General features: G+C 44.9%; 5 protein-coding genes and 3 long non-coding RNA genes across 17 annotated transcripts; 1 reads left to right on the top strand and 7 right to left on the bottom strand.

The window, feature by feature from the left end:
- Positions 1–26,842: 26,842 nt before the first annotated feature.
- Positions 26,843–45,560, bottom strand: LOC142764877 (uncharacterized). The gene is made up of 4 exons (XR_012883943.1): positions 45,423–45,560; positions 33,597–34,523; positions 31,883–32,048; positions 26,843–27,221 (listed from the first exon to the last, which is right to left on the bottom strand). It is a non-coding gene; the product is annotated as an uncharacterized LOC142764877 (long non-coding RNA).
- Positions 45,561–50,165: 4,605 nt separating this feature from the next.
- LOC142764876 (uncharacterized) lies at positions 50,166–56,930 on the bottom strand. The gene is made up of 5 exons (XM_075865421.1): positions 56,868–56,930; positions 56,566–56,733; positions 55,695–55,742; positions 51,300–51,468; positions 50,166–50,275 (listed from the first exon to the last, which is right to left on the bottom strand). Exons 2-5 carry the CDS (start codon positions 56,644–56,646, stop codon positions 50,244–50,246), a joined length of 330 nt encoding a protein of 109 aa, XP_075721536.1. The 5' UTR covers positions 56,647–56,733; positions 56,868–56,930; the 3' UTR covers positions 50,166–50,243.
- A 23,420-nt stretch (positions 56,931–80,350) lies between these two features.
- Positions 80,351–114,184, bottom strand: LOC142764875 (uncharacterized). Of its 9 annotated transcripts, none has more exons than XR_012883940.1 (6): positions 113,947–114,182; positions 107,167–107,233; positions 107,056–107,103; positions 88,566–88,734; positions 81,675–81,806; positions 80,351–80,472 (listed from the first exon to the last, which is right to left on the bottom strand). XR_012883940.1 is itself a non-coding variant. In XM_075865418.1 (5 exons), the coding sequence occupies exons 2-5, from the start codon at positions 107,227–107,229 to the stop codon at positions 105,922–105,924; spliced, it is 411 nt and encodes a 136-aa protein (XP_075721533.1). In that variant the 5' UTR covers positions 107,230–107,242; positions 113,947–114,184; the 3' UTR covers positions 105,848–105,921. The 9 variants fall into 9 exon arrangements, 4 of the variants coding, with proteins under 4 accessions (XP_075721533.1, XP_075721534.1, XP_075721535.1 ...); XR_012883938.1 differs by having other exon boundaries at positions 107,167–107,242; positions 113,947–114,177; XR_012883937.1 differs by lacking the exon at positions 107,167–107,233 and having other exon boundaries at positions 113,947–114,184.
- A 23,968-nt stretch (positions 114,185–138,152) lies between these two features.
- Positions 138,153–154,921, bottom strand: LOC142765425 (uncharacterized). Its single transcript, XM_075866415.1, has 4 exons — positions 154,768–154,921; positions 153,645–153,692; positions 147,557–147,725; positions 138,153–138,275 (listed from the first exon to the last, which is right to left on the bottom strand). Exons 1-4 carry the CDS (start codon positions 154,846–154,848, stop codon positions 138,235–138,237), a joined length of 339 nt encoding a protein of 112 aa, XP_075722530.1. The 5' UTR covers positions 154,849–154,921; the 3' UTR covers positions 138,153–138,234.
- Positions 154,922–155,074: 153 nt separating this feature from the next.
- On the top strand, positions 155,075–173,760 carry LOC142765424 (uncharacterized). Its single transcript, XR_012884242.1, has 2 exons — positions 155,075–155,156; positions 172,968–173,760. It is a non-coding gene; the product is annotated as an uncharacterized LOC142765424 (long non-coding RNA).
- On the bottom strand, positions 165,243–198,748 carry LOC142765423 (uncharacterized). Of its 2 annotated transcripts, none has more exons than XM_075866413.1 (4): positions 198,525–198,748; positions 185,758–185,805; positions 182,496–182,664; positions 165,243–165,911 (listed from the first exon to the last, which is right to left on the bottom strand). In XM_075866413.1, the coding sequence occupies exons 1-4, from the start codon at positions 198,603–198,605 to the stop codon at positions 165,865–165,867; spliced, it is 345 nt and encodes a 114-aa protein (XP_075722528.1). In that variant the 5' UTR covers positions 198,606–198,748; the 3' UTR covers positions 165,243–165,864. The 2 variants fall into 2 exon arrangements, with proteins under 2 accessions (XP_075722528.1, XP_075722529.1); XM_075866414.1 differs by having other exon boundaries at positions 198,597–198,748.
- Positions 198,749–217,604: 18,856 nt separating this feature from the next.
- On the bottom strand, positions 217,605–244,880 carry LOC142764873 (astakine-like). The gene is made up of 4 exons (XM_075865416.1): positions 244,736–244,880; positions 238,085–238,132; positions 234,797–234,965; positions 217,605–218,302 (listed from the first exon to the last, which is right to left on the bottom strand). The coding sequence occupies exons 1-4, from the start codon at positions 244,814–244,816 to the stop codon at positions 218,256–218,258; spliced, it is 345 nt and encodes a 114-aa protein (XP_075721531.1). The 5' UTR covers positions 244,817–244,880; the 3' UTR covers positions 217,605–218,255.
- Positions 244,881–260,030: 15,150 nt separating this feature from the next.
- On the bottom strand, positions 260,031–283,548 carry LOC142764872 (uncharacterized). Its single transcript, XR_012883936.1, has 3 exons — positions 283,412–283,548; positions 279,955–280,123; positions 260,031–260,132 (listed from the first exon to the last, which is right to left on the bottom strand). It is a non-coding gene; the product is annotated as an uncharacterized LOC142764872 (long non-coding RNA).
- Positions 283,549–288,358: the final 4,810 nt, after the last annotated feature.

Raw genomic sequence — 288,358 nt, 5'->3', positions numbered from 1 at the left:
TGTGCAGGTACTGGCATCCTCATTATGACATGCCTTAGCCTAACCTCACGGCTTTGCAGAAGACGCCAGAACAGTTATGACAAAAAACTGTGATGTCACGTTACTTATTTTATTACAAGACCTAGATCATAGCTGTTAAAGAATCTGAAGTTCGAGTTTACCACCATTACTACAAGGGCAAGCATAACGAAAAGTTCCAGTGAAGTTGGATAGGTGGCTGCAACGTTCACCAAGATGTGCCACACGGAGACAAGCGCTAGGCCCTGGGCCGAAAGCACTGCCCAAACAGCAGGATCTGTCAGGGCAGTTGGTTTTGTTAAAACATTTGCTTCCGATTGTCTTGTTCTGTAAAAGTACATGACCTTTTACTAGAAGAAAGTTATTACACGCGGACAACTTCACACAACATTCAGCTGATTGCCTAGCATATCTTACATGCACAAAAAGTAGGTTCGCAAAACTGAAAAATATCACGCAATTATGACTGGTATACCTAGAAGTGAAGACTCATCAACGCGTAACAAAGAATACATTGAAAGTCATCCCAAGTATGATTGTACGTGACATCAAATGATGATATTTTTATTTAATGATATGAGTTTCTTGATGGATTTCCAGAGTGTAAATATAGAGCTACGTGCTAAAACGTATATTGTCATCAAGCTTTACTTGCGAATTGCCGCACACACACAAAAAAAAACGCAGCATATCGATGAGGGGAATGAGTGAGCAAAGCGGATAGACGGACGCATGGACAGACGGATAGACGCATGCATGGAGGCATGGACGGACATACAGGCACTTCGCCCCACTCATTATTATTCACTCCGTTTATATTCTGTGACATCGTTTTTATTGACATGCAATGCAGTACGACGACACGGGACATATCGACCCACAGCGCAAGGTGCTTCGCCCCTGAAAAATTCGGCACATCCTGAATATCTTGGGAACTGACTTTATGCCACGCATGCGAATGCAATGTCATCCTCATCATCAGCCTAACTTCGCCCACTGCAGGACAAAGGCCTCTGCCGTGATCCGCCAATCAACTCGGTCTTACGCTTTCCGTTGCCACATTATACCCGTAAACTTTTTAATGTCATCGGCCAACCTAACTGACTGTCTCCCCTTCATGCGTTTGCCTTCTCTGGGATTTCAGTCTGTTCCCCTAATGGCCACTGGTTATTCCCCCTACGTGCTACGTGTCCGGCCCATGTCGATTTCCTTCATTGCGAAAGCAATTTTATGGACACTCTCGGATTGATTTCGCCGCCGGGGTCGGCGTCGATGCCATGTACCATATGTGTATACGTATCTATATATATGAATGAAATTCAGAAAAAAGCACTCCGGCGCACAGAATTGAACGTGGGACCCCTGCGTCATGAAAGCGAGGCGTTCACCACTGAGCCACCCCGGAGAACGTTGTTTACAGTTCTAACGGCAAGCTATTTATATCTACCACTCACCACTGCTGTGTTTTGGGCATCACCAGAAAGATGGCGCAATGAGCGCATGTCGCCACATCGCGCAGCGGCACCCGCTCTAATGTCCTACGCCTACTTTGCCTGACTTAAAGAAGGGCAAAGGGCGCGCCCTCATCTCGCAGTGGCGAAGAGGGGAGGATAGTACGCCTTGGCTGGCCTCGGGCTTTACGTGGAACGATTCTGCTGTAGTTACCGGGCCCACAAAGGTCACTGCAATCATTGCAGTCTCCGTTCGTGAAAAGCGCGTGCTTTTCAGACTCAGCGAAGTAACAAATGAGGTGCTTATTCGCGTGCATCCGTACATGGGAGTAAGTTTCGTGCATAATTCATGCGCGAGAAACGCGGGGTACGTTTCGATCTGCTTTCCAATCTGCGCATGACCTTTCAGATTACAGCTGATGTCTCGACGGAGTCGAATGCCTTCTCGTAATCTATAAAAGCTATCTATAGGGGTTGATTGTATTCAGCAGATTTCTCTATTACCTCATTGATAGTATGAATATGGTCTATTGTGGAGTAGCCGGTATGAAATTCAGCTTGGTTCGTTGGCTGTTTGAACTGTAATATCGTCTTATTTCTATTAGCTATTATTTTTCTAAATAGTTTGTAGAGAAGAGAGAGTAAGCTGATCGACCTGCAATTTTTTCAAGTCCTTGACGTCTACTTTCTTATATGTTAAGATGATGTTGGCGTTCTTCCAAGATTATGGTACCCTTCCTGTAAACAAACACTTAGTATATAAGGTGGCTAATTTTTCTAACATGATTTCTCCTCCATATTTCAGGAGGTCAATTGTTACTTCATCCTCATTAGCGGCCTTGCCTCTTCGCATTGCTACAAGAGCTTTTTTACTTTCCCTGTTGGTACTGGTAGGATGTTAAATTCTCTTGAACTGTTATAGTTTCTCCCAATACCATGCTGGTTCTTGTGATTTGTCTAGAGCTCTCTGTACAACTCTTCCGCCATCTGGACTATCCTATCCGTATTGGTTGCGACAATGCCTTCTTTGTTTCTCAATTCATACATACGATTTTCGCCTATGTACAAGTATGCCTTTGCAGCTTTTAGGCCCATGCCACTTTTTACAGCCTGCTCAGTTCTTTCCGTGTTATACCTTCTAGTGTCGGCTACTTTACGCCTATTCACTGACTTCGAAAGCTCCACTAGTTCTATTTTGCCAGTAACATTTGGGGCTTTCATCTTTTGTCGTTTTTCAGTAAGATTTTTTTGTCTACTGAGATAGTTTGCCATTTTTCCGTCTAGTGACTGAATCGTCAACTTCAATTGCACACTATTTGATGATGCTAGCAATATTATCCTTCATTGTGTCAACGCTGACGTTGGTTATCTCATTAAGTGCATTGAATAAATTCTGAAGGCAAACTCTGAATTTCTGTAATTGTCCTCTCACTGCCACTTAATTAATTGGCTTCTTGCATATCACATTTTGTCTTTGCTTTTTAAAATCTAGGTGTAAACGAGCTCTTACAAATCTATGGTCACTGCACCTAATCTTGTCAGCTACTTCTACATCTTTTACAATGTCTGTGTGTGCACCATAATATCAAACCATTTTTTAGTTTTATCATTAGGACTTCACCACGTCTCCTTACGGTTAGGCCGTTTTCTGTTGAAGGTATTCTTAATCCGTAAGGTATATTGTTTTGAGAACTCTACTAATGACTCCCCTCTGGCGTTTCTAGAGCCGATGCCATATTCTCCCACTGCATGTCCTCCGGCTTTTTCTTGCCTACTTTAGCTATAAAGTTTCCCATAAAAAGTGTATGCCGTGTCTTCAATTTATGGATAATTGACTCTACATCTTCATAAAAGCGTTGAACCAAATAAAGATCGTTACGGCTCGATGTAGGCGCGAAGGCCTGCACCACTTTCATCTTGTACCTTTTGTTGAAATAATTATAATACTTGCCACGCTCTCACTGATGGTATAATATTCTGCTATGTTGCCAGCAATATTCTTGTGTATGAGAAACGCCACTTCTAGTTCTTTTCTGTCAACTAATTCACAGTAGCATAGGACGTGTCGATTCTTCAGCATTGTATAAGCCTCACGTGTTCTCCTAACTTCGCAGAGCCCTATTACTTTCAATTTAACCCCATCTAACTCCTGAAATTGCACACATGGTCTAGCCTCACTAGGTAGCGTTCCAGTGTTGAAAGTGGCCTTGTTCAGAGAGGCCTGTGGTATGTTGCGAGCTTCGCGACCACAGCGTGAGGAGTCGCCACCATCGAAACGACGACAGCGCACCTGGTTGCGTAGGTAAACGAAACTGAAGCTAGCCTTTTTTTTCGACAACCTTATTTGTAAGACCGCAATGGTAAGCAGAAAACCCGTTCCTCATTTAAATTCAGGCACGCAGAAACATGCAAAGTGCGGTCGCGCAGAAAACTGGAAAGTGACGCACTTTAGTTGGCAGTGCATATCAGAAAACAAACAGTCTCGCCGCAGTGGTCCTGAAAGGCACGCAATTATGTTGGTACTAATTACAGAAAGTTTACCGTATTTCGTCAACGAGGTGTTGCGAAATCTTGAGCTATACAAGTGCAGGGACGTAAGCGGTATGCCTTTACTTACTGCAGCAAAAGTTTCGTGCAGTGTGATGTATATATCAGCCTGCGCTTGACAGCTTCTGTGCTGCGGGCATCTGCGTTGGGGCTATGCCTAGTACGTATACCTTCTTTGCACATGAACGCTGAAGCATGCATATTGTTCACTCCTGTACGTGCTAAAATGTTATTTACGTGGCCTTTATTTTGTGAAAACATCGATCGATTGACTTGCAATAAAACGATTTATTGTTGCAAGCTTGTGCGACCAGCGTTGTCATTTCGCTCGGCCTGTATGCGGCATCACAACTTACGAACGTAAGTACGCAAGATACTTATGAGCTTATAATGCGCAGTTTACTGCGATGTACTATGTTGAAACGATAGAAATTTAGAAAGGGGGCTGCTACAGTGAGCGGGAATCAGCCATGACGCAGAAGCAAACGATGACGATGTCGTCTGCTCTGCGGAAGGCCAGCCGCCATATTCTTACAAGAAAACGTATATTTACAGATATTTACAACGATTACACGCGATGACAATGCCTGGCGCACTGGCGGGCTGGAACCAGTCTCTATCCACCTCGTAGTCTTCTCTTTTTGCCAGGGACCCTCTACTGCTTTATGCCCCAATCCCACTACTGCCTTGTGGCACTACCCCGCGGCGTTAAAGCGCCGACCCGGCGCTTGTCACGAAAGGGGAGTGTTGGGTGACACATAAGGCTTCAGTCTTACGACGTGCACAACAGTGGATGGTGGTGGCATTGAGTGCGCTTCGTCGACGACTCGCTGTATCTCGTAGGTGAGGTTGCTGATCTTGCGAAGGACTTTGTATGGTCCGTCATAGCGAAATAAAAGTTTTTCGGAGAGGCCGATGTGACGACATGGGGTCCACAAGAGTACGAGAGAACCTGGTGCATACGAAACTTCACGGTGGTGACGATCGTATCGATCTTTCTGAGAGGCTTGAAAAAGAATGAGTCGTTCTCGGGCAATCTGTCGTGCTGCGTCGGCTCGCTCTATGGCATCGCGGACGTATGTGACAGGGGAGCTTGAACCAGCGGGAAGGAGTGTATCAAGAGGCAGAGAGGGTTCCCGTCCATAAAGAAGGTAGAACGGGGAATAGCCTGCGGTGTCATGTCTGGAGGAGTTGTAAGCGAAGGTGACGTAGGGTAACGTTGCGTCCCAGTCACGGTGGTCTGGAGAAACATACATTGACAACATGTCCGTGATAGTGCGATTCAGGCGCTCTGTAAGTCCATTAGTTTGTGGATGATATGCCGTTGTGAACTTGTGGTTCGTGGAACAGGAACGTACGATATCCTGGACGACGCGAGATAAAAAGTATCGGCCTTGGTCAGTAACGAGCTGTCGAGGAGCGCCGTGATGCAATATGATGTCATGTAGCAGAAAGTCGGCGACATCGGTAGCGCAGCTGGTTGGAAGAGCGCGGGTGATCGCATAACGTGTCGCGTAGTCGGTCGCCACGGCAACCCATTTGTTCCCGGATGCAGAAGTGGGAAATGGCCCGAAAAGGTCGAGCCCTACGCGGTAGAATGGTTCAGCAGGGATCTCAATAGGGTTAAGAAGGCCAGCTGGAAGCGATGTTGGTCGTTTTCGACGTTGACAAAGGTCGCAGCTGGCAACATACTTTTGCACAGAGCGATATAGGCGTGGCCAGAAAAAACGGCGCCGGACGCGATCATAAGTGCGAGTGACTCCCAGGTGACCAGCGGCAGGTTCATCGTGAAGCTGTCGGAGAACATCTACACGCAAATGGGAAGGCACGACGAGAAGGCGGTCAGGGCCGTTAGGGCGCATGTTGTGGCGGTAGAGAACTCCTTCATGAAGGAAATACAAGTTCAGAGAAGTGGGTGGAGTAGCGGAACTCAGGCTTTCTATGATGGGAAGTAAATCCGGGTCGCGGCGTTGCTCAGAAGCGATATCAAGAAAGTCTGATATTGATAAGACGCAAGCCTCCGTAGCTCTCTCTGTGGCGTCTGGTGGATCCACTGGATACCGTGACAGGCAGTCGGCGTCTTGATGGAGGTGACCAGATTTATACACGACCGAGAAGGTGTATTCTTGGAGGCGTAGAGACCAACGACCGAGACGTCCCGTGGGATCCTTTAGCGAGGAAAGCCAGCAGAGTGCATGGTGATCAGTTACAACAGTAAAACTGCGGCCGAAGAGGTACGGGCGAAATTTAGCGACAGCCCAAACAAGAGCAAAACACTCTCTTTCGGTGATTGAATAGTTCCTCTCGGCAGGGGATAAAAGGCGGCTGGCGTAGGCGATGACACAGTCACGTCCATGCTGACGCTGAGCTAAAACAGCACCAATTCCGTGGCCACTCGCGTCCGTACGAACTTCTGTCAGGGCAGTCTGATCGAAGTGGGCTAATATTGGCGTAGTCGTGAGGGCTGCAATGAGCGCCGAAAATGCAGCACTCTGAGGCGAATTCCAAGTAAATGGGACGTCTTTTTTAAGAAGCTCGGTGAGAGGCCGCGCAATATCGGCGAAATTTCGGATGAAGCGGCGAAAATAGGAGCACAAACCAAGGAAGCTCCGGACATCCTTATGAGAAGAGGGCACGGGAAATTGAGTCAATGCGCGAATTTTGTCCGGATCGGGCTGTACCCCAGATGCGTTAACGAGGTGACCAAGTACAGTTATTTCGCGACGGCCGAAACGGCATTTGGAAGAGTTCAGCTGAAGACCAGCGTTGCGAAATACTTGGAGAATACTGGACAGTCGCTCTAGATGGCTTGCGAACGTCGGTGAAAAAACAATTATATCATCCAAGTAGCATAAGCAAGTGGACCATTTGAAGCCGCGCAGAAGGGAGTCCATCATGCGCTCAAAGGTGGCCGGCGCATTACAAAGCCCAAACGGCATTACTTTAAATTGATATAACCCATCGGGGGTTACAAATGCTGTTTTTTCTCGGTCCCGTGGGTCAACAGCGATCTGCCAATAACCAGATCGAAGGTCAATGGACGAGAAAAACTTTGCGCCATGAAGGCAGTCAAGGGCGTCATCTATTCTTGGTAAAGGGTAAACGTCCTTCTTAGTGACCTTGTTGAGATGTCTATAGTCGACACAAAATCACCATGTGTTGTCCTTCTTCTTGACAAGCACTACCGGGGATGCCCACGGACTAGATGAGTGTTCGACGACGCCTTTGGCGAGCATTTTCTCGACCTCTTTCTGGATGACAGAGCGTTCGGCGGCGGAGACGCGGTAAGGGCGGCGATGAATTGGGTTGGCATCGCCGGTGTTGATGTGATGAGTCACAACTGATGTCTGGCCTAAAGGGCGGTTGTCAAGATCGAATATGTCCGCATAGGATGTCAACAGACGGTGGAGGTCTTGTGCTTCGGAGGGCGAAAGATCTGGCGCTATCATTTTGGCAATGTCAATGCTTGACAGGTTGGGCGCAGTGAGCAAGTTGACATGCGGAGTAGGTTGCTGAGCCGACAGTTCAGAAATATCACACTCTTGCAGCGACGACATGACGCCTAGTTTAATACCAGCAGGCAGTACATGCGTGGAGAAACCAAAGTTCAAAAGAGACAAATGGGTCTGATTGTGGCATACTCTCACCACGGTGTGCGGGACAGCAATGGAGTGCTTTAGCACAACGTCGGTAATAGGTGAAACGACATATTCACCATCGCGCACAGGCGGATCACACACAAGCTGCACGTAAGTCGCGGCTTGCGGCGGAAGATGCAGGAACTCGGTGGCACAAAGGCGACTTTGAGCGTCATGGGCAACAGCGGCGTCAAAAGGCAGTTCCAACTGAAGAAGACCTGTTGAGCAGTCGATAAGGGCGGAGTGCGCAGAGAGAAAGTCGAGGCCAAGAATCACGTCATGTGGGCACTGCTCAAGCACGGTGAACAATACGACGGTCTGGCGCCCAGCAATACACACGCGAGAGGTACACATGCCGAGAACGGCAGATGTGCTCCCATCGGCAAGCATTACTGCACACTTAATAGGAGGCGTGATCACTTTTCGCAGTTTAGTACAGAGAGCAGCGCTCATGACTGAAACTTGTGCACCAGTGTCTATCAGGGCTGTAACGGTAACGTCATCCACCAAAAGGTCCAAAATATTGCGGCGTGTAGGAATCGTCAACAGAGGATTTGCAGAATGGGTCGTTAATGCAGCGTCACCTCCGGGAGCTGCATGGTCTAGTTTCCCGAGGTTGAGGGCCCAGGTCGTGCAGGGGACCTGGATCGAGAAATCATCGGCGAGAGAGATCGGCGGCCTTGGGGTGATGGCGACCGGCTGAACCTTCGGCCCTGAACGTTAGTAGGAGCAGGCTGTGGATCGTACGGAGTAGAAAAGCGGCGAGAACTGCCTTCAAAGCGACGCCATGTCCCAGTGTTCCAAGATGAATTGGATGACCAACGATTGCGACAGTAGCGTGCAATGTGGCCGGCGCGAGAGCAGTGAAAGCAGATTGGTCTATCATCCGACGTTCTCCATTCAGCAGGGTTCCGGTAGCGGGAAGGGTAGCGTGAAGGGTACACCGGAATCTGGTTAACAGAAGCTGAGCTCTCGGTGGTGCGAACAGCGCAAACAGGTGTGATGCCGAGATTTGCTATTTCTTGGTGAACGACGGCTTGGATGAGGGAGACGGTGGATGCGTTGTCTTGAGGACCGTCAGAGGCGATGGCTGCAGGAGCCATTGCTTCGAGTTCGCGACGAACAATTCGGGTGACATTTTCGGACGATGTAGCTTGCGTGAACTTGGGGCTGTCTTCACAGGTCGAAGTGGCTGCAGTATTAGGCAGACGCGCAAACTGGCGGGTTATGCGACGGTTCTTGGCGTGCTCGAAGCGCTGACACTCCTTCACAACCGCGTCGACGGTGGCGCAATCTTTAACGATCAACAAATTGAACGCGTCATCGGCAATTCCCTTCAATATGTGAGCGATTTTGTCACTTTCGCTCATGTTCTCGTCCACCTTTCGACAGAGGCCCAATACGTCCTGTATGTAGGATACATACGATTCCGTCGATGTCTGCACGCGACATTCCAGGTCTTTCCTCGCGGCCTGCTGTCGCCCAAATGGCCTGCTGAATAACTCGAGAAGCTTCAGTTTGCAAACCTCCCAGCTGGTCAACTCCGACTCATGCGTCTCATACCAGGTGAGCGCCGTATCCCGCAAGTAAAATACAACGTTGGCCAGCATCAACGTAGGGTCCCACCTATAGTATTCGCTCACGCGCTCGTACAAAGCGACCCAATCTTCAACATTCACCTTGTCCTTGCCTGTGCCCGAGAAGGTTCCGGGGTCTCGTGGAGGCAGGAGAATCAGAGGAGGCAGCTGCTGGTGCTGGTGCTGCTGGTGCTGGTGCTGGTGCTGCTGCTGCAGCTGCGGCTGCAGCTGCAGCTGCTGTTGCTCTTGTGGGTGGGCCTGTTCAGCCATTGCAGAAAAATGAAGGTGGCGACCACTCCGAAGTTCCGTGTTGGTTTGCCGGAAAAGCCAGGTAGGCGTACCCAGCACCTCCACCAATAATCTTACAAGAAAACGTATATTTACAGATATTTACAACGATTACACGCGATGACAATGCCTGGCGCACTGGCGGGCTGGAACCAGTCTCTATCCACCTCGTAGTCTTCTCTTTTTGCCAGGGACCCTCTACCGCTTTATGCCCCAATCCCACTACTGCCTTGTGGCAATATCAAAGCATCCTGGTGCTTTTGAAAGCTGTTTCATTTTATGAGCAATTTTAAATTATTCAGACAATATTCCTAGTTATATTTGGTTTAAAAATATATTTATGTGTAGAAGGTAACGAAAACTTTTTCACTTATTAGCAAAAGAGTCATTTTGCAATCTTTTTAGGATCGCCTACAAAACCCAGATGGCACTACCATCACTTCCAAATTGCTGTCCCCATTGCCTCTATCGACATGTCACTCCACTGGTTCAGATTCTAATGACAGCCTGTACATACACATGAAATCTAAGCACCCTCCACCGCGTTAAAAATCTGACCACCGCCTTGGACAATTGCTTCGCAGCTGCTGGTGACCTAGGGCCAAATACTAAATGCTGTGTTCGTGGGAGGTGGTGATGATGATGATGATGTTGATGATATTGTTGACCTGCCCTTTCTAACGGGCGATCAAACGGGAAATCCAGATCTGACACAATAAGCCCCTAAATATTGGTTTGGTGTATTTGCTGCCGGACCTGTTCTATCATGCAGATTGTTCGCCCGCTACCATTGTTCCCATCGACGCTTTGGTGCCTCCACCGCTTCCCACTGTGGTTGCTCTTATGGCTCCCGGAAATCCTGCGCCATTGCCAGAAATTTCTGCCGTTGTTACGATGGTGTAGCGGCTGCAGATGAACTGGCGGAGGCCTGTGGTTTCAATGCTGGACAGTGAAGCACGATGTGCTCGCTGCTTTCCTCCTCCAGGGTGGAAACGGGGCATGTCGCGTCGAGGCTGGGTGTGTACATCACCCGCAGCAGTCGGGTTCGCAACATAACACACCTGGCTTCATATAGCCAACCGCTTCCCTTTGAGTTTTCGTACAGCATTTCTTTCTTGATAGCTTGTTTTGCTTACCTGTAGGAACTCAAAGCGGGCTTTCCTGCTGCCATCGTCCACCAGCTGGCACTTTCGGCCTTTTTTACGGCTTCCTGTACCTTGGTCCTCCTGTGCCGCTGAAGGAAGCAAAATAGGGGGAAAAGAACGGCAGGGAGGTTAACCAGCCTATAGGCAGCCGGTTTGCTACCCTGCGCATAGGAGAGAGATGGGGGAGATGAAAGATAGAGAGAAGAGAGGGAAGAGAGAAACACAGCACATTCGGCAGCATACACGCGCACAGTCAGTCATAGTCCAGTCCTGTCTTTCGCGGTGTGTGACATTGCTGTTACAGCCACTTGCTCAAGTCCGTGTCACGTAGAAATTTCAACAGAGCTTTCGTCGCCATCTGTTGCACTGTCTTCTCTCGGGCACTTGACAGAATCGTGTCCACAGACATTTGGCTGTTGTCGATGCGCGCAAAAGCGGACGCCAGTGACTGTCTCTAGATTTCATACAACGGACAGTCACACAGGATGGTGTAGCGTCTCTTCGCAATGACAGGCATCGCAGAGGTTTCTGTTCCACTGAGGTTTCTGTGTAAGTCGGCATGGTGCGACCACGTACCGCTCCGCCAGGCGTTTTGTGCCCAACACCCACTTTGTGTTGATGCACTTTAGGTGGGTGTACTGATACACCTCACGCGCCCAACGTTCGTCTGGTAGTTGGCTCAGTCGGCGCTCATAGGCTAGTTTGAACATTGCTTCCCGAGCCTCAAAGGAAGACCAGCCTACCTCGCCCTGCACAGTTTCATTTGGTACGCCCGTGTGGACTCCCAGTGCTGCTCTAACTGCCTACCTTTGACGTTATTCGAGAGACTGATGTGTCCCAGATAACAAGCAGAGAACGTGACCACTGCTGACTACCCGAGCTCTCGTGACTTCAAATTTGTTGAATATCTAAAGTGCCCTGAATTTAGAAAGGCACGCTTTCGTATTGCTCTGGGTTTAAGTTCACTCTCGCAGTGGTGTGTCTATTGAGGTGCAGCTGACAATGTCACTCCCAAGTATCTGTAGGTGTTTGTACACTCTACAGGGTTTCGCTTGAGCATGAGTCTGCTTTTAATGTATTGTATGGGGTGCTCTTGGCTCGCCATAACCATACATGCCAATTTTGTGGGTTTGAAGGGCAGACAAATGGCCTGTGCCTCCTCTGAACATAAGAAAAACCAGATGCTGCTGGTTCGTTGTACTGTCTGCTAGTAGCACAATGTTGACGGCATAGAATAGGACTGACAGATGACGTGGGCAAATGACTCCCTGATCCCAGTAGGTAAGGTTGAAACCCGTGTCGCTCTCTGTGAGTTTCCTCTGCATGTTAACTACCAGGAGCATGATTAGCACAGCAGAAAAAGGGAATCTCTGTCGCGGTCTTTTAGATACTTTTTATCGGTTATCAAATTGCCCTCCCAGTGAATCACAGCCTCCTTGTCTGTGGATAATGACTGTATACTTTGTTGTAGGTTACTGGGCAGGCCTTGCTTCCTAAACACCTTCCACAAAAGTCTGTGCTCCACTGAGTCATACGCGTGCGATATATCCAGAAAGGCCATCATTAGGGTCGTTTTCTCTCTTGCCGCAATCTCAATGGCTTGTGTCACAACAAAGAAATTGTCTTCCAGGCATCGTGCTGGCGTGAAGCCATTTTGCAGTTCCCCTAGGACTTCGTCTGCCCAGGACATTATGCGTTGTTGCAGAGTACAGCAGAAGAACCTGTATACTACAGAGGTGACGGAAATTGGACGATAGCTTTCTAGGTAGTGTGTATTGTTGTCCTTTTCAGGATCAGCGAGATGCGTGAGCGGTTCCAGCTTTTCAGCATCTCGGCACTCAAAAACACCCGGTTGAAGACAGCCAGGAGTACTTGCCGAATAGTTGAACTCATCTTCTTGAAAAGCAGTGCAGGTATTCTGTCCAGCTTTGCAGCTGTGCTTCCAGACAAATGTCTGATAGCTAGTTCAAGCTCGGCAGCGCTTATTGTGTCACATGGGCTGAGTGATTTCCTGGTCTCCAGGTCTGTGTCTTCTGCTGCGCTTGCCATAGAAAGTAACTTGGCACTGAAATGTTTTTCCACAAGTTGGATTCACTCTTCTTTAGAGAGTGCCTGCCCAGTGTCCGGGTCTTGTGGGCTTGCCTAGGTCTGGGTTACTGAAGGTTGCTGGGTGCGTATGTACTGCCAGAACATTTTGTCAAAATCTCTCCCTGCCTTTTCGATGTTCGGCGGAAGGCGTACATTTATTGCCCGCATTTGCTTTTGTACTACGCTGACCATGTGTCTTTTGGCCACCCTGTAGGCTTCCCCTACCTGTAGGATATTATCCCCCGTGGAACCATGCTTTAGTGCCTGACGGGGGGGGGGGGGGGGGGCGGCCCGCTTGCTTGCGCTTCAATAGAGCCTCCGAGGCCTCTTTCTCCCACCATGATTTGCGGCGGTGTTCTTTCGTATCTGATTTGATTGATATGTGGGGTTTAACGTCCCAAAACCACCATATGAATATGAGAGACGCCGTAGTGGAGGGCTCCGGAAATTTTGACCACCTGGGGTTCTTTAACATGCACCCAAATCTGAGCACACGGGCCTACAACATTTCCGCCTCCATCGGAAATGCAGCCGCCGCAGCCGGCATTCGAACCCGCGACATGCGGGTCAGCAGCCGAGTACCTTAGCCACTAGACCACCACGGCGGGGCTTTCGTATCTGTGGCAGGGCTTAATGTCTATGTGACAGAATTTAAGTTGTCTAATACCCATTATTCGAAAATGTCATACTCGTCCATGTCTACCTGTTTCACAGAGTTTCCCAGGGTTTTAACCAGTTTTTCTATGACCCACTTTGGCAGTGCATGGTGCTTTTCTTTTCTTTCTACCCCGGGTCTTGGTCGCCAGCTGCCGCTAAATTCTATCCATATACTACTGTGGTCACTGCCTACACTTTCGGCACCCGTCGTGTCAATAGACGTGCCCACCAACCGGGCAAACAGCAGTGGGGAGACCAGGCCATAGTCTATACATGTTTTTTGTCCGATATTGCCCACGTAGTTTTCTCAACACATTTATCGGAGGTGTTTAGCATCACTAGCCCCTCTTTGTTAACCCAGTCTAGAAGATACCTTCTTTTTTGCTCTGTTTTTCTATCAAGGTCCTTGATGTGGGCACTGAAATCCCCTATGATGATGGTCAGAAGGCCAATGGTCTCGATGTCCCTTTCCACGCATCCAAGAGTCTCCACATTTTTTTAAAGAGTCTTCCCTCGTCCTTAGGTAGACCAGCCCAATTGCGAGTTCCAGGTATGCCAGTAGGGCTTTCATTTACGTACGCTTTATGCAGCCCCGTAGAGTTCTCTCCTACTGCGTGTTTAAATGGTACAAGAAGCCCAAGCCCCTTCCTTTCCGGTCACCACCCTGGCGGTTTAGGCCCTCCAATGCAAACCAAAAATGGGTGAGTGTGTGTGGGTTGGTGTTCATCATTCCGTGGGTGGGTATCTGTCAGGCCAGCTATTTCAACGTGTACCTTGTCGAATATTTGATAGAGTTCCTGCTATTTCTGTTCTCGCCTGCCTCCCTGCATGTTCAGGTAATACAGTTACTTATCATTCCCTCTGTTCTTACATTGTCTTCTTTTCTTTGCACGGCCGTGGTTATCAGCTTTGTGATGGTAAAATTCAGTTTCCCTCCTCATTTGTGTTTTTCTATTTTGTTTTCATTCTGATTCTTTCGACCCTCTGTCTCCTCCCCATTCGCTGCAATGTGAGATGTGGGCGTTTAGTTTCGTTTCATTGCGTTGTGCCTCCGCCAAGGTCTTCCTGGGTTTCGTTCCCATGCCATCTGAGGGATGGTTTGCTCCAAAGCTCAAGGTGGCTGCATTTATGCCTCTGTTTTTCCCGCTCCTCGTATAAGTAGCATTGGCTAGTCCTAACAAAGCGCCCATTAGCACCCGAGTCGCTGTCTCAATGCCACCACTGTCTATTCACTGTAGATATTATTGTACAACTGTTTGTTCGGCACCCAGTTGGTGCTGAAAAATTCCTCTCCGAGTCACAGTTCTCCACATACCTCCTTCATTCTTGCGATCTATTTCGTGTGCTCGCTTTATAGGAATTAATTCGCCGAGGTTCATTCTGGGAGTGCATACATAAGAAACCTGTGTTTGTCGTTTCACTGCAGCCTATCTTGTAGGCTCTATGCTAGGCTTTGTGTTGGGGCTTTGGCTGTGTTGAGGTCTTGGATGCCTGCAAGCAACCAGATAATGGCCTCTGTTGTGTACAATACACTGTTCATATTGTCAATTACATCGCAGGTATCTTCCGGAGTAACCTCTTTTTTTGTCCAGAATCTCACTGCCTTCTCACATTTAGTGGCACGGACAAAGTGTGGTTCCATCCCATAAGCATTTGAGTCTCCAAAGGTGGCCAGGTACTGCACGAGGGTGGCCAATCCTGCTCTGGTGAGGGAGTGCATTACCAGCAGATGGTTGCAGGTGAAGCTGCACCCCAGACCTCTTCTTTTTCTTCTTTTTATGACTCCTTCCTCACGCAACTTAAGTAGATAAACAATTGGGAATAGTTCGACATCCCTATTTGAACTGAATTTTGTAATGGTATGCTTCGCTGCAGCCCTATATCTAAGTAGATTATCTCTTGCACTTTATTAGCAATATAAAAAACCACCTGACCACCTAGAAACTCTCAACTTCACCTTGCTCGTAGCTCGCCTCACCTTTTTTGTTCCTAGTTGTCTGAAAGTCTGATTTCCCTATTTTTTAAAAAAGCACCCTTTATTGTTTTGATGTTCTACACTTGTGAGCTTGTGCCGCACTGGTGCCTTGAATGTTCCTTACTTCCAAGCGCTTGTTCTCTCCTTACTTCTTCCTGTCAGGCTCGATATTGACATTGTGTGTTTCAAGGCATCCGCAATGTCGAAGTTTTGCTGATTTCAAGTGGTCGCACTCGTATAATTGATGTTGCCTGGAAACTGACGAGTTGCGCGCACCTGTTTTTTGACTAATTGGCTACGTCCATGTGAATGTCACGTTGAGCGTATACGCCATGTGCGGTTGAAGTGCATAAAAATTAAATGCGAAAAGTTTCCAGCTGCTAAAGTGTGTTGTTTATTTAACCAGAGAAGTCGCAACGAGGCCGCAACAGAAAATGGCCGTACGGCAAAGTCTGGCAAAGGCGGCACAGGTTCTCGCGCAACCGGAGCGCGGGGCTTTTCATTCTCTTTCTAAGGCACATACGTGTTGGTGCGTATGCTCCACTACAATAACCCCATGGTGAAGAGTAGCCATCCTGGTGACTCAGGGTGTAGGCACAAGGAGGGGGGTTGTAGTAGGGCTTGAGACGGTCGATGTGTACGGTCTCGCGTCCTCGACGGCGCAAATTTGGTGATTATGTTAGGGGCTCGATGATGTAAGTCACCGGCGAGGTTGCGTCAATGACACGGTACGGACCATGGTCCCAGGCCAGAAGTTTAAAAGAAAGGCCAGTAACGTGTGGGGGCACCCAAAGCCACACAAGGCAGCCAGCACGAAACGTAGGAGCTACGTGATGAACTTCGCCATGTCGAGTCTTTATTTATTTATTTATTTATTTATTTATTTATTTATTTATTTATTTATTTATTTATTTATTTATTTATGTGTTTATTTATTTATTTATTTATTTATTTATTTATTTATTTATTTATCTATCGATACAGCAGGTGAATGTGCTGGCCCTTGCAGGAGGGGCAAATACAATAATACAATGACAAGGCATTCACAAAAACACTACCAATGCAAGAAGAAAAACGTACAGTACAAGACGCTTGCTTCGCAAAAAATTTACACAAGTGATCTTAAGACAACAACAGAGCACTACACACAGCATGGGATTCACGACACAATTTTAAGAAATGTTTAACTATTGATCATATTTATACTATATATTAGGAAAAGTGGTTTTCCAATTCTTTTGAAAAGTTTTCCGGTTGTATGACGTGAACAGGTAAAGAGTTCCATTCTTTTATGGTGCGCGGAAAAAAACTGTTCTTGTCAGATTTGGTTTTGGCGAGTATAGGTGTGAGAGAAAAGCTGTGTGTGTGTGTCTAGTCGACCGTGTGTTTAGGTGTACTAAAAATTGAGGCTTCTGAAGGCCAATTTTCCCTTTTATCATGTTGTGCAGGAACTGTAGGCGACTAAGTTTACGGCGATGTTCTAGTGAACCTATTTTATTGGTAAGCATTAGATGTGTAGGGGAATGTTCTCATTTGTATTTTCCAAAAATAAATCTAACAGCCTTCCTCTGCACACGCCCCAAATTCATGATGTCTTTTTCGGTGTGAGGATCCCACACAACCGCTGTATATTCAAGTTTTGAGCGCACAATTGCGTTGTATGCCAAAAGCTTTGTACTCACCGGAGCTTTGCTAAGCTTTCTTTTCAAAAACCACAATGTGCGCAAGGCCGAAGAACATGTAAGAGATATGTGATCTGACCAAGTAAGTTTGTTAATAAACATGACGCCTAAGTATTTATACTGGTCAACCTTGGTTATTATGGTATCGTTAAGAACGTAAGAAAATATGCTAGGTTCTTTTTTTTCTTGTTACTCTCATCAAAACTGTTTTTTTGTACATTTATTTCTATTCCCCAAACTTTACACCACTCTGAAATATCTGTGACTTATTACTGCAAGCTTTGGTGATCATACTGCGACGTGACTTCTTTAAATATGACACAGTCATACGCAAGAATTTACGTCGTTGAGCCTTGAGCCTCACTTGTCAGAGACCGAGCCAACTGACGGCAGTCTTCAGCGTACTGGTGACTTCAGAAAGCGGAGAGCACTCAGATGCATCAGGCTGGTACGGGATTATAGTGTCCAGTGGGTGGGAATTTTCGCGGCTGTACAACAGAAAGAACGGGGAAAAACCGGTATTTCGCGGTGTTATAACCAAAGGTAACAAAAGGCAATACAGCGTCCCAGTTAGTGTGGTCGGAGGAGGTGTACATCTTCAGCGTGTCGCCAAGTGTGCGGTTGAAGTGCTCAGTGAGACCATTCGTCTGTGGATGGTAAGCGGTAGATTTTTGGTAGATGATGTTGCATTAGGCGAGGATAGCTTGGATGATTTCCGACAGGAACACTCGACCCCTATTGCTGAGTAATTCCCGCGGAGCACCATGGCGTAGAATGAAGCTGCGGAGAATTAAGAGTGCAACTTCGTGGGCGGTCGCTGCCGGTAGAGCTGCAGTCTCAGCGTAGCGTGTCAGATGATCGACGCTGACAATAATCCACCGGCTTCCAGTGCCACTATATGGGAGGGGGCCATAGAGGTCAATACCCACGTGGTCGAATGGGCGAGACGAGCACGAGAGCGGCTGCAACATGCCAGTAAGGTACCGTGGAGGTGTCTTGTTTTGTTGGCAAGTGGTGGAAGACTGAACGTATTTCTGCACAAAGCGATACATTCCTCGCCAGTGATTTCGTTGACGCAGCCTTTCGTAGGTTTTCAGGACACCTGCGTGAGCACTTCAGGGATCTGCATGGACATTCATGCAGATGTCAGAGTGCATATGAGTTGGGATAGCAAGGAGCCACTTCCTACCACCAGGCATGTAGTTGTGGCGGTACAGAATGTTGTCTTGTAAGGAAAAGTGGGCTGCTTGCCGGCGTAGCGCTCTCGTGGAAGCAACAGCATACGGATCGGTAAGGTAGTCGACTAACAAGGCAAGGTATGGGTCTTTACGCTGCTCCGAAAGCATGTCAGTCGTGTCGAGTGGTGACAAGGTGGTAAAAGGGGGAGACAGAGAAGCCACATCTGGTGTTAATGGCGACCGTGAAAGTGCATCGGCATCCGCATGCCTGCGACCAGAACGATATACGGCATCGACCAGAACGATGCCGTATTCCTGCAATAGAAGCGCCCAACGCCCCAGGCGTCTGGACGGGTCTTTCAAGGCGGACAGCCAACATAGAGCATGGTGGTCTGTGACCACGTCGAAAGGACGGCCGTAAAGTTACGTGCGAAACATCGTCAGCGCCCAGATTATGGCAAAACACTCCTTCTCTGTCAGGGAGTAATTCAATTCAGCCTTCTTGAGAGCGCAACTTGCATAAGCGACTACGTATTCGGTTTGGGTGCCTTTCCGTTGTGCCAAAACTGCACCAAGACCGACACCCCTTGCAGTGGTGTGAATTTATGTGGCAGCAGTGAGTCTTAGTGGCGCAGCATAGGTGGCGTGGTCAGCAGGCGGCGCAGCTGGCGAAATGCGTCGTCACATGCAGGTGACCATGCAGATATACCTTTGCTGTTGGAAAGCAGACTTGTCAGAGGTGCGATGATGGATGCGAAGTTGCGTACTAAGCGACAAAAGTAGGAGCAGAGATCAACGAAACTTCTCAGGGGTTTCAGTGATGGGGGCATTGGGAAGTAAGCGACAGCTCAAAGCTTATCAGGATCCGGAAGAACACCGTCTCTTGTGATGACATGTCCCAAGATGGTTAGTTATCATGCTGCAAAGTGGCACCTCTTGGTGTTGAATTGTAGGCCTGCAGAAGTTAGACACGTCAGAATCTCGTGGAGGCGAACAAGATGTGTCGGAAAATCAAATGAAAAGACTACGATGTCGTCCAGGTAACACAAGCAAGTTTTCCACTTATGGGCACGCAAGAGGGTATCGATTATACGCTCAAATGTGGCAGGTGCGTTGCAGAGCCCAAATGGCATGACGTTGAACTCATATAGGCCATCTGACGTTACAAAGGCTGTTTTAGGGCGATCACATTCAGCCATGGGCACCTGCCAATACCCAGAACGCAAATACAAGGATGTGAAGTACTCGGCGCCTTGTAAACAGTCAAGAGCATCGTCCATTCGTGGTAGCGGCTAGACATCTTTCTTCGTAATCTTGTTTAAGTGGTGATAGTCCACGCAAAATCGAACGGTGCCATCTTTTTTCTTTACCAAAACCACAGGTGATGACCAAGCGCTTTGAGAAGGCTGTATGACTCCACGTGTAAGCATGTCATCTACTTGCTCCGTAATGACATGGCGCTCTTCGGCGGAAACGCGCTAAGGGCGCTGTGGCAGAGGCGAATGTGAGCCGGTGTCAATAGTATGAGTGACAGTCGTGGTGTGGCCCAGAGCAGGTTCTTGAAAGTCGAAAGAAGATCGAAACTTGTGAAGGAGAGCGAGAAGTTGGCGGTGATGCGAGGGGGGAAGGTCTGCGTCAATAGCATTGTCAAAAGCTAACGAACTTGATGCCTCAGACGCATCAGTGATTGCGGCAATGTGACATGGGGTTTCGTCGGGAAGAATAACATCATCGATATGTTCGACAGGCTGTACATATCCCAAGGTTTCACCACGGAGTAAGCCAATGGGGTAGTTGCAGTGGCTGGTAACCAACATTATGGGTAAACGAGACGCAATGGTAAGAACGGCAAATGGGAGAACGATGCCCTTGCGTTCAGTAAAAACCGGAGATGGCGCGAACACCACCGTGGCGTCAAGTTGCGCTACACATGAAAGGCCAATAGGGACTGAAGCTTCCGGAGGCAAAGTGGTGTCGTCGTCAGCGATGAGTTTGAAGAGCAGCGGTGAATGGTCGGGCGATGGAAATTCACAAATTGGCACTAGGGACACTTCCGCACGGCAACAATCGATGATAGCCTGATGACGTGATAAGAAATCCCAACCCGGGATGAGGTCATGAGAGCAAGATGGTAGAACAAAAAATTGGACGATGTACAAAAAGTCTTGGATGAGGACGCGCTCCGTACACATAGACAAAGGATGAATGTGTTGCTCGCTAGCTGTGGACAGCACCATGCCACAAAGAAATGTGGTCACTTTCTTCAGTTTGCGAGAAAGTTTTGCGTTGATCACAGAAACCGTGGCCCCAGTATCAATTAACGCTAGTGTGGCGTCTCCCTCAACATCGACGTGAACAACATTTTGCGGCGAACATGGAGGCCTTGATAATTGCGCAGAAGTTACAGTTCTTGCCTCCGGAACTGCACTGATTAGTTTCCCTCCTCAGGAGGTGGTCGACGACGCATAGGCGATGGCGATCAGCGACGAGGGGATGGGAAATGAGCAGTTGATGGGCGGCGATCCGAGTCGGAGTGCCTCTGTTCATATGCAGACGTGGTTGCCTGCTGCGGTGCGTAGGTACGCGTTCTAAAGGAGGCATACGCAGGTGTGGGACGGCGGCAGCTGAAGCGTGCAATGTGGCCAGCGGTGCCACACGCGAAGCAGATAGGACGGTTGTCATGGGTGCGCCATTGTATAAATGGAGGGAAAAAGCGAGGTGGGGGCCTGTATACCGGAGGCGAGGCCGGAGGAGGTGTAGCCGGTAAGGAGACTGGCTGCCGTGGGGGCCGCGCGACCACAGCTGCGTAGCTGAGAGGTGAAGGTGGCGCAGGTGGTGCGTAGCCGGCGGTTGAGAGATCAGGTGCAAGTGAAGTGCATGGGTAAGGGGCCGCACTGTAGGAAGGACATAGCAAATTTCAGTGCGTATGGCCTGCCGAAGTGTCGAAGGCAGGCTTGTGATGGGCGCGTCACTATGCGGCAGTAGGGAGAGCTGTCGGGCGACTTCCTCTCTGATGAAGTCTTTGATCTGGTTGGACAGACATTCTTGGTGAACGTTGGCATTTGCGAGTGCGACGGCCGAGATCGAATCTGGTGATGGGACACTAGGGCGACAGAACTCTGACGGCGCAGTTCATCGAAGCTCTGGCACAGGCTTACGAGAATTGCCACCGTGGTCGGGCTTTTTGGTAGCAACATCTGGAATGCGCCATCCTCGATGCCCTTGAGAATCTGCCGAATTTTCTCTTCTTCAGACATAGATGGGTTTACACGCCTACAGAGGTCGAGCACATCCTCAATGTAACTATTAAACGTTTCGCTGCTGGGCTTGGTGGCGTAGACGCTGGTCAGCGCGGAGCTTGCGGACCTCTGATCAGCCGAACGCTTCAGTCGTGAGGGTCCTAAAGCAGGACCAGTTGGTGATGGTGGTTTCACGGTTGGTATACCAAAGCTTAGCTACGTCTGCCAAGTGAAAGATAACGTAGGCGAGCTTAGGGTCGTCCCACTTGTTGCTGGCACTTACGCGTTCGTACAAGGAGAGCCAGTCTTCGACGTCTTGCTCACCACTGCCGCTGAAGATTGGTGGATCTCGTTGGTGGGTAGCGCCGAGGCAGGTAGACGGGGCAGTCGATGGTGCTGGCTGGGCTGGGATGGGCTGGTTGACGACTGCGTCAGTCATGTTTCATTGTTTCGCGGTGCTCTCTCGGCCAACTTGCGAGGGCGGAGCTCCAGGTCTGCTCGGGGATCTCAGGAGCTTCCACCGAATGTGATGATGTTTATTCGAGCAGAGAAGTCGCAACGAGGTTGCAACAAAAAAATGGCTGTACGGCTAGTCTGGCAAAGGCGGCACAGGCTCTCGCGCAATCAGAGCACGGCGCTTTTTGTTCTCTTCCGAAGGCGCATACGCGTTGGTGCGTAGGTTCCACTGCAATATATATATATATATATATATATATATATATATATATATATATATATATATATATATATATATATAGTTATAAACTTTGAGAAATGTGCAGTATAGGAAACAAAACAATAAAATATTTATTTAATCCTAACAGTTTCGGCTGGTGGACCAGCCTTCTTCGGAGGATGTAAGTGAAATGATACAAGTTCCCGTAGCAGAGGGTCACCCTCACAGTTTAAAGACCCTCCAAAAAAAAAAAGAGAGAAAAAGACAAGCGGGCGAACGAGGTAGCAACAGACAACAAGAAACAGAAGAAGGAGAGGAACTAGAAAGGAGCGACGGAGAGCCGCCGGAAACGAGCGGGTAATTCTGGCATTGTTACTGCGTATAGGTAAGACGCGCCGCCAGCGGAGGCGACCAAGAAAAACGGAAAAATGTGGAACATGTTGCCGCTTACTCGCATCCCACACATGGATCGAGTTTAAGTTCACGTGGTTCGGCGGCTGGCCCGTGGCATCGGGCCACACACACACACACACACACACACACACACACACACACACACACACACACACACACACACACACACACACACACACACACACACACACACACACACACACACACACACACACACACACACACACACACACACACACACACACACACACACACACACACACGCGCGCACACACACACACACACACACACACACACACAAACACAAGAAGCATACGACCCGCTCCAGCTTTCGGAATATAATGGCCACGTTGGAAAGCTAATGTGCCCTCTCCCCCTCCCTCCACCTGCCCTCTCTAGCAGAAAAATGTACAACCAGTCATACTAAAAATAAATAAATGGGTATTCTTGTAAAGGATGAAAATATATAAAAATAAATAATACTAAAAAAGTACTCAGAAATGAAAATAAAGTCTAATAATACTAACACAATCCGTTTGGTTCACGTAGCATCGAATTCGTTTAGTTTCGCTATATTGACCAACTTGCGTGTGCGACCTCACGTATGTATAAATAAATTAATTGAGTAATTCAATTTCTGTGTTTCACGAAACGTCGCGGAGACACGTCAGTCGCCCAGTGCTCTCGTTGATTCCGTGGGTAAGTGATCTGAATTTCTTTATAAAGTATGACTCCCGCTGTTCGCGCTCCCGTGTGTTCTGGAAGCCGGATTGTAGGAGTATGACACTTACGCGTTCGAAAGAGTGACCAGGAAGATTGATATGTTTGGAGAACGGCAAGTTGGGGAGGCCCTTTACGTGTGCCCTGTGGTTGTTGAAACGCAAACGGAACGTGGTTTTCGTGTGTCCAATATATTCCTGTTTGCACACCTCACAGCGAATTTTGTATACCACATTGGCTGAGTCACCGTTAAGGTCGTCTTTAATTTTGTACACATAGTCTGAACAGGAGGCTTCGGCCGTATCTGTGGTCACCATGTGTGTGCACACCCTGCAGCGAGGTTTCCCGCACGGTCTACAGCCCTGATGGTGGTCGGATTTGTGTGTTTTCGCCCTGACCAGTAAGTCTCTCAGGTTTTTATTTCTTCGGTAAATCACCTTGGGCGGAGTCTGAAAATGGCAGAGAGGCGACTACTCTGTTTAAGTATGTTGAAGTGGCGGTTTAGTATAGAATTCACCCGAGGGGCGGCGGCGCAGTATGTGAGGATTAAATTTGCCCCTGAAGTTATATCATCTTTATTCCCACCTTTTTCTCCCATTGTTGATTCTCGGTCCAAAGAGCGAGCGCGCTCAATTGCATTGTCAATTATTTTTTCGGGGTATTTTTGACGCAAGAAGGCTGTTCTCAATTCCTGTGCGTGGGTGTCAAATTGCGTGATTTCAGAGCAAATTCTTCTGTATCTGTGGGCTTGAGAGTAAGGAACACCTGTTTTGCAGTGATGGGGGTGACTGCTATGGAAATGCAGATACTGTTGGCGGTCTGTTGGTTTTTTATACAGGGAAGTGGATATGGTGGTGCCACTGAGTGATACAGTGACATACAGAAAGTAAACACTCTTCTGCGAATACGTGTGCGTGAATGTTATCGAAGGATGCACGGAGTTGAAACCGGAAATGAATTTGGAAAGATTATGTTCACTATCGGCCCACACGAAGAATATATCATCGAGGAAGCGTCGGTAAAATATAGGTTTGAATGGAGAATTTTCGAGGAAAGGAATCTCTAAAGAGGCCATGAAAATATTTGCGTAATTTGGGGCCATTTTGGTTCCCATGGCAGTTCCGTTTACTTGCAGATAATGATTTTGGTCGAATAGTTATTATGTTTAAGTACCAGATTTAGGAGCACCTCTAAAGCGCTTTCGTCGAATTCACTCGTTGATTTACTTTTTCCATAGGCGGCGACTGTGGCGGCGATTCCTTCGGTGTGGGGAATGTTTGTGTACAGTGATGAGACATCCATGGTGACCAAATAGCAATCTAGAGGTATTACTCAATTAATTTATTTATACATACGTGAAGTCGCACACGCAAGTTGGTCAATATAGCGAAACTAAATGAATTCGATGCTACGTGAACCAAACGGATTGTGTTAGTATTATTAGACTTTATTTTCCTTTCTGAGTACTTTTTTAGTATTATTTATTTTTATATATTTTCATCCTTTACAAGAATACCCATTTATTTATTTTCAGTATGACTGGTTGTACATTTTTCTGCAAGAGAGGGCAGGTGGAGGGAGGGGGAGAGGCCACATTAGCTTTCCAACGTGGCCATTATATTCCGAAAGCTGGAGCGGGTCGTATGCTTCATGTGTGTGTGTGTGTGTGTGTGTGTGTGGCCCGATGCCACGGGCCAGCCGCCGAACCACGTGAACTTAAACTCGATCCATGTGTGGGATGCGAGAAAGCGGCAACATGTTCCACATTTTTCCGTTTTTCTTGGTCGCCTCCGCTGGCGGCGCGTCTTACCTATACGCAGTAACAATGCCAGAATTACCTGCTCGTTTCCAGCGGCTCTCCGTCGCTCCTTTCTAGTTCCTCTCCTTCTTCTGCTTCTTGTTGTCTGTTGCTACCTCGTTCGCCCGCTTGTCTTTTTCTCTCTTTTTTTTTGGAGGGTCTTTAAACTGTGAGGGTGACCCTCTGCTACGGGAACTTGTATCATTTCACTTACATCCTCCGAAGAAGGCTGGTCCACCAGCCGAAACTGTTAGGATTAAATAAATATTTTATTGTTTTGTTTCCTATACTGCACTATTCTCGAAGTGTATAACTTTTATTACGGTAGCCGGAAGAACTCTGATCATCTGTTTCATCTAAATATATATATATATATATATATATATATATATATATATATATATATATATATATATATATATATATATATATATATATATATATATATATATATATATATATATTTATATAGGAAGCGTCTTTACTAAACGTTTTCAGCTGGTGGACCGGCCTTCGTCAGAGTAATCACTCTGAGGAAGGCTGGTCCACCAGCTGAAAACGTTTAGTAAAGACGCTTCCGTGAAAGTTTCGTCGTGTCTTTCTTGCACACACACACACACACACACACACACACACACACACACACACACACACACACACACACACACACACACACACACACACACACACACACACACACACACACACACACACACACACACACACACACACACACACACACACACACACACACACACACACACACACACACACACACACACACACACACACACACACACACACACACACACACACACACACACACACACACACACACACACACACACACACACACACACACACACACACACACACACACACACACACACACACACACACACACACACACACACACACACACACACACACACACACACACACACACACACACACACACACACACACACACACACACACACACACACACACACACACACACACACACACACACACACACACACACACACACACACACACACACACACACACACACACACACACACACACACACACACACACACACACACACACACACACACACACACACACACACACACACACACACACACACACACACACACACACACACACACACACACACACACACACACACACACACACATATATATATATATATATATATATATATATACATATATATATATATATTTTTTTTTTCCAGGGCAAGTTATCTTAAAAAAAACCACTTTCTTCACATCGACAAAACAATACAATCTAGTTACTTCCTCTATACCTTCCTTGGCATTATGGCCTGTTAAATCTCATTATTATTGTATGAAACACACGGAAAAACGATTTCTCAAGTATACACTGCTTTCCCTCACATTAAAGAGGGTCTGCAAGTGAATAATGTGAAAATACAATGATACTCTCATGACAGTTTCATCATAATTAGTTCTCCAGTAATTTGAATATATGAGGCAAAAGTAGTTTGAAGGGGCGAGGCATGTGGTGCTTTGACATAATTTGCAAAATTTGGCTAGTGGCTGAATTTAAGGTGTAGAAATGCGAGCATTGACGTCGGCTTATTATTAAAAGGTATAGATGAATAGAAGCGTTGACCAAATGGTGAGGTGTATGTGGTAAAAAAGTGCAATAGTATGGACAAGGTGAGACAAACTGAACGATGCACTAGAGACATAGCAATAAAACGTGTCGTCCCATCTGACTCACCTTCCATCTCTCGTTTATTGCTGTTTCTTGCCAAGTAGTCAAATCTATGACATGTACATTTTATTCACACTATTCTTGCCCATCCAAAATCAATCTTGTCTGAATGCAAGAGCACCAACAAACGAAAAAGGTATAAGAAGAGGTTGCTATAGTCGGAGTCACTTTTTGATTGGTCGCAGTCCTCAAAAGTGGTGCCGTCACACAAATGAAAATTAGTATCATCCGTTTCACAACAGAAATATTGAAATCAAAACGCATCGAGGCATCACTTTGATTCACACATTGAACAAATCACTGGTCAAACTACTTCGGTAACTAGAGGTATCAGGTCCCTGCGCCTCCTTCGTTTCAGTTGATTGGCTGCGCTTTTTATTCCTGAAAAGAAAAAGAACACGAGTATTTTTAATCATTAGAGGACGTTTTAAACGTCATAAAAAGTGTACATCTGACAGTGTTGTGCGTACGGTATTGTTCCTTATTTCAATAAAGTAAGAGTCATGATTATGGAGCGGGCATTCGGCAATCACCTTGACGTGTCCCAACTCTCTAAAAACACACGCTTACGCGCATCTATCTATCTATCTATCTATCTATCTATCTATCTATCTATCTATCTATCTATCTATCTATCTATCTATCTATCTATCTATCTATCTATCTATCTATCTATCTATCTATCTATCTATCTATCTATCTATCTATCTATCTATCTATCTATCTATCTATCTATCTATCTATCTATCTATCTATCTATCTATCTATCTATCTATCTATCTGTCTCTCTGTCTCTCTATCTATCTATCTATCTATCTATCTATCTATCTATCTATCTATCTATCTATCTATCTATCTATCTATCTATCTATCTATCTATCTATCTATCTATCTATCTATCTATCTATCTATCTATCTATCTATCTATCTATGAGTTAGCGAAAATGGTACAACGAGCAAACAAGATACCAAAATTTTTGAGAAGCCGATGCAAAATGTTGCCTCGGGGCACATTTTTTATAACCTCGCAATCTCACAGGCCTTAACATTTCTTTGTCATCTTATTGTGCTCCTTGAACAGAATGGGCGTGTTCTCGAGCAAGGGCTTGCCTCCACAATCTCGGCAATAAATGTCCAAGTGAACCGAGATGACTTCCTTGACATATTAATAATACTGTCTTAGTGTTTGATCAGACCAGCAGATCTGCTGGTGTCATCTGCTGGTAACCAGCATAGGTTGTTTTAAAAGAAAGCGAAATAGCTTAGATAATGTTGCGAGCACACGTTGCAAGAAGTGTTCGACGATTGATGTGACAAGCCTTCACAATTGCACTCTATTAACCTATTTCACATAACTTCTGTGCACCCTCGGGAACAATAAGAACCACGCACACCCCTAACTTCCCCGCAATACTTCTGAGATTATTCAATGCCTGTAGGACACTACGCCAATCTTCTTTGCTGTAACAGAGACGTTGGTGCCCCTAGGTCAATTTTAGCTCTCAATAAAGCCCTCTGCGGCTGAGCCGAGCAAACCATAAGGCTATGGTGACTTCATGAAGCGTTTCACCTGATCCAAAAAACTAGATTCCACCTTGTGGTTAAAGAACTTCGTAAAGAAGTTATTAAAATAGGATTGTGCTACGGCGCGTTTAAACAGCTCTGAATGAGCGAAGAAGAATGGCTGAATAGGCTTTTGACTCTTTGACTTATAACTGCAGCAATTTTTCTGTGGTGAAAAGTGTAGTCCAAAGTCTGAAATTCTATTGAAGTTGCCCTTGAAAACTTCATGCATCTACAAGAAACGGGAGGATTGTTCAGTGAATTTGGTTATGATGTGAGAGACATAAAAGCCAAAAGTAGATGATTCTTCGTTAAAACAAATAAAAATAATTCAGAAGTGTAAATATATGCACAACGTAAGGGTTATTTTTCAAGTTTACAAGAAAAGCCTTGGTATTAATGGCTAGGTAGGAGTCAATTAAGCAGAAAATAATTCATGACCCTATACAGATACTATTTTCTAAGAACAGTGTCATCCCAAGCAACGTAAGCAGAGTTTACATAAAAACAAAGAAGTCCCAGATATTCGTTACATGTCAAACTGGAAGGGTTTTGAAATATAACTGCTGCTAATTTGTCTATGCAGTCAGCTTGACAAGTCGTCCTTCCCCAGGATAATACTTGTGTAGATTTTTGTGATCAATATAGATCTCAAAGACCTTTGCGATAAATAGAGAAAGTAACAAGGTTGCCGTAATGTTTGTCTTTCGAAAATTGTGCGAGGTGTTCGAAATTGATTACTAAGACTGGTCTTAAACTGGCAAAAACTTCAAGTTCTTGGTTAAAAACAACGCTACATGCTTCTGCAAGCTTGCGTTTTCTGACACCATCACCGAGAAAGGACAATCTGGTTTGTGGGTTCTCGTCGAAAAAAACAGATCATGGTGATCTTGGGTGCTCTTTTCAAAAGACCACGACAGATCATCTAGTTTGAAGCTAATGGACTGCCATGTAGGATAAAGTTCAAGGAATACAGACAAGAGAATGTAACACACACAAGCTAGTACAAAGTACTATCGTGACATAGGAAAACTTATGTTACCACGACAAAGCTAGGTACCTGAACTCTTTTTCAGAAAACCATACGGCAGATTGCCTAAGGCATTGTGTTCCAATCTCGCTAGCTCGTGGGCCTCCACAGTTTCATTTGTCTTTTTACCATGTGCCTCAAACAGGTGTTTATTTTTTCGAACAAGGTCTTCTAGCTGCGATTTCAACAAATACCCGAGACGCTTGTCACATTAATCATGGAACTCTTACTTCAAATATGCTCACAGCGTATACGTCATTACACGTTTTTGTAAATAACCTTGCTTGGTTATAGTGGCAATCATAATGATAATAGGCCAAAAAGATTCATCATAATGTCACGAAAGCATTTTCGGGGCACTTAGATATTCATTGCTGAAATTAAGGCTGGAAGCCCTTGTGCGAGAACACTTCCTTCCTGCATCGACACTCTCGAAAAGGTTGTCGCTTTGTTTGAAGCGTAAAGTCAACTTACATTCGTCATCGTTTTATGTGAGATGACAAAGACCTAGCAGGTACTATTGCTGAGACGTAGTTCTTGCCTAATTTTAAACGCAGCCAGTTCGTATGTTAACCAATTTTCAATGTTGACGAATGCCGAGAATCTCTCGATGCTCGGCATTTATCGGAGGGCATTCAGTTACCATCACTCTCAATTACAGTGAGCATGCTGGCTCTGTTAAGCGTGCTAAGCAAACCATCTGTTTTTCTGGAGTGGTGTATGGAATGACTTGATCGCCCGGCAGAATTTACATTGGTACACTGGCTGATACATCATTAGCTTCAGAGTGCATGTGAGTTCTTTGAAGGAAGAGTGTCATTCACTTTGCCAACTATTGACGCGAGTGTGGCCGCGAGTCTTCGTTTACGGGAGCCTTCATTGTGACGCGGCATTGTACTGGCAGGGCACGGGAGGTCACTGAGACATGCCACATTTCTACGTAGGAGCACCACTGCCTGAGTTACTTATCAGTCTTGCTGACTCAAGAAGAGATTGTGTTCAGAGATTACTCATAGGTGCGTGTGTGTTCTTATTTGTAGTTCAGTCCCTTGTTTACTTATATACTCTTTATATTTACTTTCAATAAACCTTTTGGTTGATAGAGCAGCAATTTTTGTGTTACCTTCATGTTCATAGCTTATGTGCGCTGCCCGCGAATAAATGAGCTCTACCTCGCCCGTCTTTCGGTTCTACAACAGTCACGTTCAGAAGTAGGTTATCTGGCCCCATCGCGGTTTTCTAGTGGCTAAGATATTCGGCTGTTGATCCGCTGGTCACGGGATCCATTCCCGCCTGCGGAGGCTGCGTTTTCGATAGAGGCGAAAATGCAGTTGTCCTGTGTGCTCAGATTTGGGTGCCCGTTAAATAACCGCAGGTGGTCAAAAATTCCGGAGCCCTCCACTACGGCGTCTCCCATAGTCATATGGTGGTTTAGGGACGTTCGAACCCACAAATCAATCAAGTAGTTTATCTGCACATTGAGTCTTCAAGCAGATGTTTTTCACCAAGCTTCTGACAGGTAATAAAGGTTATTTACTTTTGTGTATTAAAAGCAGCAAATTTGATTTCCGGCGCAGAAAACCTGTCTTGGCCACCATGTTTTAAAACCGCATGCTTACCTAAGAGCCGCCGCGACTTCACAAGATACGGATAATTTATACCCAATCTGGGGAAGTAGCACCTAGTCAAAAAGTAGCCAAGTAATTAAGACGTTATTTCTGCAACACGAGCTTTTAAATGTAGCCAAATTGGAGCAAAGTAACGAAAGACGGAAACACATGGCTAGGATGTATGTAGCGCTGACGTTGGGCTGTGGTTGAGAGCCAAAATTATATGAATATCTAATGAAAAAGGAAAGCTGCGAACTTCCTTCGTTCAGCTTTATCATCTTCTGGAGCCTCACAGGGAATCTTCAGGATTACTAGGGCAGCCGCAGCAGGAACTGGCGCAACACAGTACATCAAATGACAGTTTTGTGCATGAGCTATGCGTATGTGCTGCATGCCGATGTTATGAATTATGAATGAGCCCATGATACTGTTTTGCTAATATAAGTGCATCTCAAATTTTACTAGCCTGACAGCAATAAATAAACAATGTCTGAATAATGCTGATGATCACAGAATTAACTTATAAATACTGTACTAACAGCTTAGCGAAGAGCCTTGCGTTTATTGTTTTCGTTGATACATTACGTGCGTGGTAACTGCTCAAATATTTTTTTCTGTTGATGCGATGTATAGAGCGATAGTCTTGGCGCAATATGTACTTTGAGAGTGATGTGACATGTGTCTATCCTTCTCTCTCTGTTTTACTCCCCTCTCCCCCTCCCCATGTGTAGGGTAGCAAACTGAACGCATAGTCTAGTTAACCTCCCTACCTTTCCTACATTCCTTCTCTCTCTTTGAGAGCATCAAAACAAGGGAAAAATATAGATCTACGTCCTTACCTTGTTTGATACGGCACCAACACTTCCTCAATTTATGACGTTTGTGACTTGTGAAGCAATTTTTCAGGGTCTGAACCCTGCAAATTTTCTCCATTCGTTGACGCATACAACAGATCCATTCAGAGCATCTGCTCCTACGATTGCAAATGTCTTCGTAGCTCAAACTCTATAATCAGAGAGGAAAAGCAACCTCGTTTCATCGCAGTAAATTAGAAGTTCTCTAGCAACTGAGTTGAAGTGCTTTATTACATTATTCAAAATTCAGGTATTTGTGAAATACAGCTGATGCAGTTCTAATAACAATTCAACAAGTATCATTTGTGAGTGGCCATAAAAGATCAAAGAAAGACTGCAAAATGGTTTTGCCTGTGTCGAGTATGTAGCGACCACTCGACCGTCCTCGACTAAAGTTTTGTTTCTTTATCAGGTTTGAACGAACGATCACAACCAGTGCGACAGGTTCACCACTGCCAGAACGAGGACTTAGTTTTCTTGGTAATAAAATTGACCCTGATTGTCCTGCTCTAAAGCAGCAATTGTGTGACGTTTAAACTTCAATAAAATTAGCCCCAAAAAGTGCATTCGTGGAACGCGCCCCAAAAATTGGTGAAAGGTGTGAGTTATCACCGATATTGTTCCTTTACTTGCTTTATAAACACTAAAAGGAACTCGTGGTTCTTCTTGAACTACCTGTTTGTATCGCGGAGTTTAGAGTTTTTAAAATAGAACTTCTCAGGTAAAATCATCATATTAATCATCATCATCATCCGGACTTCGCCCACAGCAAGACAAAGCCTCTCCCATGTTCCATCAGTCAACTCGGTCCTGTGCTTTTTCCTGCCACTTTATAACCTCAAACTTCCTAGTGTCATCTGCCCAACTAGCTTTCTGTCTCTCCCCTACCCGCTTGCCTTCTCTTGGAGTCTAATGTGTGATCCTAAATGACCATCGCTTATCTTGTCTTCGTGCTACGTGCCCTGCCCATCACCATTTCTTCTTCTTGAGTTTGACTATAATATCCTGAACACCCAATTGTTCCCCGATCCACTCTGTTCGCTTTTTGTTCCTAATTATTACACCTATCTATTGCTCGCTGTGTGATCCCCTTAAAGTTGAACCCTCTTTGTATTATTGCAGGTAATCCTTACATGCGATAAGCACATGTGAACATTCCTAGAGCCTTGTTTTGTTGAAAAATTGAGATGCATTGTCTGATGTCGCCTTTTAAATTCTTCTGTGGTTATAGCATGAGGATGAAACTCATCTCGTGAAGCAGCAATTTCACACTAAATCTAACAAATACTACACAGGTCGGAAGATGAACCTGCAGACCTTGGGAAACGCTTATTCGCGTGCCTGTCTAACTACACGAGACGCGTACGAGATCATCAACTCGATCCTGACCTCTTTAAGCCTCCTGAAATTGAGAAAACAGCATTGCCACATGGCAGACTTTTTTCTTGTCTATGGAGCTTTTTTTAGACGTAAACTTTCATTGGAACGCACACACCGACTCACACTAGCAAGATGACGCGTCTCGTTGAGTTGGCACACTTCAGCTAACACAATGACACATGTTTTCAAGATTCATTACTATTCACAAAATTGAAGAGTAGTGCTATCTACAATCTTTCGGGGCCGGAAATAATTGCATAAACTCTGCAGCTGCTCGTGATGTGTTATAAGGTCCTTGAAATTTTGCAATAAACCTTACCTGTTGATCATCAACTGCTAAGCGCTGGTAACCAAACTTGGCTTCCCAGCGTGGTAAATCTGGAGACAGTTCTTGGACAGAAATTATACTGAGGCCGACATGTTGAGAAACAAGGAACAGGAAAAAAAGACAGATCGGTGAAAACAACATTCTTTCCTAAGTTACACCCTTCGACTGCGTTTGTGGTTATTATCTAACTTCATCAATGGCCATGCAGTGCAACCGAAGAGGTGACAATGCATGCAAGCGCAGCCTGTGCTACGTGGCCTAGAGATAGGGGGATTGTTATAAAAAAGAATCTAATAACGGGAGTGTGTTCTGAAAATAGTACTATATTATTGTTCCGATGCAACTGTCCCGCTGAGATATTCGCCGGACATCAAGGCATTGTTCTGATTGCGGAATAATTGCTGAGTTGCGGCATTGATAGAGAATGAACCTCGGTTGTGCGATCGGGTGGGTGTTGTTTTCGCCAGCAGGTGGGTGACTTCCTCATTCCAGGTAGCGATATGGCTAGCCTCCGACGCCCGAGTTCTTTTTCCGAGCCAGAGCTGGTACTCAGGGTTCATTGTCGTCAATAACACCTCCCACTGGTCCAATGGACTTTCTTGTACGCTCTGTTTGCCCATCGGTGGCATACTTGAGTTTTGATAGGCTCATAACATGTGGTGCAGGGTGTTTGCAGAGTCTGGGTCATGTTGGCAGTTCTTACAGTAGTTGGTGTTGCACATTGCGTGAAGATGAATGCCCGGCCGTAGCTTTCTTCAGGTGACAGCTTGCCCTCTACTCGGCCTTTTGTGAGCAGGTGGATAGTGGTTTCGTTGCTTTTGGTAGTGAATAAACATTGTGAGTATATTCTGGGTATTGGCACGTCTGCGTCTTCGGGGTCTAAGTACTGCTGTCGGAGGAGGCCGGCGTGTATGCGCTCTATAATAAAAAAACAGAAAAACAACCCGATAGAGGGATTAGGGTTTTTAACTTTTGCGCTGAAGCAAGAAAGTGAAGATCAAAGAATTCAGGTACAGTCATCGCCTAATTGTAAGGACAAGGAGAGGACTAGGAGATACAAGACAAAGCTGGCTGCTTCGGGAACAACAGAAATTAATATTGTCGCTCTGGTATGAACCGTGCTAGCAACATGTACTGTGCAGTTCGAACGAATGCACGCAAACTGCTAAGAAAACGCAAGTTTGTTCAAAGATCTAGTGATCTCTAAAATTTTAACGCCGACTGTACACTTCTTGCAATCTTCATTTCCGCTCCATATTATCGATGTATATGTTTCTCTTTCTAGGTATTTTAAGAATTATTTTAATTAATTTCATTTTTCTTGTTTCTCGCTTGCTTCTACTTCATTTGTTTGGTTTTCTTTTTGCCTTGATATCTTTTTCTTTTTACATTTGATTACATTTCTCTCTCACTCATGCTGTTTATGCAATACGTTACCATGTGCCGCCCTCCTTTTCTTCTTGGTTGCGCGCACAACTCTCCTGTGAGCATCACGCAAACAAAAAGGAGCAGAATGGAAGGGATCGGGGAAGCTAAGTGAAGTGTTTAAAGGGACTCTACAGCAAATGCGAAGCTTACAATAGTGTTGAAAGGGACTCAAACGACCCCAAAAATGAGGAGATTGCAAGTACCTTGGAAATCGATGTTACACGAAGCATGAGGAGAAAAGAGGATGGTGTTGTATTTGTGTTACAGGGCAAAACGTCAAACAATGACGCTAAAGTTAGTACGAATGTTGTGCGATCAGACATACGTTCAATAGTCGCATAAGTTATATATCACCAGCCGTTGTAGAGGCGTGACCTTAGCAACAGGTACATAGATATTGAGAACACCAGAAGTAGTAAGCTGATATGTAGCGCCAAATGTACTCGCGAGGATGGTAGCCCTGGAGACTGCTTCATAAGTTAACTTTAGTGGATGGTGCTTAACTTCTGTTGACGTTTTCCTGGTGGGACGACTGTATCTTAGGAGTGCCTATGTAATAATATAGAAATTTCTTAGCCAGCACTGCAACAATAACTGAAGTTTCAGGAACTTTAGGTTCTATCTGAAAAGCAGTACCTGGCCTCCTCATTCGAGTTAATTTTTGGCCTCAATCCCCTACCCCTGTACTGGGTAGCATGAAGGCACCTTACACAAGCCTACGAAATTCTCTGTTTTTCAAATAAAAAGCTTTCTCTGTCTCTCTATCTCCATATATTTCATCCGCCAGGGCGGTAGCGAGAATTTTTTTTTCTGGGGGGGGGGGGGGTGTTCACGTTAACCTGACTAGGGAGGTGGGGGAGCACACTAGACATGAGCTTTTCTCTGTGACGTGACAATCGGTTGTAGTTTCAGCAGATTGTGTACATGTATATCATAGCCATGAGATCGCCCCTCCACCCCTCCCCATGCATATGCTTGTGAAGAGAGTAAGTAAATGGGAAGTATTCACAGTAAAATACAGCAAACTACAGGTACAGTGGGCGTTTGGAGTAATGCCCTCTTGTTGCAACGTTGAATGGACGAGCCTTCGAAAACGCATCATTGCGAAAACCCGCTCGATCGGAGAAGACATGTATCGTTAAATTGTTTGTCTCTGTCAAGCGTATACGGCGAAGTCCTTATTGAGGCGAAGTGAACAACAGCTTGAGAAACATGTTTACTAGGCCCAAACACTACACACCTGGGAATAAAAAAAGCGATATCGTTTACAAAGGGATTGCGACGCAACTTAGATGGCGAACTTGGCACAAAAAGATCAACGAGTATTGGACAAAAGAAAGTGACTGTTGCTAAAGCCACCCATGTGACAATGCATTCTAAAACGGAGCTAGACGAATACATCTGAATGGCAGGGCATAGCTGTCAGGGCCTATATTATGACTGCTGTTATGCCCTAAAGAGTTACATGTCTTAAACAGTACGACTTAGTTGGCTCGGTAACGATCCTGGAATGAAATAAAACTTCTGGAATCATACCGCATTCATCGTGAAAAAATGTCTCGTGACGACAACTGCTAGCACCTAGAAGACACTTACAAAAACGTATACGATTAGTTTCTGTGTATACTGGAGATGCTACCTGTAAAAGGTGTTGAAGCATCTGTCTAATTCTGCTCCATAATTTTGTGTTAAAATCGAGTAAACCTTTTGAAAACAGGATTACCCACGACACTTTGTGCCTTGTAATGCTCTCGCAATTATTTTTGTGAGCATGCTATTTCACAGAGAAACATACAGAAGTTCGTTTTCAGGAAAACAGTCTTGAGGTGCTATGCAAAATCAGCCGAGTTTCTCGGGATCTTCTTGATTTCTAGCAACACCTCATTTTGAATGCACCAACAGCATGAAAAAGTCAAATCCACACCTCAGCGCGCTTCGTTTTATTGCCGATAGAACCAGTCATCGCATCAAGGATGGTCGACTAAGTTGGGTGGTATTTTCCAACCAGAGGCATCTTCTTTCATTCGTTTGTCGTTCTATTGAGTGCAGAAGTATACCCAGGAAATAAAAGTGTCAGAATCTTTTCGTGATTTTAATTTTTAGAAGCACAGGGTGTTTAAAATTATCTTGAAGCTAATATTGTCTTCATTAAGTATGTTTCAGAATAACAGACACGGTGGCCTCTGAGATAAGTACCGGCCGGACGTCTTACAACATCGCGACTGCAGCTAAACCCCAGGTTGCGGGTTAATCATCAAGATCAGCCTGTACATTCTAGCGCCCTGCTGAGCTGGTGCGCGTCTTTTTTGTCGTCATGGCGCGCCAGCACCCGAGCACGTGCGGCCGGCTAACTAGCTATTTGGCTGGACGTAATTGTGTCCTCAGTGCGCACGACAAGACTAGCACACTCGGCTTTAGGGACAAGAGCACTGATGTGTTGACACTTGTTGTCGGGAAATGGGACCTTGAGGAGGTCGCAGAATGTTTGCGGGTGCGAGTGTGGTTAAGTACACGCGAATCGAAGGTGCTAGTCACGCAAGACTCTACTGCATTTACGTAACCGCTGACATCCTGCCTGCCTGCCTGTACTAGTTACGGCGTTGTCCCGGTCTCGTTCTCTGATAACTGCTTAGTAGAGTGCAGAATAGGAGTTGCCGACCGAAGAAACTCTTTTTTTTCTGGGAAACATGAAAATTCAACGACAAGGTACTGCTGGACGAAACATTTAATTTCTTTGTAAGCGAGAGAATTGGAAAATTAGCCCCCACCAATAACTTACATAAATGACAGCAGTAGGAGTTATGCAAACAAACTGTAAAATTAAAAGCAAATATTAGGGCTTCGTGCAATTCGGCACGAAGAGAAAAAGAAAGAGAATGAGCTGAAAGCGCTTTTTGACAAGCTTGAAAAGCGAGAATGCCAAGCCCCGGGAAAATGAATGCAAGACATAAGAAAAACCAAACAAAAGATAGAGCAGCTGGACGAGCAACGTTATCGGGGTGTGCTAGTGAGGGCAAGGGCAGATGACATCGCCGCGAGCAAAACACCGACTAAGCGTGCGTTAGGGTTGGGAAAATCCCCCGCTGAAAAAAAGCATGTATGCGAAATATAATGAGGTGGTTCCTCATCAACATATACAGAGGGTATATCGCAAGCCTTTGCGGAGAACTATCGAAAGCTGTTCGCGTCGCACGACGTACACCTTGAAAAACTTAAGAACGAATTTCTGCTGCCTATACCTCGTCTAGATGTCTAAGAAGTGTCTCGAGCGTGAAATAACAGACGCCGAAGTTCAATACGCCATTGACACGTTAAACGCCGGGAAATCTCCCGGACTGGACTGGTTAACCGGCTCCTTCTTGTAAAGCTTTCAAGCGTAAATAAAGCCCTGTTTTGACATTTATATTTATTAAGGCATGTAAATTAAACGCTCTGCCACCATCATACAGGCCATCTTACACTGGTTTCACATCAAAAACCGAGGATGTACATACAGCCGTGGCCACGTCTATGTAGAGCATGCGAGCAGCCAGTTTTCGCTCCGCGGTGCGATACCTTGTGACTGCTTCGGGCTTTGAAGTGTTGTATCAGGAGCATTCGTGTCCTAGTTGTGAGACTGACCTTATCAGAGCCCCATACTGCCTCAACGCTTTGCCTCATTGAGAGAAAATCGGCTGCTTGCGTGCTCTACACAGACGTGGCCACGGCTATACTTAAACTGAAATCTGTATCTGCATATAGACCAATAGCCTTAAACGACGAGTACAAAATATACGTGAAGGTATTGGCTCAAAGATTTCGGACTGTAATACGGAATATAGTTAAGTCTCATTAAACCTGTGGCATAAAGGCTGTTCTATTTACAGAAATACTCACAAAGCACGCTGCCTTCTTAAGTGTTGTGACTATTTAGATGAACGTGTTTCTATTTTACAAATAAACCTCGAAAATGCCTTTAATTGTGTTGACAATGAAATTTTGTTTGCTGTCTTAAATCATCTTAACTTTGGTTCAGTTATTTGTGAGGGAGTGACCTTGGCGTACCGGAACTTCAAAACAATGTTGATTGTAAATAAGAGTCTGGGGCCTCCAATAGCGCCCAGTGTTTGGTTCGCCAAGGCTGCGCCCTAAGGCCTATGTTATTTTGCATTTACATTGAAACACTGTGTACTGAAATATTCAACGAGAATAGCACTCTTGCTTTCCAGTTACAAGCAGTTGAAGTTATGTTCTTAGCATATGCAGACGACATCCCCAATTTCACCAGACATCATTTCCGGCTACTATTTCGACAAAGATGCACGGCCTGCAAAGCGTAATTTCGCGAATGTGTTGATTGGTTTTTATATATTCACTATGCTGCACCAGAACCACCAGATTGGTTTCGAAGAGTAAAGCCGCTTGCGAATTTACATGAATCATAACCCGACGATACCAGCACAACACTGGCTGACTTGAGTAACCATGTGTACATTGTACTTTGTGTGATTTTACTGTGTTGGTGACGTAATATGTTCACTAAAGCCAGGTGAAAAGACAAAAAAATTGAGAGTGGCTGAATGGCTGAAAGGCTACGTCTTCGTTTCGTAGCCGAGAGGTGGGTGGTTTGAATCCAGTTGTCGTTCACATTTGAACCTATATTTTGTTCAAGTCCTTAAAATATCTTTTCTCTCAAGTTTTTTCGTTCTCCACTTAGTGGCAGCTGACGACTCATCTGGGTTCATATTTTGCCAAGTCGCCACCAGGTGAAGCGCAACAGAGCTCCACTGTAAAGGGCTCCACCCTCTAATCCAAGATAATGGCGCGTGATGTGACGTGATGCCACAGCACAAGGAATGGTTACCGTTACTGTCATTCTTTTCCTCTTCTTCCCCCTCCTACAACAAGGAAATGCTATGCGATACGTATGACATCTTACAAATTAATAAGCCCTTATCTGTAGACTTCTATCCTGCCCAATTGCGAGTAAATAGGATAACCCATTACATTGTCAGTATGGCAACAGCTCCTTAATTTCCGGTTTTTGACTATCTCACAAAATTCTGCAAGCATTGCTCGCTATCATAATTACTACCCCTCGCCTCCTGTACCCACATTTGCGCGAACCTGAAGTTCTGTTTGTTCCTTTCTAAACTTCCATATCGTTTCGACTCAACCCTATAGAGATTCAGCGGGTGACTCTACGCTCCAGGTTTTCAACAAAGGCGTTCCAAGTGCCACTAGTCCCCTCTGCGATGATGTAGGTAGCGTAACCCCCCGAAAATGCATCTTTCAAAGGCGATAGTCTTTCTTGAGGACCTCCAACGCAAAAACTTTCGTCTGTTTGTACATTTGTGTGTTTGTCCGCCCTATTGGTACGGCATATGGCGTCTAATTGGGCAAACGATACTCCAAACGGCCGACCTTATCCGCAGCGCCCACCAATATCGCTCAAGATTCAGCGTTCAAACTTGTGTGATTGTCAATTGAAAAGCAATTATTGTGCATATCTGAGGCACCATAGCATGTCAATGTTTTGTATGTGTGTCTCTAACTAGAAAAAGGATACATAAATACTTCTAAAAACCGCAGCGTTTATCACGTTGCACTGACCATGCAACGCTTGCACGAAAAGGCAAGTGTTTACAACGCTTTGATAAAACGACACGGTGGCGGAACCTACCCATCACCTTCCGTTCTACACCTTATCATCTCCAAGATGGGTGCGCAGGGCGCACGTGCCTCGTTTTCTAAGATAACTGCCACATAGCGCTCATGTCTCACGTATGACGTGACTTGATGCGTTCGTTCGCCTCCACTGCACGTTCGAGGCACTCTAACGGAGCGCCTCCTGAATACTATTCACCGATTTTTTTTTGCGCAGAACATATAATTAATGTTTTGATCACTCTCTCCAGACGCAAGACTATCGTATTTCGACTACATTTGCAGTGTAACATGCATATAAAGGGCCATTTTTTTACTAAGAAACCTTAAGAGCAAAAAAGAGGGGGGGGGGATGCGGGCAGGGGTTACTGAACAGAACTTTACTTTGCCAATGCCAAAAGAAATTATCAGCCCCTTCCCCCCCCCCCTGTTTTTATTTAAAACGTGGTATCATTTAAATCGCACCATGTACTTGTCGACGAAATATCTCGTTGGGATCAGCAATGAGTCACGGAGAAAGCACTGTCCCCTTTCCTCTTCCTGCTCTTTCTACCACAAGGGACAGGTCGCAGGAGGGCTGAAGGTGAATTATTATGGCCGTCCAAGTATGTTCATCATGCTCCCGCTCCTGCAAGTGAGGCGCTACGCAGCCTGACGGGGCAACGCGTTCGCCGAAAACTACTGCAATGGTTTCCGGCCACGGAGTTCTGCTTGAGGAGAGTGGTGTCACAGCAATAACAACCAGCTCCGCTAATTGAGAGTGTCGAGTGGCGGTCCTTTTGCTGATGCGGTAGTACGAGCATGAGACCTATGATACAGCCGCCTTAATTCCCACATCAAGAAACGGACATGTTGGCGTCATAGGTGAAGTGTGGTGGCAATTCCTAGTGAAAAACGTCGATTTGGGCAGGCATGGGCTCAGTGGAGAAAAAATCTTTGTCTGGTTTCGCAATGTGCTCTTCACGTAGCAAAATGATTGTCTTGTAAATATTCTTATGAAGCGTCAAGTTTCCTTCAGTATCTCCAAGCTGCCTCAACACCATTTTTTTTAATCTCTTGTGCCAGATTGACCGAGAACAACACTTGAGCAACCTCTAGAAGCCCTGATATATCTCCATAGAGTTGATTGCCCTTGCGTAATCTGTAATATAGAAGGTACCTTCACTTTGAAAGCAGCCCGGCAACAGAGTGAGTGGGGAGACGAACGACACTCCTCACAGGGCGCCAGGCGAGGTATTGTGCGCGCCCTACAAATGTTGTCTGATTTCGACAATAATCGCTTTGCTCATGAAACATCACGCGACCTCTGTTAGCGTCAAACGCGTGATGTGTAGTGGTATTGGTAACTCTTATTAGCACTCACCCTTGCTTTAAAACTAAAGTAGAATGCGCTCTTCCACTATAGTTAGTCTGAAGTGCCTCTGACTGCAGAACTGTCGAAAGACCTAAACATCTAGAGTTGCCAAATTCGGTGTGAAAGATCATATAAAAACCTTGCAACATTCACCTACAAAAGAAAAATCCATTGGAAACAGTGTGTCGATGCTGAATACTTCGAACACCTTAGAATCAGTTGCGCCGCCACGGTGGTCTAGTGACTAAGGTACTCGGCTGCTGACCCGAGGGTCGCGGGATCAAACCCCGGCTGTGGCGGCTGCAATTACAATGGAGGTGGAAATGTTGCAGATTCGCGTGCTCAGACTCATGTGCACGTTAGAGAACCCCAGGTGGTCGAAATTTCCGGAGCCCTCCACTACGGCAACCCTTAAAATCATATGGTGATTTTTGAACGTCAAACACAGAAATTTATCATTTTAAAAACAGTATAGCAACATCTTTATAAAGCTGCTTTTCCAGAACATTTCATATAAAAATGTCTTATTGCGATAAGCTCCTATATTCAAGGAAAAGTACGCGCACACACGAAAGTGCAGGCTGCAAAACATATGTATGGATGCATGACCCGTGTATATGCGGGGAGTGTTAGCGCGGCTAGTAGCCATCACTGGGAGTATGGAACACTTTTTCTGCCTGCCGGGATGGCAGAGCACGTAATCTTTTACGAGCAGGAAGCTAACAAATAATTCCTTTCATAATACTTGAGGGCATCCAGTCTGTCAGAACGACACCCTCGTGATGAATGAACAGAACAAGGGAAATTTTAAGAGCTTGTGCACCCGTGCTAGTTACGTTAGTTAGATTTAATGGACAACTTGGTGGAGCATCGGCCACATTTCAAGTTGTCAGGTTTTGTCCCTGCCAAAAGAAAGCTATTTTTTCGTTCACCTTACTTTTTCACAATTATACCATATTTACTTGAAATGACACCGCAATATTTTCAGTGGTGTTCTTGTTCTGATTAGCATTGTGTTTAATGCTTGAAACTGAGCCCTTAACATGCCCCTTTTGTCATTCCATAATGTGCAGGGATTTATAGATGATCCGTGCTTTGCACAAACCAAATGTCTAGCATGCATCTTGTCACTGACATTCAGGTTTCACCTCAAAGATTTAGACAGAATTATCGGGAGGGGTTGAGAAAACTGTGAGATCTATTGTTATCAATCTACCTTTTTTTCGAATTCTTCTTCACGTTATAGTAAGGCAATACTTCCAACTTTGTTGTTCTTAATTGCTTTGCTAACAACCTTCGACTTTGGCTGCTTTGTTAACGAGCTTTGACGCACGGACGGATGCAGGGACGGACGGACGCACAGACATACGGATCGAAGCATGGACGGACAAATGCACGGATGGATGGAAGCGAGAACGAAAGGACAGACGGAAGCGTGGGTGGACTGAAGAACGCTTCACCCCACTCATCATCATTTACTCCATGGATATGCAGCAATTTTTTAATTGGTGGTACTTAATGTGTCCTGCTCATTTTTTATCCCAAAAGTACTTCTCTCCTAGTACTATCATGGTAAGTTTTATTGCTGTTAATTGTAACAGTTGCTTTGACATCACCTTTGCCTCAAGAGCGGTGTCAGGGTATTAAAACCACCGCATATGTGTTTTATAGGCGCTGATTCGACATGATTTTAAATGTGAAGCATTTCTTAGCGAACTTCAGAGACTATCTATCTATCTATCTATCTATCTATCTATCTATCTATCTATCTATCTATCTATCTATCTATCTATCTATCTATCTATCTATCGATCTATCTATCTATCTATCTATCTATCTATCTATCTATCTATCTATCTATCTATCTATCTATCTATCTATCTATCTATCTATCTATCTATCTATCTATCTATCTATCTATCTATCTATCTATCTATCTATCTATCTATCTATCTATCTATCTATCTATCTATCTATCTATCTATCTATCTATCTATCTATCTATCTATCTATCTATCTATCTATCTATGTAGCCGCCTACGACTTTTACGCTCTCCGGGTCCTTTTGATAATAATATCGATACCAAAACTGACATGGCAGAACATGACTGCATGTGGAGCATAGGTGAGTTGTAACAACATGAAAATCATGACATGAAAATCACAATTTACATTTCATGGTCTTGTTACTCTTGCGGGGTTTTCGTTTACATGATATGCAGCAAAAGTTGTGTGGTATCAGATGACTGCATGGCGAACACAAGCGACAGACCCTAACAAGAAAATCATGACATGCGCGTCATATAATATCGTGACAACATGCCACACTAATGATGCACTCGCGGCCGTTTAGCTGGCTTCGCCTATAGACGAGAGCACGCCTATTACGCCCCCAGGTGCCTTCGGCGGTATAACTTCGCTCCCAGAGACGCCATAATTTGTTTGCAACTGCCAGGCGCGCCTCGCTAGCGTGCAATGTAGTGGCTCTGGGAGTTTAAAATGCGAAAAAGCGCCTGTTCACGCTGCGCCCGCTTATAAAATGTCATCTGGGTACCACTGCGCTGTTACCTGATGCGACAACAACCAGCACAAGAGGAAGAGATTGCTGAGCATTGCCTGTTATCCATCGTGAACTTCCTAACCAACTGGCTCAACTTACCGTCTTACTCATTGCCTGTTAAGTTCACAGCGCGTCGCGGGAACCGTGCCGGTGCGATGTTTTGCGGTTGCACAAATTTCCGCCCACAACGAAAAACGTGGAGCTCCGCCACCTCAGGATATAATCGAAATCAGCAGTAAAAACTACTAGCTCAGTCAAGTGTACAAGTAGGTATACCTATTGCGATTATTCAAGCGCGACTCCAGTTGTTTTACTTTATAGCTGCGATTTGCGTGCAGAGTGCCTGTAGTATAAGGCACAAAACTATTACCATACTCTTCCGCAGGCCGCATGTCAATAATAGGATATAAGTATTACGACTCACGCGTGAATGCACGCATCGCGCCTGTTTAGTACAACTGCAACGGCCTACTATCGCGATGCGTGAATGGCGCGGAAAGCATGACTTTAGACTCAGTAGAACTGCGACACGCCTTGACTGTCACTAGGCTAATCTACACGTGCTTTCGACCAGCGTCACCATAGCGTTTTAAAATCTTGTTCTGGCTGACATTTTTGCCGGGCGTGTATGTTCTGAGTGCCGGACAGGACTGGCGATTGATACACATGCGGTGCATGAACGTAAGTTGTAACCCGATTCTAGCGATACGTTGATGCCGGCTCAATGCACAATTTCTGCCTTGTCACAGCCGAGGCACGCCGCAGTTCGACTGCGTCGAAAGCAACGCTTTCCGCTGTTCGCGTTTCTTTCAATCGCAATAGTACGTACCCGATGAAGCTGCTTCTGTCGTCTGCAATGCACGTGATGCAGGCATTGAGGACTGTCGAGGAATGTCTCCTCGACGTTTCATACGAAATCGGCATAAAATTCTGGCACAGGAACAGCGCGAAGCCTGCTTACAGCCGGACTCGATTTGTGAAGTTTTGCGTTTGATTTGCAGGGCGTCTGCTCACCTGGCAGTCAAAAGTGTTGCTTCGCCGCGCATGCAACAGACGGCGCCACACGCTCTTCAATATGGAATCAAGCACTGAGCTCACTGTTTTTTGGTGTATACCATATTTGGTATTACGGGACGTGAATGGATGACGAAGGTACGTGACTGGTGCAAACATGACAATCATGAGATGCGTGACATGTAACAACACGACTCTTTGCCACGCCCATCATTTGCTCGTGGGCGTTTTGCTAGCTTCGCATATATTATATTTGACAAAACGGAACGTGAATGCATGACGAAGGTATGTGACTAGTGCAAACATGATAACCGTAAGTTGCGTGTCACGTAACAACATAACTACATGCCACGCTCATGATGTGCTTGCGATTGCTTCACTGGCTTCGCACATATCATATTTGGTATTACGGGACGTGACTGGATGAGGAAGGCATGGGACTAGTGCAAACATAATAATGATGAGATGCGTGTCATTTAGCAACGTGAGCACATGTCACGCTCATGATGAGGTCGCGGCCGTTGGGCTAGTTTCGCATATATCATATTTGATATTACGTGACGTGAATGAATGATGAAGGCATGTGACCGCTGCAAACATGATAATCATGAGTATCGTTTCATGTTACAACATGACTACATGCCATGCTCATGATGTGCTCGCGACTGTTTCACTAGCTTCGAATATATCATATTTGGTATTACTGGACGTGAATAGATGAGGAAGGTATATGACTAGTGCAAACATAATAATGATGAGATGCGTGTCATTTAGCAACGTGAGCACATGTCACGCTCATGATGAGCTCGCGGCCGTTGGGCTAGTTTCGCATATATCATATTTGATATTACGTGACGTGAATGAATGATGAAGGCATGTGACCGCTGCAAACATGATAATCATGAGTATCGTTTCATGTTACAACATGACTACATGCAACGCTCATGATGTGCTCGCAACCGTGTCACTAGCTTCGCATATATCACATTTCGTATTACGGGACTGAATCAATGATGAAGGCATGTGGCCATTGCAAACATGATAATCATAAGATGCATGTCGTGTAACAACATTACTACATGCCACTGTCATAATGGGTTCGCGACCGTTTCACTAGCTTCGTATATATCATATTTGGTATTATGGGACGTGAATAGACGACGAAGGTATGATGCTGGTGCAAACATGATAAACATGAGATGCGATTCATGTAACAACAGAACTACATGCTACGCTCATGATGCTCTCACGGTCGTTTCGCTAGCTTCACATGAACCAAACTTGGTATTACGCGACGCGAACGGACGACGTAGGTAAATGACACATTCAAACATGACAATCATGACATGCATGTCATGAAACACCATGACTATCTGCCACATTCATGATGCACTCGTGGAAATTTCGCCAGCTTCACATTTGCCAAATTTTGTATTACGTCACGCCAATGGATGACGAAGTTATTTGACTGGTGCAAACATGATAATCATAACATGCGTGTCTTGTAAGAACATGAATATATGCCGCATTGAAGGCGCCAATACACTTGAGGAGAACCAGCGTGCGTGTGCGCGGGCGTTCATTTCGTCACGTCACGCCGGTGATGCCACGCCAGGGACAGATCTGCCCACCATATACTCGTAGGCGTGCGCTGCGCTGCATTGCTTTGACACATGCGCGTTCGTGCGCGCCCTGCGTCCCTCCTTCACGAAGATGTGGTGCGGCCTGGGTAATGTAGTCGGCACGAAATGCATCATGTCGTGATTCGCGCCGGTTGCCACCGAACCGCGCCAACAAATGCTGGTCGTGCCGGTCGAGGCTGGCGTCAGGCTATAGAGTGCTTGCGTTTTGCTTACGTAATGTAACTGCGTCCAGTTTGCGCACGTCCACGTTACATCGGAGTACATTGGGCCTTCCATGAAGCGCTCACCGCCGTTTCGCTAGCTTCGCACACATCAAACTTGGTGCTACGGGACGTGAATGGACGACAAAGGGATATGATACGTACAAACACGGTAATTACAATATGCGTGTCATGTAAAGCACGAATAACTTGTACGCTCATAGCGTGCTCACGGCCATTTCACTAGTTCCACGTATACAAAATTTGGTATTGCGTGACGTGAATGGGCGACGAATGTAAATGACACATCGAAACATGATAATCATAATATGCGTGTCATGTACAACATGACTACATGCTGCGCTCATAGCGTGCTCATGGCCGTTTTGCTAGCTCAACATATACCACGTTTGGTGTTACGCGACATCGATAGACGACAAAGGTAAATGACGCGTCCAAACATGATAATCGTTAAATGGAGGTCATGTACAACATAGTTAACCTCCGCCTGGTAAAATTATGCTGATTTTAAAGTGCCATATCAACCCTCTACATTTGCGCTTCGCATATTATCGATTCCCACTGTATGTAGGATATGCCAATTTTTTTCTAGAGAGTCCTCTTTGGACTCTGAAATATTCAAATTTGGAATGATTTTTGCCAAGTCCAAATAAACAGTCGGAGACTTATAAGTACCATAGCTAAATAACAATGCATATGCAATAAAACGTATTGCATGCAAACACACACATAATTAACAATGAAGTGAATACATGAATTCAAATAAGAGGTTTAGAAAAAATATAGAGGTATCAATGATAGAAAGCTTTCTCATTTTCTTGCTGTGGCAAGCTTAAGTGCAAGCAACGTATTTATTCTTGCTTCTGCAAAAATTCGGTGTCTGGAAATATCACGAGACATAGCTGCAGCAGTATAGTTCAGATAAGCAGGAAGTTGTCCGCCTTTTACAAGGTCAGTGAGGTATAGGGTATGTTGCTCAATTGTGCAACGCCCAGTTTGCCAGATGTACGCCTGGGCACTAAAATAAAGTATGGTGTGCATCACAGGTAATACGTGGGATACGGCAGACACCATGCTTGACTAGTGTCTGCTACTTCCCCTCTTCCACTTATACAGCAGAGCTGCTTAGCAAGCTTGCTTCGATCAGAAAAAAGCAATGGGGCTATCATGCGTGCGAACAACTCTCTTGAAATAATGTGTGACAGCACGAAGGCATGGCTGCAGAACTGGCCCAACAGTTCACAATCAGACACCATCATCTCATTTTTTAAAAATGAGGCTTCCGTAAAGGCCGTTAGCAGGGACATAAAGTGCTTGCAGCAAAAACAATATGCAGTATAGTACCTGAATTTCAGAGCTATACTGTATTTCACATTCACACAAGATTTTGAAAGCAGATTTCACACACGACGCCAAAATTTCTCTTTTAACAACTCTCCGATGAGCTTGCCGAAATGACACAAGCTTTTCGCATAGGCTGACTACTGAACTTGTTCCTGTTCAGCACAGCCTTAAAACGGTATAAGAAGACTGAGGGCACCTTGAACTTGGCCCACACAAGTGCCTGTGTGTGTCCCCTTTCGTCTTGCCCAGCAGCAATCGTGATCTACGTCATATTTAAAGGTCATTTGCCTCAACGCTGCAAAGATTAGTCTGAAACGTCACGTTGATGTGCAGGTTGATGCTGGTCTTCGGAAACAACCGCGAGAAAAAATTATTACATGGCTATCTAAACTGGTACTTGAGCGTGACCGCACAGTCGCTACGAAGTTGCGTCACTGCTGCATCATGGACGCCAGCGGCAAAAATTGAGCCGAGAGCGTCCACTTAATTCCAATCGCAATAAAGTTTTCTTTTCGGCAAACGTGCAACGCTGGTCCTGGTTTTTCTCGTCGACAAGAAAGACACCCGTCACGACCGTCAGAACCTTGCCGCCGTTTATGACTCTGGGCAACCGGAAACGGTGAAAGATCTCTGCAGCTGCCTCAGGCTGTGTTCGTATTTTCGCCGTTCCTACAAAGACTTCGCATGCCTGGAACATCCACTACGTCAGTAGTTCACATGAGAAAACTTTTCGCATGGACTCCTGACTAGGACTCCGCCTTCAGTGAGCTAAACTTTTTACTTACCTCTCCTACAATTTTGCGCCATTTCGTTTTTGAGGCACCAATAGAGCTACATACACACTGACGTGGTACTGTGAGCAATAGAGCGGTTACATTGTAGACGCTACCAAGTACCGCCTATACAAGCCACACACAAAACCAAAGCAGAACGGAAGTGTACCCTTACCGAAATTAATGAAATGCCTCGCGGTATAGTTTGCTATTGAGATCTTTCGACCATACTTGTACAGCCGCATCTTCAGAACAGTCACCAATCACCATAAACTTTGCTGGTCAGTTACAATATGAGAGCCAAGAGCCGGTTAGCACGCAGTGCACTGCGGCTACAAGAATACTTCGCTGATACGTGCTATGGCCACGTCAACTCTTTTGTCATAGTAGCACTCAAAAATAGGCGTATTTAGCGTTAAAACGGAACGCCATACTGACATGATTATTCTGACATAATACCATGACTAAATGGGATACATCGCATCTAGCACCGCTATTATATATTATATTATATATAAAAAGCTTCTGCGCTCCTTGTCATTAAACAGAAAGCGATGAGGTTGCACGTACATTGAAAGAGGTGTTCCAAATCGGATGTTTATTATATTGCTTTACCAGATGTATCTTGTGATGGTCATATTCTATACCTACGTGTTCATTCACAAATACGTCTTCTGTTGCAATGTCCTGAAAGAAAAAAAATACAATTCCATAATGAAGACAATATTCATCTACGGAATTTCTCTCATGAGATCGTGCATTGATCTACGCAACTTTTGTACATTCTCTGAAAAGTACGTTCAGAAGTTCTGCGAGCTTCAGCATATAAATTTATAGCATTCTTAACAATATAAATGCATTGTACTAAACAATGTTTCCGAACTTTTTATTTATTTATTTAGAATACATTAAAACGCCCGCGTAGGAGATTAGTGTAAGGGGAGGGGGATAATGACATTGAAAATACAGGTACAACAACATAATAAAATGCAGAATGCTGGCAAGCCATTAACACTAAAGTGCACATAAATGAAATATTTTGGCAGCGTAGGACAAAGACCATGCTTCAAAATGCTATTAACTTGACAAATGGCGAGGCAGACTGACAACAATTTAGCAGAGGAACAAACAGTGATTCTTCGGCTTTAATGTGCGAGTGCCAACATTTGAACAGCTCTTGTGTTTGAAGCGAACTTTAACAATTTGGTGTCCTTACAAAAAGCGATAGCTTTGGTTGGTTTGCTAAAAAGACGCTCCGAATTAGTTCCTTCCCTATTGAATAATAATATGGAATAATAATAATATATTATTTGCCATGAGCAAAATTTGCTATGTTTGTGAAGTATTACTCTAAGGAATATCCAGGAACAAATACAGAAAATTTTTCGACTAGAATCAGTGCGAACATTCTCCATAAGATGTCCTGATAATAGTCCCAGTCTTTCACATTTGTGGGTCCATGAACACTGCGCATTGGACGATGGACTGTCGACATTACCCTTTTTCGTGGTGGGGCGACGTTCCTCTTTAATATTCTTGAGAGTATCAGACTATCATATGACGAGCGCTTGAACTACCTCTTCGTGAACTAACAACCCTTGAACCACAATTTGAAAATCTTAGACCACATAAACCTAGAGGAAATGATAGAAGTTAACTGTTATTGAGGTGGTGTATTTTGCTAGGAATATTTGTCGAAAGTGAAATTTACCAGAGTGGCTGCATGGGCAGAAACGACGGTAAATGTTACCGAAACGTCTCCTGCTGCACCGTTGGCCCAACCTGGCTAGATATCGGCAAGTAGGATGGCTGAAGCCTGTGGCCACACAGCAAAATTGGTTTCCACACTGACTTGTGGAAGCACATCGGTCACCAAGTCCCTACATTGAGACATTGAATAATGTTTTAACGTGAGAGCACCAGGAAGCCTTTGTGGATAATTAGATCGTGACCCCAGACATTCACAGAAACAAGTGATACAGGATGGGCGCCAACTTTGAATACCGTTTTTTGAGGCGTCACCAGTGAATAGAAACAGAGAAAGCAAAAACACACACAGTAAGTCAAAGGCACGTCCACGTCACGCGAAATCTTTTGAAAAAAAAAATCGAACAACAAAGGTCTCAGCCCTCTGAAGCTTTCAAGACCTGACCTTCATACATACAGCACATTCGAACAATTCATGACTTGTAGGGTCGTTATTGCGTATTTATTGCCTTTCATCACGTGACCATGTATACCTAAGTCGAACCGGCGGGTGAATCTCCCATATTTTTAAAGACATCACTTCAAAGTAAAAAAAAAATATCTCACAATATCGTGATATTCATTGCCAGAGATTCGGCTGCATCGCAATTTTTAAAAGTGCGAGCTGTAAAATAAAGCACAAGCAAGAATGAATCGTTCAATTGAAGAAAGCACGTGAAATTGACAGAGTGAAAGAGCATTTTTGGAGGATGCTATATTTTGCATTGCCCAATAAACAAAAAACGTTCTACATTCTGCGTTTTGAAATAACAAGACACACATTCATTGCAGTGATGCCATGTCCGAGTTTCATCAATATCTTTATTATTTGCCGAGCTTTGTTACCAATCATCTGGTTATCTTTAAAAAGCACGGTTGACAGTAAATTCAGCGTTGGGCAAAGAGTTAATAATAATAATAATAATAATAATAATAATAATAATAATAATAATAATAATAATAATAATAATAATAATAATAATAATCTTTATTGTCATATTGAGTTGTACGAAACAAATAACAGGCCTGTAAAAGCCAGACGGTGGCCTGGAGGACTCGGCCCGGCACATCGGCAGACGAGAGATGACATATATATTGAAAAGCTTTTCATGTAAACAATCAGAGAAAGAATACATGTAACTCATTTACGCTACATATAAACACAATAACAATCAAGAATCAAATTAGCCGAAGAAATACTACCTAAACAGCAGAAATTTGAAGACAAGCATTGAAAAACTTTAAACAAATTATACCCAGTAGGCAAGAAACTAGAAAAAAAATAATAATGCCATAACTGATGCCGCATTAAAGAGACCTTAGGCTCTTTCGTAGACTGCGTTTAGTCGTTGCCGAAAAAACACTGTCGAGGATGTCATTAAAAACAGTAGGGACCTTTCTAGTAGCTTTGCTATATCGTGTTTGGACAAATGGTACAGAAAAGCGGGCAGTTTTTCTAAATATATGAGGGGTAATGCATTAGTTTTTGAACTGAGAGCCTAAGAAATGCCGTAATACAACAGTTTGGTTGAAGGACGCTTTGAAAGACGGCAGGCGAAGTAGAGAAAACAAATTTACATTGTCTGTTGAAGAACGATTATACACAATGAGTTTCAACATACCTTTTTAAATATTGTTAACACGACGCTGCCATCGCGAAGAACAGAAAGCAAATAAAGTGATGCCATATCGTAGGATACTATACGCAAGAGCAAGCATGATTGTCACTTTAATATTGGTGGGTGCAATTGATCTAAAATTGAAAAGAAACCACGAGATTTTTCGTAGTCTGTCACAAATGTAAGCCAAATGATCATTCAAGGACAGGTTCCTGTCGAAGAATACACCAAGATATTTTATAGAATTAACATATTCAATGGGAGTACACTTAGAGCAGGCGCAATCACGGGGATGAAAAAGTAGGGGTGCATTGGTAACCATTGCTTTCAAAGGACTTTTAAAGCAAATTAATTTCGTTTTTTTCTGATTAATCACCAGGCAATTATTTGTAAACCATGACGCAGCCTCATAAACACTGTCTTGTAGTAGTGACAACGCTTTATTGCAACATACATGTTTCGTTAACAGAACAGTGTCGTCTGCGTACTGAAATACAAGATATTTTGGAACAGCAGCTGTAAAATCATTTAAGAATATAATAATAATAATAATAATAATAATAATAATAATAATAATAATAATAATAATAATAATAATAATAATAATAATAATAATAATAATAATAATATAACATTATTATTATTATTGTGGTTCAGGCAGCGCAACCAGTATATGATTATGTGAGAGACTATAGTGAAGGGCTCGTGAAGTTTTGATAATCTGGATCTTAAACGTGCACTGACACCACAAAGTACACGGGCCTCTACCATTTAGCCTTCATTGGATTGCGACAGTTGTGGCCATTCAGTGGAAAGTGATTCTGTTGTGTCTAGTCCCTATGTTTCTGTTGTAATGCGCTGCCTTATGTAATGAAACCTATCAAGACAGCCCTATAACGTCCCATTTGCTTTTTTTTAAATATGTTCCTTGTACTAAACTTCAGCTAAGAAGATCACTGCAAGAAGGTCATCACGAGCTCCAAACTGGAAGACCAGTCCAATGCAGTCCTGAAAGCACGTGAAAGAGCAGACAGGCATGGGCTCCTGGCTCCAACTTTTGGTTTGCCGATAGCAAGCCAGGCTCTTCCGTAAGATGGCAGTGGCTGGTTTTGAGACACTTAACGAAAAAAAAAGAAGTATTTGTCTATGTATCTGTGCCGTACTGAAACTAAGGTATTAAGTTATTATTGTTTTGAAACGTTTAACACCTCCTTCTCCACGCATAAACATATTAGCATTATCCCAACTGAGTGCCATGTTTGAAGTCCTATGATAAGTTTCAAGTGGAGGGAGTTTCCGTCATATAACATTCCCTCCAGCTTCAGCTCAATCGAGTATGAAGCCGTCTACTGGAGCTGCTTTCACGCGGGAGATACAAGTGATAGGTTTCAAAGTGATGACGTTAAAAAGCTTGTTTCGCGACAATTTCGGCGTCGGTGTTTGTGTCAACGTCGGTGTCGCCCTGGGCGTTGCTCAATGAGCGACAAATTATGATCTTCTCAACAACTGAAAAATCGAGAAATATGTGAATAAAATTATAAATGTTTAAGGTCCAAGTGAAGATCGAGTCCAGGCCACCTGCGTGGCAATCAGGTGTTGTAAGACAGAGCCATAATATTTGTTAAAGCTACTTTGGAAAGAAGCGCTATATAAATACCGAATATAGTGGAGAAATTCTTCTTAAGGCGCCTCACATATTTCGTGGAAGAAGCTTAGATTCGTGCCAGGCGTCAAGCGACCTGAGTTCAGTGATAACGAGGTGCTTTAAAGCTAAAGTGGATGCTTGGGCGTGTTAGTACGACATGGCTGAATTGATCTCGTTTTTCTTTTGCCCCCAAGAAACTCGCTGGCTCGTGTAGGGCTGTTAACTCTGCCGCTCAGCAAGCCTGCGGTAGCAAAACAAAGCGTAAGAAAAAACATTGTTTCACGTGGTCAGGGCGTGGTATGCACTCCTTGACACGGGCTGTATACACTTGCTGCTAAGCGTTACGCTGAGTCAATAGAGCAAGCGTTATTGGGCGCATAGAGAACACGCTTAGAGCGTTTCTCGGCAATATCTGGTCACGTTTGCATCCACTGCCACGTCTGTGGCTGTATTCTTGAGTATGAGCGTCGCACGGTTGTCAAGCGTTATCGGGAGCAGCCAAAGCCTCTTGAGACTAGCTGACAAAAGGAATCTTGGAGGCGTCAGAAACAGAAGCTCAGGAGAGCGCCTGTAAATAGGCCTTGAGTGAGAGGTTCTCACATATGGTGTCACTGAACTGATTTTTGTTGAGCAGCTTGTAACCCCAGCAAATTCAAATTTTCGTTGGGAGGTAGGCACTTTCTGCCATTGCTTCTATCGTGTCACCACTTCTGCTCATTTCTTTATTAAGCCTTCTTTGGTTTAAAACAGCTCTCGTACTCCTTTCCCTATGATTCTAACTCCACCTTCAAGTAGAGCTTCAGGTATCACAATTGTATGATGGTTGCGTTATGCAACGATATGTAGAAAATGTCTCGGTTGAAACATGTCGCTTTGTTTTAGAGGGTAATTGCCAATTATGTGGTTCTTTTTGTGGGAAAACCAGTATGTTGGTATATTGTAGTGGATAATTTGACACTTGTAGTTTCCAATTAAAAGAAATTGCTAGACTAAACAGCCTAAACTTGATGTATTTTACTATACTAAAGACATCTATGTATTGTACACTCACTGTATTATGCCTCCAATTGTAAACACGCAAGATATTTCTACTTACCAGCTGCTGGTAACCGGAATACAAGTATGGTAATATCTCTCCGTCAAACTGTAAATATTGAAGTCAAGGTTCGGTACTATTGCGTAGATGAGTAAGAACGATCTGATCAGTCATACTTCACTGCTATTATTTGCTCACATATGAAAAATAGTCATTTTCGCGCGGTAACGAAACAGTACACAAAGTAGCTTTGCGTAATTGTCCCCGGTAACGGACAATTACACATAGCTACTGTTATTGGGTCCAAAATTCTGCTTTGACGCATCATCAACTGATCGTTTTTTTTCTGCAATTGCCTTTTTTGCATTTTTGTGCATGTTGGCAACATTGCCATAGAATGACGATGGCGCAGTTAGTATGGGTCAATTTTTGGACATTTCTTTTTCTGCTTCTTTTAATAAACTGTTCTGTTGCGTGTAAGCGTTGTAAGCGTCTACTTCTGGTTCTCTTGTTTGAGCTACTTCAAATGATATGGAACCATATCAACTGTGTACGTTGCTACAAAAAGGTTGATTACAGAATGGGCTTAAAAGTTACTTCGAAAAGTTTTGGGAATGAGTTTTACTTCATTTTAGGTTTGTTTTGTGGCTCGACTGCATTACTAATAGTAGGACGTGGATTTGTGGAAGCACCGCTATGACCAACAAAACTTCACAGTTATTTGTCCCGACAACACAAACACGATTAGGGCTAAAATATGGTCAACACAAAATGTATAAGATGCCATATTAGCCAACAGTTTGGCGAGCAACAATAGAAGGGCTAATATAAGTATAAGCGCTCTGCTAATCAGCGCCTACGTTTTCAGCTGCATGCATGGCGTTAATATTTTGAAGAGTAAGTCATGAAAACTTGGATATTGTTTACTTACACCTGGATAGACAGCTGATGGTAAGTTCACCATCAGTAAAAGAAGAAAAGGAAAATTCGGCTGGCGAGCAGACAGCTCCATCTGTTTTATAACACGTTCGTAAATCCTACAGAGAGGTGGGCGATTAGTCGCATCCGCAACAAATGAATTCAGCACCACGTCAGCCTACTGAAAAATGCAAAAGACGTTTGAAGTCAATCAAATTGTCTGGATAGGTATCACAGATAACAGATGTTTTTCTTCTGCTCTTTTAATTGTATCTTGAGTCTGTAGTTTATAGATGACGCTGAATTGTCACTCACAACCAACGATGCCGATGCCGGCCTCAGGATTTCCGTGAAACGAGCTGTTTCACGCAACGTAGTTAAAATTAGTGACCTATCCACAGCAACGTATTAGAGACACCTATTTTAATTATCCAGTTGGTGATTCATTATTAGTGGAAAAAACCTTGACAATGTACTTTTTAAAGGCATCACGCATTCCTTGCACATCACTTCAAACGATTTCTTGGGCTATAATGGGCTAGCGCTATTGTCAGCTGTGACGCCAGTGTTTTGTAACAATGAGGATGATGATGGTAGCGTAGATACATCAAGAAGATGTTGCTCAAAAAACGGATGAATCATTCTTCCGTGAACCAAGTAGAATATAATCACGATGTTATTTCAACCAATGCTAGAGCAAGATTCGCGTTGACGCTTGCTGCATCACCACTCGAAAACTTCTGAGTTTGCAACTGGCACCAACCACCCTTATCGCCCTCACCTGGTCTCACGGCTTGATTGATATGTGAGGTTTAACGTCCTAAAACCACCATATAATTATGAGAGACGCCGTAGTGGAGGGCTCTGGAAATTTCGACCACTTGGGGTTCTTTAATGTGCACCCAAATCTGAGCACATTGGCCTATAACATTTTCGCCTCCATCGGAAATGCAGCCGCCGCAGCCGGGATTCCAACCCACAACCTACGGGTCCACAGCCGAGTACCTTAGCCACTAGACCTCCGCGGCGGAGCGGCCCCACGGCTTGCTTACGAAAACTGTGGATAAAGGTCTTTAGGACGTATATGATGACTTATGGAACTTCAAAGCTACCGGTCGAACGAGTAAAAGCGAGCGTGTTCGCCTGCCTGGGCATCCTTCGAGCGCCAGCGCATTTTTTCTGTACTGAATCCAGCTTGCCTGCAGGCTGGATCCGCCACCACTACGACTATCGACCCTTTGGGTGCAGGTAACGCCGGGTCGATAAACGATAAATGTCACTCTTCAATCGCCTCCCTTTTGCAAAAACAGCGTGATGCCAGTACGTTTTTTGGCACTAGTACATGCTCGTAATTACTGGAACTTCGCTGGGTGCGCTGGAAAAAAGCTGTGTCGCACAGGTAGGCGTGCTGGCTCAACCGCTGTGATGCTGGTGCGCACTGCGAAGCGCTGGAATTTTCACTGGCAAGCGCTGGTGAATACTGGAGCACGTACTGTTTCTACCAGCACAGCTTCAGCGTGCATGTTATTGTGGCGTGTGCCATGCTTTGGTTCGGTTTCGTTGAATATAAAACGATTGATTCGACGGCAGGGAGAGATGCTACCTTAACAGATACCGAGCATACGTATTTTTTGCGGCGCACGTACGTATCGCAACAACTATAAGGCACCTTTTTCGCATATGCCCCTGCGTAAACTGGCCATATTCGCATCATCCGTGTATTGCTCTAACGGTTCTAAGTTGCAGTGTTTGTAAGCCTGGAGCTGCACGCCACTCCTCAGAGAAACAGGAAATTGTTTTTGCCGCAAAGTTGACGAAACGTAAATGAGCTCTCTCGATCGCTTCGCAAGGTTTCCTAGCGGAGGCGAGAAAAAAAAGCTGTCGTTCGATTCAGCCATACCACATAAATGTATATCTGGCAATGCTTATCCTTCTACTTAGTTCAGGCAAGAGTTAAAAATGTTGCGAAGCTCAAATGCAGAATCTTCAATCATACCAACTCAACGCGTCGAGAGTGGTCTTACCCAGTGCCCGGCCCAGCGAGCATGAAACTTGTCGTGCCACCCTCATTGGTATATATGTTACCGGCGCTTCTTGCTTCGTGTACACACAACTCTAAAGTTTGAGAATAACTGTAAAGTATAGTTTAAACATCCATGAACCTAAATCTACTATTTTGTCTTGTGTCGATGTTTGCACAAGGAGCGCCGACGATTGAACGTCGCGCTTTCAGCTACGCAGGCAGTCTCCGAAAGCTGCGGTCACACTTAGCCGGTACCTCTCCGACTGATATGTAACAACACGCAATTTTCAGTTGGTAATTTGCGACGCCTTCGTGAACTGACTCCTTGGCATACGTTTTCAGCGGATTGCATTGGTGTTTCTATGGTTTTTTTTTAAATTGGTGGTATTGATTTAACTGCATATATCTGTACACTGTACACTGGCGGAGGCCATAAAATCGGCTGTCGCTCGTCATCGCCACTCTGTAATTGCATTTCTGACATCGATTGACCTTCCACTTACTTCATGTACAGTTTAGGTAACAGTTATAGATATTGCGAAGGTCGAATGCAGAAACTTCAAGCATCGCAACTCCCCTACCCTGTGCCCCGTCCCAGCGAGGCCTACCGTACCGCCCACGTCGATGTACCTACTACCGTCGCATTTTACTTTAAGTAGGCACAATTATAAAGTGCAAGAATGACTGTAAAGCACAGTTTAGATATCCCTGATCCTAAATCAACCGTTTATCGTCGTGTGCGGTGCCCGCACAAGGAGCGGCGACGATCGATCAGTCGTGCTTTCAGCAACGTAGGCTGTCACCGAAAGCATTCTTCTGAGCACAGGTGCCGGTACTTCTCTGACTCGTACGTAAGAACACGCAATCTTGAGTTGGTAATTTTTAGGCCTCAGTGAACTAACTTACTAGCATATTTTTTCAGCGGATTGCATTTGTCATTTCTTCGGGGGTTTCTTAGTTGCAGGCATCGATATAACTGCAAATATGTAATCTGGCACGCCTGATGTGTACTGCTACATCGTCGCTTGCGCGAAAAAAATACTTAAAATTCACTCATGTGCGAAGATATCTACGAAACAAGACATGTAAATCATCTGTACTTGTTGACCAGTAGCAAGTACTAGAACCGACTATCCAAATAAAAAAAATTATCGGCAGCAACAGCTGACAATCCGTGGCTGTTCCTCCAGTTAATTTGAAATTAATTTGAGATTTTCAGAGTTAAGATGTACATGCTTCAAAAAACTTCGCGCTCTTGCTAATATCTGCACGTCAATCGGTGCCCGGAAGCCGTTCGGCACTGTCTAATGAAGACGCAATTGTTATTTGGAAAGAAATACCGTGTCAGTCTTGACTGTGCGACTTGTAAACATCAAGTTGAACGGAGCGTTCTTCGGATAATAATAATAATAATAATAATAATAATAATAATAATAATAATAATAATAATAATAATAATAATAATAATAATAATAATAATAATAATAATAATAATAATAATAATAATAATAATAATAATAATAATAATAATAATAATAATAATAATAATAATAATAATATTAATAATAATAACAATAATAATAATACCTTAATAAATAGTCATTTTACAACACATAGTGGGTAGCGCACACGGCTAGAAATCCGGAGGTGGTGCGTTCAAATCCCGTCAAGAAGTGCTTTATTTTTTCCAATTTTCTTTTATTTTTATTGTGAATGCGTGCGCTTTTATTTATTTATTTATTTATTTATTTATTTATGGCGAATGGGCATCCCCGTTTTAACCCTGTGAAGCCATTTTGCGCAGAGTACTGGGACGCTGCTGCTCCAGCGTCCCAGTACCTGCGCTGGGAGGCGCTGGTACCAGTGCCATACTGGGCGCATATTCAGACATGGCGCAGGACGCTGGTACCCAGTGGCGCTGGTTTTTGCAATAGGGCTTGTTTTCGGAACAGTTAAATCAGTGAGTATACGGTATTATGGATTGACAACAGTTTATTTATTTATTTATTTATTGTACCCTCAGGGCATACAGCATTATAGAGGGGAGTGGGTTTAGAAGAAAAAAAGTTCAGCCGTTGTGCTCGGCGTTCAGGTGAAACAGCGGGAGAATACGTCGCTGCTATAGAAATCGTAATTGCTTACTAACTTTGGAAGCCTTAAAATAAACGACGGCTGATGTAGTTGGTACGTAGTAATTTTGAAAATACAGGGTGTGAAAACACGGACACTAAAATGAAGTCATGACATTACAAATGCCCATAGACGGTTTCAAGATTGCAAGCGTTGTACCCCAACAAACTTCCGGCCACCTTATTTACCGGCTTCTCAAGTCAAAACTGAGTGCACGTGTTACCGTTCCTTTTGAGAGTAAGGAAAATCTCTCTTCCATTTTTCACATGAAATGAACGTACGAAAGTACAAGGTAATCACTTCATAATTTTTAAGTAACTCAAAGAACATTTATTTGAATATATTTTGCCAAAGAAGAGAAGGAAACTGTAGAAAATCAGGGAGCCATTTTATGAAACTCTTGCTTTCCACCAATGGTATGAAGGAACATCGGTGAATAAAACCGGATGTCATCAACGGCATGTGTTTATAAACAGTGAAAGGGTCTCTTAACAGCTGAAATTTCACACAATGACGGAAAAGAAACAAGACGCAAAAACTTATCCACCGATGCCCATGCTTGTAAGTGAACATTGCATTGATTGATTGATATGTGGGGTTTAACGTCCCAAAACCACCATTTGATTATGAGAGACGCCGTAGTGGAGGGCTCCGGAAATTTCGACCACCTGGGGTTCTTTAATGTGCACCCAAATCTGAGCACACGGGTCTACAGAGTTAACATTGCAGTCTGGCATGCATCGAGGTCTGGTCACTTAAGGCTTGCGAAGTGAGTGCTACGTCATGAATGTTAATTGTCATAATAAAGAAAAGCGCACACTACGCCATTATTGATCGCTCTGCGCAGGAGCGTGGTATCTTCGCGTGCCTGTAAGACGTTATAGGCATTTTGCTGACGCTGTGGCTGGTTAAGGTCAGTAATTGCACGGTATGGTATGAAGAACTTTATTATGGTCCTGAGGGTCAGTTCAAGACTTATGCTCAATGTTGCTACGTCGGGACATAGAGATCAAGCACCTGAGCGTTTTATATAGAACTTGACGCACAACAAGAAATCAGCCATCGAGCAAAGAGCACTGTGGGTGACCTGCTTGTCATTTCGGTCTTGCTGAAATGACATTACGCTGTACTAAATGTTTTAATGGGATTCCTTGTCCGGAATGAAGCCTTTATGGTGTCTCTTTGTGCGAGAATTTCAAGCGCTCTTGGGTGCCTCATTGTTAAAATACTCCACTGCCACGCAAGCCAGCCCAGGTTTCAATCACATTTTTTGGGCATCATCGCGTTGCCAAGAAAGCCTGAATGACAATGTACGAGTCTGATAAGATGAGATATATTATGAAAGGCATTGACGACGATGCGTTCATCACGCTGTTTGCGGAAAGCCCTCGCATTGTAGCAGGGGTACTGCCTCGAGGACACACCGTGGTGCCACCTATCTGATGACGTCACTCATAGGATGCCGGGTTGGGTGGTCTGCTAGAACACCACATTTTCGGCGCTTTTTCTGTGGACACCATGCGGTCTTGCCTTTGTTTTGAAGATGAGTGCTTAAAGAAGTGGTAACACTTTATAATGCGTGCAAGCAAACCACGAATAGATGCTCCCGGTGGAACTCTTGTGTCTAAATTACATCGTAAAATCTTGCCTAAGAACTGGCGCAGCCATGGAAGACGATGCAAGTGGCATTGTGAAAGCAGAGCTGCCGTATTCCACTACTATTCTAGCTGTGACGTCAAAAAGATCGCAGTTCTGGCCTCTATAGTGGAGGCCTTCGCGGCAAATAATCACACTGAGGCAATGCTAAGGTAAGCTTTCTCTGCAGCGCTCAATGACCCGTCACCCTATTTTACGTGACCTACATATCGCTGATTGTCGGCCATTTGTGAACATTCCGCATTGCTAATCGACAAACGAACCCACGGGTAAAGTCAACCGTACTCGCTTAGACTGAGAGCAAGCCGTGAGAGCGAGCGAGTCCCTGTGACTTATTGGTTGGGGAGTCTGCGTGATTCCTGCTGATAAATATTTCAGTGAGTCCGCGTTCGAGCGAGTTTGGTTGAAGAAACTTTTGGCGAGCCTGATTGCGACTGCAGATAACAAGTGTTGACGGAGCTTGAGCCCACATTTTTTGCTTACCTATCGTGTATTCAACTAATCCTTCAACTTCTGTGTTGCTATCAGCCTTCTGCCAGCTGACATTTATACTCAAGTCTACCCTCATATACCTCAATGTACTAGCGTTGATATTGTGACCAGGTGTAACGTCATCAAGCATTGCAGTGACTACGCATGCGCAAGCCTTCCCTGCCTCTGTACAAATACACCGGCATCATGCAATAAAGCGCTTCTTAGTTTCCGGCTGCACGACTGTCCACATGGTGTCAGAAGTGGTTCGTTTGATACCACTGTAAGTCGGCAATGCATGAACCCACCGACCGGCCGCAAACGCCCGTCGCGAGAATGGCGTCAACGCTGCTGCAGCCACCGAGGCCGCTAGACTTGTCTGGGGACATGTTTTACAACTGGGCCGCATGGAAACGTGAGTTTGACCTTTTTGCTATGGCGACGAGGCTGAGCCAGGAGCCTAAGGATGTTCTAGCCTCAACCCTTTCGATGACAATAGGCGAAGACGCGAGAAGAACATTCTATAGTTTCTAGTTCGGCAGCGAAGACGACAAAAAAGACCTCGGATTTATTTCAGGAAAGTTCCAGGCAAATTTCAAGCCGTCTGAGAACCTCACCTTTAAGGAATTCCGATTTGGCTCCAGGGACCAACAAGAGGGAGAACCGTTCAATGACTGGCTTACGGAGCGGTGAATCCTCGCGGGGAGATGCGAATTCGGTGAGCTTGAGGAATGGCTTATGCGGAACAGGATATTTCTCGGCATCAAAGATAAGGATTTGCAGCAGAAGCTTCTGTCGGAAAACTCCTCGTTTTCAAAAGTAGCGCAAATGTGCCGCACAAGGGAACAAGCAAAAGAACGGCTACTTGAAATCGGAGCCAGAACGGGCAACCCAAAAATTACCGCAGTCACAGAGAATACAACGCCTTGCACGTGCTGCGGTCTTGAAAAACATCAATATGGGAAATGTGCGGCGCAGGGCAAACGCTGCAACAATTGCGGCAGAAGTAATCATTTCGCCCATGTGTGCCGTTAGCCAAATCGAACGCCTGGATCAACCACACGCGAAGTAAAGCAGGTCGTTTTGGGAGTTGAAGACGAGTATTTTCTACAAGCCCTAGAAGCGTATGCTATCTCCAGTGAGGACCGTTGGTCGGCGGGAATTGTTATCGCAGGTTCAGCAGTTCACTGCAAAATTGACACGGGAGCTAACTGCTGTGTCATGCCTGAGTCGAGGTTTCGGAAACTATCTACGCAGTCGGCGCAGCCATGCTCGACCATCTTGCGCGCTTTTTTTGGCCACAAGCAAATGGCGTTGAGTAAAATCACGTTACCGACTTCATACGTGGCTCGGACTTGTCAAGTAGAATTTTTCATTGTGCCCCAGTACGTGCCGGTAACAGTGAGTGGCAGTGTTGCAGAGCGCTTAAGACTAATGTCCCGCGTACGCGCGGTCGATGCGCAGCCAAGCCAGGACCCAAGTGCCGGTTTTGAAGATGTATTCCAAGGCCTCGGACAGCTGAAGTGTTTCGTACCACATCGAGCTCAAGCCAGGTGCACGAGGCAGCATCAAGCCAGCTCGGCGAGTTGCAGTTGCTCTTCAAGAACGCGTGAAACAAGAGCTCGATAAAATGTAGCGTGACCTCGTCATTGCAAAGGTAACTGAACCTACTGCCTGGGTAAGCCACATGATCGTAGTAGTCGGGAATGACAAAGTGCGCATTTGTTTAGATCCTTCGGACTTAAACGAGGCCATACTGAGGGAGCACTATCATATGCCGACATTATAAGATGTAGTTCCGCGCCTGCATGAGGCAAAGTACTTTTCAATGCTAGATGCATCTTCAAGATTCTGGCAAATTAGGCTAGACGAAGAAAGTTCATTATTATGTACCATAAGCACTCCCTACGGCCGCTACAAATTTCTGCGCATGCCCTTTGAGATTGCCTCGGCTCCAGAAGTCTTTCAGCGGGCAATGCACCAGGTGGTTGAAGGCCTGAGTGGTGTCGCCGTTGTAATGGATGATATTCTCGTATGAGGAAACTAACGAGAAGAGCATGACAAAAATCTAGCAGCTTTGTTCGCAAGCTGCAGAGAGAACAACCTAAAGCTGAATAAAAAGTGTCATTTTTTGCAGCCGCAAGTTCGATACATGGGTGATATCTTCACGCAAGAAGGACTTTGCTCGGGTCCCGGGAGAGTAGACATCTCGCAAGTGCCACCACCACAAAACTGTAAAGAACTGCAGGTTTTTCTCGGGATGATGACCTTTGTGGCGCGTTTCATCCCCAACATGTCTTCACTATCAGCACTCCTTTGGGAGCTATTGAAGAAGAACACGGCCTGGGTCTGGAGACAAGAGACCCAAGAAAGCTTCAATACACTTCGCGATTGCCTAACAAAAGCACCTGTTCTCGCCTATGTTGCGAAAGGTGTTGCCTTGACGTTGTCCGTGTATGCAAGCCAGAAAGGGGTAGGGGCAATTATTTTGCAAAATGGACACCTAATCGCCTGCTCGTCGCGTTCGCTTACCGAAGCACAAAAGAAATACGCCTAAATCAAGAAAGAGCTGCTAGACATTGTTCACGGGTGCGCAAGGTTTGAAGACTACATCCTAGGGCAGCCAGAGGTAATCGTCGAATCTGAGCACCACCCTCTAGAGTCAATATATAGGAAACCACTATGTGAGTGCCTGTTACGATTCCAGCGTATGAGACTCTCCCTTCAGAGGTTTCCTATAAAAGTGATTTACGAACCAGGAAAAGAACTGTTCCTAGCGGATTCACTCTCGCGTTTTCATAACCAGAAGGAGCTGAAAGAAGAATCACTGGATTTTCATGTGCACGCTCTCTGTTCTCTTCCAGTGTCTGGTCGGCTACTGCAGGAAATCCGGGTAGAAGTACGCAAGGATGTAACAATGACCAAACTGTGCAACTATTCAAGCACAGAATGGCCTGAGAGCAAGCTTGAGGTGTCTGAAACCGCACGAGCGTATTGGATCTATCGCGATGAGCTTCACGTCGAAGATGGCCTTCTCTTAAAAAGCAACAAGTTGGTAATTCCGCCGAAAACAAGAAAAAAAGTACTTCGTTTGCTTTACGCGGCACATGGGGGTGAAGAAAAGATGAAGGTAAGAGCCAAAGCGGTTATTTACTGGCCAGGCATGTCGGCGGATATTGCAGCTCTAGCGAAGGCGTGTCAACATTTTCATAAGTACAAGAGAAGGAGCGCCAAACTACCAATGCTTAGTCCCGACATACCTACATTGCCGAGGCAAATAGTCGGACTCGACCTTTTCTACCACGAAGGCGATGAGTACCTCGTAGTGGTAGATTTCTATGCTTTTTTTTCGAGATCAAACAGATGCATCGAACTACGGCAGAAGCAGTGACAAACGTGTGCATGCAAATCTTCGCCACGCATGGCGTACCAGCAAAGATATGCAGCGATAATGGTCCCCCGTTCAGTAGCGCGTGCTTCCGTATTTTTCAACGTAGCTGGGCTTCCGTATTTTTCAACGTGACTTCCAGTCCGCTTTACCCTCGCGGTAACGGCATGGCTGAAAGGGCCGTGCAGGAAGCAAAGAAACTACTGAAGAAGTGCTGGTTTGGAGCACTGGAGTTCTACAGCGGCCTGCTTGAATGGGTAAACATGCCAAGGGATGACCGCCTAAAGTCACCCGTCCAACGGCTCATGGGTCGACAGACGAGGACCAAGCTGCCCGTACTAGACTGACACCTAGAACCCCAAACCGTGCTGACCAAAGTTGTCCGAAATCGACTCGGCGAAATACGGCAAAAACAACGCGTCTTCTACAACAGATCAACGCGGAATCTACCGGAATCGCACAGTGAGTCAACAGTATCGGTTTACGATACAACAAACAAGACCTGGACACCAGCAGTCGTCATGGGCCCGGCAAGTACACCACGCTCTTATATTGTTGCTACTGAGAACGGCCAGCATCTACGACGCACGAGAGAACCTCAGGTCAACAAACGGGCAGGTTTTCAACAAACTGGCGTCAGGTCAACAAACGGGCGTCAGGTAAAGCCCTCATCATGCGAGCTATTGCTGGTAATAAACATTGGCCCAATGGTCGGTAAGGCGCATTATACGCTAAGAGCTTCATTAGCCATCTCAGCATAATGATGTTCAGAGTGCGTAAATGACAAGAAATGAAAAATAGAGTGAGACAGACATGCGCTCACATCAAACTGAAGCTTATTCACAGAGAAGGCCAGGATTGTGTACTTGAAGTTTGCGTAAAAGCACTTTTACGTATCTACCTTTCTATCTATCTAGCCGCTTACATCTGGGTACTCTCGTGATCACCCCCTTTACTTGGCGTGAACCAAAATTAGTACGGGAGGACAATGTGATTCGACAAATATGACATGCTTGTCAAGACGTGAATAATGTCCCAATCTCGTCGCGTACCTCGTCAAACACTTCCCGCCTGACAGTGGCACATACCCACAATCTGGTCTGTGCCACCGCTATTGATTTTATATGTGGGGTTTAACGTCCCAAAACTACCATATGATTATGAGAGACGCCGTAGTGAAGGGGTTTTGAAATTTCGACCACTTGGGGTTGTTTTAACGTGGACCCAAATCGGAGCACACGGGCCTACAGCATTTTCGCCTCCATAAAAAATGCAGCCGCTGCAGCCGCGATTCAATTTCGCGACCCGTGGGTCAGCAGCGGAGTACATTAGCCACTATATCATCATGGTGGGGCATGCCACAAGTATGCGGGTATGTGCGACAGGCGATTGACACTTAGTATCTACCCAGCAACGATGAGAACATACACAAGTGACTTTGACGTGCGAGCGTTAAAAAATACCCGAAATCGGTAGCCTCGACCCGACGAATGCAAAAAATAAATGCCAAGATTCTAACTGAGAATCGAACCCGAGCACTCTGCATGGCAATAGAGCATTTCACCATCGTTAAATATTTTACAGCGAGACGGGTTAGATACGGACAGAGTAGGGACACAGCACTGAACTATTAACTGAACTTTATTTAGAAAAAGAAAGGACATATATAGACTATGAGTCATCGAAACTGTGCGCATGAGCACATGTGTTACAGCACAACACGCTTCATGCCTTGTCTAACAGGAAGTTATATTCTTCGTTTTGAAGAGTGTTAGAGAGATGACTTATGCAGTTGGTATTGGATTTAATGAAAAAAAGCTTCGGCAATATCACGCGTGCGCTGATCCACATGTCTATATTTGATGGAAGTTTTCTGCAAGTAGGGCACACAGCCATGTGATCTACAATGCGCTGCCAAATTAGACGTGATTGCAGCCCCTGACAGTGTCAGCTCATGCTCTCGTGAGCGCACGTTAATGCACCGGCCTGTTTGGCTTACGTATTCCCAGCCGCAAGATAGTGGAAACGCATAAACTGCGCCAGTAGCGTAAGGCACATATTTGTGGAAATGGTTGGAGAGACATTTTTTCCCTTTCCCTGGCTGGTGACACAACGCTGTATCCACCAAGGCACACACATTACCTACTTTATTAGGTGCTGAGAACAACACGTTTACGCCATAACGAGCACCAATGTTTTTTGAAACCATACGCGGTTCTCTGTGTGTATGGAATAACTGCATGCCTCTTTTTCTTGCTAACCTCTGGGGCACTAGAGTCATGGCGATGAACTTCTTCATCTTTGATATAAGTTTTTATAATATGGAGCAATTCACGTCATTCGGAAAGCCGGAATTATCAAGGCGGGCAATCTGTGTATCAAAAGCTTGCGACATAAGGTGTTCGCATGACTTGTGAAGAGCGGCACCAATCACAGTTGATGCAATGCTTCTCTTTACGGTATTTGAGTGGCCAGAATGAAAATTCAAAATCGGCTTAATGGATCTAGGTTGGTACTGCCAACAAATGTGATCCTGAACAAAAACGAGTCTTAAGTCAAGAAACTGTAGCTCATTGTTTTTTGGCAGCTCCAAAGGGAAATGCAGAGCCATCCCATGTTTCTTAAAAACCTTCATAATATTATTAAGAACCGGTACAGAACAATTATTAGTGTCCAGTACAACTAGGAAGTCATGGACATATCGAACAACGTGTGACGCTAACCCATTCAAATGCTTTTGCAGCATCCTGTCTACAAAACCAAGAAAGATATCGCTAATTACAAGTGCTACACGTCATTCAATGCAGATGCCAGATTTCTGGACAAAATTACTGCTCCCCCCCCCCGCCAAGGAACAATGGTTGAATTTACCCGTTGAACGAAGAACATCCACTAACTCACCTAACTCTAGATTCCGCTTGAGCATTTTACCACGGAGCTACGCCACTTCTCAGAACTACTTTTCAAGTAGACGCTAATCGGCGTGAAGCGTCAATAGTGGTTGCAGTGTTGCCTACCCAATTTTATAAGCATTACATATGTATTATTTTGATACAGCCGTCACGTCGGGTTAACGTCAATTGTGGTTAGTTGCCATGCGCTTAAGTTGATTTGTGTAGCAGTGTCCAGAGCAAGCATCGTCGCGAGCATCAGCACTTCATATCAGCTTATGGTGTTGCTAATACGCATGTTTCAGTCGGTATTGTTGCGTAAGAGCAAATAACTCGTTATACAAGCATCTGCAACTCTTCAACACATGCCTGTGCGTGCAACAGTTGTATATATATTTGGCATTATTTCATAACGTGTAACTTATTAAAACAAATATAACAAGGTCATCTTCCCCCCACATGCTTCGCGTAACGTCGTTTCTCAAGGCACGTGGAATCTGCTGAATTTTTACTGCGCCCTTCACCTCATGCGTCAGAGAGGCGGGAGATGACGCACCAGATGTCATTTACTTTTTTTTCGCAGAGCTGTCTGTTGCCAGACCACCGAATGGAGAAGTTGGCACAGTAACATTTTAGATTGAAAAAGCGTACATTGTATAAAAAAAGCGTATAATCAATTTTTGTTTCATTGTCACTTGTAGAGCGCCTCAAATCATCATGATGACTCGAACATTGACGGTGTAAAACTTGAGGATTATATCAGCAGGTACTTTTTAACTTACGAAGCAGCATACGACAAACTTGCCGTATTTATACCCATATGTTAAAATGATAATTCCCGCCTAAATAACGTGTTATCGTAACACCCATACATTTTACCTTCATTGGTCGTCATGCTTCTGTACGTCCAATTTGTGAAGTTTTTCCCAATAGTGATTGTGTTGAACACTCATGCCGACTGATTTGCCAAAATTCGATTATATGTAGTACAGGGCAAATAAACTGGTAGCTATATTTAAGTCCATGTCCCAGAGATTTGTTGTTAACGCTATTCACTCAACAATACAATGAAGAATCGTTCGCGAAGAGCCGAAATGCAGTCTCTACACGTCAAGTAGTATTGTTGATAATACAGGAAAATAGCCCGGGTATTCTCATAGATTATTCAAGCACCCCGGTGATTGCAGGCGAGGAAGGTTAACAGTTGTCGGTTATGTCCCAAAGCTACCGCCTTTTACATTAGTACGTCTCAAACCATTCTACGACTATGGCACATACACAGCACTTTTTCACCATTTGCGGCCAAGGTGTTAGGCCTAAAGGTCGTCATGTGTTCGTTACATAAAGTTATTTTAATGCCGAACGTACCCGAGCCAATTACGTCTTCTTTTTCATCTTTATTTTCTATATTCTTCTGCTTGGATCCCACAAGCCTGCACCAATTTGTGCGGCCTGAGATGCCAGTAGCGGTGCGGGTGAAAGATCGAGTAAAGAGAGTGAAAAACATTATATATGTGACGCTATGATGAGTGGGAGACGGGGCCTGAGTCATGCGCCATGTTTATTCTATTCTGCACTTCTTCCTTGTCGGCTTCTACCAATCATTGCTTCATACGTCACACGATTCCCCCTCCCCCCGAAAGAAGGCATGGACTACGAACAAGAAAAAATAAACAAGGAGAGGCTGAGAAGTCACAATGGTCGATGATTGATTTGGGGGGTTTAACGTCCCAAAACCACCATATTATGAGAGACGCTGTAGTGGAGGGCTCCGGAATTTTCGACCACCTGGGGTTCTTTAACATGCACCCAAACCTGAGCACACGGGCCTACAACATTTCCGCCTCCATCGGAAATGCAGCCGCCGCAGCCGGGATTCGATCCCGCGACTTGCGGGTCAGCAGCCGAGTACCTTAGCCACCAGACCACCGCGGCGGGGCAAGTCACAAATGTCAAAATGCACAATTGGTTTCACGGCCCCGTGGTGTTCCGTAAACTCGCACAACTTCAGAAAAGAGTGCAGCAGTACGGTAAATGGGAGAGTTCCGGTTGGCGAGGCTGGCTGTAACATTCTGGAGAAGGTAACTGCATCTTGCAAAACTGCACTGACCATGACATGACTTGAGCAGCTGCGAGGAATGAACAAGGTTGGAAGTCCTTGTAGCATTTGAAGGTCGAATGCTATAGACACCGAATTCTCCGTCGTACGCGCTGTATTTTGTGTCATGGCTGAGACAGAATCAGTGCTTGCAGCCTGAGTGTAAAATAACTGAAGTTCAACTAATTATGTCTATGTTCGTGCGTTGTACAAATGATAACGTTCAGTTTTTTTTGTAGTTTTCTGTGGCATTGGTTCCATTGATCGCATCGTGGACGATGTTTGGATATCTGGTGTAGAGGACTTCCTTGACGTTTCCTTCTGTGGAGATAGCTTGAATGTCGACTTTGTCCTTACTTTATTTGGTGTCGTTTCTAACGACCTTCCTCAAGTCGTAACTGTGCTTGTGATGTCATTTTAGATCGTCGTCGTCCTGCTAGTTCACGTAACTGCTGCAGTTGTGGAATCGGACGAGGTAGTTTTCCTTTAGTAACATAAGCCTGCTTGTTTTTCCAACTTGATGTGACCTGTAAATAGTGGGTACTCATTGAGTCCTCATGATTCTTGTCAGGCAAAGAAGATTTCGGGCTAGAATGAACAGGAATATTTTCGGAGGATTTTGCAACGCCGTTGTTAACGGACTCTTTTGGTTCACGTCAATGCCTGAAAGGTGATGCTTCTGAGCCTCCTGTGTTGTTTGCACTCTCAGATGGCTGGACAATGGACAGCAACACTGTGACAGGCGTTATTTGGTCTGATATTACCTGTAGCTGTCGGTCAGTCTGCGCAACTCAAGAGTTTAGCTCATCTATTGCTTGAATCTGTATTGAAGAGTCTGGGATCGGTAGAGTATCCGCCGAATTCATCTGCTCTATTCCGGCTTTAGTGAGCGTGTTGGGCATGAGGTGGGCGAAGTGAGCAACCAAGGGGTCAAGTGACGGAAGACCACATAGAAGGTTGGGAAAACGGCCACGTGGTCTTTCCGTGAGCAAGTGGCTAACTTCACCTGACGGGAATTGTAAAGTCATGCTCTGCGCTTGAATGCGTGAAGGCTGTTTATGACTGCGATGACTTAGTTCGAATGCACTGAGAGTGTGTGTTCTAATCGAATCTTCATTATTGTCTTGAAACCACACGATCATTTCTTCTTTTATTTTTTGCCAAGATTCGTCGTTGTCGAACTCTCCTTAGAACTGTATTAGTTTTTTATCCTGGCACGCTGTGCTGGTAATACTTCTAGATATGCCGTAAGATTGCTTTGTTTCCCTTTTCTTTGAGCTTGTGTGCTTACGGCTCCATTTGTGCTTGTAAATTTGAAACTGTATATTTTCCCACCTGCATGATCGTTTGTGACCGCAGCATACTGTAAAATAAATAAATGTGGGTGAGGTAAAATTTAAATGCCTCACTGGTGACGTAGTCGCTGTAGTTCGTAACCATCTCCCGTTCCGACCAAGATGCAGCGGTAGCGTAGGACTCGAACAGGTCGAACCAGTCTTGTACGGGTCCATCGTCCGCTGCTCTGGAGTACTTGGGGATGGGAAGGTCAGTAGATACTTCTGACATGATGCTGGTAGATGCGTAATGCTAGGCGCTTGTACGGTAGTACATGTATGCTCAGGGTGTCATGCGGAGGACTGCGTAGATGATGAGCGACTGATGAAGGGGCTGGCAGGTCTTCATCCCGTCGACTCGTGTGATGCTATGATGAAAGGGAGACGTGGCCTGACTCATACGCCATGTTTATTCTATTCTGCACTTCTTTCTTCTCGGCTTCTACCAATCATCGCTTCATAGTCCCATATATATATATATATATATATATATATATATATATATATATATATATATATATATATATATATATATAATGTACCGGTGCACTTCGGCGCTAGCTCTGTGCCAGGGAGAGAAAAGACGACGACGTTCGTGTGTCGCGCTCGCGGCCTCCTGTTTTCTGTGCTGCAGCTGCTTTGCTTACCCTGGCGAGTTCCATGCTGAAACTACTGCGAAGAACACGCTTGTTACATTTGGTCGAGCGCTGCTGGGTCGTTTATCTCTTCGTCCTGGAGCTCCGCAACTGGACTTTACCATCTGCCCCCAAAATGGCCGAGGACGCCGCTCCTCCCCAAGCACCACGTGTGGTCATGTGTGCTGAGACGCTTCGTCAACTTGACCCTCCAATGTTCAGCGGCACCGATGAACTTGACGTCGAAGATTGGCTGGTAGAGTTTTAGCGTGTTAGCGGTCCCAACAAATGGGATGACCCTGCTAAGTTGACGCACGTCAGCTTCTATCTGACCGATGTGGTGAAACTATGTTACTACAACCATGAAGCCTAGTGCACCACCTGGTCGGCATTCAAGCAAATCATCGCTTCCTTCTTCGGTCAGCCTGGATTGCGCAAGCTTCGCGCCGAATATCGTCTCCGTGCCAAAGCCCAAAGGAACGGTGAGACGTTTACAAGTTATATTGAGGACGTGATCGATCTGTGTAAGCGCTTGAATGCATCTATGGCGGAGTATGACAAAATAAGGCACATACTAAAAGGCATAGATGACGATGAATTTCTTATGCTGGTAGACAAGTGCCCCCAGACAGTAGCGCTGGTCATTTCACTGTGCTAAAGCTTTGACGAGCTGCGCAAAGAGCGCCTTTCTACCCGTCGCGCTGGAGTTCGCACAGTGGAACTCTCATTCTTGGAAGCTAAGTGCACTGGCGCTGAGTATTCAACCTTACTGCCACAAATTAAGCAATACATTCCTGAAGAAGTAGCTCGTCAGCTCTCTATTGTCACGTCTGTCACCGAGAGTCCTAAGGCCCTGGATCACTCGATACATCGTGTCATTCAGGCTCAAATTTTTGAGGCGGTTCCACCTCCTGTACCCCCAACGCAGCCTGCAGTGCCTCTCGCCTACGCTGAGGCCGTTACTCGTTCCTGTGGCCGAGTGATGCCAACACCATCTGTCCCAGTCACCAACTTCTATTCGCCACCACGCCCTGCCCACCCAATACGCCCTGTTCTCACGCAACACCTCTCGCCTCCCGGACCACCTCACAACCCTTGGTGCACTCCAGACAACAGGCCCATCTGCTACGCCTGCGGCATTCCTGGCCATGTTGCGCGTCGCATTCGGCGTCAGCACAGTATTTATGCCAGTGATTACATCCCAAACCTCGGCTACATGCTACAGCAGCCAGCCCACCCTGTTTCCGCCGACTCATCGAGCGCTTATTCGCGCCGTGCCAGTTACCCCTCACGTTGATCTCCTCCTCTCCGGCGCCGCTCCATTCCTCCTATGCTCCGCCGTACCAACCACACGCAAGAGGAAAACGAAGAGCCGCAGTTCCTGAGGCACGAACTGCGCCCTCGTCGAAAATGTCAAGGCCTTATCTTTCGCCTCCGAACTAGATCGTGGTTATTATTGTTTGTGTCGCGACGAACGCTCTTGTCGACACAGGAGCTGCCGTTTCTCTTTTAAGTGTACTTTTGTGCCGCAAACTGCAGGAAGTCACGATAGCAGTTTCTGATCTTTGATTACGGACGGTGAGCTCGCATCACGTTAAGCCTGTGGCGGCGTGCACAGCATGTCTTTTTATCAGTGATGCATTCTACATTGTGGAATTTGTTTTCCTACCACATGCGTCCCATGACGTGATCCTCGAATGGTACTTCTTTTCTACACAAGATGTGGTCGTCGACTGCGCTGGAGCTCGACTCGTTTTGTCCCCTTTCAGTACCACAGTCATCGACGTCCTGAGCCCGCTGCCTAAATTGGTTGTCGCTGCTGACGCTATTATATCTATGTTCTCTGCTACCACGAAGTCCGTTTCCTCTGACTCTGTGATTTGACCGTCCTGTTTACACCGTCTGAAGACTGTGCACGTCGACGGAGCCTTATACTCCAATTCGCCGTCGTTACCCTCGTGAATGGTGCCGGTGTGGTCTACGCGTGCAATCCCTTTCCTTGCTCGGCTAATCTGTTACGCGGCGAATGTGTTGGGCATTTAGACAGTTTTGACGCCATCTTCCCGTTGGATGCAACGTGCGATAAGACACCGTTGGCAATAAATTCCGTCACTTCCGCTGCGGCTACCACCTCCCCTGTCGAAGACATTAGGGAGTTTTAGAATAGCGCACCGCGAGCCCTTTTTGTGCGGTCGCTACCACCGCGCATGCGTCGTACGCAAGTCGGCGTTCGCGCTCGCGGACCGCACGCAAAAAATCGGAAATTGCGTGCGGTAATGGCAGCCCGCATGTGGCTCGCAAGCGCTGGTTTCGAGGCTACGGGTGGTGATGACAGCCCGCATACACGACCTTCAGTATTTTACTTACCTGCCCATGAAGCGAAGCGCCAGCACGCCCTTTCTGGTATCGGTGCCTGTCGCTATCCGCCCTGTGGTGCTGCAACTTACCTCATTCGCACCGGTTGCTGGCGGGCAAAATATGGGTCACCGCGCTTTTTGTTTTTTTTTCGTCTTCTCGCGTGACGCTGGGAGAAAAGCAGCATTGTTTACGCGTGCGCACACTCTGGACGACTAAAATGAATAAAAACCTCCTTTTGAATAAACTTAAGGTTATAATGACGATCTTTCGCTACCGTCTGCTCGTGCGGAGCTGCGACAGAAGCGTGCAGGTCGGTGCAGTTTGTACACCAGCGAAGCGACGTTTCTCTGTGCAAATTAATCATCACGATGGTGGTGTGCTACGTGCCTTTCTGCGAATAAAGGCAAGGGAAGACTCCTGATGTGACTTTTCATGAGTTTCCAGTGACCAAGGTCCATAGAACATGGATCGAGGTGACTTCTGTGTTGTAAAAACTACGCGTCTCTAAATGAGTGAGTTGCTAGGCTGGTTGGTGGTGCATGACAGACTGAGACACATATTAGCGCAAAAATAATACTAAACCGGCAACCTCAAGAAAGTAAACAGCGACGCGCTATACTTACAACTGTTTATTAGCAAAAAAAAAGGAAAGACAACATGAGTGCACATATGGAAACCATGTCACTAAATGTGGTTATGCAACTAGGTTTTAAAACCAACCCATTGTTTGACGAAATAGAGTTGAACAAGTGGTTTTAAGTGCTGTTTCGTTTCAAAACAGTTGCAGAGTGTCTATCATTGATTATTCATGTACCTGCGATCTACATTTGCCTATTGAGACGAAGGTCTTTATGCGCAAAATTGTCTGTATTGGGTTGTTTTCTATGCACACCGGATACCGCGGACAATGTCAAGTGTCATAGTCCTTGCCCTTTTTTACCCATAGAGTAAATGCAAGCCAGCTGAGTGTAATACAACGGCAACAAGTCTACTATTGTATACCCATATAGCTGGTATCATGAGTTAAATAAACATTTGGTGGCCAGCGCTTTTTACAACTTCTCTACGTCATCATTCTTTCTTGCTTTGCACGCTGATACACGTGTTTTACCTGATTTGCGATTCTATTTGAAAAATAATGCAAAAAACGTAAACTAAATTGCAAAAGAAGATTCTCAAAATCATATGAAATAAAAATTATTCAAGATAGCCGCCACATTTACTCAATGCGTGATGAAACTTTTCTCTAACCGGCGGCAACCCATGGAATCCCTTGCATTCGCCGGTGCTCAGCTGGGGTAACTCGAGCGCTCCTAGGCGGCGAAGTTCGGAATCCGAGCCGGCGCGGGCAGCTCCGTAGACCACCGCCAGCTGGGCAGGTCAGGAGTACAGTAGGTCATGCCCACATGTGGCCCGCAAGCGGAGGTTTCGAGTCTAAGGTGTTGCTGCGATCGTGCGTTGCGGATCGCCGTAGGGCAAACGCTATTCTAAATCTCATATGGCGCCCGCTACGACCGCAACGCCCGCAGCGCTTCCAAACGGTATTCTAAATCTCCCTATTCTCCTGTATAGCATCGATAACGCGCTTACGCCAGTGCAGCACACAAAGGTTGTTCAACTGCTTGAACGCTTTCGTGCCTCTTTTGACGTTGGCCAGCGATTATTGGGGCACACGTCTGCAGTGGTTCATCGTATTGACACCAGTCATCATTCTCCCCTGTAACAGAGTGCATTTCTAGTATCACAGGCCGAACGCCACGTTATTAGTGACAACGTCGAAAACGTGGGATGATTCAGGAATCGAACAGTCCCTGGGCCTTTGCTGCCATGTTGATCAAGAAAAAAGACTGTTCGATAAGATTTTGCGTTGACTACCGCCACCTAAACAAGATTACGTGGAAGGATGTTTATCCCCTACCCCGCATTGACGACGCCCTGGACTGCCTTCAAGAAGCCAAATATTTCTCATCAATGGATCTGTGCTCAGGCAACTCGCAAGTGCCCATGGCTGAAGCCGTCAGTCGGAAAACAGCGTTCGTCACCCCTGACGGTTCATACGAATTTAACATAATGCCTTTCGGCCCTTGCATTGCGCCTGCTACCTTTGAAATGATGATGGACACCATTTTCAAAGGCCTCAAATGGCAGACCTGTTGATGCTACTTAGATGACATAGTGTTTTTTCTGCAGATTTCCCATCTCACATCACTCGCCTTGAACAAGTTCTCGAGTGCCTCAATAACGCCGGCCTGCAGTTAAACCTGAAGAAATGTCATTTTGGCACCCGTCAGCTTACCATACTAAGCCACGTCATCTACAAAGAAGGAATTTCGCTAGATCCCGCGAAACTTCAAGCGGTTGTCGAATATTCCAAGCCCAGCCCTCTAAAAGAACTCCGAAGCTTCATCGGGCTGTGCTCATAATTTCGGCGCCTCATCCGTAATTTCACTCTAATATATCCCCCTTGACACAGCTTCTCGCCGGCAGCAATGACCTCTTAGCTTGGAATACCGATTGCGATTAGTCATTTGCGACGCCTCGCCAACTCCTCACGTCTCCTCCAATTCTACGCCACTATGATCCCCACGCGCCTACCGAAATACACGCGGACGCTAGCGGTGTCAATCTTGGAGCGGTACTCGCTCAGCGAAAACCAGACTTTGGCGGGTACGTATGTTTGTAGCATATGCCAGTCGTAACCTTACAAAGGCGGGGTGAAACTACTCCGTCACGGAAAAAATTGTTTGGCAATCGTTTGGGCAATCGGTAAATTTAGCACCTGCCTCCATGGGCGTCATTTTGGTGTCATTACCAACCACAACGTGCTATGCTGGCGGTCGTCTTTGAAAGACCGACTAGACGCCTGGCTCGCTGGGCTTTACGATTACAGGAATATGATAGACGTGTGATTTATCGCTTTAGACGAAAACACTCGGACCTTGATGCCATATCTCGATCGCCACTGCATTCCGACTATGCTGGCTCACCAGCATTCACTTGTTATTGATCATATCTGACCATCACCGACATGCCAGAAGAACAGCGCAAAGATCTCTGGATCGCCTCCCTGCGTGACATTTGTCTCAACAGGCCCCAAAATCCGCCTCACGCACCCTACGTAGTCAAGTCGAACACTTCGCACTTCATGAAAGCTTGCTGTATAGTCGCAATCACCTGACCGAAGGCCGCAGGTGGCTTCTCGTGATCCCTCGTCATTTGCGCTCGAACATTTGCAGTGCCTTCCACGACGACCCTCAGTTCGGTCACGCTGGCTCGTTCAAGACTTACTCGCGTCTTCACCAAAGGTACTACTGTTGAGGCATGTATCGATACGTTCGCCGGTACGTTCAGTTGTACGCTGCGTGCCAACGTCGCAAGGTTCCTACTCACAGCACCGCTGGTCCTCTACAGCCATTGCCCTGCCCTACCCGACCATTCGCCCACGTCGGAGTCGATCTCTTTGGTCCGCTCCCGACCACTATTGACGGCAACCGCTGGATTATAGTCGCCATCGACCACCTCACATGGTACGCAGAAACATCTGCGCTACCAGCCACCACCTCGAAAGACGTCGCGGGGTTCCTTCTTCGTCATTTCATTCTACACCATGAGCCCCACATGAATTACTCAGCGACCGTGGCCGCATCTTCCTCTCAAACGCAATCAAGGTTCGCTTAAAGAATGCCGCATTGTTCACCGCACCGTTTCCGCATACCATCCTCAGACTAACGGCATGACGGAACGCTTCAATCATACCCTCGCCGACATGCTGGCGATGTACATGCCGGAAGACCACACAAACTGGGACCGCGTACTCCCTTTGGCCACCTACGCTTACAACTTCGCGTCTGAAACTACCACTGGCTTCTATACTTTCTTTCTCCTGTATGGACGTGAACCTTCATGTTCCATGGACACCATTCTGCCGTACCAACCGGACGTTTCTGAGGAGAAACTCATCTCTCAAGCTGCTGCTTACGCTGAAGAATGCCCTAAACAGGCTCGCTCGTACACCACGCAAGATCAGTCACGCCAAAAATTCCGTTATGACACCACTGCGTCTGGAGCCCCTTACTCCGCGGGAAAGCTGGTTTGGCTCTGGGTCCCGTCCACAACTCCCGGACTTTCCACCAAGCTTTTGTCACAGTACCACGGTCCTTACCGCATACTGAAGCAGACATCTCCCGTAAACGTTGTCGAGCCGCGAAACAGTTTACGTCACGCAACTGAAACCCTGCTACGACCCTGGCGTTTTAACGCTTGTTACAATATATATATATATATATATATATATATATATATATATATATATATATATATATATATATATATATATAGAGAGAGAGAGAGAGAGAGAGACATTTTAAAGTGTCTCGCTTCGGTTGCTGTAGAATTAAGGAAAAATAAGTATACGCCTCTAAAAAACTGTTTATTTGTGACGTTTCGATCGGTCTCCGAACGATCTCCAGTTTTTTAGAGGCGTATACCTATTTTTCCTATATATATATATATATATATATATATATATATATATATATATATATATATATATATATATATATATATATGTATATATATATATGAAGAACGAGCCCTTAGGTATACACTTCTTTCCCTTATATATATATGTATATATATATATATATATATGTATATATATATATATATATATATATATATATATATATATATATATATATATATATATATATATATATATATATATATATAGAGGTCTTTTGATTCATTTGTGGGAAAATCCAAAAGACATACCTCACTTATTAAGCAGTACTTATGACACAACAACATTGTGGTTGCTGAGAAAAACCATACAAATTGCCACTTTTATTTGCTCGTGGAAGTAAAAATTGTGTTGCGACCGTCATATATTCTTTCTATTTTAATATGCAAATTCGTCTGAAAGGGCAGCAGTACGCTGAAACGAAAGAAATAATAGGTGCAATGAAAGTAACCACATTTTTTCTGAGACAAGCACTCATTGAATTACAGTTTATTGGCTTATATTACGGATATAACATAAATATTACTATATGATATGATTAATATAAACTGGTGGGGTTTTCCTTCGAGAGCTGCGATATGCCTGGGAGGCGTGTTACAATGAGGAAGTGCGTAATAATTTGCATCACATAGGGTTGAAGCGTATTTTGATTTTATTATGATTCTTTCTTGTATAACAAGATGATTCAGGGCTAATTGCCAGATTTGCAAAAGCTTTTACAGCTATGCACATTCGGCATGCATGTTCATTAGTTCTATTTATGTTCAATACAGCAACAGAACTGTTCGTAGAAAACATGTAAGAATACAGTTTTCGCTGCAAGTAACGCAATACATTTACACGTCACGTGAACATTTGACGAGTAAGAAAACATAGAAAAACACAATGAAAGCGGACATATAATACAAGCACTACACGAGCATATGCCTATGCGCAATAAATTAACAATCTTAGGTTGCAGCATGGCGCCCTCCTTCAATAAAACAACAAAAACGTGTCAAAACATACGAAGAGATAAATAGAAACGTATCAACAAAAACAACAAAAAAGAAAACTGTTACAGCCCTGAACAAAGCGAATACTTTGGAAAGTCGCTGCTTTATTGTCTGTCACATTACCATTTAGTGGAGAAATCCGTGCCGGTTACAGCTTACAAGGAATAATTGTAAGGTTCAAGCAAAAATTAAACCCCAGAATTCAGCATGGCAATCAAGCATTCCACGAAAGAGCTACGGCAGATCTCAGCATTACATTTCGAATAGACTGTAATGTTCGCGGAACGTCCATTTGGTTGCAGTGCTGACTATTCAATCATACAAGCATTACAAGCGCACTGCTGTGATACAGCCGTGAAGATTGGTTAACGTCCATTGTAGTTAGGTCTCATGCGCTGAACCTGACTAACCATTGTCGCGAGCGCCAGCGCTTCGCATAAGCTTATCGCTTCCGCTGTATCGAATACTTATGTTCATGTTGGTATTATTGCGCAAGTACAAACGAATGGTTACATAAGCATCTACAACTGTTCAACTTATGTCTGTGCGTGCAATATTTGTACGTATATTAACATCATTTGATAGTTGTATTGCTTTATAAACAAAAAACAACATGGTCACCTTTACTCTGCATGCTTCACATAACGTCAGTTCCTAAGGTAGGGAGAATCTGCCAAATTCTTTACGAATTCAGAACCACACTCGCATCTGATGCAGCATCTGTGCAATGCTGCGGGTTGGATACATAGAAACCTGCGTTTGTTGAAAATACATCGTTAATTTGCTCTGAATCAGACGACAAAAGTAATGACTTGCACACTTAAGAGTGAACTTGTCCAGCTTGAACCATGTAACATGTAACTATACAATACTTATAACTGCACAGCCCGGAAACTCAACACATATAGTTTGTGAACGTTTACCTCTAGTTCCCGATTAAGAGAAGCGTTTTGTTATCATGGATTTCTCCTGTCAGTGACGTGTAAAAGAAGGAAGGAAGGAAGCAACAAAAAGGGAGAAGGCAGGGAGGTTAACCAGAAAGACATCCGGTTGTCTACCCTACACTGGGGGATAAAGGAAGGGGACAAGAAAGACGAGAAAGAGGGAAGAGAGGGAAAAAAGGGGGTGGGGGAGAGACTGACAGTAATTTCACTGCAGCGTGTAGAAATCTACCGCATGTCAGAGGCGTTCACACAAGCCTGTCTTTCTCAGGAAACGCAGCAGGGCTTTCACTGCCTTGTGGGCTGTCGAGGCATGTGTACGTTGCTGTAATAGCACCTGCACAGAAAGAGGCCGATCATCCAGTCGCCGCATTGCGTTGGCAAGTACTTGTCTCTCTGAGGCAAATCAAGGACAATGACACAGCAGGTGTTCGATATTTTCGTCGGTGCCGCAAACATCGCACGCCGCACTGTCAGTAATTCTGATTAACGTGGTATATGCTTTCGTGAAAGCAACTCCCAGCCAAAGGCCATAGAGAAGCGAAGCTTCACGTCGATGTAGGCCGGGTGGAGGCCGGAGTTGTAGTGATGGGTCGAGCTCGTGCAGTCGTGTACGTCGTATGCTTGGTGTGTTCCACTCGGTCAGTGTGAGACTGCGGGCCAGTTTACGAATCTGCCTCGCTGCATCCGCTCTTGAAAGCGGTATCGAAACACTGTTCCCTTCTTTATGTGACGTGCGAGCAGCATGATCTGCAGAATCATTGCCGCCTATACCACTATGCCCAGGTAACCACTGAAAGACGATGTCATGGCCTTTTTGTATTAACAGGTGGTGTAGTTTCACGGTTTGGTAGGTCAACTGGTCGTGGCATCCGCGTCGGAGAACTGATATCAGGCACTGTAACGCTGGTTTTGAGTCAGAAAACACAGCCCATTTACCTGGTCTTTCTTCTGAATTGATGTGTTCCAGTGCATTGCGCAGAGCCTCGAGTTCTGCCGTCGTCGAACTCGTCACATGTGAAGTTTTAAAACACCGAGTTATCCCTTGTGATGGTATAACCACTGCTCCACCTGAACTAGACGGCGTAGTAGAGCCATCCGTGTAAATGTGCACGTGGTTACTGTAGTTTTCTTCCAGTAGGGATAGACTCAGTTGTTTCAGGGCATGTGTCGGTAAGTCCGATTTTCTCCTCATTCCTGGAATCATTAAGTGAACTCGCGGCCGGCTCAAGCTCCAAGGAGGAAGCAGTGGCTTTGATGCAGGTGCGTATGTCTCAGCAAACGATGAACTATGCTTGGAGACAATAGTGCCGTATGTCGTGCGGGGCCTTTCAGCAGCTAGACTCGCCAGGTGGTGAGAAGGGGTCCTGGCATAATGCCTGAGGTGCATGCGCATTGTCTCGGTAATAATATGCGTATTTATCGAGTGATCTTGAGCGATGGCAATGGTTTCAGCCGTTGAAGCACTGCGGGGTATTCCAAGGCATATCTTAAGTGCTTGGGCTTGAATGCTCTGAATTGCGCGCAGGTTGGTCTTGCCGGTGTTAGACATTGCAGGTAAGCTGTACCGTAAGAATCCGATAAACAGCACCCTGTACAGTTGTAGCATGGATGATATGGGCACTCCCCAATTTTTTCCTGCAAGGAATTTGAGCATGTGGCATGTTGCGATCAGCCGCTTCTTCACATAGTTCACGTGTGGAGTCCACGACAGGTTTCTATCTATTATGACTCCCAAGAACCTGTGGCTTCTGCTGAACGATATGTATTCTTCATTAATCGATATACTGTAAGCAGACATTGGTTTCCGCGTGAACGCTACCACTGCACACTTTCCGCAGGACACCTCGAGGCCTTGTTTACGAAGATAGCATGACGCCGTTGTAGCAGCCTTCTGAAGGCGGGCGCGAAGCTGAGGCCTTGTCACACCTGATGTCCAAATGCAGATGTCATCAGCATAGACAGAAAGTTCTACAGTGCTAGGTAGCTGCTCGACTAGACCAATGAGAGTTAGGTTGAAAAGGGTAGGGCTTAGCACTCCTCCCTGAGGAACTCCTCGGCTGCTGTAATAATCAGGTGTTGGGCCACTCGCTGTCATCACGTAAAATGATCTCAGCTGTAAGTAGCTGTACACCCACATATATATCTTGCCACCAAGACCTACTGTTTCCAAAGCACTAAGGATGGCTTCATGGGTGACATTGTCGTAAGCCCCCTTAACGTCTAGAAACAGGGCGGCGCACAGTCTCTTACAGGCTTTCTGGTGTTGAACATATGTCACCAGATCAACAACGTTGTCGATTGATGAATGGCCGCGCCTGAATCCGGTCATGGATACTGGATAGATTTCGTAGTGCTCTAAATACCACTCCATTCGTGTTAGAATCATTCGTTCCATCGTTTTTCCCACACAACTGGCAAGTGCGATAGGACGGTATGAGGCAATATCCAAAGGAGATTTACCAGCCTTTAGAAGTGGAATGAGGCGACTTGACTTCCATGCCTGGGGAACAGTACCAGTCTGCCAGGAGTCGTTGTATAGGCGTAAGAGTGCCTTCCGAGCTTCGTCTCCAAGATTACAAAGGGCACGATAGGTAATGCCGTCAGGACCGGGTGCTGAAGAACGTCTGCACAGAGCCAGTGCCGCCTCTAGCTCATCCATAGAAAACTGGCATTCCATACGGGGATCACGTGAGGGTGGTGGGTTGTCAAAAGTTCCCGTTCTTGATACTGTGAAATTGGAATCACCGGCAATTCTTCTACAGAAAGATTCTGCGACGTCAATCTCTCTGCATCGAAGGTGAAGTGCCAGAGATGTAAACGGGTGTCGCTGACCCAAGGTTGTGCTAAGACCCCGGACAGTTTGCCATATCAGTGATAGGGGCTTTCGTGGATCCAACGACTCGCAAAAGGATGTCCAACGTCGCCTAGCCAGTTTATCCATGTGCCGCTGCATTTTCTTTTGAATGCGTCTAGCCAGCCTCAAATCATCCATGCACTTTGTCCGTCGGTACCTTCGTTCTGCACGACGGCGTATTGCGCGAAGTTTCTCAAGCTCGATGTCGAAATCGGTGCGCTTGTGACTGATCAAATGTGTATGCGTGGTATTCTGCAGGACATCCTTTATCGAGTCCTCTAGGTTATATGATGAGCCGTCGGTACAGCAGTCTTCCATTAACATTTTGAATTTCGGCCAATCGGTGTACTTGAGGCCTCTTGAGGACTTGGAGCTGGTGAAACCTTCTATACACAGGTAAGTTGGTATATGGTCGCTGCCCCGCGTTTCCAGATCCGAAAACCAGTGCACTTTCCTGATAAGTGAGCGAGAAACCAATGTAAGGTCCAGGCAGCTGCTATAGGCTGATCCGCGTAAATATGTAGGGCTTCCATCGTTACAAACGCAGAGTTCGTACTCCGAGGCTAAGGACACCAATTTTCTTCCTCTAGAGTTGTCCCTGGAGCTTCCCCATAGGAAATGGTGGGCATTGAAGTCGCCAGTGATCACCCATGGCCTTGGAGTCGATGTCAGAATACCACGTAAGCGCTCGCAGTCAAGGCGGCTTGATGGAGATAAGTAAGCTCCGATAATCGTGAAAGCAACCTTATCCTTCTTCACAGTAAGGCACACATACTGATTACCTTCATCAGGCGAGACTCTGTGGTGAACGTAAGTGAGGTCACGGCGCATGAATACAATAACTTTGCTGCAGTCTCTGTGAGTGGAGGACATAAAGCACTCATATCCTGACAGCTTGATTGAAGCACATAGGTTGGGTTCACAAATCACAATAATGGGGAAGCGGTTCACAAATACAAATTGTCTAAAGTCAGACATGCGCGACTTCAGTCCTCTGGCGTTCCACTGAAAGACAGATGCATTCTTGACTTCCGCTCAAAACGACGGTGCCTCGCTGGCCATGGTTCTACCTTAGAGCTGCAAGCACCGGACTCAGGGTGTCCAGCACATGCAGTGCGGTCTGCGCAGCAGAAGTCTTCATATTACTCAGTAGGACACGCATGGTACTCATCAGCGATTGCAGCAAGCTTATCACTTGATCTTCATTCATCGCATCACTGGTTTGAGGGGTCGTCGAGGGCGGCGGGATTTGATGCAGCTCCGAAGTAGGTTGACGTCGTGGAAGAGAGGGCCACTGTTCGGAAGGCGCGACTGCTGTCCCTTTCTTCTGTTTGGCAGTATCCGTCTTCAGTGAGCTCGGTGTTCGTGAGTCAGCCTCTTTGATAGAGGATGACATCTCTCTATCGGTAGAGGCGTTTTTCCGTGATGGTCTTCGCCCACGACGCCGTCGTCGGCGTAGTGTAGCGGCAGCTTCCTTGTGTGTTGAATTGTCACGCACCATACGCCTGAGTACCGCGTGCTCGTTTCGCACCCGCGGGCAATCTTTGGATGAGGCCTCATGAGCGCCGTGGCAGTTTGGACATCGTAGTATGGTGGCACTGCAGGCGTCTTTTGAGTGAGACTCAGCGCACCGCGGACACACAAGTTTGTTCTCACAGACACCTTTTACGTGTCCCATCTTGAAGCACTTGTAGCATTGCAGTGGCTTCGGTATGTAAGGACGCACTGAGTGGCGAACATGGCCAACTTTGACATACGAGGGAAGGCTGTCTCCCTCGAACACAAGCCTCAAGCAGCGTGAGTTGCCGAGTCTGGTAATGTGCGTAATGCGGGTGCCTTCAGTCGCTGGCTTTATTAGTATTGGCAGGTCATTAGCTGAGATGGAAAGATCCACATCATAAATGACGCCAACAGTGCCATTACAACCTGTAGCGACCATTGGCCGAACTTTCACGTTGCCGATTTCTGTTATGTGCCGAAGGCTTTGCAGTGCGCTACGGTGCATAACGTCTACAGCAAGGACATTCTTTCGTGCATTGATCCTCACGTCTTTGATCTCATTCGGCACGGTTTCCTCGAGAAGCACAGAAAGAACTTGCCTGTTGAGGAGTCGCAAGTTAGATGCAGGGTCTTCGGGCATAAACAGCATGGTGTGCGGCCACCGCTGTGGTGCAGTCTTAACGGTGGAAACACTTGCCGACGATGCCGTTCGCAGCAGTCTTCGTTTTGTAGATCGATTCATGACGACCGTGAAGTCATCATCCGATGACTCAAAGCCATCCGAATACAAATCGGTTGCCTCACTGTCGGTGTCGCTGGACGCGTTGCTACGCTTCCTGGATGACGAAGTCCGGCGCGACGGTTGCACGCCTGGAACATTCTCAGGTGTGTCCTGAAGCATCACCGCAAAGAACGGAGCGGCAGCTCCCAGGATTTCGAGGAAAACAAATTCGACGTGTAAAAGAAATTCACACTGTGGCCACAAGGCTGCAACAACGCATGCGATAGCAACAAATCATGATGTCATGCGAATCAAAATTAGCGGTGCTCACCTATAGCAGCTGACCTACAAGGTACCTCAACGAAACTATCGTGCTAAAGGAAGGTGGCTGCTTCAGCGAGCGCAGTGACCACGTCTTTAATTGATTTAACGCTAACTCAATAGTGAGAATACAATGCGCATGAAAGTATCAACCCAGTATTGATAGATTTACTGGTATAGTGGCTTCACGTGAATGCGCTCCGACACTCGAAGCCCCCTAACTGCTACAGAAGCCACTTACACTCTTCTGCCGCCACAGAGCCTACGCCTTCCAATTTTCAAGAGTCGAAATGATGCGTTTTACTTTAGTTTAGCCGGCATCGCCTGCTGCCATCGCTTGTTTTTTTGCGGACATAGAAAGTACATGCGTGGAGGGCTCCTATGTCTATTTGTCTTAAGGTGCAACATCACGGGACGAGGACACCAAAAATGCCCCTGATATGCTTATATATACTCAATCACAACTTGTCATAACAACTCTGTGGAAGCTACAGAACCAAATGGCATGTCAGCTGCCGCACCAGAGAAATTGTACCTAAATATACCGTTAACTTTCTCATTTTCAAGTACTTCCTTATTCATTATGTGACAGAATCAGTTGCGGCAAATTGTAGGCAAAATACAGTCATTGTTCCCCTTGCAAGAATTTGCAAGTTGAAGATTTCACTCAAATGAACATTTTGAACAATTGCGTCATTTCCTAAAAACCGACAGACAACATTTCAGCCCACCCATTTTTCGAGGAAACATGGCGTCCGAGACGTCAGTGTGTGGCCGCAAATGCACTGCTTTTTTCTCCCAAAAATATACTCGTAATAGTACATTGAACAGGGGGTGAAAAAGGCTGGAGTTCCAACTTTCACCACTAATGTATTGAAGGCAGTCAGTACACCAAAAAATTAAAGTGTTACTCACTTTCATTACTTTCACGGATACGTTTCCTTGAACGTGTTAACGGTGCGAGCTAAAAAACCCTAAACCAGCTTCAGGATGGCACATTATTTGGGGGGAAACGTGGATGTGTGGAAGCTCTGCCTCCGTAGCTCTCGCTCAAACGTCAAAATAAAAAGTCGCCAGCTATAGTTACTGTCACGCTAAAGCAAATAAAACCTATGACAACTTCACTGAGGCACGCGAATCAGGTCAATGATGCTTCTAGTGGTTCAAATTACCTGGAGATTTACAGGGGCAGAAATTCCGGTAAATATTAGCGAAGACTTGCCGGCTGCACCTTCGGTGAATCATCGCTCGTCGCTTGCAAGAAGAATAGCCCAATCCCACGTCCAGGCAGCAAAAATTGTTTGCACACTGATTGGTGGAGGTACACCTGTCCCCTCGTTTCTGCAAGGGGTATGCGTAAGGCGTTCGTAAGCAGAACAGCATATTCACAGACAGACAGACAGACAGACAGACAGACAGACAGACAGACAGACAGACAGACAGACAGACAGACAGACAGACAGACAGACAGACGCTTCACTCACTCATCATACACTCCTTGAATATACTGCAATTTTTATTTATTGGTGTCAGTGTCAATTATGAGCAGAATCAATTCTATGCCAGTAATTTACAAAACCAGTGGCAGTGATGGCATAGTCGTTAGAACATCAGCAGCGCATGCAAGAGGTCCGTGGTTCGAATCTCGGTGCTGCGCAGATCCATGCCGGAAAAAAAATGTCCGCATGGAGATGGACCTGCAATAAGAGGCCAGGGGTGCGGCCTCACCGGGGACCACAGCCGCTAACATTCTCCCTCACTAGAGAAGAATTGGCCACCCTTGTTCAGTATCTGGCCACTACCTCCCACATGCATACGTCAATTAACTCACGGCCCTGAGTCCTTAGTGGCTGTGAAGCAACTGACCATGGCAGTGGTCAGATCTGCAACGCAGCAGAGGGTGCTATGAATCTCTGGATCCAGACGGGCCGCCATTGGAACCTGAACTTGGCAACGCTTAAAGCTAAAACCTTATCTAGTGAGGCAAGTCTAGCTGTACTGTTCGAGGAGCTAAATGGAATTGAATGGGACGTAATAGGGCTCCGTGAGGTTAGAAGGACAGATGAGGCCTACACAGTGGTACAGAACAGGCACGTCTTTTGCTATTCCGGATTGGCTGACAGAAGATAACTGGTAGGGAGGCTCCTTATCCACAGAAACATAGCTGGCAACACAGAGGAATACTATAGCTACAATGAAATGGCGATAGGTATTGTAAATAAACTCAATGAGAGATACAACATGATAATGGTATAGGCTTATGCCCCTACGTCTACCCACGTTGACACGTCAGTTGAAGGCTTCTATGAAGACGTGGAATCGGCTATGAGGAAGTTAAAAACACTGTATACTATACAGATGGGAGACTTAAATGCAAAAGTAGGAAAGAAAGAGGCTGGAGACCAGGCAGTAGAAGGTTATGGCATTGGTACTAGAAATGCCAGAGGGGAGCTACAAGTGGAATTCACAAAACGCAATTATTTACTGATTTTGAATACCTTTTACCGAAAGCGAGAAAACTAAGTGGACATCGAAGAGCCCTAATGGTGAAAATAATAACAAAAGAGACTTTATACTGATTGCGAACCCACGCATCATGCAGGATGTGGAAGTGCATGGCAAGGTACGATGCAGTGACCATATAATAGTACGGTCCAGAATTCGCCTAGACTTGAAGAAGGAACGGCAGAAACAGATGCGCAAGAAGGGAATCAATTAGCTAGCACTGAGAAGGAAAGTACAGGAATTCAGAGTCTTGCTTCAGAACAGGTACTCGGCTCTTATCAAGGAAAACAGACTTAGCTTTTACGCAATGAATTGTTATCTGACGAGTATCATTGCGGAGTGTGCAGTGGAAGTTGGAGGTACTGTAGGTAAACAGGACACTGGCAAGTTGTCCCACGAAACGAAAAAATTCATTAAGAAGCGTCAAAGCAAGAAAGCCTCAAGTACAACATACAAAATAGAGTTGGCAGAGCTTTCGAAGTTGATTATAAGCGTAAGGTATCCGATGTAAGAAGCTATAACATGGAGAAAATTGAGCACGCTCTGAAGAACGGAGCAAGCGTCAGATCAGTGAAGAGAAAAGTTGGCATATGCAAAAACAAGATGTATGCACGAAGGGACAAGAAAGGCAAAGTAACTATCGATATGAATACGATAGTAAAAATAACGGAGGGGTTTTACAAAGATCTCTACAGTAGCCAGCACAACCAAGACCTTAATACAAGAAATAGCATTAACCGAGATGACACTTCACTAGTAATGATAGAAGAACTCAAAAAAGCCTTAAAGCACATGCAAACCGGCAAAGCTGCTTGTAAGTACCAGGTAACATCAGATCTGTTGAAAGATGGAGGACAGATTGTGTTAGAAAAAATAGCCACCCTGTTTACAAGGTGCCACCTAACGGCAAAGGTACTAGGATCTTGGAAGAATGCTAACATTCCCTAAAACATGAGAAAGGAGTTGACAAGGACTTGAAAAATTACAGGCCGATCAGCTTGCTATTTACAAAGGTAATCGCTAACAGAATGAAAGCAACATTAAAATTTAATCAACCAAAAGAAAAAGCAGGGTTTCGAGCTGGCTACTCAACAATTGATCATATTCATACTATCAATCAGGTAATGGAGAAAGGCTCAGAATATAGTGATGCACTGTACATATCCTTAATAGATTACCAGAAGGCGTTTGAATCAGTAAAAATATCAGCAGTCATGCATACACTGCGGAATCATGGCGTCAACGAAGCTTATGTAAACATCCTGAAAGAAATCTACAGGGGATCAACTGCTTTCATAGTGCTTTATAAATAAAGTAACAGAATGCCAATCAAGAAAGGTGTAAGGCAGGGGGATACAACCTCGCCAATGCTATTTACCGCTTGCCTACAGTAGGTTTTCAGAGGCCTAAATTGGGAGCAGCTAGGCATAAGAGTTAATAGATAGTACCTTAGTAACCTGCGCTTAACCAATGAGATTCCATTGTGGAGTAACTCAGGGGACGAATTGCAACTCATGATTACGGAGTTAGACAAAGAGAGCAGAAAGATGGGTCTTGAAATTAATCTGCTGGAAACGAAAGTAATATACAACAGCCTCAGAAGAGAACAGCGTTTCGAGATAGGTAATGGTGCACTTGAAGTTGCAAAAGACCATGTTTACTTAGGACAGGCAATAACCGTAGAGCCAAACCACGAGACTGAAGGAACAAGAAGAATAAAAATGGGGTGGAGCACATTTGGCAAGCACGCTCAAATCATGACAGGTAGATTGCCACTATCCCTTAAGAAGAAGGTATATAACAGCAGCATCTTTCCGGTGCTTAGCTACGGAGCAGAAATCTGGACACTTACAAAAAGGGTTGAGCTTAAATTGAGGACGACGCAGCGAGCAATGGAAAGTGATAGGTTTAACGTTAAGAGATAAGAAGAGAGTAGAGTGGATTAGACAACAAACGGGGGGTAAATTTATGATAGTTGAAATCAAGAAGACGAAATGGACATGGGCCGGGCATGTAGAACGTAGACAGGATAGCCACTGGTCATTAAAATAAGTAACTGGATACCTAGAGAAGGCAAGCGGGTTAGCGGGAGACAGATGGATAGGTGGGCAGATGAAATTAGGAAGTTCGCGGGCATAAATTGGCACCACAAAGCACAGTCCCGAGTTGACTGGCGGAACATGGGAGAGGTCTTTGCCCTGCAGTGGACGTAGTCAGGCTGATGATGATGATGAATTTACAAAGTTTTATTCTACGCCGTGGTGGAGCAGTGGTGATGGCGTTTGGCTGCGGAGCCGGAGAACGCGGGTTTGATGCTGGGCGCAGTACTCACATTCAAGTGAAAGCAAAATGGGGGAGGTACTACAATTTATTAGTGTACGTTAAAACGAGCCAGATCGTTTAAATTTCCTAGGCCATCGACAATGGCGTCTCTCATAGTAATATCGTGGTTCTGGGAGGTGAAACTTCTGACATTTTTAATCCCTCTTGATATTTTATAAATATAATAATAATAATAATAATATAATAATAATAATAATAATAATAATAATAATAATAATAATAATAATAATAATAATAATAATAATAATAATAATAATAATAATAATAATAATAATAATAATAATAATAATAATAATAATAATAATAATAATAATAATAATAATAATTTAATAGTAATCATCTTCACTGTCATCTTGAGTAGTAAAAAACAAATAACAGGCCTGTCAAAGCCAGACAGTGGCTTGGAGAACTTGGCCCGTCACATCGGCAGACGAGAGATGACATATATATTGAAAAGCTTTTTATGTAAACAATCATAGAAAGAATACATGTAACTCATTTACGCTACATATAAACACAATAACGATCGAGAATGAAATTAGAGGAAGCAATACTACCTAAACAGCAAAAATGTTAAGACAAGCATTGAAAAATTTTAAACAGATTATATCCAGTATGCAAGAAACTAGAAAAAAATAACAATGCGATAGCTGAATCAGCATTAAAGAGGCCTTAGGCTCTTTCGTGGACTGCGTTTAGTCGTTGCCGAAAAAACACTGTCGGGGATGTCAATAAAACAGTAGGGACATAGACCTTTCTAGTAGCTTTGCCATATGGTGTTTTGACGAATGGTACAGAAAAGCGGGCAGTTTTTCTAAATATACGACGGGTAATGCATTCGTTTTTGAACTCAGAGCCCCAGAAACGCCGTAATACAACAGTTTGGTTAAAGTACGCTTTGAAAGACGGCAGGCGAAGTAGAGAAAATAAATTTACATTGTCTGTTGAAGAACGATTATACACAATGGATTTCAACATACTTTTTAAAATATTGTCAACCCGACGCTGCCATCGCGAAGAACAGAAAGCAAATAAAGTGATGCCATGTTGTAGGATACTATACTACGATAATAATAATAATAATAATAATAATAATAATAATAATAATAATAATAATAATAATAATAATAATAATAATAATAATAATAATAATAATAATAACATTATTATTATTATTATTATTATTATTATTATTATTATTATTATTATTATTATTATTATATAACTACTATTTTAAAGGAAGCTTCACCACAGCTCGTAACTCTTCGTAGGCTATGATCTCCTTTTAACTTTTGTTGAAACCCTCCCGTAATTTGTAAACGCTATATAACACTATTGTGGTATGCAACGTGGTGTAGCGGGTCGCTTTTCAAAATTGATGTGCCGCATTTTCGGGGCTAATAAGTTTCGAAATACCCCAAAAAGTAGTTTGACGTTAATTAAAAGCTACTCACAGACCTTCAATGTTTCACGGGGTCCGCATCTGTTTGTAAGAATATGTATGCAGTGGACAATTCTCAAGATTTAGTGCACCGCAGACAGATTTTTGAAGCATCACGCAGAAAGTTACTTAAATGTTAAGCACCCTGCCGCGGTGGTCTAGTGGCTAAGGTACTCGGCTGCTGACCCGCAGGTCGCGGGTTCGATTCCCGGCTGCGGCGGCTGCATTTCCGATGGAGGCGGAAATGTTGTAGGCCCGTGTGCTCAGATTTGGGCGCACGTTAAAGAACCCCAGGTGGTCGAAATTTCCGGAGCCCTCCACTACGGCGTCTCTCATATTCATATGGTGGTTTTGGGACGTTAAACCCCACAAATATATTAAATGTTAAGCAGCAACTTTTCCGCTGAATACTGAGTACAAAGCAATAGCATAGCCAATGTGACATCTTCTGGAGCACTTTGAGCTCGCAAACGTTTTTAGCGCCCCCAAAATGCCATCTTCTTATAGTGGGGCAGTTGACGATGAAACATTTCAGTATAAAAATTTTCCTCCGGACATGAAAAAAAGTTGTTGTAGAAAAAAATGAGACAGTTTCGGACGAGTTGTGCAAAGCCTGAAGGAGGTTCGGTGCTAGGCAGGATTGTTTTTTATTCAGTTTTCTGTTTTATTCTTCCTCTCTTTCTTTTTCCGTTTTCAAAATTTTTCCTACCATTAGTTTTCTTTTTATTTCAATTTTCTTGCTATCTTCCTTTTTTCTCGCTCTTTAATTGCGAAGTGTTTTTTATCGTACTGCAAGTACACCTGGCATCTGTCTGTCTGTCTGTCTGTCTGTCTGTCTGTCTGTCTGTCTGTCTGTCTGTCTGTCTGTCTGTCTGTCTAGCCGCTTACGTCTGGGTGCTCTCGTGACCATCTCCTTGACTTGGCGTGAATCAAAATTAGTATAGGAGGGTAAGATGGTTTGAAAAATACGATTAGCTACTCATGACATGAATTATGTCCAATTCTGTCACCTATGTCTTTAAACACTTTTTCGCCAAACAGTATACATACCCCCCAGTGGGTATGTGCCACTAGTATGCGGGAATGTGCGACTGGTTATTCCCACTTCGCATCTACCTAGGTACGACGAGAACACACATGAGTAATTTCAACGCATGACTGTTAAAAAATACCTGACATCGGTAGCGTCAACTCGACGAATGCAAAAAATAAACGTCAGGGTCCCAGCTGGATTCGAACCAAAGCATGCTTCGTGGCAATGAAGCGTTTTACCTCCGAGCTACGCCATGTCACGGAACCACTCTTGAAATAGACACTAATCCTTGTAATACGTCCATGGTGGTTGCATCGCTGTCTTTTCAATTTTATAAGCATAACATGTACTTCATTGATACAGCCATCACGTCGAGTTAACGTCTATCGTAGTTAAGTGCAATGCGCTGAAGTTTATGTATGTAGCAGTGTCCATCCAAAGCTACCAGCCTCGCGAGCACCAGCGCTTCTTATCAGCTTCTGGTGCATCTAATACGCAAGTTCCAGTTGGCATCGTGGCGCAAGTGCACACAACTGGTTATATAGAGATTGTGAACTGTTCAACATATGTCTGTACGTGCAGCATTTTTATACATATTTAGCGTCATTCCGTGTTGTTATCAATGACGGTTTTTTGCATTGTTTTTAAAACTCATGCGATGTTTCACTGCCGCAGGTATATTAGAGCGGGTTTGTTTTTCTTCAAACGAATTACTTAACTATAGGATTTCAAAAAATGGTCAACCCAATCCAGTGACCTAAGCTGTATTTTGCCTGTGACCCTGATGCGACAAAGGCAAAATTTTTAAAGAACACTGAAGTTTACTGCTCTATTGTTTTGTCACACATTTTAAAGCAGTCTCTATAGTGTGCCACTCTTCCAACTGACTGGAAGGGGGGAAAGGTTATTCTCTTCAAATCCGGAAACCAACAATATCTCCTGAACTAACAACCCATTTCTTTAACAAGAATTTGTCGCGAGGTATTGGAACACATAATGCACTCTAACTTCATGGCATTTATCAAAACTTATGTATTCTTCCGCAAGTTGCAAGGCGGCTTTCATTACCATCATTCATGCGAAACCCAGTTTTTTTTCACACATGACGTCATCTCCGCTTCAATAACAAAATAGTGAGTAAGTGCATTTTTGTAACATCGCAGAAGCCTTTGATGAAGCTTTGATAATTACTATGACCTCAAGGTGCTCTGAAACCTTTTTTTTAAGTAACCATAAAATTAAATCACTGAAAGAGCTTATTGTCTCACAAATTCAACGCCCAAAAAGTTTTAAGAACCGGTTCAGTACGAGCGGAGTTACAAGGATTCGTCGCACGCTGCAATCACATTCTTTCTGTTCTCGTCCCGACGGAAACGCGGAAAGCTAAGCAGGAAGAGATGGCACAGACAAAGAATATACGCCACGCGTACCTCGTGACCTTGAGCACACTTTCGTTTTCTCCGAATACGTGTCTTTTGCAGTGTGATCAGTGTGATTTCAGTGTGACCGCGTGGGCAAGCCACGGCCTCCCAAGGCGACCCCTGTAACTACCGAGAGAGCCATGTTCAAATCAGTCAATGGCTGATAGATGGCCTTCTACGAGTCCTTGTTGAGCGTCTTCCGTTATGGGTCAGAAAAGAGAAAGCAAGTTGTAGCTGACTTAAAAAAATTATTTGTGCAATGGAGGTCGTGTGCTGTGCTATAAAATTTGGCTTGCGAGTTCTTGGGAGCCTCTACTGCCGATTGGCAGCGTTTTATGATCACGCTCAAAAAGTGTGCCAGGTCCCGTTTAAGATTAGCGCCCTGATTATCGACCGTAACACTTTAAAATTAATTTCGTGCTTTCTCATACTAAACGCACTCAGTATGTTGCCGCTATTAATTGTTTCTCAAATCCATGCGCAGATAGATTTGTCCTCCCACAAGGTTCTGTTATAGGTCCTTTACTTTTGTTTTAGTTTACACGAATGATTTAGCAAGCAATATTCTGTCCTCCATAAAACTGTTTGCAAACAACTGCGTTCTGTACCGCACTTTAAGTAACACGGACGACAGCTTACATCTCTAAGCTGATCCTAATAATATCTCTCATTGGTGTAATACGTGGTTAACAAGGCCTAACATAACTAAATGTAAAAGCATATTAATCACACGTTCCCCTATCACTCCAAAACTTCTCTACTGCGCATTCAATTGAAATAAATTAGTGCAGGTTAGTAGCAACAAATACCTTGGTATTTGCATAACAACTGATCTATCGTGGCATTCTCACGCTACCTTTTTTTTTAATCAACGCTAACCGTCCTCTCGATTACCTCCGCAGAAACTTCCACCACGCATTACCGCAGCATAAAATACAGCCCCACCAAACATTAGTCCGACCAAAACTAGAGTACGCGTCCACCATTCGAGACCCAGCTAAGTCAGCGTGAATTGAAGCTTTAGAAGCTGTCTAAAACTGCTCAGCCGCAATCATTCATGATAACTATGCTCGTACTGCCGGCGCGATCTTCATGCAATGTAGTTCGCAACTTTATTATCTGGCTACTAGACGTACAACTTTTCTTCTGTTACTATTTCACTAAACAAGGCGCTTGATTGGACTGGTTGGTGCTGCATGGTAGACGAAGAAAGTGCTAAACAGCGCTAACGACAGGAGGGGATAGAATAGACGAGAACAGAGCGCTTAACTAACAACCACAGTTTATTGCAATCCAATTGCAATATGTAGGAAGACAGAGTCTGCGCATAGGCCCACAACGTCAAAAAAAAAAAAATCGGACATACATGTGCCGAACGGCCTACCTTCAGTTTCCCTACATATTGCGGTTGGATTTCAATAAACTTTGGTTGGTAGTTTAGCGCTCTGTTCTCATCTCTTCTATCCTCTCCTGTCATTTGCGCTGTTAAGTACTTTATTCGTCTACCAGTTTACTAACATTCTTCCATAATGACGTGGTTTAAGAGGAATTATTTCTTGAAACCTGGATGATTCTCATACCACATTGACCACCTGAAAAAAGTAGCCAATGCATTCTGCCGCACTAACCATATTTAGCAATCTCTGCTTCCGAATACAAGCAAAGACTAAAACCACATACCCCCCCCCCCCCCCCCCCGCTATTGCTTTTACTTAGGACCAAGGGCTGCTCAGATCGACAGTTTCAAAACACTTCGAGGTGTGACTGCAGGCTGCTGATTTTTTGGTTTCTTTTTGATTTTGTCTGCTTTTCACCGACTGCGGTTTCTTCAGTTTTTTCGCTGCAGTTATCGTTATTTGTTTGCGCGTTGATATTGTATTCACCCCCCCCCCCCCCCCTGTAAGACCATCTGGGTATCGAGGGTATACTAATAAATAAATAATTAAATAAATACATAATGCGTCACCTAATAATAATTACAACACGGCCACCTCCCCTCCGCAGGCTTGGCATAACGTCCATTCCGCACGTACAGCTGCGACCACGTATGTCTGCATAGAGCACGCTATAGCAGCTGAGTTTTGGTCAGCGGGGCGACACCTTGAGGCAGTTCTGGGCTGTCACGTGGTGTGTTAGGAGCACGCGTGGTCAGGCTGACCATGGCAGAGCGCGCAACAGTCTTAAGGTGTTGCCCCGCCGACGTGCATGCGGCTGTACGTGAGATCCACCGAATTTTATTGCAATAACAATTATATAGACAATGTCGGGTGGTTTTTACCACCGCGGCCATTATCATGCACCGTATATGTATACGTACTATATATATGAAAACTCAAGAAACAAAGAAAAACCCGCCCGCACTCGGTAACCAGCGTGTCATGATGCGCCAACGCGCATTCATCACCCATGCGTACTTTGCCCCACGTATGGGGGTAGGGGGGAGGCTAGGTGCTTGTGCGCGTGCCCTCATTTTTTGGGTGGGGAGAATAGTGTGTCTTGGCCTTTCGCCGGAATGATTGCGTTAGTTGTCTGGGCCCCAAAGGTCACTTCACTCACTGGGATAGCCCCACTTCCAAAGAGAGCGCACTTTTGAAACACAGGAATATAACAATTGGGACGCTCGTTAGTTTGCACAGATATCATTACCTGTGACTACGTTTCGTGCGTCATCTTTGTTTAAACAGCGCGTTAAGCATTCAGTTGCAAACGTTGTTAGCTCTCGTCCTGTGTGTGTTGCTTCCGAGCCCCATTTGTGCGGGAGGAGAGCGCTGCACGTTTCGATGTGTTAGTCGTTTTAAGCGTTACATTCCAAGTAGTTGCTATCGCATTCATTTCTCGCCCTTGCGATGAAACTGCGACTTTTTTCTATTTATCGCTTTCGTTCATCACAAATGGCTCTGGTTTACGTCGTTTTTCCTGAGTTTCACCAAGCGATGACACCTTTCCACATCACACGTGAGCCCGGTCGACAGGGTTGCCAGTCGGTCTGAGAATTGGCTAACCTCCTTGTCTTTCCCCCTTCCTTCCTTCCTTACTTGCTACCGGTCGGCTGAAGTGCTCAGCATTTAAAATACACGCTTAACTGTTACAACGGCGATTACAGTTGTCGGTCATCGGTAATATTATCAACGAATAAGAAGCAATTCTTTATACACAAACATTTGAAAAGTATAGTTATTATTAGAGGGTGCGTTATTTCGAGAGTAAACTCAGTTTCTCGACGTTCAGACAATCTTATCTGAACAGAGTAGTGCAGTCGAAAAGTTTTCAAAGCATTCTGGCACCGACCGTGCCGAGCGAAGGTAACAGTTTTTGCAGATAAAGTGCGCATCGGATGAAAAATAAGAAAAACTGAGCGCGTTTGGTGGTATTATCCGCAACAACACGTGGTACGTCTGCATGATTTTTCACAATTCTCCTGCTTTATAACTGCTTTGATTCTGCTGTAATTAGAGGAAGCACATTGTGAATAGTGACCAGCGGAGTTGATTTGGGAGTGATAAAAAATGTTGTGGTTTAACTTCCAACACCCACGGTATGAACACGAGAGCCGCCCTAGTGAAGGTATCCGAAAATTTAGACTACCTGCAACTTTTTAACGTCTGTCAGAAGGTAAGCACACGGGCCCCAAGCATTTTTGCCTTCATAGAAAATGCGGCCGGCATTCGATCACCCGACCTGCGGGGCAACGGCCGAATGCAGCCACCAGGCCACCGTGGCGGGTGTTATTAAAGAGGCACTTTAAGGTTGACATTTACTTATGATCAGAGAGGTAAGTGCTGCTATCTGTCCGCGCTAATCAGAATCGACTTCGACACAAGCATCTGTGGCGCACAGATTTGAAGTGCTTTAATCCCGATGGGACATGACTGCGAAAAAAGTGCTCATATAGGCACAACACCGCTGCCAGGATGGTTCGCTTACCGGTACTGCTCAGGCAGGTTCTCGAATCTGGATCATGGCTTTCCTTGTGCCATTCCTGTACCCAGCTGTACGGGTCGACTCTGTCTGCCTTGGCGGGCATCATCTCGCTTGGCGCTTCTGGTCTTTGTGATCAGGCTTGGTCACGTGAGTCGACAACGGCCATCATCCAAAATAAGGGCGTGGGATATAACCGCCTACCTCTGACTCTCGTAGTTGGGCACAACACCGCTGCCACGATGGTTCGCTCACCGATACTGCTAACGCAGGTTAGTTATTTGAGTCATGTCTATAGTGTTAGGACCTCTGACCATTGTTTCATTGTGGTGTCGTGCCCACCTCATGTTTTTGACATCACTAAGAAAGTGTTGTTCCCTCCTGCGTTGACGTATTCTAGTATAGTTTATCTGCTACTTTTAGTCGCTGGAGGCGTAGAACTGAACCCAGGTCCCGCTATTGCCGATTTGTCGCACTCCCTGGCTTCGGTTCTGAAGACAGTGTGCAGAATCAGGAAAGGTCAAAACGCAATACTGTGGGAACTTCAGGGCGTAAAAGAAAAACATGTCGCCACTGACCTTGGAATCAAGAGTTTAAATGAAAGGGTCGGGACACTGGAGGCAGCCTACTCTCCGGTCACTCTTCGTGAAACGAACGCCTCGAATCTTTCTGTCATTGCCAATGAACGAAAAAAGCATAACGCCAAGGTGCGAAGATACCGAAAACAGAATGAGGCGTTTCAATATACTTTTTTGGCATTTAAGAAGATGAGAAGGAAGATAGGATGGCGGCTGAACTAGCAAGCAATATTCTGTCATCCATAAAGCTGTTTGCAGACAACTGCGTTCTGTACCGCACAATAAATAACAAGGACAAAAACTTACATATCTAACCTGATTCTAATAGCGTCTCTGATTGTTGCAATGCATTGTTAACGAAGCTTAACATAACTAACTTTAAAAGCCTAATAATCAACGTTCCCCTATCTCTCCAAAACTTTTCAATTGCGCATTAGGCTGAAATAAATTAGTGCAGGTTAGTAGCAACAAATACCTTGGTATTTACATAACAAATCATCTATCATGGGATTCTCACGTTACCTACTCTTTAAGCAACGCTAACCGTGCTGTTGATTACGTCCGCAGAAACTTCCGCCAAGGACCGTCACACCACAAACTACAGCTCCACCAAACATTAGTCCAACCAAAATTAGAGTACGCGTCCGCCATTCGGAACCCAGCTAAATCGGCGTTAATTGAAGCTTTAGAAGCTGTCTAAAACTGCTCAGCCGGATTTATTCATAATAACTTTACTCGTACTGCCGGCATGAGCTTCATGCAATGTACTTCGCAACTTCCTGATCTGGCTACTAGAAGTACACTTTTATTCGGTCAGTGTTTCACTAAACATTCTTCCAGAAGCAAGTGTTTTAGGAGGATTTATTCTTGAGACCTGGATGATTATCACGCCACATTGACCACCAGAAAAAATTAGCCCATCCTTTCTGCCGCACTAACCATATTTTGTAATCTCTTCTTCCGAAGACAGAGATTGAAACCGCCTTACCCCTCCCCCCCCCCCCCCCAACACGCACTATTAGTGTCACTAAGGAACAAGGGCTGCTCAGGTCGACAGTTTCAGAACACTTTATGGTGTGACTGCAGGCTGCTGTTTCTTGTTTTATTTTTTATTTTTTTTGAGTATTAGGTTTTCCAATCATAACTTTCTGTTCCCAAAATACGGACATGAGAATGACTGATTCACCATTAGTTAGGGTACATAGATTAGGTAGCTTTGTTCCAAACAAGTGTCAGCCTATATTAGCAAAGATGACCACCTTCAAAGACAAGAAAAGCATTCTGGCTTCTGCCCACAAATATAAAAGGTCAAAACTTGGAATAAGCGAAGACTTTTCACCCTCAACATGTAAAGCAAGAAGAAAATTGCTGAAATTCACCAGGGTAAAAGCTAAGCCTTATAGAATATCGGTTGATAAGCTAGAAATAGATAGACATACGTTTTTGACTCCTCCACGAACTCTGTCGTTTTATATTCACGATAGCTATAGAGAAAAACAGAGTATGTGCGGTCGTAATGAACCGTCGAAACCCACCTACACTTTTCTGCTATCAGTTTTATTCACTAACATCACATGTCTTCTGCCCAAATGTGACCTAGCTTCATCCTTCCTTAATGACAGCTGTCCAAAAGTCGTAGCACTTAGAGGAACTTGGTTATGCCTTATATCAGGGACAAGGAATTGCTGTTTGATAAGGACTCCGCCATGCATAGGCGTGGAGGAGGAGGAGGAGGAGGAGGAGGAGGATCGAAAGAGGAAGGACAGGTAAGTTAGCCAGTTCTCAGACCGGCTGGCGTGACCGTATCCGTATAGGCGTGACCACACACAAAGGAAAGGTGGAGGGGTACTGCTGGTCATTAGGAACGACATAGCATCATTCGTAATTGATATATTCTTTGATCTGGAAATAATATGGGCAGCATGTAGGGCTCGCACCAAGAACATGCTAATAGGCGTTTGCTATCGTCCACCCGATGCAAGTCCACTATTCCAAGATAATTTGCGAAAAAGCATCTCGGCCGCAATCAAGGGATGTCCTACAAATTACGTGTGGCTTTCGGTGACTTTAAATTACCCAATATCGGCTGGCCCACTTTATCATCACCCTATCAAATTTGATCTGATTTTATTACCTTTTCGTTGGATTTCAACTTTTTACAAGTGGCAAATGAGCCTACACGTGGTAATAATATTCTAGAATTGGTGCTAACCACCGCTCCTGATACGATAGGCACAATCGAATACTGTGACAGTTTTAGTGACCACAATCTCATACAACTCGCCATACACAAACCGGTACCAAATATAGGTTGACCCGCAGGGCGCGGGTTCAAATCCCGGCTGCGGCGGCTGCATTTCCGATGGAGGCGGAAATGTTGTAGGCCCGTGTGCTCAGATTTGGGTGCACGTTAAAGAACCCCAGGTGGTCTAAATTTCCGGAGCCCTCCACTACGGCGTCTCTCATAATCATATAGTGGTTTTGGGACGTTAAACCCCACATGTCAATCAAACCAAATATAGGTTTCATGGCTATCAAGTTCATTCCTAACTAGAATAAAGCTGACTATAGAGGCATAAACAACGAATCAGCGGTCTTCTTCCATCAGTCGTTTATACTTGTATCTTTTTCTCTGCAGTCTGTGGCTGAAAGTTGGTTGCATTCAAGAACAACATGTCAGATTTAGTGGACAGGTATGTGCTTATCTCTATTGCTCACGATAACGAAAATACCTGGTTCAGTTCATCACTGCGCAAGCTGAGAAATAAAAAGAAGCGCTTCTACACAGCAGCCAAACATTCATCCAGCACGTCAGCCTGGGAAAGGTACAAGACATGCCTGAAAGAATATTCATCAGAGATAAGTTTTGGCAAAAACAAGTACTATTCACATCACTTACCCTCCCTCTTGCACTCAAACCCACGAAAGTTCTGGAAAACTATATCTCCTGGAAATGAATTGCGACAAATCTGTCTTTTCAATGACTACAACACACCACTAACGGATGAGCAATGATCACATGAGTTGAACAAACTGTTCTCGGCGGTATTTACTAAAAAAGATCACCTAAACGTTCCTTATGCTCCAGATTTAGGTTACCCTTACATGACACCAATAACGGTCACCGAGGATGGAGTAGCGTGTCTCATAAATAATCTTAATCTATCAACATCGGTGGGTGTAGATAGTATAAACGCTAAAATATGGAAAAATACCCTACCCCTTTCAAGTGAAATCATTTGCATAATATTTATTCAGTAATTGTCGACCAGACAACTACCTAAAGACCGGAAGGCTGCCAGGGCTATTCCAGTATCCAAAACTGGAAAGAAAAGTCAACCAGACACCTACAGCCCCACTTCCCTAACTTGCATTTCCTGTAAAATGCTAGAGCACATAATTGCATCGCACATCTACCGCCATCTGGAGACTAATTATTTCTGTTTCATAAATAAACGTGGATTTTCTAAAAATATGTGGTGTGATACGCGATCGCTTGAACTTACTACTGACCTGCGCTTTAACATGGACAACAATCTACAAACCGATAGCATTCTTCTTGACTTTTCCGAAGCTTTTGACCAGGTTACCCATTGTCAATTGTTTTTCAAGTGAAATTCTGTTGGACTGGACTCTGCTAGCCTATCTTGGATTAAAAATTTCTTATCATCTCGCCAACAATTCACCGTGAATAATAACTGCGTTTCTCCCCTAGCTGATGTAACACCCGGAGTTCCTCAAGGTAGCGTTCTAGGCCCTTTACTCTTCCTTATTTACATTAAAACCTGCCCAACAATATTTCTTCAAGTATTACATTATTCGCCAATGAATGTATCATTTATAGAAAAATAACATCTCCCGATGATCACCACATCCTGCAATATGACATCAACATTATAAATATGTCACGTCAAAAATGGCTCATGATATTGAACTCTGGAAAATGTAAACTCATTTCTTTCACCCGCAAACAGTTGAACTCTTGTTTTTCCTACGTAATTAACAACTCCGTCATATCTCTATTATATGCTGAGTCATTCAGGTATGTAGGGATAAACTACACGCACAATCTTTCATGGCACCCCCACATTACTGCTGTCTGTGCTAAAGCATCACAAACGCTTAGGTACACTCGTCGTAATCTCCGTAAATCGCCACCTAACATTCGAAAGTTATATGATATGTGGGGTTTAACGTCCCAAAACCACCATATAATTATGAGAGACACCGCAGTGGGGAGCTCTGAAAATTTCAGCCACCTGGGGTTCTTTAACGTGCACCCAAAGGTGAGAACACGGGCCTACAACATTTCCGCCTCCATTGGTGGCTGCATTTCCGATGGAGGCGGAAATGTTGTAGGCCCGTGTACTCAGATTTGGGTGCACGTTAAAGAACCCCAGGTGGTCAAAATTTCCGGAGCCCTCCACTACAGCGTCTCTCATAATCAAATGGTGGTTTTGGGACGTTAAACCCCACAAATCAATCAATCAATTTCCGCCTCCATAACATTCGCAAGTTAGCGTACCTTACCTTCATTCGTCCGCAGTTACAATTCGCGTCACCCATTTGGTCCCCTTATGAAGACTACTTAATTACTAATTTAGAGCTTGTTTAAAACCGTGCCGCTTGTTTTATTACCGGAAGGTGCGAACGAAAATACAGTATTACTAAAATAAAGCTCGAACTAAAACAAAACTCGAAAACCCTCTTCAGGTTCGCCGGTGTGTTTCCTTTTTATGCCTGCTTCAAAGATATGTTCAAAACACCAGGCCTTATTCTTTCCCTTTGAAAATCCCACTGCGCATGTCTAGGTGGCTTCATAATCGGGGCAGTTTGGAGCGCATCTTCGGCAATACAAGGGTTTTTAATTTTTCTACGCTGCCACACGCTATCCAGCTTTGAAACGATCTCCCTGGCGATATCACTTCGATCGCAAATCGCAAAGCCTTTCACTGCTACCTACTTGAACATTTCATGCTTACGTACTTATTTCTAATTTATTCTGTCTAGATGTGCTACCTCATGTTTTAAATTGTTTAACGTTGTATTACATCCCATTGTAGTATTGTAAACGCTGCCAAAATTTTCTTTATTTTCCAATCACTGACTGATCCTGGTAATTAGGTTCATGTTCCGTGCACGCGCTTTCCTTGTTTTGTTTTACTACTGGGTTGTTATTCTTGTTTTTATGGCAGTCGTTTACGCCATACTCCACTTTTCAGATTGTATCGTTTTTTATTTCATTTTTTCTATTTATCACATGTCATATTTTACCATGTATCACCCCTCTCACACAATGCTCCGATAAAGAGCCTGTAAGGTATTGTGAATAGCTGCAACTGATCTGATAGAAATTTGGGGCATCCTTAAGCGGTTGACGTATCCGACGAAGAAAACTCCAACTTCACCGTCAACCTTGAGCGCACCTGAGAAGTCCGAAAACTTGCCCGTCTGTGCATCTAAAACAACAAAAACAGCGCAACAGTCATCATTACAACCTACAATACCGGCCTGGCGACCGCGTCTGGGTCTGGATATCAATACGCTGGCGCTGACTTACCGAGAAGCTTCTTCGACGATACTTCGGACCATGCACGGCACTTTGACGACTCGGCTATAAGATCATCCCCAACGGCACGATGAATACTCAGCGGTGCCGGGAAAGCCCAGAGGTTGTGAGTGTAGCGCACCTGAAGCATTTTTTTTTTCGCACGCAAAAACACTTGTGGCCTCCAGGTTTTCCTTGCTTCGCTTGTTTATTTTTGTTTTAGATGCATGTTTTCAACTTCATGCTCTGTTTCCGGCATGAGGGCGATGCCATTTCAGAGGGGGGCATTTCCCCGCGTAATATATTGAAGCGATCAGTTTAAAACGACAAGTAACTGTCAGCGATTGTCGGCGCAGATTGCGCTACATATTCGAGAAGCTTCAAGATTGTGGTTTATCGTTTTGCTAAAGTTGCGCGCACAACACGAAAAGTCAAGCTCATTCTTGAGCTTCTGCGACCAACAGTGATAAGAATGGAAAGTTTGATGCGTGATTGATACTTAAAAAGGCAGCGTGACCCAGCGATCATCACTTTTGAGAAGGTCAACGCTCTGTTCCTCACTTTTATGCCAATGTGTATTTTGCTGTAGTGTAACTTGCCTTTTATCGGCCACCAGCATATCAGCCAAATAAAGGGCTTCATCTTCGACACGCTGACTGCTGCCTTGGTCAACGTCAGGACCTCGCGAAAATACGTTCACCATGCTTCCCCACTTATCTAAGTTTTTACTCTTGACTTCCTATTATCAAGTGCCCACCTGACTTTCTCTCGCGTTCACCTATATTCTGCGTTAAAAGCGCAATGATGTACTGTCAATGTTTTTTTCCGAGCAAATAAGGTATAGCAGTAATAAACAACCGAAATGCTGTGCTTACCAGTTGCTTGTATCCGGGTGATAGATAAAGCAGCATCTCTGGGTCAAACTGTATAAGTTGAAGGCAAGGTTGTAAAAGAGTGCTTGATAGCGTTCACATAAATATATTTACCTGACGTCCTTTCACTTCCGTGCTGGCATTTAGAAAGAGGTGAAAAATTATAACTACTTCCATGATCCTAAGCACCCTAAAAAAAGCTATGTCTGAGTGAAAGTGGCTTTTACGCAATACAACAGTAGAGCCGCCATGATGCACCCAGCAATTTTGTCATAAATAACATAAGTACGTGAAGTCAATGAGAAAACACACGGTGGTATAATGCTAGCTGTTCCCAGCAGCAATTGAAAGTCAAATTTTTGCATGTGCAGAAACAATTTACCGAGGTAGTTGTAGCATCACTGGAAAAACGTGTAGTCGACCAAAACGCACATATATGGCATGCCCCATCTAATCAGGATTTTTATTGTTTTCGCCCACTTGTATTGCAAAAAACGTATACATAAAACACAATCGAACCAAATGTGCTTCCACGCAGGGATCGACGGCCATCATGATGATGATGATGCCTCCATTATGGCTCTTGACCACTCAGAGGGATTGGCCAAGAATGGAACGTATAAAATTTAAGGCCTTTCAAATGATGCGTAGTCCTTACGGAAGCAGGATAGAGCACACGTAAATACAGAAAGAGTGCAATATTTTTTTGCCATTTCGACCAGACAGATTAATGTATATCTTGAATAGAAATTGCTGTATTTTGAACATGATTAAATTTGATGCTAGAAATTTGCTGAAATACTATAATAACAAATATACAGATAGGAATTTAGAGGTGCAGTCGTTTTGTTTCAGGAAGATAACTGCAAACGGCATCAAAAGTATTCCTGTATATAGCTGTAGCCCAGAACCGGAGCACCAATTAAAGGAGAGTATATTCTGAATGGTGAAAGGCAGCCAAATGTTAGCAAATTGGATGACGAGGAAACGTTTTCCTAATAGTTCTTAATGGTGAGAAGACACCAAATAATGCTCTATTGATTCCAGACCTGTACATAACAAAGCAACTTTCTTTCTTTGAAAAGAGTCTACATGGTTGATTGAGGTCATTAGCTCGGTTTGGGTGGTTGGGCTTCAACACTAGTCCCACCGGTATGAAACGGAGAGCGTTGACCGCTTGGCCCCCTGCACATGCTTGCACAATGTGAACGGCATTGAATAATACGAATGCGCTGTACACATGATGCAAAAAAGAGCAATTGCAAAACGTTTACTTGCCCTGTGTGCATTAGAATAATACTTGAATACGCGAAATAGAAGGGATCTGCTGAACAGCAGCTAAAACAATATTGAATTCCGCAACCTTTCCTAGGCTCACGTGATGGTTTATTCGTTGGGCCGCCCAACAAGCTGATAGATGCTGGAAAGATAATTTAAGACGCCACGCTAATTCAGCCCAAAAACACCGAGCTAGGAGAAATAGAGTAGAAATGATTCAGTAAGTAGATCTACACATGAATAAATAAATATGCATGAATTGATAAAAATAAAGACGGAAACAAAGAAATCAGCACATAGGGAACGGCCATGCCAAGCTTCAGGCAACCAATTTCCCAGGGAACTAAAGGGTTCCAGAATTTGTTTTGCTCACTTACATTCTCGACCGGCCTTCATCGCTCTAATGAAAATTTCACTTACTTGTCGAGGATAATGCATTCTTATACGCAATGATTAAAACACTACCGTATGTTACTACGGTTACTACGGTACCAAGACCAGACTGGTTATGCTAATGTAGTAAACTAGTGCAAAGATTTCTAAATTTAGCGAGACATTCTTAACCAGAATGTTGTAACTGTATATCAAATGAGGGTTATGCCTACCCATAAACCAAGAAAGTTATTTTGAGATATATATTAGGTGTTATAGACATGTAGGTGTAATGGTCTTGGTATTCCGTTTTGAATAAACCATTCCGACGCCGTAAGTAGAAATGCTCACCGCCCACCACATGCATGTCTAGCTATCTACGCCATAAATTTACGCCCACCGCTTCATTTCTAACGATGCCCCTTCAGAATGTGCTTACAGGTCAAAATTTGAATATGTCTCACCACGGTGGTCTAGTGGCTAAGGTACTCGGCTGCTGACCCGCTGATTGCGGGATTGAATGCCGGCTGCGGCGGCTAAATTTTTATTGAATGCGAAATTGATGTAGGCCCTGTTGTGTTTGGCGGGCCACCTATTCGCCGCGGCCGCCAGAAGGGAAGAAAGGCAGCCACCACAATTTCTGGAGATAAGGAGCAGCGCGAAGACGCCCTGCAGTTTCTACGTGATGGGCGCTGCGTGACTGAAATTACTCGACGGAGTACGGCTGTCCTTCGGATCCGCGCAGAGGGGCGACACGTGGCGTCCTAGTGCCCTGGTAAAAGCCACAATGCCGAGCTTCTGTCGATTACAGACGGTGGACCATCACGCTGTGCGTCTCTGACTGATGAGCTGCCGACGCTCAAATCAGTACCAGATGTCCAGGTTAGGCCCCTCGGAGGCGTCTAGACCGCGAATGCCGTTCGAAAAAGCATGGGTGGTCGACCCGAGTGGCGAGATGACACAATCGTTTCACCCCACTTAAGCAAGATTCGCCGGAAGAGGCAGCATCACCGGTATCATACACGTGTTCGGTTTGTGTATTTGTGTATGTGGATGTTGTGGGGTCGTGCCGGCATAATGACATTTGTGTGTGCTGCGGGACTTGTTATTGGACATTGCGGTATGGACTTGATCCCAGATCTAGGGATCTGGGGAGATGAGACTGTATTTAATCAGCCTTCGTGGGCTGCTTAGAGTGGTTCACGGAGCTTGTTAAATAGACAGCTTTTTTTCAATCTAGGGCTTTGAATGTAGAGCTTCGGATCAGAGAGTCCATGTCATGTAAATAATGTAAATAAACCCTCTCTACGAAGTTCAACCTCCTCCTGCGTCGACTTCTTGTTCCCGGATCTCCGGTGCCGCTAACCCCGGTCGCAACAGCTCGTGTGCTCAAATTTCTGTGCATGTTGAAGAGCCCCAGGTGGTCCGAATTTCCGGAGCTCTCCACTATGGCATCTCTCATAATCATATGGTAGTTTTGGGACGCTAACCTTATTGCAAAAACCAGCGCCACTTAGGACCAGCTTCCAGCGCCACGCCTAATCATGGGTCCAGCATTACACTGGTACTGAGACGCTGGAACGGCATGTTGCTGGGAGGCGCGGAGTGTTCTGCGCCAAATGGCTTCACATGGTCAAAAAACAGAGGTGCCCATTCGCCATAAATTAATAAATATATTAGTAAATAAAGCCGTACTGCGCAACTTCACACTAAAATAAACAAAAATAAAAAAAGAACATGTCCAACGACAGGATTCGAAATCGTAACCTCCCAATTTCAAACCGAGTACCCTCCACTACGCCTAGCCAAAACATGTTGGTTGGGTTGTCAAATGACTGTTTGTCCTGAGGACATGCCGTTCGACTTCACGCTTAACAGTCGCACATTCAAGATTGATGTGATATTCCTTTCCAAAAAACAATTGCGCCTTGATTCGTCAGTGACCAACGCCTTCCAGGCACTGAATGACGGTGGGATATGGGCAATAGCGCAACGTTTTTTGAAGAATCCACATCTTAATTCTGAAAAATCCTAAATTGACTGGAGGAGCAGCCATAGATTGTTGGCCGTTGCAGCCGATATTTTTTTTCTTTTATGGTTGCTTCTCGGACTTTTTACTGGTCAACGTGCACAGATGATTTATAATGACTTGTTCGATACATATGCACTCAGACGAGTGAATAATTTTTTCTCAGGCAAGCGACGATATAGAAGTATACACCTGGTGTGCCAGTGTACAGATTTGCATTTTATCGATATCTGCAACTAAAAAACCGCACAAGCAGATTTAATGAAATCCACTGAAAATGTATGCTAATGTGTTAGTTCACTAAGGCGTACTAAATTACGAATTCAAAGTTGCGTGTTCTTATATACGAGTTGCAGAAGTACCGGCTACTGGGCTCGGTAAGAAGCTTTCGGTGATAGCCTGCGTTGCTGAAAGCACGACACATCAAACGTCGTCGCTCCTTGTGCGGGCACAAGGAGAAATGACTCATTTAGGCTCAGGGGTGTCTAAAGTGTACGTACTTTACAGTTATTCTTACACTTAAGTATTGTGCCTCCTTAAAGTAAAAAGCGCCCTTAGCATGTACATCAACGCGGCCAGCACGATAGGCCTAATGCTCGCTGGGACGGGGCACTTGGTAAGGCCACTCTCGACGCAGCTGAGTTGCGATGCTTGAAGTTTCTGCATATGAGCTCCGGAATATTTCTAACTGATACCTAAAGGAAGTAGAAGGATAAGTGTGGCCAGACACCCATTTACCGTGTGGCGGAATCGAACGACAGCTGTTTCTCTCGCCTCCGCTGGGAAACCTTGCGAAGTGATCGAGAGAGCTCATTTAGTTTCAACTTGGCGGCATAAACAATTTCCTGTTTCCATTAGGAGTGCATCCAGTTAGAGGCTTCTAAAAACACAACATGGAATCGTTACACCACTACACCACTGATGAGAATATGATATACGTGGGGGCATGCGAAAAACGTGCATTGCGATACGTACGTAAACCTCAAAAATTACGCATGCTTGGGATCTGTTTGGGTAGCATCTATCTGTGCCGTCGAATCGAGCGTTTTACAATCAACCACATCGAAACATCGAAACCCGCCACGTAAATGTGCACACTGTGCTGGTAGAAACAGTGCGTGCTCCAGTATGCACCAGCGTTTTCCAGTGAAAATTCCAGCGCTTCCCAGTGTGCACCAGCATCGCAGTGATTAAGCCAGCACCTCTACTACTGCGGCACAGCTATTTCCCAGTGCACCCAGTGAAGTGCCAGTAAATGGCACTATGTACCAGTGTAACCAGCGTGTAGCAGTGCCAAAAACGTACTAGCACCATGCTGGGGATGCCGTTTCTTGCAATAAAAAAACCCATCCATCCATCCATCCATCCATCCATCCATCCATCCATCCATCCATCCATCCATCCATCCATCCATCCATCCATCCATCCATCCATCCATCCATCCATCCATCTATCTATCTATCTATCTATCTATCTATCTATCTATCTATCTATCTATCTATCTATCTATCTATCTATCTATCTATCTATCTATCTATCTATCTATCTATCTATCTATCTATCTATCTATCTATCTATCTATCTATCTATCTATCTATCTATCTATCTATCTATCTATCTATCTATCTATCTATCTATCTATCTATCTATCTATCTATCTATCTATCTATCTATCTATCTATCTATCTATCTATCTATCTATCTATCTATCTATCTATCTATCTATCTATCTATCTATCTATCTGATACAACACTTCGCAAACATCTCCTTTTTAACCGCAGCAACTGTTGCGTCAAACCGGCTAAATGTTTGTCGCGATCATACGATATTAAAATTTCAATTTCGCGATGCGTTCGCTGCTCCTTTTTGGAATAGAACAACTTGCCTGCCGAAAGCGCATGGATACTATGACTTCATTGTAGTTATTTTTTCATCGGTAGTTCATGAAATAGAACAACTTGCCTGCAGAAACGTGCTAATTGCTTGAAGCAGCTTCAGCCGACGTTGCGTAGTCTACGTCTTTATTGTTACATATGTTCAGCCTTCATCAATTTTTTTATATACATCACTTCTGTGATCAACGCACTACGCCATCCGAAAGCCCAGCAGAAACTGTAAGAAAAAAAAGTGCCGCCACATCCACGAAGTGAGTGATGATGAGTGGGTGAAGCTCCGGAGGTAAAGCTGGTAAACCATGAATCCTCCGTAAATTTTGTCCACTCGATTTTATTGCAATGCTCCCCATAGCGTACGTCGCCGCACTATATCGAACGATGACACGCGCCATATGTGGCATCATTCCTATTTTATAACACCTCGCATCTTTCATAATCAACTACACGTACCGCCGTCTAGTTTATAACATCTTGCATCTTTTGGATGGATGGATGGATGGACGGACGGACGGACGGACGGACGGACGGACGGACGGATGGATGGATGGATGGATGGATGGATGGATGGATGGATGGACGGATGGACGGATGGATATGGCTGTACCCTTTAGATCGGGCGGTGGCTAGCGTAATACTTAATGCCGTCAGCTACAAGTACCGCCATCTAGTGAACACCGCAAGAACTGAACGAGAGGTGGCTACATACAGGGGGCGCACAGCCCACGCCTTAAGGAGCTTCGCTCCTAAACCGAGAGCGGTTCCTCTGTGCCTGTTGTTTATTGTGATAGCGATTGTGAGGACACTCGGGACGCATTTCTGCCGTCACGGTAGCCATAATATTTCTTGCAAAGCTCATCTTGATAGCATCCCCAAGGCCATCATACATTCCGCGAGTGAGCTAAGCCTTAATGAGGTGCACTATGCCGAGCGAAGAAACATGGAATAAAGTTCGGTGCAGGGGGTGCCGCTGTTCAGCTCGTGCATAAACGACTGAGTTTGATGAAAAGGGCGTGGTAGCATGTATTATTTCGGGAGATATCAGTAGGTTTTCGCTACCCTAGTAGCGCAGTGTTCACACTTCGTGTGGTGGCTTGAGGCCACTCAAAAGACGCTCCTCTCACTGGAAGAGCCGTATTTACCTAAGTCATCACCTCTTACAGGTACACGAGTAAGAATCACGAAAGAATAATGTGCTGTATCCGTACTTCTAATGAAAGTGCACTTTCTTTCTATTGCATTAATTCTTTTGTAGTTGTGGCTAAACAGCGAATATTTTATCCAGAAAGCACGAGAGGAAAATATTGACAGGATTTACTTACACCTGGATGAACTGTTGATGGCAAAGTTACCAGTATTGGCAGAAGACAGAGAAAATGCACGTAATGACCAACCGGCTCCATGTAATTTGCGGTTCGTTCATGCACTGCTGCGCAGTGATGAATGGTTAGTGTCAATACCAGTGATTCAAGTGAAGGACACCGGCATAAAAAAACTGGGATCAACGTAATTAAATGAACAAATTGCTTTGATAGACACTGCAGGTAACAAATGAGTTTCCTATGTAGACCTCATTGTCATCTGCTTTCAGAAAGAACGCTATTAAAAGGCTAACATAAGTGTTCTTGCAGCACGGCCATGACGATTAATTATCTGCGCTTCATATTAAAGCAGTCCGCCTTTACCTAATGACATTTGAGAAGAGGTTGACTATCATCCTTCTTAAAACAATGTTGTATGCTTCCACTGTTCCCACAATGCTCACAGTTTCACTCCTAAGCTACAAACGAACACTTACCACTGAAACAATCCCACTTAATTGTTCACGCCGTGAAAATAAATTTTGTACTAAGCAGGGATCGAGTGTCTATATACGCCACATTTTGAAGGCTTTTGGCTATTTGTTACAACGAGGATCAGGAAAAAATATTTCGCCACGTATTGGCGTGTATAACTGCTAATGTCGTCGAAAGTAAATGTTCTTCTGTCTGGAGGCGCTGCGCGAAATATGAACGCCATGTGACAGTAATATCCGGAAACAGGAGTATTTCCAGTGGCCGTGATTTTACAAAAGCCAGTGCCACTGGCAGGTGAAAGCATCAAGTCTTCGACTGAGCGCTTTTTTGCGCAAAGCATGGCATTTTCAGCGAAGCGTAAGAAACATCCGCTTTTTGTTGCATAGCGTCGCACCTCCAGCGCAGCGTAATAAATACTAGGGTCTTTATAATAACGTATCTATGCTATTTAGAGTAAAGAAACACACCGCCTGATGTTTACGCAATAATTTTTCGCCTCATATAAGTGTATTAGTTGTTTTTTGATCCGCAATGTTGACAAGTGTGAAGTCAGCACATAGGTAAAAATAGTTGGTCGTTCGGTAAATGCTCCAAGTTTGGCCGGGTGGTATAATTATTTCGAATGGCAGACAGTCAGACAGTCCGGGAGACAGACAGGCAGACCAAACTTTCTGCGTTGAAGTATCCCAAAAAGGGTATTGCCTTTATTATTGTATATTCATTATGCTTGCGTATAACTCGCGTTTACCCCACGCGTCGACTACGTCACCACTCCCGTTAGGTATTTGTGTTTTGATGTAACGCCATCACTCAAGTTCGACCGCAATATAGTCGTATTGAATATTGTTCAATATGACGTGCCGATGGACTCGCAGACGGCGTTCGTTCACTCATTTTCGCAGGAACGAGCAGTGCTGGACAACATCGGACGAATACGTCACAGTATGTTTGTGCCAATAGCTAGGCTGCTGCAATACATATTCGCACGCTCTGGGCGTCTACCGTGGATACTAGGCAACTTGAGACGACAGTTGGCCATGATAGCCAGTGTGCGCAATTTCATCACTATTGAAATCTGCCAGATAGCATTACCGAGTGTCAATCAGCATAAGTCAGCACGTGTCCAGTTTAGGAACAGTAACTATAGCACTTAGACCACTAGTCAAGCAACAGAAAAACTGTGGCATGGACTAATCCGCAGTCAGCCAAATCCAATTTTTAGGCACGAGTCATTCTAGAACATGAACACGTACTACCTAACATTAGTTACTCTAACCAGACGCCACTAGAATGAGTCAGTCGATGTTTGCATGAGCGATTAGTATAAAGTACTCGACAAAACCAGCGTATACAGTTAGCTAATAATATGTCACACTAGCTAATTTTACCAACCAGTTCATCACGTATCATTGCAACTGCTACCCGCTAGATAACACTATAAAAGAGTTAACCACCACTTGCCAACCATAGTAACATTTGCCCTCGTAGTTTGACCACAGTAAGCATCATTGCACATCACGTGTGCTCTCCCGGACGAACAGTCAAAGTTTTATAGGATAAAATGTTCTATACACAAAAACAATGATACGTAGTTCGCCATACGTTTTGCCCTGCATGCTTAGTTATCCTAGATTGAAAACTAAGAGCAGGGATATCATCTCACTCCCGCCATGGCGTTCATCATGATATATCTTTCATTATTCGCACGGCGACCGTACTCTGTGTGTTATTGGTAGGGGACCATCATCGAGGACCCCATTACAGTGTCCTACTCTTAGGTATCGTCTGTATATATCATACGTATCATAAGCAAGTTTATTTTATCTGTTTCGCAATGACCAAAATGAGTTGATTTATAAAAAACATGTCGTGCTATTCACTAAGGTATTTATATCATGAAGTATGAATCATCACTGCATATTGTCATGAATGCATCTACATTATATATATAACACGGCAATAGAATGACGTCAGCTTCGCGTGATGGTTGTCATATCGCATATGGTTTCTATATCTTAATGTCGACTACGTGCATCTCCTGAGCGTATGCGTCACGGCCACTCGATCACAGTTTCACGAGAAAGTCATGCGATGCGTGCTTTGGCATTTTACAAGACAATGAAGTGGTTAACACGGCATCACAACGAATATATCACATCTATAAAATTCCTACTTTCACGTGGTTGTGATGTTCAAAAAGGCTACAGGAAGACTTGTAAATGTGACACGTTTTGTTGGGGGTAGCTTCTGCCCGGAAAACTAAAAAAAATGAAGATCTCACGTAACTTGAGAATCAATGTTAAGCGAAGCATGCGTGCGAAAAGTGACTGTGTTGTAATTTTTTTATTGTGCGGAATACCAATAGGTGGCACTACAAATATCCAAAAATGCACGCACAGACGCACTTTGAATAGCCGCTTATGTTTTCTACACGCAGTTGTTTACAGCTGCATGACATTTAGCAACACCAGAAGCGGTAAGGTGGGATCAAGCGTTGGTGCTCGCGAGGACGGTAACCTTGCAGACTGCTACCTAAAACTTTTTCAGCGGATGGCGCTTAACTACAATTGGCGTTAACGCTACGTGACGCTTGCATCATAGGAATCCATATGAAACGTTTATAAAATCGAATAGCCAGCACTGCAACCAAAATTACGTTTCACGAACATTGGGTTCTCTCTGAATAGTGGTTCTGAGACATCAAATGGCTCCGTGGTAGAATAGTTGATCGCCACGGGGAACGGTGGGGTTGGATTCCTTCAGGGTATTTGGAATTTATTCTTTGCATTTGTCGGGTAAACGTTGCAGATGTCAGCATCGTCTTAGAAATCATGCGTTTAAATTATCAATGTCTCTTCTCGCCATTCCTAAGTAGATATAAACTGTCAATCCTCTGTGGTATATACGCGCCCGCGACTATATGCCACAGTTATGTGGTTATATCAATTATAAATATAAACGGTTAGCACTTAACTAGTCTGTAAAATGTTAGAGTCACATGTTCGCCGAGTCCACAAGGCAAGGTAAACTAGAAGAAGAGAAAAAAACAGTCGTGTCATCTGAATAGAGGACTATTTCAGGGGTGCGAGTAATAAAAACAATATCATCAATGTATACAAGGAACAAGGTAGGCCCTGATATTGAAGCTTGTGACACGCGATGCATAATGGTTTGCAAGTCGAACTTTATGGTATTGATCGAAACAAACTGGCTTCGGTCACTTAAATAGCTTTGTATCAGATTTAATGTTACGCCTCTGATTTCATAACCTGATAACTTAGTGACGAGAATTTCATGCTATTCGAATCAAATGCTGTCCTAAAGCCTAAAAAACACCGGCAGTGTACAATTAGTTTTCTATGTTAGCTAACATTTTTTCTCTAATATTGTCACAGGTAATGGGTATGAGCCATCAACTGTAGGCGGAATCCCTTTGAAGTGAAGAAAGAAGAGGGCTTTTGCGTCCTGGTCTGAGGGCAAGCAAGACGTCGTTTCGTCGCTGTCTGTTATTACGTTCGCGGCACTGGTGGAGGTGCTGGGTAAATGCGCCTTGGCTGCAGATTTTCAGCTGACACACCAAGCTACTTGGAGACAGCTACAGCTCCCACGGCAAGAAGCAGTCGCCGCCTGCGAGGACTATCTCCCCAGTACGGTCCCTTCTCTCAAGACGAGATGGCAACTTCTACTAACAACCAGGCGAGTCAAACCAACGACGCCTATTCTTTTCTCCCGCATGTTTTTCATGCGCCGCAAACACCACGCTCATTTCATGGAGATATTTATGAAGATGTTGACGACTGGCTTGACCACTTCAATCGAGTTGCCAACATCAACAAATGGGATGAAGCTCGCAAGCTGCGGAGAGTTTACTTTGCATTAGAAGACTCTGCCAAAACGTGGTACGAGAATCACGAGGGTTCCTTTGCGACTTGGCATGAGTTCAGCCGACAGTTTCGTGATGCGTACCGCAGCACTGAAAGGAAAGAAAGAGCAGAGCAGGCTATCTCGTCTCGGAACCAACGACCCAACGAGAGAGTTTCGATGTTTGTCGAGGACATGCTGCGACTCTTCAAGCGTGCTGACCCTGCAATGTCCGAGGAAAAGAAGGTGCGGCATTTAATGCGTGGGGTAAAAGAGCAGCTCTTCGCCGGACTCGTGCGCAATCCACCGCCGACTGTGGCAGAGTTCATAAATGAGGCAACCACAATGGAGCGTACTCTCCAGTATAGGTCGTCACAGTATGAACGCCACGACGTGACCCCTGCTGCATGCTTTATCGGGGCTGACAGCGAGAGGCATGCCCTCGCTGAGTTCATAAGAAGCGTCGTGCGGGACGAGCTGCGCCAACTCCAAGCAGCGGGACCCCAACCACCCGTAAGTGCTTTCACAGACTTAATCCGAAATGAGATCCGACAGGTGGTCACCCCACTCGCGCCAACAAGGCCTGAGGCCCCTGTACTGACTTATGCGGCGGCTCTGCGATCTCCTGCACCACATGGCCCTGATCCCACCATGGAGAGAATGGATCAGGCTAGCCATCGATTTCAGGGCACCTCTTCGACTCCACCACCCGCCTCAAGGTTTCCGAGTGCACCAACTTATCGTTCGTCTGGATCGCGGCAGAACGCCACAAAGGCCAGCGTGTGGCGTACGTCCGATAACCGACCACTCTGCTACCACTGTGGCGAAGCGGGTCACGTCTACCGTAACTGCCAGTACCGCCAACTTGGTCTCCGTGGCTTTCACCCTGATGCTCGGTGCCCGCGTTACGGTGAGCGTCCCCGCGACATCGAAGCGTACCTTACGGGCCAGCAAACTCCCCGCCTTGGTCAACACCCCATTTCAAGATCACCATCACCTCGCCGCCCCACGTCACCTAGCATTCCCTCGTCATCTTTTGCTCCTTTCAGAGGCCGGTCACCGAGTCCCCACAGGGGAAACTAGAAACCGCGGCTCCTGGGGCTGAAGCCGCGTCCAAACGAACTGTCAAAGAGCCTCCTTCGACGCAAAGATCCGACGAAGACCGTTCTGACTTTCCAGTCGTTTCCGAAAGTCATAAGACTGTTTCTGCCGACATCACCGTACACGTCGATAATCACGTCGTCACTGCCCTCGTCGACACCGGCGCCGATTATTCAGTTATGAGCAGCACCCTAGCATCCCAACTGAGGAAGGTAACTACCCCTTGGCAAGGACCACCGTTGCGCACGGCAGGGGGCCACCTCGTCACGCCTACTGGAATGTGCACAGCCCGTGTTCGAGTCCATGCTTCGACGTTCACAGGGTCTTTCCTCGTATTACCTGTGTGCTCCCGTCCACTCATTCTGGGGCTGGACTTTCTTCGCGAACACGGCGCAATTATTGACCTACGAGACTTGCAGGTGTCGTTCGAGGACCCGTTTCATCCTGAACCGGAAAACGCCCGCTCATCGAAGGCTGCTCTACGTGTATCCTCCGAATCTGTTACTCTGCCTCCCCGCAGCAGCCTTTTTATCAACGTTGAATGTGACCAAGACGTCCCCGATGCTGTAATTGCAGAAGGAAATTTGTCCCTACTTTTTGCACAACAAATCTGCGTTGCCCGAGGTATTGTTCAGCCCAGCAGAAAGCAGGCTTGCCTATTCGTCACGAATTTCAGCGAGGAGTATCGCCATCTTACCAAACACACTGCGATCGCATACCTTGAGGATATTGCCGACGTCCCTGGTCCCTCAACATTATCTGCTCTTTCGTCGTGCGACGATTCCGCCATGACATTTGCAAGCACTCTGGACGTAAACCAGGGTCTACCGTCTGCACAACGGGAACGTCTTTTGAAGCTACTCGGCTCATTTCGGGACTGCTTCGCTACGACTTCGAAAGTTAACCAAACACCGCTTGCCAAGCATCGTATCATCACCGAGCCTACCGAGAGACCCATTCGACAGCATGCCTACAGGGTCTCGCAAAAAGAACAAGACGTTATACGCCAACAGGTCCAGCAGATGCTCAAGGACGATGTCATCCAGCCATCGACCAGTCCCTGGGCGTCCTCTGTTGTGTTAGTCAAGAAAAAAGATGGTACTCTGCGATTTTACGTCGACTACCGAAAGTTGAATAAGATCACGAAGAAAGACGTGTATCCTTTACCACGAATAGACGACTCGCTGGACCGCATTCGCAATGCTCGCTACTTTTCTTCCATGGATCTACGCAGCGGCTATTGGCAAATATCTGTTGATGAGCGCGACCGTGAAAAGACCGCCTTCATTACTTCTGACGGACTCTACGAGTTCAAGGTCCTTCCCTTCGGCTTATGCTCGGCACCAGCTACTTTTCAAAGAATGATGGACACGGTTCTTTCTGGGCTAAAATGGCAATCGTGTATTGTGTACCTTGACGATGTGGTCGTCTTCTCGGACACGTTTGAGCAGCACGTCCAGCGCTTACAGGCAGTTCTTCAGGCGATTCGAACAGCTGGACTTTCTCTCAAACCTGAGAAATGCCACTTTGCATTCGAGGAACTAAAATTTCTTGGTCACGTCGTCAGCCACGCCGGTATACACCCAGACCCTGAGAAAACGAAAGCTGTTGCCGCATTTCCTGTCCCAATGAACAAGCGCGACCTCCGCCGATTTCTGGGACTCTGCGCATATTACAGACGCTTCGTCAAAGGCTTTTCTAAAATCGCTGAACCGCTAAATGAACTTACGAAAGACGGCGTACCGTTTGTTTGGGGTCATGATCAGCATCACGCCTTTGACACGCTACGAAAGCATCTCCAAGCCCCACCTGTACTCGGGCACTTTGACGATAACGCTGCCACAGAGCTACACACGGATGCCAGCAACGTCGGACTTGGAGCTGTACTGGTTCATTCAATGGCAAAATGGCGTAGAGCGCGTGATTGCCTATGCAAGTCGAACACTATCATCTGCGGAGAAAAACTACTCTGCAACAGAAAAAGAATGCTTAGCCGTTGTTTGGGCTATAACAAAGTTTCGCCCTTATTTATACGGTCGACCATTCAGGGTAGTTAGCGACCACCATTCTTTATGCTGGCTCGCCAACCTCAAAGACCCTTCCGGTCGTCTAGCACGCTGGAGCCTTCGGCTGCAAGAATTTGACGTTACAGTCATTCACAAGTCAGGACGCAAACACACTGACGCTGACTGTCTCTCGCGTGCACCAATTCGAAGTACGAACGCGGACATTGAAGAGGACGATACATTCCTTTCCTCTGTGTCAGAAACCGACTTGGCTCAACAACAACGCGACGACATGGAGCTAAGCCCGCTGATTGACTACCTCGAAGGCCGAAAACGCAGCCTTCCTCGAAACTTTGCACGTTCGCTGGCCTCGTTCTGCATCAGGGATGGAGTCCTCTACAAGAAAAATTTCGACCATACCCAGGCTACTTACCTACTGGTTGCGCCGACCTCGCTTCGGGACGATATTTTACATGCTTGTCACGACGAACCATCATCCGGACACCTTGGCTACACGCGCACATTGGAAAGAATTCGCCGCTCATACTACTGGCCCCGCCTCGCGAAGACAGTCAAGCAGTACGTCCGCACATGCCGCGACTGCCAACGCCGTAAGACTCCGCCTGTCCGACCAGCAGGACTATTACAGCCTATCGCCACGCCGAAGACACCATTCCATCAAATTGGCACTGACTTGCTCGGCTCAATTCCCACCTCTTCGTCTGGAAACCGGTGGATTGTGGTTGCCACCGATTATTTAACGCGTTACAGCGAAACAAAGGCCCTGCCCAAAGCTACCGCAGCCGAAATTGCACAGTTTTTTGTCACCAGCATCGTACTTCGTCACGGAGCGCCAGCTGTGATGATTACTGATCGTGGTACAGCTTTAACCGCAGAGATGCTTCAAGAAGTGCTGAGAATAAGTGGTACAGAACATCGGAAAACCACGGGTTATCACCCCCAAACAAATGGGCTCACTGAACGGTTGAACAAGACCATTGCAGATATGCTGTCAATGTATGTGGCCGTTGATCACAAGAACTGGGATGATATACTCCCTTACGTAACTTTTGCTTACAATACAGCAGTCCAAGAGAGTACAGGTTTCACCCCATTTTGCTTAGTTCATGGTCGAGAGGTCACCACAATGCTCGACGCAATGCTCCTTCCCAACAACTTGAGCATGTTCAACACGGACGCTGCATTGTTCGCTCAACGCGCCGAGGAGGCCCGTCAACTCGCTCGAAGCCGTATTCAGGCTCGCCAAACTGCCGACGCACACCGCTACAACCTTACACACCGAGAGGTTACCTTCCAACCAGGTGATGAAGTTTGGGTGTGGACTCCCATCCGACAGCGTGGTCACTCTGAAAAGTTGCTTCGGCGCTACTTCGGCCCTTACAAAGTTCTGCGCCGACTCAGTGACGTTACGTATGAAGTTCTCCCTCAGGGCGCCTCAAGACGTTCCCGTCGGTTTCCACAAAGTGATGTGGTGCACGTGTCAAGACTCAAGCCATATTTCTCGCGTCATCCATCGAGCGTGGACTAACTTACCATCCAATGACTATTTTTTGTCCCTTTGGTTTTTTTTATTGTCTTGTGTACTTACTCCTTTCTTTATTGAGTACTTCTAGGACGCCAGCCCATTTTTTTTTCTCCCTTACGACGGAGTCGTTGGGTTCCATGGTAGCATCTTTTCTTTCTCTTTTTTTTCTCATCGCTCATTACCAGCATCGAGCCGATGCTTTTCGAGGAGAGGGAGTAATGTCACAGGTAATGGGTATGAGCCATCAACTGTAGGCGGAATCCCTTTGAAGTGAAGAAAGAAGAGGGCTTTTGCGTCCTGGTCTGAGGGCAAGCAAGACGTCGTTTCGTCGCTGTCTGTTATTACGTTCGCGGCAATATTGAGCAAAGCACTGTTTCTATATTTGCCTTTCTGGAAAACATATTGATGTTCAGATAACAAGTTATACCTGTTGAAGTAGTTCACTAGTCTATTGTTTATCACTTTTTCTGCAATCTTCGACAAACACGAAAGTTTAGATATTGGTCTTTCATTGTCGATATTGTTAATAAAGCTTCCTTAAGTAAAACAGTAATTCTAGAGTAATTTTCATTTTGTCGGGAAATGTTCTTGTAGACAATATAGAACAAGTTATACCACAAAATACTTCGAAAATGAGAGTGGTGACTTTTTCATTTCGTAAGGCCTCAATAATAATAAAACCTGCCGGGCAAGTATTTTTAGGCCCAAAAATGATGATGAGGATCTCTGAAGGAGAGGTGGGATGGGAAAACAGAGTGTTGGTCATATAACGCGATAGCGTTAGAGAGCTCATGTCGCAAAAATGTCGCCATCGGCGTCGTTACCATTGGTTGTGAGCGAAAAACTGTCCATGGCGAAAAATTGAGAAAGAAGAATTTTCGGCCCTATTGAAGGTCGCAACCAGGCTGTTCGGGTGGTAAGCAGGTATTCTACCACAAAGCCACAATGTTACTTGCAGCTGCTTCGGGAAGAAACACTACATAAACGCCATGTAGTGGAAGGAGTCTCCTTAACTTATTTTGTTCGACAGGTGTCACAATGAAAACGATCCCATTCGGCAATTTCTAGGCGTATTTGGGAGGCCACCAAACTACGTCGAAAAAGACCGAAATGGTGCAGCCATTGCGACTAAAAACACACAAAAACTTTCAAACAGCTCTAAAATGATCAACTATGCCCTTCTAGCGGAAAACATATGCCTTTCCAGAGGCGTTGATGAAGCAAAGAGCAAAATCTGGATAATGTGCTATCATCTGTGAGGCATCGTGAGACTCTTTATGGCTTCCGGGATGGCAAGCGCGCGGATTGTATCTTGGAGGTCATGTCACTTTTGCTTTAGATCAAAAACCTGTATGTATCATTCGCGCGCGCGCACATGAGTGTGTGTGTGTGTGTGTGTTTGTCTGTGTGTCATCTGTGAGACATTGTGAAAAACGTGTCTAAACTACAGCAGGGTTCTAGCAGAGGGAAGTGGCCACACTGCACAGTCACTGCATACTATAGATACGCTGCGCTTGCGCGCATGCATGTATGTGTGCGTGTTTGTGTAACAGATCATAATATTAAGTATGCACTTAGCGGTTGAAGGGTGCACTAGGGGCCGGATACCGCTATTGCGCTCAACTCTTAAAGGCGAAGCTTAAGGGTTCCCCAATTTTTAAAATTGATGAACTGATTGATAATACTGGAGTCAACAGGGCAATCGAACTTTCCTGTAGTCACGATATGTCGGTTGAATTCATCAGCTAGGTCATCTCCTGTTACAATCTTGTAACCTAAACTAATTTGACTAGGCTTGTTACAACTTGTTATCTGAAGCAGATCCTTGGCGGTGCACCATGTTTTTCAAGGGCCAAAATAAATTTGGGCAATTTTGAGTAAAACTACTTCCTGGCATTTTCAATGTGCGAAGTTGAAAAGTTTCTGAATTTTTTGTATTCTTTCCAACCTTCGGAATCTTTGCTATTGGAAAATTTATTGAAAAAGTTATTGAGCTTGGAAACACGTTTTAAGAGAGAATGGGTCATCTAAGGCTTCTTGGCTTTTTTGCATTTTTGTCGTTCTGTTTGTAAAAACACACGCTAATAAAGTTCGATTATTACATGTCATACAGTGAATAAGGTTTGGCACGTGTACCTCTCAATAGCTCGCTTCAATCTACGCAAGTCATCAGCTCGCGAAAGTACGTAATGCGATGCTGCTTTTTATAGCAGGGAAAGTTATATTAACGTTAGAACTACACGCTTGTTACATCGAAGTCATTGGAACCACGCAATAAAGAGACAAGTAATCACTCAAGTCACAGGATAGGACCCCTGCAGTAGTGGCTTTTTCTTCCGATAATGTCAGATATAGATATATTAGAGACTTGTAAGAGCTTGTTATACGAGTTGGAACGTTAATGAGGTGGCGAAAACCACTTGAATGCATTAGGTTTGTGAATTGCACTACTACCGGACAGGATTGCAAAAGATTAATGTTAAAATACCCGAAGATTATAACCAAGATTTTTACGAGAACGAAATTGGGTAGTACATATTTCAGAAAGCAGAATAAATCTGCGATAGATCCTGTTGGTGGCCCATATAACCCTCAAGATAAAATGGCTTGTTTTAATAATTTTACTTTCAAAGTTTGCAAGCATATCCAAGAAGTGCGGAATAGCGTCATACGCAAATAGGTTGTAATATGGAGCGCAATGTCACCCCCCTTCTCATCTTCACTGTAAAATGCCTCGCAGTTGTATCCAGTGAGAGGTGTGACGTCGAAACTGCTGGCATACCAGGATGCACAAAACACGAGCACGTTGAATTCATGGTTTATCGAGGAGAGAAACTTGTCTAGTCCATTTTCCTTGTTTATTAGGCTGCGAACGTTTAAATGAAAGAACGTCGAAAAAGCTTGATGGTCTCTTATCGGGGAAGGTGGTACTGAGGAATGATTCGGGGTGTTGGTAAAGTGAGGTAGCTTTGAGGTATCAGGATCAGTGCGATTGCGCACTGTGTAGCATTTCAAGCCAAAAGTCAGATTACTTTGTCAAAGTCGTGCTCATTTCAAATGCGAATCATACTCTCGCCTTCTGTTTTACACACTAAACTTGTACGTATTTTTTTTTGCCACACAAAGCGACAGTTCTTTCCAGAACTTTCGCCCCGCCGAGGTAGTCTAGTGGCAAAGTTACTCGGCTGCTGACCCGCAGGTCGCGGGATCGAATCCCGGCTGCGGCGGCTGCATTTCCGATGGAAGCGGAAATGTTGTAGGCCCGTGTGGACGAGTTTGGGCGCACGTTAAAGCACCCCAGGTGGTCGAAATTTCTGGAGCCCACCACTACAGCGTCTCTCATAATCATATGGTGGCCTTGGAACGTTAAACCCCACATATCAATTAATGCAGAAGTTTTTGATCGGGCAAGCCACAAAAGCCGCTAATTCATGAGTATCAGACTGTCGTGAATCTTAACCATTCGTTCATTGCTTCTCAGACGAGAAGTGATATCGCATCCATGTTTCATACCCAGAATAAGGTGAAAACCGCGCGATAACGGCGGCTTTCTTGCCTGCGCGAGGAGGTAGTCCGTGAATAGCTTCGAGATCAATTCATGCTAGGACGGACAACTTAAGGTGACGGGCAAGGCTGCTTATTTTTGAGAGAAAGTTTTCATTTTTCGCTTGAATTAAGCCACGCACAATACTGTCCAAGTGCTGGCTGAACTGTTCTAGGTCATTAAGTGAAAGCTTCACTCCATTGCACCCATTTAATAAAACCGATTCAATGACCTCTCACGTTTAGTCAAGGCAACCTTGTCTTTGTTCTGCCTTTCCAGTTTTTCAAGTGTGGTGTAATACTTTTCGGCTCAATGTTCGATTGACTTTTCAATCGCATTCTCAGTTTTCATTCCTTCAGCGAGAGGATCAACCTTAGCTACAAGTGGCAAGAGCAACACAAGTTACTCATTAGGCGTGCTTAGTTCAGTGTCAATATTTGTGTTTGGAGGGTTGCTTGGCGTCACAGTGCCTCTTTTCTTTGCCAAAAAAGCAGGTTGCGCAATTCGAAGTAGTTCTATGTGAGTCACTCTTACTGCTGAAAATGGCGGCCGTAACATCGGAACACTTCCAAACATGGAAGCAATAGTAACACGACGTACATTTGATAGGAAGAGCGATTCTTCCGCCACTGGCTCATGACAAGACAAACACTTATTAGCCTCGATGTAACCAGCTGTCGTTGCGAACCTGCACTACAGGTCTCTGCACAGCAGCAGCAATGGACACAAGCAATGCTAGTTAAAAAAAGTGAAACGAACACCAATCTACAGAAGCCGTGCAGTGTAATTCAAGCTGCTGCGTATTGTCCGCTGCCGCTGCTGTGCGAGAATGTTTGGTGATTCTGGCGGGCACAGTCTTTTATGCGCGTCGAACTATGCTATAGAAGCGCCGAAGTTGACCCGTTGACGTACCAATTGTATAGCAACGAAGAATCTAGCGCGAACGTGAGCCCAGCACGTGTTATCTGCAAAAGCAATGCAGCGTAAATCAACCTGCTACGCATTGTCCGCTGCCGCTGCTGCACGTGAATGCTAATGTGTCGGCCGTAGGATTGCCTGCATTCAGCGAGCAAATGACTGGGCAACTACATAAACGAGGTAATTCAGCATTACTTTATTACATTCTTCTACAACATATACAAACGTCTATGTTGATTGCAATACGCAACGGTGTGTTCTGGGATCGCAGCGTGCTGAAAGGCAATAAGACGTGTAAAGTGTCACGGCTTTGCACGAAATTGTGGCCTAAGAAGCTCAGGAAAGCTCAGTTTAAAGTACGTATGTCTGCACAGTAGCAGCGTATCTGAAAAGAACGTTTCTATCGAAATGGGGCGATACTTTATTTTTATACCCCTGTGCAAACATGTTTCCGAACAACTGGAACTGTAAGCGCTTGACCAAATACTTAGCCGGCTATCGAAGATATGTTTGCACAAAAATTTCTCCTTAAAGAAAGAAGGGTAGCGATGTCATTCTTATGGTACTATTATTGTTATGCAACTGATTTGTTAAGCAAGAGCGTAGTGAACGTTCTTTTACTTCAATACTTTCAACAAACTTGCTTTTATACTTCCCTTCCGAATTCATATGATTTGTTGCACCTAAAGTCCTACTTGCGCGATACGGCGTTCAGCACCATCAAACATGACTCTCTTTCCGAAGATTTTGCAACAAAACGTTCGTCAGTTTTTCGAAGATACCACATGAAATTTCAAATAGAGGGCCGTGGAAGACACTGGAGATGAAGTAGTATTTAAAATACCTGGTATATTGTGAGAGTGGTACACAAATTTGATAATATAGCACGTCGAGCTAGGTCTTACTAGGAATGCCACATTTTCATTCTGTCAAAATGAAGTGCGCAATGAAGCGAGTTTTGCTGCATTTCAAATGAACTAAAATTTTTCCAGACTTTATTGTTAAATTGGTATCTTGGAGCTTTGCGATTGTTTGTTCATTTCAAGACAGCAACTCAACTAAATAGCAACATAAAGTTTCTTGTGGCTTTGGGTAGGAAAATTGATGTAAATTTTATGCTTTTATGAATAGAATTTACCTGGAGGTATACAGGGGCAGAAACGTATGTAGACATTACGGTAGTGTGCCGAGCTGCACCTTCTACCAAGTCTCGCACCTGGACGGCAAGTAGAATTTCCCTCCCTATACAAGCAGCATGTCAAACGGGGACACTGGTTGGTGGTAGAACAAGGGTGGCCTAGTTTCTGCAATTGCACAGTTCATGATGTTTTCATTGGTATCCCCACGTAGCACTATTAAACAAAGTATTCTGTCACAGCGTGAAAACCAAAAGATAGCAGCAGTGCATCAATGAATAACGAAATAAATAAAACAGAGTTCTTTTAAGTCATTATTATTTGTACGCAACACCATCCTACTTCACTTCAGCTAGACTGATCCTGATGTCAACATACCTTTTTTGTATTGATTGTGCTCTAACGCCTCTCTAAATAACCAATACGGCCAGTAATTAAAATACAAGTATCGTATTTACTATTTTAGTTACTTTTAAAGCAGTATGTATGAGTAGCACCATACTTCACGCAAAACGAGTATATGCATCTGTACTTGCGATGCATTTGTTTTAATGTATTGTACATCTGCAGATACAGCATTCTGCTAGACTAAAGTCATCTTGCGAAACAATAAACTTTGGCTGAACTCAACGCGCTTCTCCAGCTGCCACTGCTGTCACTAGGAACCTGAGTACTCTGAGATTCGTTTAGCTTTCACAAGAGTCACGCAGTAATGGTAGTTGACTAAGTCTGCGCGTCTCTATTGGAGAAAAAACCACTTGTGGGCGCCTGCGTCATCTCGATAAAAACAAGCCAGTGAACGCCTGCATGCCTCCGACCTTCTTTCTCTTGATATTTTCCGATATTATTGTAAGTAGAACGCATGACCCGCTGGGGTTCTTAACAATTATGACATTATATGCGACATGACGCCGGCGGTGACAGAAAGAACTCATTGAGACTGTCCATATATTTGCTACCACAGTGAAACATCCTCCTACCGTTTCAGAAATTTATATATTCATTAAACTGAAGAGCATGCTTCGTGCCAGATGAGAGTGCGCTTTTCGGTTTCTAACCAAAGAACCGTCTGCAGCTCGACTTGCTGTCTGTTAAAAGCACCAGCTCGGCTAGTGAAGGGTGATGACACCATAGTCATAAGGACCGTCCTCTTCTTTCATGATTTTTTTAGTTTGCATAAGCCGTTTCCGGAGCGTAACGCATTGCCGCTGTCTGTGAGCGCATTCTGTCATTCCACAAACACGTGGACCTGTAAGAAAACGTGTATTAATTCCAGAAAAACGAAATGGAAGAGTACATGCATGGGGTGATCATGAATTTCGGCACTGCTCCGCTAAATGTTCTAGAATGCTGCAACTGGACCTAATTCGAGCGTTTATACATGAATTACGTACAAACGATTGAATTTTCAAACTGTCTAGCGAGACTAAAAGGAGCGAAATGATGCCTAAATATCGTGATGTGATGAAAATGGTAAATACAGTTACGTTGTTTATATTTTGCAGTGATTCCTGGCTCATTGCACACGAAGCGCCCAACAAGGACGTCATCACAATACTGGACAAGCTACTGGCGCAATGACACCAGAGCTTTGCTGTGTTCTTCCCAAAGATTAATCGCAGCTGGGTGAATACAGGTAGAAACAAATACAAGCACCTCTTTGCGATTGTCAATTTTTATGAAACTTACTCAAAAACAGCTAATGAACTCGGAACAATAAATTAACTTAGAGCGTACACATCGAGGAAATGGTATAGACTTCACGACAACACTCACTTTTGAAAATATCAGTGGAATAGAAATGAGTTTGAGTAACTTATTTCTCCTTGCTTCAGACATTTAAACGGTAAATAAAAAACCTCGGCAAATTGTTGCTTGTAAGAGCACCACTCTGCACTAACCAACGAACACCTACCTTCACGACTGTCTCCGTCTGTCGGGGAGAAACCTTTATGGAGACCTTTGCACGTTGGCTGTGAAGGTTCGGTGCAAGAAATCGCGTTGAAAGTTTTTTTTTTACTTCTAACCTATGGAGATAGTAAATTGCATCGATCTCGCATGCATGCTGAGAATAAACATCTTTTATGTTCAGCGTTTGTATGACGTATTTGTCTTTGAGCAGAATTTCGCTTTTGCCTCAAATACCCCTCTTGCTCTAATATTAGTGTGGCCTCCGCCATTTCGGCGTCATGTAACTGGGCCCCATGCCTCAAAAGGTTGCCGAACTGTGACACAAGTTATTATACCTGAATTTTTCAATCTGAAAACCGTGGTAAAAAACGTTTTTGGATATACGGAGGGTGGCAAGAGACAGGCATAAATGCCCTCTTCTTCCGCATCACCCGTTCCCTTCAAATTCAATCAAATTCAATCATTCAATATTCTTTCAATACCCAGAAATAACGCTGCCCCGCCGCGGTGGTCTAGTGGATAAGGTACTCGGCTGCTGACCCGCAGGTCGCGGGATCGAATCCCGGCTGTGGCGGCTGCATTTCCGATGGAGGCGGAAATGTTGTAGGCCCGTGTGCTCAGATTTGGGTGCACGTTAAAGAACCCCACGTGGTCGAAATTTCCGGAGCCCTCCACTACGGCGTCTCTCATAATCATATAGTGGTTTTGAAACGTTAAACCCCACATATCAATCATCAATAAGAAATAACGCTGTAGTCAATCTTTTACCAAGCGCACACTTATTCGACAAGTTCTTCTTTCAAGAATACAAGTCTGCTTGTCGGAAGGCTTGCTACAACTACACGCTTACCTTGAAGATCCTTTCACCTCTATAAGCGTCAATCTTCCCCTGTGTGCCGGTCTGAGAACTGGCTAACCTCCCTGTCCTTCCTCATTTATTCCTCCTCCTCCTCCCCCTGTGCTCTACTTAGCATGGAAAACATTCTTAAACAGTCAGGGCTGCTTTAGCCAATCGTGCACTTATTTAGCGTTTGATCGTTTCAAGCGTTTAGGTAAGTGTCGATAAATGAGAAGGCGTTGTTAAGGAAAAGGCGCCTAGCTATTACAGGCTTTAGAGGGAAGTAGCTGTGAGCTCCTTATTCTATAATCACTGGTAGTAGTTTCTTACATATTCTTATAGGGCTATCTTGATGAGTGAGGACTTTTTCCTTAAGTTTTTTATGTTATGATCTATACACTATGATCTATACACAAGTGTATAAGTCATATACACTTGACCTCGGAGGCCGGTGAAGTCATTTGCATTTTCAGAGTTAATTGAGCCTGTTTTTAGGGAATTTAGAGCCTATAATCTCATTTTATGCACAACGTATTCCAAACTTACCAGCTGCCGGTAACCGGGCGACAAATAACGCACCACATCTGCATCAAACTGTAAAAGTGGTTAATGTTTATGTAATCGTGAGCTCAAAGGTAGCAAGGTAGACGACCGATAAAAATCCACAAATATCAAAGAAGCGAATGCTGATGGGGTGAAGCATGCAGTGCGCATTGGATTATGAATCGTGTCTTTCTGTTCTAGTTAACACTCTATTATTTGGTCCTTGTTAACCTTTTGTTCTGTGATATGCTTTGGTCAATGTGCGGCTAATTGTCGATGTTGATCCGGTGTAGGGGCCTTTTGTTTTTTTTTTGGTTACCAGCCTTTTGAAAACATTTTTGTTGTTCCCAGATGCATCAGCCTCTGTATCTGTTCCAGGCGCCGGGTGGTGGTTTATTGACGCAGGGATATTGTGAGGTCTCAAGGGTGCTCTGCCCCTAAATATTCGGGACCAGATAATGTGAGAATCGATTTCGAGCCGAGCTGTCAGCAGGTAGCGGCGGTCACAGTTTTGGGGGCTTTGGGCCAATATTACGATGCCTATTTATGTCTTCGCGTCAGTGCAGTAGTTCTCCACATACAGAAGCGTTGCCAGGTGCCTTTACTACAGTGGCGTGTAAAGCATAGCAAATGGTCTGTTAAAACGTTAGTACTCGTATTACAAAACACATGTCACTTTTTCAATATAAAACGTCAGCTGCGTTTGTTGGGGCATTGCTGCACTAAGGAATGCCGAAATGAGCATCTCGAACTTGACGTGTCATTAGAAGTGCATAACATACCTAACAGTGACTTCCTGCAATATATGAGCACACGCGTAATGGCTGGCTAATGAAGCATATTAAATAAGATAGCCTGTACTGCAACGTCGATTGATGTTACAGAAGCACTATTACCAGAACGTATATTAATAAGCCATTCATGTCAAATGTATGTCAAAGATGAGCAACCGAGAAATCACTGGCTGTTTCTCATTGGACTAACTCTTTCCACGCTTAGTAGTGGCATTGAACTCGCCAATGTCTTTCAAGTTTTAATTGCCTCCTTTAGCTCTTCCTAGCATTGCACATTATTCGTCCTTAACACGTAATTCGTGTTGTTCATGCATTTGCCGTGCAAAGTTTGGTATGTAAATAGTTATAGACAGGACTACGAGTATGTGTTGGTCTAGTAGGCCATATATTAGATGGATAGATCGACAGACAGACAGACAGACAGACAGACAGACAGACAGACAGACAGACAGACAGACAGACAGACAGACAGACAGACAGACAGACAGACAGACAGATCGATAGATAAATAGATAGATAGATAGATAGATAGATACATAGATAGATAGATAGATAGATAGATAGATAGATAGATAGATAGATAGATAGATAGATAGATAGATAGATAGATAGATAGATAGGGACGCTTAAGGAACCTATGGTTCACTAAAAATAGACCTCTACCGTGGTACATCACAGCGTGACATCCCCGGTGCACGTGCAAGGCGGTGGTTGGCAAAACACTCTCGCCAGTCGCTGAGTGGGGTGCAGTCGCTCGGTGCTTGGGGCAAGTTTTTTTTTCTTTTTAAAAGCTTCATCTTCATATCACAGTAGAAACATTACCTGCGATGTGTCTCAGAGAACATCCAGGTGTGTGGTAAATTAGGTGATGAAATATCTGCCACACTGGCTGGCTGTTTGTCTCGGATAAGTCAAAACGCGTGGCGGCTGGGGCGACCAACGGCGGCATCTTCCTCGAAAATGCGCGGTGTTACCTGTGGTGTGTAGTGTGCTTTGAAAGGCATCAATAATATTGGTTCACCTTTACGGACGGTGAAACTGAGAATATTGTGCGTGGTGTGTGCAGTGTGAATAACGCGATGCGTCCCAGTTAGGAAAACACTGGTATTCATTGTGGACCGGTTGCAGTAACCAGTTGTCGATGGAGCTTCACTATGGGACATTTTAGTCAAGGTAAAAATGCATTTGACGCGATCATGTGCGAGTGGGTAGATCTCAGCGTATGCGCGGCGTGAAGAAAAATAAAAGTTCGTGATCTCCAGGTGATATATACGACTACACATGAGCTACAAGCATGTTGTAGCGTTGCCGAATCTGCATGTACGCTTCACCGTGGCTATAGCTCGTAATATCGCCTACCTGACACGTGTTTAGCTTTACAGCTCGATCCTTATGAAGTGGGAATGCGCATTAGAAGTTTGTGTATCAAGCCTAAAGGAGCAATATAGGTACAAAAACACGTTATAGGTGTCAAATACAGCATGGTAACTGGGCTAGATAATATTGTATGATATTAGGTTGTCGGGTTTCACATCACATGAATTTTCAGTGTGTTATTGCAAAACTTAGAGGCCAGATTTCACTTTAATTTTCACGAAGATATGACAATTTCAGCCTAAAGCGTGGGAAGAAGTGTTTCTTTTTTTTTTTTCATTCATCTCTGATCCGACTTTGGTGCAATCAGTGAGGATCTTATCCGTGACTTTGCGCACAGCAGCTCAAGACCATGCTGCCGCCAATGCTGTATCTCGTTAAAACTGCATTGGACATGCCAAGATGAAAATTGGATAAGTTTACATCCAAGCGATGCAAATATTTCTCAAAGGGCCAGACACCGTGTACAATAAAACGTTCATTTTCGAAAACGATCAGATTTTTTATGGCTGCCATCTACGTGGGTGAAGCTCACTGCTTGCTAGTCGCGTCTCTCAGTACTCTGAATAAAGTTTCTGTACCCACCCATCTACGACAACCAAGTTTCCACACTATGAGCAGTGACCCTTACGCGAACCCCTTCTTTCAAAAGCTGATACTGTAGAACTTAACAATGTAGATATTTCTGTCGAAAGAATGCAGACATGCAGCTCTGCGATGCAGAAAGATGCCACCGGTGGAACGTTCTTGCCAACCAGCACCTGCTCCGAGAGAGGGTATGGTGGGTGGGGTGCCTGCAGTGACGTCACACTGTTTACAAACAGGGAGAGGTGTATTTCTTTTTACCTATAAGTATTGATTCGCCGATGAGCGTGATCTCTAACTATTTGTGCCGAACTACCTATTAGGCAAACACAGCAGAGTAGTGCAGCGATAACGCAGCCGATGCTTATTATCATACGTGCCGGATAATTTCTATATGATAGCAGTGAAAACAAGAATATTCGTATACTTTCCTGTTTTCGGATAAGAACATGTGAGCTTCATTTTGCCTCAGAAGCAATGCTATAACAGAGAGGCACAAAGCAGCAAGAATGGCGAAGCGATCAGAGCGTGATACTGAAATTTAATAACGCCGACTAAAATTGCACTTGCGTATTTGAGGCCTTTGCTTTTTATTAGGTTAGAAAGAAAGGCATCACGCGCGCCTTCGGAAGCCTTTCACTAATTGCAAATAAATGCCCGCTATCACACTACTGCCTAATAATGAAGGGGTCGACCTCACCCAAATTGTGAGGTTTCTTTTCGTGTATGCTCCTCAGATATTCAACAATACGAATAACTTCCTTCAAAGACATAGCCTTCAAAGGCAAAGCCGTCCATTGCACCTATTTGGAACGCCACCAGTACACTTTTCTATATGGCCTCTAAGCAGCAAACAGGGAAAACGTTTGCTTGACATCACACAGCGTGGAACTTTATTTAAGGCCATCTTCTAATGAGCGAAACTGCGATAAACTACTCGGCCATCCATGGTTAGAGCATATACCTACGTGGCGGACATGACCTGCCTAACGGGGTTAATCTAATCGTAAATTGTCAGCCTGCGTTTAGCGAGAGCTCTCGTGCGCAACATAGTGCGTATTTAGCGGAATTCGTTCACAATGTCCCTGTAATATCTAGAACTCGGTTTACATCATTTACGGCGCAATGTTTGGTTAGACATGTTTTATTACTTTGACAGCCTGCTGACGACGACATATGAAGGTTCCCGCGGGATTACAACTAAAAGAGAACATTACAAAAAATGCCAGTGTGTTAAGGAACGCTTCAGATACTGCGTACAAGTGGTGCAAGCTAAGACAACAATTAGTTCGAAAGAAGAAGGAAAGTGCAATTCTAATCTTTCTTGGGCTAAACTTGTTGCTTCAGCCCTATGTATCATATTCGTTTTTAAGGAGCATGTGACAGTAAACTTGCTGACGTATACTTACACCTTGAAGAACGGCTAAAGGTAAGAATACCACGAGTAGCGTTATAAAGAGGAGATCGGCATAACTGTTCACTGCGCGCATATCTGTTGCAACTAGTTCTGAAAGGCTGCTAAACAATGATCACTGTGTGGCTCCACTATAGAGTATACCTGAAGCACTGCGATCACAAAAGAATACAAGTAGTACTGTGAATTAGATACAATGGCAGGTTATACATAGCAGCCACCTAATGTTTTCGGATTACAGGCGCTGTTATAAGGAGCTGATCCTCCCGACCGTTACAATTGACAGGTTATTGCAAGCTCGTCTCGCCTCATACATCTTTCCCAAAATATCTGGTAAAAATGTAGGGATGTGTGACCTCATACCATAAAGCTCGAATTAGGATTGCTACTAAGCGGCCCCAATGCACTCATAACGTTACTATTTTACGTTTGTACTTTAAACGGTGGTATCTCCACTTCTACCAAAGGCGTGAGTAACGTTAAAACAATTTGGGAGGTTATTGTACATTGAGAAGGGATCATGTGCGATGCATGCAGTGATTTAGCAGCTGCAAGCTCACCACTTTTTCGTTTTACATGTATCTATTTATCATTTAAAATACAAACATATTCTATGTGATTCATTTTTTTGTACGCATAATGTGTCACTGCAGGCGAAGAATTTTCCACATAAATTATATTGGTGTTCAAGCGATGTTTGAAGCATTTTAACGCTTTTCCCACATTTGCTATACGGATTGTGATTGTCGCCGAGCTTTCGAGATTTTTCAACAGAATTATGTACTCTATAAAATTGTAATGGGGTTGGGTATGCTGCGACGTTACATATCCGCTGAAAATATAAAGCGAAGTGCTGTCTCGGTCAAAGAGATCCTCGCATAGAAGGCTCGCACATATGCCCGAAATATTGAATATGTGAGACACAGTTGAACAAAGACACATAGAATTCTTTCATCTTGGGGGGGGGGGGGGTTTCTATAAATGAGCACTTGTCGGCCATGCTGCGTGTTCATTTCATGCTCACTTGAAATTCACTGCTTTCTTTAAATACCATTCAAGAAAAGAGAACGGGTTTAGATCTACGCTTGGTAGTCGCTCCAGATGTGCGTCATTGTGAAGTTGATTAGCAGGGTAGCATGTTCACTGCACGCTGAACTTTTGGGCAATTTCTAGATGCTGTGATATAGTTGTTTTGATGACGAGATTAGTTGTAGGCTCGAGACTTAAGATCATACGGTTTCGCAATAACAATATAATAATAATAGTAGTATTGGCACTATTAACAATGGTATATGAAGATTCACATCCCAAAAGTTTAATGGACACCAAAGTGGAGGGCTCCGGGAATTGTGGCCACATTGCATCATCAACATCATTATTATTTGGTGCTTCTAGCATGCACTAGCATTTCTCCTCCAACGAAGGGCTTCGATCCTGTGACCTTCGGGCCAACAGTCTAAACCCATAATCACTGCATCTCCATGGTGGCTCATTGTTCTTTTCCTAGAGTTTCCTAAGATTATCGAGAGGCGACTCTGGTGCTGCGATCATTTGGTGACCGTGGGAATTATGGGTGTGTTTCAGTTTTGTTTGAGCCCTTTTGAACTTCAAAAAATGAGCCCTTTTGAGCTTCGTGATCCAAATTGAATTGGTGATACTAAATGGTGAAGATGGTGAAGCGTCACTTTCAAGAATTTGCCTATTTTGTTTTGTGATGAAGCAGCTTCACGCCACGAGAAGCCAAAAGGAAAACACAATGACTTGGTGCGTCCGTGTACTACCCATATTTCTCATGTTTACTGAAGCACCATGAATTGCAGCTCTTATGGACATTAGTGCCAGATTTCCCTTTATGTATACATAGGAAAGTATGTGGCTCTTGCATGCTAAGATATCAGCGAGCCCTTAGTTTGTCAGCTCATGCTTCACAGTCACAAGTCACATTTTCTTATAAAAGAAAATAATTTAATGCTTGATAACAATGCCCCTCAATTATTACCCTTTGGACAGACTAGTGTCCCGTGGTAGCGGCAGAATTCAGAGTAAACATGCAGGAAGGCTAATCGGCACGAACATACTAACATGCCTAAATGTGCGTTAGGTGTGCTGAAAAATTGCTGTCTTTAAGTAGACCAGTCGTCAGGATGTGCGCATTCGGCTTGAAATAAACTTAAAACAGCGCCAAGTTTGTTTTGTTTATTGGTTTAAACTACCCAGGCACCGAGAGGAGGTTGAAGACTGCTTCAAGATGGAATACAACGGCGTCTTCTCGGATGGCAATGAGCTGGAAAGCAAAATTTGATTGGTCACAAAGACAATATAGATTACTCATTCGAGGCGTTCTTTTTTGAAGGCTGCATGTTGTCGCTATTTTTGTTCAGTCCAAGCACTTGTGTGCTGCCCTTTGACGCCACTGGTGTAAAGTTATAAGAAGCGGCTGTTCAATAAACATGGGACTTCTTTTAGGCAATGACATCACAGTGGCATCTGTCATTGAATCGCATCGTGCCGCTCAGCTTAGAAGATATGCAGCATGACGTCAGAATTGAGATAAGCTTCCTATTCTTACTTGCTACTGCAGCACTCACCATGCGTTGAACCAACCCGATGGTGGCCTCGCCACCGACGCAATTGACCATTTGCGGAAAAGCTTCTGCGCATGCGCGGTAACGGCGCAGCTGGCGCCCTCTATGGGCGCTTTGGTTCTGGTTGGAAAACACGAGCCGGGCCGGCCGTCACTCGTGCATCTCTGTGCCGTCACTGAACTAAGTCGCCTCGCTTTAGCAGCGTACAGAAATGCCAGCGCACTGTGTGGCCTACGGCTGCACGAATTATTTTACTCAGAAAGGAAGCACGCATTTCTACAGGTTCCCGTCCGCGAGGCTACGTGCCGAAAAGAGAGATGCTTGGGTAGCTGCTGTGAGGAGACAGAATGCCGACGGTTCGCCGTGGGCGCCCAAGGCGCAACATTTGTTTACACACATTTTCGGCAATCGGTGATTTGCACTACAGACGCTAGTAAAATCAAAATATCTCACCCAGCAACACAGTCGCAGTGCGCTCCAACGATGCGACCGGTAGCCACGACGAACCATGCCGTTGTTACATACACGCCGGACTTCATGGACGGTGCGCACGCCGCTCTCACCAGACCTAGTTCGTCATCAGATCGCAGGGCGCGGGTTCGAATCCCGGCTGCGGCGGCTGCATTTCCGATGAAGGCGGAAATGTTGTAGGCCCGTGTGCTCAGATTTGGGTGCACGTTAAAGAACCCCAGGTGGTCTAAATTTCCGGAGCCCTTCACTACGGCGTCTCTCATAATCATATAGTGGTTTTGGGACGTTAAACCCCACATATCTATCTAGTTCGTCATCAGATGTTTGGAGGTTCAACTTCAAGTGTTTGACGTATCCTTCTTCCTTGAAGGACCAGCCGCGATGAGCCTGGCGAACGGTCGAAGTAGCGGAGTGTAGGTATCGCCACACGTCGTCGTTGCTCAGGCTGCAACGCGAAAAATCCTCGCTCCATCCCGTTTCCACAAACGCAAACGGGATGTTTTCTTCTTCTATCATGTTGTTTCCGTAAGAAGCGCACGTTTCCGGCAAAGAAACAACACTAAATCAATAAAACAAGCGCACGCGAGCCGCCGAACGCTGCCTAGCACATGTTAGTTCACGAATGCCTTTCCAACCAAAAGCGCGAGCGCTGCTTCCCTGTTTAGACGGCAGGTGGCGCTCGCTTTTCCGCAAATGGTGAGCAGGTCGGGCTGTCAAGGTGGATGGACGTGTTTTTTGAGCGCTCCGGATCGACTGCGCAGATAAGTGTTTTTGCATGTTTTGAGCTTGTCTTTATAATTATAAGGCAGTGGTTGAAATCTTCGTAGCACTTATTTTATGGTACGGCTTTTTCGGGGGCCAGTCACCAGGTATTTATTAGTTAGTGCGGGTGTGGGTGTTTGAATTTTTTGTTGTTTTTTTTTCTTCTGCCACCCCGTGGGGGAGGTGCGCGTACATTGAACACGCACATTTTTGTAGTAGAGCCTAGACTTTTTTTTTCTCGTAGTGCAGGGCTCGAGTTTAGTAATTATCGAGTATAGGGACAATTGGTGTCAGAAAGGCATGGTTAAAAAGACTGTAAAGTGTTCAGGATGTGGAGTGGGTTTGAAAGTGGACCCAAGCGTAGAAGCGGATGGAGAAGAGGCTGACGCGAAGTGTAGGCAATGTGAGGTCGAGGAAAAAATGAAGAAAATGATGGTTGCCCAGAGTGAACTGCTGATGAGAATCGCCAAGCTCGAGACTGAGTTGGCGACAGAGCAAGAGAAAACGAGGGCAATGGGAGAAAGACTGAAGTCCGCTGAGGAAGCGCTAGTGAAGCTGAACAAAGAAGTGACCTACCGAGAGAACAGTAGGGAACCGGCAACCAGAACGGTGGAGAAGGAAAAGCAAGCAAGTTTGGAAAAAACAGGTTTAGCCGGTTCAACTGTTGCACGGCCCAGCTTCAGCGAGGTAGTGGTGGGGCAGGGAGAGAACAAAGCAGCCGGCGTCACAGGTGCAAGTAGCCCCCAGGTGCAGAAGGCTCCAGCTGAAAAGTCACAGCATGTGATAATCGCCGGGGACTCGAATTTAAATCGACGCACAGAAGCCATCAAAGAGAGGGTAAGAGGTGACAAGAGGGTTGCAGTAGGGGCGTTCCCAGGACGCAAGCTGGAAGCAGTCATGAGGCAAGCGAGTGCAAAGCTCAAAACGGCAGCTGATAGATGAAACCTCGTGATAATTTCAGGCGGTTTAAACGATGTCCTAAATGGAGATGCAGCAGGACTAGCAGCCACACTGGCGAAAGGCGTCGATGACATGCGCGCCACTTCTCCTAAGGTACAGGTAGTGATGATATGCACGATACCGGAGGTACCGGTGCGTGATAGCAACCTGCAAAGAGCGGTGGTCAATGCAAACCAAGAGATATGGCGGATGAGTCGAGAGAAAGGCTTTGAGGTGGTGGAAATAAACAGAGAGGTGCATAGATGGGGGGGGGGGTTTCAACGAGGCAGAATTCACTTCGATGGGCGGCTAGGTCATGAGGAGGGTTGGCGACTTGCAGGACGCGCAGTAGCTTTTTTGGGGGGCAAGCGAGCCCTTCGGGGTGCAGGATAGCTAGTAACGAGAAAAACAACCAGGGAGACTCTTCGACAGGTGGTATGAACAGATACGATTCCAAAGTGGCACCAATATCTAAGATAGGTAGAGTCCGGAGCATAAATAGACGTAGCCATGAGCGCCGAGCCAATTCAGACATAGGGTATATTAACATGCAGGGTGGTAGGAACAGGCTGAAGTGGGAAGAGATAGAAGAACAGCTAAGGGAAGAGAGGCCGATGGTATACGGTTTTGTAGAAACACATCTCGGGGACATGAAACAACCTCCGAACAATCCGGACTACACGTGGGAATGTTGTAATAGAACAGAAGGCAGCAGAAAGGGGGGTGGTATTGGGGCATTCATTCATAGAAGTACAGACTGGCAAAGGGTCAAGCAGGAGTGCAAGGAATATTTATGGCTAAAAGGGAAAGTGGCAGGTCAAACGACACTCCTTGGTTTCGTGTACTTGTGGACGGGAGCAAAGGCCAGAGAGGAAAACCAGACAATGTTAGAGTGTATATCAAAGGACATTCAGGAGTTAGGAAGAGAGTGCGAGATAATCATACTAGGAGACATGAATGCGCACATAGAAGATATAGATGGGTATACCGACCCGACAGGCAAAATGATCATGGATATGTGTGAAAGGCTTGATTAGATCATTTGCAACAGCACCGAGAAGTGTGAAGGGCAAATAACATGGGAGGTAGGAAGGGTTCAGTCGACGATAGATTATGCACTGATGTCACATAGGATGTATGATAAGCTCAGGGGAATGCACACAGATGAAGGTGGCTCCAGAAGTCTGGGTAACGATCACAAACGTATCAAGCTAAGTTTTGGAAGAGCAGTGAAAGTATGAAAGAGACAAGATGAGCAACTACAGGAAAATTTTTATCCAGAAAGGCAAGTTGAAGTAGCCACTAAACAAATTGAGAAAGTAATCACGGAGGATAATAAGACAGTGTGGACATACACGAATCTAATTAGACTCTTTGAGCTAGAGCTTGCTAAGACGCGTGACATGTCACCCCGGAAAAGAAGACACAAACCCAAAAGTTGGTGGGATGAGGAAGTTAAGAGAGCCATAGCAAAACGGCAGGAAGCCTCTAGGGAACACAGACATGCTAAGCAGCGGGGTGAACCGACAGATGATGTTGAAAGAAAATGGGCAACCTTTCTAAGTTGTAGAAGGGATGCATCCCTTCTGATCAATGAAAAGATTAGAAGGAAGGGAGCTCAGTGGCTGGCAGAAGTACATAAAAAAGATAGAAAGGCAGCTGCGAAATTTTGGAACCATCTAAATTCTCTAAGAAATGAGACGAGCCTAGAGCAGAATTTTATAACTATAGCCCAAGGTGCTAGGCTAGAAGGGGACGAAGCTATTGAATATATAAGACTGACGAGTGCGGCGAGTTGGGCGGGTTGGTAACGATGCATGACTAAGAAATCTTAGCGCCACAAAACGGAGACAAAAGAAAGAAACGTGGACAACACGAGCGCTGATTAGCGCTCGTGTTGTCCACGTTTCTTTCTTTTGTCTCCGTTTTGTGGCGCTAAGATTTCTTAGTCATGAATATATAAGAACAAAAGTGACAGAAAAATTTCAACAAAGAAGTACTTTATGCACCACAATAAATAAGGACGAATCAAGTGGTGCAATGGCTCCATTTTCACAACAAGAGTGGGAAAGGACTGAGAAAAGGGTTCCTAATAGTACATCAACAGGCCCAGACGGCATTCCAATTAGGCTGATAAAGACATTAGGTCCGAAGTCTAAGCAGGCTTTGAGAGAGGCAGTGAGCACAATAATAATCGATGGTGAAGTTCCCGATGGATGGAAACTTAGCAGGATGAGCATGATCTATAAAGGAAAGGGGGACAAAGCTGACATAAACAACTACCGTCCTATAACAGTGACATCAGTGGTCTACAGGCTGGCGATGCAGATTATAAAGGAAAGACTGCAGGCGTGGATAGAGGATGAGGGGGTGCTGGGGGAACTGCAGAATGGGTTTCGGAAACATAGGAGGTTGGAAGACAATCTGTTCTCACTGACGCAGTGCATCGAAATAGCAGAAAAGGAACACAGGCCCCTGTGGCTAGCATTTTTGGATATCAAGGGAGCGTACGATAGCGTGGTTCAAGAGGCATTGTGGGGAATACTGGACACACTAGGCGTGGAACATGTAGTCACTAATCTTTTAAAGGGTATCTATAAAGGTAACAAGGTAGTTATAAAGTGGGAAAAACAGGTATCCAAGCCTGCAGAGGTAAAACGGGGGCTTAGGCAGGGGTGGCCCCTGTCACCTTTGTTATTCATGATGTACCTACAAGGATTAGAGGCAAAATTAGAGGGAAGTGGACTGGGCTTCAACCTCTCTTTAGTCAAACAAGGAAAACTTATTGATCAGGCACTACCAGCATTAATGTACGCAGACGATATAGTGCTAATGGCCAACAACAAAGAAGATTTGCAGAGATTGATGGACATCTGCGGTAATGAGGGAGATAGGTTAGATTTTAAATTCAGTAAGGAAAAATCAGCAGTCATGATTTTCAATGAGAACGAAGGTAGTGAGCTTAGAATACAGGCGGTCACGCTAGAGATAACAGATAAATACAAATACCTGGGCGTATGGATAAGCAATGGGACCGAGTATCTGAGGGAACACGAAATATACGTGACGACTAAAGGTAACAGGAATGCAGCAGTCATGAAAAATAGGGCACTGTGGAATTACAATAGGTATGATGTTGTGAGAGGAATATGGAAAGGGGTCATGGTTCCTGGGCTGACGTTCGGCAATGCGGTCTTGTGCATGAGATCAGAAGTTCAAGCAAGATTAGAAATTAAGCAACGTGGAATAGGTAGGCTTGCTTTAGGAGCTCACGGGAATACACCAAATCAGGGAGTACAAGGTGATATGGGATGGACATCATTTGAGGGCAGAGAAGCTAGCAGCAAGATAAAATTTGAGAAGCGATTGAGAGAAATGGGGGAAGAGCGTTGGGCTAGGAAGGTTTTCAGGTACTTGTACATGAAGAATGTCGATACAAAATGGAGGAAGCGAACCAGGAAGTTGACTGGTAAATACTTAGAAAACAGCAGGTGGCCAAACCAAAAAGAACTATCGGTTAAGAAGAAAGTGAAGGAAACGGAGACTGACATGTGGAGAATGGGCATGATTAAGAAGTCCGCACTAGATCTCTATCGAACTTTTAAGCAGGAAATTGCCAAGGAAAGGATCTATGATAATACTCGGGGTAGTTCTCTACTGTTTGAGGCCAGGACGAGAGTACTGCGAACCAAGACATATCGGGCCAAATACGAAGGGGTAGACACAGTATGCAGTGCGTGTGGAGAGGAAGAAGAAACGGCCGAACACTTGATAATGTTCTGTAAAGGGCTTCACCCTATAGTTCAGGATGATGGCGCAGAGTTTTTCAAAGCACTGGGGTTTAGGGACCGGGAGGGCAAAATAAACTTTAAGCGGGTAGACTTAACTAGAAGGAGGTTATCTGATTGGTGGCTAGAGTCAAGGCACGAGTGAAAATTAAACTCTTCACTGCAAAGTACGAATCCTCAAACTCTTTTTTAAGGAAAAAAATAAATATAGTTTTTGGTTCATTAGGTATTACGGCTTGGTGGCGCTAGCCACCGCCCGATCTAAAGGGTACAGCCATATTCATCCATCCATGGTCAATTCAACTCAAAGAATACTTCCCATAGGGCAGAATGGATCATGGAATTCGATGATTACCGCTATGCATGAGGACTCAATGAAATAACAGAGGAAGCCCCATTACGAACGCTTTTGTACACCATGGGTGGGCAGGCATCATGAGTAGCATCGCGAGTTGAATGGCGCAAACGCGGGTGCCACGGTCAGTGCAAGAATATTCGTTTGAAGCCATGACTGACATACGTGTCGCTATGGCTGGCACGTCAGGTTTATTGCACGTGAGCCAACTAGTCAGCGGTGTAGCGAAAGGAGGTGGTGGTAGCGGAGCGAGTTGCGGTAAAGGCAGGTGTAGCGGGCGAGCAGACGAGGTGTTAGCTGCGGCACTGCGCTGAGTGCGCGGCAGGCGAGGGAGAGTGACGTCAGCGTGCACAGCGAGGATGCATGACGTTTATGCGCAGCTGCGCCGTAACCTACTTGGTACCACTCCAACATCTGGGGCGAGGAGAGCACGTTGCAGCGCGCGTGTATTGACGCACGGAGGGACAGCGATACACAGGCTAGCCAAAGAGCTGCATCACATCTAACAAGCTATCTTGGTATTTTCTGTGAACGGAATGTCGGAAGGCCTGGTGTTATTTAGGTAATCATAAAACTGTACCAACTTTCGAAGCTCGAACAGCTCTGAATATGAGCTACGCCTGTCATATTTGCGTACTAACTTGGGCTGGCTCGAATATTTTCGAAAATTTGAATAACCGCGCAAATTGCAGAAAAAAACGCTGGTCGCCTGTGCAATACCAAACTGAAGAAATAACCGTATGTGGTGTTAGGTGAAATCTTTTGAGCATTTCACTGAGTTTATATCGAGCGTAAAATTTCTCTACCTCTCATCGACTATGCTATTTAGCTGATTAGCTATAGATGGCGTTTGACATTGTACTATTTATGAATTTTCGTGCGATATCACGTCTCTTGAAAACACTGTTTAGTTCGCTTACGTGCACAATGTCGCCATCTATTGTAGCGAACTGCATGGTTATTAAAATCCCGCAAACCTAACCTTTGCCTATTATCTACAAATTGAGCTTCACAACTTTGCACAACCGAAACTGAGATTATACCTGGCGAGAGAATCATTCAAATCTCACCATTTTTCATGCACTGATGTTACTGAACGTAACACTAAGACAAGAAAGCGAGAGCAGAGAAAGTTGCAGGAACAGTGCTGATATTCGATTATGCACACAATGCAAATAATAATTGCGTAAGTCTCCCTGCCAGTCACCACGAGATGTGGGAACGAAATGATAGAGAGCATCCACAACATGTTTGTGGGAAGCTTTTATACGTACTGTAGATGTCTTGTTTTGTAGATAGTAAAGAAATGGAAGCGTGTATATGTGTATTTTATGTTTTTTGAGTACAGTAATATATGTCGTGTAAGCAACTTGTTACGTGGATGCTGGAATGCTGTGTAAGACATGAATGGCACCTGTAAAAATTGTAATCTTTTGAGGGCTCGTATATATCGGTACGTAAAGGTGTCAAGAAACGTTTGTTTTGACATTCATGCTAGCTGCTCATCGGGCAGCATACAAATTGTTACAGAGGGACATGCATGAGGTTGTCGGCTACCGTGCTCTTTAGCCTGAACTTTATCCCTAGTTGATGCTGCCAAGTAAACTATTATTGACTGATATATTCAGTTTCGTGTCCTCTGTACGAACTATTTCGAACTCCATAAATATAATAAATTTGTTGAACTAGAAACTGTTTATCTTAACCTAATAAAGAAAATGCATAGAATGAGTCTAATAAACGTTTTATCTACTTTATTGGCAGAGAAACTACTAATTAACTTTAGCATTTTTAGGTAAAGAAAAGCAAGGAGTGTCATTAAACTATTTTAGGGAGTACTAGGAGTACGCGAGTGCATTCCCTTGCAATGGCGAGTGAATCGCATTTTTTGTCTTGGAATTGTCATTGTTGTTGTTTTCCTCCGAATATGGCACGTGCCCAATGAAGGGGATTGGCCGAGTCGAGAATGTCTTGCGCCGATACTTTCTGCATGGTTTCATTTCTAGGTGCGCTAGATAATGGTAACCCGCCCCTTCTTTTTCACTTCATTTTCGCCATCCGGTGTTTCGAACTGTTAAAGTATTACTGCACAGTAGGTCCTTGTCAACCCAGCCATGATGGCTGTCCTCTTCACAGCGTTTGCCAATGAGCGTGACTCATTGTGTGATCAAAATGCGTATTTTCTTCAACAGGAAATGAAACGATAGGAGAAAAGCGTTATGCAAGTGCCTGGTATGGTGTGGCATTTGGTGAATATCAACATACGCTCAGAATAGAAACTAAACTGCCGACTAGAATCTAGCGCATCGATTCTGAGAAGCGCTCTTATTGAACTTTCTAGTATTCAAGTTTTAGCTTAAAATGTGTCGAATAAGCTAAGAATGAAATATTTACATTATTAACACGCAACAATAGTACTACACCAGCTTCGTAATATATTTTGTTATATTTTGTAATAGTAACAGCACTACGTACGCATTCAAAAGTTACATTTGGTGTTAATTGATGAGAACTTTGACATTACTTCCAAGCTTGATTGACGTTACTTCTACGTTCCTGGTAGGTCAGCCTAGTGAATTATACCTCATACAAACACTAACAACAAGGCAACATCAACCGCGCGAAAGAAGTAGACACGGCGGAATTTTCTAAAGAATGGGATTACCTCCAGGCTGGCAAGGACAAAACTGAAAGTACAAATTCTGACTAGTGAGTCTGCTGCATAGGTGGCCAAGTCTTGCAGCAGGTTGGCAAGTAGGATTGGCGTTGCCCCTGGCCAAGCAGCACGTGAAGCCACCACACTGACTGCTGGAAACGCATTGGTCACCTCGACGCTGCAAAGACACAGTAATTAGATTTCTTGGACAGTGAAACTGTTTGTGCAAATTCAGGTGGGAGCCCTAGCTAAAAATTAGGACCTACAAAAATATAACAGCATATCCACAGAGTGAATATTAATGAATGGGGCGAAGCTTCAGTGGGATTTACAGGTAAGCTGTTAATCTTGGCGGTGTCTGCCTGTCTGTGTGCCTGCCTGCCTGCCTTCCAGCCTGCCTGCCTGCCTGCCTGCCTGCCTGCCTGCCTGCCTGTCTGCCTGCCTGTCTGTCTGCCTGCCTGTCTGTCTGTCTGTCTGTCTGTGTGTGTGCGTGCCTGTGTCTCTGTGTGTGTGTGTGTGTGTCTGTGTGTCTGTTTGTCCGTCTGTCTATAATTCCCACTAGAACCACCTACTGACTCATCCATAAACTAGGCGGTCACGGCCCGGCAACAGTAGAAGGACCAACCCAAAGACTTAGAAGCTTCGTCCCTAAAATATTTTATTATCATGAAGTTGTTGATGACGCAGAAATTGGTTAAATCGTACTGCTGACAACTCGTCCGCTAAGAATTAAGAACGCAACAACAGTTAGCAATACATATGGCTGCGAATTTACGGCGGCTAACTGAAAATACCATGTACATACAACGAGAGAATGTTAGGGAACTGTAAATACAGACATAGTGGCGAGATCACTGCGGAGCCGTGGGGGCAATACACCAATGAAGACGTGCTCGTTTATTCATCAGAAGCGTGAACGCTGGGTTACAGTGGGAGTTTTTCGCTCGGGAGTTTGCAAATCCACGTCGTATATGTAATTGTCTATGGTTAAACTCGAAGCCGCACTGGACTGTCTCGACGCCGAACTTGGGCGAGGGCTACCATCGCACGGCCTGTTAAAGAGGTGTTGAACGCGACTGCCAGACTAGAGGAAAATTAAACACGTGTTCAGTGTCTCCTGTAGTTCAGGCGCGATTTTCTCAGAGTGACCGCAACTGTTGAACACGGAGGTGTGCGTCACGAATCTTTATTTATATGCGTGAATGATATGAGCTAGGCTGCCTTCAGCTAAGGTGGCCACCTCGCGGTACGTTCTATATGTGTTGACAAAGTTTCACATCTAATATTAGAAATATGGTTCACTATGTAGTTAACTATATTCAGAAACATGCCGAATGATTGATTTGATTGATTTGTGGGGTTTAACGTCCCAAAACCACTATATGATTATGAGAGACGCCGTAGTGGAGGGCTCCGGAAATTTTGACCACCTGGGGTTCTTTAACGTGCGCCCAAATCTGAGCACACGGGCCTACAACATTTCCGCCTCCATCGGAAATGCAGCCGCCGCAGCCGGGAATCGAGCCCGCGACCTGCGGGTCAGCAGCCGAGTACCTTAGCCACTAGACCACCGCGGCGGGGCGAAAAAAACATGCCGAATGAGACGGATGCTGACGCCACGGTCTTGAAGATCATTTCAAGTTACTGCTGCAAGACGCGCATAACGCACCACCGTACAAAAGCACTGTGGGGAAAGTGGTGCGTATAAAAGGCGTGTTTCTTCACTGTAAAGAAAATATACCAAGCTGGGAAGAATTGAGAGATTGCACCTGCTCTGCTCGGGTGGCGTAGCTGAAAAGGGAATGCATCGGAGCAACTTCATTCGTTTTCCACTGTTTACCTCCGGTGGGCGACGGACGGTGGCGACCGGAGGGAAACGGGGCCAATTTCCTGATTATGCTCCTTTGATTGCTCGCTAATGCTGCAGTGCATCGCTTTTGCTCCGGTGGATGCTCCGCAATTACTTTGGCGTATCGCACAGCGACTTTAATTGGCTGTTGGAGGGGAGAAGTAGGCAGTCTCGCAGGCCAGCCGTTCCCCACAAACCAACATGGCGCAGACCAAGTCAGTGCAGTGAGGATCGCGTGAAGCGTCCGGCAGTGATTGGGAAAAGGATATCGTTCTGTGCACCTTCTTGACGCCGCAAGCTGCTACAACTAGCAACGAAGGTTGTCATCGACAGAAGGGAGTTTCATCGCATGATGATTTCTGGCAGCGAACGACACATTGTGATCTGGCATGTGTTCAGTGACCTGGAGGTCGCTGGTGTGGCGCGAAACTGCTGAGTGAGCTCTTCTTGATTTATGTTTGTTATTCTCATCAGGTTCTGCTAAGATTGTGTAATGTTGGTTGATGACCACAAAGGTTATCAATAATAGTACCCATAATAATACCCATAATGCATTGTTTAGACCACGCGTTTTTCTTCCTTAACATAGATTCGGTGATTTTAATCCCGCCACTGAAATAGTTGGAACGCTGATCAGATAAGTAGTATTAGAAAGTATTGTGAGTGGTGGTTATTTCTATAAAAAGGTAATAATTGGTATGGGTAAATTTCACTGGTTAAAAAATCTTTTCGGTCTAGTCATCATACAAAAATGGTAATATTTTTCTACTTTCCAAATAAATAAATGCCACGCGAACGTTTACCACTGCATATAAATTATATTGATGTGTAATGTAAGGTGAGCTAATAAAACATGAATAACAGAAATCAGTGTTATTTTTTTTATAAATGCAGTAAATTGAGTTACGGCACTGCGTTTGGTACAGACTTTTGGAATGCATGCACTCAATCATTCGGAGAAAATATTATTTTACTTGTATACGTGGTATCTGTGATACCAATCTAGAAGTATTCGGGACAGCTGATATAAGGACTAGAAAGGAAGATAAAAAGAAGCTGGTGACCAGTGACGAGGAACGCGCAAATAAGAGAGGGGTTGCTTGTCAGACTGGTTTATGAGGTGTTCGATGTTTCTATGGAAAGGGGGGGGGGAACGGTAGTGGAAAAGATTCAAATGAGAAACACTCATCTCTACAACCCATTTGACAGCCCGGCTCAACATCGTAGGACAGTGGGGACACGGTAGTGAAATAAATAAATAAAAGAAAGAAAGAAAAGAGAAGGCTGCTTCCCGAGAAACTAGCCGTATTTTCTTTGTTGATGAAAGAGGGTACTAAAACGCTGCTGCATTTTTTTTTCTCCTTTCAGTCCTCCTGCCATGGGGAAGGCGGGAGATAATTTTTCCTCATCAAACTTTTAGTATAGTCTAAATGTTCGACTTCATGCCCACTTTCTCCCTGAAATAAAAACGATTCCTTTTATATCTCTCCGATGAACAGGGCTCAAATACGAGACCTAGTTTTGACATGGACAATGCAACAACGCTGGCATGTGAACAGGACGGGGGGGGGGGGGGGGAGAATACCTAGAATTGCGGTGGAAACGTCGTGACGCCTCTTTGTGAATCAATTTCCATAACCTGTGGAAGTTTGAATGGACCTGTATGTTGAGTAAACTGGTCGACCTCCACATATTTCTGTCTGTATATGTTTAGAATGCAGTTGCCAAAGGTGGCGTAAACCTTGTACATTTTATGGCTAATTTATTATGTTACGTAGTAGTGAAAAATATTTTTGCTTGAGGATGTTCGTTTTGAAGCAATGCATGCTCATGGAACTGCTACTTTAAAAAAATGTTCACTAAGACAAGTATCAAAAGAAAGCAGGCAGGCCAAATTAAAAAAAGAAAAACAACGGATAATTCTCTCGAAGATTATTTTGCAAAGGAGAATAAAGGTACAGTCCAAAACCACACAAACTGTAAGAGCCTAATATGCTATACGTATTACGATACAAACGTACGACTCCAATAATTAGCAATAACATTCGATAAAACAAAAATTATCGGGAGAGCGATTCCTGATGCGGTTTCTTAGTGTACCCAAATTCACTGATATTAGTGAAACAATCTTTTTCAATGTTTCAACACAAGTCAATTTACAAATATACATGGGAAACTTTCGCCCGTTTTGAACTTCGCTCGTGTAACAGAAGTGTGTTTCAGTCAACTAGTGGCGGTCCGACACTGGAGTAAATGGGATCTGCTTCTTGACATTCAATGCTTGTCCTGCTTTTTTCTCTCTTTTCTTGTGGTCGGTTTCAGAACCTAGTTGTTCTGATGGACTCACAAGTTGTAAAGGTTTAAAGAGGTACCCATGGCTTAAGTGCCCTCAGCGTTCGTGCCTCTCGCATGATTAGCAGTGGTCACGTATAATTTCTTCGCTGGGTCATGCAGGAAGCCATCAGCTCAACCCTTGCCTCGTCAATGAATCTGATAAAATGGTTCTTCGGGGATCGTGAACAGCTGTTTTCCATGACTCCACTTCGTTCGTTTGTGGTGCAGTGTTTTGCTAAATTCTGAGCTTCATTCCGAAGCGCTGCGCTTATTGCTGTTGATTTTATGGGATGTTTCTTGTGTTTTTTGGTGCTTTCTGCACATTTGTTTCTACTCGTCTTCCTTCTTGAATGCTGGGTCATCGATCGAAAACTGGAGGTTATTTTGAATATATTTTGATAACAAGAGTAACTGTAGTGTTTTTTTTATTTTTTTGCGCTAGAGCTTTTTGAAAAAAAATACACAGCAACTCCGCAGTGCTTGCATGAGAATGAAGAACTTCTTCATTTCAGAAACGCTTGACACTTTCAGAATATAACTTTAAACAATAATTCTTCTAACGCTAAGAACTTTTAACAATAATACTGATCCACCTCAATCTGAGCACATTCGTAAAAAACTCTGAAGGTGCCATATAAGAGCTCCGTATAGCCGGGGTGAAAAACTAGCGGAAAATGCTCTGAGAATGCCAAGTAGTCCCTGCAGCCAGTCGGAGGGAAACGCCATGAAAAAGTATTCTGGTGGTTCCACGCGATTGCTCCGGTTGGCCGAATCGCAATATCTGTTAAAAGTACCCCAACTTCGCCACGCCATTCCTCCGGCCGGCCAGTGTAAAAAGTTCACTCTGGAGTTCCGGAAAAAAAATTGCTCCGGATAAGGGGGTCCCTAAACGAGAGGCATTTCACTCCCACCTCAGTGTAATTTTTTTTTACAGTGTAGAGCCACTGGAGTGTGTGACCGTGGCGCAAAGGATAGCGCGGCCCGGCACCTGTTGGTGGTGACCTGAGTGGTGGTGGTTTTAACTTTAATTGATCAAGCTATTAAAGACGAGAATCTTTCTTGGGGACCTTCGACGCGAAATTGTTGGTATGTCTGTCTCATTTGTCTGTTTGCCTACTTTTAACGGCACCGGGTACTTGAAACGGCCAACCCCATCCGCCGCGCCCACCAATGTTGCTCAAGATGTAGCGTTCATACTTGTGCAATTGTCAAATAATAAGCAATCACTGTGCAAGTCTGGGGCACTATACCAACACGTATATATTCTGCATGTACATCTTTTACTAGAAAATGCATACATAAGTAATTTTAAGGACCGTGGCGCTTATCGCGCTGCGCTGACCATCCAATGCCTGCACGAAAAGGTGAGTGTTTCCAACGATTTGCTAAGAAGCGATGGTGGTGGCACCTACCCGTCGCCTTGCGTTCCGTACCTTATCACCTCTGAGACGGGCACGCACATTCGTCTCAGAGCCATGCGCTTCGTTTTGCAAGAAGACTGCCAGGTGGCGCTCATGTCTCACGTGTGACGTGATTTGATGCGCTCGTTCGCCTCCGCTGCACGCTCGAGGCACTCTAACGCAGCGCCTCCAAAATACCATTCACCAATTTTATCGCGCAGAACATCAAATACTTGTTCACTCTCTCCACTCGCAAGACTACCATCTTTCGATGACACTTGGTGATTACATGCAGATACGGGGCAATTTTTTTAACATCTTGTCATTTGTATTTTTTGGCCGTCATTATTGTGATTGAGTTAGACCACTGAAGTTTTGGTAAACCCTGACATAAAACACTTTTGGTTTAAATAAGAACCGTGACCATCAGTTTGCTTTCTTAGTCAAACTATGCTTACGCTCTGACCATCAAATATGCACTCTGACTTTAAACGTGCAAGCTGTATATACTCACCAGCTGCTGAAAACCTGGCACTAGAAAACGCAAAGCAACGGGGTCAAACTGAAAAAGTGAAAGTCAAAGTTTACATATGTACCACGAAGCGTATACTTCGTTATATTTTTGAGTGTTGTTACAGCTACGCCCCAAATATAGCAGCACAGACACGCAAACCACACTTGTGTTTTTATGATCATCATCGTCACGAACAAATTCGTATGAAGTGGTGCAACGCAAAAGTGTTCTCTCGTGCTAACGTACCGATTACTATAGTCATACACGGGGGAGCTCTCTGTGCAATAGTAACAGTAATTGAAGACAAATAACCTTCTACAATGGCAGCAATTGTTGCTATTTCCAGCCTACGTTTTGGAATGTGGAGTTAGTTTGAAATGAAGATGCATCAGAAACTTCGATTTTTTTTCACGAAATATGAATCGCAGATAACGTGGCAACAGGAATGTGTGCTACCGCCAGTAATTTGAACAACGTGTAATATTTTTCCGCCTTTTTTATTACAGCGCATTTTTTTTGCACAGCTGTTATTTAAAGTTCCCCGAGAAAAAAAGTAAGCATAAACAGATGCCACATCATTTGTTCACATGACAAACCGTTGTAGCATGTTTTAAAGAAGATACTAGTTTTAAACTATTATGGCATCATCATTTTCGTTATGTTATCACTAGTATTTTGTTAGCATGCTCCCTATTGCAACGAATTTCGAGCGTCGTTCCTAATGAAGCTGGTGGGCAAACCACAACGTGTTTGCAGAGGTGCTTATGAAAGTTTTTTTTTGTATATCTACTCTTGAATTTCACATCAATAATTACGTAATGCTTTAGCTAAACATGTTCCTTGTAAATAGGCATGGACACATGCAGGAACCACTTATTGGTGACGCAGCTTGGTCTGGCAGGTAATTTTGACTAAACATCAGCAACATTACAATCATTGTGTAGGCATTATCACACGATATTTTCCAGGAACCATATACATACTATACTACTTAGAAATACTGTTCGTCATGAAATAAAAGGAACACTGTATTGATTAACATTGTGAAATTAACGCTATTCCAAGCCTGCGAAAGCTGTTTATTTACTAGCACGGCGTCAAAGGCACAATACCCTTTACTTACGCCGGGAGGCAATGCAAATGATAGGAACGCTAGAAGCAGAACAAGGCCCAAACTATGGGCATAACGACTGACTAGTGCCATGTCCTTTACGAATTGTTCGTAAAGCACTGTATGATAATTTTAGCAGTGAGACTTTTTCATAGACTTACTTGAAAGTCACGACCACGGAGCGTTAAAGACAATGTGCACAATTATAAATATAGGCATGTAAGATATGAAAGTGACTCACGGCCTTGCAGCAGAAACGTTAATGTAGTCGCTGCTCTTCAAGAGCATAGGTATTGTAATATAATTACAACTACTCTCACTTCCAATCTGTCACGCAGAAGAGTTGGTATACTCATGCTATGCTGAGGTCTCAGCTAACGCCGCTTGTTTCTGGGCACCTCGTGAGTTCTGTAGTTTCTTTATAAAAGTAACGTTGCAGATTGGTGGTCTTTTTTAATGTTCCTGTCCTGACACTCGGATAAAAAAATTAACAGTTGAAATGAACTCGCCGATGCTATATTCGCTAGAATTTGTTGGTATGCAAAGCAGGGGGCCAATATCTGCGTATGCTCTCGCATTTAGCACTAAATATTCAGTAGTTGTGAACGTGACGCACACTTATGATATACGTGGCTTAACATCCCAGCACCACGATTTGATTAGGAGGACGCCGTAGCGCAGGACTCCACAAATTTTGACCATCTGTAGTACCTTAACTTGCACTGGCATGACACAGCACGCGGGCATCTACCATTGTTGTCTCTATTGAAACGCGACCACCACGGTCGGTATCGAATCCGCTATTACGGGTCCACTGCCGAGAGCCTTTATGAGCCACTGATGCACCGTGACGGACTTGACGTGCGCTTACCTTGAAAAGAAAAGAGAACGTGACGCTTTGAGTGTATATTGACCGATTTATCTTTGGACCTGATAATCCAAGAGACGCCTTCGTTTATTTTTCTCTTATACATGCATCCACGCATCGGTGCATTTGTGAAATGAGCAATGTTTGTTAAAGCATCCCTGCTTGGTGTAACGAAGTTGAGCCTAATACACTGGCCACACAGGATATCTTAAGTGCGCTTGGGTGCAGTGCACTTAAATGCACTGAAGTTCACTATGCTGGCAGTAAAACGTTTTGCTGTACTGTACACTCTAACGTAAAACAATGACTCAAGTAAAGACAACGGTGGTTTGAAAATGCTGCCAGCCCAGTTACTATTACCATATTGAATTCTTGGCCACCAGTGCCCTTCCTACGCCCATCGAAGCCACTAATTGAGTTTGGCTGGCATGCTAACTGGTGAGTGATTGTTACAGCAACTCCTACTGAGTGCTCCCGCTTTAAAGTACGTGTGTGAGATGACAAACAGAAGTTTAGGAACAAGCTCAGGAAGGAATGTAGACGTTAAAAAAAACAGGCGGAGAAGAGAAGATACATGAGAGTATATATATACCTTTATGTATTTGGTTGGGACGAGTGAATTGTGAAAGAAAACATGATTTTCTGGTTGGTTGTCACAGTTCACCAACATTAGTGTTAAAAGGTTATTAGGACTACCAGATTTAAACCTATGGCGCAAATGAGCTAGTAGAATAAGCAAACGAGCTAGTTACCGATTGATCGTGAGACCATGCGAATGAAACAGCTTAGAGAAAAAATATCACGAACGACATAAAATTGCAGCATTTACTATGTGTTGTTTTGCTTTTCTTAGCCGTGATACTGTGCCCTGCTGATGTAGAATGATGAGCTGTTGTATTAGGAGGTAGCTACTAACTCCATTACAGCCCCGGGAAGTATCGCGACATAAGGGTACCTGATAGTGCCTTTAAGACACTTCTGAGTCTTTCTATTGCTGTATAGCAAAATGTATTTGTATCTAAGTAAAACCTACTAAAGGTGCACTTTTACGATGGGTTGATTATACCCGCCATGGTGGTCTAGTGGCTAAGGCATACGGCTGCTGACCCGCAGGTCACGGGATGGAATCCAGGCTGCGGCGTCCGCATTTTCGATAGAGGTAAAAGTGGTTGAGGTCCGGGTGGTTAGATGTAGGTGCACGTTGAAGAAACCTGGGTGGTCAAAATTTCTAGAGGCCTCCACTACAGCGCCTCTCATAATCAATTGGTGCTTTCGGGACGTTGAACCCCTATAATTATTAATTATGTATTGATCATTGTGATGTAGTAGCTTGAAAAATGTGACCATAGCAGACGACAGCGCCACATCACGTGGAAGATGAGAAGAATGAAGGGGCATTGCAGCGCGCCCATTGAAAAAGAAGAGGAGACGCTCGCGGAGAACGAAGCTGTTCGGACGCCGGCAAGACGACGCAAGGGAGCCTAGGGCGAACCCGCAACTACGCGCGAGGTTCGAAAGGCCGGGTTCCTGTCCTCGAGCCATTGACGTCCTCGGGGCACGGCGTGTCGGCGTGGCCAGGCACGAGTTCTGGGTGAGTGGTCCTGTGGACATCTTCGGTACGGCGAGCGCCCTCGAAAGACCGGAGCTGCTGACCACGTCCACCGAGCCGACGTCGCTGACAGTGTGCGGCTACGCCTAGACCTGGCGATGCCCCTTACAGTGGTATGCTGACCTGGAACCCTACTGAAACGTTCCGTATCGCGAGTCAAATAATTCCATATGTTTTCATAAAGAATACATATGTTTCCTATATATTTTCCATATAGTTCCGTAAAATTCTTACGGAAACATACGTAGATATTGGACATCGCATACGGAACGTTTCAGTAGGGGAACCCAAGCGACGACAGCCTCCGAGCACGCAACGGGTCCCACTTCAAGGCACCGGGCTACGGCACAGACTGTGAGACTGTATACTCTTTTCTTTCGTGTGTGAACTGCGTGCGTGTACGACTTATAGTACTGTATGTGCAATAGTTGTTTTTGTTTGTCCAATATAACTCCCGTTTGTTTTCCTCACTGTCTCCATCTTCCTCGCGTCACGCGCCTTGCTATGTGACGAACCTAACCACGACATATCTGGCGTCCGCGAGACAGGACCACTCTTGTTACATCTAAGAAGAGCATCACATAGCATATGTGTGTGTGACGGTCGATGATGGAAGCAGATAAGCTGACGACGATTGGAAAGGAATCGGGGTTAAGTGGCTCAGCACTAAAAGAATAGATGGACCAGGAACGCGCACGCGAAAAAGAGGCACGTGACGCTCGTCTGGCTGAAAGAAATGCCGCGAAAGAAGCCGAGGCAGAGGCAGTCGCTAGATTACAAGCAGAGAAGGAAGTTCTTGAGCTCAAGTTAAAGTTGCATCAGTTAGGTGCGACAGCAGGTAGCACAACTACTGGGCAGCTTACCGAGGGTGTGCCCGTAGGCACTACGCAGAGCTACCAAAGTCCACATAAACTCATCCCAGCCTTTAACGAGGAACGCGATGAGCTGGACGCATATATACAGCGATTTGAGCGCGTCGCTACTAGTCAAGACTGGCCGCAAGACAAATGGGCCCTATCACTAAGCCTTTGGTTGACCGGAGAGGCCTTGAGTGTAGTTGGTAGGATGGCACCAGAACATGCCACGGACTACGTAACGTTGACGAAAAGGCTACTACAACGCTTTAGGTTCGCAGAAGAAGGCTATCGGCCAAATTTTGATCAGCCAAACCAGATAATTCTGAAACGGGCACGCAGTTCGCCGGGCGTCTATTAGGTTATTTTGACCATTGGCAAAAAATGGCCAAGACAGACCGGACCTACGATGCTCTGCGAGACAAAATAGTGTCGGAGCAGTTTCTCGCACAATGCCATGAGAAACTCGCTGTGTTTCTTAAAGAAAGAAACTGTGAAAGCCTTGAAAAACTTGCGGAGGCTACAGTCTACTACTTGGAGGCCCAGGGGTTGATTATTCTTGGCAAATGTAACGGTGATATCCTGAGCAAGCCTCCAGGTCAAACTCGAACGTCTGAGCGGCAAGATGACAAAGAGAGACCACAGTGTTTCCTTTGCAACAAAAATGGTCACATAGCTGCTGATTGCTGGACCAACACAAAGGGTCCAGGTACAAAGCCACCCTTTTGTGGGAAATGCCGCCGCACTGGGCATAAAACAGGTGACTGCTCCAAAAGGGCCAACAGCGTTGAGAACGCCTCATGCTCTTTTCAACAAAGAAATGGAGCCAAAATAGTTAATTTAGAGTCGCAGGCTTCGCTTTGTGTTCCTGATAGTCCGGAGTGCGCAGAAACACACCCAGCCAAGCTGAAGGAAAAATTTATGCCCACGGGCGAAGGTGTACTCGAAGGATATCCCGCAACAGTACTGCGAGATACAGGATGCGATTCAATCATTGTCAAAAGGTCTCTTGTGGCGGATAGCAAGCTGACTGGAAAGCTTTCCTCGATTTACCTCTTGGATGGACGGTTGATGAAACTGCCTGAAGCACACGTGGAAATTTTTTCACCTTTCTTCACTGGCAAACTTCGAGCCCTTTGTATGGGTACTCCTTTATATGATGTTGTCTTGGGAAATGTGGAAGGCGTTTGAGATGCTCATATTCCTGATAACGATTGGAAGAGCCGTCTTTACACCCAGAACACTGCAGAAGAGTATTCTGGCGCAGAAAAATCCGGTTCTGCACACAGACCCTTGTATGCAAAGACTTCAACATCGGCTGCAAGGAAAACACGTGTCAAGACAAAAGTTGCTGCAGGAAACCGACAGGCAGGAAATCCACATCTACTTCCGGCTCCAGTTATTAACCCCCTAGACATCAGCCCACAGGACTTTAAAACCAAACAGGAGGAAGACAGCAGCCTGCGGAAATGCTTCGAAGCCGTTAACAAAGAGGTCAAGACAAGGTTTGCTAAAATATTGTTCTTCACGAAGGACGGAATCCTCTATCGCGAGTACACCCTTCACTCTAAGAGGTAGGTGAATCAGCTTGTGGTACCAAGGTGCCTCCGACAATTTGTTATGAAAATGGCCCACGAAGGCATCCTTTCGGGCCATCAGGGAATTAAACGAACTACAGACCGGGTACCCGAAGAGTTCTACTGGCCAGAGGTTCAGTCAGACAACACACGATTTGTTAAATCGTGTGATATATGTCAAAAAACTATTCCCAAGCACTTGGTGGGTCGTGTACCTCTCGGCAACACTCCTATAATTGACACCCCTTTCAAGAGAGTAGCCATTGATATTGTGGGTCCATTATCACCGATGTCAGAGGGAGGAAACAAGTACGTACTGACAATGGTGGACATGGCAACGCGTTATCCCCATGCTGTAGTAGTGCCGAGCATGGAGACGGAGAAAGTCGCTGAGGCACTTCTGGAGATGTTTTCTCGTGTAGGTGTCTCACGGGAGATAATCAGTGACAGAGGCACGTCCTTCTCGTCACGCCTAATGAAGGAGCTAAGCCGACTTCTCTCCTTCAAACAATTGCCAACAACCCCATATCATCCCATGGCTAATGGCCTTGTAGAGAGGTTAAACGGCACCCTGAAAAAAATGATAAGAAGAATCTGTCAGGAGTGTTCGAAGAAATGGGACCGGTACCTGGCGCCCTTACTCTTCGCTTATCGCGAAGTTCCCCAGTAGAGCTTAGGCTTCTCCCCGTTCGACTTGCTGTACGACCGTTATGTCAGAGGTCCCCTGGTGATGTTGAAAGAAATATGGGCCACCGATCATCTTGATGATGTTGTAAAAACATCCTATCGGTACGTAGTCGAACTGCAGAATCGTCTTGAAGACACCTGTCGATTAGCAAAAGAGGAGCTTCAGAAAGCGAAAATGATACAGAAGAAGCATTGTGACCGAAAGACCAGACCACGTCAGTTATCCCCTGGAGACAAGGTTCTGCTTCTGCTTCCATCGGATACCAACAAATTGGTTCTGACGTGGAAGGAACCCTTTAATGTCCTTGAGAAGAGAAATGATGTCGATTATTTAATAGATCTCGGTACCAGCAGAACGCTATTCCATATCAACCTATTGAAAAAGTATGAGGAACCGCTGCCTGCACCACCGCATGAAGCATCAGCTGTTTGCCAGGTGGATGATACCGAAAGTGACGAGCTATCATGTGTTCCATTCCAACGAAAGGAATACTGCACCCAGTGTCACACGCAAGCCGTTGACTGCAACCACGCGAAACTGCTTACTCTACAGTGGAGCGAGCGGCCCTGGCTCTTGCGTGGGTGGTCAGGAAACTTCATATCTTCTTATTCGGATGCACGTTCATTCTACAAAGTGACCACAAATCGCTTGTGTACATCAAGTCGGCTAAGCATGTGAACAGCCGCGTCCTACGGTGGAGCCTCATTCTTATGGAATAGGACTTTTTGTTCGAGTATATCAAAGGCAGAGACAACATAGACGCAGATTACATGAGCCGTTTGCCAACTCCGTGAGCAACGTCTGTATGAAGGATTGATGCTCAGTGGTATTAATAGCTTATAAGGTGAACCTTAGAGCGCGATACAAGTATCATGACGCTTTAGTTCTGTGACTTGTTTCTATTTTTTTTCTGGTGTGTACTTCTGTGACCGAATGTGCCGAGTGTGCGGGGCTCGGAACTGCTATAGTGTGCAGTGGTGCTTACGTGTGTGTTTCCGACTGCAAACCAACGTGTCCCCAGTGCCCTAAAGTTCTTCTACCGGAAGAACTTTCTTAAGTTGGGGGTGATGTGATGTAGTAGCTTGAAAAATGCGAGCATAGCAGACGACAGCGTCACATCACCTGGAAGATGAGAAGAATGAAGGGGCATTGCAGCGCGCCCATTGAAAAAGAAGAGGAGACGCTCACGGAGAACGAAGCTGTTCGGACGCCGGCAAGACGACGCAAGGGAGCCCAGGGTGAACCCGCAACTACGCGCGAGGTTAGAAAGGCCCGGTTCCTGTCCTCGAGCCATTGGCGTCTTCGGGGCACGGCGTGTCGGCGTGGCCAGGCACGAGTTCTGGGTGAGTGGTCCTGCGGACATCTTCGGTACGGCGAGCGCCATCGAAATACCGGAGCTGCTAACCACGTCCACCGAGCCGACGTCGCTGACAGAGTGCACCTATGCCTAGACCTGGTGATGCCCCTTACAGTGATATGCTGACCTGGAACCCAAGCGACGACAGCCTCCGAGCACGCAACGAGTCCCACTTCAAGGGACCGGGCTACGGCACAGACTGTGAGACTGTTTACTCTTTTATTTCGTGTGTGAACTGCATGCGTATGCGACTTATAGTACTGTATGTGCAATAGTTCTTTTTGTTCGTCCAATATAACTCCCGTATGTTTTCCTCACTGTCTCCATCTTCCTCGCGTCACACGCCTTGCTATGTGACGAACCTAACCACGACAATCATATAGCGGTACAGCGCAGGGCACGAGTATCTCTTTTTTTTGGCGATGAATAGGCTTACGTGTCTTCCTTGAGAAAAAAGCACTTCTTTGTTCCAACTTCAAGCAAAGGTGCCCTCGCTGTTGGTGACAAAGCGAGGGCAGCCAAGAGTTCCCTCGTGAGCAGAATGGCGCATGTGGTAAAGAGCCTAGCACCGCTGATGACAGAATAGAGGAGTGAGCATTTTCATCCTCCACGAAAGGAGCTCACTTCCTTTCGAGACAGGTGCCACACCCCGAATAATTTTTGCCTGGCAAGCCACTTAGCAAGTGTACGACCCTTGTGTTGCCGCTAAAGTGACACTCTATATGACAGCCCACTTGAGGAGCTGCTCTTACGTACGTGCAATGACCGCAAACTTCGGAGAATACCACATGTTGAGTTTGAAATGAATATTGAAAGGAGATAAGGAGAGACATCTGATCGTTGGCTGGCTGTTCTATCATTCAGATTTATTGCTGTCTTCATACCACTAGCCGATTTCGTGCCCCTGCTCAAGCACCGCTACGCATTACGTGCACTCGGCCACATTGTGAAATTACGTGGCGAGCTGCAGGAAAATGTTGGGGAGAAATATAGACTAGCGGGCATTGTGGTAGCTTGCACAGACGTATTGTTTGACATTGCAAAACGGGTTATTACGTGCATAAACATCTTCGGACCAGGTAACACTTTTATTTGAAGGTTATTCGTGGCAACCAGGTACGTCCGCTACAGTGTGACGCCTTTTTAAAAGATTGCCGATTTCCAGGGGCATACCCGGGTGTCTTGTTGGGGGATGGGATGGAAGCTGAAACGCATTTTATGTAAATTTGGTGAGTGCGTTTGCATGTATGTACACACATGCAAAGCCCCACCTCGTTAGTCTAGTGGCCAAGGTACTCGGCTGCTGACTCACAGCTTGCAGGATCGAATCCCGACTGCAGCTGCTGCATTTTCAACGGAAGCGAAAATGCGATAGGCCCTTGTGATCACAATTGGGTGGACGTTAAAGAACCCCAGGTGGTCAAAATTTCCAGAGCCCTTCACTACGGCGTTTTTTATAATCATATGGTGGTTGTGGGACGTTAGACTTCACATATCCATAAAATCAATCAACCAATTACACACATGCAAAATATAGCGGCATATCCACGAAGTGAGTGATGATGAGTAGGCGAAGCAGGGGGATTGTTTGGTGTTTCCATAAATCACCCGTTCCATCGACCACTCATGCACGCAGTGAATGGCAAGTGGTGTACAGGTACATAAAATATTTATTGATTTCTTCATAACTGGTATTTTGTGTCAAGTTGTGAATTTCGTTTTGCCTTCAATATCGCTGCTTTGTAGCCTGAAATTGGTGAATAAGAGGTCCGGGCGCGTTTCCCTGGTGGTTGTCAGTCGTTTTCAGTCATACGAAACGAATAGTCTAGCATATCGAGATGTCATATGTTGCGCAAGCACAAGCCAGTCATCAACTGTGGTCTTCATCGCCATCAGTGTCATCGTCATTGTCATAGCGTATATTGGGTACCTTGCATGTGATTGGATCCGGCGCACAACGCCCACGTCAACGGACCACCTTCAACCTTATGTAGCTTCACGTCTAAAACTGTAAGGGGATGATACAAACTCCCAAACCTCTTAGCGGTGCCGTAGCTGTAGTCACATGCAACGTCCATACTCACGTTCCTACCAAGTCGTCATCTTCATAAAATACGGATGCACGGCACAGAGCGCTCGTGTGGCGATCAGCGGCAGCATTTACACGCACATTCCTGGTGGGTATACCACCTATATTAGGCAGAAACAGTATCCGTAGACCAGATTTATGTGACGTATTAATGACTTTCAATAAACAAGCTCATAGTTTTGAACCTACTTCTTTTAGCCAGACAACCGGATATACTGCAGATTAAACCATGCAGCTTTTTAAACCACGACAATGTCGGAATGGCTAACAGATTGACTAAAAGACAAAGAGGAGTTGTAGGTTGCCCTGGAATTTCAAGCCGCATGAGACCCAGGCTGAAAAAATTCGGCAGATCCCTCGTACCAGAAAATCGACGTTACGCGAACCATGTGAAGAGAAGCATACCATGTTGCAGTTTTTTATTTAGCAACACGTCATAAAATGACGATAAGTATATGTACAAATGTTGCACGCACAGACATATGTTTAGGAATTGCAGATGTTTGTATAAGCAGTTGTTTGCATTTGCGCAACGATGCCAACTAAAACATGCGTATTAGCAACACCAGAAGCTGAAATGAAGCGCTGATGCTCGCGAGGATGCTGGCCCTGGACAATGCCACATAAATCAACTTAAACGCATGGCATAAAACTACAATTGATGTTAACCGGACGTGATGGCTGTAGCAAAACCGTGCATACGTGATGCTTATAAAATCGGGTAGGCAGCACTGCAACCACTATTCACGTTTCATGAAGATTAACGTATATTGTAGGCCTGTGAGCTCAGATTTGGGTGCACGTTAAAGAATCCCAGGTAGTCGAAATTTCCGGAGCCTTCCACTACGGCGTCTGTCACAATCATATGGTGGTTTTGGGACGTTAAACCCAACATATCAATCAAATCATCAAAGTTAGCGTCTATTTGAAAAGTAGTTCCAAGACCTGGCGTAGCGCTATGGTAAAATGCTTCATTGGCACGCTGAATGCTTGGGTTTGATTCCAATCGGGTCCCTGACATTTATTTTTTGCATTCGTCTTGTTGATGATACTGATGTTGGGTATTACTTAACGCGCACGCATTAAAATTGCTGAAGTGTGTTCTCGTCGTTCCAGGGTATATCCTAAGTGTCAATCACCTGTGGCATATATCCGCATGTTAGAGGCACATACCCACCTGCGGGTACGTGCTGTCTGGCGGGAAGTGTTTGACGATGCACGTGACAAGATTGTCGCACTATTCCTGTCTTGACCAGCGCGTCATAATTATCAAACCATCCAACCCTTCGATTCTAACTTTAGTTCAGACCATGTTAAGGGGGTGATCACGAGAGAACCCAAAAGTAAGCGGCTAGATAAACAGATACGCCCAAAGTCTGCGAACTTCGCTAAGAAATGCTTCACATTTAAAAATTGTGTACCATCAACATAAAATATACTTTGCATAGGTTGGCTATGTAACCGGCTCTTTTATTGTTTTCGATACCGTACCAAGGAACTTGGACTAGTGGTTATAGCCTAATTGTGTTATAATGACAGTGATGTGCGACTTTAGTGCACGTTCTCTTCTTTCTCCCTTTCTCCATTTTTCAAACTACCTCATCGTTGTCCTCAGTGTAGGGTAGCATACCATTCGCTCTAGACTGGTTAACATTTTTTTCATTTTTTGCTGTTCTTTTGTCTTCCCTCTTTCATTACTATGCATATCAGCGTCTGGACGGAAGCCAGCAGCAACAGAGAGGCAGAGAAATCAACCAGAAAGACTTCCGGTTGGCTACCAGGGTAATTGAAAATGAAAAAAGTGAGAAGGAAACAGAAAAAAAAGCCAGAGAGATAGAGAGAGAGACAGTGAATTAACTGCGCCGTGTGGAAAGAAGGAAGAAAGGAAGGAAGGAAGGAAGGAAGGAAGAAAAATAAGAAGAAAAGAATGGCATGGAGGTTAACCAGCCTATTGGCAGCCGGTTTGCTACCCTGCGCATGAGAGGGGGATGGGGGAGATAAAAGATAACTGCACCACACGTCAAAGGCGCTCCCTCAAGCTCGTCATATCAGCGTCAAGTTGAAATGCTACCCCAACAGTGGTTGACATATACGGGTCATGGGATGGCAAATTCCTGAAAGAAAGAAAATATATAGCGTATATGAACAATGTCACCTTGAAATCAGTTCGAATTCTTCTTAGTCTATAAAAAACTTATGTTATAACGCCGTGTCAGCATATGTGTTGAGAAAACACCAAAAGTTCTAAAATCTTCAGAATTGAAGCGTCAATAAACTTCAAGCATCCGAATGCGTTGCACCCCTGTAACGTTTGTCATATTTAATCGCCCGCTTAGCTGAGGTAGCTCTTGTCTCAAACCATAGGTCAGCAAAAATTTTAGAGCACCCTCCAGCTCACAATTGATTTACGACCACCCGCGAGCTTGCTCGAAATAACACTCATCAAAGTGTTCGTCAGTCCGTCTCACTCTGACTCCGAGTCACCAAATGTTCCTTCACTGGACTCATTGGGACTCGAAATTACGAGAACTTTCTTCACCCTGGCCCACTCAAACTCAGAATGACGACTCACTCTGAGTCTGGGTGAGTCCATTCCATAGTAAGTCTGCTGACTTGCGCCTGAAACGAACCACCTGAACGACAGGTAGAAAATGTGGCGAGATATGGAGCTGTGAGACTAGGCGGTTCATCTCTGGGAGTTGGTACACCTCGCTTTTGAATGTGTGTATAAAATTACAAACCTGTTTAGCGTTACTTTACCACCCCGGAAATAATTGTGTGGTCTGAATACAACTTGTGTAATCGCAATATAATTTATTTCTCTATACAGGAATAGTAAATTGTATGAAAGACTTCAACACAGCAAACAACTATGGTTATTCACTCCATCTTAGGAATCGGTATCGGGGAAACTCAAATGTATTCTCACGAAAGTAGTTCAATGTTTATGATGATGATGATGATCAATAATTTATTACTCTTAAAAGAGGGGCTGACTGAGAGGACGGTTACGCTGTTTAGAAGAGGTCAGCGGGGATCCCTTGGGACACCGCAGCCTCCAATGCGCGTGAGATTACCCGGCGTTGCTGGGCCGAGTCAGTGATATGCAGAAGAGACTCCCATGTAACTTTTGTGTGAGAAGCGTCAGCGTACTGTGGGCACGTCCATGCCAAATGCATGAGGGTGGCCGATTGTGAGCAGTATTTACAGCTTGGTGTCACTAGGTGTGGGTATACCTTGCTATAAAGCCAGGGGTTGGGAAAGACACCAGTCTGGAGCTTGCGCCACAAGACGGCATCACGTCGAGGGAAGTTTTTGTGAGCTGGCGGATAGTGGAGACGGCCTAGTCTGTAGTGCTGTACAATGTCTGTGCATATGACCAAAGGAGTTAGTTTTTCGCCGGCCTCGGAGGGCGAAGAATAAGAAGTGTAAGGCGTAAGAAACTCCGCCCGGCAGTTGAGATCTCGGGCGAGAGTGTGTGCCTGCGCATTTCCACTAAGAGATTTATGAGCTGGGGCCCAGATAAGAAGACGAGGTGAGACAGGTGGGATGTGATGCTTTATGACTGAGCATGCCTGTGTAGAGATATGGCCGGCATCAAAATTCGAGATGGTGAGTTGGAAATCACTTACAATCACCTTGGTTATTGGGTCGGTCATTGCCAAAGCAATGGCTACCTCTTCGGCAACATTTATATTGGTGGAGTGAGTTACACTCAATGCCGTGCTCCAGCCACGGGTGGGGCCAGGGCTACAGCCACCGTTGTTGATCGATGTGGGTGTAGCGAAGCATCTGTTTACGGGACATCGGAGAGATTTAAGGGACGTTTCTGAATTTGGAGTGCTCGGTCAGCCCTACGATCCGCATGATGTTCCGGGTGCATATGCTTGGGGATTGGAGGAATACGAAGACTGATTGGTTGATCTCTCGGTATATCTTGGAAAGTGGTGGCTGCCCGCGTGGGAGTGAGTCCGGATTGATGTTATGATACATTGGTACAACAGCACTTCCACAGTGCCTATTGATGTGCCGCAGATAACTCTGTTAAAATTCCCGGTTAGGGGACGTGTAATCGATGGCGAAGAACATTAGCACGCTATTCAAAAAAGCAAAAAAGTAGTGAGTATCGTGGAAACAGTAATGGATAAGCTCAATGCTGTGGTTGGGTAAGAATGACTGATAATGACAACAGTCAGAAAAATGGGGGCATATGGTTGGGAGCCTATTCTTGAACCAACAAGCCAATGATGATAAAAAAGTAAAACGTTGGGTAATGATGGCCATGCAAAGCATATCGGAGTGGATAGCGTAGTAAATGAGCTGGACTGTCGAGGGACGATGTGTAGTGTAGTGTAGATGGCATTTTGCGTAGATGGACGCATGTGAAATCACTGTCATTTATTGTGCTTCTGTGTCGAACATCAGGAAATACATGCCGGCAGCCGAAAGAAGCCAACGCCAGTTAGTACGTTTTCTAGTCGGTGTCTTTCTTTTTATTTTATTCACGTGGCGTCCATACCCACGTAAGTTTTATAATAAAGGGTACGGTCGCCGCGCATCCAAGCTGACTGACGAGCTGTCCTGCTCAGTTGCTCTGACTTCCAAGCCCAACAGGCATTGGTGGCTAAAGCCCGGGCCGGAACTAGGGATCCTTCCTTGTATTTGTAGAGGGCGAGCGCTACAGAGGCACCTCATTCATACTTCTCAGTGTAAATATATCGATGAATGTTTTCCACCAACCCCACCACAGCCGACACTCTCTGCATCTGGCGGCCTATTGATCTAAATATGATATTCACGATGTGTATCTATATTGTTATGTTTAAAAGTCTAGATGTGTTGGTGTGAACAGCGACAGTCAAGCTTTTGCATCACCATATAGTTGTCGGGGAGCTCCAACTTCGCAATCTGTTTAAATGCGCAGACAAGAAAAACATCGGACACTTGTCATCTTCTCTTTTGACACACATCAATGGCAATTTCGTGCACTGAATTACCACAGCTGAACAATACATGAAGCTGTGGTAAGAAGCTGAAGAAGCTAAAAAACGGTGATTAAGGTACCGAAGCCAAAATGCGCTAAGTTCAACCTTCGAAATTCTCCTGCTTCGAGTTGGGTACTGGGCAGTAAGACTTCCAGCGAGGGTCAAGCTTAGCACACCGATGAAATCTCCCTTCAAGCCATAAGCACTTCTGTCTCTTGCGTTATGTAATTTCGACGAGTACGACTGATCTTGAAGCACAGCTTTGTCATTGGTCAACCTAAACGAGTAATGTTCAACAAGAAGGTCCGGGCCCACTACAGCTGCACTAACGTATTTACGTCACGGATATGACGTTGTAAAGTATGTAGGAACCAATTACAAAAAATAAACAAGAAGAAAAAGTTCTTTTACGGGCATCGTATATTCCGCCTCACGTTGCAAAACACGCGACGCTAATCGCTATGCTACGGAGCGTACCTTTTCTTCTTTACTGCATGAAATTATCGCCAGTTTTTCGGAGCTAAGCACAAAACACTTCATCAAAAGTCAGGCAAACGCACACAAGCGTACAGGAGTGGAAGCAACTGCTGAACAGAGTCGAAAGTCGGAACAACACTGTGCACTTGAGCAGCTGCTCATCGGAAGACGGATCTCGTCGACCATGGTGGCTTGACGTGTCTATCGCTCATGCGACGTTTCCATAGCGAATACAGTCCCAACAACATATACAGCTTGTACAGAGTATTATCTGTCAGGTTCTTTTTAAAAGGCAAAAAACCTATACCAAAAGCTGCGATTGATAGTTCTTTTCCGATTGCTTTTTCTACAAGGTCCCCAAAATAAAATGTGTCACGACAATTAATGAAACACTACTTTATCGTCTCAGGTTCGCTGCATAGTCTACAACTCATTGTGCAAGCTACATATATCGATTTTTCATTCAGCCACGTTTTCACTGGCAGCGTAGAAACGTGCAGTTTAAAGAAAAAATGTTTTTGCTGAAGAAGATATTCACATTCTACCTACATAAAATGATACATCGTGACGAGAAAAAAGTGAATGTGTCACTCGATAAACGAGTTCATAGAAAAGGTTATTAGCAAGTGCAGTGTTTCACTTTGTTTTTTCAATATTACATTTACACTCTAAACTGAAACTCGCTTTCAAAAACTTCGTAGTACCAACAACCTGTTTTGAATCCCAATAACGGCAATTTCTGAGCCTCCGAGGACACGTTGACAATCTTGCTAACGGCAATCCATTTATATACATTGTACACCGCTTGGCGGTCCTCCTCGCTAACTTCAGCGCATTTTTGTCATCAGTAGGGAGATGTCGCGACGAGCTCGCGTTGGGGGCGTTCTCAGGGTCATCGCCTCTCATGTTTCCTTGATAGCTGCCTCAACGAGTCGCGGTCTCTCCTGCACGCGCGCTTATCAGACTCGTGATTCGGGAGAGCACACAGGTCACATCACTTGCTGGAGTGCAGATTTATGAAGGAAGCACGCTGCTCACACACCCATAAGTCAGAATTGTGGCAGCTGTTCGCGCATGTCCTGTGTATACTTATGCATTCGTTTCGTGCTGTGTCTTTATTTCTGTTTGAACAGCGTGCTTTAAGCGTCCAACTGTTACAGTTGTTAGTCCACGCTCGTCCAGCGTATTCTCATTTTGTGCGCGCTTACTGCTTGAGGTGCGCGCTGCAATTTTTGGCTGCTTGCTGTTCCTCGCGCGACTTTGAAAATTGGTTGCTGAAGCATTCATTCCATAGTACTTTGGTGAAACGATGCACAATAAATGCTAAACTACCTTTGTGAAGACGCGTTTCACTTTAGTGTTCTACCGATTCCTAGCAGGAGGAATCAGTCGTGTTATTTATCTTGTGTACGGGAGTCGGCACAAGGAGCGATGAACATTGATGCGTGGGATGCTTAGAACATTCCCCTCAATTCGCGGACAACTGCTGGTCGCACTGGCGAGCTCTTTATTTACAATTACGCGGGAACGCCTAGTTGTTGACAAGTAGGCATTCGTCATCATCATCATATTCAGCATGACTACGTCCACTGCAGGACAAAGGCCTCTCCCATGTTCGGCCATTCAGCTCGGTCCTGTGCTTGCTGCTGCCAAGTTATACCCGCAACGTTTTGATCTTATCTGCCCAGCTAACTTTCTGTCTCCCCCTAACCGCTTGTCTTTTCTGAGAATACAGTCAGTTACCCTTAACGACCAGCGGTTAGCCTGTCTACGCACTACATGCCCGGCCCATGTCCATTTCTTCTTCTTAATTTCAGCTATGATATCCTTAACCCTCGTTTTTTCCCTAATCCACTCTGCTCTCTTCTTGTCTTTCAAGGTTACACATACCATTTTACTTTCCATTGCTCGCTGCGTCGTCCTCGATTTAAGCTGAACCCTCTTTGTAAGTCTTCAGGTTTCTGCTCTGTAGCTCATTACCGGCCAGATACAGCTGTTATATACCTTCCTCTTGAGGGATAGTGCAATCTACCTGTCATAATTTGAGAGTGCTTGCCAAATGTGCTTCACCCCATTCTTATTCTTCTATATATATATATATATATATATATATATATATATATATATATATATATATATATATATATATATATATATATATATATATCGTTAGTATTGTGTAAAAACACGAAAAACGAGCCCTGAAGTGTACACTTGTTTTCCTTATATATATATATATCTTGTCGGGGTGCTGACATTCCCTGTAAAGTTGTTTGTGCTGCGTCGTGGCGCATGTATCTCGCCCATAAGCCGCATTTTGGGTTGCAACCACCGGGGGGTAGGTGGCGTTGTGTTCGCATTGATCACTATCATCAGCGTGGGGTAGCGCCGGCAGTGACCCCTGGCGGAAGCAAGCCTTGGTGGCGGGCGAGAGTTGAGCGAGTCTCTTCTAAGCGTTGCAGTTACCGCGGATGGTTGTCTCTCGCGGTGGATCTGCCGTGGACGGCACCACGGGCCGCCTGCGGTAGGCGTACGTGATGAGTGAAGCGTTGGCGACGCCGCCTTTCGTGTGCTCTTGTGTTATTTTGTTTGGGCCGTAAGGTAATAGTGTGCATGGATGTCTTAGTGTGTTAATTACGATTGATGTATCGATTCGGCGGACGATACCGTCATTGTAAATTAGATAAATAAATGTGCATGTGTTGTTTGGTTTGTACCGACCTAGTCTGCTGTGTCCGTTCACTCCAAGAGCGTAGCAGTGGCTCTCGCCAAGTCAAGAGCCCACACAGGAGCCCAACGTGGGGCTCTTGCAGCGTCTGACGACAGTTTTCGCGGTTCAGTGCAGGCTTTTGTTAGAGCCGGGGTAGAGTAGGTCTAGGGAGATTTCTTTGCTAGTGTCAGCGGTGTGCTTTGCTGAGAGCGTGGCCATCGGTATTTGTGACGTGATTGAACTTGTTGGCACTCGGGTTTTTATGTTTGTTTGCTCGGAAGTGTTTGTTTTTGTTAAAGTTAGTTTTCCAAAACGTTGTTCAATTGGGACTAGAGCTTTGCGGTCTGCATCCTTGGGTGAGCAAGGCTTAGAGTACGTGGATTGTAGGCCAGGCCCGAAGCGAGTGAGTACGGAAGCTTCCCATAGGTGGTCCGATTTTCGGTAAATAGCTTGTTCTATTTTTTCGGGCTCAGGGAGGGGGGCGTAGTTGCTGTATGGTATCGCAGCTCGACGCCTGGGTGTCGTAACACCGTTCAGGTGGTCGACGCCTATCGCTCGGTAAGCTGCTGTACGCGGCGAGCGATAGGGCTACCTCACAGAGTGGATGTCTTCTCGCGGCTGCCTCTTCTGCGCCTAGGATGGGTGCTGGGTCGATGCCGGTTGTTGCGAAGTGACTCATTAGGTCTAAGGCTCTGCGCAGCGACCTGTCACACATAGCACAACTAGGTGGATCGTGGCGTTGAGGTGCTGAATTTCGCCCGCTGCTTCCCTCTCATTTTTTAATCTTGCGATGCACAAGTTAGGAAAAGTGATTTTTGTTTTATTTGGATGAGCATCTCGGCCGCTGCCGATGTATAAGCTGGGAGTACTGACTACCATACTACGTGGGCGAAAAGCCCGAAGCTCCCTTCCCTAGGCCCCGCTCCGTTGTTTCATTCGAGTGTTTTGGCATGTACGCAGCGAGAATTATGTAATCCACGGCTGGCTGTTCTCTGCAGATCGTCAGCGCCGCTGGCCAGGAATGTGGTCATGAGGTCAAGTGATGGAGATGCCTGGGACCTACGCAACTGCCTACAGTCCGGCGCCCTCGTTCGTGCTGGTCGCAACTGGAAGACGTGTCGGCGCTCGTAATGGTTAGTCGTGCCGACGGCAACGTTGCTGTGTCGAGACCTGTACTGAGGTGAAGTCGAGCCGGACAGTGCAGCAGGGTCGACCGGTGGCGGTGTCGTAGTGCACGAACATTTTGTAGAGACATTTGTTGGGATTTTTTTGTAAGAGCTTGTGTAGCTAATTTGTTTTTCAGAATATGGTATGAATTAAGATTGGGAGGATGTGGGAGTGCTGACATTTCCTGCAAAATTGTTTGTGCTGCGTGGCGCACATGTCTCGCCCAAAAGCCACATTTCGGGTTACAACCAGTGGGCAGTAGGTGGTGTTGTGTTCGCGTTTATCACTATCATCATCATGGTGTATCGCTGGCAGTGACTTCTGGTGGAAGCAAGCCTTGGTGGCGGGTGAGAGTTGAGCGAGTCTCATCTGCGCGTGGTGGTTGCCGCGGACGGTTGTCTCTCGCGTTGGCACCGCGGGGCGCCTGCGGTAGGCCCACGTGATGAGTGAAGCGTTGGTGACACCGCATTTTGTGTGCTCTTGTGTTATGTTGTTTGGGTCGTAAGGTAATATTGTGTACGGATGTCCTAGTGTGTATATTACGATTGATATATCAATTCAATGGATGATATCGTCATTGTAACTTAGCTAAATAAATGTGTACGTGTTATTGGTTTGTACCGACCACGTCTGCTGTGTCCGTTCACTCCAAGAGCGTGGCGGTGGCTCTCGCCAAGTCGATACATGTATATATATACATATATATATATATATATATATATATATATATATATATATATATATATATATATGTATATATATATATATATATATATATATATATATATATATATATATATATATATATATATATATATATATATATATATATATATATATATATAGGATACGGCACAACGGGTGCGTTGTCAACAAGGATAAATATATTTGCAAACATGAACTTCCAAACTTCGTTGCTGCGGCGTCCCTCTCACCTTGAAAGATGTTATATATACACACACACACACACATACACATATATATATATATATATATATATATATATTGTAACGGTAGGATGAGATGTTGTCAGATCTGTGAGCCAACTGGGCGCCATCTTGTCCACCACCGAGTTTATTCCTCGTTTTATAAAGTAAAGTTATTCTCCCGTAACATCATTGGTGGGAGGTGCGGGGTACTCACTTCACGCAAAACGGAGCTTCGTAGCGGGCGCCTAGTGGTCTCCCCCATGGCGACTGCAGTCAACAATGCCGACCCTTCCCCGTCTACCGTGCCTTCTCCAACTACGTCCGTGCTTTCTCCAACTGGACCGTCAACCCTCATCTTGGAGCCCCCGAGAGATCCAGGTACCTTTTCTGGCACTGATGGCATTGACGTAGAAGCCTGGCTGAAGTCATACGAACGAGTGGGTGTACGTATGCGATGGGATCCAACGCTCATGCTGGCCAACGTGATTTTTTATCTCAGAGGTACCGCAAAGGTCTGGTACGAGACGCACGAGGAAGAACTGACTAGCTGGGAGTTATGCAAGCAAAAGCTCCGGGAGCTATTTGGCAGGCCTGTGGGAAGTCAACGCGCCGCCCAAAACGAGCTCGCACGTCGAGTTCAGACGTGCACCGAATCATACCTCACGTACATTCAGGACGTGCTCGCTTTGTGCCGCAAGGTAGACTCGCAGATGTCCGAAGCCGATAAGGTTGGCCATATTATTAAGGGCATAGCAGATGACGCCTTTCACCTTCTTGTGTTCAAGAATTCATCTACGGTCCACGACATTATTTCTGAATGCCGGCGCTTTGAAGAAGCGAAGAGCCGCCGTGTTCTCCACCAGTTTGCCCGGCTTCCAAACACGGCTGCAACGTCCACATGCGAAGACCCTCGCCTGCCTTCTACGGAAAGTCCCGGTGACGTTGTCCGTATTGTCCGTCGGGAAATAGAAGCCGCAGCTCCACTCGTGTCAGCTTCCCCCAACTCCGAAAGCTATCACGCCACCGTCTCTCTCATACAGACCGTCGTGAGGCAAGAACTGGCCAACGCCGGCTTAAACGTCTGCTCCATTCATCGTCCAGACTACGCCACACCAAATCCACCCGTGACTGTCCCGCCCAACCGACGTTTTTCTGCCAGCCCACATTATCGCGACCCGGCGGTATGGCGCACCCCAGACGACCGGCCGATATGCTTCAATTGCGGTCGTATAGGCCACATTTCGCGTCACTGCCGTGCTTGGTCCAGCTCTGCTCCGTGGCCTCACCCTCCGCCCCATCGCCCACCTGTCTGGAATTCACGCTCATCACCGAAAACAGAGCCGCTAACGCCTGAGAATTCCTCGCGCCCCCGATCCAGCCGCTCCCCTTCGCCACAACGCCGTTTCTCCCGCTCGCCCCCATCTCGCCGATCGCCGTCCCCAAGCTCGTTCCGGCGTTCACCTCCGGAAAACTGACGGGAGCAGCTCTTGGAGGTGATGCTGCAATACCGACCCGATCCCAAAATCCTCTACTGACCTTACCCAGCACCTCCACCAATGATGTGTCTATCATGAACGCTGACCTTAGAGCACGGCTGAAGAAAGTCCTTACTCCTGGCCCAACTCCTGTGGTCCGAACGGCCGATGGTGGAAAAGTCGCCGTAATTGGTGTGTGCTCAGCTCGCGTCAGCGTCGCCGGACACCACACATCAGTTCTGTTTTATGTTTTAGAACACTGCCCTAATGACATAATTTTGGGCCAAGACTTTTTGTCTGAACATTCGGCCTTGATAGACTGCTCTGCCGGTATAGTGCAACTCGCTCTACCTAATGTTGTTGATCCTCCAAGTTGCCCTCCAAGTCGGCTTTGTTCTACAGAACACCTGCGTCTCCCTCAACGAACAGTAGCTTACATAGGCGTCTCCCCTGTTCCACCTGTCCCAGACGGTGTTTATATTTTGTCCCCCAATGTTGACGTCCTGCTTTCGCACAACGTTGCGTTTCCTCACACCGTCATCACTATTACGGCCAATGCATCCTGCCTACCCTTAGTGAATTTTTCACTATGTACACAAGTCCTCCCTCGTGGTATATCTCTAGCCGAGATCGTGCCGGCGGCAGAGTGCCATATTTGCACTCTAAGTTATGACAGCATCCCGAGTGCCGAAAAAACTTCGTCTACTCCTCCATCAGACCAAAGTGTGTTAACCAAGATGATTGCCCCCGACTTGCCGAAAGAACAAGCTAACGACCTGCGTTCCCTGCTTGCATCTTTTTGGGACATCTTCGACCTTGGCGACCGCCCACTCGGCCAGACGTCCGTTGTTAAGCACCGGATTGATACAGGCGATACGAGTCCAATCCATCGGAGACCCTACCGTGTTTCCCATGCAGAGCGGCGCATCATCCAACAGGAGGTCGACAAAATGCTTTCTCGGAATATCATCGAGCCTTCATGCAGTCCCTGGGCGTCCCCTGTTGTACTTGTAAAGAAGAAGGACAACAGCTGGAGATTTTGCGTCGATTATCGCCATTTAAACAAAATAACGAAGAAGGACGTCTACCCTTTACCACGCATAGACGATGCCCTGGATTGCCTTCACGGCGCAAAATATTTTTCCTCCATTGACCTCCGCTCTGGGTACTGGCAGATTGCCGTTGATGACATGGACCGTGAGAAAACGGCGTTTATCACTCCCGACGGCCTTTACGAGTTTAAAGTGATGCCATTCGGTTTATGTAATGCGCCCGCCACATTCGAACGTATGATGGACGCTCTGTTGCACGGCTTCAAGTGGTCCATCTGCCTGTGCTACCTGGACGACGTTATCGTTTTTTCGCCTTCTTTTGCGACGCACCTTGAAAGGCTATCGAAAATCTTATCTGTCTTTCGTAAGGCGGGCCTGCAACTCAATTCGGCAAAGTGCCACTTCGGCCGTCGTGAAATTTCTGTCCTCGGACACCTCGTTGATTCCGTGGGGGTTCGCCCTGATCAAGATAAAATACGCGCAGTAAGAGATTTCCCTGTACCAACCTGTACCAAAGACGTTCGCAGTTTCGTTGGCCTCTGTTCTTACTTCCGCCGCTTTGTTAAAAACTTCGCCGACGTAGCACGCCCTCTCACTCAACTTCTCAAAAAAGACGCTGGCTTCATTTGGGGCCCTGAGCAAGCAGATGCGTTTCAAAATCTAGTGTGTCTGCTTACGTCTCCGCCTATCCTCGCACACTTTGATATTTCATCTCCAACAGAAGTTCGTACAGACGCAAGTGGCTATGGCATCGGTGCAGTCCTCGCCCAGAAACAACAAGGACGAGACCGTGTTGTTGCTTATGCCAGCCGCCTTCTTTCGCCTGCTGAAAGAAAATATTCAATAACCGAACGGGAATGTTTGGCACTTGTTTGGGCAGTCGGTAAATTTCGTCCCTATTTGTACGGCCGGCCATTCACAGTAATCACAGATCACCACGCCTTGTGCTGGCTTTCGTCCCTTAAAGACCCTTCAGGCCGTCTTGGCCGTTGGGCGCTGCGCCTTCAAGAATTTGATTACTCAGTCCTGTATAAAACCGGCCGCCTGCATCAAGATGCGGACTGCTTGTCCCGGTATCCTGTCGACCCTCCAGACGGCGACTCCTCTAAAACCACCCTTCCTATCGACGTTTTCTCTCTATCCGCGTTTCATGACATTGGAATCGAGCAGCGACGAGATACTTTCTTGGACGGTATTATCCGAAGGCTCACATCGGAGAGGCCCGACCCTTCCCTTCGAATGTTTGAAATACATGATGGTGTATTGTACCGTTGCAATATGCGTCCTGACGGCCCCGAAAGACTACTCGTCGTTCCCATTCAATTGCGTCACACTGTTCTCGCCCAGCTTCATGATGCACCTACAGCGGGTCACCTCGGCGTGTCACGGACCTACGACAGAGTTCGCCGGCGCTTCTTCTGGCCTGGCATGTACCGCGACGTCTGCCGTTATATTGCAGCCTGCGACCCTTGTCAACGACGGAAAAAACCAAATGCCCCTCCGGCCGGACGTCTTCAGCCACTGCACATCCCACAAGACCCATTCTACCGTGTTGGCGTGGACCTGCTTGGCCCTTTTCCTACGTCAGCTGCGGGTAATCGGTGGATTGCAGTAGCAACCGATTATGCTACCCGATACGCGATCACACGGGCCCTTCCAACCAGCTGTGCAACTGACGTGGCCGATTTCCTTTTGGTGGACGTCATCTTACATCATGGCGCCCCTCGACAACTCCTTACCGACCGAGGCAGCTACTTCCTTTCCAAAGTGGTTGATGACCTCCTCCGCTCCTGCGCCACTAAACACAAGCTCTCGACTGCTTACCATCCACAAACAAATGGTCTAACGGAGCGCCTCAATCGCACTCTCACCGACACGCTCTCCATGTATGTCTCCGCCGATCACCGCGACTGGGACACTACGTTACCGTTTGTAACATTCGCGTACAATTCTTCCAGACACGACACCGCTGGGTTCTCTCCTTTTTTTCTGTTGTTCGGCCGTGACCCTGCGCTACCTTTCGACACCCTCCTGCCGGCCGGACTAAATGACAAGTCTCAGTACGCTCGTGATGCAATAATGAAGGCCCAAGCGGCACGCCAAGTTGCTCGACGACGCTTACTGGACTCCCAGGACAATCAGAAGAGCGTATACGACGCCCGCCATCGTGACGTCCACTTCACACCCGGAGATCTCGTTCTGTTATGGTTCCCCTCGCGCCGCGTTGGACTTTCGGAGAAGTTACTCCCACGCTATTCAGGTCCCTACCGTATCTTACGCCAAGTAACTGACGTCACATACGAAATCACCCCTACGGACCCCGCCATCCTTCACCCTCACACTGACGTAGTGCATGTTACGCGACTCAAACCGTATTACTCCAGTGCCTCCTGATTAGCACCGGGTCGGTGCTCCAGCCGCCGGGGAAATCATGTAACGGTAGGATGAGAACGACGAAGAAGACAAAGAGGAGGACGATGTTGTCAGATCTGTGAGCCAACTGGGCGCCATCTTGTCCACCACCGAGTTTATTCCTCGTTTTATAAAGTAAAGTTATTCTCCCGTAACATCATATATATATATATATATATATATATATATATATATATATATATATATATATATATATATATATATATATATATAGGGTGCTATTTAGAATCTTTTTCTTTAAAAAGCTGAATTTGTCTTCGCAGCCAATGTATTGACCGAGGCAGATAGCTTTTGCCACTAAATAAATAACTCGGTATTGATTCTTTACACAAATATTTGAGTTAACTTCTTACTATGAATTATAGGAACTTTGTTTAGATGGCGAAGAAGTCCTACGGCACATATAAAGGCCATCCTAGTTTTTTTCAAATTTAAAATATCACGCAGGGTTTCAGAGATCCATTGTCGAATTTTCAGGCCGTGGTCCCGGAGGAATAGAAGCTCAAGCACCGAGTGCGCCGCAAGGGTGGTCCCAGTGCTGCATCGAGCGCAAACTTTAATTCTCGTAATCACAGTGAGATGCGAGACTAATCTGTTTCGATTACGCGCACCTTTGTAATATCACACTTAGCGCATCGTGCAGACGCCCTCGGCGTTGAAGCGCTTCTTTGTCTTGCCGTGTAAATCACAAAAGCACAGGAGCGCACACAGCTTCACCTTTACATTCATACACTGCTGTGCCCGGCCGTACTTAAACACATGGATCCTGCCTGTAGAGTAAAAAAGCCGCGCTGTGCCCTGACATCTTTAGACATTTTCCTCATGGTGTTGGCATACCAATAAACTCTGAATTTTACCCAAAACTATTAAGAAGACCGAGGCCAGGAACTGCTTCGAACGAATACGGTTTATTGGAAGAAGTGAAGTAGAACGCACTTGCTCCAGGCAGCAGTCTTCTTTTTTGTTCTTCTGGCGTTTGATGATGATATTTTATAAAACCCAAACCCCACCCTGGAGGACTGGGAGGTGACCCTGCTCTGCTACTCCTACCTGGCGAGAAAGAGGGCCCTTGATAGAGCATAATTTGTGGCGGTTGCCAGTGTACTCTTGTAGTGAGGAGCCCACCAAGGTATTGTGAGGGGTGGCTCCTTCTGGGCTTCATGGAACTTACTCCCATTGCTCCAGTAATAATTTTTTTTTCAAAAAAGGAAGGAGAGACGCCACGGCTGACATCATACCAGGGTACCTAACAATGTCTACCACGAGTATTAGAGATGATAGGCTTATGGCCTAATATTCCAGACTTGCACCTTTTAGATGGTAAAAAGACAAAAATTAAGATAACGAATGCACATCGCGCATAATAGACCACTGGTCAAGATGCTCTGCTACGATGACACTACATCCCATAGCGGCGAAGTTCTCGCGCGACGCGTCGTCATTCTAACTACGTCAAGTAAAGCTCGCCCGTGACGCAACACAGGGAACGCCCTTCAGGCGCATTCATTGCGTTTGTTTTGGTTTCTCCGGCACCGTGGTCTCCGAAAACACACGCGAAACTTTCGTTTTCTAAAGGCTATGCTGACCATAGTTTGTGAGGTAGAACAACGTCGCCATACAAACAACGTGACTACAATTCATAAAAAAGGGTAATTCAATTCTTTTTGCTTGAAAACAATTTCTGAGTGATCTAACTAGTGTGGCAAAATGTTTCCGCCTTGACCTGAAAGTTGGCTGGGAAGACGACAAGTGCCTAACAAAGAAACCTTTTATTTAAGAGGCTGTATTGCGTAAAAACACCCTTATATATTAGTGTTACAGCCGAGCATCGCAAAACGCTGCTCGGATGTAGTGGCTGGAAAGTGTTGAGGGAGATAAGAACACTGCAAAATGCTCAAAAGGAGAGGCATTAGGAGCAGTGTTTCACGCTGTAGAGGGGCAGTCGCGGCAGCAGGCAAGGTTCATTGTGGCTGTCAGAAAAAAAAAATAACGCCAGGCTTTCGTGGAAGGCACCGCACAGTCATAGCGAAAGCTTGAAAGCGTGCTTTCAGAGCTGTTTGAAAACCCTCAATGGGTAACTGCTGTAAGCACACGTGCTTCACACCCACTACGGCACTAATAACAAACTTTTTTGCGTAGTAGGCCAGCATTCGCTATGATAATTTTCGTCATTCTTCGGAGAAGCGTGGTATTCGCTAAACACTTGCAAAGAACTTTGTGCCCATTGTTCAGGCAATGGCTGACGACGATGAAGAATTATGGCTGAAATGGTTGTGCACCAAAGTTATCAAGAGAACAAAAAAAAAGCTTTTCTAATGGATTCGCACCTTGGATGAGCCACTCGTTATGCTATTGCCTTTGTGCGACGACTGGTTGTTCTCTCGCTGTTTTAAAACGCTTTATAAGCCGTCTTCACATGATTGCTTTCCCGACATCAAGCCTGCCTAAGGCAAGTGCGCCAACAAGTCCTAAGCGCCGGAGGGGCTCAGTAGTAAAATACTGGGCTGGTAGCCAGTGCATGTAGATTTGAGCCCCACTGTGTCACAGGCACGAAGTTTTTTTTCTTGATCTTGTGCGATGTGGTTACGCATATCTGCGGTGGCGGCTGTAGCAGTCCGAGTTTTGATCTCATAACAGTTTTCGCTGTAATATTTATGGATATAGAGGGAACGACAGGTTTACTTAAAGAAAGACAAAAAGGTCAGCCTGAGTGATAGCATTCTCTATAGCCTGCTACTCGACACCACGTGAGTGAAGACTGGAAGCATAAGAATAATGGAAGATAATGGTGGGCCAGAGACGTGAGTATATACTGCTCTTTTAAACTGGAAAATGTTAAAGCCATTCATGTAGTCCAGTTTTTTTAAGAAGGTTAAGACCACTTCTACAACATCAGTGTCACTGTTAGTATTAGGCTAAAGGCACAACAGAATCTCACCAGTAAATGTCATATTGCAAAAGTGTCCTATAAAAAGAAAAATCAGTGTTGGTCGGTCACGTGCGTATGCTGTTAGTCACAAAATCTGTGATCACATTGGTTACAGGCGCCTGAATAATGAAATTTTACATTTTCAACGCTACAGTAATAAATATTGGAAAGCTAAGTTCACATTTTGCTAAGTGCAACTAGTCAAATTAGGGTTTCATCCATTGAAATTTATTTTGCTTGAAAGATGCCTTTAGTTTCCACGGCAGCGATAGTTCAGTTGGTAAGGGGAAGCTGTGAAAACCTGTATCATCATTTTGAAGTGCTAATATTTTTGTAACAATTCCAATATGTTCAGCTCGCCGTATACAAAAGAAAGTCATATTTTAGCCTATTCGAGTAACGGGTGCACTTACTGATATGCCAGTTCTGCTACGTAGATGAGGTGAACATTGAAATTTCAAGAAATAAAAAACTGAAAAAAAAACTTTGGTAGTGTGAAAGAAAAAAGGTTGGCTGGAACTTGTAAAAAAACATACTTTACCGGCAGGTATGCAGTGGCAGTGACCGAAATAAATATTGCGGTAGACAAGTGGGCTACACTTTCGTCCAATTTTCGCAGGTGGCTGACACGTGGGCATACCCATGCGCTTTCTCAAGCAGCATCCTCCACGTGCACATTGACTCGTGGAAGTACACATGTCACCTAACTGCTGCAATAAAAGTGCACAAGAAAGTTTTAGTTAGCATTGTTCGTTAGTGCGAGTTGACCGCACGTTATGCAAATGAATAAAAAGTTACCCTAGGAAATCTGATAATCCGTAGTCCAGGTTCTCGTTTAGCATGACTGCCAGTTGCACATGTGCAAATTAACGTAGCCAGTGAGTTCCTTTTAGATATATAGACACCTAAAAGTTCCCGGAGTTGGCCTTTAACGATCGCCTTTTGGAGTGTAAACGAGAAAACGATATTCCGCCCCTAATTCGTACTTCGACCACTTAGTGCATAGTTTTTGTTGTATGATGTTACTCGAGAAATGTAAACGTCGGATTACTACAATGCAATCAATAAAGTTGAAGGTCGCTTGTGTAAGTGAAGCTGTCACACGTAGCTGCGTCCTGTGTAATGGGTAGTGCCCTCTAAACCTAAAGTAATGCGCGTGCGTTGTTTTTGAACTTCCAATGCATCATCTACGTAGTCGTCTTGAGCGAATACGCACTGCAACGTGTGCGCATTTTGTTATAGCTGTCCGGCTTTGAACCACAACGTAGTTCTGATAAGCCCCTGTTCTGACACCCGATGCCAATGCGGGCTTCCCCAGGCAATATTACTGTGAGCAATATTACATGCTGTATTTTGAAGCCTGTATACAAGACTCGTGTGTTCTCAAAACGCGAATGTTATTTTCACTGCATTTCCTAGCAGAGGAAATTCTCTTCACTGTATTTCCAAGCAGATTTGGTGTGGAAATACAGGCATGCGGAACCAGTGGCATCATCGCGATCCTAGATGGTACAAATGATTGTGCAGCTAAAAGGCTTTTACAAGTAACTGCAGCTTTAGCCTGAGCAATATGGAAAGTTCATGCAGTGGACTGCTCGAATACTCTTTTAGACACAATTTTGTATTGTACGTGTTTTCTTATGCCTATTGTATTTTTGTTGAAGCGGCTTTAGGTATTTGGTACGCTATGCGTTTACGTGACCCGCGTTTGTAATAAATCTGTGTAAGAGGGGATAAAGACTTATGGCTGTGTAAAAAACACCTGGTTGCCACAGAGACAGCCCAGGCTTTCACCTCTCTCGGAACCAACAATTTATTGATTTTACTTGCATCATTCTAGATTTTTGGTTCATGGACAAGATTATGGTTTTTCGCTTACAAACAAAGATGCCGGCACATACACAAATGCCGACGCCACACTCGCATTATGAATACGAGCGGCGCTGGCGAACACTGTTAAGTTTAAATGCACATTTAATTTTTAGTCAGGTAACTCTGCAGTTGATGTAGTTTGCCACATATTTCTCTTGCATAACCTAATCATATTTCGGGGTTACAGACTTTCGTTCCCGGGAGTTTCAGGTTAGCGCAATAGCTTGTTGTAATTGCACAAAAAAACTGCTGTATTTGTTTTACGCCCGATGTATGGAAACCTGCATTTATGTAAAATGATACGCCCACCTGATATGGCCTCGACGAGAGACTGGCAGTATTGTAATTCAAGCAATAAATAAATGAACTAAATATATGCAGCCCATGAACTTAACTGGGGGATGACCATGATAGTAGCTCAGTTGGTCGAACCTCTGGGCACTATAATAAAAATGTCCAAGTTCACACCTTTCCAGCGGCAAGTTATCCTTTCGCCGAACTTAATTTCTTCATTTGTTCATAATAATTATTACGAGTATCTATATACTTTGCTTGGTTCTCCTGTTCATTGCAATTTTTCTTGTTGATAACTAACAAAACTTTTCCATTAATGAAATGCAAGAAAATCGCAATTTATGTCTTGAAATGAGAAAACCTCACGTTTACACTTTTTTGACGTGTTTTACAATCGGGAAAGGAACATCTAATCCTTCACCTTAGCTTTGATAGCTTCACCCAGCTTCCAAGACATACAGGGCATCATCCTCCCGAAAGAAACTACACATTTCGAAAACAATATAGGGCTAGGAGAAACAAAGAGAAAACATTCGGCATCGCTGTCACGAGTGGCCTCCATTGGCTGTGCTATCACTTTTGTTGCCAGTGTTATACCCAAGCACGCACACCACTTTGTGCTCAATCACGGGGCTGAGCACGCGCGCAGAAGTTTCTACTGAAAGCTTCTGTATAGATAAGCCACTGATTCTAGGAGCTCTCAAACAGCGGGAAGCTGCAAAAGAATGCTGACAGTGGAAACGGGAGAGAGCTAACATTTGCTGGGCTGATGCTGCTGTCCGAGCGAAAAATAGCTCGGGACACTGAGTGCCGGCAGCAGCTGCGGACCGATTATTCGGTGGCCTTCGAGGTCCCGCTAAATCATCAGAGAAAATGCAAGTGCTGGCGGCGAATAAACCGTACAAACTATGCCACCGAGTTAGCTCACGAGGTCAAAGCTCTCAACAACGGCCGCCGAAGAGGTGGTGTTGGGGGCACAGCAGCATGAACGTAATGATTGGGGAAGCGCATTCGCCGGGAGTATATGCAGCGACACTTTAGCTTCAGCTGCGACACCTCTGAGTGGCATTTAGGATAAACACGGTGATAAACCCAAGCCAAACACGATCCTAACCGCAAACATAACCACGAACTTGCACCAAGTAGTTGTGAATGGCTTCAGTGCAGCGTGGGGTTCAACCCACTAATAAACACCGCAGCCGTATATTTCAGATTTTGCTGTTTAACGGATTGTAGAAAGTGCTTCGGTGCCAATTTTTTTCTCTCACACCGCAATAGACATAAATGTTTATTTGTTGGCTTCCATCACATTGTGATATGTTCAAACTGTAATAACAATATTATTATATCCTGTGTGCGTGTTTTTTTGTTTTTGCCCACACTCTGCCTGAACCTATATATGGAATTATGGTTTGCAGCTTTCAATAAAAAAAGAAGCAAATGATGCACTAGGACAATGCGCTGTATTTTAGAGGTGCCAGCTCAGCCAGCGTGCATCGCGCTCATAGAGGTGCATATGCTTGTGAAATAATTCATCATATTATTATTGCTTATTTCTGTTTTGTAAATCAAAGTAAGTTTATTTTTTTACGTCTGTGATTGTGCTGGTAATAGAAAAATCGTATGTTTCTACTTACCAGCTGCCTGAAACCACTGGCCAAGTACGGTAACTGGTCTGGGTCGAACTGCAAAGGTGTAGTCATTGTTCTCAGTGTTTGAGCGGCAAGCTTAGATACCAGATATTTCAAACGGTATTGAAATTGTGTCGTCAGAGTTACCAACCGAATGAACCGAGTAATGCTTTTTTCCATACCATCACCGTTATCTTCATTATTCTAAGGAAATAGCTATAAGGCAACGCAAAAATGTACAGCTCTTATCTGCCCAAAAGTTTGGTCCTAGGGCTACCTGAGCTTTTGAAATAAGGAACGTCGGACATAACATTTAACACATGAGGTTTTATTGGTGGCAGTGCTAGATATCTCTTTTGAGTCACAAACAAAACTGTAACAATCTCAAGCGACAGATTCGCCACTGAATAGAAAATATTGATATGTGAAGCAATGATATGTACGGCACTGCACGTGTGCTTTTTACTGTTCTGCCTTATACTTTTTCTCTTTCACCCCATATATATGTTGTGACATTCGCAACAAACGTTAAGCTGAAGCTAGCGCTTGTGTCATGTGTTCCGTGTACTAGTGCTGTGCTTCCTACCAAGATGGATTCATACCAACTGGCCTGATTTAATTGTTTAATGTCCTAGAGAGAGTTGGGTGCTTTGTTTGACTTAGAGGAAAGCAGTGCGAGTGTAACTGACTTTCGTGTCAACAAAGTTGTAGTGTACTCATTAGAGTTTACCCGACGTATCGATGGCACTGCTTACATCAACGGAGTAGTTCCATGCCTAAAGGATGTCAACATTGGGAGAAGGCACGGAGATGCATTGCAAGGGGGGTGGGGGTGAAAACTCTGTTGTCGCACCGAGAAAAAACCAAACATCAATCCAGATTCCCGCTGAGGCATTCTGTGTGGTAGTTAACTGTTATACACAGCGATGCAAGTGCTTGTTAAAATTATATATAGAGAAAAGAAGTTGAATGGACATTCCTCATGTTGGGCAAGTAATTGCGTCGTAACCTATAAATATTTCCTGTGTAATAATTGTAAAATCACTTGGGGCGACTTTCAGCCAAATTCACAGCAAAAGAGTTGTCTAAGAAAGAGAGAGAAAATAAACTTGATTACGTGAAATTTCTGACTTAAGATGAAAGGGCTCAACCAGTGCCAGTCTTAGCCACATCACTAGCGATGTGCTCGCTTGCATAGGTGCACACACGGTCTCGCAGACGCGTAATAAGTGCCTGTTTCGCAAAATGATGAAGATCTATAGCTAGGGCCATAATTTTCACGAATTTGCTTTACCTAAACTCCTGAGAGTGCTTGGCACTGTTTATTTTTGAATGAAATTTTGGCAAGTACCGCTGTTTCTCTTACGTAAAACCCTAAATTACTGCAGGAGTTTATTTCGTCGTTATTCACAATATCTGTTTCTAAGATAACATGATTTCCAAATACAATAGCGATCAATCCGGTGAAAGTATTCATTTGCTGGGAGGCTTGAACACAGAGATACGTATAAATACAAGAGTAAATACTTTAATGCGAAGCCCCGAAGTTTGTGCCTACAACAATTTTAATAATTCTTTTAACACGTGCAATCAGTTTTACGAAGCCTGGATAACGGAAGCCTTTTGGTGCACCCCAGTGCCACCAAGGACGCCTAAATTAGGATGCCTTGTGCTCCAAGGCACCGACATACGTTGACGTCGGTAGTTTTGCGTGCGACAAGGTCCCCCTAATTGCGAAGAAGGCGGGCTACGATGCATCGTATATTTAAAGTAAAGCTTATATAAACCAAACCATCCCGGTGCTAATTACTTCCCAGTACATTACCTTTTCATAAAGAATGAAGCAGGATCATATTAGCCCTTAAAATGAGAGCTCATCGCATAAAACCACATTATCGAAAAATTCGCTGGAGCGTGTTCATCAAAGCTTTTCTGATTTATCCCAACAATTGAAGCTCTATGTAGAGCATGCTAGATACTTGATGAATCTTCAAATAGGTGCCAGGAATTAGTTTTGAAGTCGGCTCTAAAAAGCAGCTCGTCCATCTTACATATTGAGAGTTGATATACCGTTGCATAAATGGAGTGCATGTGGCTCAACTTCTATCGTTACTTAACATTCATGCTCGGTGTCGTCATACACTTGTGAAGTGCCATTAAAATATGTTATACAGGCTACAAGTGGATGCTTATACCACATGGCACAATTGAGAAAAATTAGACATTTGAAGGCTGTCTTTATTATGACCTTCTCTGCAGTGAAAGGGAACCTAAGGTTAGAAACGTATGAACTTCCTTAAGTAGGCAGTTGGTGTGATTCGCTTCTGATTGAAAAGTTAGCCTCGTGAATAATGGCAGGCCTACTTAACTACAAGGATCCGCATAAAGTAGTAGCCTGTACCTCACTTTCGTGCATTGATTGTTCGCCAGAAAAGTGCCCTAGTTTTCGGATTTTCAGACAAGGGGTAGTGACCACATCACGACCTAACTCAAGAGAGACATTTGTGCAAGCCTCATGTCCTCCAGAGCCATCAAGTGCACCGATTCTCAAAAATACAAGTTTATCATAGAAGAGTGTGTTGGCGGTTCACCCTTCCACCTGGCGACGCAATAAGGAGTGCCATTCAGTCCACCACACGTTACGTTCGCATTTGGAGAGCTCAACACGCACCGATATGAACATTGAACTCAAAAAACTTTGAGTGGTCCGTCTTTGTGAAGGACGACTTTATCGACACACGAAGCCCTTCGATGATTTGAGATTGGACAAATACACACGAAATAAAATACAGCGACACCTAAATAAGATAAATAAGCGACGTTGAATAATAATTTAACAGTCTGTGGATCCAAGAATGCCTATGTTGCTAATCTAGAAAAGAATCCGGAGTCTTCGTGCTTCAGTCTTCGTGCGTCAAAGTTGGTTAGCGCTACCTATTGAAATTTCTGCCACTTCACTTACGCTATAAGGAGACTGACGTCGAGAGAATCGTTTATATGAAGGTTCACCTGTGGGTCAAATTCAACAGGGACCAGGACGCCTGACTGTTCTTTATCTTCACGTGATCCCCGAAAGAAGAGTCTATATTCAGTAGAAGTAAATGTTGCGCTTTCATATGTAGACGTTCTTCGGCACCAGGACGAGACGGCGTCACCTGCAGCACTCTGTGTCACATAGGAGATTAAGCCCGGAACGCACTCTTGTTGCTATATAATGACTCCTGGCAAACTGGTACCGTTCCACAGGAACAGTTGTCAAGTCACCTGATATAACATTCAATGCCGACAGGCACCTTTAGACATTTCCTCCTACCACCTGATTGCCTTCGCGAGCTGTGTGGGAGAAGGTATGGAGAGAATAATTCTAGTGTGGCTGGACTAGTACTTAGAGTCCTACGAAATATATCCAGATAGCATGTCTAGGTTCAGACCAGGCCGCTCATTATTCTACAAAGCAGTTGACTTGATGACACATGTAGAACATCAGAAGGCCTGACAATGATTATCTGCTGCTTTGTTCACGTTATATAAGCTTATGACACTATCACCCGCGAAACCATTCTCAGCGTATCAGACAAAGTAGGAATTGGTGGCAAGATCTATGTGTGGGTTTACAACTACTTAGAGAATAGACCAGTTTGCGTGTAAAGAGAGAATGGCCCGAATCCTGTGTATTACGGTAGCCGAGTATTTCCGTAAGGTGGGGGGCTAAGCAACAAGTTATTCAGCCTAACACTCATTGAACCAGTTGGGAAACAGCCAAGCAGCGTACGACTTTCCGTTTATGCCGATTTCATCTGTGTATGTACGTAAGGTATGTCTCTACTTAAATTACGCACTCGACTTTAGAAGGCAGCTTCATTGACAAAGCACTATCTATGTAAACAAAAGCTCTAGATTGCAAGCGAAAATTGTGCCGTTGTGTAGTTCACCAGAGAGAGAGAGAAAATTTATTGGAAGGCAGAGAGGTCGGCCTGAGCTAGTTCGCTCTAACCTGCTATTTTACACAGGTGATAAGGGAAATGGGAAGGAAAGAGGGATGAAGGGTGATGATGGGGACAAGAAGAGGTGGTGCGTATGTACAGTAGCCACTTAGCATAGTACCCTACAGTCTAGTTTCTATACCAGTGCTTTTTATAAAGTCTAGAACAGCCTTTGTAGCAGTTTTTGACACTGTTTGGTCGTTCATTGCTGACAATATGTGGCTTTCACTTAATGGTGTTCGTCCAATGCTTGCCAACGTTGCAGTTAGCATTTTTCTTTGCGCCACGTATAATGCACAGTCACAAAATATATGAGCTATCATTTCGCGCACTTGACAGCATTCACAATTCGGGCTGCCCGCACGGCCGATTAGGTGGGTGTAGTGGCGAGTGAAGGCGACGCCTAGGCGAATTCAGTGCAGTATATTAGCATGTCTTTGGCTGATTTTATTCGGAAGACGAAAAGTCATACCGGGGTCTGTTTCCCGCAGGCGCTTGTTCCGGTGATCTGGTAGCGACCAGTAAGTGGCAGCGCATTCGCGCATGAGTGATCTCAACAATGTGTGGACGTCACCTCACGAGTACGGTACTTTGACTTACATAGGAGCGTTGTATGTTGCCGCTCTTGCTTCGCTATCGGCTGTTTCGTTGCCAACTATGCCGCAGTGTACAGGAATTCATTGGAGTGTAATCAAGTGACCGCTACTGTGTGTTAGGTCAAATTCTTGGACGATTTCTAACGTTAACTCGTAAAAGTGGCCTCTTCTTGAGCAAGAATGAATAGCTTGAAGCGCTGATTTTGAATCAGACAGAATCGTCCATTTACGCGGTGCTTGGTCGTTCACAAATTTTATGGCTTCTTGTATAGCAACAAGTTCTGCAGCTGTCGAAGATGACCTATGATCTAATTTGTACTGTCGGAAATACTGAGTTGAGGGATCACGAAGGCTGCAGCTGAGGCGAATGAAGTTACGGATCCATCAGTGTAACTGTGCACAGAGTCGCTGTATCGGTCATCAAAATGTGCCAAAGTGAGTTGCTTGAGGGCAATATAAAAAACACGCGACTTATACGAAATTCCACGTATGTGAAGGCACACCAGCGGTTTAGTCAATGTTCATGGAGGCAGTGCAGGGATTACGGCAGGTGCAAAGCCTGAAGGGATCATGTGCCTATGCTTATCGAGGCATCGCGAATAGGTACAGCCTGGTCGGTCCACTTGTAGCGAAGACAACGGGTGCTGTGCATGTCGGGTCAGCAGAGCAAGGTGCACTCGAAGAGGCTCGCAGGACGTGTAAACCTGTATAGGGTAGGTGCGTGACTCCTCTATAGTGCCAGAGGTCGACGTGCACCGTGGCAGGCTAAGGCATATTCTCAGTGCTCGTGCCTGAAGGCTCTCTAAAGTACGAAGGCACGTTACCCGCATGCTGGAAAGCACAGGTGAGCTGTACCTTATATAGCCCACAAACAATGCCTTGTATAACTGCAGAAGACTTTTCTCCGAAGGGCCCCATCTCAGTCCTGCTATAACACGAAGAACATACACAAAACAGATTAGTTTGTTTCGCAGCACACTCACATGCTTTGACCACGACAGGTTGCGATCAATGACGACCCCTAAATAGCGGTGGTGCTTGACCACGGGAATCACTGCTCCGTGAGCGAAGATTGGGTACCGCGACATTGATTTCTTCATAAATGCCATGCAGCACATTTTGCTATTGAAAGTTCCAGGCCCTGACGACGTAAGTACTTAGATGTTATTGATGTGCCTTGTTGTAGCCTTGCTCGCAGTTGTGGTCGCGTTGCTCCAGATGCCCATATGCATATGTCGTCCGCATACGCACTGATTTTCACAACGTTGGGAAGCTCAGCTTCAAGGCCAATGAGTGCTATGTTAAAAAGCATGGGGATCAGGACGGCGCCTTGCGGAACACCACGGCTTACGAGGTGTTTCGCCATGTCACCGTCGGATGTCGACATAAAAATGGTACGTCCTCTGAGATAGCTCCCTATCCATGCGTGTAGTCAGCCACCTACGCCGATGTCTTCAAGTGCGTCCAGAATGGCCTCATGGTAGACGCTCTCGTACGCGCCCTTTATATCTAAGAAAATGGCCTCTACCAATCTCCGACGTTGTCTTTCCTTTTTAACAAAGGAAACTAGATCTACAACACTGTCTATAGATGATCGACCTCTACGGAAGCCATTTATCAAATCTGGTAAGCCGACACTATTCTCCAAGCAGCCATTCCAATCTTGCCAGCACCATGCGTTCCATCACCTTACCGATGCAACTGGCTAGGGCAATGGGTCTATAAGAAGACAACTCGTGTGAACACTTGCCTGGTTTCAGTAAGGCTACTATGCGGTTGCACTTCCAAATCTCTGGGACTGTCGCTGTTTCCCACGTAGAGTTGTAGAAGGAGAAGAGAGCCTGCCTTGCTTCCTGGCTGAGGTGATATAGAGCCAAATAAGTAATTCCTTCAGGCACTGGTGCGGACGACCGTCGAGACGTGGAAATCGCAGCGTCGAGTTCGTGCATTGTGAATGGTAAGTCGAGGCGATCATCACTGGATGGCGGTGAGGCTAAATACGAAGGTGATATCGATGAGGAGAACATACCTACGAGTAACTGGCAGTAATCTTCTGCAACCTCTACTTCAGGTCGACCTTGCTTTAGAGCCAAAGATCGGAAAGGGAACAACCGTTGAGTGGGCGTCTGAAGGCTTCGGACAGTTTGCCATATTCGAGACAGGGGTTTTCTGGGATCAAGAGAGCTACAAAATACCCTTCACCGTTGTCTATCGAGCTTATCGAGGTGTCGGAATACATGTCATTGTGCTTGGCATTCTGTAGATAGGTCAGATGGTGATTTCGTCCTCCAGTATATTCTGTCTGCCCGGCGACAGATTGCAGGAAGGTATTCATATTATGCGTCAAGTTGTAATATTGGCAGCGACACATTCACAAGTTTCGTATGCGTTGTTAAGGCTGATGCAATTAGGCTTTCTATGTCAGATATAGATTGAATGTTCCCGCACTGAGCATTTACAGAAGCTTGGAATCCTGGCCAGGCTACGCTTTTCACAGGCCGGGAGTCGAACGACGGAATCCTTTTAGCTGTATATATGTATCGAGATGGTCACTTCCATGTGTTTCAACGTCTACAAACCAATAGGTGGTAGGTAAGAGACTACTGCTCACAAAACATACGTCTAGACAGCTGCTGTACGATGCGCCACGGAGGTAAGTAGGTGAGCCATCGTTAATGGACATCTGGCCCTGATTGAGCACAAAATCGGCAATGTCACTACTGCGGGTGTTCATTGAGGCAGAACCCCACATTGGATGATGTGCAATAAAATCCCCAACATGTGGTCCAGGGCAAGCTTGGAGCACAGACAAGAGATGGGAACAGTCCACGTGGCTTCTTGGAGGAATGTATCAACCAATGACTGATAATGAACGTCGCTTGTGCATTATAGATAGGCAAATATAGTCGTTAGAAGCACGAGGAGCCACGGCATGTCTCACGTACGTTAAATCTTGACGTACGCATATAATTACTTTGCTCGCATTTCAATCATCACGTGACCACAAAGTGACGTATCCGGAAATACGAAACGACGACATCATATTCGGCTCACATATTACAACCAACGGAAATTTGTATTTAAACATCCGTTGTCGAAAGTCAGACAATCCGCTTTGCAAACCTCGTGCGTTCCACTGCTATATAGCAGAGGTGCGCACACGTTCATCGAAGAAATTCGCCATATTGTTTATGGAAGGGTCACCAGTAGCGGGTATAGCACGTTGAGGATCTGCACTGCTGTTTTCGCTCCTGGTGTGTGTAGCTCGTTGAGAATCGCACGAATAGATTTTAGTAGATACTTCAGCATAGTTTGCCTCTTCTCATTGCTTGCCTATAATTTTCCGCCCTCTTTGAAGTTGCCGCCCATGATGTGGTCTTTTGCATTGCTCCGGTCGGTAGCGAAGGCCACTCAGTATCTGAAGCACCGGCGTGCAACGCGGGAGTTGGTCCACTTTCTGCATCCCTGGGACGTGGTGCGTACAACATGAGTGTAGCGGCCTGATAATGCTCACGTGTATGTTCAGCTGTTGCTGATGGTGATGCATCACTTCTATGTCCACTATGCTTTCGCTGGTGCCTACGTTTTGGACGACGTCTGTGCCGGCGGATGGGCGTTACTGCCTCTCTGTGTGTCGAGTTGTCTCTGACCATCTTCCGCAGGACGCGAATTTCTTCTTTGATCTTCGGGTACTCTTTCGATGTTGCTTCATGTGCACCAGAGCAGTTTGGGCATTTCAATGGAACAGCAGTATCGCAGTTTTCCACCTTATGAGACCCACCGTACCGCTGGCAAGTTGTCTCACTTTTGCACACTGCGCTGACGTGTCCCAACTTGCAGCACTTGTGACACTTCAAAGGCCGTGGCACGTAAGGGCGCAAGGAAAGTCTCACGTATCCAACCTTCACGCTAGGGGGCAGAGTCTCCGAATCAAATTCTAGTTTGATGCAGTGAGACTGCCTGAAGCGATGTATGGTCACGATTCTGACTGTCGACGTCACAAGATTCTGCAGGTCAGCGTCTGTGATGTCAGCGTCGACATCATTTATCATGCCAGTCGTGGTTCCTTTCCCGTGAGCGAGAAACGCGCGAACTGAAATACTTCCGAGCTGCGTGACGGCCTTCAGTCTGTCAAGAATGCTTTTGTTTGTCACATCAACTGAGAATATGTTTTTCCTGCTATTAATGCGAAATCATTCACTTGAGCAGGTGCTACTTGCTCGAAATAATTAGTCAATGACTGTCTGTTTAGTGAGTTCAGGTTGTCTGATGTAGACATGGGTACATACAAGACGCTGAAACATCGCTTGCCTTTGTCTAGCGCCGGTTGTGGCTCCGCCGTTGATGACGTCCTGCGAAGCTTCCTTTTCAACCAGCGGGTATGGAATGTCCTGAAGTCGGCTTCCGATTCCATCTCTTCCACTGATGAGATCTCGGTAGAATCATCACAAGGAGCAGATGTGCTAACGCGGTCACCCACATTCGGTCCATCCTTATGCAAACGATTAGGGCCTGCTGTCTCGTTGTATGGATAGTCCCCCATCCAGGGGGGTGACGTCTTCTGTTCCGCTTGTTCAGAGAAAGTCAGGAATTCTGACAGTTTAAGAAACAACGATAGTTGTTCAAGGCAGAATTATGCCCGAACGCATTTCTTCTTCCTCGTCTTCTTCCTCGTCCTGGCTAAGGCAGAATAATCGAGTTCACCAGAAAGCTAATGTACACTGATGGCATATTAATTAACGGGCAATTGGTGTCATCCAGCTAGAGTCACAAATTCATCATCTTCATCATCATCATCATCATCATCATCATCAGCCTGACTACGTCCACTGCAGGACAAAGGCCTCTCCCATGTTCCGCCAGTTAACCCGGTCCTGTGCTTGCTGCTGCCAATTTGTACCCGCAAACTTCTTAATCTCGTCTGCCCACCTAACCTTCTGTCTCCCCCTAACCCGCCTCCCTTCTCTGGGAATCCAGTTAGTTACCCTTAATGACCAGCGGTTATCCTGTCTACGCGCTACATGCCCGGCCCATGTCCATTTCCTCTTCTTTATTTCAACTATGATATCCTTAACCCCCGTTTGTCCCCTAATCCACTCTGCTCTCTTCTTGTCTCTTAAGGTTACACCTTAAGAGACAGAGTATTACACCTTAAGAGTCACCTTAAGAGTCACACCTTAAGAGTTACACCTTAAGAGTCACAGATTATTGAGTGTCATATTAGACCAAGACCTGTCTTGTTCCCCACACGTAAACTAAGTGGCAAAGCGTCTGACTTCCATTTCTCACTTGTTCAGATTCTTTGCTAGAAAAACTTGGAGAGTGTCCGTCGAGTATATGCTACTGCTGTACAAGGTACTTATTGGATTCCTGTGGCACAGCCTACAGGTAATGTCTAACACGTGCCAAACTAACCTGCGCACGCCCCAAAACATTCAAGCCCAGGCTCTCAGGATATGCGTTGGTTTACCCTATTGTGCTTGGACTGCTGAAACCATTGCGATTATGCAGGACTACCGGATCGTACGTATATCACTATGAGACCATCCGCACTTACGTTAGGCCATATTAAAGGAACCCATCGCAACACCTGGTGAGCGTCGCTACTTACAGTCCCCGTACGACATTTAGTACTATTGCCCGTGAGTATCGTGCGTCGTTTACGTAAGGTTATAGGCCTGTGCAGAAGCTGGTGTATCTTCCATGGTGCCTCAACCTTTCACAAGTACGTCTTACAATTCCAAAAATGCAGAAGAAATCAAATTTGCCTCCTTCAGCCCCAAAACAACTCAGCATATTCCTCTTGCAAGAAGTATACAGTGACCATGTGCACATATACAACGATGATTCAACCACAGCGTCTAGTTCTGGCAGCGTGGTGGTGACACGAGTTCGAGCAATAACCATGCGAATCAAGCTGTCACAAGTCAGTAAGTCTATGGTCACAGAACGTCCGGCTTTGCGTGTTGCCCTAGAGTACATAGCATGCCAGAGACCGAATAAATGGGCAGTGTTTTCCGAATCGAAACCAGCCTTACAGAGCGTGAAGTCAGTCATTCGTCGTGGTTGCCATGAACAGTTAACATCAGAGGTTGTCAAGCTTCTTCACCACGTCACAGAAACAACCCACGAGGTCATTTTTCAGTGGCTACCTAGTCATTGTGGGATCAGTGGCGATGATTTCGTGGACAATGTGGCTCGCACCTCCCACCATGAAGAATACCCCTTTCGATCCTTCTGTAAAGGGCACACTCTGCAAGGCAACTTCGTCAGCTGGCACGTAGTGTGGGTCTGCTGGAGTGGAACACCCCAAGCATAAAACATACGAGACTCCACCAAATAAACCCTCGACTGAACTTCGGCCTCCATCCGGAGTTCGTCGACGCGAATAGTCGATTACTTGTCGGCTTTAGTTGTGAGTTGGCTTCGCAAAAAACTATAAAACCGTCCATGGAGTGACCACAGCGCGGAATTCAACGACCGCGGCACCGTAGAAGACATTGCCTTTTGCAATGCCATTGACCTTGATTTGCCTCTGGCAGACAGAAACTTTCTGATGCGTTGAGACAATCAGACGATCGGCCACTCTCTGTGCAGATGCTTCTGGAGCACTGTCCTCGTCTTTTGCCGTTTGAAAAGACAGTCAAAGCCCTTTTGCGTTTTTGAGCACTACGGGCCTATGTGAACGCCTTTCGCTTTTGTGTACTGCCCCCGCTAGATACGCATCAGCCCATTTACATTTACTGCCAGTCATATTTGTCTGTTTTTGTCGCTTTTCTCTTTCTCTCATCTTTATACTCTCCTTTAACATTACCCCACTTAGGGTAGAAAACCAGGTGTTAGCCACGTTAACCTCCCTGCATTCTTTCTTGCTTTTCGTTCTTCCTTCTTTCTGTAGTTAAAGAATATCCGATTCTTAACGGAAACACTTGGCCAGATCAGAGGAGAGAACTGACCTGCCTGTAGAGACTTCAATGGCGCTTGGAGATTTGGAGAGAGTGGTTGATGATATTTTTTGCGAATAAATATTTTCAATCGAATATCGTCGAAACCGAAACAAAAAAGTATAGAAGAGCGTGCACCATGCTCTTCCGAGGCGTTCCGAACATATTTCCTATAAGAAAAAAATTTCATGAAAAGAGTCACGGGTGCAGACGCAAGCACTAGCAGATATGCTTGATGCACAGACACACTCTCTCATATCTACGCTTACTTAATGAGCTTCACAGGCAAAGATTAGGTAACGCTTCCAATCCATGCTGCGACGACACACATAGATAACAGCACCACCAAACTAATGTATCAAAACAATTCATGATGCGCCACATACAGAGCCTACATCCCTCAAGAATGAAAACACCAAACTAATGGTTGAATATTGCACGTAGTTTTCTTTCTACCATCATCAGTATGAGTCACATTGGCGTAGTTTCGACTGTAGCTTCTATATCAGAGACAACGTTACCTCTAGTCCCCCGATTTGAACGAAACTACACGCTTCTGTCCAGCAGTTGTTTGCAGCAGTCGCTGTATCAAAAAAAAAAAAACGGAATAGTGTTTGAACTAGTGTCCAATTTTTCCGCATTAAAATTCTACAAACAACTATTCCTGCGAAACAATACACAGCCCTCCGTTCCGTTTCAAAGTGAAAAACACGTTGATTTTGGTAATTTAAATTCGTGAAGAAAGAGCGTTTGAGAATACATTCAGTTGCCGATGTTCACGTGACGTTGTGTGCATTATGCGTAAAAATATGTTAACGGATTTCTTTTTCTAGTCCACGCGTGTGTGAATTTTCGGTTTCGTAGTAACTGGAGTCTCCATGGTCAGCACAGTATGTTTTTAGGGCCGCACTTTTAAAGCCATTCTTATTATTCAATACTATATATCCATCAGACATTTACTGTATTTTGTTTTGGCTGAGAAAATCCACCTTGTTTCATACACAATATTAATAAGCGGGAGTAGCTAAGTTACAGTTCGTAATTACCAACAAAGTGCAATAACATGCAACTAAATATATGAGCATAAAGACAAACTGAATGACCCAGTAGGAACTATGTGTGTGAGATTGGGGCCCACACAATAAAATATAAAAGAAAAAAATTAAACAAAGCATATGTTACTCATTCAGCATTACGTAGTTCTTCGTTATTACCTGACGATTCATAAAAATGTGATGGCTTTCACTTACGCCTTGAGAAACAGCGATGCCTAAATTTTCCCAGAGAAGCAGAAGGCAGAAAAAACGTGCGTAAAAAATTACCGGGTTCATGAGCTTTTACACGACTGCATGCCAAGCGGTGCTGATTGCGGATTGACTCGTCGCTATTGTGAAGGCTCACATATTCACCACGTCTATGAAGCAATTTGAAGGGACGTGGCTAATCAATCCATTGCTTGCCTAATTAGGAAAAAGAACATATGTCTTTACGGCCCCGTTTTTATAGATGTCACGCACTTCAAGAATATAAGCATTCGATAGGCTTTTAGAACAGTTCTTTCGTCGTAGCCTCGAAGGGATGCATGAAGAAAGAGCGACAGATTCCAGAAATACGTTTTACACCATCCATCTCAGGGATTCTTGCTGTCGTTTGACGTCATGTCATGGCGTTGCTTAAGCCTCGCGGGCCCACTTTTTTAAACACTTAAACTATTGCATAGGACTTGGACATTTCTTGTTAGCGTTGTTTTGCGTAAGAAACAAGCTATTGCAAAAAAATGTGGTTGTGAGTCCATCTTTTGAAATGGCGAGATTCTACGCACTTACGCAGAACAACGCCTATCAGAAGTTTTTGAAGGTTTTTGCATTCAGGAAAGCGGAGGGCATTGGATCAGCGTGGCTTCACATCTATACGAAAAAATAAAATGAAGCACCTTCAGGAAATGTGAATCGGCATGTGTCAGCGATAACCTTTCCTTATTACTTTCACTGACTGTATTTTTCTGTATATATTGACGTGTATATGAAATGATCATGGCAGTTAGTCAGCGCCGTGCTTGTGCCTACTCGTCTCTGTCCTGTTCCAGCGCTGTTACGTTTTTCTTTGTGAGCATGGTCTGCTTAATAGAAGCATAAAATACGTGCAAATGTTGTACACACAGACATTTTTAGCAGTCACGTATTTTTTGTATACGCAGTTGTTTACAGTTTCGCCATGGTGCTAACAGCAATAAGCGAATTATCAATACCAGACGCGGTAAGCTTATCTATGGCGCGTGTGCTCCCGAGAATGGCAGCCCTGTGCATGGCCGCGTAGTCAAACTTCCGGAAATGGCGCTTAATGACAGTTGAGGTTAATGCGAGCTGACGGCCAAATCATAAAAGTATTACGCAATGTTTATAAAAAAGATATCACTACTGCGACCACATCTGGCCTTTCATAAGTTGTTGGGTATTTTCCGAACCAGTCACCTATCCTGGCGTGGTTCTGTGGTGAAATACTTGGAATTCCGCAGTATACTTGGTTTCGATGCCTGCTGCGACCTTCATATTTAGTGCTTGCATTTGTCGAGTCAACGCTGGTGATGCCAGTTTTCTTAACTCTCGCGCCTAAATTGCCAATCCTGATATATGCAAGCTGCCTATCATCTGTGGCTCATACTCGCACGCCACCCCACGTGGCTACGGGTTTAAAGAGAAGGATTTGACGAGGTGCTAGACGGGATATTCATTCATGCAATGGCCAGCCAGACATTTCTTTAAACACTCTGTGCCTCCTATACTCATTTTGTAATAACCCAGGCTAAGCAGGTGGCAATGAGAGCACGCAGACTTCGGGGGATTGATAGATAGATACGCCTTTAGAAATGCTCAAAGTCAACATAAATTGCTTCCCATTTAACTAAAATACTTCAAGTTCAAATAGGTCAACGTAATGTTTTGCATACGTGTGTCTCTTGCATGTCAGATGCCTGCACTTGTTATTAGTATTGCTACATGCATGTAATTTGAGATTCCAGGGGGTGACACGCCTGTTTGCCTGACGAGGAAGAGGAAGAGTGGTCTCCACACTCGTGGTCTGGTCTACCGGTCACGCCACTGCTGCTGCTGGTTTGAAATATATTTCATCCACAGCCTCGTCGATACGGCGTATCCCTTCCGTAACACATTTGGTGGTGGTGGAACGTTACCCGTCCTCACCACGAAGCTTCGCAGTGGCCGCACCGTCCAGCCTCCGGCCAAGGCTTCTAATGACAACCCCCTCTCACCGCCATCACCTAGTGCGCCAGCTCATACGTACCTTGCGATGTGCCACCCCCGTTATTCCGGTACGTTCTCCGCCAAGCCTGGCCTTGACGTCGAGTACAGACTCCGCATGTACGAGTGCGTTAGCCTGTCTCACTGACGGGACCCAACCATGATGCTCGCCAACGTAATATTTTACTTGGATGGCACCCCGCGTGCATGGTTCGACGCTCATGAGGCCGAGCTCACGAGCTTGGACATCTTCAAGCACCGACTACACGATATCTTTGGGGACCCGTCTAGACGACAAACAGCCACGCAACAAAAACTCGCCACTCGACTACATTCATCAACCGAGTCGAATGTCTCGCACATACAGGAGGTGCTCGCGTTGTGCCGCAAAGTGCACGAGCAAACGACCGAGAGCGACAAGGTGGGCCATATACTCAAGGGTATCGCGGACGACGCTCTCAACTTGCTGGTATTCAACTACGTCACGACCATCGATATCATAAATAAGGAACGCCGCTTCTTCGACACGACCAAAAACCTCCGAGTTCGGCCTCAATTTTTGCGGCTCCCTAACACGTCACGTCGACCTGTACTGATCTCGGTGCCGCACCACCATTGCACGAGAATGTCACACGCATTTTTCGGCGCGAGCTTGAGGCAGCCCGTCCGGCGCCGTTTCTTGCACTTCTACTCGACCAGGCCATCGTGCAAACACCTCCGGCGGTCTCATTTATTCAGGCAGTCGTGTGGCAAGAAATGGTTAACATTGGTTTTTCTGTCGCCTGCTCCGTCTCCCGACAGGACTACACACCGATGCCAATAAATGCACCACGCGACGACCCATACACTCTGCCTAGATCCCGCATTCCGATGGAGTGGAGAACAGCAGACGACAAGCCAATCTGCTTTTGCTGTCACTGAGTTGGCCATGTCTCCCGCTACTGCCGCAGAACTTAGACGCCCCCCTGTTGGAGCCAATTTTCTTCTTCTCCTTGGTCATACGTGGACCCCTGTCAATATTCGGCCAGTCGTGAGTATCCTGCTTCCGACGCACCGAACAGCCGCTCTACCGCGCGTTCACCGTCACCGCAACGCTGCCCTTCTCCGTCACTCTAAACACGCTGCTATCCATCGCCGACTAACTATGAATCTTCCCGGATGGAAAACTAGATTATGCAGCTCCTGGAGGTAGTGCTGCATTGAGTGCTACTGACCCAAATCCTCTGTTGACGCTACCTACCAATAAGAACTTGCTGGAAGTGCATGTGGACGGTCTTTCTTTGACGGCTTTAGTTGACACTGGAGCTCAGGTGTCTATAATGAGCGCTCGTCTGTGTCACTGCCTCAAAAAAGTACTCACGCCTGTCGCAACATAAGCCGTCCGTGTCGCCGATGGTGCAACTATAGCCATCATTGGAATGTGTGTAACGGTTGTATTAGCCTTGCCGGCCACCATGTTTTTGTTTTATTTACCGTGCTCGAGAGTTCTCTCTTGACGTCATCTTTGGGATCGACTTCTTATCGACGTATTCTGACCTGATTGTATGTTCCGCCGGCACTCTCTGTTTAGAACTTCCTCTTCTCCTGAATTCTCACTCTGAACTCCCGAACAGCCTGTGCACCTCTAACTTCATCCAGATACCACCTAAAGCTTTCACATTCGTTGAATTGGCAACACCCTCGCCTGTGCCTGACGGGGATTAAATCGTGACGCCTATTCCTGAAGTTCTCCTGGCGCGTAACATTGATGTCCCAAACTCCGTCCTAACTATAGCCTCTAACCGAACATATTTGCCTGTTATAAATTTCGGTTTTATAAAACAACTGCTACCTCTAAAAGTATGCGTCGCCACGCTAAGACCCTTAATTTACGACCACGTCACCAGTTTTGCGGCAGACGTATGTCCAGATCACCCACGTCACTTGCAGGATGCCACGTGCCTGGATGCAACCTTTCGCTCCATGATCGCCCCGCACCTCGTACCGGAGAAGTCATCCGCGCACTGCCGCCTTCTGGCTTCATACCACAATATATTCGACATATATAGCCGTCCACTCGGCCAGACTTAACTCGTAAGCACCGAATTAACACAGGTGATTCTCATCCCATTCATCGGCGACCATACCGGGTGTCTGCCACCAAGCGTAAAGTAATTCAACAAGACGTCACCAAGATGTTAGCCAAAGAATCATTGAACCCTCTTCAAGCCATTGGGCGTCCCCCGTTGTGCTCAATAAAAAGAAAGATGGCACGTGGCACTTCTGCGTGGATCACCGTCATCTGAATAAAATCACGAAAAATGACGCTTACCCTTTATCCCGCATTGAATACGCTCGCGATTGTTTCCATGGCGCCCAATACTTTTCTTCAATAGACCTACGTTCCGGCTACTGGCAGATTCCTGTCGATGAAAAAGACCAAGAGAAGACTGCATTTGTAACTCCAGATGGCCTTTATCAGTTCAAGGTTATGCTGTTTGGGCTACGCAACGCCCAAGCCACGTTCGAGCGCATGTTGGACTCTCTGGTACAAGGGTTCAAATGGCCAACATGTCTCTGTTATCTTGACGATCTTGTATATTCCCCAACAATTGAGACCCACCTTCAGCGTTTGTCAGCCATTCTCGACACATTCCGCATTGCAGGCCTTCAATTAAACTAGTCGAAGTGCCACTTCGAATGCCGGAAAATTGCCGTGTTGGGTCACCTTGTCGACGCATCTGAAGTGCAGCCGGACTCGGAGAAAGTTCGTGCAGTCACCAGTTTTCCTGTACCCCGGTCATTTCAAGACGTCCGGAACTTCGTAGGAATTTGTTCCTACTTCAGAAGGTTTGTGCAAGGTCTACCAACTATCGCTCGACCTCTCACTGAGCTTTTGAAGAAAGACGTCACGTTTACGTGAGGTACCAACCAAGCTGCTGCTTTTTCTCATCTAATCACGCTTTTGACGACTCCACCTATATTGGCACACTTTGACTCATCCGCTCCGACAAAAGTCCGAACCGATGCTAGTGGTCACGGGATTGGAGTCGTCCTAGCCCAGTGCCAACGGGGACACGACCGCGTGGTCGCCTACGCTAGCCGCCTCCTCACAGCTGCTGAACGCAACTATTCCATTACAGAGCGTGAGTGTCTCGCTCTTGTTTGGGCAGTCTCAAAGTTCCGCCCATATTTATATGGCACAAACTTCTCTGTAATAACTGACCATCATGCGCTATGTTGGCTTACTTCACTGAAGGATCCAACTGGCCGGCTCGGGCGCTGGGTTCGGAGACTGCAAGAGTGTACCTACACGGTGACGTACAAGTCCGGAAGCCTACATCAGGACGCAGACTGTCTGTCCCGCTACCCGGTTGCTGAGTCTAGCACTATACTTGATATTGACACCGGCCCTTGCGTCTTTTCTCTTTCGCAAATGACATGCATCGGTGACGAGCCACGCCCTCATGCATCCTTGCGTGTTATCTTTGAGCGCCTCGAATCACCATATTCCAATCAGTCCCATCGCTTATTCGTGCTCCATGATGGTGTATTATACCGCCGAAATTTCGAGCCGGATGGACCGACCCTGTTGCTTGTCATTCCGAAACACCTTCGCTCGGAAGATCTAAATAAACTTCCTGACCTACCGACTGCCGGTCACCTTGGTGTCTCACGCACTTACGACCGAATACGCCGACACTTCTTCTGGCCAGTGCTTGCACGCTCAGTCAGAAGATACGTCGCGACTTGTGAGAAATGTCAGCGCCTCGAAATGCCATTGACACTTCCCGCCGGTCGCCTTCAACCACTTGATATTCCGCCAGAACCGTTCTTCTGCGTGGCTTGAACCTACTTGGCCCTTTTCTCTTGTCTTCCTTGGGTAACAAGTGGATAGCTGTGGCCACCGACTACGCCACACCATATTCCATCACACGAGGTCTTCCAACAAGCTGCGCCGCAGACGTCGCCGACTTCCTCCTCAAGGACGTGATTTTGCAACACGAAGCCCCACGGCAGCTGCTTACAGACCGTGGCCACACCTTTTTATCGAAGGTGATAGCCAACATCTTGCAGTCCTGTCAAACGAGACACAAGCTGACTACATCATACCTTCCGCAAACCAATGAACTCACGGAGCGTCTAAATCGAACTCTTAGAGACACGCTCGCTAAGTATGGTTTTACCAACCACACCGACTGGGATCTTGCGTTGCCGTACGTCACATATGCCTCTAAATCTTCGCGCCAAGACACTGCCGGTTACTCTCCATTTTTTCTGCTGCTTGGCTGAGAGCCAACATTGCCTCTAGACACCGTCATACCGCCATCTGAGAGACCGACCAGTGAATATGCCATGGACGCAATCACTCGGGCCACTAACGCACGCGAAATCACCCGTACTCGCCTTCTGACCTTTCAAGAGAAGCAACGGCGTTTGTAAGACCAACGACACCACGACGTACACTTTCCGCCGGGTTCCTTGGTTCTGCTCTGGTCTCCGACCCGTCAAGTTGGCTTGTCAGAAAAACTGCTTACTCGCTACACAGGTCCATACCGAGTCCTTCATGTGGTTACTCCTGTTGCATATGAAATTGGTCCTTTTGCCCCATCGCCTTCATGTGCCCAACAGGCTACCAATAATGTACATGTTGCGCGCTTGAAGCCCTACCACTCTCCTAGTGACGTTGACATTTAGATGCGTCGAGACGGCGCTTCTGCCACCGGGGATTATGCTACATGCATGCAAATTGAGATTCCAGGGGGCGACGCCCGTGTGTGCATGACAAGGAAGACGAAGGGTGGTCTCCACTCGGTGTCTGGTCTACCGGTCACGCCGCTGCTGCTGCTGCTTTGAAATATATTTCATCCACAGTCTCGTCGATACAGCGTATCTCTTCCGTAACAATATGAACAGGGAGAACAGTGATGACCTCAACTATCCATTGGACTTTCATACTGAGTGATTTACGTGGTTCTTCTATCTTTGGTATTTCTATTATTGCATTTTTGTTCACCGCATTGAATGATCGGTTTAAGACGCATGATGGCTGCAGAGACTTGAAGTAACAGCTGCATTGAAGCCGATGTATTGTTGTCCTCTGTCAATAATATTGCGCAAAGTTTTTACTGAGTTTTCAATACAGCTCCATGCCTCTTACTCGATAAGCTTATGGTTAATTTTCTATGCGCTGTTAAGCAAATACAGCGCGTCCCAGCTATCACGCTGCTACATTTAAAAAGAAAAATGCACGATGTTACGCGAAGCAAACTATAGTGAAAATATTTTCCCAGTATTACCTACTAGCAACTACTAGTTTTCGCGTTAATGAAAGTTAGTTATTCAGCCCCAACATTATTCGCTACGCCAGAATTACTGGCCTAAATACTAAAATGTCAAGAGGGGAATTTCGCGCACGTTGAAATGACGCCTTTCTGTGCAGCTTTCTACAACGCACTGACTGTGCGCTCAATATTTCCCGGCAATAAAGAAAGCCCGCGAAATCTGAAAAGTGACCGTTGCTAGACCACACAGGGGCGTCTGCGCAAGCAGGCATTTGGCCTGTGGCAACACCACGGACCCGAGTCAACGGGACGGTTTCGACCCCCCCCCCCCCCCCAAGCCTCGCAGTGCGTGGCTCAGCTGTGTCCGCGGAAAAGGGCATTCTTGGGGGTTGAGCTGATGCTGTGTGCTTGGACCTTTACGGCTCCCAGCAAAGGCACCATACCCCTTTGGCCCTGGTTTCACGTAGATGGCACCCCTGGACTGACCCACCTAGGGGAAATCGGCAGTCGCTTTTTCCTGTCTCTCTCCCTACATTTTCGTCTTTATCTCCGACATATTATATGTCCTGTCATCTTCCCTTTTTCATTTATTTCACCATTTTCTGGCGGCTAGGGTTAACCCTTTGTAATTGCTCAAACTTGGGTAGCTATATATGGTTCCCGCAAGTCGGGGAATTAAACCCGGCTGCAGCGGCTGCATTTCTGGTGGAGGCGGAAATGTTGTACGCCCATGTGCTCAGATTTGGGTGCACGTTAAAGAACTCCAGGTGGTCAAAATTTCCGGAGCCCTCCTCTACGGCGTCTCTCATAATCTTATGGTAGTTTTCAGGCGTTAAACGCCACAAATCAATCAATCACAAGAGTGGAAGCTTGGGCTAGTTGGTGCGTAGTCATATTTGTAAGATTGTTTCAGCGCGCGAACACAGGAAAAAGGACAGGGTAGACAGAAAGAGCGCTGACTTCCAAATAAATTTATTTCGCAGAGTGCAAGAACATATACGTCTAAAAAGGAGAATTACAGAGCATGAAGGTAAAAATGAAGCCTAATCATAAAACCAGTAACAAAGCACGTGTTACGGGTCCTCTATTGCCTCAAAGCCCAGCCAGGTATTCACGTTAAGCCTGTGATAAAGCAACCGATGAAGTGCTTACGCATTTATCTTCTAGCAGGTGCATTTTTTCGGCTTCTATAGTTTCTCGGGTAAGCTGATTCCTGTGCCTTGCCAATATAGAGCACCTATTAAACAGGGGGATGCACCCACAATCTCGGCAATGAATGCCAACATGCTCTTGTACCAAATTGGGCATTCATTGCCCAGATCGTAGGCGCACTCCCCTCTTTGATCAGTGCTCTATATTGGCAAGGCACAGGAAGCGGCTTACCCGAGAAATTATCGAAGCCGAAAAAATACACTTGCTAGGAGATAAATGCGTAAGCACTTCATCGGTTGCTTTATCACAGGCAGAACGTGATCACCTGGTTGGGCTTTGAGGCAGTAGAGGACGCGTCACACGTGCTTTGTTACTGGTGTGTAGATTAGGCTTGCTTTTTACCTTCATGCTCTGTTCTCATCCTTTTTAGAGATATATATTCTTGCCACTCTGTGAAATAAAGTTAGTTGGAAGTCAGTGCTCTTTCTGTCTACCCTGTTCTTTTTCCTTTGATCGCGCGCTGAAACAATTTTGCAAATATGTCAGTCAATCAGTTATATAGGGGGTTAGCGATGATGCATGGATGGCGTCTTAAAGTGTTCTACCTTGCAGCATCCCCTTGTTGGGCTCGGTGGTGGGTGGCCATCGTCGCTGCTGAAGATTATTTTCCATGTATGGCGCACTCACCCCCACGCCCTCTTGATCACCGCCCGAAAAGGTGGCTCGCTAAAGAACAGTTTGTACTTTTCAAACCAAAACAGCGCTTCTCTAAATAATATAATGTGGTCCATAGTCAGAAAGGCCAAACTGTCCGATAAATCTCACCCTTTTTCGTCTCAAACACGTTCGCACAAGCAATAGGACCAGGCTATACCGTAACCAAGCTGGGAAGCGGCGGCCTTCTTCTGAGGGTACGTGACAAGCTCTTATATGAGAATTTATTCAAACTCGTAGCGTCTGGGGCCGTTCCAGTTTCAGTGGGCCCACACAGGTCAACGAATACAGTGTGTGAAGTGGTGACGACATTCTTGAACTGTACGAAATTGAATTATTGGAAGACTTGCAAGACCAGAATGTAGTCAAGGCTCAAAGAATAATTATACGACGAGACAAAAAGAAAACACCCATACAAACACTTTATCATCACATTTGGTATCAGTGTCTGGCCCGAGTCAATTAAAACTGGCTACTGCAAGCTCCGTGTCAAGCCCTATGTGCTGAATTCCCACAGATGGTTCAAGTGCCAGCTCATTGGATGGGGTCGCAAAGCTGCAGAGGAGCCCTACTTGCGCAAATTGTGCATCAAACTAGCATTTATCAGATACGTGTACCTCAACCCTATCATGCTGTGCGAAACCTAAAAGAGACCATCCTGCCTACTCGAGATCGCACCCAGCCTGCAAAAAACAAAAACGAATCCTTGAAGCTAAAGATCAATCTGTCCTATCAAGAAGCTCGTAAACGGTTCTCGCTCCATCTGTTCAGTCCCTTCTTTGCCGATGTGACGCGCCGGGGCGCCGCACCACACCTTTCCGTGCCATTCACAAAGACGACCATCAAAAGCTGGTATCTGGAGCTTCGACAGTTGAACCGCAAGTGGACGGTGCACTCTCACCTGATCTGCGGCTTCGCCGGAGCTCAAAACTTCTAGGCTACTTGGTCCACGTCCAGTGGCTCGTGACTGCGTTGTGTCTGCCTTCTTATGTTCCTGTAGCCAGAGCTTGGCTCGTGACATGGCGTAAAAAATCTTTGCGTCTTACTCACCTTCTGTTTCCACTTTATGATCCATGTTATCTTCGTCCGTTGCAGCCGGAATTACGTCGTCGAGCCTCAAAAGTGCTGCTTTTTTATCCTTTAGCACTTCCATGTGGTCAGTATTCTGGGAAGCATTAGAATCCAGTTTCTACAGCAGATCCCTTAACAGTGCTAGGGCGCAGGTGACACCACCACTGACCGAGCCGCGCTTCTTCCGTAAATGGTCAGTGGTTGCCATGGGCGTGACATTCAGGTAAGTTGCCGTAGGGGCAGATCCCAGCACCAAACGTAGCAGATAACCAGTCCGCAGACGTTAGCCGAATACAACCCATTTTTTCAGCATGGAGCCATAGCTGTCCCTTTTCTAGAGCGTGTCTGTCACCATTTCATCCTCTTCGACAGTCTGACCCGCTTCAAGAGATTATTTTGCAACATCATCCATGCATGGGCGCTGCCATGTTGATTTGTAAGCTCAGTTCCTGGCGATTACTGATATGGCCGTTAGACAAGTAGGACACAAATTCGATACAAATTAGCATATTTCTTATTGATATGCATCAGCAGATTCTAAATAAGGGCAAATATCCGAACTTGGTCAGTCGTAAGACAATTTTCTCTGGAACTATATTCTCCTGAGCAAGCATCTGACTGGCTTACACCGCGTAATTTTGGCACAGCTCAGCATCAGTAGTTAGACGGGCTATAAGGATCACGTGTAAACATTATTGAATTTGGTTCAGAAGCGAATAGGACCAGAGTATTCTCCTAAAATAGGCGTTACCACAAGTATAATGGCGCATGGTGTGTTTATTGAATACTAGCAAGGACGGCCTTTTGATCCATGAAGTCGCTCGTGTGGCCGTCAGCGGCAGCAATTTACACGCGCATTCTTGGTGGGTATACTACCTATATTAAGAAGAAAGAGTATCTGTGGACCAGATTTATGTGACGCACTAATGACGTTCATTGAACAGGCTCATAGTTTGAACCTATTTCTTATAGTGAGCCAACCCTATATACTGCAGAATAAACCTTTCAGCTTTTTAAACCATGCCAATGTCAAAATGGCAAACAGATCGACTAAAAATGAAATGGAAGTTGTTGGTTGCCCTGGAATTTCAAGCCGCACGAGACCTAACCGAAAAATTTGGCAGTTTGCGCGTACCTGAAAATCGACGTTATGCGAAGCATGCGAAGGGAAGGATACCATGTGTCAAGTGTAAATATAGCAAAAACGTCGACGCGCACCACCGCGCACTGAGGAACAAAAAAGAAGAGTGCGGTGGCACAGTGGCTCGAGGCGTGCTCGCAGTGTTCGGGCCAGTGCGTGCAATTCTGAGCTCGGACAAGCCAGACCTTCTGCCAGGCGAGATGAGTGCGTGTGCACGGAGGACCACGGAACCGGGCGAGGTCCAGGGTGACCGAAGATCCAGGTGCCAGGGGAGTGACGATAGTTATAGCGCCAGAACAAAACGACGACACAGAGACAAGAAGGACACGAAAGACACGAGCGCTCGCTGGCTGAATCGAGGATCGTTGAGTGGTGCCGAGCCGTAGTGAGAACGCGCCAGACTCGGACGTGGGCCACGAGCTCATGAGCTATGCACCCCAGGGTACCTGGTGGTGCCCTGGCAAAGGCGAGAAACGCTGGTGACTGAGCTGCCGCACCGCAGCTGTGGCGAGCAGCATTTAAGCACGGGACAGACGGTGCTGTGCTGGCCAGAACCCGCACGTGGAACCGCTACTCCTGGGTGGTTATCAAGAGCTCGGAAACGAGGTCCGAGTTGGCGCTGGTCCAGGCATCTCCTAGACGACGCCACCGTCCCGAGAGTCGTGACTCTTCTTCCTCATGTGCCGAGGTGGTCGTTCCTACGGCACCCACATCACTGACTGTTCATATCTTTTCCTTTGTATATGAACGTTTGAACACGTCTCCCTGTCTGTTTCCTGGCCACTGCACAGTAGTGTAAGTCCTCGAACCGTCCTAAACATCACAATTTTCTGCCGTCCGCGACGTAGGACCAAGGTCCAGCTCCAACTTTTAGAGCCGCACTTCTCTTTTGTGCAGTGGGCGGAAAAGGATTGGGAGAAGTATACTCCGAGTGGCAAAGAACTTGGCTTGTCAGGTAACGAACTGAAGGAGTTGATTGAGGAGCAGCAGAAAAAAGAGCGTGACAGATGAGCTGAGGATAGGGATGTGTCGCGAATAGCGCATGAACAAAAGATTGCTCGTGTTGGTGGCGGAACAAAGTCTGCTTGAGGCTAAGTGTCTTCTTGCTGAACGCACGGCTGGGACAGTTGGAACGGGTGAAGAGCGCGTGGAAGCCTGCAGCGAAGCGTTCAGGAACCCCCACAAGCTTATTCCTTCCTACAATGAGGGCCACGACGAAATCGACGCGTACATTCAGCACTTTGAGCTGGTAGCCACGAGCCAGAGATGGCCAGGCGACAGGTTGGCGCTCTCATTAGGCCTATGCCTCTCAGGTTAAGCCTTGAGTATTGTAGGACGTAGGGCTGTGGAGGATGCCAAAGACTACGAAAAGCTGAAGCAAACCTTGTTGTAAAAATTTTGGTACTCCGGAGAGGGATATCGGCAAAAGTTTCGCAAAGCCATGCCGCAGAATTCCGAGTCAGGGCGACAATTTGCTAGAAGCTGCTCGGTTACTTCGATCATTGGCAGCAGATTTCGTGCTGCCAATGATCAAAGTATAGGCTGTGTTTACTGCACTGGAAGTGCAGGAAACACGGCCATCAGGCGTACGAGTGTCCAAATGTAAAGAGCCGCCACAAGGAGGCATCAATTGCTGTGGCCGACTATGACCTCACACGTTTGGCTCGAAGGAAGGAGAACTTGGATGTACCCCTTCATCAGCAGAGGAAAATGCACCATCGGAAAAAAGAGATATTTGTCTTGGTCTGCTACGACAAGAGATGCCGACGGCAACCGGATATATTGAGGGACAGCCTGTGACGGTGCTAAGAGACTCGGGATGCAATACCCCGGTGGTCAAGCGTTCGCTGGTACCCGAAAAGAATTTCACCGGTAGCACACGTACTGTAAACCTTGTCGACGGTTCGTCGAGGCAGCTGGCCGAGGCAAAGGTATACATCGACTCTCCATTCTTCTGAGGACCGACACTGGCACTCTGCATGGAAAAGCCACTCTATGACGTCGTTCTCGGCAACATCGACGGGGTAATCTTCTTTTCTGATTCTACCACGTCACATAACCTGTAGGATGTCGCAATACTGCATAAGGAGTCGGCACCAGCAGGGGAGCTGGCTCCACATCGAAGCGTGTCATCGAAGCTACCGACTTTCAGTGCAGTGACAACAGGAGGGACCAGGGACATGAAGCTACCTGTGGCGGCATCTAACCAACTAGATGTCACCCCACAAGTTCTTGAAAAGTTGCAGAGAGAAGACCGCACTTTGAAAAGCTGTTTTTCGGCGATCGGGAAGACGACGGCGAAACGATCAGCAATCATAGAGTATGTTTTGCTTAAGGGAATACTTCACCGGCACTACAGATCGCTGAAGAGGAAGAAGATGACCAACTGGTTGCTCCGCAAAGCCTCCGCCAGTTTGTCCTTAGGATGGCGCATGAGGGAGCTATGGCAGGTCACCAAGGTAATAAATGAACAACTGAATGGATTCTAGAAGACTTCTATTGGCCGGGCATGCTGGCTGAGGTGACACGATTTGTGTGCTCTTGTAACATCTGTGACAAATTATGACAGGTATATTGCCACTATCCCTGACGAGGAAGGTATATAATAGCTGTATCTTGCCGGTACTTAGCTACGGAGCAGAAACCTGGAGATTTACAAAGAGGGTTAGCTTAAATTGAGGACGACGCAGCGAGCAATGGAAAGAAAAATGGCAGGTGTAACCCTAAGGGACAAGAAGAGAGCAGAGTGGATTAGGGAACAAACGGGGGTTAAGGGTATCATAGCTGAAATCAAGAAGAGGAAATGGACATGGGCCGGGCATGTTGCGCGTAGACAGGATAACCACTGGTCATGTCATTAGGGGTAACTAACTGGATTACCAGAGAAGGCAAGCGTGTTATGGGGAGACAGAAGATTAGGTGGGCAGATGAGATTAAGAAGTTTGCGGGTATAAATTAACAGCAGCAAGCACAGGACCGGGTTACTGGCTGAACTTGGGAGAGGCCTTTGTTCTGCAGTGGATGTAGTCAGGCTGATGATGATGATGATGATGTGAGATGTGCCAGCGCACTGTGCCAAAGCCCTTATTCGGACGTGTCCCCCTCGGAAAAATGCCGGTGATTGACGTGCCCTTCTAACGTGTGGTTATTTTCATAATCAGTCTACTATCATCAACATCAGCCAAATGAGACCATTTCATTTTAACAATGGTCGACTGCGCAACGCAGTATCCTGACACTGTTGCATTACCAAGCATAGAAACGCAGACGATAACAGAAGCGTTGGCGGAAATGTTCTCGCGCGTTGGAATACCATGAGAAGTCGTGAGCAACCGCGGAAGGTCATTCACACCACGTTTAATGAAGGAAGTGGGCAGACTACTGTTTTTTCGACAGTTGTCAACTACCTACACCATACCACTCTATAGCAAATGGTCTTGTGGAGCACTTTAATGGTACGTTAAATCAAATGATACGGCACATGTGCCACGAAAGTCCAAAGATTTAGGACAGATACTTGGCACCATTATTATTTGCTTACAGGGAGGTGCCTCAGTCGAGTATCGGCTTTTCGCCGTTCGACCTCCTGTATGCTCGATACATTAGAGGCTCAATGTCCATACTGAAGAAATTATGGACTTTAAAAAACTTGAATACCCAAGCGAGGACTACATACGGCTACGTCATGGAGCTTCGCGATCGCTTGTATGAGATTGCGCACGAAGATTGCGCACAAATTGCGCACGAAGAGCTGCAGAAATCCAAGCTGACACAAAAGAAATACTACGACCGCAATGCGAAGCCTCATCACCTCTACGTTGGAGAGAAGGTAATAATACTACTACCTTCCGACACTAAGAAGCTGAATCTCACTTGGAAAGGCCCCTTCACTGTACTAGAGAGAGAGAGAGAGAGAAATAACGTTTATTGCACCCGTCTAGATTGACGGGTGAGGAGGCTTCGGCCTCTGCCCCCAATCATCCCCTTGAGACTCGGCGGCGGTCAGGGCGAGACCAATGACTTGACGCTGTTCTTCGGCGTCGCAGCTGTGTAATAAGGCCTCCCAGGATTCTACGTTTCTACTTGGATCATTGAAAGATTGGGCAGGTCCATACCATGTGCAATAAGCCCGCAGTGCTGTTGCAGTGCGCACATCTGGAGTTGAATACTTCCGGGTGCCATTTACTGTACAGATGAGGGTTTGGAAACTATAGAAACGGAAAGAGATGGACTATGTCGTTGATCTAGGAACGCAAACCAGTTTGTTCCCCCTCAACCTCCTTAAGACGTACGAGGAGAGATTACCTTTGACAGACACGGTGGACCGCACGGCTGTCACGGTACAAACGGAACAACCGGAAGAAGAACTGGAACTACCATTGCTCGCGCTTCACCAGAATGAGAACCTATCATGAAGTCAAGGTCGTTGACAACTTGGACGTGAACCAGAAGGCAGAGACAAAGAAGATTCTATCAGACTACCTAGATGTCTTCTCAGACGTTCCGGGAAAGACTAACTTGGTAGAGGTGCAACATCACACCATCTACTGTGCCGGTGAATGTTTGCCAATACCCGATACCCTTTGCTGTTGAACAGGTGGTAGAGGAAGAAGTGCAGAAGATGCTGGCGCAGGGAATTATCGAACCGTCAGACTCACTTTACCAGTCGCCAATCGTCGTAGTGAAAAAGAAAGACGGCAGCATGCGCTTCTGCATTGATTTCCGACAGTTGAGCAGAGTCGTCATAATGGATAATGAGCCTATTCCAGGAGTGGACATGATGATCTCAAACTCAGTTTACAAAAGGGTACTGGCAGGTCCCAATGCACAAAGACTCGAAACGCATGACAGCCTTCCTGTCAATGTCGGGCCTTTACCAGTACCATTTTATGTCTTTCGGCATGAAAACAACGCCAGTAGTGTTCACGAGACTCATGAGAAAAGTTGTGGCTGGCATTTCGCACGTACATAATTACTTCGATGATGTTCTTATAGCCAAAAACACATGGGAGACACACCTTGCTACGCTCGAAAGTTTTTCCCGACAAGTACGGCGTGGACGCCTCACAATCAAGCCATCCAAGAGTGAAATTGATTCAACAATGGTGAAGTTCTTGGACCCCATCGTGGCACATGGGATCTTACGGCCGCGCTCCACCACGGTGTTCTAGTGGCTAAGGTACTCAACTGCTGACCCTCAGGTCTCAGGTTCGAATTCCAGCTGCGGCGGCTGTATTTCCGATGGAGGTGGAAATTTTGTGGGCCCGTGGGCTCAGATTTGGGTGCACAATAAAAAACTCCAGGTGGTCAAAATTTCCAAAACCCTTCACTACGGCGTCTCTCATAATCATACAGTGGTTTTGGGACGTGAAACCCTCCATATCAACCAATATCAATCTTATGGCCGCAGCTTGAAACGCTTGAAAAGATACAAGCTACAAAATTACCTCATACAAAGAAAAAAGTCTGTTCCTTTCTCGGTCTCATGGGGTACTACAGAAACTTCGTACGCAACTATTCCCACGTGCCTAATCCCTTAACCGAGCTCACTGGGAAGCGTGCTCCGAACAAGGTACTATGAGAACAACGTCACCAGGAGGCATTTGACGAGCTTTAACGATTGCTGTCCACTGGTCCAATCTTGGGGTCTCCTGACTTGGAGAAGACATTTGTTCTGCACAGAAGCATCTTTTACCAGTGTAGGAGTCGTGCTCAAGCAGGACTAAGACGGTGTTCTCCATCCCGTCGCCTACGCAAGCAGGATGCATGCAGGTTCCACGGGAGGCATGGTACTCAACCGTAGAGCGAGAAGGACTTGTGCTCATGTGGGCTGCCCGAAAATTTCACATTTATCTTTTCGGCAAGCAGTTTGTACTACAGAGCGATCACGAGCCGCTGGCCTACATCTACTCTGCCAAGCACACAAATAGCCGAATTCTGCGTTGGAGTCTGACACTTATGGCATACGACTTCATTGTGGGAATATATCAAAGGAAGTGACAACGTCGGAGCTGACTACATGAGCCAAGTGTAGACTTAAAGCGTTACGCGCATGTAGGCTTTTATTTCTTTGTGAACACTGTGAACTCCATGAACTGCGTGTGAACAAACCTGTCAATGCGTGTGAAAAAACAACTGTTAACATGCGCACACTTTCCGCTTTTCAGGCGGTGAACATTCCCTAGCCTCATGCTTAGACAGGTTGTTGAATAGAAACAACTTTCCAAAGTGGAGGGTAAAATGTCACGTTTAAATATCGCAAAAACGTCGACGCGTACCGCCGAGCACTGAGGGACAGAAAAGAAGAGTGCAGTGGCTCAGTGGCACGAAGCGCGCTCGCAGTGTTCGGGACAGTGCGTGCAATTCTGAGCCTGGACAAGCTAAACGTTCTGCCAGGCGAGATACGTGCGTGTGCACGGAGGACCACGGAGCCGGGCGAGGTCCAAGGTGACCGAGGATCCAGGTGCCAGGAGATTTGCTGGCTGAATCGAGCATCGTCGAGTGGTGCCGAGCCGTACCGAGCGACGCGCCAGACTCGGACGTGGGCCGCGAGTTCATGAGCTGTGCACCCGAGGGTACCTGGCGGTGCCCTGGCAAAGGCGAGTAACGCCGGTTACTGAGCTGCCGCACCACAGCTGTGGCGAGCAGCGTTTCAGCACTGCACAGACGGTGCTGTGCTGGCCAGAATTCGCACGTGGAACCGCTACGCCCGGGCGGTGATGGCGAGCTCGGAAACGAGGTTCGAGGTCGCGCTGGTTCAGGCATCTCCTAGACGACGCCACCGCTGCTCGAGAGTCGTGAGATCATGGGGCTTTTCTTAATGCGCCGCTGAACAGTAGTGGAAGTACTCGAACCGTCCTAAACATCACACCATACTGCAGTATTTTTATTTAGCAGCACGTCATGAAATGACGGTAAGTATATGTACAAATGTTGCACGCACAAACATATGTTTAGGAATTTCAGATGTTTATATAACCAGTTGTTTGCATTTGCGCAGCAGTGCCAACAGGAACATGCCTAAGCTGAAATGAAGCGTTGATGCTCGCGAGGCTGCTGACCCTGGACAATGCTACATGAATCAACTTCAGCCCATGGCAATAAACCACAATTGACGTTACCTGACGTGATGGCAGTAGCAAAGCAGTACATACGTGATGCTTATAAAATTGGGTAGGCAGCACTGCAGCCACTATTGACGTTTCATGAAGATTAGCGTCTATTTGAAAAGTACTTGAGACACCTGGCGTAGCTCTGTGGTAAAATGCCTCATTGCCACGCAGAATGCTTGGGTTTGAATCCAGTGGGGTCCCTGACATTTATTCTTTGCATTCGTCTTGTCGACGCTTTCAAGTCAGGTATTTTTTAAAGCACACGCGCTAAATTGCCGATGTGTGTTCTCGTCGTACCTGGGTATATCCTAAGCGTCAATCACCTGTGGAACATACCCGCATATCAGGGGCACATACCCACCTGTGGGTATGTGCTGTTTGGGGGGAAGTGTTTGACGACGCACGTGACGAGACTGTGACATTATTCGTGTCTTTACAAGCGCGTTATATTCGTGAAACCATCCTACCCTTGCATTATAATTTTGGTTCACATCATGTTAAGGGGGTGACCACGAGAGCGCCCAAAATAAGCACCTAGATAAACAGACACGATCAAAATAAGCGAAGTTCGCTGAAAAATGCTTCACATTTGAAAAATGTGTACTATTAACATAAAATATATTTTTCATAGGTCGGCTAGGTAGCCGGCTCTTTTATTATTTTCGATACCGTAACAAGGAACGGGGAATGGCGGATATAACCTAATAGTGTTATAACGACAGTGATGTGCGAATTTGAGTGCACGTTCTCTCCGCTCTCTCTCTATTTTTCAAACTCCATCATCGTTATCCTCAGTGTAGGGTAGCATGCCATTCGCTCTAGACTGGTTAACAATTCTTTCATTTCCTGTTGTTATTTTGTCTTCTCTGTTTCATTACTATGCATATCAGCGTCTAGATGCAAGCCAGCAGCAGCAGAGGGGGCAGGGAAATAAACGAGAAAGACTTGCGGTTGGCTACCAGGGAAATTGAAAATGAGGAAAGTGAGAAGGAAACAGAAAAAAAAAACAGAGAGACAGAGAGAGACAGTGAATTAACTGCGGCGTGTGGAAGGAAGGAAGGAAGGAAGGAAGGAAGGAAGGAAGGAAGGAAGGAAGGAAGGAAGGAAGGAAGGAAAATAGCAGAAAAAGAAGGGCAGGGATGTTAACCAGCCTTTAGGTAGCCGGTTCGCTACCCTGTGCACGGGAACGGGATTGGGGAGATGAAAGATAACTGCACCACACGTCAAAGGCGTTCCCTCAAGCTCGTCATATCAGTGTCAAGTTGAAATGCTACCTCAGCAGTGGTTGGCATATACGAGTCATGGGATGGCAAATTCCTGAAAGAAAAAAACATATATAGCGTATATGAACAATGTGACCTTGAAATCAGTTCGAATTCTTCTCAGTCTATGAAAAACCTATGTAATAACGCCGTGTCAGCATATATGTTGAGAAAACACAAAAAGTTCTAAAATCTTCAGAATTGAAGCGTCAATAAACTTCAAGCATCCGAATACGTTGCACCCCTGTAACGTTTGTCATATTGAATCACCCGCTTAGATGAGGTAGCTCTTGTCTGAAACCAAAGGTTAGCAAAATATTTAGAGCACTCTCTAACTCACAATTGATATACGACCACCCGCGAGCTTGCTCGGAGTAACACTCATCAAAGTGTTCGTCAACCCGTCTCACTCGGACTCCGAGTCACGAAATGACCTTCACTGGACTCATTGGGACTCAAAATTATGAAAACTTTCTTCACACGGGCCCACTCAAACTCAGAGTGACGGCTCGATCTTCGTCTGGGCGAGTCCATTCATTAGTAAGCTTGCCGACCTTTTCCTGAAACGAACGACCCGACAGACAGGTAGAAAATGTGGCGAGATATGGAGCTGTGAGACTCAGCAGTTCGTCCTTGGCAAAGGGTACACATCGCTTTTGAATGTGTGATTAAAATTACAAACCTGGTTTGCGTTACTTTACCACCCAGGAGATAATTGTGCGGTCTGAGTACAACTTGTGTAACCATTATATAATTTATTTCTCTATACGGTAATAGTAAAACATATGAAAGACATCAACAAAGCAAACAACTATGGTTATTCACTCCATCTTAGGAATCAGTACCGAGGAAACTGAAATGTGTTCTCCCGAAAGTAGTTCAATATTTATGATGATGATGATGATGATGATGATGATCAAAACTTTATTACTGCCAGAAGAGGGGGCCGGCTGAGAGGACGGTTACGCTGCTTAGAGGAGGTCAGTGCGGATCCCTTGGGACACCGCGGCCTCCATGACGCGTGAGATTACCCGGCGTTGCTGTGCCGAGTCAGTGATATGCAGAAGAGACTCCCGTGTATCTTTTGTGTGAGAAGCGTCAGCGTACTGTGGGCGCGTCGATGCCATGTGCTTGAGGGAGGCCGATTGTGAGCAGTATTTACAGTTTGGGGTCAGTAGGTGTGGGTATACCTAGGTGTGGTATACCTAGGTGTGGGTAAACCAACTAGCCCAAATAGCCGTTCTTCTTCTTGCTATAAAGCCAGGGGTTGGGAAAGACACCCGTCTGAAGTTTGCGCCACAGGACGGCATCACGTCGAGGGAGGTTTTTGTGAGCTGGCGGATAGTGGAGACGGCGTAGTCTGCAGTGCTGTAGAATGTCTGTGTAAGTGAGCAAAGGAGGCCTGGAAGGGCGAAGAATGAGAACTGTAAAGCGTAAGGGACTCCGCCCGGCAGTTAAGATCTCGGGCGAGAGTGTGTGCCTGCGCATTTCCACTAAGGGATTTATGAGCTGGGGCCCAGATAAGAAGACGAGGTGAGACAGGCGGGATGTGATGCTTTATGACTGAGTATGCCTGCGTAGAGATATGGCCGGCATCGAAATTCCAGATGGCGTGTTGGGAATCACTTACAATCACCTTGGTTATTGAGTCCGTCATTGACTGAGTCGTTGATCTGTTGGTACATCTTGGTAAGTGGTGGCCGCCCGTGTGGGTATGAGTCCAATTTGGTGTTATGATACATTGATACAACCGCACTTTCTCAGTGCCTATTGATGTGCCGCCGAAAGCTCTGTTAGAATTCCCGGTTGGGGACGTGTAATCGATGGCGAAGAACATTAGTACGCTATTCAAAAAAGCGAAATAGTAGTGAATATTGTGGAAACACTAATAGATAAGCTCAATGCTGTGGTTGGGTAAGAATGACTGATAATGACAACAGTCAGAAGAATGGTGGCAAATGGTGAGGAGCCTATTCTTGAACCAAAAGGCCAATGATGATAAAAAAGTAAAACGTTTGCTAATGGGGGTCATGCAAAGCATATCGGAGTGGATAGCGTAGTAAATGAGCTGGATTGTCGTGGGACAATGTGTAGTGCAGTGTAGATGGCATTTAGTGTAGATAGACGCATGTGAAACCACCGTAATTTTTTGTCCTTCTTTGTCGAGCATCAAGAAATACATGCTGGCAGCCGAAAGAAGCCAACGCCAGTTAGTACGTATTCTAGTAGGCGTCTTTCTTTTTATTTTACTGACGTGGCATCCATACCTACGTATTTTTATTAATAAAGGGTACGGTCGCACTCCACCCAAGCTGACTGGCGAGCTGTCCTGCTCAGCTGCTCTGATTTCCAAGCCCAATGGGCATTGGTGGCAAGAGCGCGGGCCGGAACTAGGGATCCTTCCTTGTATTTGTAGAGGGCGAGCCCTACAGAGGCGCCTCATCCAAACTTCTCAGTGTAAATATATTGATGAATGTTTTCCACCAACACTGCCACAGCCGACACTCTCTACATCTGGGGGCCTATTGATCTCAATATGATATTCACACTGTGTATTTATATTGTTATGTTTAAAAGCCTAGATGTGTTGGTGTGAACAGCGACAGTCAATCACACTTCGCATAACAGCGACAGTCAATAGCACTGCCGCATAGATGTCGGGAAGCTCCAGCTTCACAATCTCTTTGAATGCGCAGTCAAGAAAACATCGGACACTTGTAATCTTACCTCTTGACACGCATCAATGGCAATTTCGTGCACTGAATTACCACAGCTGAACATTATATGAAGCTGTGGTAAGAAGCTGAACAAGCTAAGCAACTGTAATGAAGGTACCGAATCATAAATGCGCTAAGTTCAACCTTCGAAAGTCTCCTGCTTCGAGTTGGGTACCGGGCAGTAAGACATCCAGTGAAGGTCAGGCTTAGCACACCGATGAAGTCACCTTCATGCCATAAGCACTTATGTCTCTCGCGTTATGTAATTTCGACGAGTACGACTGATTTAAAGCACAGCTTTGTCATCGGTCAACCTAAATGACGGATGTTCAACAAGAAGGTCCGGGCCCACTACAGCTGCACTAACGTACTTACGTCACGGATATGACTTTGTAAAGTATATAGGAACCAATTAAAAAATAAACTAGAAGAAAAAGTTCTTTTGTGGGGCATCGTATATTCTGCTTCACGTTCCGAAACACGCGGCACTAACTGCTCTGCCACGGAGCGTACTTTTTCTTCTTTACTGCATGAAATCATCGCCAGTTTTTCTGAGCTAAGCACAAAACACGTCATCAAAATTCAGGCAAACACACACAAGCATACAGAAGTGGAAGCAACTGCGGAACGTAGTCGAAAGTCAAAACAACGCTGCGCACATGAGCAGCTGCTTCTCGGAAGACCGATCTCGTCGACCGTCGTGGCTTGACGTGTCTATCAATCATGCGACGTTTCCATAGTGAATACAGTCCCAACAACAAAAACAGCTCGTATAGAGTCGTATTATCTGTCAGGTTCTTTTTAAAAGACAATAACCTCATACCAAGAGCTGCAATTGAAAGTTCTTTTCCGATTGTTTTTTCTAGAAAGTCCCCAAAATAAAATGCGTCACCACAATGAATGAAACACTGCTTTATTGTCTCAGGTTGGTTGCATAGTCTGCAATTCATTGTCGAAACTACATATATCGGTTTTTCATTTAGCCAGTACGAGCGTTAGTCCACGCTCGTACTGGCAGCGTAGAAATGTGCAGTTTAAAGAAAAATGTTTTTGCTGAAGAAAATATCCACATTTTACCTACATGAAATAATACATCGTGACGAGAAAAAAGCAAATGTGTCACTCGATAAACGAGTTTCTAGAAAAGGTTATTCACAAGTGCAGTGCTTCACTTTGTTCTGTCAATATTATAAATACAGTCTAAACTAAAACTCGCTTTCAAAAACTTCGCAGTACGAACAACCTGTTTTGAGTCCCAATAACGGCTATTTCTTAGCCACAGAAGACACGTTGCCAATCATGCTAATGGCAATTCATTTATATACATTCTGCACCATTTGGAGGTCCTCCTCGCTAACTTCAGTTCGTTTTTGTCATCAGTAGGGAGATGTCGCGACGAGCTCGCTTTGGGCGCGTTCTCAGGGTCATCGCCTCTCACGTTTCTTTGATGGCCGCCTCAACGAATCGTGGTCTCTTCTGCAAGCGCTTATCAGACTCGTAAGTCGGGAGATCACACAGGTCGTAGCGCTTGCTGCGGAGTCCAGATTTACGAAGGAAGCACGCTGCTCACACACCCGAAATTCAAAATTGTGGCAGCTGTTCGCGCTTTTTCTGTGTATACTTGTGCGTTCGTTTCGTGCTGCGTCTTTATTTCTGTTTGAACAGCGTGCTTTGAGCGTCTAACTGTAACAGTTGTTAGTCCACGCTCGTCCAGCGTATTTTAATTTTGTGCGCGCTTACTGGTTGAGGTGCGCGCTGCAATTTTTAGCTGCTTGCTGTTCTTCGCGCGACTTCGCAATTTGTATCTGAAGCATTCATTTCTTAGTACTTTGGTGAAACGATGCACAAGCAATGCTAAACTACCTCTGTGAAGACACGTTTTACTTTAGTGTTCTACCTATTCCTAGAATGAGGAATCAGACGCGTTTTTTATATTGTGTAAGAGAGTCGGCACAATGAGCGATGAATATTGATGCGTTGAGTGCTTAGAACATTCCTCTCAATTCGCTGAGATCTGCTGGGCGCACTGGCCAGCACTTTATTTACTCTTACGCGGGAACGCCTAGTTGTTGACATGCAGACATTTGTCATCATCATCATATTCAGCCTGGCTACGTCCACTGCAAGACAAAGGCCTCTCCTATGTTTAGCCAGTCAGCTCGGTCCTGTGCTTGCTGCTGCCACTTTATACCCGCAACTTTTTAATATTATCTGCTCACCTGACTTTCTGTCTCCCCCTAACCCACTTGTCTTTTCTGAAAATCCAGTCAGTTACCCTTAATGACTAGCGGTTATCCTGCCTAGCGCTACACGCCCGGTCCATGTTCATTTCTTGTTTTTGATTTCAACTATAATATCCTTAACTGTGGTTTGTTCTGTGATCCACTATGCTCTTTTTCTGTCTTCTAAAGAGGTCGTTAAACGCTCACTCTAAAGCGACAATGCGAAGCCACCGGCGTCCACACGCACTGCAGTGTGTAGATCTGACCATGATCCCATAATTATATGTGGTGATTTTAACGCGCACCATGAATTGTGGGGTAGTGAGCGTTGTAGTATAAGGGGATCTGCTATAGTAAAAATATGCGAAGATTATGGTTACACTATACTGAATGACGGTTCTCCAACGTTTCTACGGGCGCATAACTACTGCAGCGTACTAGACATTACTGTGTGTTCCTCTGAATTAGCGGCTGGAGCAGACTGGACTGCAGACGCTGACACAAGAGGAAGTGACCACTTGCCAGTATTCATATATCACCCAAAGTTAGAAGGAAACGAGAAATAACCGCACAACAAGAATTACAATCTGGGCAATCTTTCGAGAACTACAGAGACAAAATCTTGAACCGTGTTCTGACGCAGAAACATATGCATCGAAGATAAAAAATTTTCTAACAAAAGCAACTCGTACAGTACCCATTACAGATGGGTATTCGGGTGTTGACGCTGAGTATGAGAGGCTTCGGGCAATACGACGCCGATCTGAAAGAAGATATCGCAGGTCGGGTAATTTAGAAAATTTCAAGGTTGCACAGAAAGTACACACTGCAATGCGTAACCAACTGCAGAAGCTTTCAACCAAAAGGTGGCAAGATTTATGTGCCTCACTTTCTCCATTTACCTCGGCGCCTCAACTGTGGAACATGGTACGCGCCCTCCGACAGCCAGTAGTCCACTCGAGACCACTACAGGCTCTAGCGCTGTCTCGAGGAGTTAGCGAACGTGTGATTGCCGAAGAATTCTGCGATTTTATACTGAGAAATAGAGAGACCGCCCAAACTAGCGAATATAAATCCTCAGCAGAATCAGCTTCGGCGGTTGTAACAAAGTCCTCTGCGATCAGTTCATCAGATCTGGATGACAGCTTCACACCAGAGGAGCTCCAATATGTGTTGTATTCAGTAAAACGAACAAGTTCACCAGGAACAGATGGAGTTACATACGCTGCTCTTGCTAATTTGTACAAAAAAGGAAAATTACACCTGTTGGACATCTATAATAAAAGTTGGCAAGAAGAAAAAGTTCCGGAAAGTTGGAAGATATCCAAAGTAGTACCGTTGCTAAAGCCAGGGAAGAGCCCTATGCAGTTGGACTCGTTTAGGCCGGTTAGTTTGACTAGTTGTTTTTCAAAAGTTATGGAGAAAATTAATAATGAACGAATTTTATGGTGGCAAGACATGAAAAGACTACTACCAGATAGCATAGCCGGCTTCAGAAGAGGTAGATGCACAATGGACTGCATTCTGGATTTGGTCACAGATGTGGAAAACCAACGAACGCAAGGAAACATCACTGTCGCTGTATTTCTTGATGTCCACCGAGCATACGACACAGTGAGTCACGTTCACGTTCCGGAAGGCCTGGCGTTACAGGGATTCAAGGGCAAGATACTGCGTTGGATCGCTGACTTCCTGAAGCACCGGAAAATTTTTGTAGTTACGCAGGAGGGCCCAACGTCAGAACATGTCGTCAACCAAGGAGTGCCACAGGGCAGCGTACTAAGCCATACTCTCTTTAATGCAGTTATGGCGCAGCTCCCGTATAATCTTCCACCCAACATCAGATGTTCATTATATGCTGATGATATAAGTATATGGACGTCTGTTCCATCGTTTTTGGATGTACAACAAACTCCACAAGAAGAATTGGATTATATAGACCGTTTTCTAAAAAAAAGAGGTATGGCACTGAGTCTTACTGAAACAGCCATACTTCCGTTTACATTAAAAAGACCTGGAAATTTCCAGATTATTCTGCAAAATCAGCCTATTCCATTGGTTAAAACTCATAAATTCTTGGGAGTAATTTAAGACCAGAGACTAACATGGTCGCCTCATGTCGAGTCCCTGGAACAAAAAGTGAATCAGGCCATTCGAGTCCTCCGGCATCTCTGCGGGGCCAAATGGGGTGGTACTACAGAGTCGTTATTAGCCCTACATGTTGCCTGGATACGCACCATCGTAACTTACTCACTGCCCCTGCTGCACGGACTCCCAGCCTCCACCGAAAGAAGACTTCACTTGTTATTGGCAAGGAGCTTGAGGGTATGTCTGGGTTTACCAGGGTCAACTTCCAGTGCTTTAGTGTATGCGGAGGCTCGAGAGCCACCTTTGGCAGTACTCTGAACTAAAGAAACATCTCGAAACTTATTTAGAATTTTCACGCAACATGAAAGTCATTTTTATCTGGTGCACTAACACAAAGAACGGCAATGAGACTACAGGATACTATATCATAAATTCAAGCAGTAGTACCAGAATTTAAACAATGTAAACCTTCCAAACCACCTTGGACACTGCCACTTCTCAACGTTATCCGTGAAATAGACGACATAGAGAAGAAAGCAGACATGACACCTCTAGAAGCGGCACAGTTGGTACTTCATCAGCTTCATGTAATGCATAATGAAAAAAACGAAGATATATACAGATGGATCATGCACAGAAGAAGCGTCAGCCTGTGCGGTCTCTATACCCGAAATTTAGGAAAAGAAGATGTACAAATTATCGCACAAATCTTCGTCGAGGACAGCAGAATTGGTGGCTATCTTTGAAGCAGTTAAGCTTATCTGAGAGAATCCCGAGCCACGAAAATGGGTGATATGCACTGATAGCAAACCTGCCCTTCAGCTAATCAGAAAAGTGAGATCACCTTACAGAAATGGTGAAATAGCACAATGTATCGCAGAAACTGTTGAATATGCCTCATCACAGGGTCACACCACCGTATTCCAAGGGATACCCAGCCACATTGGAATAAAGGGAAATGAAGATGCTGATAGTCTTGCGAAGAAAGCATTGAAGGAAGGACGGGATTGCACAATCCCTATATCTGGGACGAATATTCGACATTTTATATCGCGAGGAGCTAACCATTGTTCGATGGAGAAGTGGTTTGAGAGCTCTAAATCAAAGGAAACGGTACTTTATTACGTTGATCCACACAGAAAATTTTCCATAGCAACAGACCTCCCACCACACCTAGAGACATTGATCCACCGAGTTAGATTGGAAGTAGCATACACAAACAGCTTCCTGCACAAGATACATCGATCCAACTCACCGGAATGCCATTGTGGTCATGCAGAAGAAAATGTTCGCCATAATTTTTTGGAGTGCGTTAAATACGCGAAGGAAAGAGAAAAATTAAAGAACAAATTAGCAAGTTCGGACAGACGGCCCATCACAATAAAGAAACTACTTGAACCATGGCCTGAGATGCATCTTCAAAAAAAGGCAATAATCTTCCTGACAGACTTTTTAGTGGAGACCGGACTGGACAAGCGCCTATGACTGACAGCCAGAGATGGGTATTATGTAAAATGTGGTCATGTATATACTGGCATTAGAGTAGTAAGGTGTGCGTGTAAGTAGTTTATCACTGTGTGCACTGCGTGAAGAAAACTGTGTATTGGCATGTTATTTGAACTGGTTTCAGTGTGCTATTATGTATTTTTTTTCCTTTTCCGTATTGTTAACTTTTGGGTACTGTTCTGTAATATTATTTTATTTTTCGCTGCAGAACTTTGTGATATGGAGTAGCCGAGGCAATAGGCTCCTCAACCTCTCCACAGCAAAACAGTTAAAACAGAACAGAACAAAGTGATATTTAGCCTATCGAGGAACGCGGCATTTTTCGGTACTTGCGTGCGTGCAATTGGGACACTCGTCAGCGCCTTTGTCATACGCAATCAGCGCTAACTTGAACTTTGACGTCATATTAAGCAGCGTCGTTGTGGAAAGCGGATCGCGTATGGCAAATGCCGGTAAGCGCTCTTGCGCGTGCTCGATATGCCACAAAGTTCCGCGTTCCTCGATAGGCAAAGCTTCCATGTAGGTACACTCGGGTGGATGATACAGTTAGCGCATGTGGCTGCCGATGGTGCTGCATTGTCGTTGTAAAGCGACCGTTTCACGGCCCCTTTAAGTATACGCCTATCATTTTCTTTTGTATCGCTCGCTGTGTCCTGCTCCATTTAAGCTAAACGCTATTTTTAAGTCTTCATGTTTCATCTCCATAGCTAAGTACCGGCAAGATGCAGCTGTTATATACCTTCCTCTTGAGAGATAGTGGAAATCTACCTGTCAAGATTTCAGAGTGCTTGTCAAATGTGCTCCACCCCATTCTTGTTCTTCTAGTTACTTCAACCTCGTGGTTCGGCTCCACGGTTATTACCTGTTCTAAGTAGACATAGTCTTTTACAACTTCAAGTGTACTATTACCTATCTCGAAGCGCTGTTCTCTTTCGCGGCTGTTGTACATTACTTTCGTTTTCTGCAGATTAATTTCAAGACCTGCCTTTCTCCTCTCTTTGTCTAACTCCGTGTCATGAATTCCGATTCGTCCCCTGAGTTACTCAGCAATGCAATGCCATCGGCGAAGCACAGGTTAATAAGCTACTCTCCATTCCCTCTTGGGCAACATTGCACAAATTGGATGCCATATTTTTAGATGCGAAGAAGCTTATGGCAAACTTTAATGTGGTGTGCGCAACCACCATTACTGCGCACGTGCAACAGCTGGCCCAAGCACTAGCATTAAGCGCTCACGTGCTAACGTGTTCCGGCCTGCGTAAGGGGCTGGGTAAGACGCCGTGGCTTATCCCCCTTACACTCTCAGCCATAGCGTTCCTGATAAGTGCACTGGAGGGAACTCTGGCGCTAGTCTCCATGAATGATGCAACGCATGGCGCTCCAGTGAGCGTGGAAATTATGGGTAGTCAGGTTTTTCTTTATTCTTCGTACTTCTGGCTGCGTTTGGGTTCACGTGGCTTTGAGCTGTTTTCTCATGAAACAAAATCTGCAAATGTGCAGCAGCTGCGCTTCACCACCTTAGCCATTTAGGTTCACCAATTCCAATCGAATTGCGTAGTTCAAAGAGTTCTTTTATTCGTTCAGAACAAAACCAAAACATAGCAATAAACAAACCCACAAGCGTGTTCGAGGCCTGCAAGTATGAACACTAGGCAAATACGTGTACTACCCATGATTCACATGGTCGCTGAACGATTGCAGAGCCAGAGTCCTCTATAGTTATTTTAGAAAGCTCTCTGCTCTCTGAAATTATGTGATGGCGTCGTGGAACTAGATTGGGCATACGCACAATGAGCCGACCACGTAAATGACTGTACAAGAGGCTGTGGCTTCTACTCCTTACAATCTCTCATCAATCACTTGATGGCGTCGGAGAACGAGATTCTGCCGACTCATGATGAACCCACGTGGCACCGCGTGGCGTGGCGATGTACCCGCATGGCGTGCGTCGACAACAGTTCGGGCTGAGTACAGCAACAGAAAGTAGAGCGAATTCAAGGTGTGCTTCACTTGCAAGAAGGCGTTAACATTGTGCAAGGTGCCCGTGATGATAGTCACCCAAAGGTGACCCTTGCGCTGCTTCGCATGCTATACTCATGTTTCTTTTTTGTGGAAAAAGTGTATTTTGTTTCTCCAAATTCATTAATTTTCAGCCAAGCCTTCATGTAGTTCTGGCTAACAACAGAGCTATAGGTCAGGCAGCTCTCCGATCACACCACGTACGGTCGGTTGTAGAATGTGCAATGAATTTTGAGCCCGCATTTATGGAATCTGATGATAGTCTCCATAAATCCTTTCATAAGGGCCATCCTTTCGAAAGAGCGGGAAACGGCTATTAACTCGGCAGCAAGAGCCGGCAAACTATACCTTCTCATTGGTTATCCTGAGATGCTTTTAGAGTTTAGTCGTGAATTGTAAAAGAATGGTCGCGCTACCGACATTGTTGGAATCGAATGCGTTGATGGTAGCAATTTTTTTGGGTCTAATAACGATTCAAATTCGATTGAATGAGGCAGATTGCGTCTATCCGTACTATGCAACATGTGAGCCTGAAGCGGACTGGCGTTTCTTTACCAACGCACTGACCTTGACACCTGGTACCACAGTCAACTTATTACGACTAAAGTGCATCGTTGTGATTACGCCTTTGTGAAGGGGACGTTAGAATGCACCTAGAAACAGCATACAGCGGGTGCCGCGCAAGGATGGCGTGAAGATCCCCAAACTAAGCGTTGGCACGGAACAAGCACTGTTTTACATCCTCGTCATTTGAGGATAAGGAAATCTACGCCTGTCCTCATGCGTCCTGTAGCATAGAGCGCTTCAAGAATGTGGTAGGCATATTCTCGGCTCGAACCGTGAACGAGTGAAGTGGGCCGTCTTCGGCTGACACATTTCTGCATCAGAAGACTCCATTGCACATTTTACCGCCAACGTCACTGCCTTTTTGCGGCGCTTGTTGAGGCTGATTTTTGCCTCAGTGCTAGTGCAGTCGAAGCAGTAGATGACGGAGTTATCGAGAATCTGTCTCAGGCTCACGAATCAGCGTAACCCACTGACGCAAAAGTCGAGCCACGTAATTGTATTCTCATCTAATTGAATCACGGTGCATGCTGCAATTGCAACGAAAGCTTTTGCTGCGAAGAGGTGTACCGAAGTCCTCCATGTCGGCGTTCGTTAGTGTCATGATCGTGAACTATCGAGAGACGTAACAGCAAAATGACCATTTTGTATAGGATTCAGAGCTTTGGGCCTTTTACATATATATGGTGCTTTTTAGAAGCTTTCTCTAAAAAAAGCTGCACTTGTGGTCTTCGCAGGCAAAAGTCCCGACCAAGGCAGATAGGTTTTGGCACTAAGTAGATAATTCGGTATGAATAATTACACTGATATTTGAGTTAACTTCTTATTGTGAATTATAGGGAGTTTGTTTAGATGGCGACGAAGTTCTGCGTCAGAAATAAAGGCCATCTTAGTTTAAAACAAAAGAAAAATGAAAATATCACGCGTGTTTTCGGAAATCCATCGTCGAATCTTCAGGCCGTGGTTCCGGAAGAACCGATAAGTAACGCACCCAGTGCGCCACAAAGACGGTCCCAGTGCTGTGTCAGGCGCATACTTTTATTCTCGTAATCGAAGTGATACGCCTGACTAATCTGCTCCTATTACGCGTGTTTACGTATTTTGACACTTAGCGCATCGTACAGACGCCCTCGGCGTTGAAGCGCTCCTTTGTCCTTCCGTGTAAATCACTAAAGGAGAGGAGCGCACACTCCTCCGCCTTTGCACCCACAACACTGCCGTGCCAGGCTGTACTGAAACACATTGATCCTGCCTTTACAGGAAAAATCATGGTGTGGGCATACCAATAAGCCCCGAACTTTGCTCGGCTACTCCTACTTGGTGAGAAAGACGTTCCTTAATGAAGCATGAGTAGCGGCGGTTGCTAATGTACACTTATAATGAGAAGCCCACCTAGTTATTGTGAGGGGTGGCTCTTTCTGGGCTTCCTGGAACTTACTCCCATTGCTCCAGTAATAATTTTTTTTAAAAAAAAGGAAGGAGAGACGCCACGGCTGACATCATACCAAGGTAGCTAACACCATTCAACGCTTGTATTAGACATCGAAGGCTCCCCCCCTAATACTCCAGTCTTGCGCTTTTCTGATTTTAAAGGGACAAAAATTAAGTTAACCAGCACACATATCGCGCGAAAGACAGTTGGGAAAGATGCTCTGCTAAGACGACACAACATCTCAAAGCGGTGAAGTTCTCGCGCGACACGTCATGCTTCTAATTACGTCAAGGAAAGCTCGCCCGTGAGCAACACAGGGAACGCCCTTCATGCGCACTTGGTGCATTAGTTTCGGTTTCTCCGGCACCATGGAAATTCGGTGGTGGCTCTCCGAAAACACCCGCGGTACTTTTGATTTCCTAAAAGCTGGGCTAAACGTAATTTGTGAGGTAGAACAGCGTCGCCATACAACCAACGAGCGCAGAAGTTATAAAAAAAGGTAAATAATTTTTTGCCAAATAACAATTTTATGTGATCTAATTATTAGCAAAAAGTTTCCGCCTCAGCAAGAAAGTTATCTACGAGACGACAAGTGCCTAGCTATTATAACCTTTAATTCAAGAGCCTGTATTGCTTAACAAACACTCGTATATATTAGTGTTACAGTCGAGCACCGCAAAGCGCTGCTCGGACGTAGTGGCTGGAAAGTTTTGAATAGAGATACTCAAAATACTCATGAATTGAGGCGTTAGGAGCAGGGTTTCACGTTGTAGAAAAGAGTCACATAAGCAGGCATGGTTCATTGTGGCTATCAGAAAAAAAAAAAACGCCAGGCCTGCGTGGAAGGCGCAGCACAGTTGTTGTTGTTGTTGTTCACCTATTGAAAGTGGCGCATACCCACTATGAGGGATCGGCCAAGAATCGAGTGGTTTCAAAAATTACTGTTCAGAATTGAAATGAGGAAGGTATAACAGAAAGATTACCGATAGCCTAGAAAGTGTGGTGCTTAATGTAATGCATACAAATATTTACATAAACAAGTTTATCCTTAGAACAGAGCAATAATCTGATTTTACACGTATATAGTTATGTAGACATGTTAGGGGAATAGAACTGGTTAATTAGGCAACCTTTTAGTTTCATCAATATAGTCCCAGACGGTCGCACATACTGTCGCATTAGAGAAATAAGAAATGGATGCTACAAAAGACAAAATGACAAGCACAGATAAGTCCATACTAAAACCACGTAGAGGTATTTTTAAACGGCTTTTTCGTAATGTGTTAAACCACCTGCAGGTCAAAAAGAAATTATCTATTGTTCCCAGTTCGTCAAAGAATGCGCACAGTGGCGAAGGTGCCTGAGCAGACCCATGTTTTATAAAAATTTAGATTTGGTACCCAGCAACGGAGCCTTGCGATGGCTACTTCTTGTTTACGAGTGCGGCAAAGGTCTTTTCGCCAGGGATATAATAAATGGCGATATTCTGTAGAGTTTCTTAGCGCTGAACCTTTAAAGACTTCCATAAGCGTACGTCTGCGGAATCGAGCAGCAGTCACATAAGCGGATGATGGACAGTGCGGTAAAATCGGTTCGCTGATTGACGACTTAGATACGGAATCGGCTATTTCATTTAGAAATAAATCTTTATGTTCAGGCACCCAAATTAATCCTACTTTTCTCAGATGCGCAGATACTAGTGCACGGAACGCCTTTGTTACTTAATTTTCAGCACCAACGAAAAGTGCTGCACAGAGAGATAGAGAATCTGTTATTATGACAGCTGATGTATTTGCTGTATCTAACTTGCGTAAAGAGAGCACTACTGCCAGAAATTCTGCCACAAAAACGGTTATGAAATCGAGTAGTCGAAGGGAATAAATCCAATCTAAAATCGGCCTAAAATACCAACCCCTGACTTTTCGTCATATTGCGATGCGTCTGTAGCAATAATAACGTTCGTTGTAGTACTGCGCAGGTGATCTTGCGGTAAACTATCGAAAAATATTATGGGGAAGTAATTTGGCATTATTTGAAAAAAATGTCGTCAAATTGAATTTTCACCAGGACTGAAGTATCACGACTCGGCATGATGTCGCATATACGTACGTTTAGAGCCTCAAGTAAGTTTTGCACAAATATAATTTGCGGTGTGTGGAGTCGCGGCCATCTAGCACCAAAAAAATGATTCCGGGGTGGAAATAAAGGCTGTTTCTGAATGTCGTAACGGTGACTCATAAATTCTTAAGAATGTCTGAACAGTCAGAAGGCGAATTCTACATGAAAGCGGAGGGGCCCTCGATTCGAGATTGTTAGCAACAGTTTTGGGAAGGCCAAGGCATAAGCGCAAAGCTTCTCTTTGGAGAAGAATTATAGGTTGCAACTTGTAAGTTGGAACTCCAGAGAAAAGTACACAACCAAAGTCCAAATTGGGACGAACGTACATGCGATATATCATTCCCAATGTGCCTCTTCTCATACCTATGTGGTAGTTGCTTAGCCTACGTAATATGCTAATGGCCCGCCAACCTTTTCCGGTGATATACAGTGAAAGCTAGAAAAGCGGCCTTTCAGAGTTTTTTCTTCACACTTAATTGGTAACTGTTGCATGCAAAGTGCTTCATACCCACTATGGCAATAATAATAAAAATTTTAGGTAGTAGGCTGGCATTCGCTATGCTATATTTCGCCATTCTTCTGAGAAGCGTGGTATTCGCTAAACACTTGCAAAAAATGTTGTGCCAATTGTTCATGCAGAGGCTGACGTCAATGAAGAATTATGGCTGAAGTGGGTATGCGCCACAGTTATTAGCAGAACGAAAACAAGCTTTTCTAATGGGTTCGAACCTTGGACGACCCACTCGTTATGCTATTGCCACTGTGCGACGACTGGTTGTTCTGTCGCTCTTTTTAAACGCTTTATAAGTAGTATTCTCACGATTGCTTTCCCAACATCAAGCCCACCTAAGGCAAGTGTTTCAACAAGTCCCAAGCACCGAAGTGCCTCAATAGTTGAATACTGGGCTGGCACCCTATGAACGTGGATTCGAGCCCCACTTTGTCACTGGTACTGTTTTGTTTTCAAATTTTGTGCAAAATGGTTACGCACACTAGCGGCAGTAGTGGTGGCAGCAGCGGCGCCACGCCTGATTCATGTTTTTATCTCATAACAGTTTTCGCTGTAGTATTTATGCATATATAAAGAGCGACAGGTTTATTTACAGAAAGGAAAAGAGGTCCGCCTGAGTGATGGCATGCTCTAGCTTGCTACTCGACACCGCGTGAGAGGAGACTGGAAGGAAAAGAATGATGGATGATAATGATGAGCCGGAAAGGTGAGTATATACAGTCTTTTTACACTGGAGAATGTTCAAGCCATGCATGTAGCCCAGTTGTTTTAAGAAGGTTAGGACCGCTCCTACGTCATCAGTTGCACTGTTAGTATTAGGCCAAAGGCCCAACAAAGTCTCGCCAGTAAATGTCGTATTGCAAAACTGTTCTGTAGAAAGAAAAATCAGTATTAGTCGGTCACGTGCGTAGGCTATCAGTCACAAAATCTGTGATCACATTTGTTGCAGGCACCTGAATAATGAAATTTTACACTTTCAACAATACAATAATAAGTACTGAAATGCTAAGTTCTCATTTTGCTAAGTGCACCTACTCAGATTGAGGTGTCATTAATTAGAATTTATTTACCTTAAAAAATGTCTTTAGTTTCCACGGCAGGAATAGATTAGTTGGAAAGGGGAGGCTGTAAAAACCTGTATCATAATTTTAAAGTTGGAATATTTTTGTAACAATTCAATTATGTTCCACATAATTGAAATAATCGAAAGTCGTATTTTAGCCCATTCGAGTAACGCGTGCACATACTGATATTCTAGTTCTGCTATGTAAATGAGGTGAACACTAAAAGCTCAAAAATTACGCAACAGCAAGGAAACTTTAGTTGTGTGAAAGAAGAAGGGTTGGCTGGAACTTGTAAAAACATACTTTACCGGCAGGTATGCAGGGGCAGTGACCAAAATAAATATTACGGTAGACAAGCGGGCTACACATTCGTCCAATTTTTGCAGCTGGTTGACATGTGGGCATACCCAGGCGCTTTCTCAAGCAGCATGCTCCAGCTGCACATTGACTCGTGGAAGCACACATGTCACCTAACTGCTGAAATAAAAATGCACAAGGAAGTTTTAATTACCATTGTTCGTTAGCGTGAATTTACCGCACGTTATGCAAATGAATGAAATGTTACCCTAGGAAATCTGATTATCCCTAGACCAAGTGCTCATTTAGCATGACTGCCAGTTGCGCTTGTGCAAATGAACGTACCCAGTGAAATTTATTGAGATATATTGACTCCTAAAGGTTGGCGGATTTGGCCTTTAGGATTCGCCTTTTGGAGTTTAAAGACAAAATGATATTCCGTCCCCAGTTCGTACCACTTAGTGCATAGTTTTTGTTGTATGCGGTTACTCGAGAATCGCAAATTTCGGATTACTACAATGTAATCAATAATGTTGAAGGTCGCTTGTGTAAGTGAAGCTGTCACACGTAGCTGCATCCTGTGTAATGGATAGCGCGCTTTAAACTTCGAGTAATGCGCGTGCGTTGTTTTTGAACTTGCTATGCACCGTCTACGTAGTCGTCTTGAACGAATACGCACTGCAACGTGTGCGCCTTTCGTTGTAGCTGGCCGACTTAAAACCACAAGGTAGTTATGATAAGCACCTGTTCTGACACCCGATGCCAATGCGCGGTTCCCCATGCAATATTACTGCGAGCAATATTACATGCTGTATTTTGAAGCCTGTATACAAGACTCGTGTGTTCTCAAAGCGGGAATGTTATTTTCTCTGCATTTCCTACCAAAGGAAGTTCTTTTCACTGTATTTCCAAGCAGAGTTGGTGTGGAAATACAGGCATGTGAACAAGTGATATCATCACAATCCTAGTTGGTACAATTGATTGTGCAGCTAAAGGCCTTTACAAGTAACTTCAGTTTTAGCCGGACAAATATGGAAAGTCCATGCAGTGGACTGCTCAAATACTTTTTTATCCACAGTGCTGTATTGTATGTGTTTTATTATGCCTATTGTATTTTTATCGAAGAGGCTTTAGGTATTTGGTACGCTATGCATTTACGTGACCCACGTTTGTAATAAATCTGCGTAAGATAGGAGAAAGACTTATGGCTGTGTGGCAAAACACCTGGTTGCCACACTGACAGGCCAGGATTTCACCTCGCTCGGACCCGAAAACTTTTATTGATTCTACTTTCATTATTCTTGATTTTTGGTTCATAGACAAGCATAAGCTTTTTCGCTTACAACCAATGATGCCGTCACCTACACAAACGCCTACGCCACACTCGCCTTTATGATTACTAGCGGCGCTGTCTAACACTATTACGTTAAATGCGAATTTCTTTTTTATTCACGTAACTTTGCAGTTTATGTAGTTTGCCGCATAACTCTCTTGAATATTTTATTTATAATTCGGGGTTACAGACTTTATTTCCGGGAATTTCAGATTGTTGCAATAGCTTGTTGTACTTAAAACAAAGAAAAACTGCTGTATTTGTTTGATGCCCGATGTATTGAAACCTGCATTTATGTAAATGATACGCCCACCTGATATGGCCTCGACAAGAGACTGGCAGTATTGCAATTCAAGCAATAAATAAATGAAATAAATACATACAGTCCATAAACTGGACTGGGGATGACCACTATGGTACCTCAGTTAGTCGAACCGCTGGACACTATAATGAAAATTTCCCGGTTTTGTCCTATCCAGCCGCAAGTTATCGTTTTGCCCACCTTACTTTTTTATATATTTGTATTTATTAATACGAGTATCTTTACAATCTGCTTGGTTTTCTTGTTATTGTGATTATTCTTTTTCATAACAAACAAAACTTCTCTCTTAATAAAATGCAAGAAAATCGCATTTTATGTCTTGGAATAATAAAACCTCACGTTTGAATTTTTTTCACGTGCTCTACAATCGTGAAACGAACGCTTCATCCTACACCCTAGCTTTCATTGCTTCACCCAGCTTCCAAGACACACAGGGCACCATGATCCCTAAATAAATTACACATTTCAAAGGTATATAGGTCTCGGAGAAACAAAGAGAAAACATTCGGCATTGGTGTCGCGAGCAGCCTCCATTCGCTGTGCTATCAGTTTCGTTGTCAGCGTCGTACCCAAGCACGCACCCCATTTTGTGCTCAGTCGTGGAGCTAAGCAGGCGCGCACAATTTTCTACCGAAAGCTTCTGTATAGGTAAGCCACTGATTCTAGGAACTCTCAAACAGCGGGAAACTGCAAAAGAATGTAGACAGAGGAAACGGGAGAGAGCTCGCATTTGCCGGGCTGATACTGCTGTCCGAGCCAAAAATAGCCCAGGGACACTGAGTGCCGGCAGCAGCTGCGGACCGATTATCCGGTGGCCTTCGAGGCCCCGCTAAGTCATGAGGGAAAATTAAAGTGCTGGCGGCGAATAAACCATACAAACTATGCCACCGAGTTAGCTCACGAGGTCAAAGCTCTCAACAACGGCCGCCGAAGAGGTGGTGTTGGGGGCACAGCAGCATGAACGTAACAATCGGTGAAGCGCGTTCACCGGGAGTTTATCCAGCGACACCTTAGCTTCAGTTACGACACCTCCGTGTGGCATTTAAAATTAAAATATACACTTAAAATAAATTTAAACCTAATATAAATAAAAACTGTGATAAACCCAAGCCAAACGCGTTCCTAACCGCGTTAATAACTACGGACTTGCAACAAGTAATTGTGAATGACTTCAGTGCAGCGTCGGGTTCAACCCACTGATAAACACCGGAGCCGTATATTTTAAATTTCGCCGATTAACAATTGGAAGAACTGCTTGGGTGCCGATTTTTCCCCTCACACCGCAATAAACAGAAATGATTATTTGTTGGCTTCCACCACAGTTGAAACTGTAATAACAAGATTTATATTTCCTCTGTGCGTGTTCTTTGTTTTTTGCCCACACTCTGCTTGAACCCATGTATGACTTTATGGTTCGCAGCCTTCAAAAAAAAAAAAGAAGCAAAGAATACACTTGGACAATGCTCTCTATTTTTAGAAGTGCCAGTTCAGCCAGCGTGCATCGCGCTCATAGAGTTGCATGTGCTGGTGAAATAAGCCATGATATATTAATATTGCTTATTCCTGTTTTGTAAATAAAGTAGGTTTATTTTTTACGTCTTTGACGGTGCTGCTAATAAAAAAAGTCACATGTTTTCTACTTACCAGCTGCCTGAAACCACTGGCCAAAAACGGTAACTGGTCTGGGTCAAACTGCAAAGGTTTAGTCATTGTTCTCAGTAATTGAGTGGCAAGCTTAGATACCAGATATGTCAAACGGTATTGAAATTGTGCAGCCACAGTTACCAACCAAATGAGCCGAGTGCTGCTTTCATCCTTCCCATCACCGTTATCTTCAATATATCTAATGAAGTGGCTAGAAGGCAACGCAAAAATGTACAGCTCTTATATGTCCAAAAGTTTGGTCCTAAGGCTACCTGAGTTTTTGGAGTGAGGAACGTCGCACTTAACATTTACCACACAAGGCTTTCCAGATGACAGTGCTAGATATCTTTTTTGAGTCACTAACAAAACTGTAACAATCTCAAACGATAGATTCGCCACTCAATAGGAAATATAGATTATGAAGCAATTATATGTACGGCACTACACGTGTGCTTTTTGCTGTTCTGTGTTTTACTTTTTCTTTTTCAACCCATATATATGCTCTGACATTTGCAACAAACGCTAAGTTGAAGCTTAGCGCTTGGGTCGTATGTTCCGTGTATAAGTTGCTGCGCTTCCTACCAAAATGGATTCTTACCAACTGGCCCGATATAACTGTATATTTTCCTAGAGAGAGATGGGTACTTTGTTTGACTTAGAAGACAACAGTACGAGTCTAACTGACTTGTTCGTGTCAACAAAGTTGTAGTGTACTTAATGAAGTGCACCAGGCGTGTCGATGGTGCTGCTTACGTCAACGGAGTAGTTTCTAGGACTAAAGGTTGTCAACAAGGCACAGAGATACGTTGCAAGGAAGTAGAGGTTGGGAAAACTATGTTGTCAAACTGACGAAAGACCAGACATCAATCCAGATTCAATATGAAGCATTCTGTGTGGTAGTAAACTGTTCTATGACACAGCGATGCAAGTGCTTGTTAAACTTACATACACAGGAAAGAAGTTGGCAACGACTCCGTCTTTTACGCATTGTTTGCGGATGCACTGGGCTGGCCGTGCAGACGTCCTACTCCCAAATTTCTTAGGTAGCCAAGACCGTCGTTGATGCGACGGCCTCAGTACGCTAAATCGTTAACCACTTTTTCTAAACACACCAACGTTTGTCATGTTGGCCAAGAAATTACGTCATAACCTATAGATATTTTCCGTGTAATATTTGTAAAATCACTTGAGATGAACTTCAGCGAAGTTCACGGTGAAAGAGTTGTCTAAGAAAGAGAGAGAAAAGAAACTTGATTGCGTGAGTTTTCAGATTTGAGACGAAAAAATCTCAACCAGTGCCAGTCTTAGCCACATCACTAGCGATGTGCTCACTTGCGTAGGTGCACATACAGTCTAGCAGACGCGTAATAAAGGCCTATCTGCTTCGCGAAATGATGACAATTTATAGGTAGGGCTACATTTTTACAAATTTAATTTTACTAAACTCCAGAGAGTGTTTGGCACTGTTTATTTTTGAGTGAAAATTGGGGAAGCACCACTGTACGTAAAACCCGAATTTAATACCGGAGTTTAATTCGTTCTTATTCAGAATATTTATTTTTACGGTAATACAATTTTCAAACACAAAAGCAACTAAGCCGGTGAAAATACTCGTTTTCTGGGAGGCTTAACCACAGAAATACGTATAAACACAAGCGTAAGTAATTTGTGTAAAGCACCTGTGTTTGTGCCTACAACAATTTTAATAATTCTTGTAACACATGCAATCAGTTTTACGAAGTCTGGATGTTTGATGCCTTCTGGTGCACCCCAGTGCCATCTAAGACTGAAAGAATCAAGAGGGCTCGTGCTCCAGGGCGCCCACATACGTCGATGTTAGTAGTTTTGCGTGCGACAAGCCCCCCCTAATTGCAATGAAGGCGGGCTACGATACATCCTTTTTTTAAAGTAAAGCTTATATAAACCAAACAATCCCGGTGCTAACTACTGCTCAGTACATTTACTTTTCATAAAGAATGAAGCAAGGTCATACTAGCCCTTGAAATGAGAGCTCATCGCATAAAACCGCATTATCGAAAAATTCCCTGGAGAGTGTTCATCAAACTTTTTCTGATTTATCCCAAATTGAAGCCCTATCTAGAGCATGCTAGATACTTGGCGACTATATTTCAAATAGGCGCCTGAAAATAGTTTTGAAGTGGGCTGTAAAAAGCAGCTCGTCCATCTTGCATAATGAGAGTTGAAATGCGGTCGCATAAATGGAGTGGATGTGACTCATCTTTTATCAATACTTTACATTCATGCTCGGAGTCGTCATACACTTATGAAGCGCGATAAAATATGTTATACAGGCAGCTAAATCAAGTGGATGCTTATGCCACATGGCACAATTGAGAAAAATTAAACATTTGACGGCTGACTTTATTATGACCTTCTCTGCAGTAAAAGGAAACATATGGTGAGAAATGTATGGAGTTCGTTAAGTAGATAGTTTGTGTCATTTGCTTCTGAATAGAAATTCAGCCTCGTGAATGATGGCAGCCCTACTTATCTACATGGATCAGCACAAAGTAGTAGCCTGTACCTCAGTTTCGTGCAATGATCGTTCACCAGAAAAGACCACTGGTTTTAGGCTTTGGAGACAAAGGGTAGTGACCACACCCGACATAAGTCAAGAGTGACATTTGTCCAAGCCTCAAGTCCTCCAGAGCCGTCCAGTGCGTCAATTCTCAAAAGCCCAAGATAATCATAGAAGACTGCGTTGGCGGCTCACACTTCCACCTAGGCGATGCAATAAAGACTGCCCTACAGTCCACCGCACGTTCGCATTTGGCGAGCTCATCACGCACCGATATGGACATTAAACTCGAAAAACTTCGAGTGATCTGTCTTCATGCAGAGAGAGGTTATAGACGCACAAAAGCGTTTAATGATTTGAGATTGGGCAGATACACACGAAATAAAGTACATCGACACATTGATAAGATGGATAAGCGATGATAAATATGTTTTCACTTGTTCATGGTTCCAAAAAAGCCTATGTCACTAATCTGAAGAACAACTGGAGTCTTTGTACTCCAGAGTATTCGTACACTAATGTTCGTGAGCGCTACCCATTTAAATCTCTGCCACTTCACTTACGCTATGAAGAGACTGACGTCGAGATAATGGTTTCATGAAGGTTCGCCTGAGGGTCAAATTCAACAGGGACTGGGATTCCCGGCTGTTCTTTATCTTCACGTTATCCCCGAAAGAAGAGTCTATTTTCAGTGGAAGTAAATGTTGCGCTTGCATGTGTAGACGTTCTTCGGCACCAGGACGAGACGGCGTCACCTGCAGCGCTCTGTGTCACATAGGAGATCAAGCCAGGAAAGCTCTCTTGTTGCTATAGAATACCTCCTGGCAAACTGGCACGGTTCCACAGGAACAGTAGTCAAGTCACCTGATTTAACACTCAATGCCGACGAGGCACCTTTGGACATTTTCTTCTACCACCCGATTGCATTCGCGAGCTGTGTGGGAGAAGGTATGGAGAGAATGATTCCAATGCGGCTGAACTGGTACTTAGAGGTCTACGAAATATATCCAGATGCCATGTCCGAGTTCAGACAAGGCCGCTCATCATTCTACAGAAAAAATGACTTGATGACACATGTAGAACATTAGAAGGCCCGTAAATGATTATCTGCTGCTTTGTTTTTGACGTTAAAGGAGCTTATGACACTATCATCCACGAAACCATTCTCAGCGCATTAGACAGAGTAGGACTTGGTGGCAAGATCTATGTGTGGGTTCACAACTACTTAAAGAATAGACCAGTTTACGTGTAGAGCGAGAATGGTCTGACACCCGTGTGTTACGGTAGCCGAGTATTTCCGTTAGGCGGTTGGCTAAGCAAGAGGTTGTTCAGCCTAACACTCATTGAACCAGTTGGCAAATAGCCAAGCAGCGTACGGCTTTCCATTTATGCCGATTGCATCTGCGTAAGGTTTGTCTCTATTTAAATTACTCACTCGACTTCAGAAGGCAGCTTCATTGACATGGCACTATCTATGTAAACAAGAGATCTAGATCGCAAGTGAAAAGTGTGCTGTTGTGGCGCTCATAAGAAGCTTATGTACACTTACGGCATATCAATTAACGGGCAATTGGTGTCATCCAGCCAGAGTCAGAGATTATTGAGAGTCGTAATAGACTGATACCTGTCTTGTTCCCCACACGTAAACTACGTTAAAAAGCGTCCGACTTCCATTTCTCACTTGTTCAAGTTCTTTGTTCGAAAAACTTGGGGAGTGTCCATCTAGTCTTTGCTACAGCTGTACAAGGTATTTATTGGATTCCTGTGACACAGCCTGCATGTAATGTGTAACACGTGCCAAACTAACTTGCGCGCACCCCAAAACATTCAAACCCAGGCTCTCTGTATATGCCTTGGTTTGCCCCATTGTGCTTAGAGGGCTGAAACTAATGCCATAACGCAGGACTACTTGATCATGACACCTATCATTGTAAAACGATTCGTACTTCAGTCAGTCCTTCTGCCTTCAGTCCTTCGTTGAGGTTGCCATGAACAGTTAACATAAGAGGTTGTCAAGCTTCTTCACCACGTCACAGAAACAGGCCATGAGGTCATTTTTCAGTTGCTACCTGGTCATTGTGGGATCAGTGGTGATGAATTCGTGGACCATGTGGCTCACACTTCCCACCATGAAGAATACACCCTTCCGATCTTCCTGTCAAGGACACACTCTGCAAGGCAACTTCGTACCCTGGCACATAGTATGTGTCTGCTGGAGTAGAGCAACCAAACATACATACGAAACTCCACCAAATAAACCCTAGACTGCAACTTCGACCTCCATCCGGACTTCATCGACTTGAATCATCGATTATTTGTCGGCTTTGGTTGAGAGCTGGCTTCACAAGAGCATATACAACCCTCCTTGGAGTGACCACAATGCGGAATCCAACGACCGCGGCACTGTTGAAGACATTGACTATCTGCAATGCTAATGCCTTGATTCGCCTCTGACAGATAGATACTTTCTGATGCGTTAAGACAATTGGAATATCGGCCGCTCTCCGAGCAGATGCTTCTGGAGCACCGTTCTCGTATTTTGTCGTCTGAAAAGACAGTCAAAACCCGTTTGCATTTTTGAGGACTACGGGCCTATGTGAACGCCTTTAGCTTTTGTGTACTACCACCGCTACATACGCGTCTGCCCATTTATTGCCAATATTTGTTTTGTATTTTTCGTCTCTTACCTCTTTCTGTCATCTTTATACTCCCCTTTAAGATTACCCCAACATGGGTAGCGAACTAGGCTTAGCCAGGTTAACCTCCCTGCCTTCTCTCTTGCTTTTCATTCTTCCTTCTTTCTGTGGTTCAAAAATGTCCACTTCTTAGCGGCAAACACTTGGCCAGATCAGAGGAAAGAACTGACCTTACTGAAAAGACTTCATTGGCGCTTCGAAATTTGCAAAAAGTGGTTGATTATATTTTTTGTGAATAAATCATTCCCACCAAATATTGTCGAAATTGAAACAAAAAAGTATAGAAAAACATGCACCATGCATGTTTGCACCATGCACCAAACATGCACCAAGACTTTCCGAACTATTTTCTATTGGCAAAGAAATTTTGATGAAAGGAGTCACGGGCGCAGACGCAAGCATTAGCACATCGGCTTGATGCCCAGACGCACTCTGTCATAACTACGCTGACATAAGCTTCACAGGCAAATATTACGCAATGCTTCGAATTCATGCTGCCTGGACGCACATCGGTGACAGCACAGCTTCACTAATTCGTCAAAATAATTCATAATGCGCCACATACAGAGTATACATCACTCAAGAATTGAAACACGAAAATAATGTTTGAATATTGCACGTAGTATTGTTTCTACCATGATCAGTATGAGTTACATTGGCATAGTTTCGACTGGTACTTTTATATCAGAGACAACGTTACCTCTAGTAACCCGATTCCAACATGACACGCTTCTGTCCAGCAGTCGTTTGCAGCAGTAGCTATAACAAAACAAAGCTGATCGCATTTGAACTCTTGTCCAATTATTGTGCATTACAATTCCACAAACAACTATTCCTGCGAAACAATACGGAGCCTTCCGTTTTGTTTGAAAGTGGAAAAGACGTTGATTTTGGTAAATAAAATTTGGGACGAAAGAGCACTCGAGAATACAATCGGTTGCCAATATTCACGCGACGTTATGTGCATCATGCGTGGAAATATGTTAACGAATTTCTTTTGCTAGTCTGCACGTGTGTGGATTTTCGGCTTCGTAGTAACTGGAGTCTTCATGGTCAGCACATTGTGTATTGAGCGCCGCACTTTTAAAGCAATTTGTATTATTTGATATTACCCCTCAGATATTTACTGTGTTTTATTTTGGCTGAGCAAATCCACATTTCATACAGAATATTGATAAGCGGGAGTAGCTAGGTTACAGTTAGTCATTTCTAATAAAGTGCAATAACATTCAACTCAATATGTGAGCATTAAGACAAAATATATGACCCAGTAGGAACAATCTGTATGAGAATGGAGCCCACGTAATAAAATATAACAGAAAAATTTTAAACAAAGCATATGCTTCCATTCAGCTTTACGTAGAAGTTCGTTTATTATCCGACGATTCATAAAAAAATGTGATGGCTTTCACTTACGCCTTGAGAAAGAGTGATGCTTAAATTTTTCCAGAGAAGAAGAAGGCAGAAATAACGTGCGTAAAAAATTACCACGTTCATGAGCTTTTAAACGACTGCATGCCAAGCGGTGCTGAATGCGGATTGACTTGTCGCTATTAAGAAGGCTCACAGCTTCACCAGGTCTATGAAGCAATGAAAGTGACGTGGCTAATCAATCGATTGCCTACTTAATTAGGAAAAAGAACATAAGTCTTTACGACCCCGTTTTTATAGCTGCCATGCACTTTACGAATATAAGCATTAAATAGGCTTCTAGAACCGTTCTTATGCCGTAGCCCTGAAGGCATGCATCAGGAAAGAGCAACAGATTCCAACAATACGTTTGTTTTACACCATCCATCTCAGGGATTCTTGCTGTCGTTTGACGTCATGTCATGGCGTTGCTTGGTGTGTCGCGGGCCCACTTTTTTTAAACACTTAAATTATTGCATAGAACTTGGACATTTCTCGTTAGCGTTGTTTAGCGTGAGAACCTAACTAACCTCCCTTACTAACATTTCAAGATGGTGTCAAGAATCGGGAATGCAAATAAACGTAGGAAAAACCTCGTATATGCATATAACCCGAAAAAGAGCACCCTTAAAATTTGCGTATCATTTAAATGAACTACACGTAGCAGAGGCCTCTTCGGTGAAATATTTGGGCGTTACCATTACAAACACATTAAAATGGGATGTTCACATTAACCAGACGTGCACAAAAGCGTACAGACAGCTGGGATATCTTCGCAGGAAACTCGCTCTAGCCCCTTCCAAAGTTAGACTAACAAGTTATAAATGGCTTGTACGATCAATCCTCGAATACGGCAGTGCAATCTGGAATCCGCATCAAACTTACCTTCTTAACCAGCTGGAGGGAATACAAAATAAAGCGCTCCAATTTGTGTATTCTCAGTATTCTCGAGATGTCAACATAACCGCGCTCCGCAATAGGGCAAGCATTCAAACACTGGCGATCCGGCGACGCATAGCTGCATTTAAATTTCTTTATCTGCTTTATCTTGACAACATTAACATCAACAAACACGAGTACTTGAAACCACCATATCAGCGCTCCGCTAGAACAAACCACTACCAGAGTATCAGGCCTTTCCTCTCCCGTTGCAATTCATTTAAGTATTCCTACTTTCCGTCAGTAATCGAAATATGGAATAACCTGCCACATGATATAGTGTCGTCAGAATCTCTCGAATCATTCACTGCCAATCTTGAAAAGTTTTTGGATCAGTAAGTTGCAGCGTTGTAGAATAATGGCGTAACTTTACATTGAATGTACGTTTTGATTTGTATGTCACTCGATGTTTCAATTCTCAGATCTGTGTTTAATATGCACTCTTCCCTGTTAGCCTGTGATGTTTTATTCTGTTTTATTTCTTGGTTCTTTGACTAGATGTACAGTTGTAACTTGTATTTGCTGAGAATAGTCTGTAATGTGCTTTTTTTTTCTGTGGTCTAATGTGAAGATGACAATCTGTATAATTTCTTCCCACTCCTGTATGAGCCTGTTAAGGCTTACAGTATCAATAAAATAAATAAAATAAATAAATAAACCACGCTATTGCAAAAAAAATTGTGATTGTGATTCCATTTTTGGAAATGGCGAGATTCTAGGCCCTTACGCAGAACAACGCCTATCGGAAATTTTTGAAGCTTTTTGCATCCAGAGAAGCGGAGAGCATTGGTTCAGCGTGGCTTCACTGTTTCTTCGGAAAAATAGAAAGAAGTATCTTCGGAAAATGTCAATCGGCATGTGTCAGCGATAACCTTTCCCTAATACTTTCATTGATTGTATTTTCTTGTACATATTACCGTGTAAATTCAATGATCATGGCTGTTTATTCAGCGCCGTGCTTGTGTCTTCTCGTCTCTGTTCTGTTACAGCGCTGTTAATTCTTTCTTTGTGCGCATGGCGTGCTTACCAGAAGCATAAAATATGCGCAAATGTTTTACACACAGACATTTTTAGCAGTCACGTATGTTTTGTATACGCAGTTGTTTACTGTTGTGCCATGGTGCTAACAGGAACAAGGGAACTATCAATACCAGACGCCGTAAGGTGATCCATTGCGCGTGTTCTTCCGAAAATGGTAGCCCTGTACAGGGCCGCGTAGCCAAACTTCCGGAGATTCCGCTTAATGACACTTGAGGTGAACGCGAGCTGACGGCCAGATGATAAATGCAATACGCGTTGTTTATAAAGAAATATATTCAGTACTCCGACCACAACTGGCCTTTTATGAGCAGTTGGGTATTTTCCGAACCAGTCGCCTGTCCTGGCGTGGCTCTGTGGTAAATTTTGCAGAATACGTGGTTTCGATGCCTGATGTGACCTTGATGTTTAGTGCTTGCATTTGCCGAGTCAACACTGATGATGCCAGTTTTTTTGAACTCTTGCTCCTGAATTGCCAATCCTGGTACACACAAACTGCCTATCATCTGTGGCTCATACCCAGAGGCCACCCCACCTGGCTAGGGGTGTGTGCTACACGTGTTTAAAGAGAAGGGTTTGACGAGGTGCTTGAGCACATATTCATTCATGCAGTGGCCAGCCAGACATTTCGTCAAACACTCTGAGCCTCCTATACTCATTTTGTAATAACCCAGGCTAAGGAGGTGACAACGAGAGCACGCAGACTTCGGTGGCTAGATAGATAGATACGCCTATAGAAATGCTCAAAGTCCACATAAAACACTTTCAATTTAACTAAAATACTTGAAGTTCATATAGGTCAACGTAATGTTTCGCGTAAGTGTGCGGCTTGCACGCCAGATACACCAATTGTCATTATTATAAAGATGGAGGACAGTAATGACTTCAGCTATTTATTGCACTTTCATAGTGACTGATTTACGTGGTTCTTCTATCTTTGGCATTTCAATTAATGCACTCTTCTTCACCGCAATGAGCAATCGATTTAGGAACGCGTGATGGCTACAGAGACTTAACGTAACAGCTGCATGGAAGCCGAGGCATTGTTGTCCTCTATCAATATTATTGCGAGACGCTTTTATTGTGTTTTCAATACAGCTCCATGTCTTTTACGTGGTAAGCTTATGGCTAATTTCAATGCGCGGCTGAGCACATACATGCGTCCCAGCTATCACGCAGCTACAATTAAAAAGAAAGAGGCACGATGTTTCGCGAAGCAAGCTATAGTGAATGTTTTTGCCAGTATTCTCCAGTAGCCACTACTTGTTTTCGCGTTAATAAAAGTTAGTTAATCGGTCCCAATAATATTCGCTACGCCAGAACTACTGGCCTAAGTGCTAAGATGTCAAGGAGGGAATTGTGCGCAAGTTGAAATGACGCCTTGCTGTGCTACTTTCAACAACGTACTGACTGCGCGCTCAATATTTCCTGTTAATAAAGAAAGCCCACGAAATCTGGAGAGTGACTGTTGCTAGACCCCACAGAGGCGTCTGCGGCAACACCACGGACCCGAGTCAACGGGGCGGTTTCGACTCCTTCCCAAGCCTCGCCGTGCTTGGTTCAGCTGTGTCCGGGAAAAAGGGGATCCTGGGGGGGGGGGGGGTTGAGCTGATGCTGTGTGCTTGGACCTTTACGGCTCCCGGCGATGGCAACACACCCCTTTGGCCCCAGCTTCACGTGGACGGCACCCCTGCACTGACCCACCTAGGGCAAATTGGCAGTTGCTTTTTCCTATCTACCTCTCCCTACATTCTCATCTTTATCCCTGACTTTTTGCCTGTCCTGTCACCTTCTCTTTTTCATTTATTTCCACATTTTCTGGCAGCTACGGTTAACCCCGCGTTTTTGCTGAAACTTGGGTAGTTCCATATTGATCCCGCAGGTTGCGGGATCAAATCGCGGCGGTGCCGGCTGCATTTCCGATAGAGGCGAAAATGTTGTAGGCCCGCGTGCTCAGATTTGGGTGCGCATTAAAGAACCCCAGGTGGTCGAAATTTTCTGAGCCCTCCACTACAGCGTCTATCATATTCATATGGTAGTTTTGGGACGTAAAATCCTACATATAAATCAATCAATTATATATGGTTATAGCAATGATGCATGGCTGGCGTCTTAAAGTGTTCTACCTTGCAGCGTTCCCTTGTTGGGCCTGGTGGTGGTAGCCATCATCGCCGAAGAACATTATATTCTATTTATGGCACACTTTCCCCCCCCCCCCCAATCCTGATCACCGCCCGAAAATGTGGCGCACCGAAGAACAGCTTGTACTTTTCAAACCATAACAGTCCTTTCCTAAATTTAATGTGGTCCATGGTCAGAAAGACAATGAAACTGTCCGATCAATGTCACCCTTTTTCATCTCCAAAACGCTCACACGAGCAATAGGGCCAGGCTATAACGTAACCAAGTAGGGAAGCTTCGACCTCCTTCTGGAGGTACGCGACAAGCTGTAATATGACAATCTATTCAAACTCGTAGCATTTGCAGCCGTTCCAGTGTCAATGGGCCCACACAGGTCAATGAATACAGTGTGTGGTGTGGTGACGACCTTCTTGAACTGTCTGAAAGTGAATTAGTGGAAGGCTGACAAGACCAGAGTGTAGTCAAGGTCCAAAAAATAAATATACGACGCGACAAAATTGAAACACCCATACAAACACCTAATGATCGCATTGGGTACCAGTGACTTGCCCGAATCAATTGAAACTGGCTACTGAAAGCTCCGTGTCAGGCCATATCGGACAAATCCACGCAGATGTTTCAAGTGCCAGCATAGTGGATGCGGTCGCAAAGCTGCAGAAGGCGCCCTATTTGCGCAAAATGCGCATCCAATCAGCACTTATCAGATACGTGTACCTCAAAACTATCATGCTTTGCGAGTTCTGAGGGAGACCATTCTGCCTACTTGAGATTGTGCCCAACCTGGAAGAAATCAAAACGTATCCTAGAAATAAAAATTAATCTGTCCTATCAAGAATGACGTTAATAGTTCTCCCTTCATCAGTCCAGTCCCTACTTTGCTGATGTGACGCGCCGGGTCGCCGCACCACATTTTTCCGTGCCATTCACAAAGGCTACCATCAAAACCTAGTATCTGTAGCTTGGACAGGTGAACCGCAAGTGGACGGTGCACTTTCACTTGCCCTGCTGCTTCACCGGAGCTAAAGTTCTAGGTTACTTGGCTCAAGTCCAATGGCTTGTGGCTGCGTTGTGTCTGCCTTCTTATGTTCCTGTAGCCAAAACTTGGCTTGTGACACGGCGTAAAAAATTTTTGCGTCACCTGCTGTTTCCACTTCATAATCCATGTTTTCTTCTTTCGTTGCAGCCAGATTGACGTCGTCGAGCCTCGAAAGTGCTTTTTATCCTTCAGAAATTTCATGTGGCAAGTAATCTGGGAAGCATTTGAATCCAATTTCTACAGCAGGTGCCATAACAGATCTAGGGCGCAGGTGACACCACCTCCGATCGAGCCGCGCTTTTTCCGTAAACAGTCAGTGGTCGCCATGGTCATGACGTTCAAGTAAGTCTCTGAAGGGGCGGATCCCAGGTTTGGTGCACCAAATGTAGCAGATAACCGGTCCGCAGACGTTAGCCGAAGACAACCCGTTTATTCAGCATGGAGCCATACTGTCCCTTTTCTAGAGCGTGTCTGTCACCATTTCATCCTCTTCGGCACTCTGACCCGCTTCAAGAGAATATTTTGCAACATCATTCATGCATGGGCGCTGCCATGTTGATTTGTAAGCTCTGTTTCTGGCGATTACTGATATAGCCGTTAGAGAAATAGGACGTAAATGTGATAAAAATAAATATAGTTCTTATTGATGTGCATCAGCAGATTTTAAATAAGGGCAAATATTTCAACTTGGTCAGTTACAGGACAATTTTCTCCGGAACTATATTCTCCTGTGCAAGCTTCTGACTCGCTTACACCGCGTAATTTTGGCAGAGCTTAGCAGCAGTATTGAGACGGGCTATAAGGATCACGTGTGAGCATTATTGGGTTCGGTTCAGAAACAAATAAGACCAGAGTATTTTCCTGAAATTAGGCGTTACCACAAGTATAATGGCGCATGGAGTGTTTATTGAATACTGGCAAGGACTGCCTTTTGATCCACGAAGTCCTCAGCTATTGAGCAAATTTGACTCCCGTTTGATGAATCAATCCGCACTCCCTTTGTTCTGGAGCTTCGCTAGCCAAATTTAACCGGTGCTTGTCAGTTCGCAGCCAATCATCATGCATACTAGATGATAAAGATTTCCCGGTTGTGCTTAAACCAACATTCCAGATAGCGCTCCTACCACAGTGAGACTTCACGGCCACGTGCTGGCGAAACAGCCGTTTAGTTTTACACCCTAGACAATTCAAGGGTTGTCGTCACATGCACGTACCATCAACAGAAAAAGTTGGCAGGACGCGAAATGTTCAATAAAACTAAACTGCCGCTTTATTTGGGTATGTGATATTGAAATAAATGTTCCGTGCTGCGCTTAGAATTCCGACCTATACAGTTACCAGCTTCATTTCAAGCATTAAGCGCTGATATACCAGAAATTCGCATTGGCGCAAACTTTTGCGGTTGATAGTACATTAGCTGTTTTAATTTTTTTTCAGGACCAGGCTCTCGAACTTTCGCTAATATTCTGGTCTCGAGATTTTGCTGCGCAATGCGTAGTTTATTATGGCAAGGGCAGTGTAATATCGATTTGCTGTCGGCTGTTCCTGTCCATTGTATGCTAGATGTGAGAGGCAGGCACACTATCTTGCGATAGTCACAGGTGCTGCGAATGCGCGGTGGTTCATGTGTTCTCCACTGCGCGAACGAAAGGTGTGGCTTGAGCGCTGAAGACAGGAGAGCTGCATCGGCCGCTGCGAAGGACAAGTGCTGTCACCCTCATTGCCAAATTGTTGTTGCCCAAGATCACAGACTCCGCTTTACGGTCACAATTTCTTGGCTGCCCTTTTTTTCATCAACCGGTGTTTAAACAAAAAAAAAACATTTTTGTAATCTGAATTCATATTTGTTCTTTCTCTAATTAATGACGGGGTGCAGCTAACCATGTACACATAGTGACGATCTGTATTTTGTTCACTAGTGAGAAACAAACTTGTTGCTCTGTGTTTTCTGCTTATTATTTATATTTGACTAATAATTACATAAATGTCAGCTGTAGTTGGCTAATATTGCTCAATGTTTATTCTCGTTAGACAGTGATGGCTGACTGATCGTCAAGTCATCTTGAGATACTCTTGCCCAGCGAGAACACATCTTTGCTGGAAGTGGGTACTTCTCGTTTGCAAGATTAACGTTTCGGAAATAAAACGTCCCTAGACACAACTAACATTTGCCGTAATGTTGTAAGGTTCACTATTCTCTTTTTATAGAGTTTAACTACCTTGCTTGCGTGCTAACGTGGCTTTGGCACCAGTGCACTGATGTTACAAGATAGCAACTGTCACACCGGTCCCGTTAATTCGGGAGGCGATTGCCGGGCTAATTCCAAGGGCCGAAGTATTGGCCCCCCGAACCGCACCACGAAAGCGTGGACAATTTAGAAGTGGTTTTTTTTTGGCGCGCCAGCGGACGCCGGTTGTGGCCCAAAGAACAAGTCAGAACCGAGAGTTGATAAACAAAACAAATATTATATTCTCAAAAATGGCAGATCGAAAACAATACACAAGAATGCACACTCCACAATAGTTACATACAATACGTCATCAATCAAACAACGTACTACACAGTACAATCAGCCACACTCGAAAACAACGGACACAAACAACGATACGCTCTACAATGCAGTCGCATGCATTGAACAACCAAGACACTTAAAGACTAAAGAGATAGAAAACCTATCCAGTCCAAAGTTCTTGGAATAGAAATCTGGATGATACTCTTCGGAGAATCACTCACTCAAAGTCCAGCGTTGTTGTCGTTTCGCGCCCTCGAAGTTTCTCTTCCAGGAAACCTCGCCGAAGTTTCTCTTCCAGGAAACCTCCCGTCTTCAATAGGCCACTCTCCAAGCTTCAAACTTCTTCGCCGGAGCACGTCGGCTTCTCACACGCAGCTGTTGCCACGCGTCTTCGCTAGATAGCAGTAAACACACACTCTTGCCTGTAGCTCGAGTCATCACCCCTCAGGTGGAAATCCTCTTCATCTCCTGCTTTGCCTCTACGCACAAAACCTTCGCCGACTACAGGGCGGTATACCCTACGCGCTCTGGCGCAAACTTCCGTCTTCTCCTGCTTTCTCATCTCCGCTGCTCGGTTAAATACCTTCCCCGCCACATTCCAGAAAGTTCTCGTCATTTCGTCGGCGCGATACGCAGCGAAGGCTGGGGAGAGGCGCGAGACTGTACGAGGGCCGTCCCCGACCGATGACTCAACCCGGCCGAACACGCCCATTTCCTTCTGGACTGTTCCAGTGCTTGCCCGGCCGCCTCTGTGGGGTGAGGAGGTTCATCGGCGAAGCCACTCTTCCGAGGGGAGTGCGTCGCGCGCCCGGGGAGCCTTTAGATGTTTGTTCTCTTTTTTTTCCCGTTGACCTCGCGGCGTCATTCCGGCGCGTTACCGCAAGAATTTGGCGGCGCGCCCATTTTTAGCGCTCGTTCTGTGACACTGCCCCCCACTTTAAGAATATTATCTCATAATATTCAAAACCACACAAACAAGCGCGAACAGTCCCCACACTCTCAAAGACTGTAACATAGTCCGTCGCTCATGACACGTCACATTCAGAATGGATCACTCAATACAACTGTACATTGTAATTCAATTCCACGCCACATGAAAAATAGCCACAGGTACATGACTACAACACTTCATCACACATTCCAAACAATACAAACGTACAAAGTTCTCTTATTACAACAATTATACAACACTATACATCACATCACAGCACAGACACTTCGACACTTGTGACACAGGATAACACAACATTAACACAACATATGGCACTCAGCACTGCCAAACACATTCTGATTCGACTTAACCACTTATCCTGTGTACTTTGAGCGGCGCTTGCGCCCTTTCTTGCGGTGCTCGCTCGATCTCTTCTTGTGTTTCCACGTTCCTTTTCGGCGAGCCCTTTCCAACGACGATATCTGAAGCGGCGTCTCAGCCATCGTTGTCACTTCCGACACCTTTAACGGGTCATAACGTTCAACGGGTCCTGTCTGTTTATTCACCAGCTCGTTCATATCACGGCATTGGGCTTGGCTGGCCAACTCCGTCACCATTACACTGTCGGTCGGTTGGGGTCGTGCCGACGTACGTCCAGCTGCCCAGCGCGTGAATTCTTTCAACACGATCATCTTCTCATTCACGGTCTCTTGTACCGCGGCTTCACCTTGGGCTCTAGTGAGATCCGTCACGGGATGCTCCTCCACTGTATCTCGTGGTCGCTGGCATGGCGAGGGCTATATCTTAGGGTCTTCTCCCAAACATTCCGGATCACTCGGTCCTCGCGCCCCGGCGATGTTTCCGATGACAAGGTCGTAAAGGGGGGTCGTCATGCATAAAGCAGTAACCTTCCCGCTGAAGTACGGGGTTTCCACCTCTATCTCTGCTTCGGGTAGCATCCGAACCGTACGGTCAATTAGGCAAACCGGTTTCGTTCTGCCTGTCAACTCACTTTCCCGTACCAACTTTCTCCGCACGATAACCGTGGAGCTACCGGTGCCTCTTAGAACCGTAATCTTCTTGCCTGCAACCTTTCCAGGCAGCGTTGGCATTCCCTTCGTAACACCGGTTGGCTGTTTTGACAATACAGCACCCACAATAGGAATTTTCTCCCCATTCTTCAACTCTACGAATCCATCGGTGACGGCAATATTATCAGATTTCGGTGCCGCTTGCACACAGGATACCTGGTGAGTTTGACTCACTCCGTTCCGACAAGCGTCTGCTTTGTGCCCAGTCTGACCACACTTGAAACATTTTTCTACCGTAGGGCTCGTAAAGATTGTTGGACAGTTTTTCGCGCGATGACCCACTCGGTTACAGAGAAAACAACGCTGAGTGCTCTCCGGTGCACGCTTTTTTCTTCGGGAGCCAATTTCTTCGAATCATCGGGACAATCCTTCTTGACATTGACCAAATTAGTTCCACCTTGCGCTTCCAAGAATCGATCAGCCAATTCAAGCATTCCTTCAAGTGACTCAGCCTTCCTCTCTTTCAAATACAGCGACAGGCTTGGGTGGCAACTAGTAAGAAATTGTTCTCTAATTAGGAGCTCTCTAAGTTCATCATACTCCTGCGCTGTCCCTGAAAGTTCAATCCATCTGTCGAAATAATGGCAAAGACGCGCGGCATACTGCGTAGCCGTCTCACCATCAGCTGGCTTTCCTGTCCGAAATCTGTCCCGGAATCCTTCCACGGTAAATCTAAATCGCTTCAGCAAAGCAGCTTTCACCTTTGCGTAGTTGGCTGCATCGGTCGGCGTCAGCCTGCCGTACACACTGAGCGCTTCACCACTTAAGCAAGTACTCAAAGCCGTTGCCTATTGATGTTCCGGCCAACTCTGGCTCCTCGCAATCGTCTCAAACCGGTGAAGGTACGCGTCAAGGTCGTCCTTCCTTTCATCAAACGCTACAAGAAGCTTGCTTGGGTTCAAGCGGAAACCATGATCTTCCCGTTCGCTGCTATCAACTCTAGCTTGGACTGGAGTTTCACTTCGCTGTTGCAAACGGAGCCGCTCGAGTTCCATCTCGTGCTGCCGCTGCAGTTCCCTTTCAGCCATCTCCGCTTCTCTTTCTTCTTTCAGCTGTCGCTCCCTCGCTTCTCTTTCCTCTCTCGCCCTTTCGGCTGCCAACTTCTCTCTCTCCAGCTCCAACTTCAATTGCTGCTCTCTTTCTTCCTTCAGCTGTCGCTCCTTTGCCTCTCTTTCTTCTTTCAGCTGTCGCTCCTTTGCTTCTCTTTCTTCTCTCACCCTTTCAGCTGCCAACCTCTCTCGTTTCAACTCAGCTGCTTTTTCTTCCTTGGCCTTCTCTGCTGCCAACCTCTCTCTTTCCAACTCAGCTTCTTTTTCCGCTTTGGCTTTTTCGACCGCCAACCTCTCTCGTTCCAACTCAGCTGCCTTTTCTTCCTTGGCTCTCTCAGCTGCCAACCTTTCTCTCTCCACTGCCTCTTTCTCCTTCTGGCTTACCCATTTCCGTAGTTCGGCACCAGAAAGTCCCATCTTCTCACCAAGAGCTACTAGCTTTTCGAGATCCATTGTGTCTCGCAAATGAAGTCTTTGCGCGTGCAAAAAGTATCTGCCTAAATCAGTCTATCGGAACACTCCACTGCACTCGTTAACGAGAACACTGCACAACACACAAAATTGTTCCGATAGCACTATCAACACTCGAGGCTCTTTCTCACTGCTGTGGACACACTGTGCACCAAAAGGTCCTGTGTCGCGGACGCCAGATTAATTGTCACGCCGGTCCCGTTAATTCGCGAGGCGATCGCCGGGCTAATTCCAAGGGCCGAAGTATTGGCCCCCCGAACCGCACCACAAAAGCGTGGACAATTTAGAAGTGGTCCTTTTTGGCGCGCCAGCGGACGCCGGTTGTGGCCCAAAGAACAACTCAGAGCCGAGGGTTGATAAACAAAACAAATATTATATTCTCAAAAATGGCAGATCGAAAACAATACACAAGAATGCACACTCCACAATAGTTACTTACAATACGTCACCAATCAAACAACGTACTACACAGTACAATCAGCCACACTCAAAAACAACGGACAAAGACAACAATACGCTATACAATGCAGTCGCATGCATTGAACAACCAAGACACTTAAAGACTAAAGAGATAGAAAACCTATCCAGTCCAAAGTTCTTGGAATAGAAATCTGGATGATACTCTTCCGAGAATCACTCACTCAAAGTCCAGCGTTGTTGTCGTTACGCGCCCTCGAAGTTTCTCTTCCAGGAAACCTCCCGTCTTCAATAGGCCACTCTCCAAGCTTCAAACTTCTTCGCGGGAACACGTCGGCTTCTCACACGCAGCTGTTGCCACGCGTCTTCGCTCGATTGCGGTAAACAGACACTCTTGCCTGTAGCTCGAGTCATCACCCCTCAGGTGGAAATCCTCTTCATCTCCTGCTTTGTCTCTACGGACAAAACCTTCGCCGACTACACGGCGGTATACCCTACGCGCTCTGGCGCAAACTTCCGTCTTCTCCTGCTTTATCATCTCCGCTGCTCGGTTAAATACCTTCCGCGCCACATTCCAGAAAGTTCTCGTCATTTTGTCGGCGCGATACGCAGCGAAGGCTGGGGAGAGGCGCGAGACTGTACGAGGGCCATCCTCGACCGATGACTCAACCCGGCCGAACACGCCCATTTCCTTCTGGAACGTTCCAGTGCTTGCCCGGCCGCCGCTGTGGGGTGAGGAGGTTCATCGGCGAAGCCACGCTTCCGAGGGGAGAGCGTCGCGCGCCCGGAGAGCCTTTAGATGTTTGTTCCCTTTTTTTTTCTCGTTGACCTCGCGGCGTCATTCCGGCGCGTTACCGCAATAATTTGGCGGCGCGCCCATTTTTAGCGCTCGTTCTGTGACAGCAACTAAAAAGCGGGTATTGACGCCCCAGATGGGGTGTGCGCTAGCATAGTGTAATACGTAGGCTTGTTCGACGTTGCGTTACAGTAGCCCTAACTTTAGACACCTCATTGCAACGTTGCCATCAGCCACCACTCTGTACAAAACCAACCAATCAACTTGCACAAGATCATGAATCACAGCTATTCAATGAAAGAGAAGAAATCCAACGCCAGCAGATAATCGCCGCTTGTTACTCATTAGAGTAATTACCAGGGTACATGAATAATCCTGCAACGTTTTCATTACTGAGCACTTAGCTTCGCAGCAGAGAATATTTCAAACCTCGTAAGAAGACCGTGTTTTAGGAATCGATAGAATGCAGAACGAGAAAGCATGACAGCTTTTCTAATATACCATGGATTTTGAATCTTTGCTATGAAGCTAAAGAATGGATGATAGGAGCAAGCGCATAGCCAGAAATTTCTTTTTGGTGGTTGGAGGGTTCAACCACACAGTATATATTTACGCGCTTTCGCTTGCATGCCTGCGTCTATTGGTACACAAGCAAAATCAGAAAAATTTGGAGAACTTTAAATCCCGGCCCACAAATGCTTCCGTTAGGACGAGAGAAGGCAGAATGCAACGGTAGCATGCGACAAATTTTAGTAACACTGCTCGTACAGGAAGAATTCCTAAAAAGATTGCGGCGCTTCGATTTATTTGCAATAAACCCTTCTAGTGAACACAGTTCATAGTGACTTGAAAAAAATGTTTAAGGGCCACTTCAATGAGTGCGAGGTGTGAGGAAGGATTCGTGGTACTCTAACCTTACAAAAGCAGCACATGAAGCCTATTAGTCGTGATTTGTCACTGCATTCTGCGTAGCAACACTTTATTTGTGATGTAAGCTATTCATGCTGCTTGATGTATCTAGTCTTCTCATACTGCACCTCATTAGATGGAAATGGGGTTATCTTGTTCCATTTCAGAACACTCAGCGATGACAGATCGTTGGTCTTTGAACTGAGGCTTGGCCGTACCTGCCTTGCAATATCACCTCCTTTGTATGTTAGATAAGAAATCCAGAGGATCAAGTTTGTCAGTCAGTATTGCGGGTCAGAACTCTTTCACATTATCTCTAGTGTTCATTCTAGCTGCTGCAGCATACAAGACAAAAAAAACCACAACATCTCCCACTAAAGGAAGCCATAAGTAACATGCAAAGCAGCGCATGTGTTGGCTTAAAGTTTCGTTTTTCGTGGGCACCTTGGCCCACGTTAACGCGTGCTAGCAGGAGGAGCACATTAGAAATTGACTGCAGTTTCTGTTGCTGTTACTTCTCCCGAACATTTCTAGGAGAAAGTCACGCGGGTTCATGGCTACGTCACGCGCGCACGTTCATCGTACGTTTGCAGAATCTCGTTCCCCGCCACCATCACGTGAGCCGAAAGAGTGTAAAGGGGAAAGGGCGCAGTGGCTTACACAGGCCTAAACGCGCTAGCACCTTCCAGCACGTACTGCCCAAGACACCACGTGTTAGATCATTGCGCGTCTGTAGAATCTCCCGACGCCGTCACATGATTGGTCAGACTGTAATGGGGAGAAGGGACAGCTTGTTTTGCAGCCCCTTACAGAAACAGGAACGCACTAGAGCGTGAGCGCACTGTCAGTACTTTGGCCAGCAGTTGCGCATGTACAGTAAGGGTGGTCACGCACACTCGATAGAGCTCCACCACAACCTGCTTCACATCTAAGAATGTGGTATAACTCGCAGTGCCCGTACGGGCATCTGGGGGCTAATTATGTAGTATGAGGTGCAAGCATCAATTATGTCTACTCCGCCTGTGTTAGTATTTTTGACCACGTGCAGCTGCTTAACGTGTCTGCCTGAGTTGCCAGCACTGAAAGCTACTTATATTCAGGCGCGGATGTCAGGTACTAGTCGCATGTGCCAGTGGCGTGGGCAAAACTTGTTCGGGGTGAGGGGGGCTAAAGTGCGGGCACGCCCTTGATGCGACGTATGGTCTTGGCAAAGCGTCTGGAGCGCCATGTTGCACTCAATATTTTACCGTAGAAAACAATTTCAAAGGGTAGAAGGGGGAGGGCAATGGTCAATGTGCCCACCCACCAGTTACGCCACTGGCTGGTAATAGTAGTCAGATTCTAGTAGCTACCGTGACGTGTGATTTAGTCAGGCATCTGGCAGAAAAGCGTTTGAAACATGTCATGAAACCCGCAGTGCCCAAAACGGTATCCCGAACGTGCGAAGATGGTATGATAGCGTGCAACAAAGGTGTGACACAAAAATTACTTTCAATATAATCTTCGTACGCCCACAGCGAACGAAATGTACTAAACAAAGCATATTACAAGTAAACAAAAAATGCTCTTACACACTATGAAGCCACTGATGAGCCCTCGTGCTGTGAGCAGATATAGGTAACACAACAGATGAGTTTTGCAGAAAAACGAGTTTTGACACGTGAATTTCACACTGTCTTAACTGGTAGCCTTTTAAACAATGGTTCCTATTCGAGTGTTCTGAGACAGATCAGTGTTTAATGGGAAGAATATGCACAATAGGTTTGCTTCACTAAACGCTGTTCTTGCTTGAAATTAAAAATCCGTCCCAGATATAGGAGAGGATTAAGCTGTGCGCAGCGTTGGATACTGGGTTGTGAAGCATAAACAGACAGGGCTTTGAACTAACAACCCCTTAGTATTGATAGACTATGGTTATATGAATGTATCCATCGAAATTGGAGACGACGATACGCAAGAAATTGTTATGGCTGATTGTATTTATTCATTTTCTGTGCAAGAGATGCAATCATGAGCGGCGAATATTAGCTCGGCACTGGTTCACAAGTACGCCTCAGGGGGTGGCACCATGCTGCAAGCAAACATAACAAAATAATGAGCAAGAGTAACAAGGTGGTTACTGTTCATTTATGCTGTGCAGGCATCAGCATTTTTAATAATGTACAGACAGTGAACCGACAAATTAGGCAGCTTCTGGCAATGACCCTCGGCAGTTAAGAACACCCAAAGTTAAGAACATCCAAATCGAAGGGACATATGTTTTGCTTCACGATTAGCGCTGATTCATTTTAAAACTAGAATAATGGTACAGAAGCATAGGTGAACGTTGGGAGCTAAAAGAGCATCAGAACAGGAAGCTATGCTTATGCCTGCAGTGTGTATATGCAAGTTGGCCCTTTGATTGTCACGAAATTTACCACTCCGTTTATATTGTCTTACAGTCTCTTTAACGTTTTTTCAAATTCACTTGATGAAACTCTGGCGCCGCGATCATACTGCCACCATTAGAATGATGCGTAGTACACGGATTTAACCAGTCTTTATACCAGGGACACTAGAAAGCACTTGCGTCTTCGTTTATTGTTGTATTTCGGTTTTACTTCAAAGAACGAACCGTCGATCTTTGAAACAACGTTGTTCTCTTGAGAGGCTGGAAGCCGAGTATGAGCGGTTTCGCGTGCATAGGAACGTGGGCGACAGCGTCAAGGGAATATTCCTTTGTCGGTAGTGCGGGAAGTGGTTTGAGTGTATTGAGGGGCAGCGTTGGTTCTCGGCCGAACAACAGAAAAAAATAGGGAATAACGAGAAGTTTAATGGTTGAAAACGTGTGCAATTTCACCTACGGTAAACAAGGGGCCAATCAGAGTGGCCCAAAGAAACAGATTTCGCCGACATGTCTGTAAGTATTTTATCAAGTTGCTCCGGGAGTCCATTCGCCTGTTGATGGTACAACGTAGTGAGTTTCTACTTGTTTGACATGACTGCAAGACGTCGGCTATGACCTTCGATAGAAGTGTGTGGCCGCGGTATGCAAGTAACTGTCGTGGAGCTTCATGTTGCAAAACCACATCGTATAGGAGGAACTCGGTGACATCTGTGGCGCAGGTTGTTCGAATAGATGGTGTGATGGTGTATATGAAGACGATTGAGGAAGCTTATGAACAGACACACATCGAAGAGCTGCACTACGTACTTGAGTGCGCAATAAACTTTGCAGACAAAAAACTATCTTTATTTCGCACGTATTCCGCCAGGCGGAGCTTATGCTGTGAGCAGCAGCACACTTTGCGCACCTCTCAGACTTCCTTTTTCCGTAAGAGCGAGCAAGACCTAGATGCCAGAGAACTCCTTTATCCCTCCTCCTTTCTCCAGAAAGCGGTACGACGTGATATGCGTTTTGTACACACCGAAGAGCACAGGCAAGAACCGGCATCAACGCCAGCACATGGTGAACGCTCCGTGAGGAGGGAGCGTGATATATACTCCGTGCGTTCTACGAAAAAAATGGTTGCTCATACAGCTCCTATATATATAACAGTTTAGTATTAACACGAAAGTGTTTTGTCTCGGGGTCCGCCAAATATTTAGTGACGTATTTCCCTACTGAAACGTTCCGTATGAAATCTTACGGAAAATATATGGACTCCGTAACATTTCCTTATGCTACATACGGAAAAAATATGGAGTTTTATGGAAATATACGGAAGTTGTATGGCATTTACGGAAAGCTTCTTATGGAGTATAAGGAAGGATAAGGAAATTGTATGGCGTATACGGAAAGCTTTTTATGGAGTATACGGAAAGATAAGGAAAATGTATGGCATATATGGAAAGCTTTTTATGGAGTATATGGAAGGATAAGGAAAGTTAAGGAAACTTATGGAGCATACGGAGAGTTCATGATGGAAGGATAAGGAAAGTGTATGGAGTGTACGGAAGCTTTCGTAAGGAAAATGCAGAATGTAAGGTCTTACGGAAATATACAGATTTTGTAAGGTGCTTACGAAAATGTGCAATAGTGTATGAAAGACATGTGGATTGTTGCAAAAATGTGGAAACTCTACAGTTGTTGTCACATTTTAAGCAGAAAATCCGAGCTCTATAAATTTATAAATGAATGCACAGTGACATATACAGTACAAAAGAATAACGCAGCCTAGTCTGTGTTGTCAGTCACCGCTGTTCGCCCTTTTCCAGAATGAATAACACTTCTGTAGATGACCAGGTGCTAAAGTCTGTCACACGGAAAATGTGTGATTCACAAGGAATGACAATAACTGTCATTTTACTTGCATGCTGTCACACGAAAACAAATCAAGCAAAAAAAGCATAACTTCAAGGGCTCGTTTTTTGGTAGAAACAAAAATAATGAGAACTAAATTCAATGTGAATGAACTTGTCAATAATAATGAAACTGTTCTCATTAACATTGGCAAAGAGAAATGTCATTTTAAAATATCGGCCATGAGCTTAGCTCTCCTGAGCACCGAGAAAAGAAATGAAAATCTATAAAAACTAATTGCATGTCGCCTAAAAATAATTTTTTATTGATAGTATATGCTCCTACAATATAAATACAGCTATACACAACTTGCCACAGCTTCACGACAGAAACGAGGTAGGGGCAGAGAAAGTGGTCAGAAAAATAATTAAGTATGAGAGCACAACTGATATGTACAAACACATAATGGTGCTTATCACTGATGCACGGATGGTCGTGTATAGAGCTGGGTCGTTTTGAGATTGTCAAAAGCATTGTTTCAGACCACCATGCAGATTACGCTTCAATTGTAGTGCTACATAAGACACAACTTATGGGCCAGCTTTAATGAATAAGAAGATTATAGGTTAAACAAATGCTTTAATATATATCATATCATGACTGCATGGATGCATACAAGCTATGTAAAGCGCAATAAAGTGAGGACGCATGAGCTTCTCTTGATGCTTCAGTTCTACATAGATCCTTCAACTGTGCTGCAAAGAAATTTAACCAATGTCTGTGTGTGCAACATTGTCCATTTTAAACTATCTATATGTATACATAAAATTCCTACTGCGAGTTAAGCTACGTAGCACTCCATAACTCTTTCTTTTATTAAGGGCAATTTTTCAAACAATCAACATTATTCATTTTCTGTCTGATGACTTCGTGCCCGCAATTCTTGGTTTGGCTCGATCACAATTGTGCAGCCTTTATTTTGGAGGAATCAAAAACATCAACCAAAATATATTTTGGAACTGCTTCTCGGTGATATTGCCTTCCCTCAACTGCCACAGCTTGAGATGAGTCATATAGCAAGTCTCGCGCATACCTAGGGCCTACCCTTGAAGAAACTGGTCCGGCTGTGAAATGCTCAGTTTTTTTTCTCAAATAAATTGTTTGGTTTGAGTTTTCTCACTTCTCGAGTCCCTTCACAATCAATCAGACCCATTGTTCCCCTTAGTCCTTAATTTTGTTATATTATGAAATAAATAAAAAAAATTAATAATGAAAATAAAAATCATAATAACTGTTGCGCAAAAAAAACGGTCCCACATACGTACTTGAACGCAATATTGCTTTTATTTTGTTTTAGAACCTAAGGCATTAGAAAAGATAGCAGTAGAATGAAAACGTTGAAAAAAAAAAATTAAACTTTGCGGGACTCGAACCTGCGCCACTTACTTGTGCTCGCGTACTTGAACTGAGTGCGTTAGCTTGCTAAGCTACTCGCGCTAAAGGTGAGTTGGTGTTTAAGTTAAGCATATAAATTTGCTTTTTACACGCTATGTGTTGGTATATTTATGTACGATATGCGATCGTATCTATTGTTGTGTGCATATGTTTTGGGATTGTATATACGTCACATGCTTTTCGCATGTCTTCCAACTATAGATTGCTGCACCGCCGCGGATGAAAACAAGTATTTTTACACCCACACACAAGCTTGAGCAGTTGAAGGTTGTTTCCCGGGGCTCTCTTGCGATTGAGTCGGCCACCACAGGGAATTAGAGTGATACGCCATTAATCCCTGCATCTAGCTGTATTCCACTTAGTAGCTCTTTCGCTTGATGACAAAGCGAGCGCGGGGCGCGGCGCTATTGCGCACGACCATGCCTCGCGTAGCGGTGACATCAGCTGATTGCGCCGGCCGGCTTGCTTCGATTTGCTTCAGAGCAAAGAAATGTCATACCTTGAAAGATTGCGTACTGCACTATGTCAAAATGTTACTGCTTTGTAGCCATCCTATGATTCATTGAGAATTGATAACTCTGATATCACTACTGTAGAGCTTTGCGTCGGCGACACGCACCGAACGTGAAACCGCACTACGTCTGTCGTAGAAGCAGTAGGAGGCTGTCGTCTGCTAGAACAAAAACAAAACAAAGACCTGCGAAAATATTCATAAGTTGTAACTTGTTTTTTGAATAACCGTTTATCACTTTTAAAGTCATTTTGCCAGATAACAGACATTTTTTTTCAGTTTATAGCAGCGACAGGTGTTTTTTTTTTATTTTTCTCACACAGCTATCCAAGTCAAATCCATTCACAGCTAAAGCCACATGTTGTTTGTCTTCTTTGTTTCTGTGAGCATGCCGTTTCGGTGCGTGTCTCATGTGTTCGCGCTGCTACACACGAGAGCACGAAATGTTAAATTTACGCAAGGAAGCGCCGTTCCTCGTTCGTGTGATGTGCTAAGACTGCGCCCTATTCCCGCGGTTGTCCGAGTGCGGATCAAGTGCGAGTCGTCCAAGGAATCGGCGGGTTGGGCGGGCGCTCGAAGGACTCCGAGGTGACGGCTGACACCTGTGGTCGCTTCCCTCAGGACAGTGTGAAAGAAACTAAAGGTAAGGGGGACACTTTTTTATGTAGACCAAGTATGCCACTCAGTGCAAGTGTGTGTTGCTGCACTCGAACCAGGCGTCGCGAAACGGCAACCTTACGCGCCTTTGCGAGTGCGGTTGCCGATTCGCTTTGACAACGCTAACGCCAGCAGAGCCATGGCGCGTCGGCGCGGCCTTACTGGAGCTAATTCGAGACAACTGCGGCAACGTGCATGTGTATGGTGATCGATTTTTTCATATGTGCAATGTCATGAGGAAGACGCACACGGCGCTTGCTACGTTGTTGATTAAACGAAGCCTGCAGTGCCATTTCATGCAAAGCAGCATTTTGTTTACGTTCGCGGGCGATACAATTTGTAACTTGGCTCGATTCACCTAGCCAACCGCCTAAGTGGGTTGATTAGCATACGTTCACGGTAGAGCGTTATTATGCCCCTAAACAGTGGCGTGTGCTTGTTGAAAGATATAATGTGTGTGCCTAGTGTAGAGAGAGAGAGAGAGGTGTTCGTGCAATCTGCATGTGTACCTGCAAGACGCCTTTGCTTGTAACTAATAATGTACCGGCCAGCACCTACATTGTACGCCTGACTTTGAAGAAAACTTGCATGCACAATGTGAGATTTTGTAATCTGCCAGAGTTGCTTTTTATAAAATAATACACTGCCAGCATGTTCAAAATATGTTTCACTGCTGTGTGGCAGGGGTGCGGTTATCACGCTGTTGTGTAGTTGCTGATGCAAGCACTTCTAGTTTTGATGCGTTAATATTTCTCATCTAACTCATCAGGTGTTTGGCTGTTTCAGCACAAACAAGGCAAAGAGAGAAGGAAGACGGGTAATGACAGGACCAGTGCCGACTTTTGTTTGCAGGAGAATACCCATGTTGGTGTATTTATTGTGACAGCCTTTCTGTGTTGCTTTTTTGCCCAATTTATGCAACAACAAAGTTGTCATCAATATGAGAGAGAACACTGAAATTAGCTTTTAAAGATCATGGTGACTAAATGCCTAGTAACTCACAGCACAAAGTAACAACAAAAGACATCAGTATGATCAATGTGGATGAGTACAGTCTTGCATCTAAAAAAATATATTGTGCAAAATGTTGCTTAAGTAAGAAACCTCTCTATGTTTGCAAATAGTGTGACGTCACTTCGAGCACCGTGCCAGCCATTCCCTCCCTCTGTGCAAGGGCTGGTTGGCAAGGAAGTTGTTTGTGACGTTCCTGATAGACCACCGAGATGTATGCGATTCTAAACCTGTAGCCTAATATATACGTAATCTTTTGTGCAGCTACATCGCTGCATCCGACACGTACAACTTATTTGCATATTTACATTGCTCCCTTAGGACCTAACACACAAACTTGTTGTTTGCATTGTCACTTCATGAATATCGAGCGGTAAAGGTACTGAGTATATGTGAAACAAGAATCTCTGCTTATTACATGAAGAAATATGAGGCCTTCGATAAAACGAGTTATACCTTTATTGAGCTTGCGTACTCGTCGGGGCGATTCATACATGCAGCTTCAGCAAATGGTATCTTCTAGCCCGGTTACCTTGCAATTTTTTTCTGCACACAGCGCAAACACCGAGATGTACCCACTCGCAGATGGTCACGTCAAGTGCATATTTACTTTGACTAAAATGTCGAATCAAGTTTTTTCATCGACCGGTCCCTGCCATGAGTGCTAGTCTTCGTAAACAAGACACATTGTTATTGACACTGCACACACCACACTCAGTATTTTCAGTTGAACCGATATTCTCAATATCTTTCAATGCACACTACATGCCGCAATCAACAGTGCACATTTTTGAAGACTATGCCGCTGTCGCTCGCACAGGCCACCACGTGTGTTCACTTCTTCAAGATAAACAGACAGCATGGCAAATATTTTACCACACAGCTGGATGTTTGCTGACACATACTACAGCTAATGTCGACATTGTAACGTGAAGTGTAAGCTTTGAAAAATTAAAACTTGCCCCAAACACCACACGACTGTACTGGGCTGAGCCACCAGCGGGAGTGTTTTTCCAGCCACACCTTTTACATGTGCCAGTGACATCATGCTGTGACGTACCTCGGTAGGGGCCTATCGCTGCATACTTTATGTGAATGAGGGTCCTGTTAGTGAAAGCAGGCATTGTTGATTTCGTAACTTGTTCATGCCCAACTGGACCTTCATTTGCACAAGTTGTCTGACTGATATTCAGGCGAACTTTTGTGTAATAATGTATACAGTTGGCAGTCTGTGCTTGCCGCATACTGTTGTTACTGGTGGTGCTTGTTGTTACTTTGCACTGCTCATTACTACTCACCTACACAAACTAGCCTATCTTGCCGCTGTTTTGGACAAGATGCAGCAGGCAAGTGCGATAGTGTTCATAACTCTAAATTCTCGAGCAAAATTGATCGTTTCATATTCAGTTAGTTGCATTCATATCAGTACATTATAAGAAATCGTTGATTAAACATGAATCCGTGTTCCTTTACATAATGCTCACAACTTTTATATCAAATTGAATGGTGTTTATAAAAAACATGGGTTTTAGCTAAACTTCATGCTCTTTTCTCGAAGAGCTGACAAAACGCTATTGCATGCTTACTTGCCATGAATTGGACTGTGTTCTAAATACATTGCAATTCTTCACCGGACTGCCAGCACACTTCACATTGGGGGAACATTTAATAACCATGGATTGATTAATTAAGAACGGAAAGAAAGAAGCGGCAGGCCGGGATACTTGATATTGGCATCCGTTTTGCTACCCAGCGCATTATCATGCAAACTTCCTATAGAGTGGTTATGCGTCTTGCATGTGTGTCTGTAAACCAAGAACTTTGGGTAGAACTATATTTATCTTACAAATGGTTGCAGGACTGTGGAGGCTGTAGGGCTGCTTAGGAATGGTGGAATCCCTGGACATGTGTTCAACCTTGCTGCATCAGCTCCTTGGTGTTTTTACGGCATCTTTACAGATGTGTTGGGTGAGTAAAGCAAGCAGGTTTCAACACAAGGAAAAGTATAATATGGCAGCACCTCTTGTGCGTGCCTTACATCCCAAGTATATCAAATATTTATCTTGCCTTGTGGCCTGTAATTTTTAAAGAGACACTTCTTTTTGCTTCATATTTGAGTCTTGATGCTTCGACAGCAATGTATTTGTGTTTGACAGCAAGTGTTCTTGAACAAATAACTGATCTCAATAATGACAAAACACCCTTCATACTTGGTCCTTAGCATAATCTAGCACTTATCTGTAGCAGATTCAATTATTCATTTTTTGCTGGGATGATAATGGGCAAGTAGCAAAGGCAAGTTCAGATTGGAGTGGTCGGTGACGTCTGTTTAGGCTCTGCCATATTGCTTTGCAACCAGAGTTACTTGTGGCCACATATACAATGAAGCCACATGACGTGCATTCTAAATGAGATTACCATATCACATTTCACTGCATCTTAGTATGTGCCAAACAAATGCAGATATCATTAGCTTGCCACTATAAAGGGATCCTAAACCAACACAAGGTTGAAATTTAGTCGTGGTGTTGCAGCTGTGTGTGACTCTACAATGGATACATAGCCGTGATAATTTGTCTATATGTGGTCGCAATAGTAATGTTACACACATTGTACGATATAAAAGAGGTCCTCGCTTATTTCGCTTTTTTTCGCTATGCTTCTTTCTTGTCTCTTCTTGCCATGTGCTCCTCCTCACTGTACAAGGAGCAAGAGCAGTGGGCATACAAACACGTATTTTTAAAAAAATGTTGTAAGGTGAGCACTGAGAAGCTGAACACTTCCAAAAGGCTCAAAGAGGTAAAGGTATTGTTTCTTGCTACTTTTTGGGCACCCATAGCTAGTTGTGCTGCTGCAGTTAAAAAATAAGTGAAATGTTAAAAATTAATTGGAGATGGTTTGGCACCCATAATTGCAGTTACATACAGAACTAGGTTTCAATGCGTAAGCAAAATCTGTTTACTCTAAATCAATCCTAATGATATCTGAAATTCAGGAAATATTCACAGAAAAGCTCAGGAAAAGGCTAAGTGGTTGCCCCTTGAATGTGAAGGAGATACCCTTCTTTTAAAAGGTCAATAGACAGTCTAGTAGTCTCGATATTACATGCACTATAAAATATTCTGGTGTCGTGCTTTTCATGCATGTTATAATGAGAGGGGTTTTTGATAGAACTGTTGTCACTTTGCCCTGCATTGCTGAAATTGTTCACATAGTTATAATACATGAATCACTTTATGCCTTTTGATTTTATGCAAATGGTTTGCTTACCCAGTCGGTTCAACTTGATCTGGAAAAAATCATAAATGCTCTAAAATTTTTTTTACTATACAGCAGGTTTATTTTTAAAATACGCGACCATTGATGTGAACGCAGTTGGTGGCGTGCTTGATTAATCCTTCACTATCACCACTCTAACTACACCTGCTACAGTGCATAGTGTGACAAAAGTAATGGTACTTAACATTACTGGCAGTATACACTTTTATGTCTCAAAATAGGTTAAAAAGCCTGGTAAAAATGTGTGTACGTTTTTTTTTTCGCTCCAACTAAATATTCGGGTCTACTCAAAGTAGCTTCCACTCTTTTAAGTTCCTCAAACTTTTAGGTGTTCAAAAGAAGTATCAATGCCATATACTTTCTTTGTCAGCCTACTCACCACTCTAATAATGAGAATTACCCGACAACATTACTCAGGAAAATGTAGGGATGTTATAAAAAGTAATGTCAATTCAATTGTCAAAAAATGTCAACCCATTAGTAACTTGCCGCCAAGTTACGTTTTCGTTCACTTTTCTTTTCACAATTTTGTGAAAGTTATTTTTGATAACATCACCTATAGTTTGTTTGGCATCATTGTCTGCTAGTTCTCATTATAATGTGTTCAGCAAAGACAACAAACCCTTAAATTTATAGTTCTTTCCTTTACTCATGAATCTGAAACAGTGAATCTCGGTAATCTTAGCGGTGTGTGACTTTTTTTTTTTTGATCAGTTGTGCATGTATTGAAGTACATGCACTTAGGTGGGAGGGCGAACTATTGCCTCCTCTTGTGACTAGCAGATTTTCGGAGAACGGACAGATGCATAATGCTGCCAAAGAAGTATAGGGATATTGGAAGTAATCGTAACGTAATTGCAATCGTAATGTAATTGCCAGTAGGCAAAAAAAAAGGTGTCCCACACTCGCCATAATGGTAACAGGCAGCACTGACTGACTCTTCCAAGTATAAATGCACATATATACCGTACAAAATGGAAGAGGGATAGCCGCCATGGTAGCTCAGTTGATAGAGCATCGGACATGTTATTCGAAGTTCGCAGGCTCGGTCCCTGTACAGGGCAGGTTATCTTTTTTTTTTCCTGCCTCGCCACGGTGGTCTAGTGGCTAAGGTACTCGGCTGCTGACCCGCAGGTCGTGGGTTCGAATCCCGGCTGTGGCGGCTGCATTTCCGATGGAGGCGGAAATGTTGTAGGCCCGTGTACTCAGATTTGGGTGCACATTAAAGAACCCCAGGTGGTCAAAATTTCCGGAGCCCTCCACTACGGCGTCTCTCATAATCATATGGTGGTTTTGGGACGTTAAACCCCACAAATCAATCAATATCTTTTTTTCCTTCTACTTTTCTTTCTTCACAATTACAACACTTCTATTCTTCTTGAAGATTTTCTGGTGTAAAAAAGGTACCTTATAATCTGAAGAGGCAAACAGAATGTGCCAGTGTACGAGTTAGCTCTTGTAGTGGTTACAAGTAAGATATGTTTTGAAGAATAAATCATTCTGCCACTTGCCTAAAGAATGGCTACAGGACATGGCGCTGGGTGCACTTTGTTATTTTTGAATCAAGCTATCTTGTATTCTATTTTTATAAATTACATGGGATACACATGATGGTATCACACACGTTAACGCCACAAAGATTATACAGTGAACAATGTTATAAATGCGAAATTGCATAAGGATAAGGTGAAAACTGCACCCTCAACGAGAATGTACAGAAAGCACAGGGTGCAGGCGTCATTCCTTCTGCCCGTGCTTTTCAAGTGCGAGCTGTTTTCACCTCGTTCTGACCAACTAACTAGATTGAGATCTGTTGTTATAGTGCAAGAGGATGCTCCACGGGAAACTAGGTTTGTCTCAAAGTCTGTGTGTGTCTTTCAACCTATATGGTGCCCGGTTCAAGAGTTCATGCAGACCAGATCGTGTAAAACAGGACCGTGTAAAATGTACCGTGTAAATAAAATAAAATGGACCATGTAAATAAACAGGATCGTGTAAAATGTCGTTTTCGTGTGCAACTGTAGATGACCTTTCTTTATATACACTACATAACAAACTTGCTTCTTTGGAGTCGAGTGCATCTTCGGATCGATTGTAAATGTTTGCATATGCGAGGCCTTAAGTTTTATAAGAAATTCCTCAGTGTGCCACGAGGAAATGTGTGTTCAGCGAAAATTTGTATATCATTATATACAACTCTTAAAGCCTCGTCTACATCTTTATGCAGGTTGACCTTGAGCAGAAAACGAGGAGCGGCAGCAGCCCCCAGAAAAGAGCAAGCACCCTCCAAGCTCCCGAAGCTCTCTTCGACAGGAACAGCAAGGTCACTGTGTGGCATTGAAAACCATTGCAAGGAGTGCCTTATCAGTACACTGTGCTGCTCTTTCATCGCAGAAGACAAAGTTGACCACTCCAGAGGAACTTCACGCTGTGTATTGTGAGTGCTTCAGTGGTTTTGTTTTTGTCCAGCCAGCAGTTAAGAAATCATGTGTCAGATTCAGCCAGGATGGCTAGAGGGAGTCGGGCAGGCATGTTTGGACATTTGTCTAGCCAAGTAGTGCCAATTTTCGCACTGGTCCTGTTGGAGTTACTGCCAGAATCACAGAAGCTACGTCACCTCTCTAAATGTACAGATGTGTCGGGGAAGATTAGCTGCATTAGGTTTTTCTATAACTGATAGCTGCCAACATTCTTCATTATACAGGAGTTTTGTTCCTCACTTATGGGTGTAAAGCCCTCTACAGAAAAAATGCAACACGTCTACTTCCAGAAGACTCCAAGGCCCTACTTGTAGGTTTTTTCGGCTTGTATCATAAGCACCTCGTTTGGGGTACATGAACATTTTATAAACATGTACAGCGAAAATTTTGGGTGGCTGGTCGTTTTGTCGTTATCTTGTTCCTCGCAGTAATCTTAAGCATGTTGTGCATTACGTTGTCAATCTGGTTCATGTGCATAGAAGACATTACGAAGTTTCAGGCTACAGTATAAAAAGCCTGGAAGCAAGCTATCAATAATTTTTTAACAGAGTTGCTTAATCTGATACATGATACATCACTAAACTTTCGTGCGTATTCATCAATGTAAGCTCGTCTTAGTGTTATCCAAAATGAAGATGTGAGTCGACAGATGGAAACATCTAGTGGGGTAATCAGGGTGAACAGTAGAAGTGCTTCAGACAGGCTGGCCGATGTTGCGATAGGAGGACCTATTTTTAGAAGTCACCTTGTCATCCTTGGCGTGTTAGTTTAAATGGGGTCAGTAATGACATCATCTATTGGTATAGGCGTGTGTGCCTGTTGGAAATGTTTGTCTGAAAAAAAAAAAAAACCTATAACGCAGAAGAGTGCAGCCCTTGCTTCTTTTCAAGTTAGGTTGCGCTGATACAAAGTGTTCTCCTGTTGGAGGTTGGGGGTAAGGGAAGCAAAAAAAAAGATAAATGATAGAAAAGAAGAAAAAAGAAGAAAGAAAAGGGGAATGCAAAGTAAAAGTAGTGCTACACTGCTCCTACTTTGCATCCCCCCTTTTCATCTTTTTTTCCCTTGTTTTATTTTTTCACCTTTTTTGTTACATTTGCATTGTCCCATCTAGTGCATGAATCAATAACACATGGCTTTGCTATAGCAAAGATGCCTATGTGGTGTTGGATTGAACAGTGCATTGTACTTCATTTAGTTAATTACAGACTGATCAGTCTTGCAATAAGTGCTTCCTGTCTATCACCACACATGTTCAATTGAAAAGTTTGTGCTTGGCTCTTAGTATGCTGGTATATAGCTTGTCTTGGACTACTCAAAATGAATGTTATTTTGCTGCTGTTTATGGTAATGAATTTATCCAACATGAAAATATCTTGCCTTGTGAACTTTGTCGGACCTGCCTTTCTTTTTCTTTCCTATGCAGGCATTGTATGTGAGGGAGGCAGTAACAGAGAGGTGATAGCTTGAGCTTCGGAAGAATAAATGCTGGCAGTGAGGCAATTACGCATCAAACATCCCAGCCATTTTGCCAACCGTCCTAAATGTGTTTTGAAAAAAAAAATATTGTGCTCGTTTACTGTATTTTTCTGAAAACAGCAAAATGCTAAAGTATATCGCAGAGAACAAAATATTAGGCCACGTTGGTGCCTTCTGGACTTCCCAGGATGTCGTCTGGGTGTTGTTTGTAAAAAGTAAAGTGTTTCAAAAATACTGCCTCTTCTACACCAAATTCGGTCTTGGTATTAAGTAAAGGTGCTTGTGTGTAGTGCATGAAGCTCAGTAATATTAGTGCAATTTTTTCGCCACATCAAAAGCAAGGAAGTAGTTCTCTTTATATGGCAAGTTATATGATTACACTTTGTCTTAAAGTATAAATGAATTTTTGAAGTTTTCTTATGATGGCTGTTTTCTGCATTTGATGTACGACAGCTTCCGTTCCGAAGTTCCCCATGGCCCTCAATAGGAGACTTCAAAAATCCTTTTCCTCATTTAAACAAAATTTGTAATGATAACACTTGCCATGTAACAAGAACTGTTTATTTGCTTTCAACTTACATATAAAAGTAATTTTCAATTAGACAAACACACAGCTCAAATTGCATCTCAATGTGGACAAAAACGATTATATAGTAATATTTGTAATCTGGACCTAACATTATTTTTTTTCGTAAAGTATAACTTCTGTGCAGTGAGTATTTGTGGCTCAAATATTCATACAAAATGCAGTATTGCCATACAACAAATGCAAACGATAAACAGTTTGGCGGAATTCTTCAAAGCCTATGTAGCAGAAAAATTGCACTAATGTTACTTGACTTCAAATACTTTAAGAAGCATCTTTACTTAATATGTAGATCAAATTTGATGTGGCAAGAAAAAGCGGTACTTTGAAATTTTTCTCACAAATAACACCCGCACGACATTCTGCGAAATTCCGAAGGTACCCACGTGACCACTACTCTTTTCTCTTCAAAACATTTCTGCAAATAACTATTTTCAGAAGAGTAAATTACCATCATTTTTTAAACTATACATCTGTGATGGTCGTCAGGCAGTATGGTTTGTATGTTTGGTGTAGAAAAGCCCAGTGCAAACAACAACAAATGGCTGAGCATCCTTTGACGCTCGGGCAATTTTGAAAGCATTTGTTTGTTAGCAGCAATTCAGTTAAGCCCTTGTCTTTATGCTTAGGCCCAGAAACAAAACACAAGTAACTAAAGTAGTCATAAGAGTCATGTAGTCTCACTGTTCCAAGGCTTGTGGAGCCTAATTTAGTGCAAGCTTCACCATTTTTTTAAAATTCAGATTCAACCAACAGGTTTTGGAGGCACAGTGCATTTTCAGCTAACTTGTTTCACACCAGTTACTTAGATAAAAAGCGGAAAGTAGAGGTAAAAATACCATTTTAAAGGCATTGTAGGTAATAACAAAAAGGACTGCTTTCTTTTTTTGTGTGGTGCTTTGCCTGAACACTGTGCTTTTTGTGGTATAGTTCATTGTCTAGTGAACATAGGCCTTAAAAACTAACATTAGCCATGTTGAGGTCGATTTCTTGGTTATAGTCATAGGAGACATATAAATAATTATGACTTCAAACTTGATTGTTCTTTTGAAGATTTTTTCCTTGCATAATGATATTTGAGAGTCTTAGTCAATTTTGTTATAAGAAAACGTGATGTCATAATAGGGTCACTTTTTGAGGAGTCGTTCAGTTCTACCTTACCTTTTACATTCCTAACAGAGCAGTTATTTTCAATATCGGTATTTAAAATGGAATGAGCATGCTGTATGTAGTAAGGTGTAAGCACTTACAGATAGCACATGCAACCAACTTTTCTGTTGGCAGTTTATGTCTGTTATTCTTTATTTATATGTGGGGTTTCACGTCCGAAAACCACTATATGATTATGAGAGACACCGTAGTAGAGGGCACTGGAAACTTCGACCACTTGGGGTTCTTTAACGTACACCCAAATCTGAGCACACGTGCCCACAGCATTTCTGCGCCTCCATCGGAAATGGAGCCGGGGTTTGATACCGCGACATGCATGTCAGCAGCCGAATTTCTGTTACTCTTGCTCCCCTATATGTGTGCAGTTCGGTTATAGTTATCTGGCTTGCACAGATTTTTAATGGCACCTGCCTGGTCCTGCTTGCTTTCATGGTGATTTTAACCTTCATAAGTTGCTTAGGTTTAACTCTCAAAATTGTTCAAGATGCCAATTTTGTGCACAAACTGTATAGTATAAAGGCAGCAGATGTACATGCACACACTATTAAATGAACACTGAGAGCTTTCACTTGCAGTTCCTAAAGTTTTACTGTGCAGGAAGCGTTTAAATCATAATTTCATAAGGACATAATAATCGATTATCTAATCGTGACAACCTAGTTATTTTCACTGTGATAAGCATGCTGTTTTTATTTGATGTGGCGGAACTAATTTATTCACTCATTCCTTCTATTATTCACATATGCATAACATGAAGGATTGTGTGCCTTAAATTTTCAGTTTCATTCTGTGTGTTATATTTCTTGTGCATGTAAACTATTGTGCTAACATGTGTCTCTGACATTATTTGTGCCAATTATTTTCATTTCCAGGTGCCTATGAAGGACACATAAGTTCTATCGCAGTGACCTTCGAAATTTACAGTGGTGCCGGAGCCTCAAGCAGCATTTCGCCCATCTCCACAAGGCATTCATGAGATAAACACAGCGCCACACTTTCACAGTGCTATGATTATTATTTATGTTTAAACATTTCGTTCTAAAAATTGCTGTTACATTGTGCCACCATCCTGTGGCTTAGGTGGAGCTCGTGAAATTGCGGTGCAGTCACCTCATTTGTGTACGATCAAACTGCAATGTCACTATTCACAGCTGGAGCATACAGACAAATAAAAAAACATATTGATTGTAGCAGGGCTGATGTGTATATTATTGCTTCTCTATTGATAATAATAACTTTATAAGTTCTTTAAGTCTTGCATAGAACACTGCATTAATGTGTTGCAATGTAAACACCATTTATGATCGCTAGCATGTTAATTTAGTAGTTTTGTAATGTATTTTATTTAAAAGGTAATTTTGCTTCTGCATCACAACAATTAGTAAGCTAGATGCCAATGATTCAATCCCTCATCATGCACATTTAATAAATATTGTAATTTGTACACAGTATTGCATGTACTCAAGATGTGGACGTCTATTCAATTTACACATTATATTGCTTTGCACTAGATTCAGACGTAACATGCACACATTTCAGTAATTTCCGCATGATACGTCTTTCCATAAGATGCGGAGTCCCCATCATACGTCTTATGCGGAGCCCGCATCATACGTCTTATGCGGAGTCCGCATCATACGTCTTCCATATTCCAATAATTCCGTATGTGAGGTCTCCGCATCTTACGGAACGTTTCAGTAGGGTTCTGTCACGAAAATGACGTTGAAAAGATACGCACACTCAGAATACAAAGGTTTCATCAGCGGGAGCCAAACCCGTGACCTCTGGGTCAGCGACGACCGATTCCGGGCACGCTGTCAGATGCGCCACGGTCACATAATTTGTAGGTGTTAAAAATAGGTCTTTTATGCCTACCACTCTCCTCTTACATTGGTTTTCGTAAAGTGCCGTAATTAAACAAGACTGTGACTACCACGATTAGTTCCTTGAACACGTCGTTTTCAAGGGTGTGCCCCATTTGGGACGTTCCTACTAGGAGAAGTGCAGTTTATTCAACGCGTTAACACACCAACTAGTGGTGACATTACCTCAAGTGTTAGCGGCGCTCATGAAATCCATCAATGTGAACAATTCCTCAGAGACTCTACCGGTTTCGCCTGGCTTTAACTCCGTGTACCCCACTCACTCGGCAATTAATCGCGGCTGACCAAAGGGACGTCCCGAGACGCGTTGCTTTTCACTCTGCTCGTGTTGTGGTATTCAATCTCTCAGACATGCCGCGACTAAGCGACCTTAACCCAAGATTGGCGTCCAATTAGTCACGTTCTTCTGGATGTCACACTCTTTTTTTAACAGGAAAGTGTTTATGGCGGGGCCAAGCACAGCACCGTGACATATTCCCGTCACGGATAAACCATTTACTAACCGGCTGCAAAGAAAAAAATCATGGCATGTCCAAGGAGTGGGGATGAGTGGGCGAAGCTCCAAAGGAACATCAGTAAACCGCGAGGCCTGCATAAATCTTCGCAGTCATTCATCATTTAAAAAACGGCGAGCAAGCGCTGCACCCGCTTTCCGAGCCGTCTACTCCATTCCTTTTTTTTTGATGGAGGCAAAAATGCTGTTGGCCCGTGTGTTCAGACTTGGGTGCGCGTTAAAGAATCTGAGGTGGTCGAGATATCCGGAGCCCTAAAGTACGGCGTCTCTTATAATCATATCGTAGTTTTGGGACGTTAGACCCCACATAAATATCAATCAACTCCACCCACTTGTCCTCATCGTTCATACTCGACGCACACAGACTGCCGGTGCAAGAAGAAGCGCGCCAAGAGCGAGCGCATTTTACTTAAGAACGAACGCAGTCTTCTATCTCACGAGAGCACGCATCGGAGTGGAGCGATATATAGTGCAAACTGAGTAGTAGCAGTTCGAGCGCCATAGCGCCATCCAGTGGGCACTCCGCAGACTAGCGGTGGCTACGATGAGGTGACGGCGGACAAGCTCACACCATATGGAACTTCGCTCAACAACAAGAAGGGAAGGTCCCACTGCGGGGCGTTGAACCAGCGATCTTGCACTCCTCAGAGCACAACGCTAACCCCCAAGCCACACAGCACCCATTCTACAACTCTTTAACAGGAAGTCAATCTAAGGAACTTTGCCCCACAACAAGAAGGGAAGGTCCCATTGCGGGAAAGTCCACTTTAGAGCTAAACGCTAACCACCAAGCCGCAGAACGGCACTTCTACATCCCGTTACAGCGAGCCTTTATATACACCATATACCGCTGGTGATCCTCAGAGGCCGCAAACTTCAGCATGATTCAGTAATCACATGGAATGTGGCACGACGGGCGCGCGTTGGGCGAGCACGCTCTAAAGGTAGTCGTGCCGTGCCACCCCGAAGTACGTGCGCCTCTACAAGTCGTGGTCAAAGTGTGCACAGATGTTCTCTAGCCTGGTAGCTCACTCGCGAGCGCGCCTATATTCCCCTGGATTCGGATGATTCGCACTTGTTGTGATTCCACCGAATGTTCACTTTAAAGTTAGAGTAGTTAAAGAAAGCACGAACGTCAATTTGTCGGTTGGCGCGGCCCAGCTTACGAAAGGAGAACGCTGCTCACACACAATGTAAGAATTGTCACAGATATTTGACCGTGCTCGTCCGGTGTGTGATCACTTAGTTAGTGCGTGTTTTCTGCGCGAGGTGTGAGCTGCAAGTTTCGAGCTGCGTGTCGTTTTTTGCGCGACATGGCAAGTTGTTACCGAGACGGTAATTTCTTCGCCCTTGTAGCAAAACAATGCACAAAGAATGCCAACTACCTGTGCGAGGACACGTTTCTTTTTCGTGTTGTCATCATCATCAGCTTGACTACGCCCAAAGCAAAGAAAATGCATCTTCCATGATCCACCAATCGACCAGGTCTCGTACTTTCTACTGCCACGTCGTACCTGTGAACTTTTAATTCTCATGAACCTCCTTACTTTCTGTCTCCCCTTCGTGCGTTTGCCTTCTCTGCAAATCCAGTCAGTTACCTTCAATGACGAGCGCTTATCCTGCTTATGTGCTACGGGCCCATCCCATGCCCATTTCTTCTTCTTGATTTCAACTATGATATTTTTAACCGCTGTTCAACTGCGTGTTTTTTTGTTGCTTTCTTACCGTTAACTAGTACAGCTGCCAAAGGCACACATGACCACAAAGAACGTTTAGCCATCAATCAATCATTATTCATGGACGGCAGTCATCGGCATGACGAAGTATCACTGAGCGTCAACGTGAATGCATCCTCTCTAACACTGCTGTAGTATACAGCTGTCAGACACGAATATACATAGCGTAAGGTATCTTATATAACTGTACAGTAAACATTAAATGGCTTCTGCAAGGACACGTTTTGCTTCTTGTTTTACCGATTCCTTTGAAGGAGGGATCCACAACGCTTTTCCGAATGCGTTTTCTCAAGCCGTTATTTATTTATTAACAAGGGTATACTGCTCCATTAGTGCCTTCTTCAGCCATCAAGATAGGTTGTTCTTGATGAATTCGCCATGATGTGTTCTTCAAGTTTTCAAAGAAATTGAGTCGACTGGCAAATTTGTTTGCAGAGTGCCTGAACACTGTGGCAGTTGGCAAATACTACAGCAATGATGAATCATACTAGCGTGCTATGTATTCTTGCTTTGCTTTAAAGAAGCGTATGTCCCTCGCCTACTGTCTCCCTTCGTTTTTCAGTGCCCTAGAAATCAAGGGAATGCCAGGCAGCTAATACCGATTGAAATCGTCATCTATAGGCTAAATATACGTGGTTAGTGGGGCAAAATCGCATGTGCCACAAAGCGGACATGTTACCGTGGAATGGACTGTGTTATCGTATCGAAATCGTAGTAACCACAGCGTGTGCGTTCAAACTTACATTGTATAGAAGTTATTCATTTTCGAGTTAACGCATTGACTCTACTGACAAGATAGCTCTGCTACGTAAGTGCCAATTACAACTAAAATATAAACAAGCTACAACAGCTCCGCAACTTCTGCTCTAAGAAAGCAGAGTACTCCGCAGAAGCTGCTAATGATTCAGCTTACCTCCAAGTCCGCATGGGCAGGCATGTGAATAAATGTTTTGGTAGAGTAACACGGTGCAGCTATCACCGATTCTCGGAGATGGTAGGCAAAAAGGATAGCGCTGACCCCTCCTGACGCAGCATGATCCTTGGGTACATTGACTGGTGGAAGAACACAGACCACCTAGTGGCTGCAGTAAGATGGTTCCGGATCTTTCCATTATTACTCGTTTGTTGCAAAATTATTGTCCATGATATTCTATTGAAAAGAATTTTATTACATAACCTTCATATTGTAGACCCCGCGTCCAGTTTTTCTGCCCTAAATGTACCAGTAGCATAATCTTACACTTCTGTGAATATTTGCAGTACACTACCCTTCTACCAACTCTGCTATCTAAATTGGCCAAAGAAAGGCTTAAACAGAATTCATCGGTCATTGCCACCATATGTATTTTGCCCTTTACCAAAGGTAAAAAACAAGCGATTTGTAGCATATCCGCGTTTAACCTTGAAATTTTCACTTCTGTGGCGTTATATGACATTGGCGTATCCGAAACTTTCATGGGCATTAAGGAGCCTGGGCAAGGGTCATCACTCGTCAGAAAACTTGCATTTGCGAGATCACAATCATAAAGTACCCCCCCCCCCCCTATAACATTCAAGTGCGGAACCAACTGTTGCAGTATTTGATATACGTATTCTTTGGGGGTACCTATATTCTTAACACAAAATGATAGCTTCGTCGCTGTGCTGCATCGCGAAAGCCAGTTTGGAATTACCGAGTTTTAAGCAACAGATATGGGAAATGATCTGTGCTGAAATAACTAGATGGCAAAGCTTATCAATACGTTCAAGTTAGTTTTCGCGATGCTCCACTGACTGTGTTGATAACATAGAAGCCATTTTCACCATGATAGGCCTGATATACGCCCCATACTACCGAGGCACTTGCGTTATTTTTATACGATATTTGGTGGGAACATAGAGGCCGTGGCAATAATGTTTCCACAGGCAAGGTTAGCCTCGCAGACAATGCGCAGCAATTGATTTCCCTAACCGACTCTTTCTAAGTAGTATGTCATCAGTACTTAACCAGGAAAAAGAAACGCTCAAAATAGTTTCAGATTCATGTTTGAAGATCCTGGGCATACAATATCCTAATTACCGTCGCACACTTACCACAATTGCTTCGTATGATCCGAAAGCCTCCCTGTTCGAAGGTGAAATCTTTGTGGTACTAGGTCCAATGATTTGAACGGGTAATTTCAATGCAGCGTATGAACTGTGAGGAACGGCGATGCCTGACGTTTAGGACCGTGCCGAAGGGTTGACAAATTCTTTTCCTTCTTTCTGAGGAAGACGGCTGAGTTCCGAGGACCGCAAAATACAGGCACGCGGCCTGCGCACCCGGTGTTGTTGCCCTGTACAATATAGAACAGGGCTGCACCTGCGCAACTATGCTTTCTTGCGAAACAGGGATTATGTAGTCAGCCTTATAAAGAGTGGAAATCGCATCACATTGCCTTGTTTTATAGTCGCTAATTACCATGATCTTTTACAGTTTGCCTGAAAGATGATTTGTGTGAAGGGAATCTGCTGCAGCGTTGTGTCACCTTTCCAACGTATTGATGAAAATGTTATCTTCAATCTTTTGTTATACCTTCTTCTGGTGATGCCATTTACGTTCGGCTTAACATTTCTGATAGATTCCTGTTTAAAAGTCGTGACACGCCCGAAAAATCATGAAGTGTAGAAGCCTCCAAAAATTCGAAAATGTGTTTGAGAGTGTTTCTAGGCAGGTCGCTTGGGTTCCTTAAGGTGGTATGTTTTATTTTTGAAAAGTGTCACTGACGCATAGTATCAGCTATGACTGGCAAGCTGCATTACAGAAACTGTTGTCCTGGTAAAGCACTAAACTGGTGTGCTTCCGCTTGTAACTGCTCTTTTAACTTGGTCTGCGAATGATTGACCGGTAAATCCACTGACGATGAAAACAAAATGGCTGTCCCAACAACATTACAAACTTTCTGCAGTGACGATGTTATTTTGCACACCGTCGTGCGGAGGCACATCCTCATAAGCGTTTTTTTTCTTAATAAAGAACGTTCCACTTGTTCAGTTACACCAATGCCAGTTTAACTTTTTCAAATAATATGCAAGTATTCCTGCAAGCTCAAATTTTGCACTGGGATTTACGAAAATTAGGTGTGCTTTACTTAGCAGATTTCTGAAGCCGGAAACAACGTACGGAAGCATGGCTGAATCAAACTGCAAAAAAAAATTGAGCAGTATTGTAAAACAATACTTGTATGTCGCATTGTTTCATTTCTCAAATGTTGTTGACTTCGAGTACCCGCATATATTATTCGACGGAAAGGTGAATAAATCACATGTTTGTGGCTAACTTTACCTCCTAATTGTAATTGAAAGCAGGGAAACCATTATTTCACTGCTGTTGCTTTTTTTGGAGACTTACTGCACAAAAAGAGACTTACTGCAAGAAAAAAAGACAGTGCAGTTAGTCTTCTTTCTTTCAGGCGACAATTGTAGGCATTTATTTTGTGTGAATGGCACAGTCACAGGAAATAAACTGCAACGATTTTAATGTGAGTACTAAGTGCTTAAGTAGAATTGCCACAATGAGAGCCACTTCCAAGACTGCTGTTAGGCTCGGGATTAAACGTGCGGTATTTCTTATCGTTGTCAGTCCATTTAGCGATCCTCGTAGCGTCCGCCTTCCCCATCTAAAGCTTTACGCACGTCACAAGGTTCCACACAGCCACCAGTGTTGGGAATATTTCAAGACTTCTAGATCTTGCCTGGTGTTTCAATTGCTCTGTAGTCTAGAAAAACCTGACTGTGCGATGCATACACGTGTAACGAGGTCGCAGTGACATACCATGATTAGGCCATGAGGCCATGATCTCTGATTGTGCCACCTTTCGTATCACTCGTATTGATGCCACCACTGCCGACGTGTAGTTTACACTAAAATCAAGATCAAAATGTAACGCTTGCGAAAGTTGGAAAGGAAAAGTGCTCGAAAGCCCATTGCGACAGACATAAAGGCATGCTGAGCGATTGAAGCGGGACATGCTGACGAGAGGCCAAATAACAAAAACCCGAAACTCGAACGTTTTTTTTTTTCGAATATTCCTAATTTCATGCGTGGTAATGTAAGCTAGATATTGACGTTGCAGCTTATATTGCACTTCAACAATAGGTGAATACTCAATCTTTTGTTTGAGAGCCAAAAACGGGGAGGGGGCGTGCGGAAGTGGTCCGCCATTTGGGCTGGCATTTAGTGCCGCATGCACATCCACATTATAGTATTCATAGCTACCCCGGTACCAGTGCAGTTGTAAGTTCAGTGAAGCTGTAATTTCAAGGTGTACTAAAATTAGTTTACGGCTTCAGCTCTATGAAGTGCGTTCCCTCAGATTGTACGTCGCCAAATCGCGATATAATTTACTTACATCTTGAGGTACTACGAATGTAAAATTTGTCAAGAGCACGGCAATGCAGAGATGATGCTCACAGCAACTGAATAGCTTCATGATTTCTGGCCGTTCGTTTCTGAAACTTTGCCAAATATAATGACTTGCACATAGGCCATGTCTGAAATGCCATAGAAACGTCATGAGTGATAGGCTTGTTATACATGTCAAGGGGCTGACATCATTGCTGTGCCAATTTCATTGTTGTGTACTGCTGATCACCAATATTCCAATTAGAGAAGGATTAGAACTATTCCTGCTCCATACATTACGCGCAAAAGATCTGCCGTACTAGGTACCTTTGAGCAAAGGGCGTAGCCAAGAGGAAGGGGAGGGGTAGGTAGGTATTTCAAGTTTTCTAAAACTTTCTGGTTTCGCTTGTGTACCAATAGACGCGGGAAAGCAAGCGAAAGCGCGTACATATATCCTGTGTGGTCGAACCCTCCAACAACCAAAAAGAAATTTCTGGCTATGCGCTTGCTCCTAACTATTATCCATTCTTTAGCATCATAGCAGATTCATATTTCATGGTATTTTTGAAAAGTTTTCATGCTTTCTCATTCTGCATACTAACGATTACTAAAATACGGTCTCTTTGCGAGGTTTCAGATAATCTCTGCTGTGAAGCTAAGTGCTCAGTAATGAAAACGCTCCAGGAATAATGTTGTACCCTTGTGATTACTCTGTTGAGTAACAAGCGGAAGTATCTGCTGACGTTGCATTTCTTCTCTTTCATTAAAGAGCTGCGATTCATTATCTTGTGCAAGTTGATTGATTGGTTTTGTACAGAGTGGCAGCTGATGGCCACGTTGCGAACAATGAGGTGTCCAATGTTAGTGCTACTGTAATGCGACGTCGAACAAATGTACGTATTACAGTATGCTAGCGCACGTTTCATCCGGAGCGTCAATACCCGCCTACCAGTTGGTATCTTGTAACATCAGTGCACTGGTGCCAATTCTATGTTAGCACGCAAGCGAGGTTGTTAATTTATGTAAAAAGAGAATAGTGAACCTTAGAACATTGTGGCAAATATTAGTTGTGTCTAGGCACGTTTTATTACCAAGACGTTACTCTTGCAAACGATTGATTGATTGATATGTATGGTTTAACGTCCCAAAACTACCATATGATTATGAGAGACGCCGTAGTGGAGGGCTCCGGAAATTTCGACCAGCTTGGGTTCTTTAACGTGCACCCAAATCTGAGCACACGGGCCTACAGCATTTCCGCCTTCATCGCAAATGCAGCCGCCGCAGCCGGGATTCGAACCCACGACCTGCGGGTCAGCAGCAGAGTACCTTAGCCACTAGACCACCGCGGCGGGGCACTCTTGCAACCGAGAAGTAGCCACTGCTAGCAAAGATCAGTTCTCGCTCGGCAAGAGTATCTCACAGATGACTTGACGATCAGTCAGCCATCACTATCTAACGAAAATAAGCATTGAGCAATATTACTCAACCACAGCTGTCAGTTATGTTTTAATAGTCAAATATGATTATTCACGAAAAACAGCAGATAACACAGATCAACAAATTTGTTTCCCGCTAATGAACAAATAATAGGTCGGCACTATATGCACATGAATAGCTGCACCCCGTCATTAATTAAAGGAAGAACAGTTATAAATTGAGATGCGAAAAAAGAGTTTTTTGTTAAAAATTTCGGGTGATGAAGGAAGGGCAGCCAAAGAATCGTGACAGTTAGGTGGAGTCTGTGATTTGGGCAACAGAAATTTGACAACGCTGGTGACAGCAGCTGTCCTTCGCAGCGGCCGATGCAGCTCTCCTGTCTTCAGCGCTCAAGCCACACCTTTCGTTTGCGTAGTGGAGAACACGCGAACCACCGCGAATTTTCAGCACCTTTGTATATCGCAAGATCGTGTGCCTGGTTCTCACATCTAGCATACAGTGGACAGAAACAGACGACAGCAATTCAATAAAAGACTGCCCTTGGAAGAATGAACTACGCCTTGCGCAGCAGAATTTCAGAACCAGCATATTAGCGAAAGATCGAGATCCTGGTCCTGAGAAAGAAAATTGACGCAGCTAATATACTATCAACCGCAAAAGTTTGCGCAAATGCGAATTTTTCCTATATCAGTGCCTAATGCTAGTAGTGAAGCTGATGACTGTATAGGCCAGAATTCTAAGTGCAGTACGAAACATTTATTTCAAAATCACATACCCAGATAAAACAGCAATTTATTTTTATTGAGCAATTCGCGTCCCGCAAACGATTGCTGTTGATGGTACGTACATGTGACGACGACCCTTAAATTGATCAGGGTGTAAAACTAAACGGCTGTTTCGCCAGCACGTGGTCACGAAGTCTTACTGTGGTCGGAGTGCAATTGGGGCTGTTGGTGCAAGCGCGACCGGGCAATCTTTATCATCTAGTAGACATGATGATTAGCTGCGAACTCAAGAGCACAGGTTAAATTTGGCTACTGAAGCTCCAGAACAAAGGGAGTGTGGATTGATTTATTAAACGCGAGTCAAAGTTCCTCCATAGCTACGGACTTCAAGGACCAAATGCCGTCTTTGCCAGTATTAAATAAACACATTATGCGCCATTACATTTGCGGTAACGCCTAATTTTAGGAGAATACTGTGGTCATTTTAGTTTTTGAACCAAATCCAAATACGTTCACACGTGATCCTTATAGCCCATCTCACTACTACTGCTGAGCTCCGCCAAAATTACACGATAAAACCGAGTCAGGTGCTTGCGCAGCACAATGTAGTTCTGGAAAAAATTGTCTTACAACTGACCAAGTTCAGATATTTGCCCTTATTTAGAATCTGCTGAGGCACATCAATAAGAAATATGTTTATTTTCATCACATGCCCCGCCGTGGTGTTTTAGTGGCTAAGGTACTCGGCTGCTGACCCGCTGGTTGCGGGATCAAATCCCGGCTGCGGCGGCTGCATTTTCGATGGAGGCGGAAATGTAGGCCCGTGTGCTGAGAATTGGGTGCAGGTTAAAGAACTCCAGGTGGTCGAAATTTCCAGAGCCCTCCACTACGGCATCTCTGATAATCATACGGTGGATTTGAAATGTTTAACCCCTCATATCAATCAATCAATCAATCAATAAATCAATCAAATATTTTCATCACATTTACGTCCTATTTCTCTAAAAGCTTTATCAGTAATCTCCAGGAACTGAGCTTACAAATCAACATGGCAGCGCCCATGCATGGATAATGTTGCAATATATTTGCTTGAAGTGGGCCAGACTGTCGAAGAGGATGAAGGGGTGACAGACACAATCTAGAAAAGCGAAAGCTTAGGCTCCAAGCTGAATAAACGGGTTGTATCTGTCTGACGTCTGCGGACCAGTTATCTGTTACGTTTAGTGCACAAAACCCGCGATCCGCCCCTTCAGAGACTTTCCTGAACGTCACGGTCATGACGACCGCTTACCATTTACGGAAGAAGCGTGGCTCGATCAGAGGTGGTGTCACCCGAGCCCTAGCACTGTTATCGGACCTGCTATTACAACCGGATCCTGATGCCTCCCAGATTACTGGCCACATGGAATTGCTGAAAGAGAAAGAAACAGCACTTTCGAAACTTGACGACGTCAGTCTGGCTGCAACGAACGAAGAAAACATGGTTCATGATGTGGAAACAGCAGGCTAGTACAACGCAAAGAGTTTTTACGCCATGCAACGTGCCGAGTTCTGGCTACAGGGACATAAGAAGACAGACACAACGTGTTCACGAGCCACTGGTCCTGGGCCAAGTAACCTAGAACTTTCGAGCTCCGGCGAAGCAGCAGGGCAGGTTAGATTGCACCGTCCACTTGCAGCTCAACTGCTCAAGCTCAAAATACCCGGTTTTGATGGTAGTCTTTGTGAATGGCAGTCCTTTTGGGATCATTTGGACGCTACGATCCACAAGAATACCGGGCTACCACGCATCGAAATATTCAAGTACCTCCTAACTTACATAACTGGAAGCGCGAAGCGAGCTCTCGAAGGCTTTCGTTTAGCAGAGCTAAATTATGACCTTGCATTCAAGGCCCTCACAGATCGCTTTGGACGCCAGGATCTCCTTCTGAACGAGCATTATGATAATTTACTTGCGCTAAGCCTTGTTAGAAGCTCGTAAGACGTCCGAAAACCTCACCTGCTGCACGATAGTGTGCAGTTCCACGTTAGTGCAATGGAAGGCCAAAGAGTAGCCGCTGACCAGTGCACTGTGGTTTTAAACCGTGTCATAATGCAATGTCTGTCAGAGTACCCTGCCATTATGTACAGGCAGAAATCAAGAAAAATCAAACTGCGCGTCTAGCATCGCCGAAATGCCTGAAGACCGAACGCAGCTAGCCAAAGAGTTACTGACGTTTCTCTGCATTCATGCTGAAATGCGGGAGGAGGGCCGGTTACAGTCTCGTCGTTTGTCGCAAGACGAGGCCAGAACTCACATATCCGAAGAAATGTATGTTAGAAAAATTATACCTTCAGCGTCCACCCTAACAGGTTCTACCTTACCCGTTAGACTGGCGTGCCCACCCTGCCACAGCAAGGATCACATGATCGCTGCCTGCAATGCCAACCTATTGGCTGAAGAGAAGCGGGCAAGGCTACAGTACCCCAATTGTTGCTTCCGCTGTGAAAACCACATCTCCAGCGCCTGTCTAGCGCACTGTTTGTCGTGAGCCGGAATCCTTATACAACGCACACTGACAGACCTTCAATGTGGGGTTTTTGTACCATCAGGAGCGATAAAGTGCCTTTATGAACCTCAAACAAGCGCCACAATGTATCTATATGGGAGCGAGGTATCTCCACAGAAAAGAAGTTCGATGAACCTAACTACTCAGTCTCTAGCTGCAGGAACTTGGAAGAGGTTGATACGCCAGGCACGCAAGTCAATGCTCATCACTGCCGCGTGCATCGGCGTCGTCAGCGCCAGC

This window comes from Rhipicephalus microplus, chromosome 6 (genome assembly GCF_043290135.1).
Source record: "Rhipicephalus microplus isolate Deutch F79 chromosome 6, USDA_Rmic, whole genome shotgun sequence".
NCBI lineage: Eukaryota > Metazoa > Arthropoda > Arachnida > Ixodida > Ixodidae > Rhipicephalus > Rhipicephalus microplus.
Note: the sequence above shows the minus strand (reverse complement) of the source record. Positions and strands in the feature narration are given on the sequence as shown.

Excerpts from the sequence above, each read along its gene's own strand:
- LOC142764876 (XM_075865421.1), bottom strand. The coding sequence starts at position 56,646 with ATGGAGCTGTCTGCTCGCCAGCCGAATTTTCCTTTTCTTCTTTTACTG. Across the intron at positions 51,469-55,694 it reads ATTCCGGTTACCAGCAGCTG|GGACTTGGTGACCGATGTGC; the intron begins GTAAGTAGAAAT and ends GTCTCAATGTAG. Across the intron at positions 50,276-51,299 it reads CTGCCCATGCAGCCACTCTG|GACATTGCAACAGAAGACGT; the intron begins GTAAATTTCACT and ends TTTTTCTTTCAG.
- LOC142764875 (XM_075865417.1), bottom strand. The coding sequence starts at position 114,027 with ATGGAGCCGGTTGGTCATTACGTGCATTTTCTCTGTCTTCTGCCAATA. Across the intron at positions 106,323-107,055 it reads CACCCGGATACAAGCAACTG|GTGCGCTACACTCACAACCT; the intron begins GTAAGCACAGCA and ends AAAATGCTTCAG. Across the intron at positions 106,092-106,192 it reads ATCGTCGAAGAAGCTTCTCG|ATGCACAGACGGGCAAGTTT; the intron begins GTAAGTCAGCGC and ends TTGTTGTTTTAG.
- LOC142765425 (XM_075866415.1), bottom strand. The coding sequence starts at position 154,848 with ATGGCACTAGTCAGTCGTTATGCCCATAGTTTGGGCCTTGTTCTGCTT. Across the intron at positions 147,726-153,644 it reads TGCCAGGTTTTCAGCAGCTG|CGTCGAGGTGACCAATGCGT; the intron begins GTGAGTATATAC and ends GTGTCTTTGCAG. Across the intron at positions 138,276-147,556 it reads TTGTCCTTGCCAGCCTGGAG|CTCATTGCCATCCGAGAAGA; the intron begins GTAATCCCATTC and ends TTTGCTTTCCAG.
- LOC142765423 (XM_075866413.1), bottom strand. The coding sequence starts at position 198,605 with ATGAACCCGGTAATTTTTTACGCACGTTTTTTCTGCCTTCTGCTTCTC. Across the intron at positions 182,665-185,757 it reads CCAGTGGTTTCAGGCAGCTG|CAGTTAGGTGACATGTGTAC; the intron begins GTAAGTAGAAAC and ends CTTTTATTGCAG. Across the intron at positions 165,912-182,495 it reads CTGCCACTGCATACCTGCCG|GAATTTGCCATCCCATGACC; the intron begins GTAAAGTATGTT and ends TCTTTCTTTCAG.
- LOC142764873 (XM_075865416.1), bottom strand. The coding sequence starts at position 244,816 with ATGAACGTGGTAATTTTTTACGCACGTTATTTCTGCCTTCTTCTTCTC. Across the intron at positions 238,133-244,735 it reads GCATCACTCTTTCTCAAGGC|TTTGACCCAGACCAGTTACC; the intron begins GTAAGTGAAAGC and ends AAACCTTTGCAG. Across the intron at positions 234,966-238,084 it reads CCAGTGGTTTCAGGCAGCTG|CAGTTAGGTGACATGTGTGC; the intron begins GTAAGTAGAAAA and ends TTTTTATTTCAG.